Raw genomic sequence first — 234,446 nt, forward strand, 5'->3', positions numbered from 1 at the left:
CATCAGCCCCTGTGGTGACATTTATTTCCCAGGCTTCCTGAATTGCCGGGCACTTCATGTTCACCCAGTTCACCTCCCTCACCCTCCCCTAAAAGACCAAAGGTAAAGATGTGCACATACACGTCCTCTCCAGAAGGTCATCTTAGAATCAGAAGATCACCCTGTCTTCCTAAACTGTGCCCACCCCACCCCCACTTTACCTCGGACCTCGGCAACAGGGTAGTGACTTACTTATCACGGTATGTTGCAGAGGGTAAAGTTAGCCCAGCCTGGGAAATCTTACCAGATTAGACACCAGTGGAAATATCACAGACACCCTGAGCATCACCGGATCCTGGGCCCATAAGTCACACCCTGCACTTTTCATCCTTCCCGGCAGGCTGCTTTGCGGAGTCCCTGGCGGATCTGGGGCTCCCGCTGTCCAGCCAGTTTAGGTTGAAACCCTATGATCTCATCCACCTGGGCCCAGTCTGGTTGCCTGCCTCTCCTGGAACCCACCCCACCTGTCCTTTAATAAGCTCCCTATCCTCCAGCCAGCCTCCTGGGGAGAAAGCCTTTCCCTATTCTAAGCCTTTTTATTTAAAAACAAACAAACACAAATCTTTCCATCTGGGCCCTTATGATTCTCTTCAATCTTACTGCATCTTTCAAAGCTGGTTCAGAACAGCCTCCACACCCTTCCCCTCTTTTTATTTTTTTCTGTTGGTTTTCCTCTGTCTAGCTGAGGTGTTTGTTTTATTTCCATTTTGCAGTGCTCAACAAGCAGGCATGTAGAGGCAGACTTTGTTTTTGCCACGATCAATCATCAATCGGTTCTTGGAATCTTCCTCCTAAAAGGGAATCATGTTTCCTTCTAAGAACAATGCCAAAATTGGGGTTGCATTCCTGAAGAAAGCTCAACCACAATTAAATGAATTTATTAAAGTGTATGCCTTTAGATAGCATCAATGTGATTTGAAAAAGGGTCTGTGGACAAAGATCTCTGAATGACAATAGATTTGGCAAGGTTAATCCCCAAACTATGCTACTGTAAGAATGCTCGGATCTCTTTTGTGTGAGTCATACGCCTTCACTTTCTGGAGAGAAGGTTCTATGGAAGGCGTCCTGAATCTAGAAAAACCACTGAGTCAAAGCTTATCCATGACAATAATGTATCATTTTTTGAAAAGGAAAGTTAAAAGAGCTAAAGGCCCTATCTATTCTCCAACTCTTACAGCACGAGCACAAATGCTCTCAGATCTACCCTCCACTCTGCCACTTCCCCAAGAGAGCTGACCTGTAAGAATAGGCTCCCTTGTTCTTTGTGCCTGTGTCTCTCTCTCCAGCACTGATCCCCAGAGTACTTCCCAATAAACTTCCTGCAGGCATCTCAGAACCTGCTTTCCAGAGAACTCAACCTGTGACAAGAGTCAAATAACTCTGCAGATCTTAGGAAAAAGAGCAACATTTTCCTTCCCTCTCATTTCCAGTTTTCCAGGGGCAATTAGTTTCAACTCCTTTGATATATTCTTTGCATATCTCTGGAAAAAATGCTTATATAACTACTTTTTGATTATCAACTCTCCTCTCTTGGAGACTGAGGCTATTGCTGTCTTGCACACACCCGCACTTACACAGAGAGAGAAACAGTACACTTCCCATCCACCCATCATCCCAATGAAGTTACAATCAATGCTCAGTAAACACATCATTGTGACTACACATATATGATAAAGAAAGCTCAGAAATTTCATATATTAATAATATGATTGCTTTTTCCCCCCTCACATTTTCTTTTCCTGAAGTTGATATTTGCCTTGCATTTCCATTTGCTTAGTTTTCTATGTATTTATCACTAATTTATTTTCAAACACTTCCCTTGTAAATCTCTTCTTGATATATTCAAACAAATTAAGTACTCCATCAATTTCATTTTCTCAAAGATGTCTCTTCTAGAGCCTTCTGGAATGCAATTGTTTGGATGGATTGATATCTAGGATTGCCTCCTAATGGTTTTCTTAGAATCTCCCTTTCCCATTAATTTGGGGATTTTCTTTACATTTTTCTTGCATTGGATCTTTTGTTTTCCTCTTTCATGGTTTACTTCCTTGTTCTGGTGGAGCACTCCCTTCAGTAGTTCCCTTAGAAAGAGAGCATGAGAGATAAATTTTTTGAGATCTTGCTTGTCAGGAAAATAGTGTATTTTACCTTTGTACTTGGTTGATTTAGGAAGACAGTGGTTCTTATGCCTCCTTCTCCTTTAAGCATATGTCTGGAAAAAATCTCTTCTCCCTTTCATTGTGTTTCTATCTCCTTAGGTCTCCATAGTTTGTTTTGTTTTGTTTTGTTTAATACTGAATAGAAACTTCAATTCACAGGCTAAACATATCAGTATTAGAAATGTATTACACTATATAGTCAATTGTCAATTTAGGTAATACAGGGATTCATTACTTTTTAAAGCCAAGTTTACTTTTATCTCATGATTTAAGTTTAGATGTCTAGTTTTAAATATTTTCATTCCTTAAAAATGACTATACTTCATTGTATAGGTAGTAATCAAGAATTTTAAATTCCCTCCTGAAATAGAGGTCTTGGTAATCCCACAAAAACCACAAAAGGCTAAAGACATGCCAAAGTAAAAGTTTTCATATCAGAATTAAAAAAACAGAAAACAGAAAAATAGTTGTATCAGAAATTACTACATTTTATTTATTTATAAATCTACATATATATGGGTTTGTACATTTCTGTATGTTTCTATATATTTGTATATATATTATACATACACATGTGGCTAAAGCATCTACATTATTCAAAAATAAGAGTTTTAAAAGTATATAATGAAAAGTTTTTTTCCCCACTCAGATTCCTAGTTCACAGAAAATCATTACTTGTTTTGTGTGTTTGCTTCTAGAGATATTTAATACACATACAACAAATTATTAGGAAATATATTGGTAATTTGAAGAGATTTTAATGAATAAATTATTCAGAAAGGTGTGAACACAGCAACAGGAAATGGCATGCACAGGTAAAGCCTCTGGGAGCCAACAGCAGCAGGATGGCTTCACTAAGCATGAAGAGACAAAGGGATGGGGAGAAATTGCTAGAACCTAGAGGGTGGTTGGTGAGGGCTGCTCAGTATGAACAATGGCCCTTGGTAGAGGGTCAAAGCCACTCCTCCAGGGCCAGGAGGCAGAAGGTCAGGGGATTAAATATCCCCAATCTAATCTTAGTTGAGGGTGGCCGGCTCATTGGCTGAACCCAACTGGAAACTAGAGAATAAAGAAATGCCTTCAGGCAATGTATTAGTCAGAATTCTCCAGAGAAACAGAATCAATAAGACATATAGCTATATCTGTGTGTGCATGTGTTTATGTATGTGTGTGTGTATGAAGAGAGAGAGAGAGAGATTCATTTTTATTTTAAGGAATTGACTTACATGGTTGTAGGTGCTAGCAACTCTGAAATCTGTGGGGCAAGTGACTAGACTAGAGGTTGACATTAAAGTCTTGAGTCCAAAAGCTGGAAACTCAGGCAGAATTTCTTTGTTGAAGTCTGAATGTTGAAGGCAAAATCCCTTCTTCTTTGGGATTTTTTAAGGCCTTTGACTGCTTAGATGAGATGCACCCACATTATGGAGGGTAATTTTTTTTACACAATGTTTACTGATTTAAATGTTAATCACATCTAGAAAATACCTTCACAGCAACGTTTAGGCTGATTTGACTAAGCTGAGTTGACACAAAATTAAGCACCACATGCGGTACAAAGAATTCATCTGCCTAGAGCATACAGTGGGTAGAGAATGGTGAGGAAGGAAGCCAGAGGAGAAAACAAAATAACCAGCCCAGTTTATACATTATTTTACCCCTTTTATACACTAACAGTAACATGTTATACACAACATTTTATACATTGTCTTATTCACGTTTTATATTTTAGAGATATTTTCATATAGTACATGGTTTCTTCACTTTTTTATGTTGTATAATATTCTATTTTGTGGCTGTACAATAATTTATTTAACTATGATCTATTACCTATGAACAACTAAGTTCTCCCCCTAGTCTTTTATGATTACAAATGACTGTATATACATCATTTGTATCTGTGCAAGGATGATAAACTTCCCGAAGTTTAATTGCTGGGGAAATGAGTAAGAGCATATTGTCCAATTGCCCATAATAGGGTCTTACCAATTTACACTCTTAACTATAATATACAAAATGGCCACATAGGCTGAAAGTGAAGGAATAGAAAACTAAAAGAGAGCCAGGACAGCTATAGTTATTTCATACAAAATATACTTTATGTCAGAAGCTGTAACAAGAGACAAAGAAGGTCATTATATAATGATAAAGGGGTCAATTAATCAAGAAGATATAATAATTATAAATATATATAGGCACCCAACATCAAAGCACCTAAATATATAAAGCAAATATTAAAAGCACTTAAGGGAGAAAAAGGCAGCAATACAGTAATACTAGGAAACTTCAATAACCCACTTTCAACAATGTATATATCATCCAGACAGAAAATCAATAAGAAAAATTGGACTTTACTCTTTAGGTCAAATTATGTAGTTAAAAGACATATATAGAACATCCCACCCAACATCAGCCGAATACACATTCTTCTTATATACACAGAAAATATTCTCCAGGATAGATCATAAGTTGGGTCTCAAAAGTAGTGTTAATAAACTTAACATTGAAATCATATCTAGTTACTTTTGGTATGAAACTAGAAATCAATAATAGGAGGAAAACATAAAAATTCAAAAATATGTGGAAATTAAACTACATGTTCCTGAACAATTATGTCAAAAAAGAAATGAAAAAGAAATACCTTAAAAATTTAAAATATTAATTAAAAATATCTTGAGACAAAAGAAAATGTAAACACAGCATACTAAAACTTATAGGATACAACAAAAGCAGTTTTAAGAGGGAAGTTTATAGCAATAAATGCCTACATGAAGGAAGAGGTCGTTTATCTCAAATAAACGACCTAACTTTACACCTCAATGAACTATAAAAATAAGAATAAAGTTAGCAAAAGGAAGGAAATAACAAAGATCAAAGCATAAATAAATGAAATAGAGACTACACAAAAATTAATGAAACTAAGAGTGGCTTTTTAAAAATATAAACAAAATTGATAAACCTTTAGCTAGACTAATAACAAGGGACAAACCACTCAAATAAATAATATTAGAAAAGAAAGAGGAGACATTACAACTGATACTACAAAAATACAAAGGATAATAAGGGACTACTATGAACAATAATACGCAAATTGGACAACCTAGACACATACAACCTACCAAGACTGAATCATGAAGAAATAGAAAATCTGAACAGATCAGTAACAAGTGAGGAGATTGAATCAGTCATCAAAAACTTTCTAATAAAGAAAAGCCCAGGGCCAGATAGCGTCACTGCTGAATTCTACCAAACATTTAAAGAAGAATTAATACCAATCCCTCTCAAAATCTATCAAAAAATTTAAGAGGAAAGAACACTTCCAAGTTCATTTATCAGGCCAGCATTATCCTGAAACCAAAGCCAAACGAAGACAATACAAGAAAATAGAACTAGATTTATATCCTTGATGAACACAGATGCAAAAATCCTTAACAAAATACAAGAAAATTGAATTTAACAACATATTAAAATGATCGCAAACCACAATCAAGTAGGATTGATCCCTAGGATGCAAGAATGGTTCAACATACTCAAATCAATAATTGTGATACAGTGCATGAAGAGAATGAAGGATAAACATCATATAATTATCTCAATGGATGAAACAAAATTCAACATCATTTCATTTAAAAACCCTCAACGAATTAGTTATAAAACGAATATATGTACTTCAACATAATAAAGGCCATATATAACAAGTCCATAGTGAACATTATACCCAATAGTTATTAATAAAAGCTAAAATTTTTCCTCTAAGATTAGGAACAAGACAAGGATGCCCACCATCATGACTTCTATTTGACACAGTACTAGAGGTATCTGCATTCCCACGTTCACTGGTTGCATTATTTACAATAGCCAAGATATGGAAACAAACTGTCAATGGATAAATGGACAAAATGTGTTTTTTAATTATATATTTATATAATAGACCTATAATCCCCCAGCAAATCACTCAAGAGCAGTACTAAGTTAACAAACTAGCAGCTGAGAAGAATGTGAAAACCTCGCATATATGTATGCAATGGAGTATTATTCAACTTTTAAGAAAGAAGGACATCCTGCCACTTGTGACGACATGGATAAACTTGGAGGGCGATAAGATAAGCGGAATAAGCCAGACGCAGAAAGACAAAGACTATATGATCTTACTCATATGTGGAATCTAAAAAAGCCTAACTCATAGAGAGATCTTACTCATATGTGGAATCTAAAAAAGCCTAACTCATAGGAGATCCTGCCACTTGTGACGACATGGATAAACTTGGAGGGCAATAAGATAAGCGAAATAAGCCAGATGCAGAAAGACAAAGACTGTATGATCTCACTCATATGTGGAATCTAAAAAAGCCTAACTCATAGATAGCAGAACCATGTTTGCCTGGGGAAGGCGGGGGTGTTGGAGGAACATGGGGACAATGTTGGGCAAAGAGCACAACCTTGCAGTTATAAAACGCATAAGTTCTGAGAATCTAATATACAACATACTGACCATAGTTAATAATAATACTTTATATACTTGGAATTTGTTAGGAGAGTAGATCATCAAAAAAAGTAAATATGTGAAGTGATGGATAGGTTAATTAGCTTGATTTGGGGAATCATTTCACAATGTATATGTATATCAAAACACCACAATGTACACCTGAAATATGTACAATGTTTATTTCTTCACCACACCTCAATTAAAAATAAATAAAATAAAAATTGACAAGTTAATAAACTACCAAAAAAAGACAAATAATTTTAGAGACAAAGGAGAAATAATGGCAGTAAAAAATTTGCAGTGATGATGATTTTTTTAAACTAGTAAGTAAGCCACCAATGCTGGGAGCTAAAATGGAAATGTTTTTATCACCTCTGAACTTCCCACCACCACCACCACCAGCACCACCACCACCACCTTATTTTTAATAAAACAACTGGGAAATGCTAATAACAGGATTAAATGTCTTTGGAACTTAAGCATTTGAAACTTAATGGGGAGTCAATGATAGTATGCTATAGCCCTTCATGTTTGACAGCTGGCTAAACTGTGAAAATGTATCTTACTATACAAGTAGAAAAGAAAGTTGATTTGCAGGGGAATGTAAAGTTTCAAGTTCAAAGGGCATTTGAACTAAGATATTGGGAAAAATATAACTTTGTAAAGATAGATAATTGCCTAGCAAATCACTCAAGAGCAGTAATAAGTTAACAAACTGGGAGCTGAGCAGAATGTGGAAACCTCTTTTTTGAATTTATTTAAGATAAATAGAATCAAATTTATTTCAATTAAAGTGAGCAATTGAAGTGATATATTTGTTCAGTGCCAAATTTTATAAATCAATGCCTCTGTGGTTTACATATTCTGCTATCATTGAAGATGGTTTGTAAATTGTAAACAGTTGTAAATTGTGTCTTACCAGGAAACAATTGACTTTTCTCTTTAACACTAATTTATATATTGTGCTTATTTACTACATAATATTTATCCTGATAATGATATTGGATTTTAAAAAAATTAGAGATGTAAACTGAAATACTTGCAAATAAAATGATAGGATATTTCAGATTTGCTTCCAAATCACCCAGTGGAATGGAGGGAAGTGGAGAAACATTTAGATGGTATAAAATGGGCCAGGACTAAATAATTGTTTAAGCTGAGTGATGACTGCATGGGATTCCTTATACTATTTTTCATTATTTCTGTTTATGTTTGCAATTCCCCATAATAAAATGTTTTGAAAAATACAATTAGATCCTTGAGATAAGAAGTTGGGGGAATCACATTGGTTTTGATCATCGTCATTTTGAGAGGACTGAATAAAATTTATTCCTCTGATGAGTGGCACAACAAATCCCTTGAAAAGGTAAAGAAACCAAACTTGGGCACAAACTAAAGGGACTTCAACATATATATATATATATATATATACACACATATATACACACATATATATGTGTATATATATACACATATATGTGTGTGTGTGTATCTCTTTATCTCTTTACCCTGTGCTCACAGGACGTCCCAGGCAGTGGCTCCTCCTGGAGTCAGTTACAGTGGGTACAGGCTGATCTCCCCTCTGATGCACGTTTGCCTCACTCGGCTTACGGGTAAGACGCATATGGAGAAGTCAATTAAGAAAGAAGGAATACACCAATGTTTTAACTAGATTATTCAAAAAAAAGCTTATTTCAAAGGTTTCATGTTTTCATCTGAAGCAATTAGATTCTTCGACAGAAGCCAAGGCTTGGGGGGAGAAGCTTCAGAAACTCCTTATTTATCTTCTCTTTAAATAAAACCGAATGCTCAAAACCAGATGCGTTGCCAGATGAAAATTTCAGCAAACTGTTGGTACTGTAACATTTAATGTGGGTGGTGGATTTGAAAACTTGGTGATATAATAAAAGTTATCTCAGGCTGTGCATTGATCTCAAGTCTTTTTAAATGGCAAAAGAGATTGAATTTATCTTTCCATGCTGGGAAATGTCAGTATTCAAACAAGACATTTTTTTCTCTTTTTTCTAATGAGGTTTTTGTTTGTTTGTGTGTTTGTAGTGGTTTGGGGAGAGTAGAAGTTTCAAGAGTGGGAACTGTGAGAGAGAAAACTGAAAACTTAGGGGCTAGATCATTGAAGACTTTAAATGGTAAATTTCCATCTATATATTTAAAGGAATTTTTAGTCATACACACACGGGATGCCCAGCCCCTTTCTAGTAGGTCTTTTCTCTGCAGAAGCAACTCAATCTCCTAAAGGAGATTTCCTACTTTATTTTGCAAATTGGCCATTATTAAACAATAATCCACTCCCATGGACTATCGGCAAGTCATGGGCCATCTTTGTAGGCAGCTTTAGGGGCAGTATCAACACAGGGAAGTTATCTCACAGGCAGGATCTGGGGCTCAGGAGAAATATTCTCAGCTTGAGACGTATATTGGAAGTTGGGATAGATTTGATTAATTTTTAGAAAATATTAATTTCCCTCCTTCTGCCCCTGCAGGGCAAGTATACTTCCCAATTCCTTTGACTTTGGGCTTGGCCAAGTGTCTTACTTTAGCCAACAGACTGTGAGTGGACATAATAAGAGTTGAAGCTTTAAATGTGCTTGTGTGATTTGGTTTCTCTCCTAGGCGTTTTTGATCTGCCATGAGAAGAACTTGCCTTGGGTAACTTTCAATCAAAGAGAATGTGGAGACACCGAGGGGAGTAGACCTGAATCCAATCTAAAGCCTGAAGCAAGCCCAGGTGACCTGCAGTCTGAAGCAGAGCTGCCCCCAAGACGACCCATAGATCTGTGAGCAACGAAATGTAAAGGCTTATTGCTGCAAGCCACTGAAGTGTGCAGCGGTACTAGGGTTTGAATGTTTTTGTCCCCTTCAAAATTTACATGTTGGAAACTTAACCCCAATACAACAGTATTGGGAGGTAGGGCCTTTTGGGGCTGTTTAGGTCATGGGGCTTTGCCCTCATGAATAGGTTAAAGTCAGTATTTAAAAAAGCTTGTGGGAGTGGGCTCTCTCTCTCTCTCTCTCTCTCTCTCTCTCTCTCTCTCTCTCTCTCTCTCTCTCTCTCTCCTGCTCTTCTGCCATATGAGAACACAACAAGGTGTCATCTAGGAACCAGACACCAAATCTGCCAGTGCCTTGATCTTGGACTTCCCAGCCTCCAGAGCTGTGAAAAATGAATTATCCAGTCTCAGGTATTCTGTTATAGAAGCACAAAACAGACTAAGATGGTTTGTGATGCACAAACCTATAATATTTAGCTATATTAAACCTATAATAATTAACTATTATTGTGTTAATAGCTGATTAACATAGAAATCATCTGCACACACAATTGAAACATGAGAGCAGATGCATTTTCTGGGAAGGCTGTATAAAGTAGTGACTCTTAACCTTTTTAGGCTTATGGATTGTGATGAACTAAATGTTTCTGCCCTCATAAAATTCATATGTTAGAATCCTAACTTCCAAGGTGATAGTGTTAGGAGGTGGGGACTTTGGGGGTGATTAAGTCATAAAGGTGGGGCCCTCATGGATAGAATTAGGGCCCTTATTAGAGGGAAAACTCCCTCCTTTTTTTCAGCATGTGAAGACCCACTGAGAAGATGGCTGTCTATTAACGAGAAAGCCAGCCCTCACTAGCCACCACATCTGCTGGTACCTTGATCTCAGATTCCTCAGCCTTCATAATTGTGAAAAATAAATATTTGTTGTTTAGCAGTCCAATTAGACTAAGACATGGACTTTCTTAAAAATTCAGTAAATGCCTTGATCACATTCTTCTCCAAAATAGCTTCCTTGCACCCCCCTTGCCTCACCCTAGGTTTCCTAGAAGCAAAGGAATTTGGGGTATGTAGCATTTTAGCTTTCCAGCTTCTGAAACCCAGGAGGAGGTTATGATGGACTTGAGTGAACCCATCTACTCTTTCTAACATACCACCATGTAAGCAGAAGGGGGAGCATTTAGGGAGGAGAATGCAAAGATGAAGGCAAAGAGAATTAGGAGAAACTGATGTCATAGAAAGAAATATGACCAGAAAGAATATGAGGAAAAAGCAAATGGTTAATTATATAAATTAAATGACACAGAAAAACACCATCTAAGAATGTAATGTATCTGCTGAATTGGGCAAGAATAATGTCCCTGGAAACCAAAACAGGAGCTGCTTCACTGCTGAAAAGATAAGCCAGTAGAGAGGACAAGTTCTAGAATACTCTTTCCAGAACTTGGTTGAGAAAAGAAGAGGAAGGGTGTGGTTACCATCCACACAGCCTGTGGAATAGTGAACCACTCTTCAGTCAGGGATTCATAAACTCTGTATTCTGTGGATTGATTAGAAAGAACTTCAGTCTCTTTCCCTTTTGTCATTTTTTTTTCATTATCCTCTTCTTGTTTCCTGAACTAAGCCATCTTCTTGGATTTCCCAAGTCTTCTTGTGAGTCAACAGAAGTGACTCTCAGATTCTCTTTGCATTGTCTTGTTGTTGAATTATCATCACCCACAGCGTGGGAAAGTTCCCTGACACTGCTGCTGCTGCTGTCTCTGTGCCCACTTTTCTCCCTGCCTCGTGCAACCTGTACCTCATCTCATTGGCAAGATCCGTCTCTCCTGCTCACCTTCTCTTGTCCTACAATTCATCTTCATTCTTACATTGCACTCACAGTCCTCAAGCCTCACCGTTTTCTAACCATTCTTGGCTTCATGACTTTGTTAGATATTGCTAATAATCTTCCAATATCTGTCTTCCCTTCTACCTTTTTTTTTATAGCAAGCATAATATTTATTTATTATTTTTTTAAATTTCAGTATATTATGGGGGTACAAATGTTAAGGTTACGTATACTGCCCAGGCTCCCCCTCCCCCCTTGAGTCAGAGCCTTCTACCTTTTAGTAAAAGAACCTTCCAGTTTTACATGAGCCCAGCTAAAGACTAATACCTTGGCTTCTGAAGCAGTTAGATATGATTAAGTCTGAACAAAGGGATTCTCACTCCTCTCTTCCTTCTGGCTGGAGAGAGGCAATGACTGGCTGGGACAACCTCAAAAGCCATTTACTGAGCATGTTGGAGCTGCCCTACCCATGCAGAGCACTCACCTCTAGACTGTTAAATGGAAAGGAGATAAAATTAGTTTTTAGGTAAGCCAGGATGTTTTGCTTTAGACTTAAAGGGGATCAGGATGTGCTGCCCCAAAATATGCTACTTTGACATAAGGATTGTTTTGAGCTGAGGACAAGTCAACAGGTTACAGGAAGAATTCTCTGTCCTCCCTTTATCTGCTTAAAAGCAGGGCATAAATTTCCCTTTGTGAAGGCTTCCCCTCTCCCGTACCAGGAAGAGGACAGCAGGTCTCAAGTGGAGATGGGGGGTTGACACTGAGATTAAGCTGCATAAACAAACCTTATGAAAACAGCCCTTATCTTCCACAAGTTTCCCCCATGTATTTCCTAGTCTCGCTTCCCTCTGATTTATGCCCCTTGAAGTCCAAACTTTCCCTTGTCAAAATGATATGTAAGTCTCTGAGTCTAACCCCTTCCTTTAGTTTCACTTCTTTTCTTTGAGCTGTGGTGCATATGAATGAATATTCATAAAAATTGCATATATTTTTTTTCTGTTAGTTTGTCTTTTGTTAATTTAATTCACAGGCCCCCAGACTCTGAACCTAAGGAAGTGGAAGAAAAGTTTTTTCTCCCTGACAACTGTACCTTAATTAATACAACAGCCACAAAGCATATTGCTCTTCTTGGTAACAATGGCTACGTGGCTCAGCTGCCACGAAACATCCAGGACTAGCTTCACAATGACAACTGGTACAGCTGCCACAATCTGTCCTCTGCCTATTAGCAGTCTCCTCCAAATAGAACAATATCTCATCTATATCTCATGACATTTTAAGAATTTGGGGGCAAGAATGAATAATACCTGGTAGGACATTCCTGTAAACTTTGTCCCTTTGGAAGCCATATATTAATACATATTCTCCATGATCTTCAGGCATTGGTGTCCACTAACTCGAAACAAATCCAAGCTCTACCACGTAACAGTAATGCTGCTCAGCCTTTCCGTGTCTCAATTATGAAATGGGGGTAATAATTATACTTGTCTCCAAAAGTTGCTGTGACAATAATTTAAGTGAAATTATTACACAGGTTTACATTATTATAATTATGCAGTTAAATTATCCTACTTTTTAAAAAATATGATCATGTGAACCAGTCCTTGGGTCTCTCCCTGGATCTTGGAAGAGTCTGTGTCATTAGCTTCACAGTAAATCCACCTCTGCCTACCTCACGGTGTCATTAGAGGATGACACAACATACAGCCAGGGCCACTAACACTAAGGTACCTTTGTACTTATTACAGAAGGGTGACCCCTCCAGACTGACAAGGGGCTCAGGCCTTGGCCAGCAGAGAAAGGGCTAGATTTCAGCTCTCACCCTTCTTCCACTCAGGGCTACTGATGCAGCTGTAGGTTGGTGACTCCACCAAGGTGCCTACCCGACAGGGTGGAGGTGAGCAGGAACCAAGCTCAAGTCCCCTTTTCTTGCCAGGTTGTGTGTCTCAGCATGCAGCTGCACATACCCAAGAACAGGGCACTTTGGGCTTCCCAGGAAGTCTCTGTCTCTCTGCCAAGCCCTGCACCCACTTTTGGCTAATGTGCAGAGAGGTGCCCTGGAGTTGGTGGGTGGGCCCACAAATTACAGCAGTACAGCAGCAGCCCTGATCCCTGGCACACAATAAGCACTTTGCAAATATGAATGTTCCTCTTTTGCTCACCCTCTCCCCCCACCAATTCTTTCCTACCCGTGTAATGTTTTCCTTACTTGCTCAAACTTGTATAACTCAAGGTCATTTAGAAAGTTAATTTGCATATTTTCAAGGAAGCAGTTGGAAACCTAAGTTACTCCAGGTAATTCCATTGTGTCTTTGAGCTTTATAAGGAGTGGGAAGATCCACATAAGACAAACCTTTGGGGATTATGCCAGGTTCCTTGTCTAGCTGCACTGGTGAACTGTGACAAAGATTCTTTGCTTGGTCAAACTTTAGTCAGGCTCCTGAACCTTCTTCTAGGCCCATTTGTGTACTTCCTTGTAAAATCCAGCGTTAGCAAAGAACAGCGCTAAGTTAGTTTAGCAAAAACCCTCCCCCCTCCTTGATATCTGATCACCCTGAATATCTGATTGGGTTCCTCATTCTCCACCATCTCCAGGTGATGTCTGATCGCCTTGGCCTATCTTCAGCAAGAACCCTGTTAGGTGGATTTATCCAGAATCCCCCTTACCCCTGATGTTTCCTCTTCGTAACTTCCATCTTCCGACCCCCACCCTGCTCCTTGGCTATAACCCCCCACTCGCCCATACTGTATTCGGAGTTGAGCTCAATCTCTCTCCCCCCTGAAAAATCCTATTGCTGTGGTCCCTGTACCTACCAGGGTGGTCCTGAATAAAGTCTTTCTTACCATGCTTTATTAAGTATCAATGAATAATTTTTTAACAACTGGTGGGAAGGAATTTGGGATTATGCCACCTGGAGAATGCCTACAGCTCACCTTATGCAAAGCCAAGGTGTGCCTGAGGGCTGTGCCTGGCCAGTCTCAGGGCCTTGAGTGGGGTTGAGGATGGCCAAACATCAGTGCCTCTGATGTCAGACTTGCCTTTTGGCACCTTGGTGGGAAAACTTGGAGCAAATTCCTTAAGTGGTCTGTTCTCTACAAAGCAGCCACTAGAGGGCTCTTTAGGGTCTCTGTCTCAGTCTCCCCCTCCCTTCTCCCTCCCCCGACCCTTTGTTTTTCTTTCTCCCTTTCCCTGCTCTTTCCAGCCGGCCCTGCTGGGAGCTGAAAGGTTTGTTGGGCCACTTGGATCTTTCCTAAGTAAGAATGGTTAGGTTAGGGAGTTGGACAGCAGGACAGCAGAGGCCTCGCTCACCCCACTCACATTGTCTCTGCTGAGTGAGTTACACTGAGGCAAAGGAGCTGCTGAGACACATAATTTCTCCATCAAGGTAGATCCACATTTAAAATGTTGGTACTGGCCAGGCACAGGGGCACACCCCTTTAGTCCCAGCTACTTGGGAGGCTGAGGAGGAGGAGGATCATTTGAGCCCAGGAGTTTGAGGCTGCATTGAGCTATGATTGTGCCACTGCACTACAGCCTGGGCAACAGAGCGAGGCCCTGTCTCTAAAAATAAAATAATAAATAAATAAAATAAAATAGAATAGAATAAAATAAGATGTTGGTACTGTAAAGGCTAATTTACACTCCTGCCAACAGCCTTTGTGAATTAACTGTTGATCCACACACCGCTGTCAACACTGGACATGATCAATCTTGCAAATTTTTTCAGCACGATAGAGTAAAAATAAATATCGAACAAGTTGTCTTGTTTTTAATTAGCCATCTCTATTTTATTTGTTCATATCCTATGGTATTCTTTGCCCCGTACGGATATTTTTAAATGATATTTTTTAATATACAAAGTCTCCCTGTACAAAGGAAATACAGCTTCTATCTAGCCTTTTCCTAGCAGAGTATCCAACCACCTTGGCCCAGTCCTCGTTCTCTTCCAAAGGAATGTGGCTGTCTCCTTGTGAAGACAGTGTTCATCTGTTGCGTGATTGATTGCTCAGAGTTTCTGTAGTTTTGTGAGTTAGGCTGTAGACACAGTAGTTCTGTCTGCTTTCCAGTAAAATCTCCTGAAGGGGCAGACTTGGTTCACTTATTGGTTTTGTTCAGCAAAATGTATACTGCTCAATAAGTGCTGTAACTGACAAAGGTATGTTTCAACTTTCACTTTACCTTCCCTAGGAGTAAATACACTATGCTGACCAGAGCTAATGTGTAAAAGAGGGAATCTGGCTGACATTTATGCCATTAGGAAAAATAAGCACTGAAGAGCTGCCCTCTGCTGACTAAAAATGCTTAGTACCATACAGTACCATAACTTCACATTCAGTCTCTAGCACTTGAGAAATTTTAATTGTCAGCTCTAGTTTCAGATGATCTGAGGATTTCTTTATCACTTAAAAAAAAACCTTGGTTTTCAGATTATACATAGTTTTCTTCAAAGAAATATGGTATTATTGAAGAAAATTTAGCAATTTCTTTGAAACTATATAAAAATGCCTTATAAGCCTACCATTTAGAGATAACCACAAATAACATATTTTCTATTTCCTTCTGGTCTATATTTATAAATATATTTATATATGTATAATATTATTTTTTCCAAAATGAGAATCATAAGAGTCTATATGCTGCCCTCTTCACTTATCATTGGCATTTTCCTGACATTAAATACTTTTCAAAAACCCAATTTTTAATGGTTACATGATATTCCATTATGAAGATATATCATAATTATTAACAAAGTTTCTCCTGTGCCCAGGCAATGTGCTCACTGGTTCTGCCTCTTCCTGGACACATGAGATGCTCACATTTCCCAGCCTCCTTTGCAGTTCTGTGGGGACCATGTGACTGGGTTCCAGCCAGTGGAAAACAGGTTTAAATGACTGGTGCAGGCCTTGAAAACAACTCTTGCCATCCTTCAGCCCTCTCTTCTGATGCTACAGTGACTTTGCAGGCCCCCTGTTCTGGAGGGCCTGGCTATACTGTGGAAGCAGCCTAGGTTATTGAGGCAGCCCCTGGCACAGGAAAGACCTTCTGATTGGCAACTGGCCATGACCTGAGGAAGCGACAAACCTCTGTGTGTTACTGCACCTAGCCCAGTGATGCCGTAAGTATATCAACCTAATGGAAGACCTACAACCTTTTCCAACCATCTATAAGAAAATAGCAACATTTTTGTTATTTCCAATTATGTTGCTTTAATAAATAAGAAGTGTTTGGGGTTTACCCCCTATTTTAAATAAGCACATAGCTACTATTTTTGTCTTTATGTTTTTGTCCAATTTTATAGTTTTCTGTAGAAAGCTATTCTTTTAAAAAAAAAAAATCAAACAAGCCAACATTGAGAGAATGTGTAGAGAGACAAGCAGAATTTTCTACTCAATGACCCTGAAGTTGCCATCTGGCAGTGGGCTGACTGGAACAAGGGCCCCCTCGTCCCCACAGAAGGGTCTGGGCCCCAACCCAGCCCTCTATGGGTTAAGAGGTCTCTTTCCTCCAGCTCTGTGAATCTAATTGCTAAAACTCTTGCCAGGTGCTAGGAGTCAGCATTATCAGACAACTGCTGCACAGCCTGCATCTAAACTCATACTATTGGGCACCTAAGATCTGCCTGTTTATTCTACCTGATGCCCATTTGTTGATAAGCTCAGACCGTACATACAACACTTGCAATCAGTCTCTTTGTCTCTCTTTGCTAATCATCAAAGTTATTTTATTAATTTTAGTTTTTTAACTAAACAACATATTTATATGGGTAAAAATTCAAAAGATAAAAGAGAGTATAATTAAAACTCTCCCCTCTGTCCCTTATCCAAACAGAAACTTCCCTAGAGGAAACTAATTTTGTTTATTCTATATCCTTAAAGAGATTTTGTATTCTTTCCTACTCTCTTTTTATTTCAAAAACGGTAGTATATTTTATGAACTGCCAAACTTTTATCCATTGCCTATGGAATTTAGAGCAAAATTATCATGTGATATTTAATACTTTTCATTATATCTGGCTCCAAACCTTCTTTATGAAGAATGTTCTACTTTCTTCCAACAGACACCTCTCCTTCCATTCAGTCAGGCCTGGGAAGTGCCTCTCCAATAAACTCTGTGTTTCCCTTCATTCAAATATTTCTCCCAGCCTGGACTGTCTCCTCACTGTCTAATAATCAGTCAAAAATCTCTGGGTCTTCTTTGGCTCCAGCAACCAATTTAGCTTCCTCCTCTCTTTCCCTGGGAGGTGATGAGATTACACTGTAGATAATGGAGCTCCTTCTCCCTCCAGTTTCCCTGCAGCTCAGAAACCCCTTCAGAACTTCGTCATACCAGCACTTTCCCTGGAGACAGGCCAAGTTGGAAGTACTAATGAAAGAGTTAGTATTAATAAAAGTATTCTAACAAACAATGTTACTATTCCCATGAAAAAAATCAGCTCCTCTTGTTAGGGAAAAGATCCTCTTTCTGACACACTCTCTTGCTGAGTTTATATAATTCTGTTGCTATCTCTATCATCTCTCCTAAGTGCTTACTTTTCTTTCTCATGGCTTTTAACTCCATCCTCTGCAGTCCAGAAGTCAGAAGTCTAAACTCCTAGAAAGCTTATTGCCTGTGCTCCTTGCTTGATGCTTAGGAAGGCTTAGGCTTTTATTGTCACAGTCTACAATTGGACAGTGAACTCCTTGAGGACAGGGACAAAGGCACAAGTTGTTCTTCGAATTACCCAAAGTACCTAGATGATGCCTTGTATATAAGTGTTTCATAAATATTTGCTGATTATAACTTGAGCATAACATCCAAAATAAATAACAAATGAGGCTTCTTCTCTATCAGGGTGTTCTTTGATTTCTAAGACTATTATTTTTAAGAATTAAAAATACTCATCATAAAAAGCCAATTAGCACAGACAAGTCTTAATGGAAAGCATAACTCTTACCCCTCACCGCCCCCCCTTAAACCTTTTCCACAAGAATAACTCTGGTTACCAATTTATTATAATCCTATCCAGAATATTTTTTATGTATATACCCCATAAACATTAAGAAATTAAATAGATGGGAGAGATATACTATATACACATTTCTGACATTTGCTTTTTTCACTAAAATGTATATCTTGGATATATTTCCATATCAGCACTTGCATATAATCATTCTTCTTTTGAAAGGATGAATCATAGTTTTCAGTCTTTTATTGGTAGATCTCCATGTTACAAGTTTTTTGCTATTAAAATGTTCTTCTGATGAGTGTGTGTATTATAATGTACAAGTGTAAATGTTTGTAAAACTAAATTTCTAGTCAAATATAATATTCTTTACCTTATCTTTCTTTTTAAGAACAGCAGAGATTTTCAGAAGAAATTGCCTATTATCTTCTTTTTCAAAACATTTATACCATCATCTTTGGGCATCATGTTTCAATAATTTCAAGGATGACAAGTACTTATGATTATTTTTGGTTAAAGAACTAAGAAGATAGAATTAATAACACTTCTCTCTTTCTTGGGTGGGCCATCTTCTTATCTCTTAGCTTGGCTGTTTCATATTGAATTTGAATGAACATTTTTCCCTACTCTGTTCCTCACATACGTCCCTTGAGAGTATGGAAATTCCCTGAGCATTATGCCAAAGTAAGAAAGCATCATATGATAATACTTTGTAATGGATAAAATAATTGCCATTGTGTTAGAATTGGATATAAGAGGTTGCATTTAAGAAGCTGATAAGATTGACTATTAAAGTAAGTGCCTTAGCCAGGCGTGGTGGTGCACACCTCTGGTCCCAGCTACTCAGGAGTCTGAGCCAGGAGGATATTGAGCTCAGGAGTTCAAAGCTGCAGTGAGTTACAATCACGTCACTGCACTCTAGCCTAGGTGACAGACCAGGACCCTGTCTCTAAAAAAAAAGTGAGTGTCTTTAGAAAGTTTTCATTTCAATCTAGGTGAAATTAAGCACAAATAGAATTACAAAGATAAAGATATAGCTGATCATAATTTCCTCAAATAAATTTTGTTTAGCATTTAAACAATGCCCGGAGGAAATCCAAGGATGAGTTTAATCACTCCCTTTTTTTGCTTAAAACTCTTTCCTTTGTATTATAATGTTATTAATACTTATAAATCTGCATTCTAAAATGGTGTTTAGCCATAATAGATTAACTTTACACGATTTCAGCGTTTTTTTAAAATCAATTTCCAGATTTAGGTCTAAAGCAAATATAGTCCAATCTTTTGAAAAACTAGGTTGTATCCAAAAAAACTAAAATCTAGCCTAGCAGCAGAAAGAGTTAATACTAGTTCCCCCAAATACCTAGTCATTTAGCAGATCTAACTGTAACTTACAACTGTAGGCAGTGCCACTTCAAATCATACCTAAATAGCTTCATTAAACTGACACCCCCTACACACATATAACAACATAAAACACTATAAAAATATTTTTTAAAAAAATAAGAGCACTTAAAGGTAGTGGAGAGTGACCAACAGTGGGCAAATTGTGGATGAGAGTCAATCACTTGGCAGAAGGAAAGGCATGAAATGAATTTCCTACATTTTATGGCATTTAGCCCAAGACTAATCCAAGTCTGTGCAAAGTGGGTACAAAGACTTGGAACAGTAATCAGAGGTCAGAGTTCAGGGCAACCAAAGCCTTTGGTAAGTAAGAGGGGAAATCACAGAAAGGAGAGGAAGAGGCCCAAATGTGGTATTTAAACTCTATACCAGGTTGGGCACAGTGGCTCATGCCTGTAATCCTAGCACTCTGGGAGGCCGAGGCAGGAGGATTGCTCGAGGTCAGGAGTTCGAAACCAGCCTGAGCAAGATCGAGACCCCATCTCTACTATAAATAGAAAGAAATTAATTGGCCAACTAATATATATAGAAAAAAATAGCTGGGCATGGTGACACATGCCTGTAGTCCCAGCTACTCGGGAGGCTGAGGCAGCAGGATTGCTTGAGCCCAGGAGTTTGAGGTTGCTGTGAGCTAGGCTGACGCCACAGCACTCACTCTAGCCTGGGCAACAAAGCGAGACTCTGTCTCAAAAAATAAAAAAAATAAAAAATAAATAAACTCTATACCAAATACTCGAAAAATCTTTGAACCATGTTATGCAAGGCAAACTCAAAGTAACCCAGCTAAGGGTAAAAAACTGAACTTAGATTTGATCTGTCACCTACTGTAAGCAATATCAGATTTACAGTTTGAGTTTAACCACATTAGCTGTCAATTTAAAAAGAAAATCAATGTCATTAGAGGAACAGAAAAGAATCCGTAGTCTTCATAACATAATATTTACAATACCCAAATTGCAGTCCAAAATTACTTGTCAATGCAAAAATAGATAAATAAACCAGGAAAATGTAATCAATTCTTATAAGAAAAACAGCCAATGAGACTGACCTTGAGATGATCTAAATGTTAGAATAATTAAGTGGTGCTTTAAAAGGAGCAATTATAATAGCTATGCTCAATGAAGTAAAGGTAAATATGCTCTTAATAATTGAAAGAATAGGGGATATCAGTAGAGAAATAGAAAATATATTTAAAAAGAACACAGAAATTCTAGAACTGAAATATATAATATCTATTACACAAAATTTACTAGATAGATTTAATAGCTGAATGAAGATGATAGGGAAAGAATTAGTATGCTTAAAAATATTTGATAAGGGCCGGGCGCTGTGGCTCACGCCTGTAATCCTAGCTCTTGGGAGGCCGAGGCGGGCGGATTGCTCAAGGTCAGGAGTTCAAAACCAGCCTGAGCAAGAGCGAGACCCCGTCTCTACTATAAAAATAGAAAGAAATTAATTGGCCAACTGATATATATATAAAAAATTAGCCGGGCATGGTGGCACATGCCTGTAGTCCCAGCTACTCGGGAGGCTGAGGCAGGAGGATCGCTTGAGCCCAGGAGTTTGAGGTTGCTGTGAGCTAGGCTGACGCCACGGCACTCACTCTAGCCTGGACAACAAAGCGAGACTCTGTCTCAAAAAAAAAAAAAAAAAAAAAAAAAAAAAAAAAAAAAAAAAAATATTTGATAGGTACTATCCAATCTGAGGAGCACACAGAAAAAAGATGGAAAACAACAGAGCCTCATGGACATTTGGGACTATATCGAGGGGTCTTGAGTATTTATAATTGGAATTTCAGAAAGAGATTAGAAAGATTAAGGGCCAGAAAAGATATTTGAAGATACACTGGCTGAAAAATTTTCAATTTTCGTAAAAGAAATAAATGTACAAATTCAAGAAGCTCAGTAAATGCCAGGCCGTATGAATAGTAAAAATATTTTAAAACCTCTAAGTACATCATCATTGGCAAACTATTGACAACCAAAAATAAAGAGAAAATATTGAGAAAAAAATGACACATTAAATATATAGGGGGAAAAGATTCAAATAATGGTGACTTCTCATCAGAAGCAATAGAGACCAGAATATCTTTTTTTTTTTTTTTTTTTTTTTTTTGAGACAGAGTCTCGCTTTGTTGTCCAGGCTAGAGTGAGTGCCGTGGCGTCAGCCTAGCTCACAGCAACCTCAAACTCCTGGGCTCGAGCAATCCTTCTGCCTCAGCCTCCCAAGTAGCTGGGGCTACAGGCATGCGCCACCATGCCCGGCTAATTTTTTTTTTTTATATACATATCAGTTGGCCAATTAATTTCTTTCTATTTATAGTAGAGACGGGGTCTCACTCTTGCTCAGGCTGGTTTTGAACTCCTGACCTTGAGCAATCCGCCTGCCTCGGCCTCCCAGAGAGCTAGGATTACAGGCGTGAGCCACTGCGCCAGGCCTGAGACCAGAATATCTTTAACTTCTTTGGTAGGGCACTCACTGGCTGCAAAACCTTGCCCACAGCCAGCACTCACAGTCCGCAGCATAGTTTGTGCTGTGCATTGACAACAAATCTATTTTGCTCTTGTGTGATGAGGAAAGCTTTAAAGCACTGAAAGCTTGTTTTACTTTACAGGCAGCTTTACTTGTAATGTAAATCAGAATAGGTAACATATACATATATGTTTTTATTATGTTATTTTTAAATGTTCACAATTTTATTTTGATAAATGAAAACTTAGAAAAGTCATATCACAGCTGTCGGCTAAAGTCAACTTGCACATTGATCTGTGGCTATCGACTATAGTCGACGCCAGTCCTGAAGTAGTTAAAGCTGAAAGAAAAAATAGCTCTCAACTCAGAATTCTATATCCAGCAAAAATTTACCTCAAAGATGAAGTAAAATAAAGGAATTTTCAGATAAAAGAAAATGAAGAGTATGTATCTCTAATAGACTTTTACTTTAAAAATGTTAAGGTAAGCTTTTACATTGAGGAAAATTATACCAGATAGAAGCTTAGATCTTTGGAAAGTATTTAAAAACAACAGGAAAGGTAATATGTGTGCAAGTATAAAAGTTTTCCTCTTAATTTCTTTAAAATACATATCACATTGTGGGTTTTATCTTGTTTATAGATGTAATATACTTTACAACTGTAGTATAAAGAATCAGATGTGAGATTAAATGGACCTATTATGTGAAATGGTACAATATTATCTCAAGTAGACAGTGAAAATTAAATATGTATATTGTAATCTATACAGAAAACAAAAAAACATGTTAAAGAAGAATGACAAAAAATCCAAAGGGCAAATTGGAATAGATTTCTAAATAATATTCATATAATTCAAAAGAAGGGAGAAAAGGAGGAATAGAAGAACAAAACCAGAGAGAACAAACAGAAAATATATAGTAAAATGGTCGGCCAAACACAAAACATAACAATAATTGCCTTAAATGTGGGCCAGACACTGTGGCTCACACCTGTAATCCTAACACTTTCGGAGGCTGAAGCAGGAGGATCGTTTGAGCTCAGGAATTTAAGGTTGCAGTGAGCTATGATGACGCTACCACACTCTACCCAGGGTGATTGAGACTCTGTTTCAAAAAAAAAAAAAAAATTGTCTTAATTGTAAGTGTACTAAACACTCCCTATCAATTTAAAATGCAGAGATGCAGTGTAAATATAAATACACCTATAGACTTTGTTTAGATCAACCTTAAGTAAATAGTTTCCAAAAGTTCCAAATGCTCCCATCTAATTCTCTCCAAAGTACTTCCTCTGTCACCATATTAATGTTCTAATCTTTAGCATTAACTACTGTACTCAAATTTATTAAATCCCATAACCATAGGCCAAGAGAATAAAAGCATCTATATAAAACAATACATATTCAACATTTTCCTTAAAGTCCATGGGGAAAAAAGTAAGAGATCCAAAGAAATTCTCCCCATTGTCTGGTTTCTGATGATTTCTGGGACAAGTTGGGAATAAAATTACAATACCTAGGAGAGGGTGGAACATGCAAAAATCAGTCAATCAGACAATTTTCAAATAATATCTAGTTCAAGGAAGGCACTCCTTTAGAATTATTAAGGATGATATTCTCCTTCACTTAAATTCACTTAGATTTTGAAGGAAAAATAATTGACCATTAAATAATTATAGGGAATCCCTCGAAACTATAAAATAAGTAAGTGCCACATGTTGTTTGTTTGTTTGTTTGTTTGTTTGTTTGTTTGAGACAGAGTCATGCTCTGTTGCCTGGGCTAGAGTGCTGTGGTGTCAGCAGCAACCTCAGACTCCTGGGCTCAAGTGATCCTCCTGCCTCAGCCTCCCAAGTAGCTGGGACTACAGGCACACATGACCATACCTGGCTAATATTTTCTATTTTAGTTGCATAGCTAATTTCTTTCTATTTTTAGTGGAGACGGGGTCTCACTCTTGCTGGTTGGTCTCAAACTCCTGAGCTCAAGCAATCCTATCACTTTGGCCTCCCTGAGTGCTAGGATTACAGGCATGAGCCACCACGTCCAGCCTATGTGGTCTTACTACACTCAACATCTTGCTTCGTTATTGCCGAGTCTCTTTTTGGATATATATTATAGAAGTGATAGATGGCTCAACTAATCAAGCTTTATGATAAATTTCAGATTAAAAAGGTTTTGGAAGACCTATTTAGTTTTTCACATTGCAAGGATACCTTTACAAAATATCGTTTTAATTTCCATTAAGTTTTCTTAGAAATAAGACCAACATCACCAGCCATCATAATCGCAGAAGTGCGCTTTCAAGGCCTAAAGTGAATCTCTAAGACGTTAAGTGTGATAATATGCCAACAAAATACAGAATGCTTATAGATAAGGGTAATTAGTAACCATTATCCATTGCTTAGTTGATGAAGCCAATTTTTTTCACAAAACTCCCAGTTCCCTCAAACTCCATTAGTTGGTAACTAAATACTGCCCAACATGTAATTATAGATATTTACAGTAGTTGAACAAATAGAATCATAGTTGTATTTCACAATTTACATAGTAGTGTTTTACCATTTCATCTATATCTATATATCTCTATATTATGTATAAAGTGATACAGAAATACTGATATATATAATGTCCCTGACAGAGAACTATTTTCCTCTGAGAAGTTGGATAGGGTAGGGGTACATTCACTCATGCCTCCCCTACAATAGTTACACATTCCAACAATAGTTAGAAGATAGAAGATGAAAGAGGATGGATCAAGGATCATTCCCAGGTTTGGGGATTTGGATTATTTCCAGCTTTTCAGCTCCAGTGTCCAGAGGACACTAAACTATGGCTGGACCATTGACTTGGTTAAAGGTTGGGCTATTCACTTGGTATAAGAAAATCAAGTGAGCAAAACTAAAGAGTTTGAACTTGGGCATATTGATTTTGAAGTGCAAATAAATTGGTCTAGAGTACAGATGAAATCATTGCAATTGAAAGGAAGAGTGGAGGGCCATCAGTACACAAGTGGTAATGGAAATTGTGGACCTGAATGTGATCATTCAGGAGACTGTGTGGATTAAGAGAAGAATGTCAAAGATGGGGCCCTGGGATACATCAACACCTAAGGGGCAAGTGGAGAACAAGAAGCACAAAATGGTGACGGGGAAGAAAGTGAGGGAAGTGGAGGAAGAGTGGAGAGAGTTATACTACTGAAGTCAAAAGGAAGAGAGAATATCAAGATGAGTCTTAAATGGAGCAGAATAATATGTGCTTTTGCACCATAATCTTATCACTGCTAAGCAAGGATGGTTATTTCAGCTTTTAGTTTAATAAGCCACTGGTATTTTTCATCTTTTTTCATTTCACCTATTTTCAGGCTTTTTTAAAACTATGTATCAGTTTCCTAGGGCTGTCATAATAAATTATTTAAAAATTTCATGGCTTAAAACAACAGAAATGTATTCTCTCACAGTTCTAGAGGCCAGAAGTTTGAAATTAAGGTATTGCTAGGGTTGGTTCCTTCTTAGGGGCTCAGAGGAAGATTTTCTCTTGCCTGTCTTCTAGCTTCTGGTGGTAGTCCATAATCCTTGGCTTGACAGGATAACTACAATCACATTATGTTCTCGCTGGGTGTATGTGTCCAAATTTCTCTCTTTTTTTCAAAATACAGCAGACACTGGACTAATCCAGTATGACCTCATCTCAACTTGGTTAAATCTCTAAAAACATTATTTTCAAATAAAGTGACACTCTGAGGTTTTGGGTGTATATGAATTTTTGGACCCAGTACACTCACCCTAAGCATATGGTCACAAATTTATGGGTTCTACAGCAACTAGACTCTAGAATAAAGGGATATATTTAAGAAATTAGAATGAGGCAAAAGTAGATGAATTTTATTAGGGTATCCAATTTTTACATTTCAGTCTCCTTCAATTGTAAAAGGACCCCAAAGTAAGACTCACTTTTCAGAAGTTCTTCATGTTGAATATTTTTATTTGATTTGCTGTAAGAAAGAACCCTCTCAACTGTTTCTATAAAGAAGAAATTAATCTTTTTTTCCCCTCAGTGAAATAGAGAGTCAGGAAGCCTTTCCAACCCTTAGGGACTGGGCTTGACAGTCTCCATGGCCATACAGATAGTGAAACTAATGGACTCTTTAAAACTCTTAAGTAATGAGAAGTGTGGCAAAGGACCATATATTTACTTAGACAAAAAGAACCTTTTCTTCATTATCATCAAATATTTACTATCGCCTCCATGGTCTTCGTGGTACCATTAGGTATTAAGTGTATTAAGGGCCAAAAAACACACACAAAAACAACCTGAAACTTTCCCTGGGATGGCACTGGGGAGGAGTGTCCCGACCCGCGGGACCTTCTGTTACTCGCAGGGGCGAGGGGGACCGTGCCTGAAAGAGATGAGCGAGAGAAAGGAACGAGACCAAGCGAATGATTGTCAAGGTCTACTTTACTTGGATTTTTAGTAGGTTTTATATACAGAAAACAAGGAAGTAGAAACAGAAAAATAGAGTGGGGGAATAATGAGGCTTTCCTGTGGGCTAATCAGCCCCAATCAGCATCCCAATGGCACCGGAAGCTCTTTGTGATGGATCTCTCAACCCCAACCTGGCAGGGGGTTGGGAACAATTGCAGGTGGCATGCCCTGGAGCAAGCAGGGCATGGAATGCATTCTTCTTGGAACTACAGCTGGGGAGCTGGGTGCTATTTTCCAGGACGAGGAGGCCCGTGCATAGGGCAAGTCGTTGGAATATGAAGGGTCTTAGTCTCCAACATCTCCCCCTATCTTTATTAATATGAGGGAGATTTACGCAGGTTGGTGGAGAGCCTGTCTTAGGCTACGCGATGGGCTTCCGCGACCAGCACCCCAAATATAAGATCGATATGGCGATCGAAATGTCGGTGAGGCCTCTGTCTTAGGCTATGTAGGTGGCATCCAGCTCCGGCACTTCTGATTATGAAGTGTGCCCCCGGGCATGGACCTACAATATTCCCGTCATGGAGTTACCTCACAGCTGGCGGGGTGTGCACCTGGTACGCGGCATCGCGATAATCCCGTCATGGGCGTCTCCACAGCTTTTGGAACCAACTGCGTTCCATGTCTGCGGCAAGGTCTGAGAAATTTAGACCTTCAGTGGGTGTGTTGGGAGACTCTTCATGGAGGTCTTCTCTGGAGCCTCTTTGTTCTAGCCGTTGGTAAAATACGGAGACCGATTTTTGTGTGGCTGCGTCTACCTGCGACTTGACAAAGTTGGTTAGTTTTTTGAATGCCCAAGGCCCAAAAGTGAGAAGCAACAAGAAACCTATAAACGGCCCTAAGACACTGGGAAGCAATGTGGATAGCCAGGGGGATGTGGAAAACCAATTTTGATACCATGCCTCACTTTGTTCCCTCTGTTTCTTTCTATTTTCAAGGCTTTGTCTAACTCTCTCAATACTATCTTCTACCAGGCCTGTTTTGTCTGCGTAGAAGCAGCATTCTTCTTTGAGTGCTGCACACAAACCTCCCTCTTGGAGGAACACTAAATCTAAGCCTCTTCTATTTTGTAACACTACCTCAGAGAGTGAAGCGAGGGACTCCTTAAGATATTTTAGACCTTGCTGCAGCTCTCGGAGGTCATTATCGATGGCTACAGAGAGCTGTAGGTATTGTTGATTGGAGGTGACTAGAGAGGCTATGCCTGTTCCAGCCCCTGTGGCACCAAGGCCTAGAACAACTGCGAGTGTTATGGCCGTGATGGGCTCTCTTTTTTTCCGGGGCATTGTGGTGCCTCGCTCCCAAAACTGAAGTAACTCATTAGCAGGTTGTACAGTGAGTCTGGGAAAGAGCATGACTAATACACAATACTCTCTATGCTCAAGAAACGTTGCAGTGACTACATACGGGGTAAGGCCAGAAGAACAAGCAAAATAGGAGGTGTTAGATGCCTGAATATACTGAAAAGTGGAGTTGACAGTAATTGACTGATTGCATATTTTCTCTAAGGGTGCGGGAGGGAGCATTCTTGGGCTAAGAAGGCAAAGACCTAGGCCTGTGACTTGGCTGAGCGTCAGGCCATCATGGGTCTCTAGACCCCATCTGAGTCTGCTGGTGTCATTAGTAAATAATGGCTCACCAAAAGTAGCGACGCCTTCATAGAAGGGAGGCCGGGGGGAGTAGCATACCCAACACTCCTGATATTCTGAATTATTGGCCTCTCGGATGGTCCTGACAGAGGCGTTGACTAAGGAGAGAATTAGTTCTGCCGAGGAAGGGGGCCCCTCGGGCAGGGTAGGTTGGTATAGGGAGGTGCTGAGCGGAGGAGGGGACACAGTTGGGGAGGATAGGTCCCTGGAGGGACCGTGAGGTCGAGGTGGGTGAAGGTTGTTATTAGGGCCTAATGCGACTGTAGGACCTCTGGGGAGGCTTTTAATTAACTTGATTTTAAATGTGAGACCAATATCTCTCCCAGATATGTAAAGTCTGAGCCCCCATTCAAATCCCCTGGACTGGTCCCAAGAAGCCTTTTTTCCAGCTTCAGTGAATGAAATTAACAGGGGGTTGCACCACTGGTTGCTACACTCTTTTTTAAAGGGGACCGGACCGCTGTTGAGGTGGTATGGGGAAGGGGATTTTCTTTTAACTGTTATATAGTCCCAGGAGGAGGAGGGGCTCCAGTAGGTATCGCCCGTAGTCTCACAGCCCCAGGAGGCACAAAAGAAGTCAGGGGCATAGCCACATGCTTCAGCAAGAGAACGGTCTCGATGAGCCCCAGGGCAAACATATATAGGGGCCATGGTTAGATAGGTTCTTCGAACCCCAGAGCTACAGCCTGGCCGAGAACTGGTGTCTGGTTCTCCCGTGTTAATGGGTTTTACTTGTGGTGCAAAATGTGAGGACGTGCCCCAATAGTCATGGGCTCCAAGGGCCAACACGCATAGGTCAATTTCTAGTGGATCCCATGGCGTAGTGGCAGAGAGGTGCGAGGAGGAATTGGCAACGTCTCCTGCCTCATTAATTATTTGCCATGTATAGTTGTAGACCTGGTGGATGTTGGCTGCGGCGGTGTTCTTGACCGTGGCCAGAACTAGGCACAGGAGGATCAGCGTCTTCTCTCGGGGAGTCATTGTATTTCTGGAAGAGAACAGAATTAAGAATTCTTCTCAGGGGATTCCCTGGGTGGGTTATATAACTTAATCACTTTCTCTGGTAGCCATCTGGCATTTCCTGCCTGGGTATCGTAGATGCAGGCATGTCCTTTTCCCCATATGAGGACAGGGTCAGGCCCCAGCCATTTGCCTGTAAGCGGCTCCTTCCATAAGGCCTGTGCATAAGTATCCGTGGTGGATGGGTGCCAAAGGCGGTCGGCAGCTGTTTTGCCGGCAGTGTCAAAGGTGAGAAAATTTAAAATGAACAGGGCATGATTAAGCAGGGTTTTGGAATTACCTGTCAAAGGGTACAAAATTCCTCCTCCCGATTGTAGTTTGGAGAGCATATTTTTTAACGTCTGATGAGCTCTCTCTACAATACCTTGGCCCTGAGGGTTATATGGAATGCCTGTAATATGCTTAATGCCTAACTGAGCACAAAAACTTTTGAAGTTGGAGCTGACGTATCCCGGGCCATTGTCAGTCTTAATAACTTTAGGCTGAGGGAGGGAGGTGAGACAGGCTATAATATGGTTGATAACGTGGCGGGTGGCCTCGCCTGTTTGTAGGGAAGCAAAGATAAATCCACTGCAAGTATCTATAGAGACATGTACATATTTAAGCTTTCCGAAAGGGGGGTAATGAGTGACATCCATCTGCCAGAGCTCCCCAGGGATCAGGCCGCGAGGGTTGACTCCTAGGTGTGGCTCAGGAAGAAGGGTAAAACAAGCCCTGCATTGGCGGACGATTTCTCTGGCCTGTTCTCTAGTAATGGAGAATTTAAGCCTGAGGGTATGGGCGTTGAGATGGTGTAAGTCATGAGCCTGGCGTGCAGCGCAGACAGGATCAACAGTGATATTGTGAACAGCACCTGCAACATGAGTCGCCTGATCAACAAGATTATTTCCAGCTACTAGAGGCCCAGGAAGGCCAGTGTGGGCGCGAATATGGCCTATAAAAAAGGGCGCAGAACGGGAGTGAATGAGCCCTTGTAGTTGCTGGAACATTTGAGTGGTATTGTTGGAGGGCCGAATATGAGGCACAGTTTCCAAAGCGGCGACAGCATGAGCAACATAAGAACTATCAGTATACAAGTTAAATGGTGACTGATCTACGTATTTGAAGACTGCGACTAAGGCTGCTAACTCAACGAGTTGAGCAGAGGAGAATCTGGTGGGAAAACTGCAGACCTGGCCATTAATGCTATAGGCCGCGGTGCCTGAGGAGGATCCGTCGGTAAAGACTAAGACGGCTCCTGGAATGGGGGAGACTCTTGTTTTCCTGGGAAATATTACAGGTGTCCGATAGAGGAACTGAATTAGTTTATCAGGGGGGTAATGATTATCTAGTTTGCCCTGGAAAGACGTACAGTTAACCGCCCAATCATCATCATTTTGTATTAGCCACCGAATTTGAGAAGCATTATAAGGGAGTATTATGATATCTGGATCCTTTCCAAAGAGCTTAAGGGAGTTTTCTCGCCCCAGGCGAATAATTTTAGCTACTAAGTAAGGGTAGGTGGGAAGGACTTTAGGGGAGGAACCCGATAGGTGAACCCAAAAAAGAGGCTTGCCCTGCCAAAAGAGTCCTGTGGGCAAAAAGGGGGTGGGGAGGACAAGTCTTTGGAAAGCTGGGCAAACTCTTTTTGAAGTTGTAAAACATCCTTTAATTGCGTAACCCTTTGACTTAAGTCTTCTTTGGTACGCAAAAGTAAGGGCATTGTAAGGGGAGGCATTAACGAAGGTGCGCAAATTTGGGGCGCGTAAGGAGGCGGCCATTCGGGATTGTGATATTGGGCCGCTTCCTCTCTGAGGGTTGCCTCTTTGGCGGGGTCGAGGGACTCTCGGAGGGGTTGTTTTTTGAATACCGGGTAATTAAATGCATGAGGGGCTGTATCCTCGGGTAAGGGAGGATAGAGGGTCTTGGTGTCTGGCCTACTAATCGGGGGCTCCTCTCTAGATGTTTGGAGCTCAGCTGAGGGGTCCTGAGGGGGCATATTAATATAAACTGAGGGGCAAGGGGAAGGACATGTTGGTCTCTTGAAATTATTAGGAGAAACCGGCCCTTCGGCTGTCTTTAAAGACGTTCTCGAAGCGGACCGCGACACGGGTCGGAGGCAGAATTCTGCTACTGAGAGCAGCTGCTTTTTATTGGGGTCTGAATCTGCCCCTTCAACAATATCTCTGATTAGTCCCCAGTACGAAAAAACAGATACAGGGACGGCATCTGGGCCCTGATTTAGAAGTAAATCATTTAAATCTCTACCTACTTTTTGCCATTTCTGTGGGTGAATCTCAGGTCCACCAATAATAAACCAAGGACAAGCACGATCAATGAACACAAAAAACTTTACTAGATCCTTTTTCTTAACTCTAATTCCTCTCTCTCTGAGTGAGGCCTTGAGATCCTTAATAAAAACGGCCTCTTTAGACAATGAATGGCCCATCTCGATGGGGTGACAATGTAAAATTTTACTCACCAGACCGTCGACTCTGTGAGTGGCAGAACGAGGGTCTCTGTAGGGTTTCCTTCGGCCGAAGAGCACTCCGTGGCGTCACCCAACAAAAGTCCGTACCTCGAGCCCCACGTTGGGCGCCACTTGTCCCGACCCGCGGGACCTTCTGTTACTCGCAGGGGCGAGGGGGACCGTGCCTGAAAGAGATGAGCGAGAGAAAGGAACGAGACCAAGCGAATGATTGTCAAGGTCTACTTTACTTGGATTTTTAGTAGGTTTTATATACAGAAAACAAGGAAGTAGAAACAGAAAAATAGAGTGGGGGAATAATGAGGCTTTCCTGTGGGCTAATCAGCCCCAATCAGCATCCCAATGGCACCGGAAGCTCTTTGTGATGGATCTCTCAACCCCAACCTGGCAGGGGGTTGGGAACAATTGCAGGTGGCATGCCCTGGAGCAAGCAGGGCATGGAATGCATTCTTCTTGGAACTACAGCTGGGGAGCTGGGTGCTATTTTCCAGGACGAGGAGGCCCGTGCATAGGGCAAGTCGTTGGAATATGAAGGGTCTTAGTCTCCAACAGAGGAGCAAGAAATGTGGACAAGCATTATAGTACCATTTTAAAAATAATTAGTAATTCTTACATTATTTTGAGCCAGCCAGTTAAGTCAAAGAAGTGATCCTAAGATATGATTCATAGCCGATACCTGTTGATCACTCTTTGTTCCTCCCCTCACTCCCTTCCACCTGTGACACTTTCCGGGGTCCCCAGACCTGCACCCACCAGGCCTAGCTGGCCAGGGGGAAGGCCCGTGGGCAGGGCTGCCAAGCTGCGAGGCATCCAGACAGGGGGCCCTGCGGACCGAGCGGGCCCACTCTCCTCTCCCAGGGAAGGGGCGGTATTGGAATTCTTTCCATCCCTGCTCCAAAAGTCCATTTGGCTTCCGATATTGTATCATACGACGGTAAGGAGATGTCAAATATGTCTTTCTAAGGTCCCCGCACAGTAAAGACTGGATTTGCAAGAGGAAAAGTAAAGCATGTTGCAGCATACGCCTCTTCGTGGGGAAAAAAGGCTCTGGGACGGTCGGAGCTGAGGACAGCGTGTGGGAGGGAACGCGAGCGGGGAGAAAGGATCCCAGCAATCTGCTCAAACACATTCACTGCTTTGAACGCCTAATGGAAACACGGCCAGAAGTTTGGCAAAGGACTTTTCTTTTCCCTAAAGGTTTTCTGCCGGGGAGCCTCCAGGCTGGGCTAACAAGTGGCCCGGCGGGATGACACAGCCCCCGGCCTCAGCGGTCACTAGGCTTCCCTCCGGTCCGGCATGCGGCGCTGGCCCAGGCAGGGCAAGGCCCGCGGAGTTTTCAGTTTCCACTTTGCCTCCCCTGGCCTCTCCCGCCTCCTCTGCCCACCGGCCCCCGCCCGCCGCCTCGTCCGGGTCTCCGGGGCCGCTCCTCCCTCCGCGGCCCGTCCGTCTCCCCCACCCCCACCCCGGGACCAAAGGAGGCGAATTCCTGTGGGTCCCAGGAGTGCCAAGAGTGCACAGCAAGACGGGAAATTGCAAAAGTCCTCACCCCTCTGCCCTCCCCCGCGGCTTTCCCGTAACTCCCGCCCCTCGGCGCTCGCCCCGCAGCTGATTCATAGCCCGGCCGGGGCCGCCTCTGCACGTCCTCACCCGCGTCCGCACCGGCGCCGGCTCCCGCGCCCCCCGCGCCGCCGAGGACTCGGCCCGGCTCGCCGAGCCCTTCGCCCGCGGCGTGAGTACCCGCGCCCGCGCCGCCTCCCGCGCCCGCTCCCCGCCCGCGCCGCCTCCCCGCGGACTTCCCGACCCGCGGCGCGGGACGACTCCACAGCCTCGCAGCGCTGCCCGCGGGGCGCGGCCGCTGCTCCCTGCGCGCTGGGGCTGCCGTCCGCGCGGACTCGGCTGCGAGGGCCCGGCCTCGCGCGCGCCCGCCCGCGGTGGGTAGCGCTCCCCTCTAAGCCCTCGCGGGGCGCACGCCGCCAGTCACGCCCTGCCCGGCCCGCCGTGCGCTCGCCTCCCCTCCGCCGCCCTCTCGAGCGCCAGGGGAAGGTTGAGTTACAAGTCCCGTCTGATCCGCTTTTGCCTCTCTCCCAGCACGCGGTGTGGGAGCTCCTCGCTGTCCTCAGCTCTCCGCCTCCCGCCCTCAGCTCCCACCGACGGAGCCGGTCCTCTGGGAATCCCGGCTCCCTCCGCCCGTCCCTGCTCCGACTAGACGTGGGAGGAGCTCACGCACAGGTGGGGAGAGGAATCCCGGTGACTCTGCGCCCGTGTCCCGGCACTCACCTTCTTCTCCAGCCAGGGAATGGAAGAAGCACCCCCACCCCCAAACACACCCTTTTACAGAAACCTAGGTCTGGAGGGGTCAGCGACTCCACCAAAGTCATGTAGCTAGCTGTGCGGGCGCTGAAATCAGAGCCCAGGCCTCCCGGGCCGGGCCTTTCCCTTGACAGTGCTATTTCTTCATGACAGTCCTTGACAGGTCCTTCGTCCACCGGCGCCTGCATTGGCCCGTCCGTCCCGCCTGCCGCCTGTCGGGAGGCACAGTGCTAGGTGTGGCTGAGACTGGGGCTTACTGACAGACCCGCCTTGAAAACACTTTCTGAACAACCTCTTCCACTCCAGAGAAGTAAATGTGGGGGTCTACGTAGGCAGAGGAGAAGATAGAATTGAATGTGGGATATTTAATTTGAGCTAGAAAGAATCCTGGTGGAGAAGAAAGAGATTTGGGGTCTTATTCTCAAATCTAAAACTGACTTTCGAACTTGGTCAAATCACTTAGGGTCGCTTAGCTTGAGTCTATCCGCAAAATAATGATGGTTCATCCTTACTATGGACTATTTTAAGCACGTTACATATGTTAGCTCGTTTGAGCTTCACCGATGAGGCAGGCACTAGTCTCGTCATTCTTATTTTATCAGTGAGGCCCAGATAGGTTTAATAACTTGTCCATGGACTCATAGCTAGCAGGTAGCAGTGACAGGATTTGGCTTTGGAGTCTGCTCATAACCACTGCGCTATACCTCAAACTCTAGGACTGTTTTTGGAGTGTGCCTTGGGGAAGGGGGGTGTTTCATTATTGTCCTGCTTTATCTCTATTCTGGGCTGCTTTAAAATGTACTCAGAGATTCTGAGGTTGGAGGGCCTCAAACAGTCATAGTGGCCAGGGGGTTCCAAGCTCAGCTGTGTCTGAGAATCATTGCTGGAGCTTTTCAAAGTACTGAACTCCAATCACAGCTACCTAGTCAGAATCTTCAGGGAGTGCTCGGTTTGGTGTCTCCCCTGGAAGCATTCAGCACTGTTAGAATGCCTCCAGTTGACAGGAAGCTCACCAGCTAACATTTTATTGCTGGACAGAGCTAATTCTCAGCTGTAACTTGTCTCCTTGTGACTCACATCTGGACCCCAGTTCTACCTCCAGTTGTCCCAACAAATGTGTCTAAGCCAGGCGTCCTCAAACTAACGGCCCACGGGCCACATGCAGGTGTTTTTGCCCATTTGTTTTTTCACTTCAAAATAAGATATGTGCAGTGTGCATAGGAATTTGTTCATTTGGTATCAAAGGCAGCTATGAGGAAAAAGGCTGATCTTGGGTGGTCAGCAGGGACTCTGGCCACATTGGGGAGAACAGTTACACACTTGGTCTTCTTCCCTTTAGCCTTTTTTTAAACCTGAGCAGAACAGGAACATGTACAGGGACACACAGGGTGTTTCCAGATCTCTAATGTTTTTGTAACCCTTTTGTCTTGAGAAAGGAACCAAGTCAGGAAAACTATTATGATTTTGAAAGAGGAATCAGTGATACTGTATTTGACAAAAGGGGAGAGTATGTTTTCCTTGTGGAACTGGGCTGGGGCGTTTGTTGGCTACAGTAGAAGGAAAACTTAGTGAATGTTGTCTTGCTCACTTACAGGAACAGTGAGCCTTGGCCCTCCTTTCCCTGGGGGAGGAAGTCCTTCTTGGTTTAAAAATATGTGTAAAATGGGAAAAAACAAAACAAATAGATTATCATGGGCTTGCTGGAGAAACCCCTTCTTCCAGGCAGGCTTCCTTGTAGCTATTAATATGTAAAGTGAGAGATTCTTTTCCAATGTCTTCGTCCTTGGTTCACAGCCTTCCTTCCCTCTTCATTTCAGTTCCACTGGTTCCTCAGCATTTATTTACTTCAGATTGTATCTTATTTTTGCATTCTAAAAATAATACAAATTATGGCTGGGCATGGTGACTCATAATTGTAATCCTGGCACTTTGGGAAGCTGAGGCAGGAGGATCACTTGAAGCCAGGAGTTCAAGACCAGCCTGAGCAACAAAGCAAGATCCTTGTCTCGAAAAAAAAAAAAAAACATAGAAAAAATTAACTGGGCATGTTGGTATGCACCTGTAGTCCCAGTTACTTGGGATGCTGAGACAGGAAGATCGCTTGAGCCTGGGAGTTTGAGGCTGCAGTGAACTCTGTTGATGCCACTGCACTCTAACCCAGGCAACAAAGAGACCCTATCTCTCAAAACAGCAATAATAATAGTAATAAAAGTTATAACTGAATACATTCTCATTGAAACAATATAGAAGTGTTTGGAATGAAATTTAGAAGTACCATCATCACCTTACTGCCATTCAGAAGACAAAAGATTAAGTTTAGCAAATACTATTCCAAGGTTTTTTTTTTTTATAGATTTACATTATATGTATATATACATATATTTTAAAATATGTAAATGAGATCTTACCAATTTCTTGTGCAGCTTGCTTTTTCACTTTTCAAGTCTTAGAGATCTTTCCATGTCTCTACATACCTCTTTTGTTAATGGCTGCATGTTATTCCAAAGTAAAAATGTAATAAAATTTATCCACTCTTTCCCTTATTGATGGACATTTGGGTTGTTTAAAATTATTCAGCATTAGCAACATTGCTTCAGGGAAGATTGCATATCATCATTGTGCTCAAGTGTGAGTTTTTCTGTGGAGTAGAATACCAGGAGAGATATTCTTGAATCAAAGAGTTTGCCCATTTTTCCACTTGATAGATCAACCCTCCAAATTGTACGATCCCATTCCCCCCAGGTACTAATGTAAACTCAGTGCATGAGAATTTGTTTCCCTTTATCCTTCTTTAACACCAGCTATTATCTTTTTAAAAAATTTTCAAATTTGGTAAATGAGTGGAACTCAATATAACATTTTAATTTGCATTTTGCTGATTACTATGATTTAATATCTTTATATATTTATGAGTCATTTGTGTTCTTCCATTAATTACCCGTTCATATCCTTTGCTCATTTTTCTGTTGAGTTGGTTCATATCCTTTGCTCATTTTTCTATCGTGTTGTAGAAGCTCTGTACCTATTCTGGGTTTTAACCTTATGTCTGTTATAGATGATGCAAATTCTTTCTAGCATAATGTTCTATTTCCCCCAATTTTTATTGTGGCAAAACACATAACATAAAAATTACCATCTTAACCATTTTTAGTGTACAGTTCAGTGGTATTAAGCTCATTCCTACAATACAACTATTGCCACCATCCATCTTCAGTGTTCTTTTCATTTGCAAAACTGGAAGTCTATACCCATTAAACAATAATTTACTCTTTTCCCAATCCCCTGACAATGACCATTCTCCTTTCTTTTTGAATTTGACTACTCTAGGCATCTCATATAAATCGAATCATATAGTATTTGTCTTCTTGTGACTGGCTTATCTCAGTTTAATACCCTTAAGATTCATCAATGTTGTAGCAAATATCAGAATTTCCTTCATTTTTACAGCTGAATAATATTCTGTTGTACGTATATACCACATTTTGCTTATCCATTCATAATGCTTTGTTTTTAACTATCTTTTGCTGCACAGAAGTTTTTAATGTTTGTGTAATTAACTTCAGCAATCTCATGATTTCTGTGCTTTGTCTAACTTGGGCAAGTCTTTCTACCTAAAAATTATTTTTAAAATTATCTTATTTTCTCCTATTACTTTTATTATTTCAGTGTTTATATTTAGCTCTTTAAAACATCAGATTTTTTAACAAAGCAAAAGGCAAAGATATAACTTAATATTTTTTCTAAAGTTTTAGGTAGTTGATCCAATACTATTTATTTAATAGTCTGTCTTCTTTTCCCAATGCATTTAAAATTGTTTTTATTATAAAATAAATTTCTATTTATACAGGGGCCTGTTTCATGACCATTCTGTTCCATTGGTTCTTTTTTTTTTTTTTGTCTTTTCTTCTGCCAATATTACTCTGAATTAAATACTATAGATTTACGGTATTTTTCTATCTAGTAGTATATATTTGTACTTTTTTTCAAAAACCCTTTATTAGAAATGATTCCCATACATTTTCTCTTTACAAATAGCATATCAAGTTTAATAAAATCCTAATTTTTCTTACAATGTTATTGAATTTTTGATTGTTAGCAAGTTTTTTTATGTCTTAATGTCCATTCTGGTTTGAACTCTGAGCTTTGAGAAAGCTATGCCATGTGGGCTTTGGTGAGTAACTTACCTGATTTAAATTAGTGACTTCACATCAGATTACCTGTGCCAATTTGGATAAGTTACTTTTATCCTTTCTTCTCAATTTCTTCCTCTGTATATGGGAATAATAGTAGACTCCTTTTCATAGGGTTATTATCAGAATTCAATTAATAAATGCATTAAGTTACTTAGCAAAGCGCCTGGTAGAGAGTTAGCATCCAATACTGCTAGCTGGGATCATTTTCATATTTATCTTTACATTTACTCTGGGCTTTGCAGAGTGCCTTGTTCATAGTAGGAACTAGTAAATATTTTCCTTTATTTACTGATAGTATCCAAGGAGACAAAAATATGTAATAAATATTAAATATAGTAGTGCTTCTCAAACTTCAATGTGGATATGAATCACCTGGATCTTTTTTAAATTCAGATTTTTATTTAATAGGTCTGTGGTGTGGCCTGAGATTTTGCATTTCTGATAAGCTACTATTGGTAAGCGATAGCAATACTGATAATCCTTTGCACTTTGAGTATATAGTTTTTCACTGTTATTTTAAAATATGTTGCTTGTGATAGTATTTCCTATTTGTAATAAATGTGATTGACAGTATTTATAAATGGCTTTCTTTTAAAATTATATGTTAAAGAACTAAATTATAGTTGGTTCCCTTTTTTCATTCTCTCTTCCCTTCCTCCCTTCCTTCCTCCCTCCCTCCCCTTTTTCCTTCCTTCCTTGTGTGTGTGTGTGTGTGTGTGTGTGTGTGTGTTTAAAGAAAGGTTAGTGAGAGCACTAGATGTAACACCTAGTTCTATTCTTAGATCTGAAATCATTGAGGCAATTAAATATCTAGATTATTTACAACTGTTGATTTAAGATGAAGACAGTCACATAAATCCAGTCTGAGAATGAAATCTAAAGTCAAGTGAAAGAAGAGTCACAATTGCAAGTGGTTTAGCAAATAGAAAAAAGTAAAGACATAAGAAAAACTTGGGAAAACAAAAGACAAAAACAACTCTTGGAAGACAGCGAATGAGGTTCTGCTGTTTGTATGTGTGCCAACTTTTGAGACGTAAATCAACTGAAGCTCTCCTTTCTTGTGAGTAAATTTTTCATAGGTCGTGGTGTTATCTCTTGGACAGTTTTCTCTACTCCCAGTCTTCCAAATGGGAGGATCTTGAGCAAGTTAACTTCATGTATATACTTCAGTGTGCTCATCTGTTGGATAGGGATGGCAGTATGTTTTTCTATCCAGGATATTGGTTACTTTTTGTATTTGGAAATGCATTATTAAAGTATTGCACTCCCTCAAAAGCTAATAGGTCACACTATTTTGTACAGAAAACATCCTCCTAGGCTTATTCAGTATCTAAAAAAATACTTTTTCAGGTCTGTTCAATAGCCATGGGTTGGATTTGAATGGTAGAACACTGTCAACTAGTTTAATCCTTTTGGGGTATATAGTTCAAGTATGGAAATGATGGAATTGGCACTACTTGCACAAGACTGAAACAAATATATTTAAAACATGCGCACACACACACAAGTATTTTAAAGAATGCTTTATGTTACAGAATTACATAACTTGAAAGAAATTATCCACAGTTTCCCTAATCCTGCTCACCTCCCTCCTTCTGTCCCAGATATAAATTTGCAACTGTCGGTAGATCAGTGTGTCTTTTGGGGCCAGTTTAGATCCTTCAAGTAGAAGACAGCAAGACTGAAATAGATGTGTAAGAGATTTACTGGGGGAAGCATTAGGGAGGGATAGAGGGGAAATAGGGCAGGAGAAGACAGAGAGAGCCTTCAGACCCATGCAGGTCTGACACCTGTGCAGCAGTTAGGGAGAGGAAAGGAGAAGGGAAGGAGTTGCTTCCAGCTACAGTGCAATTCTGAGAAAGTTTTGGCTAGGCTGAGAGGTAGATCCTGATCAACATTGCCCATTACAGATGTCCCATGTCAGGTGAAAAGGCTTGACTTGATCATTGGCTGAGCAGCCTGGGGATGTGAATGAGCAGCAGATCCAAAGGGGCAGTGGCTGGGGGCTGTCAGTCACCTGTGCTCTCTTGAAGGGAGCTCTCAGTGGCACCGCTGCACAGTGCCACACTTCCCTTCCAGAGATGTTCTTGTGCACACACTATTCTGAAACTTGCTTTTTCATTAGATATTTTAGAACATTCTTCCATGTCAACACATGGATCTAGGTCATTCTTTTTAACAGTTGTATAGTAAGTCCTTTCTAGAAATGAACAGTAATTGTATTTTTAAGTTCCTTTTGATGGAATTGTGGATTGTTTTAAATTTTTTTCTATCAATATACACAATGTTACAACAAAAAGTCTTTAAGTATATATGTATCTTTATACTATCTATAGGATAAAATTTCAGAAATAGAATTATTTCTGAGTCAAAGGAAATGCACATAAAATTTTAGTAGATGTGGCCAAATTGACCTTTATAAAGTTGTACCCTCTGATCATTAGTGAGTGACAATGCCTATTTATGTAAAATCTTACCAGTGTGAGGTATTAAGACCATTTTAAGCTTTGCCAATTGGACACTACATAGACACAGATATACAGATATACACAATTACAGATTTAATTTGCATGTCTTTTTTTTGAAACAGAATCTCACTCTGTTGCCCAGGCTAAAGTGCAGTGGCATCATCATAGCTCACTGCAATTTCAAGCCATCCTCCTGCCTCAGCCTCCCAAGTAGCTGGGACTACAGGCACATGTCAACATGCCTGGCTAATTTTTCTAATTAGTGAGACAGGGTCTCACTCTTGCTCAAGTGATCTTGAACTAGTGTCCTCAAGCAATCCTCCTGCCCCTTGGCCTCCTGTTAATGAAACCACAATGGGGGTTCTCTGTTGCTCACAGCACAGAAAGCCAATTACTGAGACAATGAGGACTGCCAAGGAAGAAAACATTTATTGTAGAGAACTGGGAGGTGGGAAGAATGAATTGCCTCAAATCCACCTCCCAACCAACAGGGGCAGGGGTTTGTCTGGAGGTGAAATGAATAATGCATGAGGGGAGTGAGCATCATTACATGTTTAGGGTGGTGTGCAAGGGCACACAAGTACAGTGAGAAATCATGCTATTACATACATCCCATGATCAAAAAGTGGTGGATAGGTCCCTCTCCAGGTGAGTATTTTAGTAGTATAATGAGCTGGAGGTTACTATTGGTCATTCTTTCAGCCACGTGCACAGGCGGGATGCGGGGAGTAGGTTGCCCAGCGGGTCCTTGGGCCCAGTCTGTGGTTGGGTGTCACTTATCTTGTCTTCTCCAGACAAACAGGTGGTGTAAGGCTTTGTAGTTATCTTGTGGCTGCAAGGAGGCTCTGCCATTTCTGGGAAAGAAGCTCAAAAGGGAATGCATCAGAAAGTTACAAAGTTCTGGTGAGTAAATCTTACTGGCCTGGGAACTTGAAACATAACAGAACTACAAAAGGGAAGAAACTATAAAAAATGGTTTTTTTGCTTATGGAGCCAGTTACACTCCCAAAATGATGAGATTACAGAATGAGCCACCACACCGGGCCTACATGTCTTTAATTCTTAGGGACCTTGCTCAGTTTTTCTTTATTCTTTTTTTTGGAATTTGTATTTCCTTCTTTTCATGAATTACATAGTCATGTCTTTCTATAGCGTTTTTTGCCTTTTTAAAAACTTATTTCTAAGAATAAGAAATTCTTATTTATATTGTATATTTATATTATATAATAAGAATTCCTTTTTATATTAGGAATAGTAGCTCTTTGCAATATATACTGAAACTATTATTTCCAGTTATAATGCTAACATTTTTAAATGTTTATGTAATCAGTGTAACTAATTCTGTATTTATCGCTTCTGTGTTTTATATCATTCCTGACACATTATACAAATACTCACTCATGCTTTATTTTAGTACTTTTAATGGTTTTATTTCTTGTATTGATTTCTTTGTTCATCTGGAATTTATTTTGCTGAAGGCAGTAAACTAGTAGCAATAATGATACAATTAACATTAACTGGATTTACTATGTGTATATTCTCATAATCCCATTTAATCCTCATGCCAATGTTATGAAGTAAATGTTTTATTCTTGCCCTTGGCTACACAGTTATGACGTACTACAGTAGAGATTTGACCCTAAGCAGTTTAATGTCACAGTCTGTGTACTTAATGCTACAGCTTTCTTTTCTCACAAATGTCCCCGCAATTGTTCCAGGACCACTTTGGGGAATAATGTATCTTTTCTCAAATGATTTAAAATATCACCATGAGCATATACTGTATTAAATTCTGACACTTTTTTTTGGATCTAGAATATTCCTTGGATTCAGGTTTTTCATTTCTTTCTTTGGCTTCATTACTACTTAGAGACTCAGCTTTAATCCTAGCTGATGTCACAAATTACTGAAATCTTTAACTGGACATTGCATAAAGAGAAAAATCAGTTGTGCATGAGCTAATTTAGTCCCACAAATCAGGATTTATCTTACAAAACTGGTAGAAACACTTAACTGTTACCCACTGGATGTGTTCAAGGGGTGGGGTGGGGGTGGGGGAGAAGTGCTCAAAACTGCTGTGGCAGTAGCTCTGGTGGTGGAGCCTTGAAGAGGAAGGAAATTGGAGTGAAACCTTATGGAGAATCAATCCTAGGCTGTAACAGTGGAGTTCCTTCAGAGGGGCTCCCAAATATCAGGAGAAGCAGTGTGACAGTGGTCATTTGCTTCCCAAGAACATGGGTGTGTTGCCAAATTCTTCAAAACTGGCTGGGTGAGCCGATGATGTCACAGGCAAAGGCTGTCTTAAAGAAAGAAGCTGTTCATGGAGAACACGTGCCTGGGTGTGTGCATTTATGGAAGCATTCTGTGCAGCAGTGCAAAGAGCTGCTTGCCACTTCTTGGAGGTTCTCCACAATTCTCAGTTCCAGTTATCTTTATTTATTTTTAAAGAGCACTGCTGCACAGAACGCTTCCATAAATGCACACACCCAGGCACGTGTTCTCCATGAACAGCTTCTTTCTTTAAGACAGCCTTTGCCTGTGACATCATCGGCTCACCCAGCCAGTTTTGAAGAATTTGGCAACACACCCATGTTCTTGGGAAGCAAATGACCACTGTCACACTGCTTCTCCTGGGGATTATTTGTGGAGAGGAAATTTCTCAGGAATGAATATTTCCTTGCTGACAGAACAAGAAGTCCTGGTGAGGAAGCCCAGACTAATGCCCATTTTTAAAGTAGTGTTTTAATACGCATGTGGTCTTCCTGCTGAGGCATCTCCACTGAGATTGAGATGTTGCAAAGACAAAAGATTTAAATCTGAAGTTCTATAAAATGAGTGGGCAGTTTTTCTTTTCTTTCTTTCCTTCCCCCACCTGTCCAAAGAAGGAATGACTACGTAAGATAATGAATTAGGCAATATTTGGCAACAGTAAAAGTAGAAAGGCCTGAAAAGGAATCTGTTTTCTTAAAATAAGATTGAACGCAAAGAAGAGAGAAAACTGGCACAAATTTTAATTCATTCACCAAGTATTTACTGGGTAGGCACTGTGTTTTGGGCCTGCAATAGAGGCTGAGGAGTAAGACCTAGGCCTGCCCACAGTGCTTCTAGTTTAGTTGGAAATGATGGAGATCTGAAAAATAGAAAAAAAGGACAGATTTGGGGAAAAGACTAAGTAATGCAAATGAGGCAGGAAAGTTTTTTGTTTTTTCCTTTCCAAATGCTGCTGCGCCACACTTCCCCGACTTCCTTTTCTCTGGAAATTGGACGTAGCAATGCTCGTCATGGCAGTCCTGGGGATAGAAAGCCTGTCAGGTGCGTGAGAGGGCCGGGCAGACTTTTCCCTGTCACCAGCAGAGCCGCGGAGGAGACACCCACCCGGCCTCCGCACCCCATAGCAGCGAGACTGCGCTCCCTACAGGAGTTCCGCAGGCCTCCTCGCCCGCCAGGAAAGCCTGGCCTAATCCTGGGTTTTCATTTCGATCTGCACGAGGGCCGTAATGCAAGGTGTGCAGCGCCCCAGAGCTCTTTGCTGGGACCTCCGTTCTTCTCTGTCTAGACCCCCTGTCTTGGTGATCTCCTAGTCCCACGGCTTTAAGTACTGTGCGCATGCGCCACGGACACATGCAGGTGCACCCCTGAATGTGTACCTGCAGCCGGGACCTCTCTGGGGACTCCAGACTGTGTCTCCAGGCAGCTGCTTGACATCTCCCCTTGGAGGTCAAAGAAGGCTCTCTAAACATCTGGCAACTTCTAGCAGCCATCCATGATGTCTCACTTTGTCACCATCCCACGTCCTGTCATCTTTAAAGTCTCTGCCGAATTCCACCAACTGCTCTCGGCTCCCAGGGCTGTGAGCTGGTCCGCTGCCCTCCTGGCAAGCGTGCGCCCTTCGGTCTTTCCTCCTTTGGGGTCGTGTTCAGCGTTAGCCAGACCGCGCTACTCCCCCGCTTAAAATGCCCCCGCGCGCTCAGAGTGGGGCCCGCGTTCCGCCGGGTTTGGCCCCTGCACGTGTAGTAGTGTCGCCTGCTCACTCCTCTGCCACACCGCTCCTTGTCACTCCTCGTCGCTGCCAACCGCTGTCCCACCGCGGGGTCTGCGGAGTGTGCTCCGGCACCTCCAGGTTTCTCACCGGGTTGGCCAGGGCCCCATCGGGGACAGTCGGCTCCCTCAGAATAGGGTCGCATGAGGAGGATTTATTTACAAGGTGTGGAGTTGGGGCCACGTGGGGCTTGAAGGCAGCTAACTCAGAGTCGCTGGTGTCTGTGTTTTTCCACACAGCGTCACTGCGAGGAAGACTGCTCGAGAGGCATTTTCCCAACGAGGGCTCGGCGCTGTCTCTGGGGTGTGCTCCCAACTGCCAGCTTCTTTCTGTTCTGCAAGTTTTGGTAAACCTGGTTGGTGTCACCAGAAGGTGTTTGGACAACAGCTAGGACTCATATTCCTTCCTTCCGCCCATGGTCCTTAGGTGGTCTGGGCCCTGAAACCCTGGAGGTGCCCTTGTTCAGTCACACCACTGGAAATAATAGCCACTTGGCTCCCATGCAGGCAGTGGCTACTGAGTCACCATTGTCACCTGCCCCCGCATATGTAAATCAGTGCGCGTCAGAACTGGTGACAAAACGAATAGGAACTGCGAAGCTAACCTCCTAGGAGTCACAGCCTGACGCGTGCGAGAGACAGTGGGAAGGGAAGGAATCGCAGACAAGACGACCCTGATGCTTCTCAGAGACTGTCCTGTGATATCCAAACGGTAAAAATACATCTTGTATAAATACTCATGTTTTGCCATGGTGTTGCATGACGGCCTTTATTCTCTAATCTCTGCTTACCCTTACCTAGCAGGTGGCTTCTCGTTTTTAGTTTTAAGTTTCACCGCCCCTGTGACTTGTTGAATTTTTGTGACATGTAAAATATTTGATTTACTAAGAAAACTGAATAATTTTGAAGACATTTAAGATTGTCCTTTCATCAAGAAAACATTTGACAACATGCACATCACCCTCTGACTCACCTGCTTTTAAATTTATGAGATGAGATTTCCTATCAGTGGTGACACCTTGCATTCCTCAGATGCTGTGAATGTAGGAGGATGAGATACTGGCCCTGGAGAATAAAAGAGATATTTAAAATTACACACAGTGTCGACACTTCACTTTGGGCATTTCCCTTTGACTTCCTCTGGGTTGTGAGCAGAAACTATTTCCTCTGGAATTAGTTTTCCCCCTGGCTTTGATACTTAGTTGTAAAAAGAACCTATTCAAAGGTTTGGGTTTTTCTTTTTACTTTTATTTTATTTATAATTGCTATAAAATAGCTTTATATAGTTCACAGATACAGTGTAATGTTTCAATGTGTATATATATATATATATATATATATATACACACACACACACACACACATTGTACACTGATCAGATCAGGGTGGTTAGCATATCCACTTTAAACATTTATTCTTTCTTTGTGGTAACCTGCAAAATCCTCTCTTCCAACTATCTTTTCAAAAATTTTTCTGATTGATACATAATAATTATATATATTTATGGGGTACATGTGACGTGATATTTTGATACAATATGTAATGATCAAATCAGGGTCTTCAGGATATTTATCACCTTGAACATTTATCATTTCTTTGCATTGGGAGCATTTCAAATCTTCTAGCTATTTTGAAATATAAAATATATTATTATTAACTATGGACATCTTACTGTGCTATTGAACAGTAGAACTTATGCCTTCAATCTAACCATATATTTGTACCCATTAACCAGCCTCTCTTTATCTCATCCCCACTTTCCCCAGCCTCTGCTACCTATCATTCTACTCTCTACCTCTGTGAAACGTACTGTTTTAGCTCCCACGTGTGAGTGAGAACATGGGATAATTGTCTTTCTGTGCCTGGCTTATTTCACCTAACATAATGACCTCCAGTTCCATCCATGTTGCTGCAAATGGCAAGATTTCATTGTTTTTGTAGCTGAATAGTATTCCATTGTGTATATACACCACATTTTCTTTATTCGTCTGTTGATGGACTTTTAGATTCATGCCATATCTTGGCTGTTGTGAATAGTGCTGCAGTAAACATGAGGCTGCAGGTACCTCTTTGACATACTGATTTCCATTCCTTTGTATAAATACCCAGTAGGGGACTGCTGGCTTGTATGATAGTTCTATTTTTATTTCTTTGAGAAACCTCCATACTGTTTTCCATAATGGCTGTACTAATTTACATTTCTACCAACAGTGTATAAGAGTTCCCTTTTCTATACATCTTTACAGGCATTTGTTATCTTTTGACTTTTTCATAATAGCCATTCTAACTAGGATAAGATGGTATCTCAATGTGGTTCTGATTTGCATTTCCCTGATGATTAGCGATGTTGAGCATTTTTTTTATATACTTGTAAGCCACTTGTATGTCTTCTTTTGGGAAATTTATGGTTAGATTCTTTGCCCACCTTTTAATTAGATTGTTATTTTTGCTGTTGAATTGTTTGAATTCCTTGTATATTCTGAATATTAGTACCTTGTTGGATGAATAGTTTGCAAATACTTCCTCTCATTTTATAGGTTTTCTCTCTACTCTGTTGATTGTTTCCTTTGCTGTTCAGTAGCTTTTTAGTTTAATATACTCCCATTTGTCTATTTTTGGTTTTTTTGCCTGTGCTTTTGAGGTTTTAGCCATAAAATCTTTGCCAAGTCAATGTTCTGAAGTGTTTCCCTCCTAAGTTTTCTTCTAATAGTTTTATTGTTTCAGGTCTTATGTTTAAATTTTTAGTACATTTTAAGTTAATTTTTCTATATAGTGAGTGATAGAGGTCTAGTTTCATTCTTCTGAATATGGATATCCAGTTTTCCCAGCACTGTTTATTGAAGAGGATGTCCTTCCTGTATGTTCTTGGAACCTTTGTCCAAAGTCATACGGCTGCCTTTTGGCTGGAACTATCATCTTCTAGTAATTCTTCAAAATGATGAACACAAAGGGAAAGAGGAGAGGCACCCAATGTATGTTTTCTAGGCCTTTAGAAAACATGGAGTTGTTTCTTTGGCCAATTACATGTGAATCTACAAGAAAGGTGATATTGTAAACATCAGGGGAATGGGTACTATTCAAAAAGGCATGCCCAAAAATGTTATCATGGCAAAACTGGAAGAGTCTATAATGTTACCCAGCATGCTGTTGGCATTGTTGTAAACAAACAAGTTAAGGGCAAGATTCTTGCTAAGAGAGGTAATGTGCATATTGAGCATATTAAGCACTCTAAGAACCAAGATAGTCTCTTGAAACATATGAAGGAAAATTATCAGAAAAAGAAGGAAGCCAAAGATAAAGACACCTAGGTTCAACTGAAGTGCTAACGTGTTCCATTCAAAGAGGCACACTTTGTGAGAACCAATGGAAAGGAGCCCAAGCTGCTGGAACCTATTCACTATGAATTCATGGAATAATAAGTGTAAAAAATAAAAGACCTCTGGACTATAAAAATGTTTCTCTTCATTGAGTAGAACTGTGGTGTCACTTCCCCTAAAGAAATATTTAACGCAAATTTTGATTGTGTCCTAAAAAAAAAAAAAGTCAGTTGGCTGCAAATATGTGGATTTATTTCTAGGTTCTCTATTCTGTTCCATTGATCTATGTGTCTGTTTTGATACAAATACCATGCTGTTTTGGTTACTACAGTTTTGTAGCATACTTTGTAGTGTGATATCTCGAATTTTATTCTTTGTGCTAAGGATTGCTTTGGCTATTTGGGATCTTTTGTGGTTCCATATAAATTTTCAGATTTTTTTTTCTCTATTTCTATGAAAAATGCCATTGGTATTTTGACAGAATCTATTGATTGCTTTGGAAGTGTGGTCATTTTAAAAATATTAATTATCTCAATCCATGATCATGGGATGTTTTTCCGTTTGTTTATGTCCTCTTCAATTTCATTCATCAGTGTTTTGTAGTTTTACTTGGAGAAGTCTTTCACCTCTGTGGTTAAAAATATCCCTAGGTGTTTTCTGATGCTATTGTAAATGGGATTGGTTTTTCCATTTCTTTTTCAGTCAGTTTATTATTAGTGTATAGAAATGCTACTGATTTTTGCATGCTGATTTTGTATCCTACAACTTTACTGGATTTTTTTTATCAGTTCTAAGAGATTTTTAATGGAGTCTTTAGGGTTTTCTATATCCAAGACTATGTCAACTGTAAAGAGGACAGACAGTTTGACCTTCTCTTTTCCAATTTGGATGCCTTTTATTTCTTTCTTTTGCCTGATTGCTTTGGCTAAGACTTTCAGTATTATGTTGAATAAGAGTGGTGAAAGTAGGCATTCTTGTCTTGTTCTAGTTCTTAGAGGAAAGGGTTTTACCTTTTCCCCATTCAGTATGATGTTAGCTGTAAGTTTGTCATATATGGTCTTTATTATATTGAGGCATATTCCTTCTATGCCTAATTTGTTGAGAGTTTTTATAATGAAGGGAAGTTGAATCTTATCAAATGTGTTTTTGCATCTATTGAGATGATTATATAATATTTGTCCTTCATTCTCTTAATGTGATGTACCATTCTTTCATTCCTGGGATAAATCTCACTTGGTCATGGTGCATTATTTTTGTGATGTGTTGTTGGATTCAATTTTCTAGTATTTTGTTGAGCATTTGTTGGATCTATGTTCATGATGGATATTTTATTTCTTATGTGTCCTTATCTGGTTTTGGTATCAGGATAATGCTAGCCTTGTTGAGTGAGTTTGAGAAAATTCCTTTTTCTTCAGTTTTTGGAATAGTTTGAAAAGAATTGGTGTTAATTCTTCTTTATCAGTTTGGTATAATTCAGCAGTAAAATTTTCTTGTCCTAGGATTTTCTTTGTCAGGAGACTTTTTATTTCTGATTCAATCTTTTTACTTGTTTGTTCACTTTTCCTATTTCTTTCTTGTTCAATCTTGGTATGTTGTATGTGTACAGAAATTTATACATTTCCTCTAGGTTTTCCAATTTATTATCATATGCTTGCTCATAATAGTCACTGATGATCCTCTGTATTTCTGTGATATCAGTTGTTATGACTCCTTTTTCAGTTCTGATTTTATTTGAGTCTTCTCTCTTTTTTTCTTAGTGAGAATAACTAGTGTAGTTCATTGATTTTGTTTATCTTTTCAAAAAACCATCTTTTTGTTTTATTGATCCTTTATAATTTTTTAGTCCCTATTTCATTTACCGCTGACATGATCTTTATTATTTATTTCCTTTTACTAATTTGGGGTTAGGTTTACTCTTGGTTTTCTAGCTTCTTGAGGTGCATAATTAGGTTGTTTATTTGAAATCTTTCTACTTTTTTTGGTTTAGGCAATCATTGCTATAAACTTCCCTAAATTGAATGGCTTTTTCTTTATCCCTTAAGCTTTGTTATGATGTGTTTCTATTTCCATTTGCTTTGAGAATTTTTTTCATTTCTTTCTTTTTTTTTTTTTTTTTTTTTTTGAGACAGAGTCTCAATTTGTTGTCCAGGTTAGAGTGAGTGCCGTGGTGTCAGCCTAGCTCACAGCAACCTCAAACTCCTGGGCTTAAGCGATCCTACTGCCTCAGCCTCCCAAGTAGCTGGGACTACAGGCATGCGCCACCATGCCCAGCTAATTTTTTATATATATATCAGTTGGCCAATTAATTTCTTTCTATTTATAGTAGAGACGGGGTCTCGCTCTTGCTCAGGCTGGTTTTGAACTCCTGACCTTGAGCAATCCGCCCGCCTCAGCCTCCCAGAGAGCTAGGATTACAGGCGTGAGCCACCGCGCCCGGCCTTCATTTCTTTCTTGATTGCTTCCTTGTCATTTAGGAGTATGTTGTTTATTTTCCACATATTAGTACAGTTTCCAAAGTCTCCCTTGTTATTGATTTCTAGTTTTATTCCATTGTAGTCTATGAAGATAGTTGATATGATTTCAGTTTTTTAAAATTTCTTGAGACTTGTTTTGTGCCCTAACATGATCTATCCTGAAAAATGCCCCATGTGCTGATGAAAAGAATGTGTATTCTGCAGCTGTTGGATAAAATGTTCTTTAAATGTGTGTTAGGTTCATTTGTTCCAAAGTGCAGTTTAAAGGCAATGTTTCTTTGTTCATGTTCTATCTAGATGATCTGTCTAATGCTGAGAGTGGAGTGTTGAAGTCCCCAATTATCATTGTATTAGAGTCTATTTCTCCCTTTAGGTCTAGTAATATTTGCTTTATATATCTGAGTGCACTGGTATTAGGTGCATATATATTTGGAGTTGTTAAATCCTCTTGCTGAATTGATCCTTTTATCATTATATAATGACCTTCTTTGTCTCTTTTTACATTTGTTGACTTAAAGTCTATTTTAGCTGATATAAGTATAGTTACTCCAGTTCACTTTTGGTTTCAGTTTGCATAGAATATCTTTCTCCATACATTCACTTTCAGTCTATATGTGTCTTTACAGGTGAAGTGAGTTTCTTATAGGCAGCATATATAGTTGGGTCATTTTTTAGGGGGTAAGTGGTCATGTTTTCTAACATTCAGGCAGCTCATATCTTTTAAGTGAAGGATTTAATTTGTTTACATTCAAGGTTATTATTGATAGGTGAGAACTTATTCCTGTCATTTTGTTAATTGTTTTCTGTTTTTTTTTTTTTAATAGTTTTGTTCCTTTCATCTCTTACTGATCACCATTGGGTCTGGTGGTTTTTCATAGTGGTAACATCTGACTCCCATCTTTCTCACTTGTGTGTCTGTTCTATCAGTGAGCTTTAGACTTGCATGTATTTTCATGATGGCAGATATCATCTTTGCACTTCCAGATGTAGGACTCCCTTAAATATTTCTTGTAAGGCTGGTCTAGTGATAAATTCCCTCAGTTTTTCCTTGTCTGGGAAAGACTTTTTTCCTTCTTCATTTTTTGAAGGATAATTTCCTGGGTATAGAATTCTTGGATAGCAGGGTTTTGTGGGTATTTTTTCTTTCAGCACTAGAATATATCAGCCCCGTCTCCCCTGGCATGTAAGGTTTATGCTGAGAAATCCACAGTTAGTCTGATGAGGGTTCCCTTATATGAGGTATCCCTTGATGAGGGTTCCCTTGATGCTTTTCTTTTCTTTTCTTTTTTGTTTTTTTTTTTGTTTTTTTTTTTTTAGTTCTCACTTTGTCTTTGACTTTTGACAGTTTGATTATAATGTACCTTGGAGAAGACTTTTATAGGTTGAATCTATTTCAGAATCTTTGAGCTTCCTGTATATGAATGTCTATTTCTTTTGCAAGACTTGGGAAATTTTCAGCTATTATTTTTTTAAATAGGTTTTCTATGCCTTGTCCCATGTTTTCTCCTTCTGGAACACTCAAAATTTGAATATTTTATTGTCTTATGGTGCCCCATATGTCACATAGGCTTTCTTTTTTCTTTTTTATTTTTTTTCTCTCCCTCTCTATTTTTAATCTGGCTAGGTTACTTCAAAAGACCTGTCTTCAAGTTCAGAAATTCTTTCTTGTGCTTTATATAGACTATTTCTGAAGCTCTTAATTGTATATGTTATCTCATTCATTGAATTCTTCAGTTCTAGGATTTTTATTTGGTTCTTTTTTTATTGACATCTATCTCTTGTCAAATGTCTTATTTAGATTATGAATTATTCTGACTTCTTTATACTGATTTCTTTATACTGTTTATGTTCTTTTGTATTTTTGCATCTCACTGAGCTTCTTTAATATCATTATTTTGAACTTTTTTCAGGCATTTTATAAAGTTTTTCATTAGAATCTGTTGCTGGAGAATTACTGTGTTCCTTTGGAGGTACCATGTTTCCTTGATTTTTTATGTTTCTTGTTTCTTTATATTGATATCTGAATATCTAATGAAACAGTCACTTCCAATGATATGGATTTGCATTCATAGGGAAATACTTTTTTTCTATAATATATTTTTAGTATTGGTTGAGTAGTGTTTTGGCTTTGATTCTGGGTGGATGCAGTTGTGTAGTCTATGTATGATTTCATCCTCAGTGGTGTCTGTGAGTTCTTCAGTGGCTTAGGCTGCTGTTGTTAGTGGAGGCCATGGTGAGACTTTGCTGTGGACTGAGACACCAAGTGGTCAGGCCCTGAAGCCCCAGTGGTGGTGGCAGCAGGCCTAGCATGCTTGGGATCCCATGTGGCATATGCAGGCACTGGTGGTAGTCCTTGGGCCTCCAGGTAGCTTGCTTGGGTGCTAGCAGTGGCAGTGGTAGGCCAGGTAGCCAGGCGGGTCCTCTGGCCCATGGGTGGTATGTGTGGTGTCAACAATGGCAGTAGCAGCAGGCTAATCCCTGGGCCCCCAGGCAGTATTTGTGGGCACCAACAATAGTGACAGCAGGCTGGTGGGCCAATTCCTAGCTCTGGAGGTAGCATGTGCAGGTGGGTGCTTGTGGTGGTGGTGATGGCAGGCTGGGTAGGCCCCTCCTTAGGCCCCCAGGAGGCATGTGCAGATGCTGGGAATGGCAGAAAGGGCAGGTTGATCCCAAGGCTCCTGGACAATGTGTGTGGGTACCAGCAGACTGGGTGGACCCATCCTCAGCCTTCAAAAGGCATGCACAGGTACCAGTGGTGTTGGGAAAGGCAGATCAATCCTTAGGCCCCCAGATGACAAACATGGACACTGGTAGGTTGGCTGTGGGCAGAGCAAGCCTGTCCTAAGGCCATCCAGTGGTGTACTTGGGCACAGGCTCTCATGGGTGGGGCAGGTCGATTCCCAGGCACCTGCATGGCACATCCAGGCTGTAGTCGTAGCAGTGGTCAGTGGGGCCCCAGACCCTCTGTAGCCGTATGCAGGTGGGCAGTAACCCTGCTGCCAGGGGTTGGGTTGCTGTCAGTGGCAGTGGCCCAAGGCAAGGGGCTCTCAAGCTTTTTGGAGCATGTTTTTCAGCTTCCTTTGTCCTGGGAGCACCCTCCCATTGTGCTACACTCCCTGCTCCCCTGGGTGTAGGCCATTGCATGGGCTAGAGAGGTAGGGGCCCATCTGCACTGCTGTGTCTAGCCAACATTACAAATTGCAGCCCTCTGGGTGGATGTTAGGTGATGTCATTGAGGCTCCAAGGATTTGGAAATGCAGGAGCTGTTAGGCTGGGCTCTCAACATGATGCCATGCTGCACTTGCTTGGGTCTCAAGGTGATTGGGACCCAGCAGAATGCCCTCTGGAATAATGCCATCACTGGATTCCAGGCAGCTTGCTATACTAGTCTCAGGGCCTGGGAGGGCAGAGGGCTCTCTTGTGGCTAGGATTGCAAGAGTCCGCCATAGGAATGTGAACCACTGGGGATCTCTCACTTACCTTTTCCTGGCACTGCGGAGTTTCCCTGGCTCTGAGCCAACCCTGGCTGGTCAGCTGCTTTGTTTCGCTCTCCTTCTAAGCTTCAGAGCTTCCCTGGCACTGCTCTGCTGAATTCTAGTGTTTTCTCTTAGGTGCTCTATTCAACATGTGATTATCTACACATGTGGGTCTGGTCCTTTGTGTGTAGGTGGGTGCCAGGTGCCTCTAGTCAGCTATCTTCAAGTCCCCTCCCTCAATGGATCCTATCTGAAGTTTTAAGTAGGGATTTGGGAGAGGTATGAATGACTTGTTTGCTCCAAATAGGAAGGAGCAGAAAGCAGCCTTTACAGGAATATGACCAGAAGCTCTTCTTTGTAGACTTTGCCTTTGCTTGCAACTGGGCTCACCTGTAGGCAGGTCTGACCGCCCTAGGTTAATTTAATGGTGTGGTTTACCATCTTCCTGTCTTCACTGTTGTTCCTATTTACCTGTAAAATGTTATTTTAAAAAGAAATAGAGGGGCCGGGCGCGGTGGCTCACGCCTGTAATCCTAGCTCTCTGGGAGGCCGAGGCGGGCGGATTGCTCAAGGTCAGGAGTTCAAAACCAGCCTGAGCAAGAGCGAGACCCCGTCTCTACTATAAATAGAAAGAAATTAATTGGCCAACTGATATATATATAAAAAATTAGCCGGGCATGGTGGCGCATGCCTGTAGTCCCAGCTACTCAGGAGGCTGAGGCAGAAGAATCGCTCGACCCCAGGAGTTTGAGGTTGCTGTGAGCTAGGCTGATGCCACGGCACTCACTCTAGCCTGGACAACAAAGCGAGACTCTGTCTCAAAAAAAAAAAAAAAAAAAAAAAAAAAAAAAAAAGAAATAGAGGGTGTGGGTAGTGACAATTGATGATCTGGTTCCCTGAATTTCTAGATTTTGATGAAATCCAGGTGGCTGGAGAGAGACAAAAATTGCCTTGGAATGAATTGTTTCATTGCTGCCCTCTGCTGAGTCAGAGTTTGAAGTAGAAAAGTGAAATTCAATGTTTCCCCTGACTAACACATTTGTTATTAAATTAAGGACATATTAGCCTTTTTGAGGTCATCCAGGCTGATTCTTTATGGCCTCAGATGGTCCCACGGTCCAAGTACCTGATGAATCAGTGAAACCCTTTGGCCTGTACTTTACAACTCTTTTCTGAGGCAAGGAAAAGCGGAAATTATTTGGAACAATGAAAAACTGTCTCTTGGAAGAACATGCTAACTTGTCCTAAGTTGAATTTTAATGAGGGAGGAACAGAGATACTCCCCCTCACCCTAAGGAATTATTTTACATTTATCTCTTTTAAGACTATAGTATTTGTTCTCTTTCTAATCCAAGTTTATTGTTTATATTTAATTCTTATTTGTCTGCTTGACCTTTCTTCACCAGCCTTTGCTTGGTTGAATGAGCTGGTTGATCAGTTGTCCATTGCCAGCAAGCCTCAGCAGCACACAGAAATAAGTGTCTGTGGCTCCCAGACTTGGGGTCAGCTGCTCTCAGCTGGGGGTGGGCCAGCTGCTGGCCGACCCAGGCTGGCCTCCGCTGGAGTAGCCTAGGGATCGGCTCTGCATCATGGGTTGCTTGTTTTCATCCTGTTTCCTGGAGGGTGGCCTATGAATGCTCTTTTCATGTCAAAGGTGGAAACACAAAAGACCAAGCAAAAAACTCACAAGGTGTCTTGAGGCCTAGTCTTCTAACTGGCACTCTATCATTTGTGCCTCCTTGATGGGCCATAGAAAGCCATATGGGGCAGGGGAATATACTCCTCTTATTTTGGGGGGCTCCTATGACAAGAGACATGGGCACAGGGAGGGGAGAAGAATGGGAGCCTTTAATGCCATCATCCCCCACAGTTGTCTCAAAGAAACCTAAGAAGAGTTAAAATTAAATAAAATTTTCCTTCTTTGTAATTTATCTTTTTCAGAAAACCAGAATCTATGGCTCTCTTTGCAGTCTTCCAGACAACATTCCTCTTAACATTGCTGTCCTTGAGGACTCATCAGAGTGAAGGTAAGACATGGGAAGAATAGTAAAGAAGAAAACATCATATAGGCCACAAATGAAGTAATTGGTGCTTTGGAGAAAAGTTAAACACGTCTTTCTTCTTTGGGAATCACTTGGAGGTAATGAGGAGATTTGTCAGTCTCTTGAAGCAGTGGTTGCCTTAGTCTTGGCCTCCCTCATCTTGATGGCTCATTTTAATAAAGCCACCCCTTGACCCTGCCTTCCTGGCCAATGCACTGGTCATCAGGGCAGTTGTGAGTACAGCTAATCCTGTAGAACTTCATGATCAATGTACTTCACCAGGCCATCGCCAAGGTTGCTCCTTCTGCACCTTGCTGGGGAAAGACATGGGCTATATCAGACCAGTATGTGCTGCTAGATTAGAACAAGTTTTGATATCCCTCAAATATATTCATTGAGAAGCTGTTAGCTTGTAAAATATGGGTGAAAGAAGTGAAAACTTGTAAGTTTCTACTCTCTCAAGTCTCTGCAAGACAATATACTAAGTGCTGAAATGCTATTGATAGATAAAGACATATTTGTCACTTAGCCACTCCCCAAGGGAGGATATTTTGAAATAAATCAGCTTTGTAAATAGGGTCAATTAGAATTCAACACCTGCAAAATGTTTATGGCTACTTATTATTACTTCGAACCTGTTTAAAAGTAGATTCTTAAACTTGAGAGAGTTTCTATTGGTTCATAAATTTTCATTGTTTTTATCCATATTTTATTGATATAAAGCTTTACATTTTTCTCTTCCTATATTTATTCTTTGCCGTACTTCCTTTGTAACAGAGAGAATATGTGTATGCTTTTACTAACTACCCACACAATTCCTATCCATGGATTTAAGAAAATAATGTTTGCAAGGAATATGCGTAGAATTTCCCCTCTTCTCTTAAAACTCCATGAAAAGCTATTTGGAAAAAGAAGGAGATACTGTTCTGATAATAGCTAAATTCTCTGTTAGATATTCTTTAGGTCTGAGTTTATTTATTTTAGGTTCAGGGCACATGGGAAGATGCTACTTCCTATGGCTTATTAAAAAATCATAGTTTGATTGTTGGTTTCTGCCATCATTTGGGCTGAAAGGTGGGAATTAGGACTTCTCATTTGCAGTACGTACACCTGTCACACAATCGATCTCACTTGCTGAAATCTAAGTGCAGGCAGCTGGGCTGAGCGGGCAGCCTGCACACTAAGACTGTTGAGGTCCAGCCAGACCCGTTGCCCCGGCTCCAGGCTCGCCAGGAAATCCCCGGGCATTTAACTCTCAGCCCAGCTCATCTCCCTAGTGAGGTCTCATCTGACCCAACGCTCTTTACCGTGTGCCTTCACTGGTACGTCACTATTTTCTACTCTCAGAGCAAGCTCTGCTGCTCGCCCTCTCAGCTTCCTTTGTTTAGGTCAGACATGCATTTCCCAGTTTGTCTCTCAATCGGTCTTCATCACTGCTTCCAGCTGTCTCTGCCAAGCATGTCTTTTTGGTAAATAATCCTGTCTTTGTCCTCACCTGTACTGTTTGGATTTCTTGTCTCGACTTCTGTTGCATTTGACCACATACTTACTAAACTCCCACTCAGATTATTAATTAGTTGGCTTACCACTCAATCCCCCAGCCAAATTCAGATTTGGGAATCTATTTCAAGTAACCTGGAGTGACTTCTCCTGACCAGTGAGACAGAGCCAATACTCTCTTCAGTTAGCCTGGGCACATACGTCCATCAGCCAGAGATCATGACTGCAGCATTTTGACGTATTTTCCTCACCTTTTGTGTGTATGTAGATACAGATAGAGAAGTAAATGTGTAGTGTGTTTTTAAATAAAAGTTAAATTATACTATATACACACTCAGGTGTTTTTCTGGTTACTTAACACACTTAAAACAACATATAATGAGTGTTTTCCTTTGATATTAAATGTTTTTCTAGAAACAACATTATATTTAATTGCTTCATGGTATCCCATCTATGAATGGACCATGGTTTGTTTCCTCCAGTAGGGTTGGGGAGGGTCAGGGAAACAGGGTGGGGAAAGTGGGAAGAGAGTCTGATTCCCAAACCTGACCTTCTTGGCCACACTCCAGCGCTGTGAAAAGAAAGCCGGAAGCCCTGGGCTCTGCTCTGGCTGCATGCCTATGGCAAGGTCATTTCCCTTTTATTCATCTCGGCTTCCTCATCTGAAAAATAATAGGACTGGACTTAATAATTTTTATGGTGCCTTTGATCTCTCTGACTTTACCTTGGCATTTTCCACTCTTGCCCAAGGAAGTCCTAGATTGCTTTTGACCAGATTAATTCTGACTGATGTCACTCGAGCACCTGAGTCATTCAGCACCCACTGATAATTTATGTGAATGTAAGGAGTTCCTTTCTTGTCTAAAGCAACATATGGTAGCTTTCTGGTTTAGACTGGTAGTTGTTTAGACTGGTAGTTGACTCATTCATTCAGCAACCAGTCACTGAATGTCTTGTCCTACAACTGGCATGTTCTTAGTCTTGGTTTCTGTGAGCTGAGTAAGACTTAGGTGCAACCTTGTTTGGCTCACAGTCTACAGGGAGACAAACACGGAAACAGATTTTTACAGCAAGCTGCAATGATTGCTGCAAACAAGGGCTTAGAAATGCTGTGGAGGAATTACAATCTCTGAAGTATTATTATAGTGGAGTGAACCAGACATCTTGATGGAGTAATTCTTTTAAAATACAAGTTAAGATGTGATTCTGAAACTAACTGATGTTTCTGAAGAACATTTACAAAATACAGAAAAGCATAAAGAAGAAAATTAAAATCACTCAACCCTACCATCCAGAAATAATGACAGTTAACATTTTAGTTTTATTTCCCTTTTATAGGTTTTCAGAAAAATAACATATACTTTAAAAAACATGAAATTGTGTGCATAGTCCAATATGTTTTTTAAAAGAGTGTACAAAAGTTCAGGAAAAGCATATATGATTTAAACTTGACAATAGAGTGAATCTGGAGTTGGTAGGATTGTGGGAGCTCAATTTCTGTGTTACTTGAACATTTTTATCATGATCATATATATTTAACATTTTTTATTGTGGTGAAATTTACATAACATAAAATTAACCATTTTGTGGTTAAAATGAGCAAATCAGTGTGACATTTAGTACATTCACAATGTTGTGCTACCATCACCTTTATCCAGTTCCCAAACATTTTCATCACCTGAAAAGGCAACTCCATTAAGCAGCTAACCTTTATTTTCTTCCTTCCCAGCCCCTGGCACCCACCAATCTGCTTTCTGTATCTATGGACTTACCTATTCTGGGTATTTCATAGAAATGGAACCATACAATATGCATCCTTTGTATCTGGTCTCTTTCACTTAGCATAATGTTTTCAAGGCTCATCCAATTTGTATTATGTATCAGTATCCCATTTCTTACAGCTGAGTAATATTCCTTCATATGTCTATACCACAATTTGCTCATCTAGTCATCCACTGATGGACATTTGAGTTGTTTACACCTTTTGGCTAATTGTGAATAATGTTCCTTAAACATTCATGGACAAGTATTTATTTGAATCCCTGCTTACAGTTCTTTGGATACCTAGGTATTGAATTGCTGGGTCATATGCTAATTATATTTTAACTTCTTGAAGAATTGCCAAAATGTTTTCCACACCATACGATCCCTTTAACATTCCTACCAGCAGTATATGAGGGTTGCAAGTTCTACACATCCTCACTAACACCTGTTATTCCCATTTTTTTTATTATTATTATAGCCATCCCATGGGTATGAAATGGTATCTCATTGTGGTTTTGACTTGCATTTCTTTAATGGCTAACGATGTTGAACATCTTTTCATGGGCTTGTTGACCATTTGTATATCTTCTTTGGAGAAATGTTTATTCAAGTCCTTTGCCCATTTTTAAATTGAGTCCTTTGTCTTTTTGCTGCTGATTTTTAAGAGTTCTTCATATGGTCTAGATACCAGAACCTTATCAGATATATGATTTACAAATATTTTCTCACATTCTATAGGTTGTCTTTTCACTTTCTTGATAATGTCCTTTGATGCATAACATTTTAAAATTTTGATGAAGGTCAGTTTATCTGGTGTTTTTTTGCTGTTGCTCATATTTTTGGTGTCATCTCTAAGGACACATTGCCAAATCCAAGGTCATGGGATCCACACTGAGATTTTAGTCATCACCCTAGCCCTGCATTTACAAAATGTCACAGGGGATGGCTAACTTTCTGGGACGGTGGTTGTTGATGGCTAATGCCTTTCCTTTTATGGGCATTCTTGTTAATCTCACTTCCCTAAAATGAGTTGTCTGAGGGTTTTCCTCCAAATTCTGAGGGTAATGCTTTATTTGGATCTGGAGCCTCTTACCATGTGGACCAACCACATGAAGGACTTCATGCTTGTCTCACATCCACCAGGCCTGCTCCTCAGCTCACTGGGGTCCATCCAGAGCCCCATCCTGATGTCTGTGTCGGTAGCAGGACACTGTTGGAGCCGTGCAGCATTTCTCAAACATTCCAGTCCATGAGACCTCAGATGGGGCCAACGCTCCTGCCTTAACAGTTGGAGGACGGTGCTGTAAAGTGGGGCACGGGTGTGGGTATTGGGGATACCTCTATTTAAGTCCCACATAGCTTTGTGTGAGTTGTTTATCCTCAGTGAGCTTCATCTTACAGATGAGTTTCCTCATCTTACAGATGAGTTACAGATGAGTTTCCTCATCTGTAAGAAATCACTAATAGTTCTAGAGTAGGTATCACATGAGACAGCACCTAGCACTGCGCCTGGTAAACAGCATGTGCTCAATATGATTGTTGTTAATTTTACTATTTTGAGAAAAGCAGCATGTGCAGAATGAAAATACTCTCTTGCCTTTTAAACTTAGTGCCAGAGTGTTTCAGATGGCTAAGGGAAATCCCCATGGAATTAGAAAAAAAAAAAAAATACTTTAAAGATGGTGGTATCTGTTATACCATGGGTCATCAGATACCAGCTGATTTTGTAAATATGATTTTTATCTTTTTAATACCTTTGTACCCTTCCCAGTTAATTCAGACCCCCTCAATCCAATAATTGGAATAGTTTAGTTAAATCAGCAATATGCAATTTCTTTCAAATCTATGTGATACTTTACTCCTCTGGAAAGGACTGGAAAGCCATGATTTGTTGTTTTGTAAGACTCAATAATTACTTAAATCAGTCAGGGCCCCTCCTCTCTCAAGTGACAGATGTATCTGTGTGCAGGTCATTGGCAGAGACGCCACTGATGGTTTAAAGACAGCCTAAGAGATGCTGGACTGCTTCCCAAGGCCACTGACCTCAGCAACTCTGTTTCATGTTTGAAACCTCATTCTTTTACAGACACCATCACATCACTAACTATACTTGCAATGTCTAATTATTTCATGGGAGTCCATTGTGTCTCTCCAACTAGGTTCCTCCTTTTGCTAGGAACCTCATCACAATTATTTTGTTTCACACTAAGCGCCTAGTATGTTGCTACTCTCATTCCAAGAGTTCAGTAAATTCTTGCTAGAGGTATTTTAATTTCAGATTGAGATCTAAGTTATCATATCTAGAGATAGGATGTGCTCCTACTTTATATCCTTTTAATAAACTATATATGTGCTCTTACTTTATATCCTTTTAATAAACTCTAAAATATTGACTTGCAAAATAAAACTTTCATTTTTGATTTCCAGAAATATGAAATTTATAGCAAAATAGTCCTCTCTTTTTCAGCATGTTATAAATTTCCAAGCCAGTAAGATTGTCTAATAAAGGATCCTCTAGTTTTGTTTAACTGTTTTTCAATTTATGAACTTGCTATGTATTGTTGAGTAAGTCATTTCACTCATCTAGGTCTTAATTCCTATGTCTGCTAAGTGATTTCTAATTTCCCTTCCAGCTTTTCAAAGTGTCTGATTCAAGGATGCACATATGAACAATATTTTCCAAAGCTAAACAATGATGATATTGAACATTGAATTATTCATGACTATCAATCACACTTCTGTTAAATGTTATTTCATACCTTGTTTTGGTCTTTTCAGTCTTGGCTGAAAATTTACTGTTGACTCCTGAAGCATTTAAAGTTTCCGTGAATTCTGCACAACGATGTTTGCATTTACAATGGACTGTGCACAACCTTCCTTATAATCAGGAATTTAAAATGATATTTCAGATACAGATCAGTAGAACTGAAACATCCAATGTCATCTGGATGGTAAGTACCTTTTTTTTTTGACTCAATATTTTAAAAATTCTCTTCTGACACCATCATTTGTCTTTTATAACATCCAAAAAATCTCATTATGGAAACATATTAGCTGCTCACAACAGTTTTCCTAAATAATTGCATTTCTGTGTTTTCAGATAAGAGGATCCGAGACAAAGTAACATGACAACTTTGGTTTGGTAGGTAGGATGGGATGCGCTAAGAGAAAAGATTATTTTCTCAGTTTTGCTCTGTCCCTTAAGAGGGCTTTCAGGTCCGTCCTGTGAATACTGGATTCTAGAGATCTATGGAGACCAGCCATCTCATTCTTCTTCCTTTTTTCTTCCCTGTTTACCAGAGATTTTCCTAAATAAGATGTAATAATGTGGCAACATTTTTCTTGCCAATGTGGCTTCTTGTTAGTTTACTTGCTTATAGTGTGCCGAGATGCAAGAGAGAGTACATTCTAGCACTTTATGTTCTAGCCATGTGTGAGAGTAACTTACTGGGTCCTTTGTTGCCACACTTGTAGTTTTTTCTACAGGAAATTAAATTAAGAAAATCCTTAATTTTGTTCTCGTTTTGCTTTTAAATTATTTGGGGTAGACTTTTCACTTATCTTGGTTCAAATAATGGCGTGTCTTTTTTCCCTGTTGCCTATCCAATCCAGTGCATTGGGGACACATTGGTGGTGCCTTTTGATTGCCATTGCTGGTCTGGGGAACCTTAATTAGTAATACAGACACACATAATGTTCAGTCATTGTCGTGGAGTATTTAAAGACGGTGGAGTGTCTTCTCACTGAAGGGACCTGAGAATTCGCCTAGAGGTGCGGGAAGCTCAAGGCCACATCAGGACCTCCATTCACTCAGTCGAGGTCCCCTCTTCTCCCAGGCAGTGGAGACAGTGGGTACAAGGATCCAGAATGACTGGTTCCTTTAGCAAAGCCTAAAGTTCACTATTTGCAAAGTCTTCAGCTGCTTTCTACAACCATTGTTGCATTTGAGATCTGAGCAAGTGGCTTAAGTTAAATAAAATTTGGATTCTGCCCTTTTAGGATTCACACCAGGTCTGTTCTAACTCTCAAAGGGCAGTTTCCCACAGTGAGAGCTGGGGAGGGTGCTGATTTTCAGCAATAGCAATGCCTGTGCGGCGGTTCACGTCCCAACAGCAGCACATCTTCCCGCCATCCCACCTCAGACTAGAAAGCTTGACTTTTGTATTTCTAATGCATACAGTGGTGGATGATTTGGGCCCAGTAAAACATTGCACAGAGGTCATATTGAGACTAAGAATTGTCCAAGAAAAAGAAAGTTGAGGGGAAATTTGTGGAAAACTAGCACTTTACCCCTTTAGCAAAAATAACATTAACCATAGACCAAGTGAATCCCATTCTTTATTTTTCTACAAAGCAGTTGCTCATATCTGTTTTCACATTTGATTTGTGTAACGGTCCTCTTTGCAACATAAAGCAGCATGTGTAGCCTACTTCTGTGACTTCCCTAAAGGATGGAGTTTTGCCTTGTCCATTGTATTGTTCTCACAATGCCCAACCCAGCCTGACCACCACAGAGGAGAAAACCATGGTGCAGAGAGGATTTTTGTGTTACTCCAGGTGACAGAGGTAGGGTGGTGTCATCCTTCACCCCATACCCAGACAGGGATGACAGTCACATGCAGCCCCCCAGGCCATCAGTGGGCACATGTCCCATGGAGCATGTGATGCCATGAGAAGCCCATGTCTGAATCTCTCATGCCTGAAGTCAAGGAGAAACGTAAGATCTTCCTCCAGTTAAGGAGGAGAGTGCCACTTATGTCTGGACCTAAGTCTCCCTCTCGTAGGGCAGCTCCCTGTTGTGCAAGCCTGACAGGGCACCCTCACTATGCAGAGAGGGACCATTTCTAGACTCAGTGTCTCTCAGATCACTGTGTTCCCAAACAAGTCAAAGGCAAAGCATGGTGCTTGATCCAGGTGCTTGGGGCTGGGCCAGGGGCACTCAGCTGTTTCCTGGATGGTGCTGGCCATTCAGAGTTCTCCCGGCAGCTGTGTGACATGGCTCTGCTCTGGGCCAAGGTTCTGCCCTTTCCTTACAGCCACTTGATGTATGATTTTGTCAGTGCCAGGGGGAGACAGAGTGGAGCAACAGCTCAAGCTTGGAAGGAAGCTGGGAGTGTGTGTCAATTTAGGGATAAATCTCACGCCTCAGTGACAAATCAGTGACCTCAGTCAGGCCTCTGTGTAAATGCGCGTGTCTATTTATTGTGCCTTACTAATAGCTGCAAGGGGAAAATTAAACTTGCTGCTTCCATGAATGAAAATGGCCCAAAGACAATTCATCCCATTTTTCAAATATCGCTGAATTGATGTATTCAAGGAAAGTTTTATCTCCTTCATTAACAAGGCTACAAAGCACAAGTTGATTGGCAGGCAGAATCCACATAAATAGTGTGGGGGGAAATCCAGCCCATTGCCTACTACAGAAGTGATCAAATCACTCAGCACAGAGTTTTAGACTGGGGGCCACAGGCAGGCATTGTGCAAGGCCCAGCGATCTCAGTGCTGGGCACACGGGAAGAATGAGGAAATGAACACGCAATAGGGTGTTCTGAATACAAGTGTGTGTACAGGTCACTGACGAGGTGTTCTGGCATGGGGGTTAGGCCTGATCTTCTCCCACAATTTGGACAAAAAGGACTGTTTGAGCCGAAATATCAAAGAGGATTGGAAGTTAATTTGGAGGATGGTGCTCTGGGAAGATCCAAGAGGTGTGCACCCCTGAGAGAGAGGGGCTTGGGGGCTTCCAGGCCAGAAAGCACCCTGCCATGCTAGAGCCCCAACCACATGGGGATAGGGGGGTGCACACCAGGCCGCACAGGACTATGGGAAGCAGGTAAGAACAAGGGAGCAATAAGAACAAGAGATGTGGCAAGATCTGATCTGAAGTTTTTTAAAAACCCACTCATGTGCACAGTGGCAAAGTAGTAGGGGCAAGGGGGAAGGTGAAGTGTGTCCAGTAGGAAGTGAGCTGTGGGGTCTGGCCAGGGCAGACGTGGGGGGTGGTGCACAGGGGTGACAGTTGCTGCATTTGAGGGACATATGGGGAAAACTCAGTCTGTGATTTGTTGCTTATAGTGAGGTCACTAATACTGATAGAGATTCTGTTGGGGAGGGAGAAGGCAGTATTCACGCTTAAAGTTAAAAATGATTGAAGCAAAATGTATTTGAAATTGCTCATGTCAAATAGTGAAAGTTTCATGGATCAGGACTTCACAACTTGTAGTTTTAAAAATATGTTTTGTGACCTAGGAATAAAGTAATGCAATAAACTGAAATAAAAAGTCTTTCAAAAATCACAGTTCTGCCTAGAGTGAAAAAGCAGGCTCACAATTAAATGCCACCTGGGTAGATGAGGGCATTCTCAGCCCCGGGCTGTGTTTAGTTCCACCGTGGGCACTGTTTCAGGCTAGCGACCTGGACAGCACAGGCGTAAGCAGAAGAAGGCCTCCAAGCTGCTAATTCCAGGCAGTGTGTGACATGTGAGTGTGCCCCTTCCCATCACCGAGGAATCATCATTTGCCCTTAGAAACATGGGTACAGACTCAGACTCGGTTTCCCCCAGAAAGTGCAAGGTGTTTGCTGTTTCTACCTTGTAGCTGTGGGAGCAGAAGGCAGGACTCCTAAAGGAAGCACAGGGAGAAGAGAACCTGGAGCTAGGAGGGTCACAGAGAAGAAGGAAACACAGTCCCTGCTCTCTTTAGGGATGTGTTTGAGTCACAGATGAAATACCAGCAACTAACCACCAGATACAGCTGGGCTTCAATGGGGTGTGGATATGGGAGGAATTCAGAGGAAAGAATAGGAAAATCTTCAGGAAGGAGATGGAACATGACCCGGGCTTGAAGGATGGGACAGATCCCAATGCAGAGGGGAGAGGGGGACACCAAACCAAGGCCACTGCATAAGCAAACACTGAGGTTTAAGAAAGCATGAGGCATATTCCAGAAGCGTGGGGTAGACCCTATGTCCAGAGAGAGGATTCCTGCAAGGGTCTGGTAGGTTGGAGCCAGATTATAGAGGGCCTTGCATGACAGGGTAACGTGTAAAGCAGGCACTGACGCCTATGGAATTAGAGAATGGAAATGCCAGTGTCTCAGAAAGATTAAAGCCAGAGGTTATGCCAAAACACCGAATTACAGTTCAACTCGGGCAAGCTTCCCAGAGAACAGTCCTGGCATTCTGTGTGATTGACATCCTTACGGCCTAAGATTCTGACAGATGGAGCTCAGGGAGGGAGTGTAGTCCACACAGCCACCATATCTGAAAAGACAAGAGACAGAAAACCAAGGGAGGCATGGAGAGCCGTCTATTGACTTCTGGGAGACAATGAAACTCCTGGGGTGCCATAAAAGGACTTCCCTTTCTACTGGGCTTTGGCCAACCTGATCCAAAACTGGCTAAAAATGAATATTAGAAAAATATCCATCAATCTTTTCTTTCTAAGGGATGTCTCAATGAATTCTCTAGTTTTAAAGAATTTTCTAAGCAGGTTCTCTGTGACCAGCACTGTGAACACCTTCTGTCTCCAATCTGTCCCCCTAAGACCCTGCTTTTTCTCCCAGTTGCTCCACTCGAGCCCCCTTGACTCGGAGGGCCATGGGGCTGGGCGCTGAGCTTTCAGAAGGCAAGAGGTCGTAGCTGACTCATTGCTGAGCTGTCAGAGCAAGGGGAGTTGACTGGGTAGGAATGGACTTCCCTTGTGCATATCGTGGATGTACAGTAGGATCTTAGGTTTGTGCTTTGGGATAAGTCAAGTCAAGCTATTCTCCAGGACAACATGGCTATATGTTTCCAATTTTTCCCCCTTTACTTTTAGGGGAATTACAGCACCACCGTGAAGTGGAATGAAACTGTGCATTGGAGCTGGGAATCCGAGCTTCCTTTGGAATGTGCGGCACACTTTGTAAGAATAAGGAGTGTGGTGGATGATGCCAGGTTCCCTGAATGGAATTTCTGGAGCAGCTGGAGTTCTTGGCAGGAGGTCAATGGTAAGAAGTGAGGCGGTCACAAGAGTGAAACGGTTTACTTTATATTACCGGGGATCAAAAGTCAAATAGAAATGGAAATCTCCTTTGAGGAACCTGGAGTAGACACCAACATAATTTTCCTTTGGCTTCTACTGGAACTAAAAACCAGAGGTATGAAACTTACCACTGGGGGACAGGTGTCGGAAGTTTTGCTTTTGAACTTATTAAGACAATTGTGCAAATTCAGTTTTGTATTTTTTTCCAAACATGTACAGTGTGTTTATTGATAGAATGCTACGTGATCAAATTAGAATATATAGTACCTTTATGTTTTTATTAGAACAACACAAAATATGTATGCATCTACAGTGGCGGCTGGGAAACTTTTTCTATAAAGGGCCACATAGGAGATAGTTTAGGCTTTTCAGACCACACAGTCTCTGTTGTGACTCTTCAGCCCCACCACTGTAGTGTGAAAGCAGCCACGCATAATGTGTACGGGAATGACCAGTGCCCTGTTGATAAATCCGTATTTACAAAACCAGATGGTGGGCTTGACTCAGATCATCCCTAATCTAGAGAGAAGGGGGGGAAATATGGAAAAATGAAAGTTGTGCTCTATTTAAGTGATGAAGATGATAGATAAATATATTTTAAATATCTCTTAATTTTGATAATTTTGTTGTCATTAAAATTTAGAATGGGTTTTGTCACAGTTTCTTATGTGCCAATTAAACTAACAATAATGATGAGATAATCATAGTGGGATTACATTTGCATTCTAGTCACAGTTTTAAATACAATACATATGAATTTAGTCCTCACCTCAGCCCTCTGAAATATGCATCATTCCTACTCTCATTTCACAGATAAGGAATCTGACACTGTCATCAAGCCACTAGGTGGTGGAGCCGGAATTCCAGCCTGGGCAGTCTGGCTCCAGAGGCCATGTGCCTAACTGTTACATCCTACCATGAAAGAGGGATGCATGTACAGGAAAAATGAAAGAGAGAGAGAGAGAGAGAGAGAGAGAGAGAGAGAGAGATCAAAAAGATAGTAAGAGAAGGAAAAGAACCACATTATAAACAGTTTTCATAAAATAGACTACATTTCTCAAAACTGCAACCTCAAAACTAACTTAAGAATAAAGAAAGAACCTGATTATTCCCCAACTCCAAAGCAGGGATTCTCAACCATGGTCGCACAGTAGAATCATCTGACGTCCTTAAAAACAAAACCCATGCCCTCACGCCTAGGCCAGATGGTCGCCGGTGGGCCAGCGCCAGACTGTAGCCAGCTGGGGAGTGAGCAGGTGTTGAATCCTAGCCCCAGGAACAGGCAGCTCCTTCAGGGGACGGTGGAGGGGAGACCAGAGAGGGTGGTGGGGGGAGCCATGGGAAGTTGGTGGGTTTCCTTAAAGAGGGACAGCCCTGAGGATTTTATACCATCAGGCCCTGCAGAAGGAGAGTCTGAAGCAAAAGGAGATGATATTTGAGTGACTGGCATTTCTGAGAAGGTAGAAAGAGATGTGACCTCCAGTACAATTACAAGGGACATGTGGATTTGAAGCTGGGGAGACTTGGCCAGTCAGAATGTGGCTTTGCTACTTACTGCTAATAGCTGAGCGAACTTGGGCTCAGTTCTACCTACTTTGTTGTAAGGTAGTAAAGATGACATGTCATAATGCACATAAGCACTTAACACAGGGACTTCCATGCAGCTGGGACTGTATGGAGAACAGCTACTGCTGTTGCAGTAACTCAACAGTAGCAATCGCACAATAATCTGTAGTGGTCACAATACTGGTGCTGTGTTTAGCAGGGGCAATAACAGCAACAGCAGTGGGATTAGCGGAACAGTAGGAATAATGATGGGAAGGACTGTTTTGCATGCACCAAAGGGTAGAGGTTTGGTGGAGAAATTTAGGTTGCTATTTTCTCCCAGACGTAGAAAAAGCTAACATTATCTGCTGAGAGTGAGGTGGAAGGGCTCTGGCTTGGATTTTGAGTGAGATGCCAACTGAGCTGTAATTGTCCTCTCCTCTCCTCTCCTCTCCTCTCCTCTCCTCTCCTCTCCTCTCCTCTCCTCTCCTCTCCTCTCCTCCCCTCCCCTCCCCTCCCCTCCCCTCCCCTCCCCTCCCCTCCCCTCCCCTCCCCTCTCCTCTCCTCTCCTCTTCTCTTCTTCTCCTTTTTTCTTCTTCTCCTTTTTTCTTTCTTTTCTATCTTGCAGTACAAGATTCTACTGGACAGGATACATTGTTCGTTTTCCCTAAAGATAAGCTGGTAGAAGAAGGCTCCAACGTCACCATTTGTTACATTTCTGGAAACATTCAAAATGACATATCCTGTTATTTGGAAGGTGAACAGATTCATGGAGAACAGCTTGATCCACATGTCTCCACATTCAAATTGGAAAATGTTCCTTTCATTAGGAAAGGAGGGACAAATATCTACTGTGAGGAGAAGCAGAGAAAGGCCATAAGCAACGGCACCGTTCTCTTTGTCTCAAGTAAGTACGCAACTTCCCCGTGGCCCCCTCTTCTCAATTCCTGAGGAATGGATTGAATCTCCTTTACCAGAAGACAAGGAGACATTTCAACACGTGGTTCTTGATTTTATTTTGTTTCCTGAGTCTTCTAGGAGAGGTGTGGAAATGATATCCTGAAGCAGTATTTCCAGAATTTCCTGTCTTTTCCTTGGCCTCACTGACACGTGCATTCCTAGAGACTGAAAGTGCTGAAGGAGAGAGAGAGGTCGGGTCATGGGCTGGGCTGCTGGGAAATACCCTGCTCTGCCTCAGCCCTGCTGGAATGTCCCCAGGATCACAGGGAGCGAGCGGGCTGCGGGTCAGACCACAGTCAGCCAGGGTTGCAGCCTGGAAGCCCTGGGTTTGAATCTTCTTTCCCTGGCTGGGTGTGTCATCTTGGCCACGTTTCTCAGGCTCTCTGAGCCAGTTTCCCCCTCTGCGACACAGGGATGATGATGGAGACCGTGAGGGTTAATGAAGAGGGCCCCACCTGGCCCCAATACAGAAGGAAATCAGCAAATAGAATCCAGGACTGTGTTTAACTGTGCAGCTCCATTGGATACAACAGTGGAGCGAGAACAATTTCAGTTTTAAGTAAATCTGTGTGTGCACACCCGGGACCTCCTGTGTTTTGTCTCCAAGTTGCCCTTTCTGGCACAGTAGGGCAATCCCTGTGACATCTCCCTGCCTGCTTCCCCTGCCAAAGGAGGATTCCAATCTCCCGGATGCTCGTTCGTCTGTGCCCCTTAGTGTGGTCACTGAGAATAGCAGTGACTCCGGGAACTGGTATTAGGGGTGCTTCGCCACTCCGTGGAATACTCGGGTCTGGGCTGTTGAGTTTAAGCAGCTTCACAGAATCTGACTTTTCACATCCCCAGGCTTCCTGCAAGCCACAGCGCCCGCAGGCACTGGGGTGACAGGCTTTGCCAAGTGGACACAGTGTCAACCGCTTGTGCATCACTGGCCACCGATCCCCATGGGGTCCCAGGAAACCAAAAGGGAAGAAAGCAGAAGGGGCCACGATGATGAAAAGTGGCTTTCAGGAGCTCTTGCTGTGTAGACTTATACCTCAGTGATCCCTTCGTCATTCGGATAACTCTGTGTCTTGGAGCCCAAACAGAGCTTTCCATTGGACTTGTCTTCCCATAAGCAGACTTTAACTCATTCTTTTGTCTGTTTTTGTCTTTGTGTGGACAGAAGTACTTGAGGAGCCCAAGGACTTTTCCTGTGAAACCAGGGACTTCAAGACTTTGATCTGTACTTGGGATCCGGGGGCAAACACTGCCTTGGACTGGTCTAAACAACCTTCCCAAAGCTACACTTTATTCGAATCGTAAGTTAGCTCTGGGTGGCTTACTGACAGAGTCTTCCGTATTTAAGGTGCTTGTGACAACATCACAAAAGCTACACTTCCACGTTGCAGGAAATTTGAACAAATATTTTGAAAACACCTGCCAAGGTCAAGAAGAAATCTTCAAGTGGTCACAGTGTATGCTATTTTCTACCCGAGGATTTTAAAAAAAGAATTTTTAGCATAAACATAAGACAGCTAATGGTGTATCTTGATATGAAAATAGTCCTATGTGATGATCTAGGTCTACCTAATTTCTCACTTTTTAAGAATATTCCAAGTAAATTAAGGGATGTTCTCCCCACCCACGAGGAGGAGTCAGTGATTCATCAACACATTCAGCCACATATACCAAATTTGTTAAAACAATATTTTCCTTATTAGTGTTTGTTGGTGATGGATCAATACCATTATGTGGAGCATAGTTTAAAAGTCACCGAGGGAAACTGGATACATACATCTTCCTTGACAAAAGTATAAGCCCTGTAATTGTTTTGTTTTTTAAGATACTCTGGGAAAAAGAAACATTGTGAAGAGAAAAACCGGTGCAACTGGCAAATAACTCAAGACTCCCAAGAAATATATAACTTCACACTCATAACTGAAAATTACTTAAGGAAGAGAAGTGTCAATCTCCTTTTTAACCTGACTCATCGAGGTGAGACAAGAGGTGTCACAGCCCATGGTGGCCACTGACATGTCTTTGTTTGACAGAGTGTGCTCAAGTAAATGTACAATAGATCTTTACTAATTCACTGCCTAAGCGAAAGTTAGAATGTATACCTGTTGTTCATGCTACACTTCTCATGGATGCCTGTGTCCACTATTGCTGGTCTTGATACTGCCATAAGCACCAGTGAGCTTACTGCCCAGCTTCAAAACTACGACCCTGATGATAGCTTGTTTCGTGTCTCATCCCACAGCCCTGCCAACCTGCTTCTTCCACCAAGATAATTATCACTTTAAATTGTGTGTGTGTGTGTGTATTCTCATTGCTTATGTAACACTACAAATATATTTATATTTGCTTTAGTTTTAATGAATGTAAAGGGCATCAAGCTGAATGTAATAATATAGTAATTATTTTTGTATGATATTAAATTGCTAAGATTTGCCCTTAGTTGAGTGTTTCTCTAGTCTATTTGTTTTTCCTGCCATGTAGTATTTCATCGTGTAAATATGCAGTATTTTATTTGTACATCTCCTTTGATGGATTTTCAGGTTGTATCAAGGTTTTTACTCTTGGATACAGAGTGTTTTCATACATGTGTGCAGTACACTTGAGAGTTTATACAAATGTGCAATATACACCTGCAGTTGTTTTTCTTGAGTATATATCTAAGAATGGAATTGGTGGGGACATAGAATAGGTGAATGTTCAACTTATGAGACATGGTCCAATTATTTTTCAAAGTGGTTGTATCATGTATAATTCCATCCAATGGATTCAGATACTCTCTCCAAATTGGTATTGGCACACTTTTGATTTTGCCAATTAAATGGCTTTAAAATGGTATGATAGGATGGTTTTTATCTGCTCATCCCTGAGGTTGAATCTCTTCCTATGTTTTGGACACACCTATTTCTTTTATGAGAAGCTTGTTCATGCTATGGATTGCTTATGCTTTTTGGTTTGTGTGGGATTTTTTTTGGTGGGAGTTGTTTATGTATCCTCAGTAGTTATTCTTATTGATTTCTATCTATATTGCTAATGTCTTCTCCCAGTTTGTAACACACTTTCTTTTCTATGTCTATTGATAAACAAGAGTTCTCAATTTTAACATAGACAATTATACCAAAATGTTTTAAAGAAAGGATTTCCTACCCCAAGATAAGAAGGACAGTCTCCTATAATTTTCTACTAAGAATATTTAAATTTTTTTAAAAGACAGTTAAATCCCAGATCCATCTGAGATTAATTTAATTATATTAAGTGAGGTAGGGATATGACATTGAATTTTTCTGATCAGTAACCATTGTTCCATATCTATCTATGAGCTCTTCTTTCCCTAATGATTTGACATTTCAGCTCTTTCACTATTATGAAAGCGTAATGGAGTTCTAGACTCTTAATTCCATTGGGCAGTTTGTCTGTTCCTACACTGATATCACACTAACTTAATTTAAAAAGTTTCAGATGAGTCTTGATATCAGGTAGGATAAGTCCTCCTCTTTGTTCTTTTTCAGACATATCCTCACTATTCTAAATGCTATACTTTTTTATATAAATCTGAGAATTTATTTATCAAATTCTATGAAAACGCCTGCTGGGATTTTCACTGGATTTGCATTTAATCTATGAATGCAATTTGAGGAGAGCAACATCTTTATGTCACTAAATCTTCCTATGCATGGACATAGTATCTTTTTATATTTATTTAGGCCTTTGTAAATGTCTTTTCATAAAGTTTTAAAGTTTTCTTATGTTATACTTCTTGCATGTTTTTGTACTGCAACCACTAAAACAATTTCTGAAAACAGTTTAAAATGTGTTTAGCATATATTATCCTCTTTTACTTTCCCTCTATTCTGAAATTTTTAAAAATTTGAACACCTTCCCTATTTAAAAATAGTCATATTATATCTTTATTGTCAGAGCACATAAATATTACATATTATATCATCTCCCTTTTAAATTTTGTTGAATCTCAGATATTCAAGTAACTATATATGTTTAATGTTTACCATTAGTTCTTATCCAAATGCTTCTGTGGTTATTTTGATTATTTTAATTCATTCTTTAGTACTGCAGTCCCCAACTCCTGGGCCATGGACCAGTACTGGTGCTGTGGCCTGTTAGAAACCGGGCCACACCGCAGAAGGTGAGCAGCCAGCAAGCGAGCGAGCTGAGCAAAGCTTCATCTGCATTTACAGCTGCTCCCCATCGCTCACATCACCGCAGAAGCTCCGTCTCCTGTCAGAAGAAGGGCAGCATTAGATTCTCACAGGAGCGCGACCAAATAACCGCGCATGTGAGTGATCTAGGTTGCACGCTCCTTATGAGAATCTAATGCCTGATGATCTGAGGTGGAGCTGAGGTGGTGATGCTAGCGCTGAGGAGCAGCTGCAAATACAGATTATCATTAGCAGAGAGGTTTGACTGCACAATAAATGTAATGCACTTGGATCATCCCAAAACCATCCCTCCCACCCTGGTCTATAGAAAAAATCGTCTTCCATGAAATCCGTACCTGATGCCAAAAAAGTTGGGGACCACTGTTCTATGTGACTGTTAGGTTAAGTTTGTTAATTGCTTTGTTCACATCTTCTGTATCTTTCTAGATTTTCCTGACTGATCTATCAGTAATTGAGAAAGGTGTCTTAAAATTACCCACTATGTTGGTCGAATTATTTATTTCTCCCTATAGTTTTCTAAATTTTTGCCTTATATATTTTGAGGGTATTTTATCAGGTTCACAGTTTAGGATTGCTATATCTTCTTTATATTATTACAAATATTCTGCTGTATCTCTTTTGTAATGTGTCTTGTGTTTGTTTGAAATTCTTGGTCTGTTTGTTCTAAGACCACATCTTACACTGCAATCTGTAAATCACTTTGTTGTGTTTCTGTTGTAGTTGTGCTATGCAGATGTCTCTTTATTTTGGCTTGCAGGCTTGGGTTCCCCCACAAGCACCTAGCTGCTTAGGCGGTAAATATATCAGGGAAGAGCTAGAGGCCAGGCCCCAGTCCCGTCAGCTCAAAGTCTAAAGCAGCGCATGCCCTGGCGACCAGCTGAGGATGGGGAGCCATAGGCCCCAGAAAACCATAATCAATCACTGCTCATTGTACTGACCATGCCTCAGGTCAGGGGTTTACCCTCAGTCCTGCTGCCTAGCAGCGTTAGGATGTCAGGTTGCAATCCACCAGACGTGGGGGTTTGGGAGAAAGGAGAAGGGGAGAGACAGGCTCCCTCAAGCCAGTTGGTTTTATCTGTTTCCCTCAGATCCTTGCCCTTGTAGGGTTCTGTTCTTCCGTGATCTTACTGCTGGGAGCACTTGGTCTGAGTTTCCACTGGTGTGGGGAAGTGGGGGGTAGTGGGAAGAATTCCTTGTTTCCTGTGAACCCTCATGCCCCTGTAGTTTTTTCTCCATTGTTTATGGGGGTGGGAGCCATGATCCTCCTTGTTCAGCAATTCACGAGTAGTTCTTTTGTCACCTCCCTTGTCTTCTGTCTGAGGTTGGCATTTGTATTGATCAGACAGGACCTATATTTTATATCATACCCGAAGGCTTTCAACTACAGCAGAAGCACTGCAGCAATAATTTAGCTCTATGCTTCCTTATCTTGAATAGAGAACTGATCTCTTTATTGCAAGACCCCAAACTAGGCTTTCCTTTTAGATAGAGACACCACTCTTCCGGTTTTACTCTTACTTGTCTGGCTACTGCTTCTCTGTTTTCTTTACCGGCTTATTCTCCTTTGTTCAGATGCCAATATTTGGAGTTCCACAAGCCTTGGCCATATGCTGTTTTCCTATCCACTTGGCATTTTTTTCCTCTGGACAACATCACCCCTGCTCATGGCTTTAGTGACTTCTTATACACAGATGACAAATCTCTTCCCAGCTGTAGATCCATATACGTGACTATGTCCTTGACATCTCCACCACTGGACTATCCCAAGCGCGCTTTATGCCAGCTTTCTCAAAGCTGAACTCATGGCATTTTACCTTCTACACTCGGTCTTCTTCTAGAGTGTTCTATCCCTGTGAATGGCATGACCTACAATCTGGTTTTCTGAAGTCAGAGCTGTAGGAATCATCTTTTGTGCTTTTCTCTTGTATCACTCACATTCACGCCATCAACAATTACTATTTGATTTTTCTCCTAAACATGTTTTAAACTTACTCAATTCTTTCCATCTGCACAAGTCTCCCAAACCTGTATCTGTGGTCCCTTGGATGTAGCTTGTTACCAGATCACCAGTTTTTTGATATTCCCTGCACCTCAGCAAAGGTGATCATCTCAAAGTCAAATTTGATCATATCAACCCCTGCTTCCTTCCTTCAAAATCAACAAGGCATTTTTTAAAGCTGCAGACAGCATTGCTTAATGTGACGCACATGGTCCTGCACAGGTCAGCCACGCTTGCACTCTGCCCCTTCCTCCCAGTCCAGAAGCTACTACCTCTGCAGCACCCACTGCCCTTGCCGTGTGGCCCAGACCTTTTGGCCTCAGTCACCCGGTCTAGGCAGGGAGGTCACATCCTGTACACACTTATGTTTGATAATGTCACCTACCCAACTGGAAGGATCAGATGTCCCTGTACCACTAAAGCGACCCTAGCACCCTGGTACTCCTTGGTCCCATCCCTTACCCTTGTGGACTCCCAGAAAAGGGGGTTGGGCAGAGGATAAAAGCATCACCTCCAGATTAGAGTCAGGGGACCCCGTTTGGAGTACTGTGGCGGTCAAACCACAAACCGCCCCAGGCACTGTAAAAAGAAAAAGGAACGAATGGTTAGGAATACCTGAGGTTGGGATTTCGCAGGTGCAGCCTAATCAGGCAGCTGTCTGGTTCCCCTCCTCCCCCACCAAGCTCAGTGTTCCCAATATGCACTGCAGCACCGTGTTCCCCTTGCACTGGAGGGCAGTGTCTAGTGTCCACACTGCCCTAGCCAGACAGGTGACACCCCACTAGCAGGCCGTCCTGATGTCCTGTCTTCCATTGCTGTGTGAGCCTTCTGCTCCATCATTCAATGGCTCCATGACCTGTATATGACAAGGTGCATGGAAAGTCCATTGTATTCCATAAGAATGCACCCATTGTGTGTTGCCTGGGCCGTGGAGGATGTTACTTCCTTAGATTGAAGTCTCATGGGGTATTCAAAATGATGACATAGTTTCTTGTAACGGCTGCCATGGTAGTCTCGGCGTCCACATGAGTGATAGATATTTGTCTTTTTAGGCAGCTGTCATCCTAGATGACAGAGAGGGAGACCCTAAAAGAAAATGATGTTTCTTCAGCAATGGGCATTGCAATGGGAACACATGGGCCATGGTAAACTACGGGCATATTCAGGAAGATAAAGGAAGACAAAGGTTTTTAAAGGAAAAATTAGGAGGATTACATAATTGTTTAGAGATCATTATCCTCAGCTACAAGGTTCAATAACAAGGGGGTTGTCAGTCCAAATTTGGATAGTTGCTGGGCAGATGTCCTTGTAGAAGTATGTTTTTGTGTAAGATTGCAATGGCCTTTGTGCAAAGCTGTGGTTTTTGTAGTTTTTTACGAAACTTTTTGTTGTCAAGCATTCGTGCATGAGAACCCACCCTTCATGGCATTCCTTGGCTTCATTTTTTCATGGTTTTTTAGTCACAAATGACTTCATTTTGATTCTGAAAACTTTCACCTTTCCCCTTTTTGAACAAGATCTTTCCCTGAGATCATTGCTGATCAGCCTTTAGCCAGGATGGACCTGGCCCACGTTACTGGTCTGGTCCCACACTTGAGGCAGTGATTTTGGCAACAAGGAGCCAGGGACAAAACCCTTTTAGCGACATTGGAGCAACAAGGGAGGTTTGGAGAAAGTGACTTTCAGGTTAAGTCTACCTGAAGTCCATAGTTAAGTTCCATTTTGTCTGTTCTGTGGTCTTTTGGGCATGATCTCAAAGTGCTGGGCCAGCATTATTCTGTTAAAAAGTGTGCTTCTGTAGAAATCTGACAAGTAACAAGCACAAAATTTAAAAAGGAAAATATAAAATAAATTTAATTGTAATATGATAACCCCAGTTTGCATAATGGTTTTGAGCTATGAACCTGATCTTAAGGGCAACCAATTGAATAAATCAAATGACCACGGGGAATTAGGTGAGACCTGTTATAACTATGTGATGTGATTTTTAAAAAAATATTTTGTGTATACAGGTCCGAACTTCCCCAGAGGAGTTTGTCCAGGCACAGCCATAGGATCAGCAATCACAGAAACATTTCCTTATTTAACCAACAGGCACTAAAGGATCTCTTAGGCCAGGTGCTGTCAAGTTGCCAGCGGAAGCTGCTGATGGTGAAATTTCAATTATATCATCATCTTGTCAAAGAAAAACATAGTCATAAGAATAGGAAAGTTAAGAGAGGCAAAAGAGTCTCAGTATGATGGGGAATCTCATACTGTCATCTTGGAAAAAGTCATCTGCTGTGTGAAGCCATCAACTTCTTGTCCTGGTTTGCAGTTTGAAGATCTCTGGTCACGGCAACAGGCAGCTGGGTGACCTTTAGGTGTAGCCCATGCGTCAGGGGTGAGACTTATCCCTTGACATTTATATCAAGTTGTCTAACGTCAGCTTTAGGGCTTTAGGAGCAAAGCAGTTTTTGTGCTTAGTTGGACAGTTGTAGCCAAATATTGGAGGAAAATAGGAGCAATAATGTTGGGAGCTGTCCCGAACACGGGAGAGTTAAAGTGCGGTTGCTGCCCAGAACACTGGGGTCCTTGAGACACAGCACCTGGCGCCTTAACTCAGAGCTCTGACATTCTTGGCCTTTCTTCTAGCTTACAGAGGGTGCTGGAGATAACAGTAGCAGTTATAGAAGGTCACTGAAGTAATCCTGTGCACACAGCCCTCGTAGCTTATAGCCCCCCCTAGGCCCTGCACACTCCTTTCTCAGAATTGTTAATTACGCTTGGGTGCTCTTTTCCTTGAACTGTCTGAGTGATCATAGTTGAGTATTTGTAGCTTTTTGATATCAGAAAATAGTTAAGTTGTAGATTAGAAAACTGCTTAAGCGAGGGAAAGGACTATCAAAGTGACGTAAGGTTAAAAGAAACAAGAACTGTTTTGTTTTCTGGTTTAATGAAGACATGCACCACCTGTTCCCTTGCATTTTGCTTCTCCTTTGTTCTTATCTGTATAAATACAGCAACTGAAATAAACGAGGTGCGGCAGTCAGCAAGGACTCCGTCCTCCCGTCCCCATCTTTTTGTTGTCTCTTCATTTCTCAGCCTCGCCCCCTAACTCCAGGTGCAGCACGTCGCCGGCTGGCTCCGGCACAATAATATTTTTTGACAAAATGAAACCTGTTCACATGGCTGAATTTTATTTGCCCTGATAGGTAATCTTACGTGAAGGCTTTGGACCAAAATTTTGGGTAAAGCAGTCTCCATAGCAGTTTTATTTTTAAAAACCTCTTTTTATCCTTTTTTAGTTTCACATGAGTTTGGGGTTAAGTATTCAAACGTTTACATTTTAGCTAAGACTGGCTGAATTCTATAAGAAAAACATAATCTCCAAGTGGCCTTGAATTTCAGCAACAAATTTATTTTTTGGTTTGCCAATCTGGTTTGCTTGATTAGTCAACGTGGGTGAGGAAGCATTTTAACAAAAGGTATTTACAGTTTTTTGGTGTGTCTTGTTTGGTTTGGTTTGGTTTGAGGTTTGTTTTGTTTTGTTTGTCCTTGACTTTTTCTGGCTCATGTGTGGCTGACAAAGCAAAATTTTTATGCGGGACAGAGAGACCTTATATTATTGCTCTGAGCTCAAGATCTTGACCTGTTTGATCTGAGAGCTTAACTTCTATAAACATTCATCTAGTTATTTCCTTTTTACATTATCAATCTTTTAATTAGCTCCATCACCCTAAGTGATTGTTAGCCAAACAAATCTACACTGACATTTCCAAAAGGGGTGACTCTTAGGTGCACAAGGATAGGTTGTTACACGGAGCTGTTGTGACTTGAAAGCCCTCTCTTTTTTCTTATCTTGGCTGAAATGTCCCAAGAAAAACTTCTCAGTGGCTTTTGAAATTAACAACAGTAGATTATCTTACCAAGGGAAAAAGTCAACAGATTCAGAGTAGCAGAGAGGAAGAAGGAAAGAAAAAAAGAGAGAAGTTGGGAGCCTCTATATATTAGCATTTTATTTTAATCATATAGTTGCAGTTTATTAATTTAGTACCAAGAAAAGCAAGCATGAGGACTTTGAATGATTCGTGTGATGGCCATTGATTTTAAAATATACATGAAGAAAAGCCATGTAGATATCTGGAGTCCCAGAAAACCTGACAAGCCTTAATATTTGAGAATCCTATTCTGTTTCTTATTAATCTCTCCAGAGCAAAGAAATCCTATAAATGCTGTCAGGAAATATGGGGAGTTTAGACTGGTGTTTTAGAGGGTGATAATGACCCTCATGGCTTTAACTGGCCATCTCATACCCACTATTTAGAATGTTTATTTTTGCTACTGGAAGATGTTCAGAAACAAGCAAGGGAAAAAGAGCCAAATCATTTACAGACATAAGTAACCAAACCAAACTGAAAACAAAATCAGAGTGCTCACAAGAATTTCATCCCAGGCAGGCAGATCAAACAAAATATTAAGACAGAATGTAAATTCTGCAGAAACCAGAGAACTCAAACCAGAAGAACATTGTCCTTATAGCACAAAAGTCGAAGAGTCTTTTATCATCCCGTGGGGGGATGAAAAGTCCTTTATTAAGGAGGCCTTAAGACCACATCAGATCCTGAATAAAGTCAGAAAGAACTCACCAAAGGGAGGGAATCCATAAATCTAGAAGGAGATTCATGAGGGCAGAAAATGCAACTCACAGAGGTGAAGAGTGCAAAGGGCTCTGTTGGCCCCTCACTTGATTTCAGGGGCTGCTCACTTGGGTCCCACATCTGAGATACCATTAAGTGAACCTGAATAACAAACAGAGAGGGAGACTCTCTCAAAGAAAATGATATTTATTTGGGAAGGGGCATCGCAATGGGAATACACGTGCCATAGTAACTACATATGTATTCGCGAAGGTAAAGGAAGATAAAGTTTTGTTTTGTTTTTTAAATGAGGAGGATTACATAATTGTTCTGAGATCATTATCCTTGGCTACAAGGATCAATAACAAAGGCAGCATCAGTCCAAGGCTGGACAGGCAGGCAGTTGCTGGGCAGATGTCCTTGCAGAAGCATTTGTTTGTGTAAAGGTGTGATGGCCTTCGTGCAAAGTTGTTCTTTTTGCAGAGTCTTTTGTGATCATTTTTTGTTAAAAGGCATTAGTGCATGGCTTTCCCTGGCTCTGTTGTTCAGGTTTTTGTTTTTTAACACGAGTGACTCCATTTTGATTCTGACAACTTTTGCACAGCAAGCTGTTCCCATACTTCTTGTCCTCTTCATGAGGGATTCTTTAAGAGTTCAGTCACTCAGTTGTTATTCTCCTGACTGGATGGCTAGGCTGTTGGCAATGGTTTATAAGTTGGTTAAAATATAGCAAGATATGGTGGGAGGGGTGACCAGCATGGCCATCACCACTGCATGTAGTTTGGAGAGAAGAACCATGTTCAGTCCCAGTAAAAGGATGGCTATCTACTGGCCGGATGGCAGCAGCATCCCATGAATCCCATCTGCTTTTAGTTTGGCAGTGCTGTTGGTAGACCATGCCATACCATTGGTAGGTAAGCTTTTGAATCTTGGGCTCCAGGTAGCCATGGGAAGAGCCAAAGCATCGTCTGCAAGTTACTTGGTCCCTTCTGATAAGCTAGCCATTTGTTCATAGAGACTACTGGTCCCTTGGGGTCCCGGTTAAACACCATTTTAAACGTTCCAGTTCATTTAATAATTCAGCTCTGTTGGGCCTGGCTAGTTTCGTTGTTGGGGTTTGTAAGCGCCCAAGTGAGAATGGGCAGTTCGTGTCCTAGTATCATATGAGGCGCAGTGGCCCTAGGATGCTCTGTCTCCAGAGACTGGTGCCCAGTAGCAAGCAAGGAGTTGTCATGTAGAAGGGGTATATCTGGTGCTGCCTCAAGCAACTTACCTGTCCAAAATCTGAGAGGCTGGAACACCCTGGAAGCAGTTTTCTCTTGCCAGGGACTCTAATCAGCAAGCCTGGAGGTTTCCGGCATGTGTGACTTTCTCAGGCTAGCAGGCTCTAAAAGTTCTAAAAATCAGTGCCTATACCACAGCTTATTGAATGGCCTCCAAGGCCTGTTGTGGAAAAGGACCCCATTTAAAGTCAGTGGCTGCCGGGCGCGATGGCTCACGCCTATAATCCTAGCACTCTGGGAAGCTGAGGCAGGCGGATTGCTCGAGGTCAGGAGTTCGAAACCAGCCTGAGTGAGACCCTGTCTCTACTAAAAATAGAAAGAAATTAATTGACCAACTAAAAATATATATACAAAAAATTAGCCAGACATGGTGGCACATGCCTGTAGTCCCAGCTACTCGGGAGACTGAGGCAGAAGGATTGCTTGAGCCCAGGAGTTTGAGGTTGCTGTGAGCTAGGCTGATGTCATGGTACTCACTCTAGCCTGGGCAACAAAGTGAGACTCTGTCTCAAAAAATAAAAATAAAATAAATAAATAAAGTCAGCGGCTTTGTTGGTCACCTTAAAACTAAGGGACCAAAGGACACTAAGGTTGGGTACAGGCTTCCTCCAGCACCCAAAGAGGGCTAGCAGCTGTTGGGTGTTGTAAGGGGCAACCATTTGGATTGACTACGTCTGGGATACTTCCTTGGCTTTCAGCCCAAGTGGCCTTGGCATGTAGCCTGAGATAGTCAGTTGTTAGTCTCTGTGCCCAGGAGAACATTTTGACTGCTGAATTGGGCTATTACATTGTGACAGTGCCATTTGTGACTTTTTATCCATGTTAAGTCCTGATTCAATAAGGTAAAGTATGATTCTACACTCAGTATGAAGAACAACTGTTGTTGGGGTTTAGGTAGCATGGGTGGCAGGCAGGCGTACATGTGCCCCACTGTGATGGCTGGAATTCTTAGCTGTGAGAGGCCATTGCTCCTCAGGTAGAGGTGACATTCTGTGCCACAAGCAGCCAAACTGTCAATGTCTATAACGTACTCAGTGGTGGGAACCTTGGTCACTAGCACCCAAAATGGCCCAAAGGGCCCCACCCACCCACCAGCAGGGAAGCACCATGGGTCACTGTATTTGTCCTAAAGCTTCCTCATAACATCAGTTTACATTTTCCCCTAAAGTGACCAGGAGATGTTTTCATGTGAGCTCCAGTGTCCAGGAACTCCAGGAACATCTGAACTCTCCTCTTGACAAGACTGTAGGACTGTTGGCTTTTAGTGGGGACCCCAGTACTTTTGCCCCTCCCCTAACTGTACCATTTGGGTCTATAGTGCCCCTTTGTCAAACAAACACACCAACCAAGCTGCATGAGACTCAGCTTCCCTGGCTTCTGTCTGCCGCTGTCCTTGAGTCACCCTCCCTGTGAAGGCTGCATTCCGCATTTTGGTTCCCTCTCAGATGTCTCATCAAGGACAGTTACAGGACTTCTTTTTCATTCTCTCTCAGGTGCCTCAGGATGCATCCAAGTACCCACTTCCTGAGCTCTTGGGCCTCAGGAATGGGTGATCACATATGGGCACTGAGCTTCCCAGTTCCATATTATTTTCTCTGCCTGAGTCCCCACAGCCAGCTCACCCTCATCTTTGTGTGTGTGTGTGTCTGAGAGAGAGAGAGAGAGAGAGAGATCCCTCTCCTCCCTCCTCTCTCCCAATAAAACATCTTGCTCCATGTCCAGCCCTGGCACCACCAGTCTGATGTCCCCACCCTGCACCAGGTGTGTGGGGGGTTGCCCCTCCACTTTGCCAATAGGCCATGGTTCCTCAAGTTGAATCCTGCTTGCTGTGCCAATTAATGAAGCAGGTCACTGTGCACTGGGTACCAACTTGTCTGAGTCTGGTAAGACAGAGCACACTCATATGCAACAACATACATGAAGTGGATTTAATGCTTAAAGATAAGCATCAAGGGACAACAGAAGCCTAGGATTTATTGCCAGTTGGTCCCTCTAGGCTCAGGAAAGATGCCCAAGGCAAATAGATTCTCATCTCTGAGTTCCTCACTTGTACTGCAGCTGAGGGGCCTCAGAAAGCACCTGTCAGAGGTTTTATATCCTGGCAATATGTGACTCACTGGGCTAAAGTGTTGGAGGACATCCTGTTTCTAGGGGGAACTGGAACATACCTCTGGCTGTTCCCCCTTCCGTTCAGGATGTTGCACTCCAAGCACATGCTATGTATTTTATGTTGTATTCTTGACATTGTGAATGTTACGGCAGTTAAACTCTGGGTTTGATTATAATTCTCCCCATAGGCTTCCTTCTCCAAGTTTTGACTCCCCTGTACAATCTTCCTGCTTGTGTTTAATTTTTCTTTTTGTATTTTGTTCAATGTGTCTGATAGAATCATTGAGAGAGAAAACCTGTAGTTGGCTTACTCCATCTTATCTATAAGTCTGATCTTGTTTATCACTTTCTCAAATGTGAACAAAAAATACATACTGAAAGTATAAATGAAGAAATGAACTGCCTACTTACCAAAGTCTTTTAAGATCTATGTTGAATTTTATTTTTCTTTGTTTTTTCTTTTTCTGCCAGTTCATCCAATGAGTCCCTTTAGTGTCCAATTTGAAAATATAAGTGCCACAAGTGCTGTCATGACCTGGAAGCTGCACTCCCTTGGGGATTATTTCACACTTTTGTGTCAGGTTGAGCTCCATGGAGAAGGAAAAATGATACAAGTAAGAACATGGCTTAATCTTCTCCTTTCAAAAACCCTTTTATGTCCTGAATAAATCAACTTAAACTCTTATTTCTGTGTGGGTTCAAAGGGTGTGGGTCATCTATTTTAATAGGGCCATGAAATTAATCATTGACTTTTAGAGTTGGGAAGAGGGCCTTAGAATTTTTTTTTTTTTCTAAAGAGCTGGTCTTACTCCAAATAAGGATTTGCTGTGTGCTGGTTTGGATTTGCAAGTGAGATATGCTCACTAATACTTCTGTCTTCTTTTCTCCTTTACTCTTTCTTCTCTCTTCTGATCAAGCAGCACAATGTTTCTGTGAAGGCGAATGGCAAGTACCTTTTAAATGAACTGGAACCCAACACAGAGTACGTAGCCCAAGTCCACTGTGCTGACGACAACCACTTCTGGAAATGGAGTGAATGGAGTGGTCGGGACTTCACCACACCTGAGGCTGGTATGTTCAGCTCCCTGGCATTTACCCCAGTGATCAAGAGATGGGTTGGTTTCCCTGAGAGCCTTTGGTTGTGCCAAAAACTGGGAGGAAAGTATTAAGACAGAAGTGGAGCAGCACTTAAAAAATTAGATTAAATGCCTAATGAGAAGCGTGTAGGAAGACCTCAACCTCAAACATTTGACAAGAGTGTTATTTCCACTGCATAGTTCCTCTCTTACCTTTCGCTTTCCCCAAATGGTTTCTAAAGCTATTGCTGGATTCACGTTGGATCTGGGCTATGTAAATTAGCGCAGGCCTTTATTTAATTCAGGACCAGGCACAAATAGAAGTGTTAATGCCAAGGGAAGGGACTGGTCTCATACTAAACAACTTCAGGCCATGTTTGGAGATGGAATGATGTTGGCGCCTTGATCATTATTAGTAAGTCATTAGTTCCAGCCACAGCACACGGTGAGCGCTCTCCCGCGTGCTGTCAGTGGAAGGGGGTCCTCAGTCTGACGCCAGAGTTCCACCCCTAACCGGAGCTCCATTCTGTGTGCTCGCTCTCTCGGTATTGTTATTGCAACTTTGAGATCGTGTTGATTCAAGTCCTGGCAATTTTGCTGCCAAAGGAAGGATTATATATGTATGTATTTCCTTCGATCTTATTATTTGTGCGTGGAGGCTGCCAGAACTCTTTCTGTGTCATTCTGGGAGGACCGTTTTAAAGCAGTGACTCTAATTTGGTGCTGGTGAGGGTGGTTAAGCAGAATCCACACCTGCGGCTCATTAGTCAAGACCAGCAGACTTTCCACCTTCTCTGGAGGTCCCTGCCCACCCTCATGCCCACCAAGATGCCAATAATTTTCCCCAGGGGTGCAGACTCCTCAAGATTCTTTGCTGCACAAGGCACTGTTCTTGAGAGGAATGAGACATATTCCTTAGCTGTATTTTATTAAAGAATCTTTACTTTAATAATACTATATGTCCTGCTTTGGGCTTTTTTGTTTGTTTTTTTGCAAATTCATTTCAACATAATAGATAAAATTGGCCAGGTGTAGTGGCTCACGCCTGTAATCCTAGCACTCTGGGAGGCCAAGGTGGGAGGATCACTTAAGCTCAGGAGTTCTCAACTAGCCTGAGCAAGAGCGAGACCCTGTCTCTTACTAAAAATAGAAAAAGTTAGCTGGGCAACTGAAAATAGAAACAAAAAATTAGCCAGTCGTGGTGGTCTGTATTAGCCAGTCGTGGTGGCGCATGCCTGTAGTCCCACCTACTTGGGAGGCTGAGGCAGGAGGATCGTTTGAGCCCAGGAGGTTAAGGGTGCTGTGAGCTAGGATGATGCCACGGCACTCTACTCGAGGCAACAGAGTGAGACTCTGTCTCAAACAAACCAAAACAACATAATAGGTAAAATTATGTGCAAAAGGAAAATGGTAAAAGGATAATTTCTTTTGGATTATAGTGTAATAAACCTGAAAATACTTAACTTTGCTTTGACAATGACAAGAAAATGAGATGAATCTACTGATGATAAATCTTTTTTTTTTTTTTTTTTTTTTACCTACCAACAGCAAGTCGATTTTTTTTTTTTTTTTTTTTTTTTTTTTTTACCTATGATGATAAATCTTTAGATACGTTTTACCTCTGATAACACTTTGCCTAATGCTGGAAAATTCAATGATTTTGTGTATTATAATCACACTTACATATAATCATAGTGAGCAGACAGTGGGTTAAATGACATCTTGATACAAACTATTAATATGTTGTATATAAATATACAGTGCTATCAACTGTATTGCAGCACTCATTTGTTACAAACCAGCTGAAGATTTTGTATGGAATTTGGAATCCAATATTGTGCCTGGGTATTTCAATAAAGTTTTTGATTCAATATTGTCTTCACCAATGGTTTTGTTTTTTTTAGCAAATTGAAATCTGCTTTAATAGATTTAAAAACTATATGATCTCCTTTAACTTGAGTATAAAGTGTCAGCAACTAAAAGAGAAAAGAACTTAAATGTCAACTGTTGGGGACAGTAGACTATATTTTTATAAAACAGATAAATCATGACATTATTTATATTCCAAAACATTTCTTCTTTCAGAGAGATATTTGGAATCAAAACACAGATCACATATCCTCTCACAAATAAAAAATAAAAGTACATAGAATAGGCAATTTTTAATATTTGAAACAAAGTGAAGCACTTTGTTAATTTTGTTAAATTTTGGTAATTTTATAACAATTGATGTTTTGCATTTTTACATTTAGCAGCTGAGATTTTTAAACCATTTTAGGAGGGAGAATTTCTATTAAAAAATAGAAGTCATATGAGAGATGCTATGGTTTTATTTTCAGATTCAGAAAGCTGAGATGGAATTTAAGCACATTCACAAACTGTGGTTGTATAGAGACATGGAGATGTTTTTAAGACTAGATTTGAAAATGAGGTATCTTGTTAGAGTTTGTTGCAGAAGGATGTCAATACCTGTGAGTTCTTTTCTTGTCTGTCTTCATGGGTATGCTAAGATCGTGTCAGCTATATCTTCAGCAGTTAAAGCCTGATATTTCTTGTGGCATAGGAATGTTACAAATTCTCTTTTGACTACTTTTTGGTTGTCCTATTCTTGTGACAGTCATACCATAACAAAACCCATGGTAGAAAATTTGATTCCATGTGGAATGCAGAGTATTACACAAATATACCACAAAATAATTTACAAAGTAAAAAACACATACCCATCTTAACAGGACTTTCAAAATATTTTTAATAATCAATGATGAAAATACATACCTCTTTAAGATTTTAAAATAAATTGTATTTATTTTATTATTTTTCAATCCCCAAGACATTTTTTTAATAAGAATTTTGTTGAACTTGTCATACAAGCTGTGCCTTTAATTGACCCTCCATCTTCTAAAGGGGACTAATGTAATCATGGAGATGCCGGACACCTTGCATTCAAATCTTGGCTTCACTTTTACTTATATCTGGGTGATTTAGAGCTATTAACTTAACCTCTGAGCCCTAGTTGGCTTATTTAGAGAATGGTGTAAATAATCATTCCTGCCCCATGGAGCTGTTATGCAGATTGGTGAGTTAATGTTCATAAAACATAGAACCGGGCAGGCACCTAGTGCCCCTCTGTAAACAGTAGCTATTATTGTGTGTAAACGAGATCCCTCAGACAGATTCATACAGAGGTACCCAGAGTTGGTTTGGATTGAAAAACTGACCCCCTCCTGATGATAAGTTGATTGAGCAAGGATAGATTCAGATGCAAAATCAATCAACCAATCAGTTTGCATTGATTTCCGAGCTGTGGATGGAGATAAGAAAAGGTTGGGATGTTTAAACAGGTTGTTTTCTGGGTTCTTTCTTAGTTTGCTTTTTATCCATTCAGAGGGGTTTGTGGAGCTTTCACAAAGTTCCAGGCCCTGAGCTAGATGCTAGAGCTTCATAGCCAGATGAGCCAAGGCCCCTGACTCCACGGAGAGACGAGGAGGCACACTATTCCACGGCAGCGTGGTGAGAGCCGTGATAGAGGAACAGTCCGCAGGCGGCAGCCGCCCAGGCGCAGGCAGGCGCTGGAAAGAGTGGGGTGACACCTGCCCTGTGGAGGGGACAAGCAGGCATTCCCAGGCTGTGACTTCAGCAAGGGTGGCAGCCCTGGGGGATCACAGATGGACGTTAGTGTGGCTCGGCGCAGGCTTCGCAGGTGGGCTGCGGACGTAGCCATGCTCTGCTGCCTAGAAAGTAAAAAAAAATGGGAAACTCACCTCACTCAGCTCCTAGAATTGGTCTGGCTGACAAATTATTCCAAAATTCTTTGGTGGCTTCCAGAAGCTCTAACACTTGGCATTTATAAAGGTTCTCAGCTTAGTGTCCTGTTTAGAGGCAGCTGCCCTTTCCATAAAGCACCTACTGTGTGCACCTAGTGAGGAGGAGCAGTGTGGCTCTGGACAAGTGGGTAGAAGCCACAGAGCGTGGAGAGGGGAGAGGCACGCCTAGGACAGGTTGTCGTCATGCTCCCGGCAGCCCTAGAGAAGGGTTGAGTGTGTTGCTCTGCATACACGTTACGAACCAAGAACTTCTCTTTGCTTCATTTCAGCTCCCTCAGAGGCTCCTGATGTCTGGAGAACCATGAAGTCAGGAAGCCATAATGTGACCTTATTCTGGAAGGTAAGACGCGCAGATCTAAAACGTCCCATGTGTGTCCGCTGTGTCTTTCGCTGTGAAACTGTGGACGAGTGCAGTCTCCCACTGGGAGGATCTTCACACTCATCCACGGAATTCCTTACCCAGCGGAGGAACCCCACTCTGCTTCCTTGCAGCCCATGCTGCTGACGGCAGCTCTGCCTGTTACGACCCCCTTCTCTGAGACTGCGGCTCAGGCCACCCTCACTTTTGCAGGGCCCCGGGCAAAGGTACAAGCAGATATAAAGGTGTAAGGCACAACCACATACCATACTTAAAAGTTAGGAGCATTTAAACATTCATACTATTTATATTTAAGAGTTATGAATCACCTAAAAAAACTGTCATATAAAATAAATTTTGGCCGGGCGCGGTGGCTCACGCCTGTAATCCTAGCACTCTGGGAGGCCAAGGCGGGCGGATTGCTCGAGGTTAGGAGTTTGAATCCAGCCTGAGCAAGAGAGAGACCCTGTCACTACTATACATAGAAAGAAATTAATTGGCCAACTAATATATATAGAAAAAAAATTAGCCGGGCATGGTGGCACATGCCTATAGTTGGTGGCACATGCCTGTAGTCCCAGCTACTTGGGAGGCTGAGGCAGGAGGATCGCTTGAGCCCAGGAGTTTGAGGTTGCTGTGAGCTAGGCTGACGCCATGGCACTCACTCTAGCCTGGACAACAAAATGAGACTCTGTCTCAAAAAAATAAAAAATAAAATAAAGTAAAATAAATTTTATCCTTCTATCTTACCTAACCTACCTCGATGACAACCTGGAAGGCCAGGTTTGGATTCAGAAATCTCGGATTCTTCAGGGTCTCATACCAGAGTGTGGCGATGCTGGGAGAGTCGGCCCCTGGCCACAGCCTGCCCCACTTTCCCCCCACCTGCAGTGCGGCACACCACACAGGGACCTCCGTGTACACACGTGTGCACCTGCCAGTCCCCGTGCACGTTCTGCCCATGCCCCAGGCAGACAGCGGCTCCCAGCCCACTTGCAGGTCTAGGGCTACACACCCCAGGGGCACGGTGTGTCGAAGGGAGGGGAGGCCCAGCGAACTGACCCCGGAAGTGGGCTTGGGACTGTGTGGACAGGAAATGCTCTGCAACCTGGAAGACTATCTAGAAGAGGCTCTGGGTGGTGGGAGCAGCTGCGTGGGGACAACACAACTGGACGGGGGGCGGGGGGTGAGGCCAGGCCCAGGCCTCCCCTGTAGGGCCCCAGGGTGCTGCTGTTTCTCCTGCTGGGTCTTCTCCCCTTGGCTAGTCTGTCTATTCTGCAAGTTAGAGAGTCTCCCTTCCTCTTGGTTCCCAACTCAGTCTCTCTTCTCTGGACACACACACTGTGCTCGTGAGGAGCTTGTCCCCAAATGACCCTCTTCTCTGCTCAGCTTCAGTTAGATTAGAATGTCTGATTTCAGGCTTCGTTAAGATGATTATTTTAGGCCGGACGCGGTGGCTCACGCCTGTCATCCTAGCACTCTGGGAGGCCGAGGCAGGCAGATAGCTTGAGGTCAGGAGTTTGAGACCAGCCTGAGCAAGAGCGAGACCCCGTCTCTACTATAAATAGAAAGAAATTAATTGGCCAACTAATACATATAGAAAAAATTAGCCGGGCATGGTGGCACATGCCTGTAGTCCCAGCCACTCGGGAGGCTGAGGCAGAAGGATCGCTTGAACCCAGGAGTTTGAGGTTGCTGTGAGCCAGGCTGACACCACTTACTAGTCTGGGCAACAAAGCGAGACTCTGTCTCAAAAAAAAAAAAAAAAAGATGGTTATTTTATCTATTAAACAGTTTGAATTTGCCTGTGTGTGTGTGTGTGTAAGACAGCTGAGGGACATAAAAGATGAAAAAGTAATTATACAAACCCCATTCAAAGTAAAACCCATTTTGAAATGATTACCATGATTTTTTTCAGCCACTGTCAAAATTTCACGCCAATGGGAAGATCCTATTCTACAATGTAGCTGTAGAAAATCTGGACAAACCGTCCAGGTTGGAGCACCGCTCCATTCCCGCGCCGGCCAACAGCACGGAGCTAACCCTGGACGGGTGTTCCTACCAAATCCGCGTCACCGCCAGCAACAGCGCGGGCGCCTCTCCTGCCGCTGTGATCGTCGTCCCTGCAGCCCCTGGAAACAGTGAGTTCCTTTTTTGTTTTGGTTGTTTTCGTTCTCCAGGAAAATGTCGATGATGTTGTTAACTAGCGATGGATAAATGAAGAAGACAAGAACTTGGGCAGATAAAATATCTAGCCACCATGTTTCTGCAGGATAGTCTTCCTCAGTGGGAAAAAGGAGATTCCGGCTGTGGCTCAGAACATTTCTGTCCTGGGGGTTCTTCAACATACTTGGGAACGTATCTCAAATTTATTCAAGTTAATGTAACCCGTTCTCACTGAGTGAGTTAGTATTTAAGTGTTTTGTGGCTTGTGAAATATGAGTTGCATTTACTATGTTGTAAAAAAATATCATCAGTCTTCGTCGCCTAGAGAGATCCCATGAGTGTTTCCAGAGATCATAAGAAGACTTGGCATGATCTTTCACCAGGGCTTCTGCCAACGTTGTAGAATAAAAGATAATAACTGCCTAATCCCTTAGGCTGTGAAAGAGCAAACAAGGTGGAAATGACCTTACATGCAAAATCAACAGTGATACTAATTGCCGTCTTAGCCATAAAAACAGTAAACCCTGGACAGTCACACGCTATGAACATAATACAATCAGCAATTGAAACCTTAAGGTCACTCATGAACTTTGCAATAATGTCACCTTCAGTTCTTGCTATTAAATTATCCAGACCCTGCTTAGGAGATTACGGCAGGTTGCATTGTACCTATTATTCAAGTTCAGCTTAAATTTGGGTTAAGTGAGCTGTGTTAGAAGGTGGTGTTTGTTTCACTTATTCTTTTAAGAGAATTATCCAGTATGTGTCAGATAAGGCAAAGAAATTAGTATTGTGTCACAGAAGAAAAACTCTAGGAGTTGGTTTAGGAGTTATTTAACCATGACTTTGTGAGGAACTATAGTAAAGAAAGAAGATGTATTCTGACTTCATTAGGATCAGAACAGGAAATGTGGGCATTTTATTTGGCCTGGGTGAGCTGGTAGGTAAAAGAAACATTGATTTCCATGGGGCCAGGCCAGAGTAACACTGCTTAGTGCTCTTATCTGCTTGGGGTCTTCTCTGTGTGTGGGTTCCTACCATACCTTCCATTCTCTACCCTGCCTTCAGAGCCCCAGACCTTCTCATGTGATGCTCCATCTAGCTTTCCTTCAGTGGTCCTTGTTCCTAAATCACTGTGTATAGAAAGTCACTATAAGCCATGAAAAAACAAAACAAACAAACAAAAAAAAACATTAGGGTTAAGACAATTCACACTAGCTTGTGAATGACTGAATAAAGAGTTCCTTACTCTTTTCTCTGCCTCCTTCCCTCAAAAACATATTTGAAATTTTAAAGCAGCAGCCTGCTAAGAGTTATAACCTTGGTTTCAATTTAAGTTTTAGTCAATATGAATAAGTGAAGTGAAAAATGTCAGCCTCAGTGTGAGGGAGATTGGTTTCTGTGATGGATGAAGGCAGGGAAGCCATGGAGGTGGGCTATATAAAGCCATCTTGGGCTTTTACCTTATACTTAGGGCTACACATTCCTCTTTGGGTGCCCCTGGCCAGGTAATAACTTTATGCCCTAGAAAAATGGGTAGCACCATGCTTTCACACCAATGCTGAGTTGTAACCAGGATTTCCAGATAAAATAGAGGATTCCCAGCTAAACTTGAACTGCAGATATACTAATCAGTTCTTAGTGTAAGTCTGTGGAAACAGGAGAAACTCCCTGGTGGTAGAACTGGTAGTCCCTGGAGGCCACGTCACCCTTCTTCCAATTATCAGACATTAGGAAAACTACCCCGAAATATAAACATGTTGAGTGGCAGCCTGAGTCATAAATTGTGTGCACATCCTCCTGTAATCCAACTTAGTAATTACATACTTTTTTTTTCCTTCTTTTTTACTCAACTCAATTTCCACTGGTAACGTCTCAGAAGCTGTAGTAAGTTCAGGGACAGCTGACATTATTGCAGGCAAATTAAGCTGCATTAGTCACCCATTCGACAGGTGGTTTTTTGAGAGCAGATCAAGTACAGACATAGTTCTAGGTCAGGGGTCAGCAAGCTTTTTGGTAAAGGGGCAGATGGGAAACATGTTAAGCTTTGCAGGTCACGCAGTCTCTGTTGTATAGTCTGTATTCTTCTCTGTTGGTTTGTTTTTTACAACCCTTAAAAAAGTCTTGACACCATTCTTATCACAAACCTCGGAGGCTGGAATTGTCCTGCTAGCAGGTGTTTGCTGACCCCTGCTCTAGGTGCTGAAGTCTGGCTGGGGCTCAGAAGGCCAAGGTAAGGCCATCTGAAAGTCAGGTGTGAATGTTTGCTGGGGAGTGTGAGGCAAGAAAACACTCAGAAAAACATCCCCAGCCAAGCTCCTGTAGCCACTGAAGTGGTAGGACTCCTACCTGCCACATATAGTGTGTGCATGTTTATTTTCTTCCTTAGACACTTAAAAAAACCTTACAATTAATTAAATGTGAAGCACGGCTCTATTTTTTTTATGTACAGAAGAGGTTGAAGAAGAAATAATTGAAGGCACAGAGGATGGGTTTTCTATGTCCTGGAAACCCCAATCTGGAGATGTCATGGGCTATGTTGTAGAGTGGTGTGACCGTCCCCAGGACCCACTCTGTGACTTCCAGTGGAAGAAGCTAGGTCCCAATACTACAAGTACAGTCATTAGCTCAGGTAAGAAGAACCTTCCCTATTTCTGTCTTGCACCTTGTGGCAAGTCCAACTAGGATGGACTGGATGACCTCATAAATAAATTATTTCAAAATGCCAAATCCAACATGGGGGGGCTAGTGGTTCACATTTTACAAGAATGTGATTTAATATTTAAACGTTGAATCTACCTTTTCAGAGAATATCTAGACCTGAGGTTGTGATCAGCATTCATAATTTTCATGAACTCGTTCCTCTGAACTGGTGGTCTCAGATGAACAGCAGAGGGACTTTGTAACAGTTGTCCAGAAAGCTTTTGCAAAAGCAGAAAAGTGAATGGATTTGGGAAACATTAGGACATGAAGTTGATAGGAGTCAATTTTCAACTTCTTTAGTTTCAATAGAACAGGTGTCACTCAAACTCTTACCTCCTATTACTGGATTTGTAATTTGAAGATTGCAAAGTCAAAGATGGCTGGGTGTGTGGCTTGAGTTGGAGGGGAGAGTGGCGCCATCTGCTGGGCTCAAGGAAAGGTGTGGGAATTATCTGGTTTTGGTGGCCTGGTGGGTTTTGGAGGTGGATGGCAGGGGCACAGGTGTGAGGGGAAATGAGGAAGTGGGAAGCACAGCTTTCAAGACCCTGGGCTTTAACGAGTAAAGAGAAGGCAAGTAACTGGAACGGGAGTTGGAGTTGAGGTTTGAAATGGTTTTATCTGTCTGGTCTGATTCTGCACCCAGTACAATAAACATGAGTGAGGGCATGTTTAGAGCTCTTGCTTGGGGACATGGTAGAGGCCGGTCCCTGCAGGCTCTGCTGGGCCTGAGACAGTGTGGTCAGGTGTTTGCAACAGGGAGGACACCAGGGCTTCACAGAAGGAGGGAAGGTGGGGGAGATGAAATGCAAAAATCCTACAAGAAATTTATTATTATTACACTTATTTTTCCTTCTTTTCCTTTTCAAAATTAAAGAGATTGTCATTCTGTGTTATTGAAAATCTGTTAACTTTTTTTCCCTAGATGCTTTTAGACCAGGGGTCCGATACAACTTCAGAATTTATGAGTTATCTACAAAAAGGATTGCTCATTTATTAGAGAGAAAAACAGGATACACCCGGGAGCTGGGTAAGTTTAAAGCAATTAATTTGCCCCAGGTACAGACTTATTCAAACAATCCAAAGACTCCTAGCTTTAGGGATTAGGAAGATTTCAGTGCCTTTATTAATTTTTGATGTCCCCTTTATTCTGATAATTGGGTTTGTAAAATTATTTTTAATCATACAAACCCAAAACATTTTCATTAAGGATGATTTATAAAATGTTATGCAAAAGAGGATAATTTGTAACCATTAAAAAACAAAGAGGAAAAAAATGGTGACAAATTATTGCTACTTTTACTACCACAAATAATCAGAGTTAATATTTTATGCATACCCAGATATTCCTTTCTCTGTACAGATACATGCTTTTAAATATAAATGGGATCTTACCATATTGTCAACTGCATTTGTCAACTGCTTTTTTTACTCATGTCACTAAATATTATTTAGCCATATCATCTTAATGACTGTAAGTGTCCTATTGTATATGTATGTCAAATCACCAGTTGTTGGACAGTTTATAATGATTGCAGTGTTTTTCACCTAAAAACTATAAAATTCATCTTCAAGTATCTCGCAGTTCCAAGTGCTAATTCTCTCTTTCTTCTTTTGCCCAATCTCTTGTGCCCTGTTTGAGTCATCTTCATTTTAGTGAAATCTTTGTCCTTATCCATGACAATGGTTTTCAAATACTTGAGTCAAAGGGTTGAACTTCTTAAGTACTTTTTAGTTTCTTTTATAATTTTTAAGACTTTTCATACATGTTGTGAAATTGTCCCCTGAGAATGTCACCACCATCTCAAGCGGAAGCGTAAGGGATTTTTGACCCTCCCATGGCGTTGCTCATTCACCTTCCTTGGCATTAGGGTGTCAGCCCACTGAGAGCTGTAGGGCTGGGCCTGGACTGCCAGGAACTGAACTTGCACTGGTCAGACCAACTCTCAGGGGTTCTTTGTTTGGCACAGCTGGTCCACAGTTTATACTTGGCTCTGAGACAGGCAGAAGGTGTGCTGTTGGTGTGTGCATTGGTGTGCACAGACCAAGTGTGGGAAAACAGGCTCAGGGAAGCCTTCGGAATAAATGTTCCCAAATGTTTTTGATGACACTTGGATAACTTTGCATTGCCATCACCTGGGAACTAGAGTTCTTTAAATCCCTCCCTCGCCTCTTTGAACATAACCTGTCCTCTTCCTTTCCCTGTGCTTCACTGTAGTAGGTTCTCTGGTTGGGTCTTCTCTCAAATATTTAGAATTCAAGAACAGAATTAAGTCTAAGAAAGACTTTTAGTGTCTCTCTCTCTTTTATTTATTTATTTATTATTTATTTATTTGTTTGTTTGTTTGTTTGTTATGTGACCTTGCACAGATTATTTAGTCTTTCTGGGTATCCACTTGTTCATCTGTGAAAGGCAAGGCTTGAACAAGAAGGTTGTTCGGACCCGGCACGGTGGCTCAGGCTTATAATCCTAGCACTCTGGGAGGCCAAGGCAGGCAGATTGCTCAAGGTCAGGAGTTCGAGACCAGCCTGAGCAAGAGCGAGACCTGGTCTCTACTAAAAATAGAAAGAAATTAATTGACCAAATAAAAATATATAGAAAAAATTAGCCGGGCATGGTGCCACATGCCTGTAGTCCCAGCTACTCGGGAGGCCGAGGCGGAAGGATTTCTTGAGCCCAGGAGTTTTAAGCTAGGCTGACCCCATGGCACTCTAGCCCAGGCAACAAAGTGAGACTCTGTCTCAAAAAAAAAAAAGATTGTTCAGCTCCTTCCCAGCACTCACAAACTACATCAAGGCATAAATCTAGAAGAACAGAACTTGGCATAACTTCTTACAGCCTCCATTGCTGGCCGTAGTTCAGCTTGTAGTTTACATGAATGTTCTATGATTTCCAAAGCATGACTTTTCGTCTTACCCCACCTTCCTTTCCTAGCTCCTTCGGACAACCCTCATGTGGTCACGAACAACTTGACATCCCACTCCTTCACTCTGAGTTGGAAGAATTATTCTACTAAATCCCAGCCTGCTTTTATAAGAGGGTACCATGTCTATCTGAAATCCAAGGAGGAGCAATGCCAACCAGGAGCTGAAAAGGCAGTTCTTCCAGGTGACATTTATTTTTATTTGTTTAGTTTTTCCAAAGCCCATTACAAAGGCTACCATATCTTTGAAATCATTACAAAGGCTACCATATCTTTGAAATCATTACAAAGGCTACCATATCTGCCTGTGGTCAGGCTGAATTCTCTTTTCGCATGACTTGGTGATCAAATGGTGTTCTTAAGCAAATTAGTAGGGTGAACAAGACCGTGGAGGGGCCAGTATTTTACTTAAAAAGCAAAGTGGCCTGGTATTTTCAGAAGCACTAGAACCACCATCAGCTCCTTAAGAAAGCCTGCCACTTGTGAAACTTTCTCACCCCATTTTCTTTTCTTTTTCTTTCTTTCTTTTTGACTTATTAAATGTTATTACAATTTATTTTGAAGTCTCTTGCAAACTCTGTTTCTTGCTGACTCAGATGCTCTCCCTAGTCACCAAATCCCGTGTTTGGTGGATTTTTTGCTTTTCATGCCACCTTCTCAACCCTTTCCCAGTGTCCCCAGTGTGATGAAATGATGATTTAAGCTTTGGTTGGTTTAAAAATGTTGACAGTGCCGAGACAGGAAGAATATTAGTGTCCAACTCTCTCACAAGATCTCTACTATGCTTTTAATAATTTTTTTCTTAAGAAAAAAAACATTTTTCACAGATGATACAGTATGTTGCCAATACAAAATCGACAATCCGGAACAGAAGACTTTCACTGTGGAAAACCTAAAGCCGGAATCCTTCTATGAGTTTCTCGTCACTCCGCACACGAGTTTCAGCGAGGGCCCCAGTGGTACTTTCACGAAGGTCAGGACTCCGGATGAATACCGTGAGTTTTTCCAAATCGAAACTCTTCCCTTAGGGGTTTCTGGGAAACTAACAAAGTACAGAAATGTTGCCTTAGGCTTTGTCTAGATCAGGAATTTTCAAACTTTTCTTCTCCCTTCCCACCCTCTTTCTCTCGATGAAACCCTCTGATTCATAAGAAATGTTGCACTACATGAAACAGATAAAAGTGAAGCCGACCTGACTGATCGAGGTCTGAAACCTTCTTTTTGCCTCCCTCAAGGGGCCCCTGAGACACTTCTGTGGAACTCAGTCTCATAAAGTTGTGTGTAGTCTGAAAATCACAGAGAGCCTATTTTAGTGTTGGCATCAGAACCACAAGGCTTCTGTCTGGAGAAGAGTGGTGTGGTGGTCTTCTCTACACAGTTGCCCTGTGTAGACAGCCTTCCTTCTGGCTGGTTTCCCTCAGTGGCAAACGGATTGCTCCCTGACTTTGGTGGGGCCTCCAGGGACAAATGGGGAGAGGGGGATGGGGCTGGGGAAGGGGTATGAACGCTTGTTCCCAAACTCCATGTTTGCTTATTTGGCGGGGACAGGGCCAGATGAAGAGATAGATCTTTTCAAAATGCATTTGGCTTGAAAGATGGAGAAAGAGGAGGGAAGGGACAAGGCGCAGTGGCTCATGTCTGTAATCCTAGCACTCTGGGAGGCAGGGGTGGGAGGATTGCTTGAGCTTGGGAGTTTGAGATCAGCCTGAGCAAGAGTGAGACCCCATCTCTATTAAAAACAGAAAAGTTAGCCGGGCATGGTGCCTGTAGTCCCAGCTACTCGGGAGGCTGAATAGGAGGATCACTTGAGCCGAGGAGTTTGAGGTTGCTGTGAGCTAAGCTGACACCGCAGCACTCTAGCCTGAGAAACAGAGCGAGACTCTGTCTCAAAAAAAAAAAAAGGGAGGAGAATGGTAGGAAGTAATTGATGGAAAGTTTTATTCTCATGGTAAATCCTGACATCCAATGAACAGGAATGTGGTCAGAGAAAATAGATACTGATGGAGGAAGGAGGAAAAGAGAAAATAGATACTGATGGAGGAAAAAAGAACATCTTCAATGAGAGAATTATAGAAGGTCCTAGAACACACTCTTCCTTGAAAAACTAATAGGCTCAGAAGTCTTGCCTGAAGGTACCAATTTTCCTCAGTGCATGGTCCCTTCGCTGAAGGCAGAGTGGTAGGAATGGGCGCATCATGCAAGACTACTGACCCTGGAGTGTCCTGACCAGCAACAGACACACACGTGGCTGCAGTGGCAGGTGGTGGCACTCGCTGCTTATTGACTACTAGACTGAACCGTGGCCCTAGGTCTCCAAGCCAAAGTCCAGAACCCCCTAACATTAAGGTTTGAGTCAGTGATTTACATTATTTGAGCACTCTTGCCATTTTGCAGTAAATTTTTAATTTATTTTCATGTTATTTTTCTTCCAGCTTTAACATCTACTCAGTTGGTAAATTCCACATATTCACACACACAACTATCTTTATTAAGTATATTTCCTAAGTTTCGTTTATCTCCCTTATGCTAAATTTCATTAGCCTTGGCTTGTGACTCTATTATTATTAAAAAAAAATAGTTGAAATATTTACAATTTCCCTGACAGAGGTCTTCACTTACTATTTATTTATTTATTTATTATTTATTTACGACAGAGTCTTGCTCTGTCTCCCAGGCTAAAGTGCAGTGGTGTCATCATAGCTCACTGAAACCTCAAATTCCTGGGCTCAAGCGATCCTCCTGCCTCAGCCTTCTATGTAGCTGGGACTATAGGCGAGTGCCACCAGGCCTGGCTAATTTTTCTATTTTTTTTTTTTTTGTAGAGGTAGAGTTTCACTATGTTGCACAGGCTGGTCTTGAACTCCTGGTCTCAAGTGATCTTCCCACCTCAGCTTACCAAAGTGCTAGGATTACAGACATGAGCCACTGTGCCCAACCTTACATTTTTAAAAGAATATGATGTGACTAGCATCCAATTAACTGCACCTAAGACTGGCATCTGCTAAAATGAGGCTGGGATGATTAAACAATAAAAAAGAACAGAAATGCAAAATATTAATGTAACATTGAAATTGTAAAACTATGCATAAATGTTCATTCTATTGGTACTTTTCAAAATAATTCTTTTTGTAAATTGGCTTAACTTTTTCTCTGACTGGGACACAAGGGTACTGAATAGAGACAGAGGCCACAGAGAGGACGGCAGTGTGTATAATGGTAGAGGGCACCCATCCCAACTGTACTTTGTGTTTCCATATTTGGCATTTGGTACCACATTTCCTTCTGAACTCAGTAGACATGCTGAGTAATTTTAAATCCTGAGGATAGAAGTAGGTTATGTTCCAAAAGTTTGTTTTTAAAAATTAGCCTGAAAATAGCTCAAATGAAAAGATGAAAAATACCAAATGTGGATGAGGATATAAAAACACTCAAACTCATACCTCGCTGGTGGGAGTAAATCTGTACGAGCAATTTTGGAAAACTGGTATTATCTTCTAAAGTGAGCATATATATACCCTGGGGGGGTCATGATCTAATCTATCAGAACAAATTTGGGTCATACAACATTGATGACAAATGGCTTCCCTGTTGGTTGGTTGGGTTTTTTTCCCCCCGTTAGGCAGAATTCATACTGAAGCTTTCATAAAATAGACGTTTGAGGACTAATAAACGTGCAAAACTACTCTCAGTCATAAAGGTATTTTAATTCCGTTGAGGAGGGAGAAGTGCTCTTTAAGATCAGCCCTTTCCTTTCCCTCCTCCAGCCTACATGCTGGTTCACGTCATCGTGCCCGTGGTCATCTGCGTCGTGCTCCTGGTGTGCGGCTGCCTGCTGAAAAGTCAGTGGTGAGTGTGCGAGGAAGGTGCCAGCCAAGAGGAGTGCGAGAAAAATCAAGAAAGGGGTTTAGTAAGATAGACATGGCATTGCATGCTATTAAAAAATAGAGCCAAAAATGAAAAGGACAAAGGAGGCTGAGGTGAGAGTACGTAATTTATTTCACAATTTTGCTTTCCAGGTCCCTATACAAGGGAAATAATAACCATTTACCATAAAGAGATTGCAAAAGCTTTTCAATAGCAGTAGGTCATATTTATATCTCACTATATGCTTAGCAGTGATCACAGTGCTTTACCTGTAGTAACATGTTTTGTCCTCGTGAGGACACTAAAGTACAGTGATTATCTCCATTTAACCAATGAAGAAATGAAAGCATGCAAGAGTTAAGTAACTTGCTTAATAAGTGATAAAGCAAGGAATAGAAGCCAGGGGTCTGACCCCAGAGTTCTTGCTCTCAACTATTCCACTATATTGTAAAATTAAGTCTCGTTTTCACTGTTTTTCTGGGATGAAGGATAAGTGTTAAAATTGTCTCGTTTTCACTGTTTTTCTAGGATGAAGGATAAGTGTTATCCTGACATCCCTGACCCTTACAAGAGCAGCGTCCTCTCATTAATCAAATCCAAGGTAAATGCTGGGAAACTATGTATGCCACATGGCTACTGATGACAAATCCAGAATTGGGGCTGTAATAACCAGACTTTCCTAGACCTCCTCAGGAAAATTTAACAAAGTAAAAGCCTCCTCTGCTCCTTGATTTCTTCTGTCAGAGGAAATCGTTTGGTTTTCAACACCACCTCCAGGTAACTTGTGACCAGGAAGAAACAGGGACAAAATTGAAGCTCTAAGTGCATTTCACATACTTAATATACTTTGATGCATGCGCACACACACTCATATTTACATATTTTTTGTTCCTTTTCCAGGAGAATCCTCACCGAACAATAATGAGCATCAGCGACTGCATTCCAGACGCTATCGAAGTTGTAAACAAGCAAGAAGGGAGTAAGATACAGTCCTTAGGCACTAGGAAGTCACTCACAGAACCGGAACTGACTAAGCTTAGCTACCTTTACCTCCTTCCAACAGAAAAGAATTACTCTGGCCCCGGACCCTGCATCTGTTTTGAGAATTACACCTATAATCAGGCAGCTTCTGACTGCGCTTCTTGTGGTCATGCTCCTGTATCCCCAGAAGCCCCACCAAGTCAGTGGGGACTATTGACCTCATCTGAAAATTTACTAAAGGCACTAGAAAAAAACTACATGAACTCCCTGGGAGAAATACCAGCTGGAGAAACTACTTTGAATTATGTGTCCCAGTTGGCTTCACCCATGTCTGGAGATAAGGACAGTCTCTCAACAAATGCACTAGTGCCACCACCCTGTTCCGAGTATAAAATGCAAATGGCAGTACCCTTGTGTCTTGCTTCACCTCCCCCAACTGAGAATAGCGACCTCTCCTCAATTACCCTTTTAGGTCCAAGTGAACATTACCGTTAACCAGCACGCCCATTTCTTACCTCTATGCTACAGACACTAAGGGGAGCAGAGTTGGCACCACCATTCTCATCGCCAGGTGCCTTGGTCCCTAATCCCAGTGAGGTACCACTGTTTGCAGGGCTGATTAATGTAAGACCACTAGAGTCTGGCTAGGTTAAAGGCCAGAAGCTATGGAACTTAACATTCTCCTTTGGGACAGGCTTGCTCTAGAAATGGCAGGGTCGTGGGGATGTGCTTACCTTGCTGCTGTTTGGTCCAGGGTCACCTTCCGATCAGTAGACTTAAGGATGGGCAGGAAGCACTCCACAGACCATGTCCACTCAGCACTCTACAGGTTGGCTGTGGTCCTACAAGTTGTTTTTATCAAGAAAATATTTTCATTAACATTTACCCTATGTCTAATATCTTAAGGGTAAAGCAGTTAGACTAAAAGCTTTTGTAAAGGGCACAGATTTATTACTAGAGCATAAATTGTCAGTGTAAATTTATTGAGTTTAATGAAAAACTCACAGGTGTTTCAGACCCAACAGGCTTAGAATTGCCTTGAAGGGATAAGAATTTGTAGTTCCTTGACACAGTAAAATTAACTTTTAGGGGGGCATAGACCTAACCTACTAGGTAAAATGTATGAATAAATCAGTAAGATCTCCACAATTCTTCTGTCAGGCTTGTGGCAGTGAAAGAATGAGATTGGCAAAAAACTCCTAGTGTCAGTTGTACTTCTGCTCAGTAGATACTAGTATTCTACCAGAATTTTTGAAGACTACCTCAGAATAGAAGGAAAATATATTATCAAGTAATTCCATTCACATTTTAAGATTATTTTCCTTCAAGAACTATATGCACATGACCTTTCACTTGGCATCCTTTGGACTCTTGCAATAGGTTGTCTGGGTCAAGATCTCTGTCTTATTTATATTCCTAATATGCTAAAATAACTAAAATGAAACTTCATCATTGGACATAATTTAGATATAACTGTAAAAAACTCTGTGGAGTAGGAAATTCTGTGTTGGCTCTGCAGCAACGCTGCATGCTTTGAACCAATATATGTGCAGCACTTGGTATTTAACTGGTGTTCAGTACACGCTAGTTCCTTTTTATTCCCTCTGCTCATCAACCCCTGATGTTTATCTGTCACATTTCTAAACAAGCACGAAGAGGGCTTTTTGTTTTCCTGACTGCCATCGGCATGGTGAAAATGACTCTGCCTGTGCTCTTCCCTCTCTCTGGTACCAAATGCCCTGCACTGTGCCTTTCAACGTTATGGAGACAGACAAGTATCCACATCGCAAAATAATGCGGCTGTCAAGTGCCTAAATATACCTACACAAACTAGTTCTTCGGTTGAAGCTTTTCAACTTTTTTCTTATCATGTAACTAAGTATTCTGCTGGAAAAATTGGTTATGTGCTCCTAATATAGTACCAAGCCGTATCTTTAGTCTACTAGTTGTGAGAAGACTTTGGGGCCAGTATACTCGTCATTTATCCTATTTATTCACACTCCTTTATCGTGATACATTATTTTTCATTTGAAAGTTGTACTCAGAAATGTCAATGACATTGATGACTGATTTGTACATGGTATTTTTCTTATGGATTTTGTTTAAAAAATAATCTACAAAACCTTGAACCTTTGCTGTTGCAATAAACCTTAATTAAAACATTTCACCATCACATTACTGTGTTTTATTATCTACCTCAGTGAAATGAAAATCTAACAATTTTTCAGTATAGTTGATAAATCACCTCATGAACTCACTGAATTCCTGGGTACCACTCCAAACTTCCTAATCAGAATCATTGGAACACGGGACCAGGAATCTGTATTTTTCATGTTACCAGGCATTCAGATACACAGTAAATTTGAGAATCACTCGTCTAAATCAGATGAAGTCTTTCTGAAATAAAACAACATGCCAACAGGAAACACTGCGCTTACATGACTTTGTGTTTACAGTATCACTATGCCTTGTAGCTTTGGCCGTAAACATTCCTCACCAATGTTCACAACAAATAAATTAGTATTTAAAACCTTAGTTTTCAATACTATATCCCATCTTAACATTGCTTTAAGAAGAATTACTCAGAAACTAAAATTTATATTCATGTGTCAGAAGTATCAAGATTAAAAAAAAAACATTATGGAGAATTCAAACACACACAAAAGTAGACTAGTTTAAGAAACCCCTATGTACTCTCACCAGCCCCAACGGCCACCACCCCTGGCTGTTTCAGCCCCATCCATATACTTGTTCACTCTCCCTCCTTACATACTTTGAGGCAAATCATATGATGCATGGGTATATTTGCATTTCTCTAAATTAGCTGTTTTTTTCTAATGTGGTCATAATCCTGTTAAAAAAATTGCATTAAAATCACATTACTAGAAATTCCTTAGAAATATCAGATCATTTGGGTGGTGGGCAGGCCTGGCATTAATGGCCTCTGAATCCCATGTCAGCCAGTATGCAGTACTCAGCTGTGTGTGGGGGGGCATGATGATTCAGGCTGGGCGCAGGAACCTCTTCACACAACAGTCAGAAACCTGCTGAAAACACTTGCTACATTCAAACACCTAACCCATACTAGTCATAGTCAACCTGGGTACTTACTAAAACATGTATTTATTAAGAAAATCAAGTTGACTTAGACTTAATATCTAACATTTCTCCTAAGAGCTCTGTTGAAAGATAAGCTAGCTTTCATCTCAAAGAGTTTATAAAACATGTAAAACACTTTGCATAAGGTAGAACTCCTAAAGCACTGGAACACAAACAGTAGACAGTCTTCAGAATTAGCGGTTAAAATAATGTCTTTAAAACACAATAACTAGGCATATGCAAATTGAAGAACTAAACATACATAGTTGTTTATCTTATTCCTCTAAGATAACCATTGAAGAAACAAAGTTTTAGTATATTTTAGTTTCTTTTAAAAGACCCAATGCAGAAGTAGTATCTTATTTTTGTATGCTGAAGAGTTTTAAAAATCTTTTCAATGCTATGAGTTTTTTCAAAGACTAGCTGCATAATAATTTATAATAATAATTTTCTCCTGCTCCTAGGTGGCTACAGGTTAGCTTATCTGGCCAGGCCAGTTTATGCATGAGAATTCAAATACCTTCCACAGAAAAGTCACCCTTAACACATCACTTTTATTGTATATTATTTCCTCAAAAAAGTCAGAGATGTTCTACTTAAAGATAGATCTAAACCCCATAATGATTGTAGATTTAAAAAACTGTAAAGATGTTTGATTAAATTACGAAGAATGTTTAAGAAAGTGCTATTTTAAAATATTTGGGACAGTTGCTCTACACATTACTGAACTGTCTGCAGTCCCTAAAGGTAAGTTTTACTGGGCATCACATGTGTCAGCATTAGAATTACATGATTCAAATCAAGGCCATATGACTACTGATTGTTTTAAGTTTTTAAATAAAATAACACAAGTTAAGAATTTTAAGTACATTTTATTAACAATGTATCCCTTTGATAAGATTATGCTTCAGGAGGCTTTTAATGCCCTTGACATAAACTGTACACATTATACAAAAACAAGAAAACCACAACAAAAAAATCAAGGTGAGCAAAACCATTTGGGGACAAATCTTATTTAAATTATACACAACTCAATGAAATATTCTTACGGAAAATATATAAATACTTTTTCTTTCTATGTTACAGTTATACAATATAAATCAGATTTCAATGTCTGTTCAGTGACCTACAAACACCAGAACCTCCAAATATGTAGCAGCATATTACTAAATTAGAAAAAAAAAGAAGAAAATCACGTGGTTAGAGAGCATTAAGTCTGAGATTTTTTTTTTCACAATCCCTTACCACTTTTCAAAACTAATTTACACCATTTGTTTTACAATGCAGCTTTAGGGTTTCTGACAGGCATTTTTCAACAATTATAAAATTTTTCTTTACTCCCCCTCTCCGCCCCAAGACTTTGCATTTTGTGCTAAATCAATCTAGTTAAGTGGCAAAATTATAAGGTATGCTTTTTTGGCATAAATTATATTTTTCAAATTAAATATTTTATAAAGAAAGTAAAACAAAATGTGCAATTTATGCATGCAATGATGTAGCTATCCACCTACATTATAAAAATATTCCAAGGGAGGAAAATTCCATATTCTGTGAGTCACATGAATTTACTATGAATGAAAAACATCCTGGGAACCTGGAACTAAAAGAAAAAAAAAGAATGCTCCTAGAAAGATTCTCACAGATTTCAATATTCTTTGATAAGCACCGCTATTAATTTCACTGGTATGCTTTTTAATGAGACTCTCACTGTAATGACACTCTTGAAATTAAGATGGTAACAATGTATTCTGTGGATGCGGAGACAATGGAGACCTTTTCCAACTTAACCTTTTGGAAAATCTGAAATGTCTGTTCATTCAAAATAGCTCTTCTCTCTTTATAAAAGTCTCAATTCTATCTTTTTCCCCCCCATGTTTTAATGGATTGTGAATTTGAGACAAAACTGGAAGCATAGGACTAAAGGGGAAAAACTTTACTTCCAAAGAACATTTCCCAAGTAGTTTACAAAAGTTCATCTCACACAAAATTAGCACCTCACTCTCACCATGCAAAAATAATTGCAGTTATAATTTGAATGACAGACAATTTGGTTTTTATTGCTTAATGATCTGTGCTTTAATGTGGGGATAAAAGGCATCCTCTGAATGGAAAGAAATTTTATATAAATAGCAGTAGGCAAATCTAAATAAGCACTGAGATCTCACTTTTGAACACTTTGCTATTGTGACATGCCCTGAAAAATTCAGCTTTAATTATCTTGAGCTCTAGATAAAAGAGCTGAAAATTATTAAAGCCACCATTTCAAAAGGACTTGTACACATTATTATAATAATAATGTATATACTTCCAAAGAGCCTCTTTTAATGTCACAGTCTTACGGAATGTCCTTATGTTACTAATCTTTATTAGAAAAACTTTAATTAGGGAGAACACACTCCCCACCCCCCAAATCTACCTAACCATAAACAGGAAATAAATGTATAAGAAATTTCAGACCATATTTATAAATACTAAATTTCTAATTTCCTTATCAATATTTGCTTAATATGTGAAGCTGAAATCTGTTTTTCAAAAAAAAAATTCAATTTGAAATGACATTTCACTTTACAATTAGAAATTCAGTTTACACCCAATACAATTGCCCAAATTCCTCCAAATTATTCAATAATTACCAATAGTACAAATTTATATGGACTAAGATTAATTCTAAAATCTTAAAAAACTACAGTATTGACATTATTTTGGTATTCTATCATCTGGTGATATCTAATATTTATAGATAATTTTCTCAATTATTTCTATTACCACTGATGCCATTCCTAACCTTTTCTGCTATAATTTAATACTTTTAAACACCTAAGTTAATCACTTGGCACTGCATGTATTTTTTCACCATAAAGTCTACTTTTATACAAAAAAGTACTCAAAGAAAACGTATCAGACCTGTCAGTGAAACTATGGATAACCAAATAGCACTATAAATTTATGCAGACTTTTTTGTTGCTGTTTTTAGTATACTGATAACCAGAAAGCTCTGAGTGTCTTCCCCAAAGTAAGTGCTATAGGCAGATATGATGATGTATACATACATGTCTTTCAAAGTGACAATCAAACCCGTTCAGGCTAATATTAACTAAGCCTAATTTCAGGATGGATGACCAAGGTAGGCTATAGGAATATGGATGGATGGGTGGGTGGGTGGGTGGGTGTGTGTGTGTGTGTGTGTGTGTGTGTGTGTATGACAGGAAAAAAATTACTATTAATTTTTAGGGAGTTAAACCACAGATTTTATACTCTATATTAACTGAGGTAGTGTTTAAAATGAATGTCTAAAATATGTTAATCCCATTATGAATAAGATTACTTACTACATTACTTCCTTTGGAGTTTTTAACCACTATTTGGTCTAGTATCTCTGACATTTGGTTCTTTGGAAAGGCAGTTTAATTATCCAAGACCAAAGACCAAGGTGATAAGCAACGTTCTTAGAAGTACTGTTGACATTTAAATAAACACTTGGGTTCAGTGATAAAGTTTAAAAAATTATTTGTTTTATCTTCAATTGGGATTATATGAGAGAAAATCTGAAGAACCACTTTTTAACATAAGCAGCAGCTTACAGCCCTTATCTGCTTTGTTACAATGTAAGTTGCTACACAGTGCACATAAGAACAATTCACTGAAGTGCAAAGAGGTGTTGCGGAGTGAGATGAAATGCTTCATCCCAATTGGAACTTTCAGTGCCAGTAAATTTAAAAAAAAAAAAAAAAAGAAGAAAGAAAAATATCTTGTGAGTTATGTTTTCTAGTTCACAGGGTTCTTTACAGAGATCCAAAGAACAACTAGATTACAAAGATCTGCAACATGGGAAAATTTTAACCAATGTGCTATGACTGTGTCAAAACTGATATGTAACGGTAAAAATGGTTTTACACAAATGAATTTAAAAAGGGTCCTAATCAGTCCAGCTGGATTTTTTTTCTCTATTTCTATTTATATATAGATCTCAAAAAAGATAATCCTTTCATTTACAAGCATTCTAATGATGATGGCCATGCTACTTTTTATATACAAATTTGCATATATGTTTAATTCCTGTGAAGATTTCCAAATATCTTTAGACATATACAAATTAAACAAAATAAATCTTGCCCTCATCAACTAAACAACTTCACAAATGTGATAAAGGCATACTGTACTCATAAACTCACCTATTACTGCATGTAGTTTGTGCAAAACAAAAACATTGATATAAAGATTAAGTTACTGCTGCTTAAAAATTTGGTACTTAAGGCTTTTCACTACAATTTTTATCCTTAATAACATGTTTTATTAATGATTTTTGAAAAGGAAATATGGCTCTTCTTTCCCCATGGAATGTGTAAATTGCAGGCAAACTTATCTTTTCCTCAGGACATCCAAAGTATTATTTAATGCTTTCCTTTGTTTTAGGTCTAAATTAATAGTGCTTATTCAAGTTCCTGTTTAATATGATATGGAAATTTGATGAAAATGGAAGTCTACTGAAAATACGAGGGTGTCCGCAAAGTATCTAGCCATGCAATATGAAAAATATATTAACAATGGCTGGATACTTTCCTAACAGCCCTTGTATATGCAGCATTCTATAAATGGAAAACATTTTCAATTAAAATACAAAATGATTTTCTGATTTTAATCAGGAACTGTAGTGAAAAACCTTAATAGGTTCAAATAGCCTATAATAACACATTGCAACAAAACTGAAGAGACAGAAAACAAATAAGAATCTTTATGCAAGTCTAGTAACAAAAAAATAACTTATAAATCCCGGGTTGTTGAAGCTCTTCTTTCACTTTAAGGTTACAAACCTCTGAAGTAGTGTTACAAACATTAAGAAAAATGTGAAAGGGCCAAAAGTTCCCCCTCTAATACCAGCAGTTATAGCACACCCCATTGTGGTAACAGGATGCAGCCTTAGAGACACTGATTCCTGGTTTCCATGAATTAGTTAACAAACAAGGCATCTTTATATTTACCCTAAAAAAGAATTCAGAAACAACTGTGAAGGGTGCTTCTGCATATTCCATTATTGTTCCACTGTCATTATGCTTTTAAAATGAAAAAATAGAAAACCTATGTAGGTAATTCAGTGCTTGGCTCTTGCATACAATGGTAACTAAAAGTCTTAGAACTGTGGTAATGAATCATGAACCCCTCAAAGGGCTCAACAGCGGAGAGAAGGAAGTTGTTTTGGTTAGGAAAGTCAGCAGTTCCAACTGTTCATGTACCAGTAATAGCTGGAACAGTGTACAGAAAATACTCCTGTCTCTGCTGCCCAGTCAGTATTTTCTGAGGCTTTCAGGAAATCCACAAATATGAATATATATAGTATATATCTATATACATCATAAATATGAGGTCAGGATTCAGCAGATGTATCAATTATAGGTTGCTTTGGTGGTATTGCCAACACAGCCTCTGCTTCTTCATGCATCTAGGAAAAAACAGTAAATCATTAATGACTTTTATAAAAATAGCATATATTAGAGACATAATCTCTCTTTTAACTTAATTCAAACACAGGATTATTCTTGGAAGACAAATTTCAGAAGTACAGGCCGGGCGCGGTGGCTCACGCCTGTAATCCTAGCACTCTGGGAGGCCGAGGCGGGAGGATTGCTCGAGGTCAGGAGTTCAAAACCAGCCTGACCAAGACCCCGTCTCTACTAAAAATAGAAAGAAATTAATTGGACAACTAAAAATATATATACAAAAAATTAGCCAGGCATGGTGGCACATGCCTGTAGTCCCAGCTACTTGGGAGGCTGAGACAGGAGGATCGCCTGAGCCCAGGAGTTTGAGGTTTCTGTGAGCTAGGCTGATGCCATGGCACTCACTCTAGCTTGGGTGACAAAGTGAGACTGTCTCAAAAAAAAAAAAAAAAAAATTTCAGAAGTACAAATTCTACTTACTTGTAAAAACTGTACATCTTGAAATAATTCTTGTATGAACCTCCGACATGGAAGTCTAAATGTGCAGTGGGACAGCAAGTGGGAAACCTCAGAGTAAAGGCATATGTCGTCAAATGTCTGAGGATACTTCTCCTTAATTCTAAAATGAAAGAAATGACTGGTATGATAAAAAAAAACTGTAATCATTATTTACCTATTTTTCCTTTCCTCTAAGGTATCATTTACTTTAAAAATAGTTTTTCCTCCAGCTATTGATTAGATACATATTTGGGATGATGGCTGAAGAATCAAAAACATTAAATATTCTTATCTCACACTTCGATATTCTGAGTTTGGTTTATTCTTTTTTTTTTAAGATTATCAAAACCTGAATGCTTCTTGTAAAGTTAGAAATATTCTTTTTCACAGGTATGAGAAATGCAAAATCTATTTATCAGCCTAGGATGATTCAAATATTTTTAAAGTTAAGTTTTACAATAGAAATATATTTTAAAGTTAGTCTAAAGTTATTGGTATTTTTGACTGCTGTCTATATCTTTCAACACTTCAAATGGTGGCTTTTAGCTAGTACAGCACTTCAGCATCAGCTGAGGGTGGGGTGGGGGACACACAGGTTAAGGGCCAACTCCTAGAGCTCCCAGCCCAGAGGTCTGCAGTAAAACCCTGGCATGTACAGCACCTTTTAAAAAGCCCTACAGGAGACTCTGAGGTGCACGTCTTCTGAGAACCACTACTTTAATAGTGTAAATAAAGGTGAAGATTCCATCTGAATTTTCTTTTACCATGCTGCTGTGATTAGAAAAACAAAAATTCCACAATTTCTATTAAGAGAAAAAAGGAAACACAGGGAAAAAAACTAAACTAAGAATATATCACTTGTTTTATGTAAGCTCATTTCTCTTAACCTTTGTGGTCTCAGGACTTCCTTATTTTCTTGAAAATTATCGAGGACCACCAAAAGCCCATTCTTTTGTGGGTTATAGCCACCATTAACTACTATGCAAGAAATTAAGAAAATTTCAAAATATTAATTCATTAAAAAATCCATTACACATTAACATAAATAACATTCTAATGAAAAATAACTATTTCCCAAAACTAAAAAAAAAGAGTGGCTTTGTTTTACATTTTTGGAGAACTCTTTAACAGTCTGGCATAATAGAAGATAGCTGGATTTCCATTCGTGTTTTTGCATTTAACCTGTTACCATGTGTTGCTTTAGTTGAAGTACACAAAGAAAATCTAGCCTCACACAGATATGCAAAGCAGCTTAGAACTACTGATGTAAGGTAAGTAGTCTAACTTTTGAAGTGCTTCAAGTATCTTTTCTTAAAAAGCAGAACAAATATTTATGTACATAGCTTACTCACGTTAAAAGCCCAGTTTCATGACATTTAGTTGAAACTGAACTACTCAAATTCACAACTAATCTTAAAACTTCTTTTCGAAGGAGTATACGGCACATTGGTGTATCATCTGGAATTGTTTTAACACCTGAAAAGAAGATTTCAGTGTGAAGTTAAATATTTTATCTACATCACAATAAAAAACAATTATAACTCAGGAAATTTGTTTTTAAACTAGTTAAAGACCTAAAATTGAGATTAATTACACATAACCTGCCAATCATTTGGAGAGCAAAACTTTCTAATAAAAGTAGACAGCTAAGAGGATACATGTCAGTAGCTGATACAGGTGCAATATTTAAGAGTCCACTAAATTGCTTCACTAAAATTGACCTGCTATAGTTTTGAGACAACTTTAATTTACAGTATTTATGAAAAACAAAATCTAATAAGTACAGTTTTATTAATAATGATTGCAACTGAATCTGAAAACTCACCTAGTAACAATTCTGTGCTTTTGGTGCTGCTAGCTGAGCCTTCTTGAGATACCCCATCACTGCATCCAGAAATCCCTGAAAACTTAGAGGGAACCACTTCCAGGGGATTGTGGATAGTCTGCTCACACCAATCAGAATATGGAATATCTTGAAGGTCTGAAGAAAAAAATTATTCAATGAAAGCATCATAAATGGCTTAATTCCTGTGCTTATCCTGCATGCTATACAAGACATTATTCCTTGTTCTTTTTCCAGTTTCAACAATCACTCTTCACAATGAAGATTTTCAAAGTAAATCTAGACTGCTCAAAAATTCATTGCTCAGAGTGAAATTTGTTAAATTCTAATGACATTTATAAATAAGACTTTATTTTCCTAAATAACAAAATATAGAATCTGTGATTATTTTAAAAATTCAAATAAAAATGTACATAGAATTTAAACTGTTATCTAACCTCTCCTCTTCCATCCCTCCTACACCCACCTAAATACCCACCTCCAAAGGTAAGTGCCATTAAAAGCTTTATATACGTGTATGTGTCTGTGTATAGTATATATACATAACTTCAGCTCTTAGACTATTTTCATTTTTTCTCTCTTGCTCTTTGAGTGTATTGATGGGATTATACCATATGTATTATTCTATGATTTGCTTTCCACCCCACCCCACCCCCCCATTAAATAAGTACCAATATAAGAATCACATTTCCCTGGCTTATCTAAAGTTCAATTTGTTCCTTAGAATTAAATTTACCATCCTACTAATGCACTGGTAAGGTACTCCTAGATGGGATTTTGAAGTCAACCAAACATCTTAGTGTTGTTAAAATGCTTTCTTAATTTAAAATTTTCCTGGGCACTTACACTAAGTGATTAAAGTAAATGGAAATCAGGAAATTTTTGGTTATCCTTTTAGGAAATTAACACTGGGCAACCTATAAAATCATTAGTGCTACAAGAAATGTTGGAAATTAGTTAAAGTTTTAATCTTATGAAAGAGAACAGATTCAGAGAAAGAAGATACACTCAGCTACTACTCCAATACCGTTTCCTCTATAATATGTTGTCTGAGTAGAAAAAAAACACCTGTATTTTTAAAAGTCCAGGAAAACAGACCAGTGTCAACTATACATACTACCTCTCCCTATCTTGGTTTCCACAAATAGAAATATCACCACTTCATTTCACCTCCAAGCACTTCCTAAAATTACTATTTACATAATGCTAAACAGAAAATGCTTCTGTTTTTTGGAAAAAGATCTATGAATTTAGCGTAGTTTTAAAATTTTGGTTATTAGGTATCTTTCAGGCATTTAAAAGTGAAACATGCTACTGAAATTATACAGTGATTTAAAAAAACTCTAAAAAAAGATTTGAGAAATAAAGATGTACTTAAAAACAAAGTTTTAATGTAGCTCTCCTCAGTAATACTGAATAATCACAAAAGAGATGAATATTTTAGATTTAGTTGATGAACTTCCAAGAGAATGGCAAAATATTCCTGTACAAGTAATATTAAGAAAGTTATACTTTTCTCAATCAACATGCTTCTGAAAGTTATAAACTAGTTTGTTTCAGCCTAACCTTCTACCAGTAATGACTTCTAATATTTCTAATCTGTTGGAATTGCTTCCTATTTCTAAAGAAGTCATTCATTCTCATTTAAAAAAAAAATTCATTTCTCTAGGTAAGCAAAGTTCAAATAATTAGTTTATTCAATCTGGAGAAGTAAAATAGCATCTTAAGTATAGTAATAGAAGACTCTTATTAAATAGAGTATTTTTTTTGTGAAACATGTTAAACTGTATGACATAATTACGCACGTTAAATGGAAATTTCAAAGATTATGTGGGCACAATATGGGCATTATTTATAAATTGGCAGGATAAAGAAAACCAAAAATTCTTGGAATTGGAGAACATAACAGCTAGTTGGCCTGCTCTTTCTTATATATGGAAGATAAATGTCCATAACTTAGCTGATGGCAAAACTACATTCTAGACTGAGGATATTTACCTTTAGGGACTTTTATTTTCTATCCTCTATTAAGTAATATTCTAAGCAATGAAACTCAGACACATTTTCATTCAATATATTTTATTTTTTTAAAAAATGTTATTTTTGAAGCTTGAATTATTGAGCAATTTTATTTTAAAAATTATTTCAAAATATTATGAGAGTACAAATGTTTTTGGATCTTTTCTGCTATGCTTGAGTCAAGGTTGTAAGTGTGCCCATCACTTAGTGTTTGGTGTACCTGTTAGGTAGGTTTCTGCCCATCCCTTCCACCACCCTTCCCTTTCCTTGATTTCCACTGAGTTTTACTTCCCTCGGTGTACATATGTGCACATCAGTTAGTTTCAATTTACTAGTGAGTACATGCGGAATTTATTTTTCCATTCTTAAAATACATCATTTAAAAGGATGGTCTCCAGTTCCATCCAGGTTGTTGCAAAAGGCTTTAATTTATCCTTCTTTGTGGCTATATAATACTCCATAGTATACATATACTACATTTTAATCCACTCATGCATTGATGGGTACTTGGGTTGATTCCACATCTTTGCAATTGTGAACTGTACTGCAATAAACATTCGAGTGTAGGTGTTCTTTTGATAAAATGACTTCTTTTCCTTTGGCTAAATACTCAGTAGTGGGACTGCTGAATCAAATGGGAAGTCTACTTTTAGCTCTTTGAGGAATCTCCATACTGTTTTCCATAGAGCTTGTACTAAAATTTGCAGTCCTACCCACAGTGTATAAGTGGTGTTCCTTTCTCTCTGCATCCATGCTAGCATATATTGTTTTGGGACTTTTTTAAAAAAAGCCATTCTAACGGGGGTAAGGTGGTAACTCATTGTAGTTTTGACTTGCATTTCCCTGATTAGTAACATTGAGAATTTTTTCATGTTTATTGGCCATATGTCTATTTTCTTTTGAAAAGCTTCTGTTGTCTTGCCCAATTTTTAAAGGGGTTTGTTTTGTTCTTGCTGAATTGCTTGAGTTCTTTGTAGATTTTTGTTATTAGCCCTTCATTAGATGTATAGCTTGCTAACATTTTCACCCATTCTGTAAGTTGTCTATTTGCTATGTTGATTGTTTGCCTGGCTGTAAAGAAGCCTTTTAATTTAATCAAGTCCTATTTATCTATTTTTGTTGCTGTGATTACCCTTGGTGTCTTCTTCATAAGTTCTTTGCCTAGACTGATATCTAGAAGAGTTTTCCCAACATTTCCTTCTAGAATTCTTATGGTTTCATGCCTTACATTTAAGTCTGTTATCCACCTTGAGTTAATTTTTCTAAGTGGTGAGAGAAATGGATCCTGTTTCATTCTTCTGCATGTGGCTATCCAATTCCCAGCACTGTATTGAATAAGGCTTCTTTTCACCAGTGTATATTTTTGTTTGCTTTGTCAAAGATCAGTTGGCCATACGAGGATGGTGTTATATCTGGGTTCTCTGTTTTGTTCCAGTGGTCTATAGCTTGCTCTATTTTTGTGCCAATACCATGCTGTTTTGGTTACTATAGCCTTGTAGTATATCTTGAAGTACAGTAATGTGATGCCTCCAGATTTGATCTTTTGCTTAATACTGCTTTGGCTATTCAGGCTCTTTTCTGGTTTCAAATGAAGTGTAGAATTATTTTTTCTAGATCTGTGAAACATGATGCTGGTATTTTGATGAGGATTGCATTGAATCTGTAAATCACATTGGTTAGTATGGACATTTTAACAATGTTGACTCAACTGATCCATGTGCATGATATGTTTTTCCACAAGTTTGTGTCATCAGTGGTTTCTTTCTTCAGTACTTTGTAGTTCTCTTTGTAGAGATCTTTCACCTTCTTAAGTAAGTATATTCCTGGATATTTTATTTTCTCTGTGGTTACTGTGAATGGTACTAAGTCTTTGATTTGATTCTCAGCTTGACTGTTATTGGTATATAGGAATGCTACTGATCTGTGTACACAGAATTTGTAACTGGGAACTTTGCTGAATTTATCTATCAATTACAGGAGTCTCTTGGTGGAGTCTTTGAGGTTTTCTGGATATAAGATCATGTCATAAGCAAAAAGCAATAGTTTGACTTCCTCTTTCCCGATTTGAATACCCTTTATGTCTTTTTCTTGCCTGACTGCTCTGGCTAGGACTTCTAGCACTATGTTGAATAGAAGTGGGGATAGTAGGCATCTTTGTCTTGTTTCAGTTCTTACTAGGAATGCTTCCAACTTTTCCCCATTCAGTATGATGTTATTTAATTTGGATAAAGCATTATGGCTATAAACTAAGTGGTTTTATCTAAATGGTTGACATTTAGCTTCTTAACCACAGTTGTTTGTTTTTATTGCTTACTCTCTTCTTAATTACTAATACTCTACCTTAGCTTTATCTTTTAATTAAAAATGTAGACAAAAAGCATAGGATATAGATCATACCCTAAACAAAGAGACTAGCTGCTTTCTTTACACCATGTAGTTCAGCATAAGGCTGGCTCCAGCAAAATGCCACTCCATGTGGAAAAGAACAAAAAGCTTTAGGAGGCAAAAACAAAATGAAACAAACATCTGGATTAATTTTTTAAAAAAATCATAAGCTAATTTTTCCTACCAGAAAGCAGCAAGTCACAAAATATCTATGGGAAATATTAACACAGTTATTTCGGGAAAAAATTAAGAATTTCTGTAAGAAGCTCCATTTCTGATACATTTATAACCACTTAATAAGTAATTCTACTGGGCAGCAAGAGATGTAAAAGGAAATGAGCAAAGATTTTCCTTAGTAGAACACTTAGAATCACTACTACTGAACTAACAGAATTTATAAGAGAATGTTACTTCTGACATAAACCATTTACTGTGAATTACCATTTACTGAGTGCTCACTGAATGCTAAATTTACATGTTATTAAACACCAAACAACACCGTAAGATTATCATTATTCCCATTTAGAGACTTAGGCAAAAAAAAAAAACTAAAGCTCAATGAGATCAGACAGAGTGCCCAAGATCAAATAATTAATTGGGTAGAATAGCTCAATAGCTGAACCTCTTAATGTCAAAGCTCCCTGCTCTATTTATACCTGGGTCTTCAGTGTTTCCTGGAGTGCTAGCATTTCTTAGGGCCTCATCAAAGGTTGTCACTTAGACAAGAAGGAGGCCAGTGGATGGGGCTCCACTTAATCTTTCCCCTCACATGCTCATTTGTATACCACTGCTCTTTTTGTATAGATTTTGATTGAAACATGAATTTCACAGCTAAAGAAGTTGAAAACCACCACTGTCTCTTTGGGCTCCTCCTCTCCCCAATGTACCCACTCCCTACAAATTGTCAATTTAATAACCTAGACATTCAAACTGATCCTCTTGCCATTACCTTTTATAGTTGGTTGATTTTTTTCTAATGTTCTTTTAGATAGACTGGTCTATAACACTCAAAAGTTTCCCACTATAAGCTGGTTAACTACACTAGGGCAACTGTGGTGTTACATATAAATGGGACTCAACAGAAATATAAAATATTGAATCTTATAAGGCCAACATTTTTGACTTGCACACTAGAACTGTACAATGTATAATACCTGTGAAGGATCAGAACACAGAATAAAATGTGTTACTAAATATCCTAGTCTAACAGTCTTTTCTCTGAGCTTTACTATTTTTGAACCACCACCACCACCAACCAGATTGGAAGTTCTAGAGAATGAAACATCTTGTATTCAAGACGTGACATTCCTTTAAAATAATCATTATATAGTAGAACTATTTTTCAGTTACCATTCACAGATAAAGATGTCTTCTTTCTAATACACAAAATCCTTAATATAGCCTATAGCAATACTTCTCTAAGGTTATATTGTTCACATGAACCACCTGGGAGTCTTGTTAAAATGCAGATTCTGAAAGAAGTGTGGGGTGGAGCATTTTCAACAAGCTCTCAAGGTGACACTGATGCTGTTGGTCCATGGTCCATACCAATGGGTAGCGAGGGCTCTGCAGGGCCTGGTCTCTACATATCTTCCCAGGCTCATCTTTTATCTCCTTCCTCTTGCGTTCTGAGCTCTATTCACACAGATAGCTTTTCAGGCTCTTTGATTCCCCATGTTCACTCCTATTGGAGAAACTCTGCATAAGCAGTTCCCTCTTCATTCCAGTCTTCACTTAGCTTCTACTCATTCTTTAGATTACAGCTTAATAGTAACTTCTTTAGAAATCTCTTCTTTGACCTGCCTACTTGGTCATATTCCTTGGCTAGTACCATGTATCTATTCTTAATGGCACTTGTTATAAATGCAGTATTATATATGTATAGACAGTCAATTAATCAATATATTTCTTTCTCTACTGGACTAAGGCTCAAAGAGTACAGAAACAGCGTCCTTTTGGTGGGCGTTCCCCACCCCCAATTGCTTTCCTAGCATACAGTACAATGTATGAACCATGGTGGTTGTGTAATAAATATTATATTGAGTGTATGAGTGTTTAAAAATTCAATTAGGGGACCTCCCTCATACCTCTACAATGGGTATCAATAGGTAAATTGTAATCATTTCCCAATTAAGCATTATTCTTGCCCTGCTGCTCCTCAATCTAACACATCACATCACTAGAATAAAAAGCTGGGGGGGGGAGTTTCCAACAGCTGTGCCAAGGTGAGAGCCGCTCTGACTGCAGTAAGTCTCTCGTAAGTCCCAAACTTTATAACTCTGCTTGATCACTCCTACTGTAAATGAATTAGGAATAGCTGTGATTGCCTTGTGACTGGGTATTGGAAGGCAGGTCTCTTTATTTGTTTCATAAGTAAAAAACAGTATAGCAAAGCAAGTACTTCATAAGCATTTACTGAATGAGTAAATGAAGCAACAGAACTTGCAGTAACTAAATCACAAATGATGAACAGCCAAATGATTTAAAATAGCATCTCCTCTATTGTATGCAATACACCGAACAAATACCTTTCCAAAATTTTTCACTCATAGAAAATGAAAATAATTATAGTACACCAGGATTTGTTCACAGTGGAAAGTGCCTAGTCCAGGGATCTGTGAAATCCAGGCCCCACTAGAACATGGAACTATTGAGAGGATCAATACCTCAGAACAACCATATCCTACTTGTGACATATTGGTGTGCTACGATATCAGTTGGGAATCTCTGAATTTGAACACAAAGAAGCAATTTGGAAAAGTAAACCAGAGAATTTTGGTCATCACTAGTTTTTTCTGAGGGTGGCTAAGTGATATTCACCAAGAAAAGGTATATATGGGCAACAGTTAAATCACATATGTACTAATTTGAAATTCCTTGTTGATTCATATAAAAAAGTGCAATCTAGGTCCATTTTATTTACTCACTCACCGAATACATATTGAGGGCCTACTGTACAAAGCAGTATTATCTGGGTATTAGAAATACAAAAATGAAAAGATATGACAGATCATGCCCTGAAGGAACTGAGTTTAAGAGACAAAAATAACCAAGTAATAATAACTGTAATTATCCTAAGAGATCTATGTACAAAGGGCAATGAGAGTGAAGAGAAAGGAGCGTCAACATCTGACTTACAAGAGTGAGAGAACACTTCACAGGCAATATATTGTTGATACTTAGGATGAGGTGGACTTGCTAAACAGACCAGATATATGTCTGCGTGGGGTAGAAGAGGCAAGGAGAGAACAGCAGGGAAAACATATTTTTCATGCCTAGAAGTTTGTTCAAAAACTTCAAAATCAATCAATAATGGTATGTCACCTATAAAATAAGAGAATGGTGAAATAAAGGATCACAAAAGGTCTTGTGCATTGGGCATGAATAGCCAGTAAAGAATTGCATACAGATTAATTCCAGGCAATCGTAGGAAAGATGAGTTGGAAGGGACCAAAATTAGAGGCTGAATTACTAACACTTCAACAGGGAGATGGTAAGGGACTGAATAAGGCAGAGGTAGTGGAAATGGAGCAAGAGGGGATCACCAGTAGGGCTGGGAGATGACTTATCTGACTGGAGCAGATTCAAATTCAGATGGATTCATCTCAAAGGACATGATCACTTACCTGAATGACTACATATTGCACTTAGTTGGTTACTGGGCTGAAAACCCAGAATTTCGATACAGACACAATAAAGGCAGTTATCATCTGTATGCTCCTGTAGCCCAGTGTCTTCTGTACTTTCTAAAAACAAAGAAGCATCTGAATGGATTGAATTCATTATTTCCGTAAGACTCATTTGCTGTCGTAGCAAGTGAAACGAGTTTTTTACAAGACCTCCAGTTCCAGATGGAAGACCTGTGGAGAAATAAATATAAAATATAATCTGATAAAGATGGTATTTTTCAAGATGCCTTAATTATATCAAACTTTAAAGGAAGGGAAATTAGGAATGAAAATCAAAACACTTTTTATGATCAAAATCTGACTATAGGGAAAAAAAGAATAATTTGCTTTAAATTATAAAAATAACTAAAGTCAGCATATAAAATTACTTTAATACAGTTTTAAATACAAAATGGAAAATAGATTATATAATTAATGCATTATTTCAATTATCCTCAATATTTGCCTAAAGAAAAGTAATATTTCTGAGTATAAAGAGGTATATAAAGAGGTAATTTTTTTCTTAAAAAAATTATCAAGATTATAAAGCTATTAAACCTGTGGCCTACAGACATATATTCATTAAAATATAACAGTTCATACCAAAAAAGATCATATAATGTATAAGTATATTTTTATCTCTCTTCTTACTCTAAATGGCTATTTCTTGGACCTATAAGGATTAGCTTCATAAATTTTTCATGTACTATTTTTTAAAAAATGGAAAACAACTCATTTGGTTTTTATTTTCTTGAGATGCTGAGTACTTAGTTGGAAAAACACTTTAAGTCCCTCACAAAAATATATTGTAATTTTAAGTTGACTCAAATAGTTGTTTTGGTATAATTTTTAACTTGACTCAAAAGTGGGCAGACCTGAATTTTAAGTGTCTTACTGCTAAAAAGAACTAAAAATTTTCTTTTTAAATAGAAGGAGGAGTCTCATAACAACAATGAAGATGTATTACCTCCTGCATCATGGGCAAATACTCTTGCACCTCGATCATCATGTGGAGGTATGTTTTTTGTCTGAAAATAAGGAATATCCTTTACCTAAAACACATATAAATCATGGTAAGTCCTGCTATAAAAAGAAATCCATTTTATGAATATTAGCAAAATTAAATGAAAATACACTTAGCATTACTATAGCACATGAACCTATAATGAAAAGTTTACTGAAGAAGAGTAAATTACCAAAACTTGACAAAATATTAATAATAACCCTGAAAGTCATTATCATATTCTTGGGGAATAAATGGATATTAAAATAATTACTTTAGTGTTTATCTAAAATGTCTTTAAAATTCTAAACAAATGTGTATTCTTTAGTACTATCCTAGAGATTTGTATCTCAGGGGATTAGGGCTACCTTATATCACTGGGCTCTATGTAGCTGCCTTATATGGGATAAAAATAATTAAGGATTAAAAAAACAAAAAATAAGTTAATCATGAATAAAAAACAAGGTTAGGAATTTAGTAAGTTTCTACAGAGAATATATGAAAAAAGAATTCAAACAAGATATTGATTTAGTATAAGAAGAGAGGAAAGGACAAGGTTCTAAGGACCTAGATTTGCGTATAGAATAGCTGAAAAAGCTGAAATAATTTTCATCTAAAAATTTCTTTAAACAAAACTGCCTTGAAAAATCATTTTCCCTGGCTGGGTGTAGTGGCTTATGCCTGTAATCCCAGCAACTTAGGAGGCTGGGCCAGGAGGACTACTTGAGGCCAGGAGTTTCAGGCAACTCTGGACAACATAGTGAGATCCTTTCTTTAAAAAAAAAAAAAAAAATTAGCCAGGTGCAGTGGTATGCATCTATAGTCCTAGCTACTCAGGCAGCTGAGGCAGGAGGATCACTTGAGCCCAAGAGTTTGAGGTTACAGTGAGCTATGATTGTGCTTCTATACTCCATTCTGGGTGATAGAGCAAGGCTCTGTCTTTGGTGCTGGGGAACTTCCCCCAAATTAGTGTCCACTCTAAATCATAATTTCTAGTAGGTAGTTACAGAATAGGAAAAAACAGGAAATCAACTCATAACAATAAAATGTATGATGATACCTGGAATATATCATTGATGTCTACTGGGAGAGCAAGACCAATGTAATCATCTGAGCCACCATACGTAGCACTGGACACCATGGATCTCACTGAGGAGGATCGCTGCAGGGTATTTTGATTAATAGGACTTAATAAATCTTCTTTATCTAATGATGCATAACTTAAAGCTTTCATGAACCTATAAAACCATGAAAAATCCACTGTATTAGTTTTTTGATTTGTAGTATTAATCATATAAATAAACAACTTATATTGCTATCCTTATAACAGACAAAGTAGCTAGTCAGGTACTAATACTAGCCAGTGCCATCTTGTTTACTGGGAATACATATACACTTTAAAATAATAGCTGTTATAGGTTGATATGTAAAAGGTCAGCAGTAATGATAACTGTTATGATCTCCCAGGTAAAGGTGAAAAGGTGTGCAATTAGAATAATTTTCAACATATAGACCTACAAAAAAGAAACTGACTTCAGAAGTCAGAGATATGTTCTAAGGACTATCTTAGCAATCACTGAGACTGCTAGATTTGCTATTATATACCTAAGGATATGTGTATTAACTCTATTTAACATTACATTTATGAAAAATAAAATCAATTACTTATCATTCTTCATGTGGTAATAATTACTCTTTCATTATCAACGTAAGATTTATATAACACAGAAAACACAAGACAGAAAAATGGTATCATTTATAAATGTTACAATATATAAGAGATAGCCTCATATGAAACACTATTTCCACAATGTACTCCTTACTAAAAATTCAATTACAAATATGATATACTGCTATTTCTATAAGATATATCTTTCTCTTAAAGATTCTTATTCATGAAATAGACATGCTAAAAACATTAGGTCATTAAATATGAAATGTCTGATTTCAAATCAAAAGTTTATTATAATTCAAACAAAAAGCAGTATTAATCAAAGTAAATTACTGACACAATTTTGCCATCTTAACGGTAACTTGTTTATGCCAGCAGTGAAGAAGCCTGGAGACCAGGTGGCAATGAAACCACAAAAGGTGCTTTCCACAAATTGCTGAGAATTGAATATTTTTCTTTGCATAAAGTGGTCCAAAGCCTGGGAGGAGTCAGTTCGTGCAAGGTCTGGTGAATATGGTGGATGACACAGAGTTTCCAAGTCTAGCTTCTATAATATGAGCAATGTTGTTTTTTGCAACATGTGGTCTTGCAAGAGGATTGAACTGTTTCTACTGACCAATTTCAGCTGCTTAATTGCAAGTGTCCTCATCATTTTATCCAATTGGTTGCAGCAGACACCCACTGCACTCAACTGACCAGGTTTCATGAAGTTGTAGTGGATAATATCAGCACTGGACCATCAAACAAACACCATTAGCTTTTTGTGATGAATATTCAGTTTTGGACTGTGTTTCAGTATTTCACCTTTATCAATCTTTGTGCTGAATGTTTGTGATCATCAAAAAGAATCCGTTTTTCATCACATGCAGCAATACAGTGTAGAAATGGTTGGCCTTTATGTCATGACAGCAAAGAAAAGCAAGCTTCGAGATGATTTCTCTTCTGATGCTCCTTTAATTCATGTGGTACCCATCTGTCCAGCTTCTTTACCTTGCCAATTTGTTTCAAATGGTCCAATATTGTTGGAATAGTAATGTCAAAGCTTTCTGCTAATTCACACATAGGTTGAGAGGGATTCGCTTCCACTACAGCTTTCGGCTCATCATTATCCACCTTGGTCTCAGGTCACCTACATGGCTCATTTTCAAGATGAAAATCACCAGAACACAACTTCTCAAACCATCAATGTACTGTGTGTTCATTAGCCACATACTTCCCAAACACTTCTTTGATATTTCTAGCTGTCTGTACTGCATTGGTTCCACGATGGAACTCATATTCAAAATAACACAAATTTTTGACTTATCCATGGTTTCACAAAAATTGCTCTAAAAATTTTTTTGGAAGATAATCATAAGCCAAAACATGCTTTTGAAAGAATTAGGATGTACCTTCACAATAAAAACAAAAACAAAAAAACAAGAAGTGTCAAAGTGAAATGTCAGAGAGATCAACTGTCAAACATAATACATAAGGAAACTGGACATTTCATACTTAGTGACCTAATATTTACTTGGCGTCTGCTATATACATAAAAGTACTAAGAAAGGTTCCACATTTCTATATTTGGAATTGCTATTTGGGAAACCAAATCTTTTCAAATGTACCAATGTAGCCAATATTAAATCAAAGAATTATTTCATAAAATACACAAAATAAGTACTTCATAAACACTAATAATAGCCAAGAATATTATTATAGCAGAAACCACTCCTACTTTCCAACTAAAAACCACTCAAGTGAACTTTATGAATTTCATAAAAGAGGTCAAAAAATTATACTCTGTTATACTTGACTCCATAAAACTCTTCAAGGACTATTAGAGTGGGAGGAAAGAATTATTGGATTATTCTCCTTCCCAATTGCCATTTCAGCCAGTGTAAGCTCCATTTCTATTTATTCTTCATATTGGGTTTCTATAGAAATCTTTTTGTGAATTAAAAGAAACAGTTTCTCTGCTTAAAAAGCAACATTAGAAAAGCTTAAAACCACTGATCTAGTCCAATCTCTACTAGATGAGGTAACAGGCCTAGAAATTTCAAAATTCATAAACTTTACTGCATAGATTTGTAACAGTGAGCTCTTCAGGGTTCTGCCTGGCTTTGTTCTGGATATGGCCGCCCACGCCAGTGAGTTCTAGTTAGATAAGGCATTAACTGCATAATTTATTAAATACTACAAGAGGGGACATAATTCCTCATCTGGTACCAAGAAACTATTAAATGTGTTAAGCATTATTAAAAAAAAAACTCCTAATGTTATTAAGAATTTAATGTAAGAGCCAGATGGAATACATCAAGTAACTACTGATGATGATGATGATAATAGCAGCTAACTTTGGGTGAAGACACACAAAATTTGTGCCAGACACTATTCTAACATATATTGCTGAAATATACATACTTGACCTATATTAATCCATTTAAATAAATGTAAATAAATAATTTAAAACTAAGGAAAGTTATTTAGAAACATTTGGTCTAACAACAAAAAATATAGGTACAGAAATTTCTGAAATGATCAAATTTAATATTACATACCTTTTAAAGGTAAAATCTAAACTTTACACTTTGACCAGCTTGATATAATCAAAATATGGTATAGAAATCCTTTGAGTCTTGAGGACCAAGTAATTCATTTAGTGTTTAATTAGGTTCCTACTTAATAATCACAGCTATTTATACTGAAAATTATTTCATTGAAATTTTCAATTATCTTAAAAATAAATAAATAAAGAGGTCAACTTTTGGAGCCTTAAATTGACCTACCTGACAAGGTTGTTTGTTATTGTAGGTCTTAAGCTCCTGATTCCCCCGACATGCTTCTTTTTAAAATCGATCCTTGCAGAAGCGAGAAATAAATAAAAAAAAGCTTATGACTTATGTGTCCTTGCAAAACATTTATGTTTATTTTCTGGGCCTATAGGAGTTTCTTTTTCCCCCCTTGCAGCTGCAAGAATCCATTTCAAATCATATCGGGGGTAACAAGGAGCTTATAACCTACCACAGTAAAAAATTATAATAGATCAGTTATGAGGCTTATGCAGTGTAAATCCTGGCTAATGCATTACATTTAAGTCTGTTAAAATGCAACCATTAGTGGTCATTTTCAAGCACATATTTGCTCACCTGCTTGGTGTTAATCTGGATTCAAAACTGTTGGCCTTCATGGTGATGGTATCAGTAAACAGCACATCTTTTGCTGGAGATGCCAAAGCTTCAGAGTGAGATAAGGATGGATGCATTCTTTGTTGCTGTAATCTTTTCAGTGTAGCATAGCCAAAGGCATCTCTAGAACTTGTGTAACTAAAGTTACAATCTGCTAGACTTTTAATTGTAGCAATAGAGGGTGCTTTAAGGGACTGTGCTCTTCTAGGAAGTGTATGAGCAGAACCTGGAGGCACCAGGGACACTGAGTTTGATTTGGAAAGAGAGAGATGGTTAGACTGTGGCGTCAAATAGTGACTTGTCTTAACAGTTTTAGTACTTACCACAGTACTCATACTTCCACAGTCTGTGTCCATAGTTGTAGCATCTACACCTACTGTCTCTCGTGAAGGACTTGAGCTCATTGAACTTATGCCACTTGTTGTAGTGTCTGTATTAAAACTTTGGCTACGTATCTTCATATGTGAGCTCGTTGAACTTTCTACAACTAACCTCTCTCGGCTTGTGTTTTCTCTGTGATTCTCCACACCAAAACTCTTGTTGAATTTTAAGTCATTTTCTCCAATACTTGGAGTACTACCAGTGTCTTCAATGTGCTTATTCCCAACAAATGAAGTTTCTAATTGTAACGTTTTCTGTACAGTAGAGATGGGTGTAAAATCATCACTATGATTAAAGTCAACACTGGGCTCCGTAAGTGTTCTTATTCTCCTGTTACTTGTCTTATTTTCAGATGACAGTTTCCCTCCTTTTGGATCACTGCTACTACGATGTTTTTTATTAGGCAAAGTAAGTGAATTTAAGATACGATTCTTCACAAGTTTACTAGAAGCAAAGAAAGGGAATGAATTTTTATCCTTTATGGGTCCAGATCGGTCAAAAAATGCTGGCTCTGCATCTTCATTGATGTCAAGGAAAAACGTACTAGTGGAGCTGCTGCCAAACCGGTCATCTTCCAATATGAACATACCTATGATTGAAAGATCAGTTAATAAAAGCACATATAAAATGATAAATTCATGATAATTACTAGTGACGTAACAGTTTTTTTAGTCATCTGGTGGAATAAAACTCAAAAATGAAGGGTTAAACTATTGAGCCACATGAAAAGAGCTTCCTTGAAACCCAGAGTTTAGACTTGAATAAAGTACAAAATTATGTCATCTCTTGTTATTTCCAAAGAAATACCATTAAGACTCACTATGGTACAGGTTACATAAAGTTTCTTTTGATTTTCCAAATATTCAGGATGAAGTTAAAGGGGGGGAAAAAGAGACTTGGCCATGGATGGTCATTTAATTGGTACAGATTCCTAGTGGCTTATTCCTCAAATCACAAGAATTTGTAAGAAATGAATTCCTAATCTTAAACATATGTACAAAGAACTATGTTACATTTTATTATAAATGCACATTTATACTAATTATGTTTATTTCCCATTTTGCCTTAGGTACTAACTTACCTAAGTTCAGTGCCCAACTCTATTAGAAGACTCAACACAGGTGCCTAATGACATCTACAGGATTCTATCCTATTTTTAACTCTTCTGTTGAATAAACTACTTCAAATATATTTTGAAAGAAGGTAAAAGAAAAGCCTAAATTAACTTGCATTTTTATATTTTGTCATTTCTAAGATGCACATTTTTCACATTTAATCTCTTATTTTCACACAGAATTTCTGATTTTAAAATCAGAATCATCTTGCAATCAATGGTATGTCACAGTTTAATAAGCATCTTTTTTCTTCTTTCTTAGTGGTATACAAAATACTAGTGCATCTTATAATTTGTGGAATCTTAGATTTGGTGAAATATGGTCTCATAAATGTTGCACTATCTTCTTTAAGCAAGCCTTAAATTTTATATACCTAATAGCATTTAGCACAGTGCTTAAAAACCACAAACTATTTTAAATGTAATAACTTTTGATGTTCTACCTCCTAATAATTCCACTGCTTTAAAATTCAGTGCATCTCTCAAAAATGAATATGTGAATACAGTATGTCTTAAAAATATATTCTGGTTCAGCAATTTTTATAGCTGAAAAATGAGTAAAAAGAGTAAAAAATGAAGAAGATACACATACACAAATAAATACTTGTTATATTTGTGTCTCTTCTGAGAACAAAAAATGGGATGGTTCATCTGGTACAGAGCTTATTATATAATTATGCATGTAGTATTTTTCAAAAGCTATTTAGAAAGCAAGGGGAGAGAACAATATAGGCTGGTGACTATATTCCGTGTTGTGAAAAGATATATATTCTCCAAGATGCTATTATTGTCAAATAATTATCTGGAAACAAAGTAAATCAGAAATGTAACAAATACATTTAAATTTTGAAAATACAAATACAAATGTTAATATTGGCTAACTTCATGTGAACCTGTCATACTTACTCGATGGCGCAGATTCACTTTCACTATTATGTCTAGAGCTGGTTGACTCTGAATTCAAACTTAGAGTGCTTGGGATAGATGAAAGTTCATTACAGAGTTGTTCCACATCATCTGGAACCACTGGCCACAAATGTTTGCGACTATGCCTCACAGCATCCCAGTTGTGACATTTTAGAATATCACAGCCTTGTTTGGTTTTAGCTATGAGCCCAAGAACATATACACAGGTCCTGTATATAAAGATATAGTAGTAACAATTTATAATCCCAAACTGAGATTTCTGAAAGCAACCACAGATTAATTTGCTACATGTACACTTGAATTTTCTTTAAAACCTATTGAAACTTATTTAGTTTGTGGAAAAAAATGTATTAGAACCAGTTAAAAATAAATTAGCAAAAATTAGCTGGGCAAAGCAGCTCATGCCTATAATCCCAGTACTCTGGGAGGCTGAGGAAGGAGCATCACTTGAGCTCATGAGTTTGAGGCCAGCCTGAGCAAGAGTGAGACCTCGTCTGTACTGAAAACAGAAAAATTAGTTGGACGTGGTGGCAGGCACCTGTAGTCCCAGCTATTTGGGAAGCTGGGGCAAGAGGACTGCTTGAGCCCAGGAGCTTGAGGTTGCAGTGAGCTATGATAATGCCACTGCACTCTACCCAGGATGACAGAGTAAGATTCTGCCAAAGAAAAGAAAAAGAAAAAGAGAAGAGAAAAAAAGAAAGAAATTAGCAAAAATAAAAAAAAATGTAGACCTTCCCAATAAAAATAGTAATTACAACAAAATAAAAAGAATACAAATACAGTCTTAGCATAAAAGACGTATTAACTTTTCTAGTATAAATTTTGGAATATTTGGATTTACTGGACTATTGGAATATTTGTACATACACTATTCCTTCTCTGTTTACCTGCAATATAAACTTCAGTATTACAATAACAATGGAATGATAATAGTAAATAAGGAGTTGTTTAAGGTGTTTAACTTAATGGATTTAAAAATCTTACACCATTAGGACTTTCAGTGAATTAATATTTATGGACTACACTGAAATCATGAAATACTTTTCCCTCACATTCATTTCTGAGTAACAATATATACATTAGAAAGATTTCTGAGTTAAATAACATACCCTCTGATGGAAAGAACCTCACACTGTTTTGCAAGTTTTAGTATATCTGGAATCACATTTTCTTCTTGTAGCAAATTGAGACCCCAATTTGATGAACCAATATTTCCCTGAAAGAAATCATTTATATAATATTCAAAAGAATAACTCTTTCAAGAGATTTCGAAAGTTACCAAGAAATAAATTTAACCCCATCTAAGACAGAGAAAAAAATATACAAAAAATTCCCTCAATTAAAAAACATTAGGAACTAGTTCACATTCTAGTTGTCTTAGCAAGAAAACAAAGCAATAAAATTAATGTTTATCTAGTCTTCAACATAAAGATAATATTTAGGTTGACATTAATCTAAGAACAAGTTCCAAATAAAATAATTTTTAATTATATTAATGAAAAAAATAAAAAAGAAATAAAAAAAATAAAAAATAAAAAAATTGTGAAGATCTTACAGAAGTGTTTAATACAAACCAAGGCCCAAAGAGATGCTTTCAGTTTTTTAATTTCTTCCCATTTATCCAAATCGGGTGTACGAACATTGTGACAAAGTTCTGTAATAATATTCTAGAGAAAGAGAAAATATACTATATGAGCAATATGTCTTCAATGTATTTTCTTATGCATTTTAAAACCTAAGGTTTTTAGTCATTTTTGCAAATTTAAAATTCTAAAATAATTTTATGTAAAACTTGTAAGAAGTAGCATTATGACATAGGTTCTGAGTTCATATTCTAGAATTATCACTTATTAGCTGTGTGGTCTTGAGCAAGTTACTTAACCTCCCCATGCCTTGATTTTTCTAACCTCTAGAATAGTGATAATAATAGTATCTGTCTCATAAGAGTTTATGATTTTATTAAATTATTATATATAAAGTGCTTAATGAAGTACCTTGCTTAATAAAGTAACGGCAGTATTATAAAAAGTCATAATAATCATTATTTCTTTAAAATAGAAAATAAGATAGTGTTTACATTTTATCATACTATGCAGATAATGACACTGAGGAAATCATTTACATTTTTAGTGTATTTATTTTCAAATACTCATATAAAGGTACCTGCCATGACAGTCTTCACAGACATAATATAAAAACACATAAAACTATAGAGTATATTTACACAAAACTTTGTGCTTTTGAGATTTACGCTGATACAAAAAGAACTAAATTGTTAACTATTGTTCACACACACACAAATATTTCTGTAACTATTTCTAAAATAAGAAAAAGGGTATATTTATTGAAAACAACTGGTTGCAAATCATACTCACAGCCATAATAATTGCAGTACACATACTATATTCAAAGAACAACTGCTTGCCCGTGCCTGCTACATTCCATGAACTATATTAGAATAGGGAGGCACTCACAAGCAGCAACTTTCAATTCACTGCTCAACAAGGATAACTGAATCTGTTATTAGGTTCAGTTTAACTTCCCAATGAGTGGAAGAAACTAATTCAGTTTTTTGGTATGTTTTTAGAGAGTTGAAGTTTTTCAACAAACTATAAAAAAAGGACTCAGACCTTCAGAAGGCTGCTTACTTTATAATAAGTTAGCTATTCAAAAAGTCACACACAAGTCAGGAAATACAAACAAGGCCATTAATATTTCTAAGGATAACAAACATAGAATGCCTAAGTCAATTACAAGATAGCTTTGAACGCAATTGTGCCACTAACTTGCTTTTGAGAAGGTTTTGCTACAACAATATTTTAGCAATATTTTGTTTTTTACTAATGTAGCTATTTAAATTAAGCAAATTATGTATTTACCTGTACTTCCAGCAAATGGCAGCCTGTTTTATGGTGTACCAGTTGTCCATAAAGGTGTACAGGCAGATAGACATGAGGACGCTGTAATCTAATATAATAGATGATTAATATACCCACTGACTCATTTAAATATGCTAATTAAACAAATGGCAATTAATAATGTACTAAATAAATGCAAAAAAATTCCTCAGCATAAATAAAAATGTAGAAATGCAAAGACACGAAAAATATAAGTTGAGCACCCCTAATCCAAAATGCTCCAAAATCTGAAACTTTTGAGTGTAGATATGATACTACAAGTGAAAAATTCCACGTTTGTACTTAACAAAAACTTTGTTTCATGCACAAAATTATTAAAAATATTGTATAAAATTATGTTTAAGCTATGTATATAAGGTGTGTATGAAACATAAATGAATTTCATGTTTAGACTTGGTTCCTGTCTCCAGGATATCTCATTATATATATGCAAATATTCCAAAATTTGAAAGACCCTGAAATCCAAAATACTTGTGGTATCAGGTATTTCAAATAAGGGATAGTCAACCTATAATTGTTTGTAAGCTCTCAAAGAACTGGTAAAAGAAGTAAGAATAGAACAGTAGACTGGGGTGAGAGCATGGAATATATCTGAAGGCTGTTATCAGTAAGGGTATTCAACATGGTATGAATGCCACTGAAACTTTTGAGCAATCAGCGCTGTGTATTAATATTTTTCCTGTATCAGTATAAGAAACAGAACATATAAGTACTCAGAAAACTTAAAAATATAATGATTTATTACAAGCTGGTTTTAAATTTGATATTTGAGAACTAGCAATAAATTATTCCATTAATTGGACTATACCTTTGGTTACTCCGACGAACATAGTTATCACCATCAACAGGCTTCCGGTAAGTAGTAAGTGCTTCATTAAGTTGTTCTTCAATCAAGTCAACATATTTGGAATTATATTCCTAGAAGATAATGTTGTTTTAATTGTACATAATGTCATAATGAGAGTCACTGATTTTATAATAGGTCAAATATTTAGCAAATCCTGAAAGTATAAATATTAGAAAAATGAATGCATCTGTTTATGAAATTTCAGAAATTTTTATAAAGGGGAGAAGAAGGCATTATGAATGCAAATGTTCTATCATATCCATAAGCTTTCTGCTTATATGTTGTCCCCCTTTTCAATTAATGTTTTGGGGTCCAAGTAATTTTTTTCTTCTTGAGTTCCTTTCCACATTAAAAAAAATTACCTTAATATTAAACCCTGAATATATTAACTAGAAATTTTAGAAAGGAAATTAACTGAGTATTATCATTTCAACACCTTTCAGTAAGAATAACTCTCTCTCTACTGATTTAAATCAGGTCAAATGTAAAAATAGACATTTTAATGATGTTGAGTCTGCCAATCCACGAGCATGGTATGGATTTAGATCTGTTTACATCCTCTGCTATTTCTTTCCTCAGTGTTTCATAGTTCTCCCTGTAGAGGTCTTTTACCTCCTTGGTTAAGTATATTCCTAAGTACTTTAATTTCTTTGTTGCTATTGTGAAGGGAACTGAGTCTTTGATTTGGTTCTCAATTAGATTGTTGTTGGCATATATGAATGCCTCTGATTTCTGTGTATTGATTTTGTATCCTGAGACTTTACTAAATTCATTTATCAGTTCCAGGAGTTTCTTGGTTGAATCTTTGCGGTTTTCTAAATATCATATCATATCATCAGCAAACAGTGAAAGTTTGATCTCTTCTGCCCCTATTTGGATACCTTTAATTCCACTTTCCTGTCTGATTGCTGTAGCCAGGACTTCCAGCACTATGTTGAATAGAAGTGGAGATAGTGGGCAGCCTTGTCTGGTTCCACTTCTAAGTGGGAATGCTTTCAATTTTTCCCCATTCAGTATGATGTTGGCTATGGGTCTGTCATATATGGCTTGTATCAGTTTTAGGTATCTTCCTTCTATGCCTATTTTCTTAAGTGTTCGTATCATGAAAGGGTGTTGAATTTTGTCAAAAGCTTTTTCTGCATCTATTGAAAGAATCATGTGGTCTTTGTTTTTGCTTCTGTTTATGTGGTGAATTGCATTGATAGATTTACGTATGCTGAACCATCCCTGCATCCCTGGGATGAAGCCCACTTGGTCGTGGTGGATTATTTTTTTGATAAGTGTCTGGATTCGGTTAGCTAAGATTTTGTTGAAAATTTTTGCATCTATATTCATTAGGGATATTGGTCTGTAGTTTTCTTTTTTTGTTGCATCCTTTCCTGGTTTTGGTATCAGAGTAATATTCGCTTCATAAAAGGTGTTGGGGAGGTTTCCGTTCTTCTCGATGTTGTGGAATAGTTTTTGCAAGATAGGTACTAGTTCTTTGTAAGTGTGGTAAAATTCGGGTTTGAAACCATCTGGACCGGGACTTTTCTTTTTAGGGAGATTTTTAATTGCTGTTTCTATTTCAGCTCTTGAGATTGGTCTGTTCAGGAAATCTATTTCTTCCTGGTTGAGCCTAGGGAGGCTGTGTGTTTCTAGAAATTTGTCCATTTCCTCCACATTTTCCAGTTTGTGTGCATAAAGATTTTTCTTGTATCTCTTTGGGATTAGTTGTGATATCTCCTTTTTTGTTCCTGATGGAGCTTATTAGAGATTTCTCTTTTCTGCTTTTGGTTAGCTTAGTCAATGGCATGTCAATTTTGTGTATTTTTTCAAAGAACCAACTTTTTGTTTTATTAATCTCCTGAATAGCTTCCCTGTTTTCAATTTCATTTAGTTCTGATTTGATCTTGTTAATTTCACTTCTTCTGCTGGGTTTGGGGTTGCTTGTGGATCGGCAGACTCAATATCATTAAAATGTCTATACTACCCAAACTGATCTACAGATTCAATGCAATACCTATTAAAATCCCATCACCATTCTTCACAGATATATAAAAAATAAATTTACGCTTCATATGGAACCAAAGAAGACCCCGAATATCAAAAGCAATTCTAGGCAACAAAACCAAAATGGGAGGTATTAATATGTCAGATACCAAACTATACTACAAAGCTGTAGTAATTAAATCAATCTGGTATTGGCACAGAAATAGGAATATTGACCAGTGGAACAGATCTGAGAATCCTGATATAAAACCATCCTCATATAGCCATCTAATCTTTGACAAAGCAGACAAAAACATACGCTGGGGAAAAGAATCCCTTTTCAATAAATGGTGGTGGGAAAACTGTATAGCCACTTGCAGAAGGCTAAAGCAGGACCCAGACCTTTCACCTCTCACAAAAATCAACTTACGTTGGATAACAGACTTAAACCTAAGGTATGAAACTATTAGAATTCTAGAGGAAAATGTTGGAAACGCTCTCCTAGACATCGGCCTGGGCAAAGAGTTTATGAAGAAGTCCCCAAAGGCAATCACAGCAGCAACAAAAATAAATAAATGGGACATGATCAAACTAAAAAGCTTCTGCACAGCCAAAGAAACAGTCATGAAAGTAAACAGACAACCTACAGAATGGGAGAAAATTTTTGCATCCTATGCATCCGATAAGGGACTGATAACTAGAATATACTTAGAACTCACGAAAATCAGCAAGAAAAAAATCAAATAACCCTATTAAAAAGTGGGCAAAGGACTTGAACAGAAACTTTTCTAAAGAAGACAGAAGAATGGCCAACAAACATATGAAAAAATGCTCAACATCTCTAATCATCAGGGAAATGCAAATCAAAACCACAATGAGATATCACTTAACTCCAATGAGAATGGCCTTTATCAAAAAGTCTCCAAACAATAAATGCTGGCGTGGATGCGAAGAGAGAGGAACACTCCTACACTGCTGGTGGGACTGCAAACTAGTTCAACCTCTGTGGAAAGCAATATGGAGATACCTTAAAGTGATATAAGTGAATCTACCATTTGATCCAGCAATCCCATTACTGGGCATCTACCCAAAAAATCCAATGACACTCTACAAAAAAGACACCTGCACTCGAATATTTATAGCAGCACAATTTATAACTGCAAGGCTGTGGAAACAGCCCGAGTGCCCATTAATCCAAGAATGGATTAATAAAATGTGGTATATGTATACCATGGAGTACTATTCAGCTCTAAGAAACAACAGTGATATAGCACATCTTATATTTTCCTGGTTAGAGCTGGAACCCAGACTACTAAGTGAAGTATCCCAAGAATGGAAAAACAAGCACCACATATACTCACCAGCAAACTGATATTAACTGAGCAGCACCTAAGTGGACACATAGGTACTACAGTAATAGGGTATTGGGCAGGGGGGAGGGGGGCAGGTATATACATACATAATGAGTGAGATGTGCACCATCTGGGGGATGGTCATGCTGGAAAGTCAGATTTGTAGGGGGAGGGGGGGAGAAAGGGCATTTATTGAAACCTTAAAATTTGTACCCCCATAATATGCCGAAATAAAGGAAAAAAAATCACATCAAAATTAAAAAAAAATGTAAAAATATTTTCTAACACCTGAAAAAGTTCTAGTTAAATGCTTTAAACTGAGAATCAATCACACTGCCATCCTTATTGCAAAAGAGTTCCCCTTCAAACTGCTCAAAGAAATTGATAGAACCTCTTTATAGAGCAATCTGGCTGTATTTACCAAAACTTTAAATTCTAATATATGTTTTGGCTTAATAATTATACTTCCAGAAATTTATTCAGTACTTCCACAGGTATGCAAAGATATATATGGAAGAATATACAGCGAACACTACTTACAAAAACAAAAACTTGGGTATAGTCTACATGCCCATCAATAAAAGACTGGTTATATAAATTATGTTCTTATAATGTATGATATTATACAGCCATTAAAAGAATGAGGTAGATCTAAATGTACTACACTGAAAAGAGCTCTCAAACACTGCTAAATGAAAAAAAATTAAATTCAGTTTTATCTTCATTTGTAAACAGAATTCACTTGTATTTTAAAATAAAGAGCATGTACTAATAGATACATCTCTGAATGCATATAAAAGAAATTAACAGACATTACTTTCAGAAAAAAGAAAAAGTAGGGAAACTTTTGTTTTCCATTTTAAACAATTTAGCCTACTTGAATTTGTTGTGTTATCTTAACTCCTCAAGTTCTGTATTTACAGTTGATGCTTGAACAATGTGGGGATTAGGGTGCTGACACCCACAGAGTGGACAGGCACTTATAACAAGGCAGGTATCCTTTCTCCTCGATTTTCTTAATGGCATCCGAGAAATCACTTCATGTTTTTTTTGTTGGTAGAAGCTGCTTCTCACATTATCTTGACATGTTTTAAGCCAAATTTGACAAATCTTTTTCTGAAATTATCAAACCGCCCTTTACTGGCATTAAGTTCTGCATCTTTAGATCCTTCACCTTACTTTTTGCTTTAAGTTGTCATATAATGACTTTACTTTTTTTCAAATCATATTAGAGTCTATAGGTATCCAATTCTTATAGCAATCCTGTACCCACATAAAAGCTGCATTTTCAATAAAAAAGTATTCTGTACAAAGTACAAGGTTCTTGTGCCTGCTTAGTGCAGCTGCAGCAATGGCTTCACAAATTTCCTTTTGTTACAACAGTCCTTATGCTGGATCCATTTATTTTAAAATGATGGGCAACTGCAAATATAGACCTTGATGCATGGTACATATCAAGAAATTCCAAATTTTCTTGTAATGTCATAACTTTACTGTCTCTTGGGGACACTTCTAGTATCACTAGTGGCACTCTGTCTGGGTCCCATGGTGTTATTCAAGGTTTATGGTATTGGAATAAAAATGATGAAAAATATGTGAGAATGTCCACGAGAGATCACTTTTTTCTGTGATACACAATTTACTGGAGAGAGAAACTGTTCAGGAGATGATTAGTGTCAGTCATGTGGCATTTTAAGCAGATATTCACAACACTTGAGCTCATCGCAAATACAACAGGAGGTAATTACAAAATTATTACAGTAGTACAGTACATACTACCATTAATTTTATGTAATTAGGATTTAATACTGCATCTTTATGTGTGTTTACATTTCTTTTAACTGCGAATGGTGCCATGTACAGTCTGTGTTTCTGTGTGTATGCTTTGACAAATTTTAACTTTTTATAATAGATTTGTGTACATTTTATGGTCCCAAATGATAAAATAGGCTAGCATCTACATATCTTTTAAGTATTCATGACATGTCTAACATTTTCACTAATTATTTTTGCTATTTCTAGGCCACACGGTTTGCTACACAGTTTGTCTGCAAGGTTTTATAATTTGTCGCAGAACTCTAAAATATTTTCCATTTATTGAAAAAAATCCACATATAAATAGAGCTGCAGAGTTCAAATCCATGTTATATAAGAGTCAACTGTACTTTGTAATAGTAATGAAGTTTTAGTTACATATTATCACCGTATCATTATTATTACTTTTGCTAATACTACTACCACCATACTCTCCTCTATATATGAAAATCTCAGTACAAAAATCTAACTAAGGCAGATGTTTGACCTTTTTGCAGTTGTTATATTCATGTGGTAAGCCTGGTTAATCTTTTGACCAGTGGTATTCATTTGGTAAACACAAGCATACATCAGGGATACAGTTTATAGCTGTGAAATGGGTAGAGTTTCTAATTTGGATCATCTTGAGGATTCTGCCTAAAAGGGTCCGCCTGGAGGGGCAAAAAGATCTTTCCCCAACTGAGGATGGGATTTTAGCTACTAGTAAGCATTATTAGTAGGCAGCCAAAGGAAACACTGACCTCATCAAGGAAACTGCAAATGAAAGATCCTTAGTTGTGAGGTCTTTGAAGAATCCATGAAAGTAACCCTCAGGTCTCAGTATTTAAAATTTGCCACACTCAGAGCTAAAAACCCCAGATGACAACTGCACCAAGTGATGATTGCTTTTCACCCCTTACCCCTTCTTCCTCCTCCTGGCTCAAAACTTGCAGCTAGTAAATGGTGAAGGAGAATGACTTCAAAGAGCGATGATATTATATATATTCTTCTACTGTAGGTTTTTAAGTCTACATCAGGCCTGGGCTGGGTGAGAGAAGTGTTAAATTGAATAAGTGGAATTTTAATATTATACTGGTGTAGATGTTTATACCTTGAAAAAGGGACAAATTGTTTACTATCTAATAAGAAAAGCTGTAAGATCTGCCCAACAACAGGCTCAAAGGTACAGTAATGAAAAAGAAAAGTTACTTAAATTTATGCTCCCGAGTACAACTTGTTCCAAAAACAGCAAAAGACAGTTAAAATACCAAAGAAGTTGCACTAATTTGCAGTCCCACCAACAGTGTAAGAGTGTTACTGTTTCTCCACATCCTCTCCAGCTATGGTGCTCACATGGTAGTAATATTCTCTAGGGATTAGGGCTGGGGGGGGGATAAACTCACAACTAAAGGACATGTTGAGCATTGTAGAGGGGAAGGGCATGCTTCTAACCCTCCCTAGGAAGAGGCAAAGGCATAAAATGTAACCAAAATGTTTGTACCCTCATAATATCCTGAAATAAAAAGTCTTTAATGCATAGATCATCAGATAGTAATGCTTCTTGACAAAAAAGGAAAAAATAAACAACAACAACAAAAATACCAAAGAAGTAAAAAAGCAATTACAAAATAAAATGCTTTCCAATTAACAAAGGAGTCCAAAGACACAGAAGATGAAAGGTTATACTCAAGTGCCATAATTATGTTAAGATATTAACAATGATTTACCTACAAGGTTTTGAGTCATGAAGAATTTGTCTATATTTATTTAGTATATATATTTAGTATATTTATTTAGTATATCTCTCTCCTCTATTCCTCTCTTCTCAAATTCAACATTTATACCAGGGGCAAGTGAACTTTTTCTTGAAGAAACCAAGAGTAAATATTTTAGGTTTTTCAGGCCATGTATCTCTGTCATAACTACTCAACTGCCATTTTAGAGAGGAAGCTGCTGCAGACAATAAACAAATAAGCATGTCTATGTTCCAACAAAACTTTATTTATAAACACTGATATAGGAATTTCATATAATTTTCACTTATCACAAAATATTGTTCTTTTAATATTTTTCCAATCATTTAAAAATATAAAAAACATTTTGAGCAAGTCATGCAAAAACAGGCAGTAGCCTGTGGGTGGAGGGAGTGATAGCTTGCTGACCTCTGACTTAAACCAATCTCAGGTATAAACTGGTTGAATAAAATAATTACTAGTAAAATGAGAGAAGAAAGAATTTGCATTTAACCAAAATTTATGAAACCAATCAATCTCTAGTTGATTGGAAATATACTAAGAAGTGTTTACCTGAACTCTAGAAAAGAAGAGGCAATCTGTTTTAGTTACTCTATCACTTGTGGTCACACCAGCATTTTAATAGGACACTGATATGTGGCTACATACACCAAAATCATTTCAGTCTTTAGGCTGTGTAACCAGCCTAAAAAGTTCATAGGTATCCTAAGAGCCAACTGTGAGTTAGCTGCAAGATAGAAAAGTGGAAAGAAATTTCCTTCCTTCTATCTTCAAATTAACTTTCATAGTACTCTATCAAATCTTCTCTCTCTCTCACAGGAAAAGCTGTCTTTACTTCTTACAGACTAATCTCTTTTTCTGTGCCTTTGATATATCTTGTCCCTTGATAGGAATCCATTTCAAAAACTATGCCCACTCTTCTATTATTAGTCTCTCGTGCTTCATTAGGTCTTTTCATTAGGCTCATAGAATGTTTTACTCTCCCCTCCTCTTAAAACAAAAATAAGATTCACACACAGTCTCCCTTCAACTTGACATGCTGCAAGCTACTGGGTGGAAATCAAATGTAGTGGAAAAAGCGTGGGCTTTGAAATCAGAAAGAACTTGGTTACTGCCCCACTCTGGTATTTTCAAGCTCTGTGACCCAGGATAAACTAGTTTACTGCTTTCAGTCTCAACATTTTCATTCACAAAATAGAAATCATATATTTCATAAGGCTGTTGTGAAGATTTAATGAGATAATACTTAAAAAGCACCAAGTTCAATGGTAAGCAATCAATAAGTGTCCTTCCCTTTAATTAATTTGAGAGTGGATTATATTGTCTTTATTTTTACTGCCTAATTATTAATACATGTAACTGCAATTCAACATCTGTTTGTAACTTTCTACTAAAATTGTGCTAGCAAAATTCAACAATGAACTGTCAGATTTAACAGCCTATCGTTCAGTGTTCATCTTATATGACCTCATTGGTCCCTCCTTCCTGAACCATCCTTTGGTGACACCATTCCCTCTGACATTTTTCTCATTGTTCTTATCTTTTCCTTTCCCTCATTAAACCAGAGTGTTCTCTAGGAAGAAATTTTCAGTCTTCCCTTTTTGTGTTCTTGATATTTTCTCTGGTGATCTCACTCATTTCAGGTTTCAACTACTACTATACATCCATGACCCCCAAATTGCCATGTCCCACACATATCTGTGCTTGAGACCCACATTTTCAAATACTGCCTACATGACATCACCTGGTAATCCCACAGGCAACACCAGTTCAACATATTCAAAATTTATTATCCTTATCCTGGCAAACCACTTTTTGTAATCTCAGTCTCTTAATGGTGATCTATTATATACTCATTCATTAAATTCGAAACCTTATGCGTCAAGTTGTACCCTTCATTCACTGTATCCCATCAGTTCACAAATTCTGCCCGTTTAATTTCAAGAATGTTCAGAAAATGTGGCGATGCCTATCCAATCTCACTACCACTGAAATTCAAGCCCTCATTAATTCTTGCTTCTAAACTGGTGTCGATATTCCTAGACTTTCCCTTTGACAATCAAAATCTCACTCTTATACCGCAACCTGTCATGTTACTAAAGCATAACTCTGTGCTAATTCTTAAAATATTTGTAATGTTTCCCCATTACATATAAAACTGGAATCTCTTAGCATGATATAATGTGACTTGTAAGGCCTTGTATGATCTAGCTCTAATTTACCATTCCAGCCTCATCTTGCCACTCTCCACTATTCCAACTACACCGTAATATGGCTTTCTTCACAAGTTTAAAAAGTTTCAATAATCTATACAGATTATTTTGCTCTCTGTTCCTTTTTCCTATTAATTTTGCCTATTTACTCCTCAAGATCATTTCAAATATCACATCCTCTGCTGTACCTGTCCAACATTTCTTGTCATAATCCCTAAGGTAGAATCATTAATCTCTCTTCTGTATTCCCTTATACATTTGCACACGCCTTTGATACAGCACTTACATTTTGTACCTACTATTTGAAAGCACCGCACCCAATCTGCTAAGCAATTTTCTAATATTATGAGTTATACAGTAAGGCAATAAATTTTATTGTAGTGATCGGTTTAAATATCTTCTATCTAAGAAACAAAACTACAACTTGTCTCAGTTCTGCAATCCATCAATTATTGAAAGATTTCATGCCTTAAGTTGTATGGTTTAAAGTTTTAGTCCATTTAATAAATCTCTTAGGCTGGGCGCGGTGGCTCACACTTGTAATCCTAGCACTCTGGGAGGCGGAGGCGGGCGGATTGCTCAAGGTCAGGAGTTCAAAACCAGCCTGAGCAAGAGCGAGACCCCATCTCTACTATAAATAGAAAGAAATTAATTGGCCAACTAATATATATATATAAAAAATTAGCCTGGCATGGTGGCACGTGCCTGTAGTCCCAGCTACTTGGGAGGTTGTGAGGCAGTAGGATTGCTTAAGCCCAGGAGTTTGCGGTTGCTGTGAGCTAGGCTGACGCCACAGCACTCACTCTGGGCAACAAAGCGAGACTCTGTCTCAAAAAAATAAATAAATAAATCTCTTATGAAATATGTTCAATGTAGACAATATAAATAATTTATAATTATGTAAACAAAGGAGAGAAGACAAATGATAAATGATCTGAAATGATAAAAAACCTAAAAATCATTTACATTGGTAAAGATCACCTTTACCATGGGTATCCAAGATGCTTCAACAATTTTAATGCTCCAAACAAAATAATAAACCCACAGCAAAAACCAGCTAAAGAAAAGCTAGGAAGTTGTTTAATATCTTCAAACTATTCCCTTCTTACTGGGTTTCCCTATTACCTATGATAGCAAAAAGTTTGTTCTAAGATTTATGTGAAGTAGCCATCCTAAAATAAAGATTAATTAGATAATTATATCTACTCAGGTAGAATTATTTTCCAACTTCCTTCATTTGGAAAAATTATTTTAGTTTTAGCTTAAAAGAGTTCGTGCAAAGTTATAGGATATATAAGGGACTTAAGAACAAAAGAAATGATGGTAAGTAGGGTCGACAAATTTCATAAGTAGATTATAAAATCGACTGAGTTGAAAGCTAAATTCAATAGAATGTACACAAGGTCAACAGTTAACCATAAATGAAATAACTATACTTTTTAAAAAATGAGTAAATATAAATACTAGTAAGTAATTATACAGAATTTAGGACTTGACTGCATATGAATGCTTAAATATTTAACCTCATTAGTTTCAAAACATTGAGATAATATAAAAAAAATCTTCTAAAGTCTTCTAAAGTCACAAATCTATTTCCCAAGATAAGAAGATACAAATTAAACTTTATTCAATAAGAAGTTACCTTGTGCCACTTTTCCAATTGTTTTGCTACATAACCCCTTTCATTCAGATAGGAAAACCCTTTTGGAATGGAGAGGAATCTGTAAATTAAAACAAGCAATAGTTTAAATTGAGTCCAACTTAAAGTTTTTAAGGGGCTAAAATACCTCAAATTTTAAAAAATGTTTAAGGAGCTAAAAGACTTTAGGAATAGCTCTTCCCTAAAATGAAAAGGTCTACTATAATTTATTATAATTTCAATTACACATACATTTTCACAAGTTTTGCAAAAACACATGAATCCAATTATAATAAAGAAAATATCATGAAAAGTATTAGGAGACAAAGAAATGTGAAAAAAAAATTAAGGAAAACAGGGAAAAGACAGAGTTTCAGTATTAAAGGATGTCCAAATTCCAAAACAGACCTATTTCAGAAGTTAAAAGGTAAACTCTTCACAGTACTTCCTATTCAGATTTGAATCCAGCTTTAATATACACTGCCAGAGAGAACAACAGAAAATTTAACTATAAGAGAAATCTGGCTGGGCACAGTGGCTCATGCATATAATCCTAGCACTTTGTGAGGCCAAGGCAGAAGGATCTTTGAGCCCAGCGTGAGCAAGAGCCAGTCTCCATCTTTACAAAAAAAATAGAAAACTAGCCAGTGTGGTGGCGCACGGTGCCTGAAGTCCAAGCTACTCAGGAGGCTAACGCAGGAGGATTGCTTGAGCCCAGGAGTTTGAGGTTGCAGTGAGCTATGATGATGCCACTGTACTTTAGGTCAGGCAACAGAGTGAGACCCTGTCTCCAAAAAAGAAAAAAATAAAAGAAAAAGAAAAATTTACTTAAAATTTACCTCAGGAGGAGAAGTAAACCCTTGTCTCCAAGGTGGGATAAAGCTGGCTTCATCTGAATAAGAGCATGAAGATTAGCCTAAAAGAGATGATTATTAGGCAAATTAATTTCACAAAGATAGCAAATTTACTATTTCTACAATGCCTATATTATATACATTATACTTTCACATAATTGTCAATTAAAATTAAATATTTCAATAAAAATTTATGTCTAAGTATTCCATTATAAAAAAATGAACCTTCACCTTGTCTTCACATGCTTCATCGAGGATATCAAGAGCTTCAGAAGAAATTGTTTTGTTTTTATCATGTAGCTGGGTCACTAGTAACTCAATTCCCCAATTATTGAAGAATTCAACATTAGCTCTCAATAATACCCTTAAATGTTTTGTTGCATACAGCCTGCAGGCCTATAAAGATAGATGAATACATTTTAAAAGACAACTTCATCATAAACAGCCAATTTGATTTTATTTGGGGACAGTTCTGCTACTTGAAAAGGGCAGAAAGACTAAAATTAATGATCTAGCCCTTAATATAACTAATTCTTTCGTGCTCACAAAATAAAATACTTCCCTTTCCATCAAGCAACTTCTTCCCCTTGATATAAAAATATGGGTACTATATGGAGTTTCTTGGAGGAACTAAAATCTTAAAGTAAACTCAATTTCTATCTCATATCTTAGAATTTATAATTCATTTTACTAAGCCTAAAATTTATAAAGTATTCAAATAATTGGTTATAAAAATACAGTTTTATTGCCTATGTTATACTCACATCAGTAGCTGCAGTTAGGATTTTGGAAAGTATGACTCTAGCCAATCCATCTCTGCTATAGTCCAAGCTAGAAACAGTCAGCTTTAGCAAGTGATCTTGGTTTTTCAAAGAGCAAAGATTAAGGAGACTTAAGAAAAAAAAGGATGAAAATAATAAAGGTTACTAGAAATTACTTTATTAATTTAATGAATTTTTTTTTCCAGCTTTACTGAGGTATAATTGATAAAAACCTTATATATTCAAGGTGTACAATATGATTTGTGATTTGATATACATTATGAAATGATTACTACAAATTAACTAACATATCAATCACCACACACAGCTACCATTTTGTATGTTAGGGGTAGAGCATAAAGACAGTTCAACAAACATTTTTAAAATTCCTAATACAAACAAACATTTCTGAAAGAAAGTAGTTAAAAACTATCACATAAAAAAGAGTGTCAAAGCATTCAGACAACTCTAATTTGATCCTTTTTAAATAAAACTTACCAAACACATGTATATAGACTAAAAAGCACACCATCTCTGACCACATTAAAAATAAGGTTTATGTATATATTGCAACAGAATCTAGGAATTCTCACCATTGAAATACACTGCATTTTTCTAGCATTTTGACTCCATGAGGGTGGCAAGAAAGTGTTCCAATAAAGAGAAAGTAGTGTTGACTAAGGGTAGTCAATAAACCATTATTTTGAAGACTTCTTTCGGGTTTCATTCCAGATGAGGCATTGAGCCACTGAACAATATCCTTTACTAGATCTTCTAGGTATCCTTGCCCATCCTAAAAGAAAATACATTGTGATATTGTGAGAAAAACATCAATGCCTATAATTGAAAAAATGACCTTTAATCAAGTATAAAAAATTTAATAATAATGATAAATTTACCAATAATAGATAGCAATCATGGAGTACCTATTATTTTTAATCATATTTAACATAATCCTACATGGAGATGGTATTATTTTCCATTTTACATAAGAGTAGACTAGGTCTTCTAGATGGTGGATAACTTGCCTAACGTCTTAGAATTAGTGACGAGGTTGGAATTCAAATCTAGGTCTGGGCTTATTTCCTATGTTTCTAAATATAATTTATGCATACTCAGAAATAAAAGCAAAACAGAAGGTGGGAACAGAGGATAGAGAAGAGGTGAAAATCCAATAAAAAGCATTTGCTATGGAGAATACTCAAGAGTGCTTACCTCTTCTGACTCAAGAAGAAATTCTGTAAATTGGCAACCCACAACTGTGAGCTGTTTGGATTTAGCAAAATCTAGATCTAAGTTGGCATATAATTTACTGCTAGGCTTGTAAAAATAAAGTAGTCTTCGTACAAACCTATGATCAAAACAAAATTAGCAACAAAGACAATAAACAATTATTTTAGAGTTTTAACTATTGTTTATGATATAACATGGCTTTGAACGTGTTTGGGGTCTGAACCATTAGGTTAAATGGCAAGAAATTAAATAAGCACATTTGGTACATTTCACAACACAAACAAAACCTTCATTGTAAAGAATATTTTTGTGGAATGAGAATTTTATGATATGATGCTTAAAAGAAATAGAAGACAGATAGCATGAAAAATACAGATTTAATATAGGTAGAATATAAAATTGGCTAAACATTAGGAAGCCCCCTGGACATAAATCTTCTATTGTATTCTATGAAAAACTTTGTGCCACAGCTCTATAAAATAATCTTATACTAGATAATTTTAAGTTACCACACTCTAACTTTGTTGGTTTTTCACAATTTGGCAAAAGGCCAAACATAAAAGTTGCAATTTAGACAACTAAATTTATATTATAATTTATGGTATTTTGATGTTACAACTTTCAACATTATGTTGTAAGCTTCTATTTAATTTAGTTCAATTCGATTTCATGCAATACAAATCAATCTAATACAGGTGCCAGGTCCAGGAATTGGGAAAACAAAGTTGAATAAGACATTATTTCTGTTCTTAAGGAGTATAAAAAGTTAATATTATTTTTATTCCAGCGTAATTTATATGTTCTGTATACTTCTCAAAACTTAATACAGATATTGTTACATATCATGAACAGATGAATGCAATCAAGTAATGTTAATGATACAAACTTCTCAAACACAAAGTAAGGCTCTCCTATCCAAGGAAATCACTAGTGACAGTTGGTTAGTCTAAACTCAGAAGGAGTAAAAATGCATGGATAAACCGGAGAAAAGGATAGTATTTTAAAGTGTTCTACATGCTACAAACATTTGCATGTGTTAGAGAAGGTGTGGTTAAGGGGAGTTTAAAGAAGAGAGAGAGTGGATAAGTCTCCAAAGTCTTAGGTAGACACTGTATGTTAAAAATATATGGTCTTATTATGTCATTCTTGTATGTTAGGGCTAAGATCAGTACACACTTTATATTATACCAATTAGAGAAAATTTTATCTCAACTACTCCATCTGTTCTAAAACTAAAAGCAGAATGTAAATAATTAGCAAAAGAATTAGCTGATGTGTTTTGGTTATAAGACTGCATATAGGCCAGGCATGGTGGCTCACGCCTGTAATCCTAGCACTCTGAGGCGCCGAGGCGGGAGGATCGCTCAAGGTCAGGAGTACAAAAGCAGCCTGAGCAAGAGCAAGACCCCGTCTCTACTAAAAAAGAAAAATAGAAAGAAATTAATTGGCCAACTAAAAATATATGGAAAAAATTAGCTGGGCATGGTGGTGCATGCCTGTAGTCCCATCTACTTGGGAGGCTGAGGCAGAAGGATTGCTTGAGCCCAGGAGTTTGAGGTTGCTGTGAGCTAGGCTGATGACTCTGCCTCAAAAAATAAAAAAACCACTACATATAAAAATATATGTATGTACCTATTGAAGACTAATTATTAAAATGTGTGTACATATCTTTAAAATACTAATTATTACTTTTAGCAGGCATTAAGCATAACATACTCTAAATCAAATTTCTTTATATTTAAATGCAAATAATTCTTATATACATACCTGTGCAACTGTTCATCTTTATAGTTTCTTAGATTTACATTTGGCCACTAGAAAAACATAACAACATATGTATTTATCAATTCCTAAACATTTAATTATTATTAATTAAATGTTATTTAATTAATTATACATTGAATAAATGTTATATTGTTTAATTATTAATTATAACTTATAATTAAAGTAAGTTATAATTAATAATAAAATGAAGACAATCAAGCCATTACCATGAAGTATCTTGTCATACCTTAAGAATGGTCCCTATAAGATTCCAATTCCAGTCAAGATTCTCTTTATGTTGAAGGACTTGGCTATCTCTAAGGTTCATTAAAAGAGCTTCCTCTGTATCCTAAAATCATCAGAAAGTAATAGGAAAATTAAGGTAAACTGTCCTCACATCAGAAAACTAAGTTCAAATTTTAAAAACTAAAACAAAGATTTTTCATTTAAGGATAGATCAAGGCTTAAAGTTATAAAAACCCAGCTGTAAATTGCCCAGTCATTATAAATCTCAAAAGCCATTTGAAAATCCATATGCATGAATAAAACTGCAAACTCAAACAAGTATATACATACTATTAATAAAATCAAGTGGTTAAGAATTCAGAAAGTACATTTAAGTTAAAAATCCTGATTTCTTTTGGGTAGATGCCCAGTAATAGGATTGCTGGATCAACTGGTAGTTCTACTTGCATCTCTTTGCGTTATCTCCATATTGCTTTCCACAGAGGTTGCACTAGTTTGCAGTCCCACTATCCCTACGCAACCATGCCAACACCAAAAGAAAAAAAGACATTCTATAAAAAAGACGTCTGCACTAGAATGTTTATAGCAGCACAATTCACAATCACAAAGATGTGGAAACAACCCAAGTGCCCATCAATACATGAGCGGATTAATAAAATGTGGTATACGTATACCATGGAGTTCTACTCAGCCACAAAAAATAATGATAATATAGGACCTCTTGTATTATCCTAGACAGAGCTAGAGCCCATTCTAAGTATCCCAAGAGTGGAAAAACAAGCACCACATATACTCACCATCAAATTGGTTTTAACTGATCAACACTTAAGTGCACATACAGTAATAACATTCATCTGGTGTTGGGCAGATGGGAAGGGGACGGAAGGGATGGGTATACACACACCTAATGGGTGTAGTGCGCACCTTCTGGGGGATGGACATGTTTGAAACTGACTCGCGTGGGGCAAGGGCCATATATGTAACCTAAATAAACATTTGTATCGCCAGCATATGCTGAAATAAAAAAAAAAATCATGATTTCATGTCAGTACCTTAAGAACAAATATATCTTTCTGAACTCGGAGATACTGATCCCGTTTCTGGTGTGTTGCCATTGCTTTCTGAATAATGTGATCTAAATGAAGGCTATATGGCTTAGGTCCTCGTTTCTTCATTTCATGAAAGCGTTTTAAACAGTTCAAGGCTGCACTGGCTCGCCTAATGAGAAAAAAATTTTGATGAATACAGTAGCAAGACTAGCATAATTTTTAAAAAATTACTTTGGTAAATCATTAAAGCTTATATAAATTCAAGGCTAGATTTTCTTACTATTAATAAAAAAGTTGGAGACTCAGACTTTTGGGGGGAGGGGGGGAAATGGGCATTTATTGAAACCTTAAAATCTGTACCCCCATAATATGCCAAAATAAAAAAAAATTAAAAAAAAATTAAAAAAAAATAAATAAAAAAGTGAATTTAGTCCATTTTGGAAACAAAGACAAAAAATCAAGAACACTGATTTATAAAAAGAAATTATTTAGACTCAACATGTACTTAACTATTAACTAATCTTTTCTTCTATGGTGGTGGGCATTTTTTGTATATTGGTTTTAAGAACTCTTTCTAAAGGTCAAAAACCTAGTTTTCTACATTTTCTTTAAAAAGTTTTAAAGCTTTGCTTTTCACACATAAGTCCTTAATGTACTTGAACCTTTTTTTTTTTTTTTTTTTTTTTAAGAGACAAGGCCTCAATCTGTCACCCAGGCTGGTCTTGAACTCCTGGCTTCAAGCAGTCCTCTTGCTTCAACCTTTCTAGCAGCAAATGCATGCCACCATGCCTGGCTTTATTTTTATTTATGACATGAGGCTGGAATAATTTCACTGTCCTCCCCTATGGATAATCAATGATCCCAGTATTAATTGAACAGTCTCTATTTTCAGCATTGATTGATAACTACAAATGGTATCTTCATAAAAGTTATTTTTAATTTCTTTTTTGTGATATGTAAAGTACAGTTTTCAAGAATTTGGTAGCAATCAAATCTCAACTTCAGAACTCTAGTAAACAGAATTTAAAAATCTTGGGCTGAGCTGATTGGCAAGTATTTACTCTATCAGTAAAGGAAGCTTACAGGCCTGGTTGTAGTGGCTCTCGTCTATAATCCTACACTTTAGTAAGCCAAGGTGGGAGGATCGCTTGAGGTCAGTAGTTCGAGACCAACCTGAGCAACATAGCGAGACACCTCCTCACCTCTACAAAAAATAGAAAAAATTAGCTGGGTGTAGTGGTCTGTGCCTATAGTCACAACTGCTCAGAAGGCTGAGGCAGGATCTCCTGAGCCCAACAGTCTGAAGTTGCAGTGAGCTATGATGAGAACACTGCACTCTAGCTCAAGCAACAGAGTGAGATCTGGTGCCCCTCCCCCCAAAAAAGGAGAGAGATCTTACTTACGGAGCTAAAGAAGAAAACTATTCTAAGATTATTATTGCTAACATTTTGGAGGTAAATTTGAATTCCTGATGAGCCCTGAAATTCATGGCCATAATCTGACTCAGAGTTTAGGGTTCTGGAGAGTAAATTTTTCCATCATGAAACTATAATGTAAAAGCTGAAAAGCTACCATTACTGATGAAAGCCTAGAGTTAGAACTAAGACAGTCCTGAATGCTCTCAGTTTATAACATAACTTCAGTCTGTTAAACAGTAGTATTTTCATTGACAGAATTAAAATTAATGGATTACATGTATTTTTGTATTAATAAAGCTAATTAAACTTTTCAAAAATATATTATAGCTGTTAACAAAAATCCATAGTTCTGAATAAAGAACTGCATTTCACTGACATCAAGCAAAAAATAAAATGGTACATACACATAAATTTTTCTGATCATAATAGCAAATAAAAAAGACCAAAAAAAGAGATATCCTTGGCATAGATATAATCACCAAATCAAAAATAATCCTATTTACCCTTCCAAATTGAACTTCTCCATTCTTACCTTTCATATATTATATTTTATTCTTAGTACTGGAATTTCAGCGGAGTTACAGTTGTATTAGTATACTTTTGTTTGTAAATTCTGTTTGTAATACCTCCTTCAATATTAAGAGTTCAGCTTACTGCTATAATAGGCCTATAGTACAGGTTACTAAATTCCAAAATTTTTAAATAAAAAAGAAATACATATAAAAGAATACATTGTTAGTTTTTGTGCTTTGCTAATTTGAAATAATTCATAGACATAAAAATGAGCATGAATTGTTACTCACAACATAAAATAGTCCAAAACACTCTCAACTAATGTTTTTAGTAGTAATGTGGCAGGAAGTCCACATCTTTGTCTACACATATGCTAGAGAAATGTGATTTTACTACACTATTAATACTTTATGGCCTAAAATACAAATTATTAAATACAAATGAGAACTATTAATTTTTCCTCTTATCTGTAAGACTTCCTTAAAACAATGTCCAAACATAACCTATCTGTACTACTTTTTTAAAAAGAAGGGAAGGTAATCTAAGTGGATATTAAATATACCAAGCATAAAAGCTTTCCTAAAGCTCTGATACTTACAGTCTCTTTTCTTTGGGGATATCAAAGGATGCAGCCATATTCATTAGGGTTGGCAAACAGTGCAAATGATGGCTATGTGAATGAGGAAGAATTGTGTTTGCCTAAAATGAGACATAACATTTTATATGAGCTTTCAGAAATAGAAATATTTTGTTATGTAGACTATCTGCAGATATAATGCTGTATCAAGACCATTAAAAATTCCGAGGTTTTACTCATAAAATTAACTTACTTTTCCCAATACATACTTATCTATAATTTTAATAATACTTTGAACACGGATGAAATATAAAGGTATACACATTATATTAAAATCACTAATTTTCGGCCCTTTTGTTACGACCAAGGGGTCCATTCGCCACTCTGTGGTGAATGTATCTATCTTGCTCTTCCTCTGTAAATCTATATCTATCTTGTCTTTCTTCAATAAACTTCATTTCACATTTGCCTTGCAAAAAAAAAATCACTAATTTTCATAGATCCTTTTTTATAATATTAAATTAATATTTTTAGTGGTACCCAATTAAACTTAATTCTTTAATGGCCAGAAAGGCCATTATGTCAAATATTGCAAAACTGAATCTAAGTTATGATTATAATAACTTAAAGTGCTAGATGCAATATCAAAACTTGAGTTGACTTCTTAAATTTTAAAAACAACTTTTTCAAAATAGGTTTATCTGATATATCACAATCTTTAAAATAAGAAACTTATTAACTTCTGCTTTCCAAACAAAATCTCACCACCTAACCAGCTTTCTACCAACAAAGATAAGCAAATCAATTAAACATGAAAAATAGGCAATATAAGAATAATAAGCAATGGACTAACACCGTTATACTCAAAACAAGCAGCTTCTATATTTCAAGAGAATCACAGAATTCTGGTGTATGGGAGAAGGGAAAGAGATTAAATTTATAAGAGATTCTTTTATATCAAAGCAAATAATTCTGGATATTGGTATCTTTATAGGAAATAATATCTTAGGAATTAAAATACAAATAATCAAACCTGAGAGCCTGTGACACTATTTAATTCTTTCACGGACAGGCCAAAAAAAGAACAGACCTAGTGGCTAAATAATTCATTGATTAAAAAAGCAGTTAACATTAAATTCTGTTTAATTCTATTTACCTCACTCACATAGTCCAGCTGCTAAGTACCAGATAAAAGGTGAAGAGGTAAGGAGAGGATGAGGAAACAAAAACAAAAACAAAAAATATCTGCCAATAATATCAAGCCATAACATAATATAAAAAGATTTGCCATATTCTCAAGTCTTTCTTAATGAGTTGTAAATGGTTTTCCACATAGTATTTTACTAACTAGCAGATGACCTAGAAATATAAATTTTTATACTGCAAACTATCAGAGGTCCCCCCTTGCTTTATTTGCTAAGAGGAGCGAATAATCAGGTCACCTTCCTAGCTCCTAGCTTCCAGAAGCTACTGATGTCATAAATCATGGCACAAAAAGAAAAAATAAGATTCTCATCCTTTAAACCTCAAACTGTAAGTTTATAGAGAGGGCTATGATGTTCAAACTAGACAACTGTATTTAGACAAAGCTTTCTAAAATTAGGCACTAACTACCATGTATCAATTCCATCACTAGCAGAAGGAAGTAGTTGCTATAATTTTGTAATTTGTTTTTTGGGTTAAGAAGTCTTTCTGAGATCAATTAAGATTTATAGGACTAAAATACCAACATCAAAAGTGAGCATAAGGGCCGGGCGCTGTGGCTCACGCCTGTAATCCTAGCTCTTGGGAGGCCGAGGCGGGCGGATTGCTCAAGGTCAGGAGTTCAAAACCAGCCTGAGCAAGAGCGAGACCCCATCTCTACTATAAATAGAAAGAAATTAATTGGCCAACTGATATATATATAGAAAAAATTAGCCGGGCATGGTGGCGCATGCCTGTAGTCCCAGCTACTCGGGAGGCTGAGGCAGGAGGATTGCTTGAGCCCAGGAGTCTGAGGTTGCTGTGAGCTAGGCTGACGCCACGGCACTCACTCTAGCCTGGACAACAAAGTGAGACTCTGTCTCAAAAAAAAAAAAAAAAAAAAGTGAGCATAAAAATCAACATTGAGGACTTTGTATGTTTTGTATTTATTTCATTTATAAAACCAGTCTATGTATCAGGATACAGGTACCTAAGGCTTTTTGTAATGCAAAGATAAACATTCATAAAAAATGCAAATATATGTTTTGAGATAATACAAAGCAATGCTATTAAAACAACATGTTTTCTAAATTCAGACATTAAAGGTATGAAACATATAATCAGAAGTTGCTAAACTTACCATATGTAAAAGCTCTCCTAAAAGGATAGTAGCTCTAACTGAGATATGGTCATCACTGTTTGTTATCACTTCAACTAAACCCTTTGAAAATAAAAAGAAAATATTGCTGCAAAATAATGTAGATGTACATATTTACACATCAGATATGTTTTTTACTCTGAAAGAATTTTGTTATAGAGAACAGAATAAAGTAAGTTTTAGAAGTCTTACCTCTAAAAGTCCATTACGAATAAATGCAGAGAGTATCAATGCCAAATAATTATCCATAAGGTCTGGCCTGGAAATAGACACAGCACAGAAATAATTTAAGTAATGCTTCATATATTACACAAGTGAACATAAAAAACAGTCATTGTAATAAACTGGAACCATTTTTAAATGTAAATTCTACCTGGATCTGGCACGATGAGGAAGGATAGTTTTTGCCTCAGCTGCTACAAAGCCATCTGAAAGTCTCCAACTGTCTTGGAATCTCCCTGGATCTAAAACAGTTAAAATTACGTAGTTAAAAGATGCTTAGATAACACTGCAACACTTCAAATAATTGTGGTACCATCAGCCAGCCAGGCTATAAAGAACTTCAAAAAGTGTTGGCTAAAAAACCATACCCTCAAAAAGATACACATAAAACCTATTTACATAGCCAGGTGTGGTGGTGCATGCCTATAGTGCCAGCTGCATCAGAGGCTGAGGTGGGAGGATTGTTTAAGCCCAGGAGTTTGAGGCTGCAGTGAGCTACGATGATGCCATTACACTCCAGCCTGGGTAACAGAGCAAGATCCTTTCTATATATGTTAAACAAATAACAAAAAACCTATTTATGTAAATGTTCACAGATCTAACTTCCTTCATTTGGGGAATAGGAGTCATTTGGTTAAAAAAAGATCACAATTAGATAATCTAATTTGAGAATTACCCTAGTGTCTTATTGTCTCCTCCCTTCCTTTGTTAGCCCATCACCCTATTAATTTCCTTGCTTCTTTTGGAAGAGAGTGATAAAGAAATTAAAATTTCTTAGTCTTAGGAATTTATTTGAAGTTTTAATTTTATATTAATTTCATGCCACAATGATGCAATAAGAAAATAAAACGATGTTCAATACTGAGTTTAGTATTTCCCCTTTTAGTAATTTTGTCTCCATTAAATAAGTCACTTTAAAAATCACAATATACGAATAAAAACACACTTCAATACTTACCTACACTGAGCAGTGCTTCTATGAACTCCTCAGTCACAACAGGTAGAGGAAGACGAAAGATATCATAAAGCACTTCAAGTAGACCTCGCTAAAATAGCAAACAAATATAGTTCATTTATTTTTATGAAATTTTTATAAAGGTTTTGTAAATGTCCTAGTCGCAGAACAAATAAAATGATAAAAACAGAATTACAGTCATACGCTGCATAACTGAAATGTTTGCATTGTTTGCTGATGTTTTGTTCAATGATGAACCGCGTATGACAGTGGCCACATACATCATAGTGGAGGTGAAAAATTCTTGCATTGTAGCGCAAAATATTATGCACCTGTTTGTGGTGATACTAGCGTAAACAAACCTACTGCACTGTCAGTTGTGTAAAAGTAGAGCACATACAATTATGTGCAGTACATAACAGTTGATAATAATAAGTGCCTATGTTACTGGTTTATGTATTTACTATACTACTATATGCTTCATCATTATTTTAGAGTGTACTCCTTCTACTTACTTTTAAAGAAAAAAAGTTAACTGTAAAACAGCCTCAGGTAGGTCTTTCAGGAAGTATGTCAGAAGAAGGCATTGTTATCATAGGAAATGACAGCTCCATGCATGTTACTGCCCCTGAAGATCATCCAGTGGGACCAGATGGGGAAGTGGAAGACAGTGATATTGAGGAGCCTGACCCTGTGTAGCCCTAGGCTAATGTTGTTTGTGTCTTGGTTTTTAACAAAAAAGTTTAAAAAGTAACAAGAGAAACATTTTAAAAATAGAAAAAAGCTTATAGAATAACTACATGAAATGGTTTTTTGTACAGCTGTAGAATGTTTGTATTTTAAGCTGTTACCACAAAAGAAGCAAGAAGTTTTTAAAAATTAAGTTTACAAAGTAAAAAAGTTACAGTAAGCTAAGGTTAATTTATTATTGAAGAAAAAATTTTTAAATAAATTTGGTATAGCTTATGTATTCAAGTTTATAAAACCTACGGCAGTGTATAGTAATGTCTGAGGCCTTCACATTCACTCACCAGTCACTCACTGACTCAGCCAGAGCAACTTCCAGTCCTTTTAAGCTCCATTCATGGTTAAGTGCCCTATATATGTGTACCATTTTTAAATATTTTATACCATATTTTTACTGTACTTTTTCTATATTTAGATATATAAATATCACTGTGTTCTCAATGCCTACAGTATTCAGTACAGTAACATGCTATACAGGTGTGTAGCCTAGAAGCAATAGGCTATATACCACATAGCCTAGGTGTATAGTAGGCTATACCATCTAGGTTTATGTAAGCACACTCTAGGATATTCACAACACAATGAAATCACCTAAAAGTACATTTCTCAGAACATATCTCTGTCATTAACTGATGTATAACTGTACTATATTTTGGAAAACTGCCATTAATATATCAGGCCTATATTAGAGAAGGGATAACCACTGAATGCTTACTACATACATTGTTTAATTTTTTCAATACATCTTTCATTATCCCCATTGTGCACATGAAGAAACAGACTTAAAAATTAAAACTAATTTTCCCAAGGTTAGGGAGCTAAACATTATAAAAGCAGGAGTCAAACCCAAGTCAGCCAGACTACAAAGATCATGTTCTTTCCTCACCTGCAGAGTAAGAAGTGAATTACTATAAACCTTCATGCCCTGCTTATAGACCTTTCCATTTATAATCATATCCTTTCATCCCATGATCTAAACACTTTTTATTTCACATTTTAAGCAAGGCACACCTGGCTAATATTTTCTAACAATAGTTTTCAACTCCAAGTTTGGTTCATATAAAGAAGAAAGGGCAAAACAAAAACATTTAAGGAGAAACTTAAACTTAACTCTTACTTGAAGGGTTAATTCTTTTTTTCCTCTAAATTCAATCTGTTTTAGCTGTATAATACAAATTCTTACACACCATTAATTTAGGAATACATCTAATAAATGAACATATAAATTAACATCTTCTTTTTAATCAAAACCGCCATTTTCAAAATAAAAACTCAACATAAAAATAAATTAGAAAGCACAGATACATAAATTTATTTCTATAGTGCTTGAACTTTCTAGAGTGAGAATGTCCTTTCTGTATTGTTTGTACTATTTTAATGAATAATGCATAACTGAGTTCTTATTTTCAACTCAACTTTTATGGCCTTCGTTCCTAACACTAGCAGTATTTTTAATGATTCATACACTTGGGATTTAACTAAGTAGTAAATATTTATTCATGTATTTTAAAAATACTCTGTGATACAGATTAACAGCTAATGAGGAAAATGTTATCACCTGAAATAATTTTTATTTTTAAAATTAATACTGGCCAGGTGTGGTGGCTCATGCCTGTAATCCTAGCATTCTGGGAGGCCGAGGCTGGCGGATAGCTCGAGGTCAGGACTTCGAAACCAGCCTGAGCAAGAGCGAGACCCCGTCTCTACTATAAATAGAAAGAAATTAATTGGCCAACTAATACATATAGAAAAATTAAGTGGGCATGGTGGTGCATGCCTGTAGTCCCAGCTACTGGGGAAGCTGAGGCAGCAGGATTGCTTGAGCCCAGGAGTTTGAGGTTGCTGTGAGCTAGGCTGATGCCATGGCACTCACTCTAAGCCTGGGAAACAAAGTGAGACTCTGTCTCAAAAATAAATAAAATAAAATGAAATAAAATAAAATTCTTACTGTTAAAGGTCCAGGAATGAGACAATTCAAACTTTCACCTACCCTTATTTCCATATTTGGTATACAAAGTACTCCAATTAGAGACTGGATCCCCGAGTTTCCAGGTTTACATAAATTAATAATACCTATAGAGGATAAAAAAAACAATAACTGACTTGAATTTCAAAATAATTTCTATAGCAATGTACCATAATATAAAATTAGTGATATTTTTCTAAGCTAAATTATACTATTATCTTATACTATTTGGTTATTGTAAGTGATATTATATAAGTGAAGTATATTTCAAGCATTCTCTGTAGTTCCCTACTATTAGAAATTAATAGTAATTTCATCATTTAAATTCCTTCTTTAATTTTTATTTCACATCCAAAAACTTCATGAATCTGACTGCCTGACACTGTCCTGGTGGCTGATAAACACTTGCTTTCTCTGGGAGTAAGAACATGGGAGAGAATAAGAAAATGGTCTTTCTCCTTTCTTTAGTGCTCCTCAATCTAAAGTGAAAAACTTTGCTTGGCAGTTATCTTTTAAAGGTTTGAACCTAAAATTTACTGAATGCACAGAAGAGTATAAACAGACTTCAAATAAATTATAGAAATCAAAATTTTTAAGTTACAGAATAAAGTCAAACAATTTTAAACATTAAAATCATGTCACAAAAGAAGATATGTGAATAGTCAAAAACACAAAGTATTCAACTTCATGAATCACCAGGGAAATGCAAACTAAATTAATAATGAGACGAATATGTACGTACTAGAATGGCTAAAATTAAAGACTTACAACACCAAAAGCTGAGAAAGATGCACAAAAACTGGAACCCACATACACTGATGATGGGAGTATAAAATAGTACAAGTATTTTGGGGAAAAGTTTGGCAGTATCTTACAAAACTAAACATACATTCATTCATCCTGGGACTGAGCAATTCCATGTAGGTATTTATCCAAGAGAAATGAAAGCACATGTCCACAAAAATGCTTGTACAAGATTGCTCATAGTAGTATGAGTAGTAGTATGAGTAGCTCACGGTAGTATAAACTAGAAACAGGTTAGATGTTCACTAACAGGAAGAAGACTAAAAATACTGTGATGTAGTCATCCAATGAAATATTACTCAGCAATAAAATGGAACACATTACTGATACAGACAACAAAAATGAATCTCAAAATTATTAAACTAAGTGAAAAAAGCCTTACACAAAAGTGTATATACAGTATGATTCCACTAATATGAAGTTTCAGAACAGGTAAAACCAATCCATGATAAAAATAATCAGAATGGCAGTTGCTTCTTAAGGATGTGGAGTCAGACATTTGGAAGGGATATAAGAAAACTTTCTGAGGTGATGGTAATGTTCTATATTTTGAAAAAGTTTGAATTACACAGGTGCATGCATTTGTCAAAATGTATCAAATGGTAGACTAAAGATTTGTACATTTCATTTTATGTAAATTTTACCTCAAACCTCTCCCCAAGAAACAAAACCAAAAACAAACAAACCAGGACTGTAAATAAATATAGAATTCTAGTTAATAATGTGCATGCTGAAGTGTTTAGGAGTGATGAGTACTAATGTCTGCAACTTCTTTTCAGATATATTAGAATAACATAGATCAACTGATGAACACACAAAGGGATGGACAGATACTTAATAAAGCAAATAGTAAAATCTAGGTGACAGGAGTATATAGGTATTCACGGAATAATCTTTAAAAAATTTTCTGTATTTTCAAATTTTTTTTTTTTTTTTTTTTTTTTTTTTTGAGACAGAGTCTCACTTTGTTGCCTAGGCTAGAGTGAGTGCCGTGGCGTCAGCCTAGCTCACAGCAACCTCAGACTCCTGGGCTCAAGCGATCCTTCTGTCTCAGCCTCCCAAGTAGCTGGGACTACAGGCATGCGCCACCATGCCCGGCTAATTTTTTCTATATATATTAGTTGGCCAATTAGTTTCTTTCTATTTATAGTAGAGACGGGGTCTCGCTCTTGCTCAGGCTGGTTTCGAACTCCTGACCTCGAGCAATCCGTCCGCCTCGGCCTCCCAGAGAGCTAGGATTACAGGCGTGAGCCACCGCGCCCGGCCCAAATTTTTTATAATAAAATGTTAGGGGAAATATTTTTTAAAAAGTCATATAGGACTCTGAAGTTCTCTGTTACTTCTAGTAAGCACGCATACACAAACACACACACACACACATATATGAATAATCTATATGTCCTCTTTGGATTTAGGATCAAAATTCAAATTAAAATGTAAGAAGTAGACTTATCTGCTTAAATTATCAAATGGTATTTCTCAAACTTTGATGTCTGTTAGTAGTTTGAGAGATTATAGATTAAGATACAGGCTCTACAGATCATACTCTGAACTAATATGGAAAATAGGTTATTGCAACTCATAAAGAAATTGTGTTTTAAAAGGTCATTTGATAATCAGTTATTTGGAATTTGAAATACCTAACAGAAATAAGGTATAAATACACAAAAGTTTATTTAACTTATAAATAGTACTCCAGAATCTAAATATGAATACTATCTAAGAAATTATTTCTGTGAGAAAAATGCTTTCAAGGTTCTAACTTGTAACGCTGACATTTCTCTTCCTACTTCAATAGGAGTAGGAAAACTTCCTTCTAAGTTTCTACTGATGGATCAGTATATGGTTTCAGAAGAAATTGAAGCACAAGGAAAAAAATGTTTAAGAGCAGTAAGGAAAGAGACTGGCAGGACACTGACAGGGAGAGTAGTCTGGATGTAGGAAGAATGAGGGAACAGTAGCTGAAACAGCTGGAACAGCATTGCTGGCAGTTAAAGTAGGACAGAACTAATTTTTTTGATAAGACAAAATGGATGTAATAAAGAAACATAGAGTAACCTACCTGCCCATGACCGGAATGTTGCTATGATTCCCATTTTACTGGCTAGAAACCGTGCTTCCCTGTCTTCTCTGTGGAGGGATGGGGAGACATCAAAGAAATAACATTGAGACATCAATAATAAAAATGAAATTAGTTTTTCCTGCTACTATGTCATAGTAAGAGCTATCATTAGTTAACGTTTAAATATTTACACACGAAATTAAAATAAGATGTTAAAGATTAGATCTACACCAAAGCAAATTACCCAACTATAAACTGACCCCCAATTTAAAATTCACAAAATGGTTTAAAATAAATTATAAATTCTGCTTTTCCATTCAGTTCTATGTTCCCTGCTATTTCTGAAACTATTTTTAAATGAGTTTTAATTAAGCATAAGAGAGAATACTATTCTGTTTAATAAGCATCTGTGACACATGCTGCCCCTTAGCAAAGGAAAAAACCATACAAACCTCTTAATTTTATCATATGCATTCTCTTTACTTCAAAATCCTAGTCCCAATCTTATTTGAGCATTTCCAACAAGCAAGTTCAATAAACTAGTACTGTTTTAAACCACTATTTGTAGTAATTTGTTTGCAAATTACTACATTTGCATATGAGAATAAAACATTCTCATACTTTCCATCAATAAAGAGAATGTCCATATCTCATCAGAAGCAAAGAAAGGGGCTTAAAAATTCTAATCCATGACTAAAGTTAGCAGAAATAAGCCTGAGACATCTTGAATAGAAGACATCTACTCTGATTTTTTAACTCGTGTCATATGTTAAGGTGTGATAATGAGTCCACAGTGATGGATGTGATCGAAGATATGAAACTGCTATTTTTAATTCAGGAGAAAAATGAAAATAAAAACATTCCCTTGTTCAACAATGCTTCAAAGCTTAGTGAGGAAATTTAAAACATATCATAATAAGAAGTATATCTACAATCCAACAACCCTACTAGAAAAATATCACATATTTAATGGAATTGCATCATTTGCAAAATCTTCATAGACAGTACATTTGATCCCTAAATCATTTTAATTATAGTCATCTCTGAATACCTAGTGAACATGTGCTTTGCTCTCCAAAAAGACTCTGAAAATTATACTGCCTTATTTCTGGAAAATAAGAAATTTATTTCTTTACTCTACCCCCATTTATTTCCCTATTAACCTCACTCTCAAAATTCTACATATTACATTATTCTGCTGACTCAATTTGTTAAGACTATTCATTCTATTCCCTAGTGTTATTTCATTCTTATAGTCTCTTAATTACGCTAAAAATACATACAACAGAAAAATAAAGATTTAGGTTTCTATTGCAGTCTCTCTTATTTGTTGACTTAACAAATTAGTCTTTAAATTTCTCAATGCTTTCAACTCTTTAACCACAGTAAATTATGAAAGAAAAACAATATAATTCCATAAAATAGGAAATTTACTTAAATTCACATTTTTCTGGCAACTACATGCAATCTGGCAAACCTAAAAGCTTTAATATTAACACACATACACCAATGGTACTTACTTGAGCTGTCCTTCAGCTGTATCTGGACTATGTCTGTAGTGAAAATCAGTATAGGGTGCTAAAATTCGCTAATTAAAAAAAAAAGAAAAAAAAAGAATCTTTATTATAAAATACATTCTTTTCTAATAAAGCTAAAAACAATTCCATTCTCTCTACTTTAATTGGATTTACTGCTTAAGAGACTTATTTCTTCAAACTCATCAAGGAATATGTTGGGTGATTTTTTTTTTTAAATATACAAATTGTATTTTTGAACTCATAAATTTAGTTATAACATATATCTAACAGGGACAAATCATGAATGAGAAGTTTGATGAATTTTTCTCAAACTAAGCATACTTATGTAAGTAGCACTAGATAAAGATTACCAGCATCCTCAGAGCCCTCCTAAAATCCCTTTGTAGTCATAGCCACTACCTATCCCAAGATAACTATCCTAGCTTCTGATACCACAAATTAATTTTTGAAAATTTAAATTGCCTTATGAATTACATTCTACTTTTGTTGCTAGTATAAAGAAAATCCAAGTTGTTTTTACATATTATCCTTATATCTAGAAACCTTGCTAAATTCACTCATTCCTTTAGAACTACTATATCTCATTAACCCTCCTACTTTGCCTATTATTATAGATATGAATTTTAATTCTAAATAGTTAAAACATATGAGATTAATAATTGCTTTGACCAGGCAGTATTCTCTTATATTTTGTTATATATATATATATATATATGTACCTTTTCTTGTGTTCTACATTCCTTCTTACATTTGTTTGTTTCTCTTAGATCATTTTCCTTTTAACTGAGGATTCCCTTTACTTTTCTTTATGTCTCTTTTTTTAAACAACAAAAAATATTTATTATCTCACACAGCTTTGATGAGTCAAGAATCTAGGAGAGGCTTGGCTAGATGGTTATGGCTCAGGGTCATAACCAGGGACTGCAGTCAAAATGTTGGCCAAGGCTGTAGTCATCTGAAGGCTTGACTGGAGCTGGAGGATCTGCTTCAAGATGTTTTATTCACAAGATGCTGATTGTTGGCAAGAGGGCTCAGTTCCTCCCAATGTGTGCCTCACCTCGGGCTGCTTTGGAGTCCTCATGACAAAAAAGTAAGCAACCCAAGAAAGAGCAATGTTTCTTTTAAATTCCTCAGAAATTTAAAAATTCTTTAATTTTAAAAAATCTTTTACTTTTGTTGTTTGTTTGCCTATTTATCTATCTTAGAGACAGGATCTCGCTCTGTCACCCAACTCCTGGGCTCCTGTGATCCTTCTGACTCAACCTCCCAAGGAGCTAGGACAACAGATATGCGCCAACATGCGCAGCTAAGCCTCCCAAAGTACTGGGATTATAGGCATGAGCCACCTTGCTTGGCCTACTTTTGTTTTTGAAAGATATTAATATTTTCTCTAGGTTAGGATGGCAGTTAGTTTCTTTCAGCACTTTAAAAAATGCTATTCTTCAGTCTTTGGTTTCCATGATTCCAGGGAAATCATCTGTCAGACTTTGAAAGTAATGTCTTTTCTTCAGCTACTTTTAATATTTTTAATTGTCTTGGCTTTCAACAATTTCACCATGATGTGCCTACATGTTTTTTTCTTTGTATTATCTTATTTGGAGTGTTTTGAGCTTTGTAAGCATGAAGCTTCATCAATTTTATAAACATCAATTTTATAAACAATGTTTTGGCCACTGTCTCTTTGGATCTTTGCTTCTGCCAATTTTCTCTCGCCTTTCCAAAGTCTACAGTTATGTTTTATCCCTTGGCTCTGTTCTATTTATTTCCTTTCTTTTTTCTCTCTGTGCTTTACTTTGTGTAAATTAAAATTATTTTTATTTTACTCTGGATATTTTCATTGACTTTTCTTCAAGTTTACTAACAATATCTTCTGTTCAAACTGAATTTTTAATTTCATTGAGTTCTGAATTTTATATATTTTACAATACTAGAATTTCCATGTGATTCTTCTCATATATCCAATTATATGGTGAAATTCTCCATTATTTCATCTACTTTCTTCTTCCTGAGTAAACTAATCATGGTTGTTTTAAAGTCTTTTTTCTCTATCTGGATTACCTTTAAAGCATGTTTCTATGGGATGTCTTTTTCTTTTGAATTTTTAATTATATGGTCATGTCTTTTTGCATGACTAGAAATTTTTTACCGAATGCCAGGCATTGTGTATTTCATAAAAGGCTCCAAGTGATGTTATTTTCTATCAGAGATGGTTCATTCTTTCCTCTGCTAGATAGATAGATGGATCAAGGGGACTAATCACTTTTTCCTAATGATCACCGGAGTTAAATGAGAATACAATGCAAATTTAATAAGACTAAAGTCTTATTAAATATTTAATAATATTAATTAATATTAAATATTTAAGACTTATTTTGGACTGGTTTTCCTGTGTCTGAAGTTTTTTTCACTTATATAAAGGCTTTGCTAAGAATGAAAAAGAGCCTATATATTATCTTCTTTTATCATAATTACCTCTCCAATTTTAAAATTATAGTTTTTCTACTTGATAAAGAAAAAATTAAAACTAAATACATAAAATATCAATGCCAATTTATTCCCATAGGATTCCTATGAATAATGCATCAGAAATCACTTTTTAAGAAGCATATTGTACTTATATTTGTTAGTGATATAGGCTAATGTCAATTTTATAATCTATTATTTTAAATAATAGATTAAATTTTTAAAATGAATCTATTTTAAAAATAGTCCTAATAAAAATAGAACATTTAAGAAAAGTTTCATAAAATGATTTAGAAAGACAAATTAGGGGAAAGTAAATCTTTTATACCTTGCATAATTTCATACTCAAATACAGATAAATCCTTGATTTAAATTTACTACTCCATGGACCACAATGTAGTACATTCATACAAACAAACTATAAGAATATAGTGAGTGACAATTCTGTTCCAACCTCTACTACATACCTTCTTACAAAAAAGAGCATATAATAGCCTTAGTACTTTAACTGTAATACACACTGTCTGAATTAGTAAAAAATTTAAAACGTAGAGTATTAAAAAACAATGCATATGCTTTCAAGTAGATATAATTAGTTGCTAACAAAGTACTTCCAAGTTCAGAGAATCTTAGTATGGCTTAATGAATAAACAGTGTATAACTGGAAGGAGCTATTCATACATAATTAATGTGCTAAAGTCCTTGAAAACAAATGGTCTTCTAAATAGGTAAATGTTTTATATAATCTCACTTCTACTCTAATTTGCTTTAAAAACTTCTCATACTTAATATAAAAATAAACTTTACTTTGCATGTTGATTGATATTTTCATTTTAGTCCAAACTGAATGAGCTATAATATATTGGTGGGAATAAGTCAATATTGGTTAATTTAAGTTTGATAATTGATGTTGTGCTGCATCTATAAACTTCAAAATTTCAGAGTCAGAGTATGCATTTAAAATCATATTTTAAAACTATAAAAGAATATTAAAGTTCCTACCTCTAACTCTACATCAGCTCGCACATACTGCCGGGTCTTTGGATGATTAAGGAGGTGCAAAATTGTAGTAATGAGGGCCTCATTTATTCGACTTAATTGGCAATCGATCACATTTTTCAAGATGGTATTTAGTCCACCTCTAAGGGCCACCACCTCTGGATTCTGAAGTGCTAAAATAAAAGAGAAAAACTTGACATAGTCATTGAATATACTTCCCCCAAACCTAATTTTTAAAATGTCTTTGGATTGTCTTTTTACACATCCTTTGTCAGTATTTTACTAAAGTAGTTTTTCTTTCCTATCAACAACAGAGAGCTCTTTATAAAGTGGGAGCATTTGCCCTTTATCTCTTTCAAATCCTTTATTTCATCTGTAATTTAACTTCAGATTTTATTTAAAATGATGTATTTCATTTCCCTATCTTTATTTTTAGGAAACACACACACACAGACTTTTTAGTAACTTTAAGCTCAGGAATTCCTCTCTTACTATCAAGATCAGGCATCTGTTTATATGTGTGCACATGGGTGTGCATGTTTTAAATGTGTTCATGGTTTACATGTTCAGCTGAATTTTGTTAGGATGATAAATACATTTTTCCCCAAATGTTTAATCAATTAATCCAACATGCTTCCCAAACTGATTTTTTTATTTTACAATATACTAACGTTTTCTGTATATCAGGGGCAGCAACTCTTGATTCTTTTCCATTTTTCTAGGCTAATGTAAAAAAAAAAAAAATGATAGAAAATCTTTCCTTTCTCCTCCATTTATTCTTTTTCAAAAATGTTTTTATGGTTGGTTCTTTATCGTTTATCCTTCTAGGTGAATTTTAGAATTAAGTTCTTCTCTTACATTTTCTAAAATGAGGTGTAATTACATATAGTAAAATGCACGATCTTAATTGTACAGTTCCATAAATTTTGAACATGTCCCTAAATCAGATTATGTTACCTAAGAATTACCTGTTCTTTATCTTTTAAAAACAAAACTACCTGGATGAGTCTTTTTGGAGGCAATTATTTCATTGATGTTTTCAAATACTTCCACAGTTTTTGATCTATCATGTTTTCTACTTTGTGAGTAACTGGAAATTAAAATTTACCCTGAAAACCCATTCACTTCAGTAAGTTTCCAACTATATTAATATATTTAAAAATCTTATATAACTTAATATACTCCTATTATTTCTCTTGCTCATTTTAAAAATTTTTTGACCTTTGCAAACATTTGACCTTTTCCAAACATTTGTGTATACTAGTTCACACTCTCATTTTTTGCTTAACTATAAAAGCATTTTATGATGAGAAGTTAACCCTGGTTTTAGCTTTCCAGGCATCCTATATATACATAAGCACAAAGTCAATTTTTTATTATTTTTCTAAACTTCCTTAATCACATTTCTTTGTCTCTATATTAATAAGTATTATGTACAATACTTTTAAATCCATTAAATTCTTCAATGGGTTTAACAATATTAAGCACAATGGTAGGGTTTGGTTCTTCTATTTCTTTAGCTTACACTTTTGTTGTTATTTACTATCTCAAGAAGGAATGTGACTCACACCATTCTTACTTTAGGTGATGAAAAAAATATCTTTTTTGTCATTTAAAATTTATTTAATAATAAGTGAGGCTCAACTTATAAAATGTTATTAGCCATGCCTTTGAGAATTACAGTTGTCCCTCCATATCCATGGGGAGCAGTTCCAGGATTCCCATGGGCACCCAAATCCTCAGATGCTCAAGTCCCCTAAATAAAATGGCATTGTATTTGCATATATAACCTATGCTCATCCTCCTGTATACTTTAAATCATCTCTCAATTATTTACAATACCTAATACAATGTAAATAGTTGTCCTATTGTATTTTCAAATTTATATTATTTTTATTGTTGTTATTTTTTTTCCTCCAAATATTTTCTATCTGTGGTTGGTTGAATCCACAGATGTGGAACCCATGAATATGAAGAGCCACAGTGTTTGTTTTTCCCATTGATTTGCATATAAATAAGTTACTTATTTGTTGCATTTCTTTTTTAATTTGTTTGTTCTAACACTGCTTGCTTTCTTAACTTCTCACAGTAAAGTCTCTAACTACTGAAGTCCCTGTGTAGTTTCTTTTGATAATTTAAAATTCTTTTTCCTCCAATGATCAGATAAATATTCAACCATGGTTTTCCCCCTAATTTTTTTACCCATTTAATTATTAGATTCTTTTGCATTTATAATTCATTTTTATGTATAGTGGATTTATTGTTTTTAAACCACATCAAGATACAGTGTGATTAATGTCAGAGAGCCAGACTTTATAAGATTTTCTTATAATTACTGGAATTTAGACAATTCCTATACTAAATTTCACAATATATAAAACTTTAAAATTTACAGAATTTTAATATCACTTTGAAATTATCTATTAAATAACAAGTCCTCTATTTCCCTTTCAGAAATGTACTAGTTTTTCAAATTTTTGTATTAATAACTAAAGAATTCATGTATTAAAAAAATTAACAATGTTATATATTCTTTCTAAAATATTACATTTTTATTACTTGAAGAAAATTCTGACCTAGTTCACAGATAATGGCAATGCATGCTCGGACCATTCTATCTCTTTCTTGAAGTCCATCATTTCCAACTGCAATTAATGAGTTGGTCACAGAACTAGGAAATAAGGAAGCATTCACAGTAATCATCTGTAACAGGGAAGAATCAGAAAAAGAAGTGAATTACTTTGTAATACATTTCTTAAAACATATTTTGTTCAGACTCAAGTATTTAATATTATAGAATATATTTATAAAATCCAGGCACCAATTTTAATTTTCTGCTTCATACGGATATTACAAAGGATTTATTAATATATCTATTAATACAACAAAATTAATAATCATTACTATGGAAAATGTGTTGAATTGTTTTCTAATAGTCCAGACTATAAATAATTTGACAAACATTTAATGTTTGAGATTCTAAGTTAATCTAAAATGGGAACTATATCTTAAACAGCTTTTCAATTCCTAGACAAATTATATTAGTGGTGACAATACTTCTCGACTGTTGTATTCCTGCTTCTCTCCCTATATACAGTCATCACCAAGTCCTACCAATTTACCTCATGAACATCTTTACCCCTAACTCCAGCCTCCCCATGCTTTACCTTTCACTATAACCATTTCAGCTAAACCAAGCAAAAGCACTGCTCCACAATTCATCCTCTGAGCCTATATCCTACCACAAGCACAAGCTATTTTCCTACTCCTGGATTCACAAATTGATATCTGACTTAAATTACTCTGCATTTCAGAAGATAACAGAATAAAATAACAATTTTATTATGGTGCTATTAAATTGTTTTTAAGGGCCTGTTTACTTTTACTAAGCTATTTTAAATTAAATTTTAAGCTTATACAAAAATATTTAACAAAATTAAAGTAAAATATTTACTAAATCCAAAGAAGCTGAATTTGTTTGAATCCATTTGAAGTTGTCTTTTCTTTTGAAAGCAGTTTCTAGGGTAGCAATTCTCAATTTGTGGGCCAGGAAATCCTGGGGGTCCCTAAGATATTTTCCAAGATTCTGCAAAATTAAAACTATTCCCATACCAATACAAAGACATTATTTGTCCTTTTTACTCTTATTCTCTCACAAGTGTATACAGAACTTTTCCAAAGGCTCCACTGCATTTGATAATACAACAGACTGAATCCAGAAGCAAATGTGATAATCCGGCCCCTCTATCAAGATTAAAATTTAAAAGATTTGCAAAAATCTAAAACAACAGCACTCTTCTCACTAGTTTTTTTTGAAAATAGTTGCTTTCATAAAAATATTTGTGTTTATATATAATAGGTTTGCTATTTTTGACATATTTATATGTTAACTCCTAATGTGATAAATATTGACATATATAACCTAAATAACCAAAAAGTTATTTCTTTGGTTCTAGGTTCTTCCGAAACAAATTTTGTTTTCTTATCTTGAATTCTCATAGTCACAGCAGTAGGAGGAATTGTATGAACAAACAAAACCCATAAATCTAATTTTCAAATTTAAATTTGAAAAGCCAAATCAAAGTCCTGGTATAATAGTTTACTTAATAACAAACATTTACTAATCTAGCTGCAGTATCAATCTTATTAGAATTTCAAACTTAAGACTGAACTCATCAATCTACTTGTTCTTTTCTATGCCTACCTGTAGGTATTATTACTAACCACAAGGCAGACAATTGAAAAAGGAAATAGACAAACCCTAGTTAATATACGAACTGAACAGTCTACTATTTTGGAGCATGTACTGAATTCAAAGGTAGGAAAGGAGAAAAAGCTAAAAAAATTTCAACTATTAAAGAATTTTAGACATTTTTTACATTAGCAAACATATACTGAATGATTCTCATGAATGTTTAGGATGAAGTATGATACTTGTCTTACTAAAAGGCCACTGAGAGTCCCAAGTTGACTCTCAGTTCACTCTTTTCCTCAGCCATTAGGGCATCACATTAAACAACAACAAAGCATTCCTTGAAGGCTTCTCATGAGAAGCATTATGGATTGTTCTTAACACCCTCTCTTGCAAGTTTAAATTGTGACCTTTTATCCTGTACAATGGCCTGGATTGTTTATTGCAACTGCCCAGGAATTATGTCCAAATTCATCTTTAAAACAAGGAGCTTGTTAACTATTTGTGACATCCATTTTAATAGCGTTAAATGCAAGTATGCAATTAAGAGAAAATCAGGATGCGGGGCAAATAATCCTCTTTTTCCAACAACTTATCAAATCAGTAATTACAGTTACATGTCTACTGAAGAAAGAAATATTCTTCACACTTTTATAAGAGATACTTTCCTAGCTATACCAAATCACATAAAATAATTACACAAAATATTTATGTTTACTTCAAAATTTAATGGATCTATTTAATTCATACATAACTTTAACAAAATAAAAATGTTTAATAAAAGTTTAGTCTTTAAATTGTAATAAAAGATTTTACAAGACACTCTAATCTAAAAATGTAAATGTTTAACACAAAAATCATAAATTTGCCTTTTACTTTCAGATAGAGCATACCTTTCTGACTAATCGAAGTGCTTGTGTCCTCTCTACCTCGTTGCTCTGCTGTATGTCAATGCACCTAAATAATACACAAAAATTAATCAATGATAAAATTTTATTAAACAACTTTCTGTATCATAAAAACCACTATATGTCAGACCCATCTTTGCAATGTCAATAAGGTATATTAAAATTTTAATACATGATTTCTCAGTAGTAGCACATTTTTTAAGTTAACCTATATATCTCAGTGATAAATGTTTGTTAAAAAAATTACTTAAGTAATTTATAGGACTACATTTATTTCTAAAGAAAGACTCACAAACATAGAGCAAAGTATCAAAAATCTAAAAAAATTCAACTATCTCTGATAAAAGTCACAAACATTTTATAAAAATTGTAAAGGGAAAATATTTCAAGCCTGTTTTAGTTTAACAGTGATTTCAACCAGGGCCCACATTTTACATATCATGACTACATTAAAGGTCTTATGCACTATCCACAAAACTTTGATTTTCCAAAATATAATCTGAATTCACTTCAAAAATTGATGTTTGATCAAATATCACTGAACTGAGATTTCTTTGTAAGATTTATTAAATTATCCCATTTTCAAAGTGTTTGATTTATGTGAAAGCACAATTAATTTTTATTTATTTAAGTTTAGGCAGTTCAATATTCTAATCAATGCTTTACATATAGTTTGCTGCTCAAAAAACCATTTCTTCTATCTGAATACAATTAATCTAAGGCAATTCTATTAAAAAGTAAATGGACACAGAATTCCAATTCTGGCCATGACAGAGATGTTTGGATGAGACCAACCTTCTTGCCAAAAATAACTACAAAGGTTGAAAAAAATACTTCACAGTATAAAACAACTGTTAAAAGGCAATGGAGAACAATCCCTGAAAAGAGAAGCACAGCACCAAATTCAACCAGGCTTTTTACCCTAGGAGCACTCGTCAATCTCCTGCCTTAAAAGCATAGAGTCCTAGCAGAAAGCAAAACTCTGGCTGGACTAGGAAAACACAGGTTTCACTTCAGGGCAGCCAAGGCAGCTAGGACTTGAGAGGCAAACATCCCAGAAAGAAGAAAACACAGAAAGATGAGCTAAAATCTGCATGCAATGTTCTCCAAGATGTTTGCCAACTTCAATGTTGTACAAAGGCAGAATTATACTCTAAGAAACAAAGTAAAAGGCTATTGTGAGAAGCAAATGAACAAAGCAGAGATTTCAGCAGGTACATAATACTCTAAAAAAGAGGGTAGGGTTCAAGACTGGCAGCCAAGGTGAAGAGATTCTGCTAAATATCTATTCTTTAACTTGAAATCTGAAATAGCCACACTTCCTGGGAGCAAAGGCAAAGCTAAAACCAATCTTTAACACAATTAGTGTAATAAACCAACATTTCAAAGCAAAACAACTCTCTTAAAAGGAAAATGTGCTCCTGAGCCAATAATTTTGAATAAAATCTTCATGTTCAATCAGATAATGTAAGACCTAGTTTAAAACAAACAAAAAGCCAAGAACCAAAAACCAAGAAAAGAAATAGGCAATAGAAATAGAACACAGGTGATTCACATACTGGAGTTGTCAGAGGGGACTTCAAAATAACTATGGTTAATATGCTCAAGAAAATAGAAGGAAAGAAAGAAAGCAGAGACCTGAAATCTTTATATAAGAATATAATAAATAATGTAATAATTCAATTTAAGAATTCAGAAACTGATTTTCTAGCAGAATGGAAGATTAAAATGACAAACAAGTAAGTAGAAAGTAAGCACACTGAAGTATGAAGAATAACAACAGCTGAAAAATACAGTAAAGACACCAGAAACATATGGGACAATGAAAAGAGGCAACATGTATATACATATGTACAGATGGAGTATTAGATGATAGGACAGCATATAAGAGAAAACAAAAATCTTTAAAGCAGCCAGAGGATAAAAGAGATATCACAAAGAAACAATGAGAGACTCCTTAATTCAACAGTAAAAGGAAGAAAAAAAAAGTCAGAAGATGATAACTTATTCTTAAAGCATTGAAAAATAATAATTGGTGGTAAAAACAGCCTTCAACTACGATGATAAAATAGAGCCATTCACAGACAAAAGGTAAGAGAATTTATCTCTGGTAGACCTAAGAAATGGTTAAAGAAATTCATCAAACAGAAAGTTATTCAGGATGAAAGCAAGTAAATGTAGGAAGGAAGAATGCTAGATTAGGTATATTACATAGGTAAGTATAAATAGTTCCAATTTAAAACAATAAGAGACTATCTATGAGTCTAAAAATATGCAGAGCATAACAACAGCACAAAAAGGAGGGGAGACATATTAAACTATAACAGGTTTCTTGGATTATGCTGGTAGTAACAAAAGTGGTAGACCTTACTATATCAAGGATACATGTTGTAATCTCTAAGGCAATTACTAAAAGAAAAAAGACTTTATAACAAAGACTCTAAAGGAAGAGGAAAGAAGAGGAAAAAGAAGAGGAAAAAAATTCTTGATTATTCCAAAAGGAACAAAAAAGGAGAAAGAACAAAAAGCAAATGTGACAAATACAAACAGCAAGATGGATGACCAACAAACTCAAATAGAACAGTAAGATGATATTCATAAATATATAATTACATTATAGTCCATAAATTATACATATAACAAACCACTAGACATAAATAGTCTAAATACTCCAATTAGAAAATAAAGATGATCTGGCCGGGCTCGGTGGCTCAAGCCTGTAATCCTAGCACTCTGGGAGGCCGAGGCGGGCGGATTGCTCGAGGTTAGGACTTTGAAACCAGCCTGAGCAAGAGTGAGACCCCGTCTCTACTATAAATAGCAAGAAATTAATTGGCCAACTAATATATATAGAAAAAATTAGCCGGGCATGGTGGCGCATGCCTGTAGTCCCAGCTACTCGGGAGGCCGAGGCAGTAGGATCACTTGAAGCCAGGAGTTTGAGGTTGCTGTGAGCTAGGCTGATGCCACGGCACTCACTCTAGCCTGGGCAACAAAGAGAGACTCTGTCTCAAAAAAAAAAAAAAAAAAAAGAAAAGAAAGATGATCAAATTAGAAATAAAGAAAAGGATGGAAAAAGATATATCATGCAAACCCCAGGCAAAAAAAAGATAGTGATGCTGTGTTGTTAGATAAAAACATGAACATTCATAAAAGAAGTATTACTAGGAATAGAGACATTTTATAATTAAAAATGGATTAGCCCAATACGAAGGTTTATTCTAAATATGAATGTAACAACAAAGCTTCAAAATCTGACACAAGAAAAAGAAAAGTCTGAAGAGTACTATATCTGTGGGAAAAAATTGAGTCCATAATTTTAAAACTTCCTAAAATAAAACTCAGCCAGAGATGGATTCACTGGTGAATTTTACTAATCATATAGGGAAAAGACAATACACATCTTATATAAACTCTTCCAAAGAATATAAAAACAGGGTAATACTTCCCTAGTTGTTTTATAAGATGAACATACTCACAGTATCAAAACCAGAGAAAGACCTTAGAAGAATGGAAAAATAAAAGCCAGTGTCTCTCATGAACATAGATGCAAAAATATACAAAATATTAGCAGACTAAATTCAGTTATACATAAAAAGGACAAGATATCATGAATAAGTGGTGTTTATTTCAAGAATGCAAACAAGGAATATAAAGAAAATCTACTAAAAGCTGACACAAAGTATAAATAGTAAAATACTGAACACTTTATGCCTGAGTTCAGAAGCAAAACTTAAGTTGCCCATTATCATCATTTCTATTCAGTACAATATTCTAACCTGTGCAGTAAGGCAAGAAAAAGAAAGATATAAGGATTGAAAAGGAAGAAATAAAATGGTCATCATTTGAATGCTTATACAATAGAAAAACCCCAAATAATCTATAACTGGAACTAAGAAGTGAATTTAGCAAGGTTGCTAGATAACAGCTCAATATCTCCCCCCCAATTCTTCTTCTGTATATTAGTAGCAGAAAACAGAAAAGAAAAACATTTTAAATTATATTAATAAAAGTGCCTTAGAATAAATTTAACAAATATGTTGAAGACTTCTGCTAAGAAAACTACAAAATGCTGACAGAAATCAAAGTTCCCAATAAATAAATGTTTAGAAGATTCAATACTAAGATGTCAATTCACCCCAAATTAATCCAGAGCTTCAATGCAATCCCTATTAAAATCCCAGCTAGATACATGGAAATGGACTGATTCTAAAATTTTTATGGAAACGCAGAACTCAGAATAGTCAAGACAGTCTTAAAGAAGAAAGGTTAGATTCACATTAACAGTATCAAGATATATTATAAAACTGCAGTAATTAAGACAATGAGAAACAGGTGCAAGAGCAGACGGATAAACAGACCTAAAGAGAAGAGAGAACATAAAAATAGATCCATACATAATTACCTGATTTACAACAAAGGTGACACGAATCTAGGCATGAAATCAAAATCTTTTCAATAAATGGTGCTAATACTTATTGGATATTCATAAATAAAAATGAATCATAACTTGACACCTACCTCATACGTTACGCAACAATCAAATTTGATCAAATCATATCAGATGATTCAAATCTAGTCAGATGGTCAAAGACTTAAACATATATAAGGGAATAAAAAAATAAAACCTTTAGAAGAAAACACATCTTGAAATAGACTGAAAGCATTTTGGATTTCATTAACTAAGAATTTCTGTTAATCAAAGACCCATTAAAAGAGTATAGAGGCGATGCAAACCTGGGGAAGATATTCTCAATACATGTATCTCAAAGGACTCATATCCAGAAGACATCAAAAATTCTTACACAACAAGACAGACAATCCAATTTACAAATGAGCAAAAGATAGAGAAGGTATCTAAACTGTCAGCAAGCACATGAAAAGTGCTTAACACCCTCATGCATAAGGGAAACACAACTTAAAACCAAAATGAGATCCTATAATGAAAACCACAACAGAAAGGGTATAATTTAAAACTGACTAAAGCAACTATTGATGAGGATGTGGAAAGACTGAAACTCTCATACATTGTTAGTAGGAGTGTAAATCAGTGTAATCACTTGGAAAACGGTACAGCAATATCTACTAAAGCTGAATATACATATATACTTTATGATCCACCAAGTCCAGCTCTACATTGATCTAAGAGAAATGAGTTCATAGGTCCACCAACAGACTTGTATAAGAACATTCGGGGCCAGCGCAGTGGCTTGCACCTATACCCCTAGCTTCTTGGGAAGTTGAGGTGGGAGGATCACTGGAGCCCAAAAGTTTGAGGATATAGTAAACTATGATTGCACACTAAATTCCAGAGTGAGACTGTGTCTCTTTAAAAGAAAACAAACAAAGAAAAACAAAAAAAAGATGTTCAGGGAAGCTTTATTCCAAATAGTCAAACTCGGAAAACAATCTAGAAAATTATCAAGAGACCAGAATAAGTTGCAATCTATTCATAAAATGAAATAATACACAGCAATAAACAACAACAACAAAAATACATCGACATGGATGAATCTCAAAAATAATGACAAAAAAATAATAACTATTGTATACTTCTAATACATGATGCTTAAGAATAAGAAAAATCAGTCTACAATGAGTAAAGTCAAAATAATGTTTACAACCTTTACTAGGATGTTGAAAATGTTCTAAAATTTTGTTATTTGCAGGTTATATATGCAAAATTCATCAAGCTTTACACTAAAAATCTGTATGTTTTATGATAGGTATGCTAAAACTCAATACACAATTTTTAAAACATATAAACAACTCTAGAAAAATTACCTAGCTATTAAATAGTCCACTTTCAATTTTAGCACCTTCTGGAGAATACTGGAGTCTTGGATGAGATATCGAAGCGCTCGTAGCCCTGCTGCTCGCACTTCTTTTGCTTCATTTAATAAAGCTAACCGCAAACTGTATGAAAATAAAAAAAGTTTTGCTGCATGGGTTTCAAACACACAAAATTATAGTACCAAATTATTTCTCAGTTAAAATATACAAAATTTCTAGTTATGCATGGTTAATTCTATCTAACTGCATTTCATGTATATAAAAATCCATTCACTCCAAGCCATGAAATTTCAGTTAATGTTGTTGTAATTTGTGCCTCTTTAGTATATTCTTACCTATCAAGATGTTTTGGTCCAGTTTCTGTAATGTATTTTATATAAACAATGGGAAATTAAATATGCCTTGTTCAAGCTATATCTTATATGCCTCTACAATCTACTCTCCTTTATCTGCCTACCTGCTCATTGGTTTAAACCTGAATCATTGGTTTAAACCAATAATAAAAATACTTTATAACAATAGCAGGCACAGACCATTTATATCTATTTGAATTCCTAAGTGTACCAAAAAAATGTTTATAAAACTGTATAACATTATGCCTCTATTAGTGTGCTTGGGCAAATCAAGTTTGCCATAAGCACACTTTCTCTTAAGTGAGACCTATAGTTACAAGTTCCTCTTATTTCTGGAATATAAGAAATTTAGTCTGCAAACTTCAGATCTAAGAAGTTTAAATAAAATATTCCAAGTATTTCTAAACATATGTCTTGATTCTTCATATTTACTAATTAGAAATTATCACTAAGAATCACAAGATAATAATACTATTGAAGATCTTGAATTTTTCTAATGTTCAAGCAACAGTTTCTACTAAATCAAATATGAAGTGCTATATTATCTTATTTTTTACCTAAAGTTACTAAAATTAAAACTGCTAAAATCTGGAAGGGATTGGGGAGGGGACTGAACTACACTTACCAAATTATGATATCTTCATAGTTAAAACCCAATTTTTCTTCATCGTGGCCAATATCACAAAGAAGCTGTAAGAAAAACAAAACAAATGTGTATATAGTTGTTGTGTATTTTTATATATTTAGAAACATTTTTAAGCTGGAAAATATTTTTATTATAATATTTTGAAAAATATGATTCTGCTATTCAAATAGGCAGCTTTATTTCTATCATGTTACTATTTTTTATTTATTTATCCTACCAGTTTTAAGTTTCATTATCCCTCCTTTTCTGTTTTTTTTAATTAATCATTTTCTCTTGTTTTTCCCCCAATAATTTAAAAATTATTCTTTTAGTGGTTACCATAGAGATTACAACATGCATTGTTGACTTGTTACAACCTAACAGCAAGTATTATTTTACCATGATCTTAATAATGCTAGACTTTAACACTTTAATCTCACTTACTCCCCCTCACATTCCACTGTTATGTTTTTTCTACCTATCTTTAAAACCCCATAAGACATTACTGTTGTTTTCTTTAACAGTATTTAATCAATGTTAATTTATGTTTACCCTTTTCATTATTCCTTTCTTCACTCTGATGGTTTCACAATGGAATATTCTTCATTCTAGCTGAAGAACTGTTTGCTGTTATTGTTGCTATTGGTGTTTTGTTGGTATTTTGATTTAATTTTAGCCCAGGTTGCTGGTAATTATTTTCTTAATTTTTATTTCTCTGGAAATGATTTCTTTTTTTACTTTCAGGCTTAAAGGATATTTTGCTAGATATATAGAATTTTAGGTTAGTAGCTATTTTCTTCCATCAGTTTCAAGATGGCTTCCATTATCTTTGTTGAGAAGTCTGCCATTAGTCTTATTGACTCTTTTGAAATACCCCTTTTCTCAGGCTCTTTTTTAAGACACTCTTTTTTATCTTTGGTTTTCAGCAGTCTTAATGCAATGTGTCCAGGTGTGGTTTCTTTATATTTATCCTTCTTAAGGTAAACAAAACTTCCCAAATTTCTAGGTTGGTAGATTTTCTTACTTTTCAAAAATTCTGTACATTATCTCTTCAAAATTACTTCTATTTAATGGTAATTCAATTAAATTTGTCAGATCTTTTCATGTCATAAATCTATAAATCCTCTTTTCTGTTTTTTTCCTTTTTTTACTCAATGCTTCAGTTGAATATTTTCTATTGACCTGTCTTCTGATGTGTCTAATCTTTTATTATACCTATCAAACAAATTAATTTTAGATACTGTATTTTCCCTTCTTGAACCTCCAATCTTTTTAGTCATTCTAATATTCTAATGAAAATCTTCACACCACATCCATTTTCTCCATAGTTTCCTATATTTTCTTAACATATTAATCATAGTTATTGAAAGTACTCGACAGCTAAATAAACCTGAATGATGCAGATCATCGCTGGGTCTGTTATTAGTTGTTTTCCCTTTTGTTCCAGTCATGTAATCCTGTCCTTTGGTGGTTCCATAATCTTTGATTACGTAAAAACTTGCAGAGATGCTTGATAATGAATGTTCTGTGTCTCCACAGATGGTTCAGCCTTCTGTTAGGCCACTAAACAGATTAGGTGGCTGCCCTGGTAAGACTCAGTCTACCTGTGGTTTTTACTTGCCACCTAAGGTTTCAACTGAAAGCTTATTAAGGGACCTAGTCCAAAGGGGGTGACATATTTAATTTTTGTCTTACAAAAATGCTATAGGCTCCACTCCTGATTTTCAAAGATTTCCTGCTTAGAGTTTTAAGTTTCTCATTTCAGGTAGCCTCAGGATTCAACAAATGTACTGAGGGAAGAATCTCCTTATATTTGATGTATCCTAGGTCTTCACCAAAGGCTCTGTGCTGTTTTTTTCCTGTATTTTAGCAACAGTACTGCTAGACCTAATGCTTGAATCCTCAGTTTCCTTCACAAACTTTACATAAATAAGTGTCCCCTGGGTAAAAGTTCTTGGAGAATTAAACTCACCTCTACAAGAATCTCCCTTCTTTAAAAGTTTGGTCCCTGTATTTTTGCATGAGCAGTTCCCTGCTATGTTCAAACAGGCTTTCCTAGCTTTCACTGAGGGCACTGATCTGAAACTAGTTCCCTGGATCCCACCTGGATGGCTATATACCATTTTAATCTAAGTATAAGTTTTGAAAATTAACTTTTATAATACCTAAAAGTTATAAAAAATTGTTCTCAAGTTATTTATTGGGGCTAAACTGAAATGGATTAAAGAGAAAGTAGATCATTTAATTAATACTGAAGACTCAGAAGGGTCTCCAAAGTGCTATTATTAGTCTTCCTCAGTATGAGCTAATAAACATCATAACCATACAGAATAAATCAAAGTAATCATCACATCTGTCTCTGTGAAAAGAATGGACTCTCATAGAAAGCTAATAATATAAGTTCACTAAACTATTGGTAGAATACTTGTAAAACTTCCTATCTAATTTCTTCTTTAGTGGGTGAGAAAAAAAGATGTTCCAAATAGAATGGGAGAAGGGATAGGAATAGCTGCTCTCAGACATTACAGTATTATAGGTATTTCAATACTGGTATTCCTATAAAACCCTTAAAATTCTGAAACATGATGAACAAAGAAGCTTCAGGCTTTCAAAGAGTATAAATAAGTTTTTCTTTTACTTTTATTCTGGTTTGTTATAAAATGTTGCAAGTACTTAAAAATTGAAAAGGATTCATTTTACACATATAGATTTAAAATAATAATGTAAAATTTTCTAAGTCTTGAGACAAGAGGAAAAAATTTCTGAACTTCTAAAAAACCAACTGTATATCCCAAATTAAAAGTAACTAATGTTATTAGTCAAAAATATTTGCAACAGCCGGGCGCGGTGGCTCACGCCTGTAATCCTAGCTCTTGGGAGGCCGAGGCGGGCGGATTGCTCAAGGTCAGGAGTTCAAAACCAGCCTGAGCAAGAGCGAGACCCCGTCTCTACTATAAATAGAAAGAAATTAATTGGCCAACTGATATATATATAAAAAAAAATTAGCCGGGCATGGTGGCACATGCCTGTAGTCCCAGCTACTCGGGAGGCTGAGGCAGAAGGATCGCTCCAGCCCAGGAGTTTGAGGTTGCTGTGAGCTAGGCTGACGTCACGGCACTCACTCTAGCCTGGGCAACAAAGCGAGACTCTGTCTCAAAAAAAAAAAAAAAAAAATATTTGCAACAAATATGATAAGCAAAAGGTTAAGTCCCTGTATATAGTTTACTAGGGCTACTATAATAGAACAACAGACTGAGTGGCTTCAACAACAGAAATTTATTTTCTCATGATGCTGGAGGCCAGAATCCAAGATGGTATTGGCAGAGTCGGTTTCTTTTCAAGGTCTTTATCTTTGCCTTGTAGAAGGCTATTTTCTCTCTGTGTCTTCTTATGTGTATGTCTGTGTCCTAATCTCCTCTTCTCATAAGGACATCAGTCATAATTGGATTGGGCCCACACATATGACCATGTGTTCCTTTAATTACCTTTTTAAAAGGCCCTATCTCCAAATATAGTGACATTCTGACATACTGAAGTCTAGGACTCCAAAACATGAATTTTAGGGAAACACAATTCAGCCCAAAGCATTCCATCCTCACCTAGCAAACTAATATAGATCCTTATAATATAATAGTTTCAAACAAGTTGGGAAAAGACTGCTAAGTACCAAAAAGGAGAACAGGGAAAGAAAATGTACAAGGAAATTGACAAACATGACATATATTCATGGTTCCTAAAACCTTTATCAAATAAATTATAAAATTCTACTTAAAACTTATCAAAATGGCAAGAAATTGTTTTTAAACATTATCGTATAGGTAAGAAGATACATTGGTAATACGATTATAAACTGAAAATATTTTGTGAAATAAACTGGAAAATGTAAATCAGGATCTACTTTTAGAGATTTTTACTAATAAAATAATCTAAAATACAGGAAGTAGGTTCAAGCTCACAATGTTAAGATGTTATTTACAATATTAAAGAAATGGAAATAAAATGTTCATAAAGCAAGAAACTTATGCAGCCATTAATATAACATATAATCATAAGGGAAAAACATGCATAATCTACTCCTAAGCAGGGAAAAAGAGTCAAAAAGAAACATTTCTTAAAGACACATCTTTCAACATCAAAACATTTTCAACAACAAAAAACAAAGTAGAATCATAGGTGATTTACTTTCTGCTCTGCATAATCTAGGGATGGAGATATGTGTCTGTGCATGTGCATTAATATATAGTATTGATGAATATATATAGAAGTAACAATTATTGATAGTTACTCTACTCTAGAAAGTAGGTAGTTGTTTTTATAAATGAAAACAACTAAGGCTTAGAGACATTAATATAACTTCCCACAGAGCTAATTGGCCTTGGGAAGTGGTAAAACTAGGTATCAGACCAAACCAGTGTGAGCCCAGAGCCCACTGTGGAAAATGTTACTACTATTTTGTATTGAAATTATTTACAAAGGGCTGGGGGTTGGGGGTGGGGAGAAGACGAGCAGAGGTAAAAAAGCAACTGAAAATTACCATCTTATTAAATTTCTACAGGCTCAAAAGTAGTATCAAGTCTGGAGAACCACACTCTGGCTATATACACACAAAATAAATAAGTGAATTTAACTATTGCTTTCTCTGGAGCAGCTAACCAAAAATAAACCATATAAAAATTGCCCATTTCAAAGAATTCAACACAAAAAACTACACTTTCACTACTTAAAATAATTTACTATTTAAGATCCCTCAGTTATTTCAGATTACTAGCACTGCCACTATGTGGCACCATACATGATAAAAAAGAAAAATAAGGTCAGTTTATAGTGTTATGATTGCTTAAACTTTGGACATATTCTAATATACAAACATAATAGAAAAATGAAGCTTAGAATTTGTTTATATCAACATACAAAATATTGTGCTTTTCAAAAGGGAAAAATGTTATTTTCCTAAAATTATGAATTATACATAGGAACTCTATTTCTAAAAAGGCAGCATTTCTATTCTTCTTCTATAATAGTAATGAATGTTAATAAGAGGAAATACTTTGAAATCCTACAGATAATGTATATAAAGTCTTGTCCTATCAAGGGTTGGTTTCTCCTCTAAGTGTGTACTAATCACTGAATCACTAATCTTCAACTATTTGGTAGGAGTTTCTTCACTACTGTGTTAGCCATTACTGGTGACATTCCATCTCCTGTATTAATATGTGTCATTAAAATGTCATTCTGCCTACCTTATAACATAGGTTTATTATTATATATTAAGAATAAATCATTGACTATGTATAGAAAGTGTTGAAGACCTTTAAAAATATAAGAGTTAGCATACATAGCCTAAAATGCTAAATTATATATCACACTTTTTTCATTGAGGACGGCACTCCTCATGCCATGTGTTTTATTTTATTTTATTTTTTTTTTCTTTTTAGCTGGGACTACAGGCATGCACCACCATGCCCGGCTAATTTTTTTATATATATATCAGTTGGCCAATTAATTTCTTTCTATTTATAGTAGAGACGGGGTCTCGCTCTTGCTCAGGCTGGTTTTGAACTCCTGACCTTGAGCAATCCGCCCGCCTCGGCCTCCCAAGAGCTAGGATTACAGGCGTGAGCCACAGCGCCCGGCCGCATGTGTTTTATTTAAATAGCTATCAGTCAGAATGCCCAGCTGAATATGACCAAATAGGATCAGACATCATGCTAAGAGAGGGCTATCCTCTCCTTTTCAAGACTAAAAGTATTAAAGATCATGTATCTTAGTCATATGGAAAGTGTTGATCTGAGAGTGAAGTTGACCTAAAAGAAAACAAGACTGAGAAATGGAAAGACAGAAAGTAATAACAGTTTCTCAATCCCTGGGTTGTTTTGTCTGAAATTAGGACCCAACATTTGGTCTTCCTAATTATGTAGGCAAATAACTTCTTTGTAATTTGGCCAAGTTACATTAGTTTTGTTGAATTTATCACTTATAAACCAAGATAAGCATTCAGTATCATCAGAAGTCCACAATTATTTTATGAGCATAACTAACATGTTAAATTTAATTTTTATATAATTAATTTTATAAATTTATAAATTTTGTGATTTTAATAATTAATTATATAATTTTACATAATTATATAATTTAAATATATAGTTAATAATAATACTTCTTTCTAAACACTTTACACATTGTGTATGTTTTCTGGAGATCATAATAACTGGATTTTTTACTTTTTCATTAAAACTGCTAACTCTAGCAAATGTTAAACGGTGAATAGTCATATATTTTTGTGGTCTTAGAAGGTAGATAACTTGAATATTATGTTTCTCTGAATCTATTGTTTTCTATAGAAAGCAATTATAATTAATTATTATATTAAAACAAATATTATCACATAAATATTTGTTTAAAATAGGTTAAAGATTTTGATAACATATCACTGGTTTGCCTGTTAAAATCCAAGCCCATCATCAGTGAATCAATCTGCTGTTATTTGTTATAATTAATCTACATGACTCTCTTACACAAATAGTAAAATATTCAAAAGGTGCTATCAACAACTATATTCTGACAAAGTTAAAACAGAATTATAAATTACCTCTACATAATAAAACCTTGTTATATTTATTAAAATGGCCAATTTTTTAAAAATATCAGTTAAAACTAGGTAGTACTTAATGCTCTTCCCATTTTACTCATATTATTTTCAAGGTTCAATGAATAATTCTCCTAAATAAGCAACAGAAAGAATAACCTAAACTTTAAAAAAATTCTATCACACATATTAGAATTCTATAGCATACATAGTCTTTTAGAAGGTAATTTAGACACACACACAAACACATACAGAGCTATCAAAAATACATCTATATGTATAGACACTAATATGCTATACTGGATGAGGACAAAAGGAAGCCGCAAATCGGTATCTAGACACATATATACATACATACACATACACATTTATATACATATATAACGTATTTTCATTTTTTAAAAAATTATTTTATACATATACAGTCATGCACCACATGACATTTCGGTCAATGACGAACCACATAAACAATGGTGGTCCTATGAGATTGTAATACCATATTTTTACTGTATCTTTTCTATAATTAGATATGTTTAGACACTTACCATTGGATTAAAATTGCCTACAGTATTCAGTACAGTAACATGCAGTATGGGTTTGTAGCCTAGGATCAAAAGGCTATATACCATACAACTACGTGTGTATAGTAGGTTATACAAAGTATGTGTAAGTACATTCAATTTTATATGTTTGGATGATGACAAAATTACCTAATAATAGATTTCTTAGAAGGTATTCCATTGGTAAGCAACACACGACTGTACAATAAGAAATGGTAAATAAAATAATGCTTAACTGGCAAATAAGTGGTAAATAAACTGAGCATGAAATTAAACACTTCATTTTGTTTAGCTCATTTAATTCTCACAACTCAATAAAATACACATATATGCATACATATTTATAATTATACCAGAAAAACATAAATACCTTCTAGTTGGTTACCTCTGGAGAGGGTATTTTTGTTAGAGTTGGGAGAGAGTGGGAAGGGGATGTGAGGGAAGACTTTCACTTTTTACCATATATTCTTCTGTACCATTTTTTTATATTTAATTTATTCCATACTTGTAAAGTTTTTTTAAAAAGAATGAAATAAAGATTACTTCAAAGCTTTTAATATAGATATATGAGATTAAGTATAGAAAAAGAGAACTTTTAGAATGTAAAAGCTGAAATATTTTCATCTTTAAAAAGTATGTCTTTAGATTATAGCATGTTATCAGTTTTAAAAATAGAAAACTAAGATTATATTCATCAGTAGTCTGTATACACATTACTTTATCCAGTGAAATGATGTCAGCAGGCAAGCACGGGTGTGACATTCACATGGTTAAAGGATCACATCACTAGCTCACTCTCTTTGTACTTTAAAAGAAGGTTTAATTTGAGGATGAAGTCCCTCCACATGACATTTTAACACCATTGGTCTACTAAGCCAACTTAACCCTAACAGGCTTATACTTAATAAAAAAAAAAATGCTAGTAAAAACAAAAGTTCATATTTAAAATGCAAAATCTTCCCAATCTAATATTATGCCATTAACTAAATACCTATTATGTGACAGGCATAGGGGTAGAGAGGGATTTGACAGTAGAAAAATAAATACAACATATTTCTTATGTTTAAGAAACTAAGTTTCCTGAGCTAGTAACCCACGACAAATAATAAAAGATAGATAAAACTTAGTAGATATACATGTAATTTAATAGAAATACAGAAGAGGCTGACCAACTAACTCCACTAGTTTCCTGGCATCATAATTATTTTTCTTATTCTATAGAACTATTCTTAGAGATTTCTGAGACTTTATAAATTTTACTCAATAAGGAGATGAACTTACAGATTTCATAAGAATATCAGCCACATAAATATTTACAAACCCAGCTCTCTAAAAAATGGAATTCGAAGATCCATTCATTATATTATAATTAAATTCAGTGTTGTGTGATAGTTAAAGAAATTTTATAATAAAATATACAGACATTTATTTATAGTGGTGGTTCTTAACCAGGGGCAATTTTATCTCTTAAGGAACATCTGGCAATGTCTGGAGACATTTCTGTTTGTCACAACTGGTGGTGGTGGCATGCTACTGCATCTAAGGGTAGAGACCAGGGACACTGCTCAATGCCCTACAATGCACAGGGGAGCCTCTCAAAACAAATAATCATCTGATCCAGTATGTCAATAGTGCTAACGATGAAGAACACTGATTTATAGTTACATCTTACCAACTGGCAACTCTAACTTTCAAGCAGGCCTACCTTCTCAGTCAGCGAAAAAATGAGAAAAGTGGCAAAAAGTACAAAACAAAACACAAATCCCTGCTTGAAAGGCACTACTTGTTAGAATACCTTGCTTCTAAAGACAGCAAGATTACCTCTAAGTAAAGAAATCACCCCAAGATTCCCTTGCTTATTAATCAGAGTTGAGCTGCAAGTCTCTATCTATTTGATCTAAAGCTCATGTTTTTCCCAGTACATCACTAAACAGTCAAAATAGATTTTATCAAGTTCTAAGTTCATGGACTTTACTCATGGAACAGCCCCTCAGACCCCGATCAGGGCTTAGTCCCTCTTAGTATGGACAAATTCTAGTAAGTCTGGCCATTTGGATTTTATATACATAGTTGATGAAAAAAACAAATGCTATAAAAGGGCTGCTATAAAGCTGGAACCAAAGCCAGAGAAAAATATGAAAACTATAAAAAAGGATATGGTAAAACAAAAAACAAATAAGAATACAAAAAATACAAGTCTAGGGCCTTCATTACAGAAATAAGTCACTGCAAACTCTACAATGGTACAATGGAGGAAGTGAAGAAAAGAGAAAACAGATAAAGGAGAGAGGAATCAGGGATGAAAACAGGGGAGGTTGATAAGGGGGGAGACAGCAAATGAAGGGGGAAAAGAGAAGTAGTAGAGAAGGAATGAGATGAAGGACAAAGGGCAGAAGAGGGTGCGAGGGCATAAATCGAGAAACAGAGACCTGGTAGAAAGAATAATAGTGAAATCAAGAAAAATAAATCAAGAAGCATAAATCAAGAAACAGAGACCTGGTAGAAAGAATAATAGTGAAATACAATGGGAGAAATTCAGTCAAAGACAGAGAAACAAGGAAATGGAGGAGGAAAGAACAAAGAAAAAGAGGGAAAATAATATTAATGCAAGAGAGCCTGGGACCTAGAAAGAAATAAAAGAAGAACAGAGAAGAGAGAAAGAGAGGAGTCCAACAGATTCCTAGAAATGAAGATTTAAACCACTCCCATGCCAAAAAGTTCCATATCTGCACTATCCAATATGGCTGGTAACTATTATACTAGCCACAGGTGGCTATGAGCACTGGGAATGTAGCCAAATCTGAATTGAGATATAAGTGTAAAATATATACATTTTGAAAATTTAGCATAAAAAGTTAAATCATATTTAATAATGTTTTATCTAATATCAAATAACATTTTAGATATATAGATTATAAAAAATATTAAAAATAAGATCACATTTCTTTCTACTTTTTTAGTGTAAAAAAGTGTGGCTACTAGGGAATTTAAAATCATATATGTGACTCACATTATATTAATATTTCTATTAGACAGCACTACTCTAGATTTTTAAGATTGTTTTAAGGGCAGTGCCAGTGCCAAAGCAAAATAATAGAAATAACTGCCAGTTTTACATTCATCCCCAACTTGAGGAAGATTAATTGAGAAGAGATGTGGAACTATGTACTTAGGTGCTCAAACCTGGTTATGATAATAACCATGAGTTCAAACAGGACATAGACTCCTTAAAAATTTTTTTTAACAGTTAAAACTAGGCAAGTGGCTAGGCTTATTTGAATTGAGTGAAACTTGGTGGGAAAAAAATTATGAGATTTAATATAAGGAAATGAAACCAGAAAATGAATTTTGTAACCTTAGAACAATGCTGGGTCTTAAAGACTTGACATTATCTGACTGGCACATTGAAGAAAGGCATTTGGGGATTTTCAGTACATTCATAAAAATTACAACATATATGAACATATTTGAAAGCCCATTCTCTAGTGCCTATTCAAAGTTTCTGAAAGTTGCTTCTTTTAAAAAAAAATCACTTTCTCATCCATCATATAAAATCATTTCTCATCTCTTGTATTTTAAAAAGTCAGAATATTTTAGAACCTAAGGAATAATAAATGCCTATGTACTTCCTTCCCTAACTATGGAAAAAAAAACCAACCTATTTTATATTTATTGTATAATACCACAATGAAAAAAGTTTTGTTACATAGTGACTATATTCTCATCCCCTTCCACTTCTATGAAATAAAATCAAATCCAGGCCACAGTTCAACCATTTAACAAAGGAAGGATTGAAGCAGTGCTGCTCAAACTTTAATGTAGGCAAAATTGTATATGAGAATCTTTATTTAATCATAGATTCTGATTCAGTAGGTCTGAGGTGGAGCTAAAATAGTGCATTTTCAAGCAAGGTCCAAGGGGATAGCAATACAGCTGGACTGTGGATCACATTTTGAGTAGTAAGAAGTTAAAAGATATAATTATTCTCACATTAAAAACAATTTATATTTAGTATACTAAAAAAGATAAAAAACTTTATCCCAAAGAATTCATTCTATTTTAGGGTATTACCTAAAATAACAGGAATTTTAGTATTGGCATGAGTTGGCTGTCCAGCATTACAAGGCTGAGAAAAACACCAATCAATCCATGCATCAAACTCAAGAATTTTGGGCTGCTATTAGAGATAAAGTCAATATTTATCTAGGACCAGGTCCCCCACAATATACCTTGATCCAGATTAGGGGAATATAGCACCAGGAAAGGGGAAAGGAAGTTCTAATCATTCTTTAGGAATTATGTCTATGAAATGCATTGCACATACATACTTATGTACAAACTTACACTTACAGACATACCTCATTTTATTACACTGATACTGTGTTTTTTGCGAATCAAAGGTTTGTGGCAAACCTGCATCAAGTGAGTCCACTGGCACCATTTTTCTAACAGTGTATGCTCACTAAACTCTGTCACATTTTGGTAATTCCCACATTAAAAACTTTTTCATTATCATTATATCTGTTATGGTGATCAGTGACCTTTGATGCTACCATTATAATTGTTTTGGGGCCCCCCTAACTGCACCCATGTAAGACAGTAAACTTAATAAATGTTGTATGTATCCTGATTGCTCCACCCACTGACTGGCCATTTTCCATCTCTCTCCCTCTCCTCAGGCCTCCCTACAACCTGAGACACAATAACATTAAAAATTGAGGCAATTAATAATGCTACCATGGCCTCTAAGTGTTCAAGTGAAAGGAAAAGTCACATGTCTCTCATTTTAAATCAAAAGCTAGAAATGGCTAAGCTTAATGAAAAAGGAAGGTTGAAATGCCAAGCAGGCCAAAAGCTACATTTCTTATGCCAAACTGTTAGCTAAGTTGTGAATGCAAAAGACATGTTCTTGAAAGACATTCAAAGTGCCACTCCAATGAACACATGAATGATAGCAAGGTGAAACAGCCTTATTACTGGTATGGAGAAAGTTTTAGTGGTGTGGATAGAACATTAAAATAGCTATAACATTTCCTTAAACCAAAGCCTATCTTAGAGCAAGGCCCTGACTCTCTTCAATCCAGTGATGGCTAAAAGAGGTGAGGAAGCTTCAAAGGACACGTTGGAAGCTAGGAAAAGTTGGTTCATGAAGTTTAAGGAAAGAAGTTATCTCTAGAACACAAAAGGGGAAAGTGAAGCAGCAAGTGCTGATGGAGGAAGCTGCAGCAAGTTCCACAGAAGATCTAGCTAAGACAATTAATGAAGGCAGGTACACTAAACAACAGACTTTCAATACAGGCAAAACAGCTCCCAACAGGAAGACACCATCTAGAACTTTCGCAGCTAGAAAGAAGTCAATGTCTGGCTTCAAAGCTTCAAAGGACAGGCTGACTCTCTTGGTATGGGCTAAAGTAGCTGGCTGGTGACTTTAAGTTGAAGCTGATTCTCTTTTACCATTTTATTTTACCTTGAAAATCCTAGAGCCCTTAAGAATTATGCTAAATATATACTCTGTGTTCTATAAATGAAACAACAAAGCCTAATGACAGTACATCTGTTAATGGCATGATTTACTGAATACTTTTAAGCCCTCTTGTGAGACTTATTGTTCAGGAAAAAAGGTTCCTTTCAAAATATTACTGTTCATTAACAGTGCACCTATTCACCCAAGAGCTTTGATAGGGAGATACAAGTAGACTAATGTTGTTTTCATGCCTGCTAATACAACTTCCATTCTGCAGCCCATGGATAAGGAAGGTATTTCAACTTTCAAGTCTTATTATTTAAGAAACACATTTTCTAACACTATAGCTGCCATAGATAGTGATTCCTCTGATGGATCCTGGCAACGTAAATTGAAAGCCTTCTGAAAAAGCTTCACTATTTTAGATGCCATCAAGAACATTCATGATTCAAGGGAAGAGGTCAAAACATCAATCTTAGTAAGAGTTTGGAAGAAGATGATTCCAATCCTTATGGATGACTTTGAGGGGTTCAAGACTTCAGTGGAGGAAGTCACTGCAAAAGTGGTGGAAATAGCCAGAGAACTAGATTTAGAAGTAGAGACTGAAAATGCAACTGAATTACTATAATCTCATAATAAAACTTTAATGGATGAGGAGCTTCTTCTTATGGATAAGCAAAAAAATTGATTTTTTGAGATGGAATCTACTCCTGGTGAAGATGCCATAAACAATGTTGAAATGACAACAAAAGATTTAGAATATTACATAAACTTAGCTAATAAAGTGGCAATAGGGTTTGAGAGGAATGACTAATTTTAAAAGAAGTTCTACTGTGAGTAAAATACTATCAAACAACATCACATGTTACAGAGAAATCTTTCGTGAAAGGAAGAATCAATGTGGTGGACTTGTCTAATTTAACAAATTGCCCCACCTACCCCAACCTTCAGCAACCACCACCCTGATCAGTCAGAGCCATTAACAGAGCAAGACCCTCTACCAGCAAAAAAATATGTAACATTCAGAAGACATAGATGATCATTAGCATTTCTAATCAGTATTTTTAAATTAAGGTACATACATTGTTTTTTTTACACATAATGCTACTGCATACTTAACAGACTACAGTATAATGTAAATATAACTTTTACATACACAGGAAAATCAGGTAATTCATGTGAATCCCATTATTGCAATATTCACTTTATTGCAGTGGTCTGGAATTGATGTCTCTGCTGTATGCCCAATGTCTCTGATGTATGCCCGTATATATTATCAAGCGAAATTAGTAGAAAAAGGCAAAATAAATACATCATTATATGAAGAAAAGACTGAAATGTGAACTCAGTGATTTTCTTTCTTCATTCTTTTCTGAACCTACCAAATTTTCTACAATAGGCATATAATTCTTCTATTACTCAAATACATTTCTAAATTTAAAAAATAGAACAAAATCCATGGAAGAAGCAGAGAAAAGTATTAACATTGATTGTACACACAAGAACTTCTTTTTGATGATGGTTAAGGAACACCTAGTAAGTATGGTTAAGGACCAGTGAATTTTAAAAATAATAAAGATTCAAGTTACTTACCTTAGTAAAGTTATTCAGATGGCCTAGCTTTCTCATATTTGATACTCCTTGCAATTTGGCCACATTTTGGAGAATCTCTCTTAAGTTATCAGAAGGATCTAGGAGGAAAGACAAGACACTTTAACATAATTTTAAGAGTATTTTTCTAATCAACCACACAAAACATGGAGTAATAAAACTTCACAACGTAAGCTCTTGGTTTAAAGTCTTACCATTCACCCCAAATCCATTCAAATTTAAGTGACTTCAAACGAAATGTGGATAACTCATCCAATTACCTTCACATATTTACTCCCATACCCATGGTCCAACTCTGTATCATCACCTGGAATTACTCAACCACAAAATCTTAAATATTGCTATGGTTTGAATGTGTTCCCCCAAAGTTCATGTGTTAGAAACTTAATCCCCAATGCAACTGTGTTGAGAGGTAGTCCTTCAAGGCAATTAGGTTATGAAAGCTCTGCCCTCATAAATGAATTAAGGTTGTTACAGAGGAGAGGACTGGGTTCCTTATCATAAAAGTGAGTTCAGCTTCCTCTTGCATGTGCCATCCTTCACCGTGCTCAAGCATTTTCTTTCTCCCCCTTACTCCTACTCCTTCTTTTTCTCTCTCCTTACATGGGATGACTCAGCAAGAAGGTCCTTGCCAGATGTAGGCCCCTTGACTTCCCTGCCTCCAGAACTGTAAGAAATAAATCTTTGTTCTTTATAAATTACACAGTCTCAGGTATCCTGTTATAGCAGCACAAAAAACGATTAAGACAAATCTCAACATCTCAACTTTCACTTCTGGTTACAAATGTAGCAACAGGGACGAAATATACCATCCTGTTTGAATCAACCAAGAAACTGGATAAAACCTACAGATGATCCTTGACTTACAATGGTTTAAGTAAAGAATTTTTCAAATTTTATAAAGGTGCAAAAGCAATGCATATGCACTAGAAACTGTACTTTAGCCATATAATCAATCCATTTTTCACTTTCAGTATAGTATTCAATAGATTACACTAGATATTGAACACTTATTATAATATAGGCTTTATGTTATATGATTTTGCCCAACTGTAGGCTAAGTGTTCTGAGTATGTTTAAGGTGGGTTAGACTAAGCTATGATGTTCACTAGGTTAGGGATATTAAATGCATTTTCAACATATGATATTTTCAACTTATGATGGGTTTATTGGGACTTAACCCCATCAGTAAGCCCTGGGACTTCAAGCAGCTTAACATATATGCAACTAGAGACCCCAAAGAGAAAAAACAGCTGGGGAACAGAATAATTACTTAAAGAATTAATGGATAAAAACTTTCCAAATTTGAAGAAAACAGTAAGTGAATAAATCAAAGCTCAATAAACCCAAAGTAAGAAACATGAAGAAAACTAGACCAAGGCACATCATAATCAAATTGCTCAAAACCACTGATAGAGAAAATCTAAAAAGTAGCCAGATTTAAAAAAAAAAAACAAAAACACAACTTACAAAGAGAAGAGCAAAGAAAAGAATGATCGCAGATTTCTTGTCAGAAACAAGCACAAGAGAAGACAGTGCAGCAATATATAAAGCAATGAAAGGGAAAAAACCACATTAAAAGTGTAAAAACCATTCTTAGTTCACTTGCTTTACAAGAACAAGCCATGGGCCAGATATGGCCCTGCAGACAATAGCTTGCCACCCCTGGAATACAATGTCAATTTCCTCAGGTCTCTACAAACTATTCTTCTATTAATACCTTCACATTCTTTTTGTTTTATTGGGTTTTAGTGCATTACTTTTATAATATAGATTTGTTCATTTTTAAAGTAGAAACAATTACCTTTCAGAGCTATATTAATAATAGATATTAAATTAGATATTCCATATAGAAATGTTCAACTCACAAAGTGCTATACAAATATTGAAAACTATGGCCCTCTTTCTCTTATTTAGTGTGAATGTCATGAAATCATTTAATAGGCTGGGAGAATTTGTTTTGCTTATACTAATATAAAAAGCAGTAATGATATAAATACAATTCTATCTAACATTGTTATTACATAATAAAACCTCAAACAAACCCCTGAAAAAACTGGTTTTTAGTCATCTAAGAGTAGTAAATTATAATAAATTAAGGGGGTTCTCAGTACAGGCTTAATAAAGCCAAATATAACTTAATAGGACACTTTGTTGTCTGTCATAAGTATATTCTTAGAATATGTTTCCCAACACCTAATGGTCACTTTAAAGAACTTTCAATGCTTAATATACTAACTTATCACTTACCTAGCCTGTAATTTCCCAACATTCGTCTTACCTAAACCCTCTATTTTGAATGACTTGTCATATACTCTAGAGAATTAGCTGTATATAATCTGTTTAGCCCTATAATTTCCAATGTTTTCACTCCAAAATGAGACAGTAAAAAAAAAAAAAAGGTGAGCATTTATAACATGAACCAAAATTCTATGAAGGTTCTGCAGCTCCATGAGAGCAAGGGGAACAATCTTGCTTGCAACTATATCTCAGGTGCCTACCACAGTCCCTGCCACATAGTAGGCTTTTGAGAATTATTTTTCTATATTAAAAAATAAATATGTATGTGAATAAATTGTTTTGAAGAAAAACCAGGTTGTTGCTGCTAACAGTACTCAGGAAAAGGGCGATCCAACCAATGTTTACATCAACTATATGTCTGGTCATATCCTCATTCTAGTGAGTATTGCTTATTACCCCTACCAATAGCCCTACGAAGCAAAACAGCAAGAGGACAGGGAGAAAGAAAAAAGAAAAAGAAACTATAAAAGGACTGCATGAAGGGAAGGTCACACATGAATAACTGCATGCCATGTAGCATGGACCTAAGGAAGCTTTTAGTTCCTCCCATTATCTCTATTCCTCAAGGCTGCTTCAAAGACGGCTTCACACACTCATTAGCTCTTTCTAATTAAAATCATTTATAAGATGTTTTCTTGAAAGGCAGGACACTGACCAGAATCTTAAATGTCTAATTGTATCTTCTCTATCCATACTGTTCAGAAACAATGATTATTACAGTTAATGATTGGCCAAGCTTCTTCATAACAGCCTTGAGGCAGTGAAAAGAAAATGCAGTTAGCAAACTGAGAGTGACTGCTAACCCTTTAAGTTCTTTTCCACTTTATGGAAAATCTCTCTATAAAATTTATCTTTGACATTTTCCTCTCCCTAATCTCCCACCTTAAACTGGCCACTCCTTTCCAATGTTTCTGACACCCCTTCCTTCTTTTTGTTCAATCAATCATCACCACATTTCAATTGTTCTTCTACCTTATACTTAAATTATGGCGAAAGCTATACGAATTCCTCATGCTTATCCAGTTCCATATCAGTCTCCCCTTCTAATCCATACCATTCAGAGATTAATTGTAAAAATATAATTTTTACAATTAAAAATCATATTTGTCATCTTATCTGCCTTCCCGAAAATTTCAAAAAGAAATTGGGAGTGGGAGTACAGCAGACAATATTTTTATGATTTATTTGTGAATACACATAAAAAATACATAAGCAACAAGCTAGAAACATTGGGTACATACAATATTTTAATATTATGTCAAAACTAAGCAACTATAAAAATCCGATATGTAATTATGTATTTAATATAATCTGTGATTCTTGTGAGTAGACATAAATGACTAAAAGTATCAATATATGAAAATTACTATGGTTAGTATTACCTTTGCAAAAAGCCAGAGGCAAAACTGTCTCCTCCAACAGCTAAGACACTGGGAATACATCTTCTCACCCTTATCCACAAGTCCAAAAAATGAGGAAACATTGCTTTAAACTATCTAACATTTCCTGAAATTCTTATAATTATTAACTTCAAAGAGTTATATAATTGAGTAAGGAAAGGATCCATCCCAAGGATAGCATCCTGAGGGCCTTCTAAATTATGACAACTCTAACGCAGAAGAAGTCAGAACTTGCCAAGAGAACCTATTCCATCTCCATCCTTGGACAGAGTAACAGAACATTTTTTTCTTATACTGATGCCAAAATCTGCCCTTTTATAATTTTTATCCATTTGTTCTGGTGTAACCATCTGGAATACAGAACAAGCATTAGCTTCCCTTCACATGCTGAAAATAATCATTTTTCCTCTCAAGCAACTGTAGCAGGTAATAATCTTCTTTTAATCGTTAATATATTTTAAATGTAAATACAACAGTGAAAATGGGAAAGGAAAGCCTATCAATCAATTAGAATGGCAAGTAAATCAGGTTAATTTGGTTATAATGTTTCTAAATGTTAGGTTTATCATGCTAAAGGCTGAACATGGACTTTATTTCTGGTTCTGCACATAAGGAAATTGGAAGTCATCACACCATTCTAACAAGTAAAAAGCTGAACAGACTGAAAAATCAACAACTCTTGGATTCCTAAGAAAGGTGAGGACACAGAGCAAAACCACTGCTCCCAAGATCAGAGAGACAGACACACGATACAGAGAGTTACATATTATTGGAGCAACAAACTCATGAGTGGAAACCTATGTGAAACCAGTGCCTGGGTAGGAAAACCCACAGTGCAACTGATAAACTGCTGGAGGCTCAGTGTGGACAATACACCACGGGAACTCAGGCATCAAGGACCCCCATGTTTTTGAGAGTTTTACCTCTGGGAGCTTGACCAATTCTCATAGTAAATATTGAAGAAAAATCTCTTGTGCTTCTGGCAGAGGGAGAGAAAAGGGAACCATTTTGAAATAGGCCAAAGCACTCTGTTTTTCTTAGCTAGGTCTGCCTTTAGAAGAAACTATATAACCAGAACCTGATCTGCTGAGGTTTTATCTGACCTGGGGAAAGGGAAATACCCAATTCCAGCCTGCTCTAGCTTTCCACTGAAAGAAAAATGTCCAATTGCATCTCATGCTAGCCGCCCTGTCCCACCTAAGAGGGTGGTAAAAACAAAACAACACAAAACAACCCTGCAAAACATTTGTGAAGTTCACAGTCCAGAGGCATAGGATCACTGAAAGACTGAATGAAACCTATTATAGAAAATTTCCCCTCCCCACAACATTACTAAAGGCCTATTTACAGCAGTTCCTTTTGCCAGGTACATCTTATCTGGCTATCAAAAAAAAATTTTACAGACATACTAAAATGCAAAAAAACATATTGTATGAAGAGACAGAGCAAGCATCAGAACCAGACAAAGCAAAGATCTTGCAATTATCAGACCAGAATTTAAAAAAATCTATCACTAATATGCTAAGGGCCCTAAAGGATAAAGCAGACAGCATGCAAGAACAGATGGGCGATGTAAGCAGAGAGACAGAAATCCTAAGGACCAAGAAGAAATGCTAGAGATCAGAAATAAAGAATGCCTTTGATGGGCTTATTGGTAAACTGGACACAGCTGAGGAAAGAATCTCTGAACTTGAAGATATAACAAAAGAAACCTCGGAGGAGGATCAAGATGGCGGACGAGAACCACCGCCAGAAAGAGTGTCTCTGAAGAAAAGACAGATCCTAGCAGAAATTAGAAAAAAGAAGCAAGAAGGCGAGCATACAGCAGACGAGGGCCGGAAGGAGGGGTACCTGAGACCCCGGGAGACTCCACGGGAGGAGGCTGCGCAGGAGGACTGGAAGCTGAGACCCCCGGAGCAGCCCGGAGACCAGCGGGAAGGGTAGGTGGATAAATCACCTTTCCCTCCCCTGCATTTGGGACTGCTGGTGGGCTCCCCAGCGGGTGGAGAGACCTGTGGACGCCAGCCCAGAGACGGCCGCCGCCAGCCAGGGATGAGCCTGTAGCGGACGTGCCACCAGACTCCCAAATACCTTGGGGCACCTCCGTGTGCACAGACCCAAGCCGCGCCACAGGCGCCATATTGCCTCCTCCTCCCCTCCGCCAACCCTACCCGAGGCTACCCAGAGAGACAATACAGCCACCAGCCGGAGGCACTTCCAGGGAACAGGACCTTCCCTTTTGGGACCCTACAGCTGACTCAGGGGAACTCAGACTGTGAGCTCCCTACCCGCCTGCCCTCCCAGGTGCTGCTGGCACGGTGTTCCCAGGAGAACGGTGGCAACTCAGAGGCTGAGAGACACAGACATAGCTTGGGCTCCCTGTGGGTGAATTGGGACCGGAACTCCTCTCCCTGGTAGGGATACAGTTTGAACTCTGGGACCCAGAGGTCGGACCTGCAGACCAGATCCCGTGCACCGAGGTCTAGCATTGCCCGGGTCACAGAAGGGATATTTGTGAACAGCCTGCTGAGGTGTGTGTGCCTCCAGGGGAAAATCAGCATCCTAGAGGGCAACCCTCCCACCAAAGGGAGGCCGTGCGCCCAACCCAGGCAGCGTTTCTGTGCAGGGAACCTCCCTGCCAGCATCACAATCCGGGGAGGCCTGGTGATGTGTGGTCTGGCCTGCTGGCAGAGGCCCAAGAGTAGCTGCTGAGTTGGGGAGGGTGGAAAGAAGCGAGGCCTGCTCCAGACTGCAGGTCTCAGACAGCCCCACCCCCACAAGCAGACTTTCTGGCTGAGCGGGACCATTCCAGCCCCGCCCTGATAGCTTTTCCTGGAAGCAGAGAACAGAACTTTGACCCCTGCTAAAGGCATTGGTGGTGCCTGAGGGCAGGCTTACCCAACCCAGCTCCGCCCAGAACAAGAGCTGACAACAGGACACAAAAACAACAGCATAGCCTGTTCCTCCAAGCAAGCGCCACCTACTGACAGGGACGGTACCCACTGACTCATTATACAGGGAGTGGTCGAATCTCACCCACAGACACCACCTAACAGCTCAGAAACTAAACAAGGCGTGTGAATACCCAAACAAAAACCTAAAGGAAAGAAACAACAACTGATCGACATGGGAAGAAATCAGCGAAGGAACTCAGGAAATATGAAGAACCAAACGGAAAACACACCCCCAAAGAGGAGCACCAGCTCCCTAGAAATGGACACTAACCCAAATCAGGCAACCTAAATGACAGAAGAGGAATTTCGTATGTGGATCATAAGAACACTCACCGAGCTGCAACAACAACTCAATAACCAAACAAAGAAACCAAGCCTCCAGGACCTAGAACAAAAGTTCACTAAAGAAATAGACACAATGAAGAAAAGTTTAACCGAACTCCTGGAAATGAAGAATTAATTCAGGGAACTACAAAATACAGTGGAAAGTCTCAAGAACAGGGTAGATCAAACAGAAGAAAGAATCTCAGAGATTGAAGATAACACCCTCCAACTAAATAAAACCGTCACAGAGACAGAGCAGAGAAACAAGAGAAAAGAACAAAGCCTACAAGAGATGTGGGATTATGTGAAGAAACCTAATGTGAGGGTCATAGGGTTACCAGAAGGGGAAGAGGACAACACCCAAGGGTTGGACAAGCTACTTGAAGATATAATAGAGGAAAATTTCCCAGGCCTTGCTCAAAATCTCGATATACAAGTTCAAGAAGCTCAGAGGACCCCTGGGAGATTCAATGCGAACAGGAAGACGTCAAGACATGCAGTCATCAGACTGACCAAAATATCAACTAAAGAGGCCCTTCTAAGAGCTGTAAGACAAAAGAAGCAAGTGACATACAAGGGAAAGCCAATTTGAATAACACCAGACTTCTCTAATGAGACTTTACAAGCAAGGAGAGACAGGGGCCCCATTCTCACTCTTCTGAAACAAAACAACGCCCACCCTAGAATCTTATTCCCTGCAAAACTAAGCTTCATATATGAAAGAGAAATAAAGACATTCTCAGACAAGCAAAGTCTCAGAGAATTCACCAAGACAAGACCAGCCCTACAAGAAGTACTCAAAACAGTGTTACGCACGGAACACCATAATAAAAACTCACGAATATAAAAACAACCAAAACCAAAAGATTAAAGGCCAGATAATACAATGGCTCAAGAGAGAAATCAAAGCAACAACATCCAACCCAACAGAATGAACAGTAATCTACCTTACCTATCAGTTCTCTCAATAAATGTGAATGGCTTAAACTCTCCACTCAAGAGACATAGGCTGGCTGAATGGATAAGAAAACACAGGCCAAGTATATGCTGTCTTCAGGAAACACATCTAACCTGCAAGGATGCATATAGACTAAAAGTAAAAGGGTAGAGATCAGTATTCTAGGCAAGTGGAAGCCAAAAGAAGGCTGGTGTGTCAGTTCTAATTTCAGACGATTTCGTTTTTAAACCAACAAAAGTAGTGAAAGACAAAGAGGGTCTTTATATAATGGTTAAGGGCACACTTCAACAAGAAGAGATAACAATTTTAAATATATATGCACCCAACTTAGGTGCACCCACTTTCATAAAACAAACCTTACTGGATCTAAGCAAATAGATTAATAGCAATTCCATAATCACCAGAGATTTCAACACCCCACTGACGGCACGAGACAGATTCTCCAAACAGAAAATTAATAAAGAAATAATGGACTTAAACAAAACCTTGGAACAACTGGGTCTGACTGACATTTACAGGACATTCTACCCAAAATCCACTGAATATACGTTCTTCTCATCAGCTCACGGGACATTCTCTAAGATTGACCATATCCTAGGACACAAAGTGAATCTCAAGAAATTAAAAAAAATAGAAATCATACCATGTACCTTCTCAGATCACAGTGGAATAAAAGTAGAAATCAACCCTAACAGAAACACATTTCTACACAAAAACGTGGAAATTAAACAACCTCCTACTAAATGATTACTTCATAAATGAAGAAATCAAGATGGAAATTAAAAAATTCTATACTCCTACACTGCTGGTGGGACTGCAAATTAGTTCAACCTCTGTGGAAAGCAATATGGACATACCTTAAAGCGATACAAGTGAATCTACTATTTGATCCAGCAATCCCATTGCTGGGCATCTACCCAAAAGATCCAGTGACATTCTACAAAAAAGACACCTGCACTTGAATGTTTACAGCAGCACAATTCATAATTGCAAGGCTGTGGAAACAGCCCAAGTGCCCATCAATCCAAGAATGGATTAATAAAATGTGGTATATGTATACCATGGAGTACTATTCAGCTCTAAGAAACAATGGTGATATAGCACATCTTATATTTTCCTGGTTAGAGCTGGAACCCTTACTATTAAGTGAAGTTTCCCAAGAATAGAAAAACAAGCACCACATATACTCACCAGCAAATTGGTATTAACTGAACAGCACCTAAGTGGACACATAGGTACTGCAGTAATAGGGTATTGGGCAGGGGGGAGGGGAGTGGGTATATACATATATAATGAGTGAGATGTGCACCATCTGGGAGATGGTCATGCTGGAGACTCAGACTTGTGGGGGGAGGGAGGGAAATGGGCATTTATTGAAACCTTAAAATCTGTACCCCCATAATAAAAAATAAATAAATAAATAAAAATAATAAAGCTGTTAAAAAAAAAAAAAAGAAACCTCCAAAACTGAAAAGCAGAGAACAAAAACTGAAAAACAGAATATTCAAGCAGTACAGGACAACTACAGAAAGTGTAACCATGCATAATGGTAACACCAGAAGAAGAAAGGAACAGCAATATTTGAAACAATAATGACTGAAAATTTTCCCAATTAATGTCAGACATTAAACCTCAGATCCAGGAACCTCAGAGAACACTAAGCAGGATAAATGCAAAGCAAAAATAAACAACACTCTACCTAGGCATATCATTGTCAAGCTATAGAAAATCAAAGGTAAAGAAAAAAATTCTGAAAGGACGAAGAAAAAAACACCTATAGAGAAACAAAATAAGAATTACATCTGACTTCTCAAAAACTCAAGAAATGGAGTGTAATATTCAAAGTGCTGAAAGAAAAAACCCACCAACCTAGAATTCTGTATCCTGTAAAATTATCCTTCAACAGTGAAGGAGAAATACTTTCTCAAACAAAAAATGAGAGAATTTGTTGCTAATAGACTTGGCTTGCAAGAAATGTTAAAAGAAGTTCTTTAAAAAAGAAAACGATAACAATATGTCAGAAACTTAAATTTTCATAAAGAAAAGAAGAGCATTAAAGAAGAAATAAATGAAAGTAAAATAAAAATTGAATGTTTCATATGGCAATTTGAGAACAATGATGAACCATGAAGCAGTTCCTGAGTGGGAATGATATGGATAGACAGAGGGCAACAAGGACAGCAAGATGGCACTGGATCCCTTTGACATACCCTTTGTTTTTCTACCCAACTTGGGGAAAACTTTTGTCATTCTTTAAAATTCTATTAACAAAAGTCATGTCTTTAACTGGTTTATTTCAAAAGTGTTATTCTATATTGTAAGTGTCAGATTCAGACAAGGATTGACCTAAGTATAGAAGATTATGAATAAAGTGAGCTAGAAGTAATGATTCATTTGAACAGAACTTTTATTAAAAGTCATGAATATATAATCTTAATCATTAGAAGCTATAACGTGTATTTTAATTCATTTGTTTAGAATATATAAATTAAGTTGATATAAATAGCTCAAAATATTTTAAAATTAAACTTTAAACAATGGTTCTCCCAAAGTTCTTTAGAAAAAATTTAGAACATGAACATCATCAATAAAATGGAACACAGGTTTTCCCCTAGATTGAATTTAGCCATTTTATTACTCATATAATTTTAAAAAATAAATATATTTGATAAATGACAGTTATCTATCCTGGCAGTCACTTTGCATATCTACATGGATATCTCAATTTCTAAGTTTTAGTCAATAATATATTTCAGTACTCATCATGTGCCAAATACTGTGCCAACTGCTAGGGGAAGAACACTAGAAAATATAAGATACAGCCTCAGCTCTGGAGATCAAAATTAAATAGGAAAAGAGAGGGATATATCCACATAATAGTATTACAATATAATAGAGAGATAGGTATTAAATACTATAGGAACAAAATAAAGGAGGGTGTTTAATAGAAACTTTACTCGAGTGAAAGACAAGTTAGGACAGGAAACCTGTCTGTTCAGAGATGCATCTCTGTCCTCCGGCATGGTGCAAGGTACATGGTGGGTTGTCAATAAACAGTGCTTGAAAGAAAGACTGAAACAAATCTTATTTGGGTTTACTTAACATTGGGGCTTATTCTTGGCAATAAGCAATAAGTCTTACAGGCTTATACAATGTGAAGAGCAGTATGCACACTAACAAGAAAACATGAAAAAACAAGGTATGTTTCTCAATGAACTCAAGGAACATGTAAGAAATTCTATATCCCTCGAAAATAGGATGATAGAGAATAAAGGAAAACAGCTGGATTCTGATGGCTTTCTAAGGCATGTTAAGAAACTTAGATATCTCTGGATAGTGGGTAATTATTAACAAAGACATTTATGTAAGTAAATGGCAGATCAATTGGTTCTGTGTTATAGAAATACAAATTTGGAGAATGGACTGTAGGGGAGGAGAAAAGCAAGTTTAAATGGAGGTTACAAAAAGTTTCTAAGCAAAAAACTTCAGCACTAATGAATTAGAGATGGAGAAAAGATAAAGGGGTAGAATCAAAGATGAACCCTAGATTTCTTGATTGGGTGAACTGATATTCACTGATTCCATTCACTGACAGGAAATCCTAGTGCAAGTATAGATTTAGAAAAATTTTCTACCATTGTAGTAAGCATATACACTAAAAATAAACAATAAACCCTTACAATGTTAAGTGTTAAAAAGATGAGACAAAATAATTGGCTATTTGGGCCTGCATCAAAAACACTTACACATCATCAGTTTTCAAATCTGTGTTCTTAAAAAACATGTAGTTTATTATAAAAAATACCAATTCCAGAGTCAAGTATGCCTAGAAAGTAGTTCACAGTAATCTGCATTTATAGGAAGTACTCCAGTGATCCTTATCCACACTATAACTTGAAACATGCTGTAAAGACTGCCAGAATGTTAAACAGCTAGATTCTGATATCCCTTTGGATCATTTGATGTGAAATCTAAGAGATTAGAACCTACTCTATGAAATATTCTTCTGTATCATCTTCAAAGATGTTACAATATAAAATACCAGCAACATAAAAACAGTAATTACTAGTACTGTACATAAAGCCTATATTGTGCTATTTTTGCATGGATTATCTTTTTTAATCTCTACACCAACTGTATAAGGTAGGTACTATTATTATTGTCCTCATGTTAAGAAATGAGGCTCGGAGACTTTAGTTCACTTGTCTGAAGTCACACATATACCAAAAGTGATAATGAGATTTGAACCTAAGCAGTATGACTCTAAAGCCCACCTTTTATTCCTCAATATATAAACTACAAACTACACTACAAACTACCTCATTATACTGTCTTTCATAGGAGAATGTACCTTTGGTGTTCATACCAGTTTGTAATTATACATTCATTTGTATGACTGTTTGACATTTATCTCCCTATACTATAATTCTGCTTTAGTTTACCAATGTGATATCATCCTAATACCAAAAACAATGGCTGGCACATAGTAACCACACTCAAAAAATATTTGTTGAATAAATGAATATAGTATTCAGAAATAAGTACATAAAAACTTTAAAATATACCAAGCTCTGTTTCTTGATCTGAGTTCTAGTTTAACCTCACCTCAATTAGAGTGGCTGTTATCAAAAAGATAAAAAATAACAAAAGCTGACATGCTGACATGAATGGGGAAAAAAGAGAACTCTTATAGACTGTTGGTGGGAATGTAAATTAGTATAGCCATTATGGAAAACAGTATAGGGGTTCCTCAAAAAGTTAAAAATAGAATTACCATATGGATGATCCAACAATTCCATTACTGGGTATATATCCAAAGGAAATGAAATCAGTATGTCAAATAGATATCTGTACCCCCACGTTTATTTCAGCACTATTCACAAGAGCCAAACTATAGAATCAACCTATGTGTCCACCAACAGATGAATGGATAAATGTGGTATATATGCATAATAGAATATTATTCAGCCATAAAAAAGAATGAAATCCTGTCATTTGCAGCAACATGGATAAACCTGGAGGGTTCATGTTAAGTGCAATAAACCAGGCACATAAGGACAAATATCACATGATCTCATTCTCATGTAGAATCTAAATAAGTTGATCTCCTAGAAGCAGAGAGTAGAACAGTGGTTACCAGAAGCTGGGGATGGGAAGTGGGGTGAGGAGTGGGGTTGGGGAAAAATTGGTCAACAGTACAAAGTTACAGATAGATAGGAAGAATAGTTCTGGTGTTCTGTTGCACAACAGGGTGACTATGATTAACAATATTGTATTAAATATTTCAAAATAGCTAGAAAAGAGGGTTTTGAATGTTCTCACCACAAAAAAATGACGAATGCATGAGGTGACTGCTATGGTTTGAATGTATCCTCAAAAACACATGCTGAAACTTAATCCCCAATGTGGCAGTACTGAGAGGTAGGCACTTTAAGAGCTGATTGGATCATGAAGGCTCTGGATGGATTAAGAGGTTATCATGGGAGAAGAACAGGTGGCTTTACAAGTGGCTTTATAAGAAGAGAAGAGACCTGAGCTAATAATAGCTCCTCAGCAAGCTCCACCCCCATTGCATGTCATGCCCTTCACCACCTTGGGATTCTTCTGAGAGTCCTCACAAGCAAGAAGGTTCTCAATAGATATGGCCCCATGACCTTGGACTTCTCAACCTGCATAATTGTAACAAATAAATTCCTTTTCTTATAAATTATCCAGTTTCAAGTATTTGGTGATAAGCAACAGAAAATGAACTAATTCAGATGGATATGTTAAATACTCTGATTTTATTTTTATACATGTATACACATATCAAAACATCATACTGTGCCCCATAAATATGTAAGTATGATGCGTCAATTAAAAATAATTTTTTTTTCAAAAAAGACCATAAAAATATACCAAACTCTGCTTCTTGACTGGGTACTGGTTTCATAGGTAACCCAATCTGTTGAAACACTTATGATAAATTCACTTCTCTCTAGGTATAATTCAATAAATAGTTAAAACACAAGAAGGAAAACATATTTTGTGTTATACTGCCAGATACTACAGACTATATACATTCTCTTTTTATAGTAAACAGGAATGTGCTACCCTAACTTGACTTTTTACAATCTGGCATTTATTAAAAAAAAGGAGTCTCCAGGTCAGAACTGTAAATATTAAAACATAAGAATTAACAATGGAAATATTGTCTTATGATTAATTATAACAATGATAGCTATATGGAACTGCAGACCATTATCCTAAGTGAAGTAACTCAGGAATAGAAAACCAAACACCATATGTTCTCACTAATAAGTGGGAGCAAATAGATGGGCACACTCAGGCATAAACCAATATAAAGGAGATGAGAAACCAAGAAGGTGGGAGGGTGGCTGTGGTATAAAAACTGACCTATCAGGTACAATGAACACAATTCTGGTGATGGGAACATCAATAGCCCTGACTTAAGCATAATACAATATATTCATAATACAAGATATTCATATTACAAAAGCATTTGTACCCTTTAAATATTTTGAAATAATAATGATAGCTAGTAAATGGACATACATAAAGAACAAATAAAAAAGATCATGTTGCTTCAAAATGTTATCTATTTTCCAAACTCTGAAAACCAAGAAGACATGAAATAATACAATTTTCCAAAAACTAACCAAACATCTTTCTATTGCTTTGAAAAAGAATCTCACTTTCTAAGGTAAGAACAAACCTATTTAATATAATTAACAATGTAATGATCTTCACCCACTCAAATTTGTCAGATATAAAATTTTTTAAATGGCAATGCCTAGGAATACAAAAAGAAAGTGGTAGACAGAAATTTAAGCCTGCTACCTATCTTCAGAAAAATCACATTCCTGATCCTTCTCTACCCCACTCTCTCAAGCATTATATTTACATTCACACAGTGCTCGAAATCATGTTCCCAGGTTGCAATGCTGGAGAAAGAACTAAAGCCTAACTATTCACCTTACCTAATCCTCTAATCATTTCATCCCTGTCTATTTTTACATGGTAAGTAATTAGAGAATTTATAAAGATTTTCTGGCACAGACGTTTAAGGCAGAAAATGGGTAAGAACTGTTCAAATGTAAAAAAAGTATCAAGCACTTTCTAAGAGTTCATCTCTTTCCCTTCTTCACAAGAAAGCCAGAATCAAGTGCTGGGGCTCATAACACCTGTTATAAGATAAACTGTGGTAGAGAACTGAACCAAATTCCCAAAGCACTTTTACTTTGTACACAAACATTAATACAAAGTATACACAAGTATATACCTCCATAATACGTTAAAATATACAAAACTTAAGATAATAAGTAAAATATAATAAGTAAAAAAAAAAAAATAAAAGAAAACATTGGGGAAACACTTCAAAAAAAACCAAAGTAGGCCGGGCGCGGTGGCTCAAGCCTGTAATCCTAGCACTCTGGGAGGCCGAGGCGGGCGGATTGCTCGAGGTCAGGAGTTCGAAACCAGCCTGAGCAAGAGCGAGACCCCGTCTCTACTATAAATAGAAAGAAATTAATTGGCCAACTAATATATATATATATATAAATTAGCCGGGCATGGTGGCACATGCCTGTAGTCCCAACTACTCGGGAGGCTGAGGCAGAAGGATTACTTGAGCCCAGGAGTTTGAGGTTGCTGTGAGCTAGGCTGACGCCACGGCACTCACTATAGCCTGGGCAACAAGCGAGACTCTGTCTCAAAAAAAAAAAACCAAAAAAAAAAACCAAAGTATACACAAGTATATATAAAAAAATTCACAAAGACTATAGAAATGGTTGTCATTCAAAGAAATCTTTGTCATTTATAATATTTTAATGTTATTTTTCTGCAGAAAAACAGTATGAAAAATGCAGTCTACAACTAGAACCTTTTCTAAGATAGTAAAAATAACTAAAAGCAATTATTATTTAAAGATTACAATTACTGCCTGTTCAGCTACAATTTCTATATCTTAATCCATTATATTTTACAAAGATGCTTGTAAAATCATTAGGCTTCCACAGTCCCCTTTATTATAAAAGAAAAATTCTGTTTGTCTTTGAAACAATTCACTATGTAAATGAACCCTGTGAAAGAGTGGAACAGCTGTGCCTAAAGGCTGAGACAATTAATTGTGATATACACCAAGTCTATTAGAATTATTTAGAAGTCAGTTGTACATTCTGCATGTACAGTTACTTTCTTGTTTCTGTTTTTCTCTAAAAAAACAAGGCTATAATAGTTCAGACCACTTGTCTGACAAGTGGCTTCTAGGAATTTAGTTAAGGGCTTCCCTCTTAGAAATGAATAAGGAAGCAGATACAAACACACCTTGACTACAGAACATTCTATTTGACTGTGGGTTAGAAACTTTAAAAATATATTGTTATCATGTTATTTTCTAATCTTTGCATTTATATTCTTGATTCCACATCTTATCTCATTCCAATACTGCTATCATTAATTATTCACTATTTCTCATGAATCTTCAGTCTTTTTCACTAGCTCTGTAATAAAAAATGCTTCTGTCTGCTGTTTCTCATTTTTGAAACATTACTTTTCTTTTGCCCAATGTGAGATGCAACTGAATTTAGTCTTACCTCATCATCTCCTAAATTCCATCAACCTAGTATCTAGGCCATCATTCAAATGAAGCTGTCACCCTAAAGCTTACCATCTGCCCAGTTCAAAGGTTTTCTCCTCAGCTACCCAAACTCTGACTTCTTCATTAAAATCTTGGCCAGCGCTAACCAAATCCACCTTCTTTCCCATGGTTTCTGCAACTACACTGTCTCAGTCCTTTTCATATATTTCTCTTTGCTCCTTGTATCTTTGGTCTTAAAGGTTTATATTCCCTCCTCCTGTACCACATCCTTTAACATTACCTCAAGTTCTATATCCTTTGCCCCCAGGTTTCTCTTTTCACTGTCTCCATCAACTCTAACAAATTCAGTTTTACTCTTTAAGTGAATATTGTTTTAAAACTTCAATTCTAAATTTTAATCCATGATTAAAGCAACACATCTCAGTCTGTATGTTTTGTGGTCTGTCTACCTCAAATTCAACATGTTCTGTAATGAAATTAATTCATCCTAAAAAAAAAAACTTCAAAAAAATTTCCTTCTTCAGAGATTACTACTGTTAGAAATTTTGGACTCTATGGAATCCACTCATATCCAGGTAGTTACCAAGTATCACAGACATCTTAGTATATTTATCTTAATAAACTCTTATATAGACTATATCACAACAGTATCCTGTTTTAATACACTACTAAGTTCTAAATCATATTACCACATTTAATATCCTATTTATGGTTTATGGTTAAATATAGTCATTTATAGACATGAAAGATGACACAGCTCACCTACAATTAACAGAACAAAAACACTGGTTAATCTCAAGCCTCATGCATGAAAGGAAACATATTTTAAATTAAGCTTTTTCATGAACCTTGGTCAATGATGACCCTATAATCCAGCAAAAATACAATACACAATTCACATAATTGGACAGTCACAAATAACTGCATAACACTAATAGTCAAAATCTAAAAATAAATTTACAAATGCTCTTTGAATTTAACCTTTAAAAGCTTTGAACTATTATAAATAAAATCAGTATAATGCATTTCTTTAGGCATATCTTACAAAAATAATACATTTATATTTATTTATGCATTCTTATAGTGTTTTTGAGACATATTTGTTCTATAGTTCTATAGTTCCATACTTCTACTATAGGACAATGATCTTTCATCTGAAATTTTGGGGTTAAAGGTTTAGGAATTCAAAATTTTTTATATAAAAATTAATATGCTATATATTTAACATCCTCAAATGGGGTTAGGAGTAGCATTGCCTATTCACAAACTGTAATTTTTTTTTTTTAGGTAAAACACATGACTAGACACACTAAGTGAGATAAATATTAAGAATACAAATTTCAGTCAGAATTTACTGCCAAATGAGTTTAGGTTAGGTCAGGTTTTATCAGATCAAACTATTTATGGAAAAAGCTTTCATTTTCAGAGTTTTGGGGTTTTCAAAGTTGTGAAGAGACTATGGGCCTGCACAATTAATATTATCAAACTGAAGATCTTGCATTCTTTTCTACAACAAAGTTATTGAAATTGTTACTTTTTCCATTCTTCCAAAGACACAAAATATGTGGCAATACTAAAGTATAAATTTAAATCTTAAGTTGGAGAAAGCTTAACAAGAAATAACTCCAGAAATAACTACTGTTTGTCAGCAGAAATAATTTAATCCTAAACAAAGAATTTTTCTACCAATTCAAGATAAAAACTTTGGCCATTTAAGATAAAAATACTAGCAGAAAAAAGGGCTTATAGCCTTCAGAGTAACTACCTGGCTACTAAAGTGTGTCTGTGGACAAACACCTGAGAGCATGTTATAAAGGTAGAATCTTGGGTCCTTCCAGACCTACTGAATCTTTTCATTATAGGAGGATCCTCAGGTGCTTCATTTGTACATTTATCCAGAAAAAAGTTAATCTAGCAGGCCTGCTTATCCTTAAAAAGGCCTGCTTATGGCCAGGAGCAGTGGCTCACTCCTATAATCCTAGCACTCTGGGGGGCCGAGGCAGGAGGATCACTTGAGGTCAGGAGTTCAATACCAACCTGAGCAAGAGCACAGATCCCACCCCCAACTTTACTTAAAAGACAAAAAAATTAGCTGGGAGGGACGGCACATGGTGCCTGTTGAGAGGCTAAGGAATATCGTTTGAGCCCAGGAGTTTGAGGATGCTGTGAGCTAGGCTAATGCCACGGCACTCTAGCCCAGGCAACAGAACAAGACTATCACGCAAAAACAAAAAAAAAAGTCTGCTTACAAGGTTGACCCTTGGCTGGCACATGAGAACTTGAATCTTAAATTTTAGGAGGGTTTTCTAACTGGTAAGAGGGGCTCACTGGGCCCAAACTGTTATACACTTGCTTTCCTCTTTAGGTGTGGAATTTTGTTACCTACCAGGCAGAGACGGCCTACTTGGTAAATCCTAATAAAAAACCCTGGGCACTGAGATCCCTGCTGGACAACATTTTATGTGTTGTCAAAATTCATTGCTGGAGGGAATTAAGCACGTTCACTGCGAGGAGACTCTAAAAGCTTGTACTGGTTTCTCCCAGACTTTGCCCTACGCATCTTTTCCCTTTGTTGATTTTGTTTTGTATCTTTTTGTCATAGTGAGTCCTCCTAGTGAATAATTGAACATAGGGGTGGTGTCTGGGATCTCCAATAAAACATTAAAGTTTCAGAAGCTCTGCTCTGAAGAGCCCACATAGAAATCTATTCCCAAAGCTTAAAAGCAAGACATGAAGACTGTGGACCAGTGCAAGACAAACAATCCATTATGCATAAGTGAGACCTTAGGAAAGTCCATCGTAAGAAAAAGAATGAATTAGAAGAGCATTAATCCAACAGAGGCAAACAGCAAAGAAAAGCAGCTCTGGGTGAAGTTTTAAACAAAACAAAAACAAAAAGAGACTCTGAAACTCTTTTTCTTTTTTTTTTTCAACTTTTAGATGCTAATCTTCTCTGTACCGTGCCAATTTTAGTATATATGCTGCCAAAGCGAGCACGAGACTTTGAAACTCTGAAGCCACTACGTGTGGCTTTGGGACACAGATATACTCTTTTGCATGGTATAAAAAAAAAAAAAGCCACCAAGCTGAGAATTTTAATTTAAAGTAGCCCTGGTCTTTAAATTCCACACTGTTCTCTGGCAGGAGACAGAAGCAAATTCAACCATCAACCACTTCCCACCAAATCACTAACCCAACCAGGTAACCACCCTCAGCCTGGGTAACCTAACAAATATAAGGGCCCAACCAAAAACCATAAAAACACAAGGAACAGCAAAATAGGCCATTATAAACAGAAATAAAAAACAAGAAAAAAAAAAGATGGTAAACTTTAGGGTGACAGCTTCATTTGAATGATGGCCTAGATACTAGGTTGATGGAATTTAGGAGATAATGAGATAAAGACTAAATTCAGTTGCATCTCACATTGGGCAAAAGAAAAGTAATGTTTCAAAAATGAGAAACAGCAGACAGAAGCATTTTTTATTACAGAGCTAGTGAAAAAGACTGAAGATTCATGAGAAATAGTGAATAATTAATGATAGCAGTATTGGAATGAGATAAGACGTGGAATCAAGAATATAAATGGAGGCCGGGCGCGGTGGCTCACGCCTGTAATCCTAGCTCTCTGGGAGGCCGAGGCGGGCGGATTGCTCGAGGTCAGGAGTTCGAAACCAGCTTGAGCAAGAGCAAGACCCTGTCTCTACTATAAACAGAAAGAAATTAATTAGTCAACTAATATATATATAAAAAAAAAAAATTAGCCGGGCATGGTGGCACATGCCTGTAGTCCCAGCTACTTGGGAGGCTGAGGCAGTAGGATTGCTTGAGCCCAGGAGTTTGAGGTTGCTGTGAGCTAGGCTGATGCCACAGCACTCACTCTAGCCTGGGCAACAAAGTGAGACTCTGTCTCAAAAAAAAAACAACAAAAAAACAAACAATATCAGTTAAGAACCACATCCATGCTACCAATTAAACATATACAACATGGAAGAGTGTTCAATTGATGAGCTTATACCCAAACACTTTCATCTATTAATTTTTAAAAGCCAAATCACTAGCCAAAATTTTTCATAATCTTTCTTTAATTTATTTTAGGCTATTTCAATGTCCCTGATGCACCTAACCAATAATACTTTCTTTGGAAAATGCTAACAGTAAAAAATAACAAAATACATAGTTAAATCCTCCTCCTCTATTTGCTAAAAGTACAAAATATCCCTCAATTAAGAAACCAACATGCAGACATTATTCGATTATAACTTGTTAGGGCAAAACAGGTTTCAACTCTAGGGTTGACTCTAGCACTGCCAGGAATATTATCCTGAGGATTTTAAACCCTCAGTGTCACTCAGAGGAAAGAGTGGTTGGTGACTGCCAAGCAATCTCTGCCACAGCAGCACTCACATATCTGCCAACCCTGAAGCATGATTTTAGTTCACCAAAGGCACAAATGTGCTTATGCTGTAATCTCTTTAAAAAATATTTAGGATCTAGCACAGTGCCTGGCAAACAAAAATAAACATTTATTAAAGAAATGTCTATTAAATCCACAGAATTAGAAAGCAAGAACAGGTAAATAAAGCTCATATTCTAAATAAAAATTTTCCAAAAAATTAAAGAGATTAAAGGTAACACTAACTTCACCCATTCTTCTATTTTCCTTATTTCTCTATACTCCCAAAGATAAATTCAACATCTAAATGAAAGCATCTAGCAGCAGGAAAGTAGACCAAATGAACAGAATAATTTTTTACAGATATTAGACAACATAAGGCTAGCAACAAGTCCCTTCTGGGCCTCTGATTTGTTTGTTAGTCTATCTTAACTATGCGTTCAGTCTACGTTTTTTGAATGACATGCAACTAATTAGAACTTCTTTAAGAGCAAGTTCTGATTTACCTTGTAATCTCAACCTTCAGAAAACCTGGCAGAATACTCTGTTTATGGCATACACTCATTAACTGAATGAACAAATGAATGAACATCCACTCACAATGAAAAAGAACTATCACTAAAATTAGTAGTTCAGGTATTACTTGATAACTGCAAAATATTATATTAAGGTTATACATACATAGCTTACAAGGAAGTAACAAATTAATACAACTATCATTTCTACATTTGGTTTTGCTTTCTCCTTTTGAAAGACAATACAGCACTTAAGTCTCAAGTGATTCACACTGAATAATCTTGCCTGCCTTATAACCAAAATTAAAGGATTAATTCATTCACTTATTTATTCAGCTAACACTGATTTAGTGACATGTGCCATGTAAAGATTGCTCCATTAGAACACAGTGATTTTTCAAAATAATCAGATCATATTACTCCCCTGTTTAAAACACTCTAATGATTTCCCTTTGCAACTATACTGCCTTCTCCAAGTTACTACTTGTCTACCTCCCTCTTCTAATCTCATATTCCTCCACTCTCCCTCTCATTCATCAAGCACCAGCTATACTGGTTCTTTCCTATCTCTGGACCTTTGTACTAGTTTTTCTTTCTACTTGGAAGACTTTCCCATCTTTACATGGTGCTTCTTTGTTAGTCCAGTACCAACTAAATGTTACTGTTTGAGAAACTTTCTGTGACAATTCCCCCTAAACATCAGTCAATTCTCTTTCACATACCAAATTTTACATTATTAAGAACATGTATAAGTACCTAAAATTCTGTGTTCACGTGTTTACTGATTGTGTTCTCCCCACTAGAATATAAGTTCCTCAAAGTCAGGGACTCTTTTCTTTTTCACCACTGAGTCACCAGCAAAAGATCAATACCTAGTACATAGTAAAGGTCAATAAATATTTGTCAACTGCGAGTGAAAGGCAGACATGTAAACAAAATTATACCAATATTATAAGAAAGGTAACATATTATGCTACAGAAGCCAAAAGAAAGAAGATGCTCTGGGAAAGACTGACTTTTTAGAAAACTTACTGATGGCAACAGAGAAAAGAGTAGATTGGAAAAGAACAGAATTAGAATAAGGAGCATAGTTATGAAGCCTATATAATCATTCACACACACAAAAAGAGGGCTTGAATAAAGGCATGGCAAAAGAAATGGAAAAAATAGATTTTACAAGTGTTTCAGAGATAAAATCATTACCACCTAGCTGCAGATTTGATATGTGGAATAAGGACAAGAAATTAGGTTAGAATGTCTCTTGGGTGTCTCATTTGGCCCAGTTAAGACACTGCTCTTAACCCAGATGGGAAATACAGAAAGATTTTTATGATAATAAGATAATTAGTAAGTCTGAAACCTATTAAGTTTGATGTACTTGACTACATGGTTAAGATGCTAAGTAAGCAGTGAAAAATTGGTCTGGAGCCCTCAAGCTAAAATATAAATTTGATAGTCACTTATTCAGTCAACAAATATTTATTCAGCACATACAAAATGCCAGGGCTGTTTTAAGTACTGAGGAAACAATGGTGAACAAAACAAACTACTTGTCCTCAAAAAACTTACATTCCAGGGAGACAAACAGTAAATATCTACTATAATGTGAGTAGTGGCCAGGGCTATGAAAGAAAAAGCAATACCGTAAAAGAATAGAAAGTGATGGAGATGAGGGCTACTTTAGATAGAATGACCAAAAAAGGATTCACTGATAAGCTGACTTTTCAACAGAGTGGAATGAAGTGAAGGATTAAGTATTAATGATACAAATATTTGGAGGAAGAACAATTCAGACAGAAAATAATAAAAGTACAAAGATAGTATGATTAGGAATGACCAGCAAGGAAATCATTTCACCAAACATAGTGAATAAGAGGAAAACAGTTAGGAAATGAGAATGGCTATAGAGGTAGCCAGGGACTGATTACAATGGCAGTCACTGCATATAGTGGTGCTTTGTTAAAAACAAAATTATCCATCTTGTGCATACCACATTCCAGTGCTGAGAAAAGAGCAGGTGTTTAATGAATTCTTTTCAAATACATTAGTGAATAAATTAATGACTTCTAAAATTAAGCCAGATTTATTAATATATCTGACCATTTCCCAAACTCCAATTCATCTTAAAAGGATATGCCTTAAAAGGATATGCAGCAATTTATAAAACTAATAATGGACAAATTTAAAGGACTTACAAGCTTTAGCAATCTTCAGAAGTAGAATTTTAAAACATTTTGAATAGCAGCAACATCACTAGGATAATAAGTACATGCCCTTCCAAGGAGATCGCTTAAAAAAAAAAAAACAACCACCTACTTAGAAATATATTATTTCTGGAATGTCTGCTAAAACAATATATCACTTGATAAACCCTTCACATTTGGCAATGTTCTAATAATCAAAATATCATTTTAGACATCAAGTTCTGATCATGTTGGATGGTCAACAATTTACCACACTACTCCAGCTCTATTCTAGGAAAAGTCATTTAAAACAGTTGGGGGAAAAAATGACTTGCCAGTGCATACAAGAGCAATAAGTAATACAATCCTAATTAAAATAAAATAATCCCGGTTAAAAATATTTACTGCATTCTGCCATTTTTAATAGAATCAAACAAGCGATCACCTAAAATTCATCACTAAAAACAAGTATTCTTTTGGTGGTTAAAAATTCATACTCAGTTTAAATCCATTCAGTGAACTAAATAGTCTATGCTCAGAATCAGCAAGAATTTTTCAAGGTTATTAAATGTTTCCACCTTCAGGGAATTCCAAGCTCACTGTTTTCCATCCTTCCAAAGAGTTTATATATAAAAATGTAATATATTTCAAGTACTATATTTAAAATTTAATACTAATATTGCTTAATTATCAGCATTTGGAAGAGACAATAAGAAACTTCTTTGCCTTCAGTATAACTCAATATTTCTGTTTCACTTTCACATTTACTCTATTCATTTTGCATACTGAAGTAAGTAAAATTTTCTTTATTCTACAAATCTATGCAAAACATATGCTGCCAAGTTGCTGTCAAGTATTTAATCATTTCCTATGAAATACTCTTATTTTAATTTCTTGGGGAAAAGCACCAAGAGGTAGGCAGTGGAACCTTTTTCTATCACAACTCCCACATCACCAACTCTTAGTGGGGGAAAAAAATCAATGAAGAAAACATTAAATAAGTTTTTTTGTAATGCATTAAGCAAAAATCAATAATTGAAGCATTTTAAATACTTCTACATGAATAATAAAAATGTTATTCAGAATTTGTAGGATGCAGATTAAGAAATACTTAGAAATGTATAGTATCAGATGCTTATATTAGTAGAGAAGAATGGCTACAAATTATTAAGATTAGCATACAATTAAGACATAAAAAAGAAAAGCACCACAATTTTATTTATTTTTCATTTCAGAATATCACAGGGGTACAAATGTTTTGGTTACATGGATTACCTTTGTACTGCTTGAGTCAAAATCATAAGTGTGCCCATCACCCAGATAGTATACACTGTACCTGTTAGGTATGATTTCACCCATCCCCTTTCCCCCCCTCCCACCTGCATGACTTCTATTGAGTTTTGCTTCCATCTATGCACATGAGTACTCGGTATTTGTTTTTCCATTCCTGCGATACTTCACTTAGGAGGATGGTCTCTAGTTCCATCCAGATTGTTGCAAAAGGTATTAACTGATTGTTTTAGGCTGAGTAGTACTCCATGGTGTACATATACCACATTTTATTAATTCACTCATCAAATGATGGGCACTTGGGTCGATTCCACATCTTTGCAATTGTGAATTATACTGCAATAAACATTTGAGTGCAAGTATCTTTTTGATAAAATGATTTTTTTCCCTTTGAGTAAATACCCAGTAGCAGGATTGCTGGATCAAATGGTAGATCTTTGAGGAATCTTACTATTTTCCATAGAGGCTGAACTAGTTTGCAGTCCCACCAACATTGTATAAGTGTTCCTTTCTCTCTGCATCCACACCAACATCTATTGGATAGCCATATGTGGAAGACTGAAACAGGATTTACATCTCTTGCCACTCACAAAAATTAATTCAAGATGGATAACAGACTTAAATCTAGGATGTGAATGAAACCATAAGAATTCTAGAAGAAAATGTTGGAAAAAATCTTCTAGATATCGGCCTAGGCAAAGAATTTATGAAGAAGACCTCAAGGGCAATCACAGCAACAATAATAATAAATAAATGGGACTTGATTAAATTAAAAGGCTTCTGCACAGCCAAGGAAACAATCAACAGCGCACACAGACAACCTACAGATTGGGACAAAATATTTGCATGCTGTACATATGATAAAAGGGTTAATAACCAGAATCTACAAAGAACTCAAGCAATTCAGAAAGAAAAAAAAAATCAAACAACCCCATTAAAAAGTGGGCAACATGAACAGAAGCTTTTCAAAAGATGGACTAATGGATAATAAACATATGAAAAAATGTTCAACGGGACTAATCATCAGAGAAATGCAAATCAAAACCACAACAAGATATCACCTAATCCCAGTGAGAACAGCTTTTGAATCTACTGCACTCTAGTCCAGAGGACAGCAAGAGACTTTGTCTCGAACAAAAGAAAAAAGGGGAAAAAAAAGAAAAGGAGAAACATCTTTACTTTGTATTCTAACAACTCTTTAACTTTGATGCACAATTACAACTACATGCTGTAAATCTAACATATTACCAGATATTAATATTCCCACATGAGCATGCTATTGAACTGAGGACCAAATAATGTTTATCCTCTTCCCTTTTTCTCTGTAGAATTACTAAACCAATTTTGGTAATCATCCCAGCAATTTAATTCAGTCAACACAAAACCTTTACTGAATTGGAATTCTAATTTTATCAATTTTCTAATCTGTAGTTTTGAACTCTTTATGGTAATCAGATTATCTGTTTTTTCAAAAAAAAAAAATCGGCCGGGCGCTGTGGCTCACGCCTGTAATCCTAGCTCTTGGGAGGCCGAGGCGGGCGGATTGCTCAAGGTCAGGAGTTCAAAACCAGCCTGAGCAAGAGCGAGACCCCGTCTCTACTATAAATAGAAAGAAATTAATTGGCCAACTGATATATATAAAAAAAAAAATTAGCCGGTTATGGTGGCGCATGCCTGTAGTCCCAGCTACCCGGGAGGCTGAGGCAGAAGGATCACTCAAGCCCAGGAGTTTGAGGTTGCTGTGAGCTAGGCTGACGCCACGGCACTCACTCTAGCCTGGGCAACAAAGCGAGACTCTGTCTCAAAAAAAAAAAAAAAAAAAAAAAAAAAAAAAAAATCACCTATCTAGACGTGTTACTTGGCCCAAACCTAATTCAATCAAAAGGTCAGCTTGAAGAGGTGGAATAAAAGAAATACAGAGAATGACTTAAAATGTTTAAATTAAGGTGGAATTACGGTAATTATTTCAAACTCTATCATATAAATCCACTGTCAATCCAAAAGGAAACTTGGTATAGGTATGTCTATATCATGACATACCTGATACACATGAGCATATTTGGATTCAAATAACTTTAGAGTTACACAACATGGTGATAAAACATAACATTGGGCATGTGAAGTCAGACACAAAAAAGTATATACTATATGAGTACCTTTTATGAAGTTCAAAAATAGGCTAAACTAATCTATGGTGTCAAAGTCAAGACAGTAGCTTCCATGGCAAAAGGAAGCAGTGCCTTGAAAGGAGGCAGAACAGGAGTTCTATGGTATTGGAGTATTACATTTTTTGATCTGGGTTCAGATTATTTTTGTGTTCAATTTCTCAAAATTCATAGAATTGTACATTTATGACAAATACTTTTTGGATCTATAAAAAAGTGTTTAAAACAGCAACTGTTCTCTCCACATAGTTTTGAAAGCCCTCAACAATTTACCCCATCCTACAAATCCACTATAAATACTAAAATTCTATATCCATATTGTTCCTCTCTCAGTAAAATATTTCATGCCTTTATTCATGCCCTAATTCCTCTTGATTTAACCACATTCTACCAATCCAAAGTTAAAACAATGCTCTACTTCAGGTGTCCCCAAACTACGGCCCACGGACCACATGCGGCCCACTAAGGACATTTATCTGGTCCTCGGCCAGGTGTTTATGCCACCGCTGCCTGTCCTGCTTAGCAACCGACTAGTCCTGGGCCCATAGTGTGCCTGTGTGGAATGTGCGCCACACTCTCCAACAGCCCTTCAACAGTCTGAAGGACAGTGAACTGGCCCCCTGTTTAAAAAGTTTGAGGATCTCTGCTCTACTTTCTATGATTTTTTACCAGCTCACAGATCTCTCCCTTCTCTCATCTTTTTTGCCTTTCTTTACTGACCATACAAATTAGAACACCTAATATCTATTTATTTATATCTATGTGCTAAAACTGTAATAAATATTTTACAATCATCTCATTTACCCCTTGAATACATATTATCTCCAACGGAGATGAGGAAAACATGCTCAGAAAAGGCAGTTGCCTTTTAGGGTTAGGGCTAGGGTTATTCAAAGTTAGGTATTCCAAGTATTCAAGGTATTCAAAGTCTTAAACTTTGAGGCAGGATCAATATTCAAATCCAGCTCCATCTCGCTCCAAAGCCATGCTCTTAGCTATAATGCTACACTGTCTTTTTATCATGCAGTTAACACCTTGTTAGATGTTATTTTGTCCATACTAATCATATTTAATACCTTATCACCTACCTTCATATAATTCTACTACTCTTATTACATATATATGCCAAGTCTATACCAAGTCATACTTCACCTACCTTGAACCACACTATAAGGCAATTACGTATCTTGAAAATATCCAGAATACAAATGTAAGCACCCATAAAATGACAATAAAAATTCAAAATAGGAATTGTCACCAAGTTATTCACTACAGGACCAGTACATGTCTGCGGCCTGGGAGATTGGGGACTGCAAATTCAAAACATGGCAGCTGCTGTTACTATTTCTTGTAATCAAAGATCATGACTTAAACATTTAGTAATCAGAACAACCCTGGACAAATAAACAGTGATCAATAAATACCTGGTGACTGGCCTGTGTGACAAAAAGAGTAAGAATCTCTCATAGCATACAGCAATGTCCAACTGCATTACACTCACTACTTTTTATTTATAAATACTTATCAAACAAAAGAATTGTTTCAGGCCTGGTGTGGTGGCTCATGCCTATAATCCTAGCATTCTGGGAGGCCGAGGCAGGAGAATCACTCAAGGTCAGGAGTTTGAGACCAGCCTGAGCAAGAGAGAGACCCCATCTCTACTAAAAATAGAAATTAGTCAGACAACTAAAAATACATAGAAAAAATTAGCTGGGCATGGTGGTGCATGCCTGTAGTCCCAGCTACTCAGGAGGCTGGGGCATAAGAATTGCTTGAGCCCAGGAGACTGATTGACGTTGCTGTGAGCTAGGGCTGACACCATGGCTTTCTAGCCCAGGAAACAGAGTGAGACTCTGTCTCAAAAAAAAAAAAAAAGAACTGAAGAATTGTTTCAAAAGGAAGAACTAGGACCAATTACTGAAAGTTACTCTTTCATTAGATTTTTGGTTAATTTGATATAAGAGTTGTATTAGCAAACATAGCTGCTCAACAAAACAGCAAACCACTGTGAATAACCTACCCATCAGTGAAAGATTTGAGTGATGGTAGATGACAGCTATCTAATACTGCAGAGAAGATTCCTGCTTTGAGTGGGAAGACTAATGATTTCTAAAGCAGCTTCCAAATATTCTTAAAAATAAACATTATATTTATACACACATATACCTTACCCAAAGCCATGCATATGCAAGTACCCTAGGTGAACACTTAGTGGCAACATATTTATTTTAAAGATAATAATAAAAAAAATAAAAAATAAAAAAAAAAAGATAATTATACTTTTTCTATGTGGTACTTTTACAAAATAGAAACAATTCCTTAATGTATGTGAAAAGTTCCTCCTAGGACTCAAAATTCAAGACTAAATTTTTTTATAAAACAAAATAACTACTAAAGAAACAATACATAGCAAAAGGCAACTGCCACAGTTTACCCAAATCTCTTAATCAACTTTATTTTCCTTCGAAAAACATTCAAAATCTTTTCAAATATGTAACTACTTCCATTTTGCTAGGTAAAACAATAACATATACTTGTGTATTTAAAACGTCTGCAACAAACTTCCCATAAGAAAGGAGAAAGACAATTTTAAGGTTTTTATCAAAATATATACAGTGATTTAGACATTTTTAAAGCTATTCTAAAATTTAGCTAAAAGTTGTTATAAATTTAATGTAAGAATTATTCTCATATAAAATATGAAAGCTTACGTGGCATAAGAATTAATCTGACTTGCTTTGTACTGTTACACCATTCAAAAATAACACTACAAGTGATAGCCTACAATAGTAAAATAAAACCACAAGTCACTCTAAAAGAATGAGGTAAGAAACAGATATTAGTATTCAAACATCCACTATCATGATTTTATACTAATATCACATGTGACAGAGATGATTAAAAACTACTCTACCACACATGCGCTGAATAAAAAGTCCCACAGTATTCCACTTGCCACCTGATCACATGTACTGAAACCACAATATTGCTAAATGTTAGAGTGCACAGCTCACCTACCTCAAAACGTGTTCCTAAGCACTAGAGTCTCTTTCTACAATTCTATTCCTCTCAAGGGTTTTTCATTTCTCCTTGTTTTGTTTTTTTCTTGAGAGAGGGAGGTGGTGGTGATGGTAGTGTGGTGAACATTAGGGAATGCATTACAGAATTATGAGTGAAAAAACAAGACAATTAAAAAGTTTTAGTATATGAAGGATGAACACTAAGCAACTATGCATGGAAATAATTAGCAATACTATTTTAAGATGTGATTTCTCAAAGTATGAAACTACTGATAAAAATATGTATGTGCACACATGTAAAACCGTTAAATACACTTTTATCTAACAAGCTGTTCCTTCTTAGTAACTGAAGTAAATTACTTGGCAATCTTCTTTGTTTACAGCTCCTATGTCTCTTCACTCTTTATTCATTATAAGAAACACATGAAATTTCATTGGATTCAGAGCAAGATTACTAAAATCCCTGCAAGAGGCAACTGAAGTCTTGTTTTGCTGCTATAATGAAGCAATTATTTCCTGAAACACTATTTATCCTTTACCCAAATCACTAGAGGGCTCAGGTGTCTGGATTTGGCAGTGAAATGTTATGCATGTTTCAGGAATATCTTTGTTTCAAATATTCTATCTCATTGTCAGGCTACATGTTTAAATTTTCAAATCAGAAAATATGGTTTTCAGTGTGGAAAATAATAAAAACACTACCCATTCCATTTATAATCTCTATTTCTAGGCTGCGTACATCTAGAAATAAATTTGATACCAAATTCACAGAGCCACTTGAACATGCATACTTCCCTCCATTAACAGTATTAATGAGGGTGTGAGACATGCACTACAATACAAAACAATGGAAGAAAAAATCATTTATGCTTGGGTTTGGAATACAGACATTTATATACTCATGGTCACAAGTACACAAGTGGTATTTCACAATATACCCAAAATCTTTCAGTCTAGTACTACCTTCAAAGGTCAGAAGAGTCCATATGAAATATAATCAATCTTCAATAGTTAAGGAATTTATACACAGGAAAAAAATTTACCAACTTTTTCTCAACATTACCTTGAAATATGGAATAACATGCCAGGAATATGTTAGTTTAAAAATTAAGCTATGATTGTTAAAACTCTAGTCCAGAGCTCTCCCTATTTAAATGCTATGTTTTTATGCAAAGGTCTTGCAAGTGTCATCACTGCATCACTTCAAAGAAGTCTTTGCTCTAGGTCATTCCTTACCTATCTCCCATTTTTTTCTGAATTCCTCTAGCTTTTTAGTACTTTTTAAAGATAACTGGCAGATACTTCAAATACTACTGTCTCATACTATACATTAATACAGCTCAATCCCAACTATAATATAAACTCCCTGAAGAAAGATTTATGCCTTCCTCAATCACAACAGTACTAACCCACATGATTATATAATACACTTATCAAAAATATACTGGTTGGCATTAACAAAACTGTTACAAATCCAAATTCTTCAACACACTGGGGTGAAAAAAAATGGAAAAGTAATTTAAAACGCCAGATTCTTTAAAATCCAGGTAATTACCGTTAAAAAAATCTTTTCTCTATTTCCTATTAAATTCAATTGACTCCTTAAACAAGATATGTTTAAAGCATTGGAATATTCTCAACTTTATTATATCTCATATAAGTTTCATCATTACCAGGTACATTCCTCAGTTTATGCAGTCTGTCTGGCTGGAAGACTTATAAGATGAATATGAAGAATGTACTTAGGTTTAGGTTCTCTTTCAAGCCTATTACTTTGGACATATGAATGTAATACATTTTAACTAGTTTTACATAACTATTTTCAATTTATCTTGGCATCTGTATAATTTTATAATTACATTCGTTGTAGGGATATAATTTTAAGGAGCCATTCAGCTTTAACTTGCCCACAGTAACAAAAAAGCATAAATACAAAACAATGGACAACCCACAAAACATTATCTATCAATTATTCATATGTGGATTACCTAATAAATATTTTAATCTGTTTAGATTCTTCCACTATTCTAATGTATTTGCTTAGGAAATAAAAATCAACACTAATAACTCAAATAAAATGTAAAAGAAAAGGTACACCAACCTACTATGGGGAGGAAAAAACAAAATCTTCCCAAGCCACTATAAATAAAAATAAATATTTAGATTATATACTTAGCACTCTTCTACCATTATTCCCCTTTTTAGTCAGGTAACTGAGAGTGGACTGTACTTAGCTTGGTGATAGAGGTACAGATACACAGGCAAGCAAACCATTCACTCACTCCACTGTGCTTTTCACAGCCCTATTTTCAGCAGCCAGAGACCTAGGAAGGGGAATGGGGAGGTAGCAAGTCACTGCAGGTGGATTACTTAAAAGGAAATTGAGAGTTGACTGTAATTTACATTTAAAGTGCTATGAAATACCACCACTCCCACATGTATTCATTATTGTTTATAGGAATACTTCTTACAGTGATTTAGCAAGGCTATAAATGCTTTCTTTTTTAACCTTTCAATATCTGAAGAACATAGTAACATCTCAGAATCACAAAGATGGAAAGGCAAAAGTCCTACAAGTGTAAAGCATTATGCATTTTAGAGATGAGGACACTGAATCACAAAGACAAAGGTGAAAGTGCTACAAGTGCAAAATACCATGCATTTTAGAGATGAAGAAACTAAAGCCTAGAGAGGTTAGATAGCATGCCAAGATCTTCCTCAGATCAAGTTAGAATACAACCTAGTTCTCCAGACCTCAACTTCAATCCAATATTCTAGCAGCACCTTCAACTCAAAACACTTCTCTTGGCTTTAGAGATCATAATCTTAATTGCCTTTTCTGTTGCCCCATTTCTTCTTGATTCCTATTCTACAACACACACCTTCATCATCTTATCCTCCAACACTCAACTCTGTATGTAGCTCTTTCTCCATTTACAGTCTTCCTTTTCTCAACACCCTATGCAAAAGAGCAATCAAATCATAAGTTCAGAACAACTACAACCTCCATTCCAGTATTTGCTGGATCTTACACATCTCTGGCAGTGGCAATCAACTGAAATTCAATGTGCAAAGCTAAACTCATTATCATCCCTCCATGTTATGGCACCATCAATTTCACTGTCCCTCAGGACTGCAAACTTAAAGTGCTTTTTTCCTTCTATTCTCCTTGATACTGTACTATCCCTTCCCCCTCCCCTCCCCCTCCACTTTTCCATTCAATAAATGCTTCAGTGATTATTATACAATAGATGCTAGGGGGAGGGGATGTTAAAAATGAAAAAAAAGAGAAAATCCCTGCCCTGAAGAAGCTTAAGATACAGGGGGGGAAACTGGACAAAGAATTAAAATAAGACAATGGTAAGTGCAACTTAGAAAGGAATAAATAAAGACATGGAAAAGTAGAGAAAGAACCAAAAGGAGTCCCTGAAGCAGCACGTGACCTCCACCTTAAAGAATTAGGATTTCAACAGAGTTCTGAAAATGCAATTCTAGGTAAAAGAAACACCTATGCAAGATCAAGTAAATATGAAATTGCATGTTCAAGGAATAGCAAATAGTCTTCTTTGACTAAAGCAATTATTCTCAGCTAGGAGCATAACAGCATCTAAGGGGAAAAAACAGGACTAGGGGATTGACGCTTTAAACTAGCAAACTCGCCCCAATCCTCTTTGAGAAGCACTGTGTATAATGTAGTGAACTATGCAGACAGGCAGTTATATTGAGACTAGTATGGCTAAGGTAGTGAAGAAGAAAATATGGGAATAAATCAAAAAAGGCCTTGAATGCCAATCTAAGAAACTGAGACTTTATTTTGTGATCAAAAATGAGCCTACAAAATGTGAGTGTGTATGTGTTTTATTTTTTTATTTAAGGGAATGACAAGATCAGATCTAGATTTTTGAGAAATAATCCTGTGTGCAGCAGAGGGAGTGAAAAAAGGTGAGAATAGAAGATTTTACTGTCACAGAATGAGAAAATGAGGATGTGAACTAGACTAATGACAGTGGGAATAGAAAGAGAGATTGAATTCAATAGATATTTCAGAGGTACACAGAGAAATTTAGCAACAGAACAAAGAAGATAAGCAGTTGGTCTCCAGTTTGAATAACAGAGGATAGTGGTAGTACACAGAAAGTGAAAAGTGCGTACACTCTGGGGTGCAAAATTTTATACATCACAACCTCAAGATGATCGCCAGACACATACCAGTCACCAACTAACATTGTGACTCTGGCTGAATTACTTAATTTTCTGAGTTTTATTCTCAACTAAGGATAATAAAAGTACCTCAAACTGTTGTTGAAGATTAAATGAGATAATACACTTTGGTGCCTGGCACAAATTAATATTATAGTATTAGTACTAATAGTAGAATGTCAGTGAATTTTGCAAGAGGTTACTAGCATCTTTTAAAAAATTATTTTCAGTACTGGGGAGAGTTGTTGATTACAAGACTATAGTGGTTAAGAAATAATATTGTGGAGTGAGGATAAACTATTTTGTCTGTAGAATCTACAGAAAAATAATTGTTTTGTAATCTATCACCCCATATCCCACCTTTAACCCATGCCTGGGATAGTATTTGGTCCATATGAAAGCTGTAACAAATGCTTGCTGAATATGAGAAAACTGAGGCAAGAGGAAAATGAAGAGAAGATCTTAGTGCTACAAAGAATCTTAAAGGAAATAGTATTAAGAGCATAAAATTATCCTTAGAAAGGAACAGAGATGCTTTATTCTCTGATTCAAGGGAACAGAAGGTTAAATATGGGGAGAAGATTACGGAACTCACTTTGGATGAGCAGCCTCTACCTTTTTAATAAAGAAATAATAAGTTCTCTGCACAGAGTAGGGGTATTAGAAAGTCAGCTTGAAATATGAAGTAAATAAATTAGTTGATTCCTCCATTCTAATACACAGTTGACTTCATATCTATAGCCAACATGCTGGTCCAGTCCTCTCCAATCTGCCAGATTACATCAGTAGCCTCCTAGGCAGCCACTGACTTTCCCTTTCCCAAGGTGTGGTATATTCCCTAGAAAGTTCATATTTCCTTCTACTATGTCCACAACAACTCTTAAGAGAAGTCACCCCTCTCTGAGACTTCTCTCATCCTCTACTCATCAGACAATTTATCATTCTCTCCTCTACTAATGGTCTACTTCACTGTTTCTTGTACATTACTGTTTCCTATCACAATCGTTTCTTTATGTCTTTTCCAATAAACCCCTTAAAAGGGGGTAATAGCTTCCTCATTTTTATTGTTCCAGTACTTAAGTCAGCATCGGCATATAATAATAGGTGTTCAGTCAATAACTATTATGTCTAACTGAAGTGAAAAAATGAGTAAACTCCTAACTAGAAGAAATAAGAAAACAAAGTATTCAAATCTACGTCATTTCAGATAACCTTCCTACTTTTCTAGGTATTAAACAGTAACCAAGATAGTCAACTTTTTTATTCTTACTAATGGAAAAGTAAAAGATCTAAGTTAGATAATCAAAAATTACAAAACTCAATTGTACTTTTAAATAAATTATATTCTAATAATTATATTTAACTACAGGCATGTCCATGTTCTGGGAATTCACTTTATACCATAATAATTCAATTATACCAGGAGGGGCTTACCCAAGAACATTGTACCTTTTCAAGTCATTCAGTACTGGGAAGAGATGACCTACTAGAATGATAAACAGTCTATCCTTGTAGTAGCAGTAGCTAAGGAGAGCATTTGGGTTTCAAAATATATTTTGGCATGCAATATAAAGAGCATATTTAATTATATCAATAGCAAAACAATGAAGCTTGAATATCATAATTCCTTATTAACAAGTTTGTAATATTCAAAACAATTGTATGAAATATTTCTAATGTGATTTAAAGAATTTTGATTTCACAATGCAGGAAGGCAACTAAATTAAATATCACTCACAAAATATCCCATCTTATGAATAATTAAGAACTAGCTCATTTACTTTTCATATTTTTAATAACACTTTGAAGTTATCTCTTCTTTTTGAGATGAAGAAATCAGAAGTTAAACAATGTCAAATAATTTGCCCCAAATCACTCAATTATTAAGTATCACAGCTGAGATTACAACCCAGAATTATTGGATGTTATAGTCAGCTCTCTTTTCACTACGCATTGATGGTTCCTTTAGGGATGACAATGACCATAACCTCTATTGTATAATGAACTTTATTAGATATCTACACAACGAATTTCTCAAAACTTACATAAATACAATTAGAATAAGGGAAAACACTGCCTCAGCATTAAAAAAAAATTTGGTTGCCCAAACTTTTATCTTTTTACATATTGTAATACAATTCACAAACAGCTGCCCTTCAGTGTCAATCCAGACTGCTTCAGTTCTCAAATTATTACTAAAGTTTAATTCCTCATGAATTTTCTTCATATTAGATCCACAAGCCTTCCTTGAACAATGACACGCCTGTTAGAATAACAATTTTTTAAACAATAGTGTCACTATACAAGGACTCTAACTCAGATTACTTTTTTATTCTAAACTTTATGATTTAGGAATACAGGTATCATATAACCTCTCATTCTTTGTTGTACTTCTGCAATCAGTTTCAAATGGCTGTGTACATTTCATTTCAAACTTCAGTACATTTTGTCAGGGCAGGCAGAAATAACATTTCCTGCACTTTTTATAGTATCTTGGAAACACCTATGGACCTAATTAGGTGCTTACTAAATACTCACATAATATACCATTGTAAATAGTAAACATACAGTTATCTGTGTATCTGAGTAAAACTGGAATAAACCAAAAGTATCAAATCAAATTTGTACATAAGCTTTTCTACAACCCAAAATTTTAACACCAAAGAAACTACTATGTATAGAAGCTCAACAAATTCAATTTAAAGTACAACTCTAATTTATTTCCAGCACAACATCTAACTAAGCAGGTTTTTTGGGTTTTGTTTGTTTGTTTGTTTGTTTGTTTGTTTGTTTTTTTGAGACAGAGACTCACTCTGTTGCTCAAGCTGGAGTGCAGCAGCATCATCATAGTTCACTGCAAACTCAAACTTCCAGGCCCAAGCGATTCTCTTGCCACAGCCTCCTGAACAACATGCCCAGCTATTTTTTTCTATTTTTTGTTGACATGAGGTGTCTCTTGCTTAGGCTGGTCTCCAAATCCTGGCCTCAAGCAATCCTCCAGCCTCTGCCTCTGAAAGTGCTAGGATTACAGGCATGAGCCACCAAGCTTGGCCCTAAGCAGGTATTAATGCACAAGTTAAGACTCAAGTTTATCTAATAAGTTAGTTCTCTTTTCACCTCCATCTAAAATACATATACTTGTACATAAATTAAATCACTAAACTACTTTTACAGACCTGAAATACTAAATTGTTATCCTTATTTTGTTAGGAAGTTTACTAGAAAATCTATTTCATATAGATTTTTCATGTGCATGTTATATGGCCAAGTTTCCAAACCACTGCACAAAAATCAAAACTTTACATCTTTCTATACTAATTCTCAATACCTATCTGCTGAAAAAAATGTTCCAAATTAGTTCACTGGTGATCTAATTAGCAGACAGTACTTAACCCCTACTATATTGTACTTTAGAAACTCTTCTGCCTGTGAAAAGAACCTGGTTCACCCCAAACTAAGTCCCTGAACTTTCAGAATAAAATATTAAGTTACAAAAATGTACTCCTGTAGCTAAATGAAAGCTGGCCATTCAGTTGATAAAACAATAATCTTATGTTAAGATATACAAAATAAAACAAATTAAATAATACACTGCTTTCACTACAGAGATGAGCCCCTTCCAACAATGAGCCTAGGTTTAACAAATACTGCACATAATAGTCATTATGTCAAGTACAATACAGAATAAAAGTACATAAATTGATCTCATATAGCATGCTGACAACGACTTTTTTTAAAAAAACTTCCTAAGGTGTTTTACAGATCTCAAAAAGAAACTGATTCTGTACAGCTGAACCCAAGCTACAGCCGGTGAGAAACATGACTCCGTCGGAATCAGTAGACCAAATCCTGTTTACCGTGGAAGAGAAAAGAATCTCGTATATAACTACTAAATCTTCAGCGAGATATTGTCGAATAAACTCTAGTGCTGTGACTGATAGAAGAAAGACTGGCTAAAAGCCGGATCAGGTCCTTGAAATACAGCCGGGTTTACCCAGTTTCTAAGGTGTAAACAAACCATCACTGCAGAAGATAAACAATGAACCTGCAGCAGGGTGAGGAGGCGGTCCTTTGCCAACTACAGTCCCAGCGGCCCGGGAAAGGGAAGCAGAAGGGAAACACAGTGTAAACCAGACATTTAGCAGTAATGACCAGATCTAGGTTTCACTACCGAGTTATCAATGCTGCGGGTACCCGCAGGACGGTGGGCAAAAAGAAAAGCCGTCACGCAGTCAGCAAGAACCGAGCAGGTCCGGCTTCTGCTCTGGGGGACGGGGAGGGCAGGATGTGGTCGCTCTTCCCTCAAACATCCTCCTGCAACCTAAATAACAGCCTCTACCTCCCTCCGGCCGCCCCCAGAATTCAGCAGCCTTAGCTCCCGTTTAGGTGTAGGACGCCCACCCTCGGGGGTCCAGAGAACCATCAGCGTCGCCGGCTCCGCCGAGTTCTACTCAATGCTACCCCGCACCCGCCGCAGCCCGAGGCCCAGAGAAGGGCTTGGGCGAGGGAAGCGGGCACCGGGAAGGGGGATGGGTCCGGCGAGGCGGCCCCGGGCTCGGCTCCCGCGGGCCGGCAGGCGGGGCTCCGGCACTGTCCCCCGCACCCCCGCCGGCCCCGAGCGGGGCCCGCCCCTGCCTCGGGCCCCTAGCCCCGGGCCCGGCTCCTCCCCAGCAGCGCGCCCTCGCCGGCGCCCGCGGCGCTCCGCGTTACCTCGGGTCAGATCCAGCGGGACGTTCTCCTCGCCGCTGTCATTCCGCCCTGCGCGAAACAGACACACAGCCCCAATTAGGATTCGCTCGCAGGCCAGCTGCGGCTGCCCTGGCTCTGGCCAGCGCCCCGGCTCGCTCCCCCCACCCAGGGCCAGGGGAAGGCAAGTGCTAGGGGTGGCGGACGCCGGGCGGTGGGGAGTGAGGGCTGCAGCAGGCTTACCTCGTATTCGGAGGTTCTTCAGAGAGCGGCCGCGGCCGATCGCCGCCATATTGACGGGTTTCAGTCACAACACCGGAAACCTCGCCCAATCGCGCGAGAACCCCTTCCCCTCCCCGCGCGCCGCGCCCGCCCCCCGCGGCACCTCCCCGCCCCCTCGGCTGCCGGCGGCGGGTGGTGCGGGCTCGCCTGGGTGCGGAGGGGACGCCGCGCCGACCCGCGGTCGCAATGGAATTCGCGTCGCCTGTCCGTCCTGGACCTGGAGGGCGCGGCCACAGGCCCGCCGCCCGAGGGCTTGTCTGCTGGGAGGGGGCATTTTCCACGCGAGGAATCCCATTGATGCGAGTTTGCAGCGTGGAGGATGCGTCCTCTCCGGCCGCCGCGGAAACCGCAGTCCAAGCCGAGGCGGGCAGGGGCGGAGGAGGTCAGGATGCGGCCGGCCGGCCACCTGCTGAAACCGTCCTCCCAGAGCCTCCCGTTTGCTTTCAAGCCCGGGGAGACACGGCTCCGCTTCCGCAGACATCAGTTAAAACGATTTTTATGAAAAGGCTGCGCACAGTTTCAGTCTCCCTTCCTAGAATCCTGCTCCAACCGAGTTCACTCGTAACAAAGTTTGTTTTCCACCCTCGCTCTCACCACCGTGCTAAGCAGCCTTGCACTTGGTCCTCAAAGCCACGCTCGCTAGGAGGGCTTCTCCAAGTGGAAGTGGTTGGGTGGAGGTTTTGTTTGTGGTCGCCCGGCGTAGAACGCGGGAAGTGGGCGCAGCGGCCGGGCGTGCAGGGAGCTCGTCCCGCGGGGCCCGCGCCCGCGCCGGCGCCCGGAGGCCGGGACAGGCTTCCTCCCCGCCTGGAACCGGGGCGAGGCTGCCGAGCGCTCTGTCCCGGCGTGCCGTCTGGTAGCTTAGGATCGTGGCTCGTGCACATGTTGTGGATTCATATTTTTTATACATAAACCTGTTAACTGTAGGGATTTTAATTCTAGGAACTTTTTAGTTAGTTAACGTATATTTTACACCTGACCCCTAACTAAGCAACTTTCTCTTAAACCAGATTTACTTTAAAGGAAGGATGAGCATTTTGGCGCCTCCCAACTCCTCAACTCGCCTTTCTGTTCCACGAGACTGAAAGTTAATTGAAAGTGGAGATCTCGCCTTAACCACTTCTCTTTTCCCAGCTCCCAGTTACTGTAACGTCAGGCACAAATAAGTGTTCGATAATTATCTGTTGCATTAGTATAAATGCCCTGAATTCTTTGTTTGTTCCAATTCTCTTATTTCATTTAAAAAAAAAAGTAATACTGGAGATACTTATTGCAGTTCTTATAGTGAACAGTTGGAAACACTTAGATGACCAAAGTTAGGGATTATGGCAGCCATTTAAAATGACGATGTAGATCTAGTATATTAATAGGAAATGATGTTCATGATATTAAATCAAACAAAAGATTGCAAATTTCATGTTTTTGTGAATGTTTAAAACATAAAATTAAAAATATACTTTATAAAATATTTTATATATGCATCTATGTAGAAAAATTTCTGAGGAGATATACGTCAAAATAGTTACTGATTTACTCCCCTCAGTTGTGAAATTGTACATGCATTTTTGATATTGTTTGCTTGTCTGTACTTTTTAAATGTTCTGTAGTTCATTGGTAAAATAAAAGTTTCAAAAAGAAAAATAAAAGCATAAAGTAGCATCATCAGGAAAATGAAATTCCAGGGGTTTTCTTTTTTCTTTTCTTTTTTTTTTTTACCATGTCTGCATTCAGATATCTGCAGCTGATGCTGCACTTAGATTTGAGAATGTAACACAGTTAATAGTACTTTAAGGAAATGTCTCTTGACATTATTGGTAGAGTTTTAATAACGACAAACTTACTCGGTGCAAAGTATTTATTCTAGTTACTACTTAAGACAAAACTCAAAAAACTTGAAGTCTTTGAGGTCTGGCTGGGACATTAAAAATGTTGTATTTTATCCCTCCATATTTCACCATTATAGAAAAATAGAAATCTATCAATGGACATTCTACCAGATTCTTACAATTGTTCTAATTTTCAACCAACCCTTTCTGTTATTTTTTTATCCCTGTCTATACTAAGTTAATTCCTTCCTGATACAATTTAACTTCATTTTCTCTTTCAGTCTTTCATGACTGATCTGCTTTTAAATTACTTGAGGTACATAAGTGCCTGAATTCAATAGCCTTTTATTGTTATAACTGTATGCTCCTATTAAAGACTGTTATTCAATTACTCCATCTCTTCCAGGAGAAAAAAAAATCATCTTTCTTCAATCTTACAATGAAACTAGTTTTTCCTCTGTTACTATTTAGTCATTTGAGTAGTTAAGTTCTACACATATGCTACACATAAAGTGAATGGCATTTCTGGATGGCAAGTACACATAAACTGAATGCCAAGTGCCACTTGCAAATGGCACTCAACTAGGAAGAAGGAGTTTAGTTAAATTTTAGTAAGGGATACATTTTGCAATGTTTTGTTTGCTTTTTAAACAATAGCACTACATTCTTGATCCTAGTCAGCTTGTTATTTGTTAAAATCCCTAAGATATCTTCCTTGATACTTTCCAATAGCTAGCCATTCCTCCATGTGAAACTTGTTTTTCTTCCTTGCTTATTTTAGCCCACCCATATGACTTACTCATTTTGTTTACTTCTTGCTGCTTCTCCAGTTTTCATTTTGATTCTAATCTGGTCCTTGAGAATGTGACTTCCTCTTCTTAGTTTTCATTTCCCAGCTAGGTTTCATTTGCAGTGTCAATGAATGTGTTTTTCTGGTAGTATTAGTCATTGATAAAAAATGTTATATAAAAAGACTGGGTCCAGGACCACACCTTTAAAAGATAACTCATTGATTCTGAAGATACAGTGACTCCATTGATAGTCACTGTCTGGGTTCTTGTCTATAGCCTGTTGCATGCAGTTAATTCTAGTTTATAAACCATGTTTTATCAGTTTCAGATATAT

The 234,446-nt window shown here is 37.3% G+C and overlaps 2 protein-coding genes and 1 pseudogene across 12 annotated transcripts; 1 reads left to right on the forward strand and 2 right to left on the reverse strand.

The window, feature by feature from the left end:
* Positions 1–33,346: 33,346 nt before the first annotated feature.
* On the forward strand, positions 33,347–104,095 carry OSMR (oncostatin M receptor). Of its 8 annotated transcripts, XM_020290069.2 has the most exons (21): positions 33,347–33,466; positions 33,826–33,966; positions 41,503–41,611; positions 44,987–45,458; positions 55,955–56,040; positions 62,098–62,270; positions 67,136–67,307; positions 69,516–69,794; positions 71,010–71,145; positions 71,670–71,821; positions 84,501–84,643; positions 84,947–85,100; positions 89,199–89,269; positions 91,206–91,428; positions 93,906–94,085; positions 95,079–95,183; positions 97,089–97,262; positions 97,905–98,072; positions 100,842–100,923; positions 101,470–101,542; positions 101,842–104,095. In XM_020290069.2, the coding sequence occupies exons 4-21, from the start codon at positions 45,424–45,426 to the stop codon at positions 102,415–102,417; spliced, it is 2,982 nt and encodes a 993-aa protein (XP_020145658.2). In that variant the 5' UTR covers positions 33,347–33,466; positions 33,826–33,966; positions 41,503–41,611; positions 44,987–45,423; the 3' UTR covers positions 102,418–104,095. The 8 variants fall into 8 exon arrangements, with proteins under 8 accessions (XP_020145658.2, XP_020145659.2, XP_075864093.1 ...); XM_020290070.2 differs by lacking the exon at positions 41,503–41,611; XM_076007978.1 differs by lacking the exon at positions 33,826–33,966.
* A 1,778-nt stretch (positions 104,096–105,873) lies between these two features.
* Positions 105,874–231,550, reverse strand: RICTOR (RPTOR independent companion of MTOR complex 2). 4 transcript variants are annotated; one of them, XM_012736479.2, is made up of 39 exons: positions 231,460–231,550; positions 231,241–231,288; positions 192,208–192,305; positions 178,005–178,069; positions 177,018–177,149; positions 171,219–171,282; positions 168,710–168,836; positions 166,137–166,306; positions 162,654–162,721; positions 161,134–161,201; positions 158,292–158,374; positions 155,558–155,645; positions 154,751–154,841; positions 154,570–154,636; positions 154,360–154,440; positions 152,058–152,158; positions 149,532–149,697; positions 148,481–148,582; positions 148,237–148,283; positions 146,452–146,587; positions 145,830–146,029; positions 145,240–145,366; positions 144,707–144,871; positions 144,461–144,537; positions 143,625–143,703; positions 132,860–132,969; positions 132,013–132,100; positions 130,708–130,800; positions 130,243–130,349; positions 129,113–129,342; positions 126,673–127,681; positions 126,313–126,384; positions 122,933–123,110; positions 121,837–121,921; positions 120,828–121,061; positions 112,780–112,935; positions 112,307–112,430; positions 110,937–111,075; positions 105,874–110,458 (listed from the first exon to the last, which is right to left on the reverse strand). In XM_012736479.2, the coding sequence occupies exons 1-39, from the start codon at positions 231,506–231,508 to the stop codon at positions 110,384–110,386; spliced, it is 5,199 nt and encodes a 1,732-aa protein (XP_012591933.1). In that variant the 5' UTR covers positions 231,509–231,550; the 3' UTR covers positions 105,874–110,383. The 4 variants fall into 4 exon arrangements, with proteins under 4 accessions (XP_012591933.1, XP_012591935.1, XP_012591934.1 ...); XM_012736481.2 differs by lacking the exon at positions 126,313–126,384; XM_012736480.2 differs by lacking the exon at positions 231,241–231,288 and having other exon boundaries at positions 231,460–231,546.
* LOC142874183 (uncharacterized) lies at positions 211,659–211,758 on the reverse strand (annotated as a pseudogene).
* Positions 231,551–234,446: the final 2,896 nt, after the last annotated feature.

This window comes from Microcebus murinus, chromosome 11 (assembly GCF_040939455.1).
Source record: "Microcebus murinus isolate Inina chromosome 11, M.murinus_Inina_mat1.0, whole genome shotgun sequence".
Lineage (NCBI taxonomy): Eukaryota > Metazoa > Chordata > Mammalia > Primates > Cheirogaleidae > Microcebus > Microcebus murinus.

What these genes read in the sequence shown, in the direction of transcription:
- OSMR (XM_020290069.2), top strand. Translation starts at nt 45,424, where the DNA reads ATGCTTCTCAGAGACTGTCCTGTGATATCCAAACG. An exon ending in GAGGACTCATCAGAGTGAAG is followed by an intron (nt 56,041 to 62,097) that starts GTAAGACATGGG and finishes TGGTCTTTTCAG; the next exon opens with TCTTGGCTGAAAATTTACTG. An exon ending in TGCCTGCTGAAAAGTCAGTG is followed by an intron (nt 100,924 to 101,469) that starts GTGAGTGTGCGA and finishes CTGTTTTTCTAG; the next exon opens with GATGAAGGATAAGTGTTATC.
- RICTOR (XM_012736479.2), bottom strand. Translation starts at nt 231,508, where the DNA reads ATGGCGGCGATCGGCCGCGGCCGCTCTCTGAAGAACCTCCGAATACGA. An exon ending in TACCAAATATGGAAATAAGG is followed by an intron (nt 155,646 to 158,291) that starts GTAGGTGAAAGT and finishes TTGCTATTTTAG; the next exon opens with CGAGGTCTACTTGAAGTGCT. An exon ending in TTCTTCTTGAGTCAGAAGAG is followed by an intron (nt 146,030 to 146,451) that starts GTAAGCACTCTT and finishes ATTTTCTTTTAG; the next exon opens with GATGGGCAAGGATACCTAGA.